Here is a 247,625-nt window from a genome sequence, read left to right on the forward strand (position 1 = left end):
CACTTGTTGCATTGGATTAGAGCACACAGATTTGTTTTAACTTAATCACCTCTGTAAAGGCCCTATCTCTAAACACAGTCACATTCCTAACTGGGGGGTTAGGGCATATGGATTAACATATAGATTTTCAACTTATGGATTTGGCGGGGGGGGGGGGGGGGGAGGACAATTCAGCCCATAACAGGCACCATGCCACTTCTGCTCATCATTGTGTCCCCATCACCCAGGACAGTCCTGGCATGTTGTAAGACTTGATACATGCCTGTTAAATGAATGATTGAATTTCAACCCCTATTTCCCCCTCCTCCCCAACCACATAGTGTGCTAGAGGCAAAGAAAAGAAGAGACACAGGTTGCTGCAGGAAATGTTTGCTGTCCTGATCCTAAAATTACAGACCTTTCAAGGAGGGTTGCTCCCACTCTTACCACCAGTGGGGCAAAAAGCCCCAGCAATCTGTTCCTGCCCTGGGTGTGTGTGCTACCCCCATGGGTTGCTGGGAAAGAAGTTTTGCTGACAGGTGCACACCCATCAGAGTGGCCCTCTTTAGAAGGTGAGTCACCCAACTGCTGGGAATGTGGATCTACACAGCTCCCAGAAAGCAGTTTAGCAATAGGTACTAGGACCTAAAAAAAAAAAAGTATGTCCTGCAACCTTATCATTCCAAAGCTGAAAATCCAATCTAAGGAACTAGCACAAGGGGCTCAAGATGGGGTTATATCCTAGTTTTTATACAAAAAAAAAAAAAAAGTATTTCTCACTGTTACGATAGTGATGCATAACAATGGGAAAGTTTTGTAAATCTAGTCCATTCATATGATACAAAAGTATGTAGCTATTGAAAAAATTGTCTATGAAAAATGAATAATGATGCAAGAAAATGTTACCTGAAAAAGCAGTGCACAGAACTGCATATACATTGACCTCAGAAATATAATAAATGCTCTAATTTACACACACACACACACACACACACACACACTCAAGAGGGAAAAGCCTGGATTGGTAAATCTCCAAATGTTAATACTTTTTTTTCAGACTCAGAGATTTCTTTCTTTTATGCTTTTGTGTTAAAGGTACCAGATGTTGCTTTATAGCCAGAAAGTGGGGGGCGGGGGGGGGGAGGGGGCGGTAAGCAAGAGCTTTTAAGGCAGCTAGACCAGGTCGGTCAATGAAATTCCTCAGCTCCTGGCTTCTCGGGAAAGCGCAGTCCCTGCGCCTGCTCCCCAACTGGTCCTCAGAGCGGCCCGCTGACTCCGACCGTCCGACCGGGAGTGCTCAAATCCCCGCGTCGGGAGGAGGCGACAGACTTGGCGAGGAGCGAGGCCGGGGGTGGAAGGTCGGGGGAGGGGCAGAGCCTTTCTCCCATTTGGAGCGAGATCTGGACTGCGCTGGGCGTCCTGAGCCCTGGGCCAGCCCTCCGCCATCGCGGCCGCCGCCCAGTCCGCTCTTCCCCAGCCAGGTGCAAAATGCCTTGTCATTGGGAGAGTCTGCGGCCGGAGCATTGAATTACAGCTCGGCCGAGCCGGGTAGGGCGGCGGGGGTGGAAGATGAGCAGCAGCCCCAGTTCTCAGAGCGCCTGCTGACAAGCTGGTAAGCGCAGAGGGTGCGAGGACCGCGTGTAGCCCACTGGAGCAGCCCGGGGCTGGCCTGTTCCTCTTTAAGAGCAGAAGATCTGAGCCGGCAGCCAGCGATCCCAAACGGCCTCCCTCCTCCAGCCTTCTCCAGTGAGGAGACCCACGAGCTGCGCCTAGATCCTCCACGACCTTCTCCAGCCCTCTCCGCGCCCTGGGCGCACGGGGCCCTTTCTCGCGCCAGTCATGTTGAGAGTCTTCATCCTCTACGCCGAGAACGTCCACACCCCAGACACCGATATCAGCGATGCCTACTGCTCAGCGGTGTTTGCAGGTAGGAGGGGCCTGCATCCCCGCCGGGCGGAGGGATGGGGGGGGGGGTTGGTCAGAAAGGGGACACCTCAGACCTCCACCCAGAGGGCACGGGGATGGGAGAGAAGAGACTCCACGCCCCCGCCAGACTGACTTTGAGTGTTGGAAAGACACACATCCTCAGAAAGGGGCGACCCAGAGGGAAACTGAGGCAATGAATGAGGTGATTGAACAGCGCTTCTCTGGAACCTGGAAGCTGAACCCAGGTTGGGGCTAAAGTGGGCCTGGAAGTTGGGGCCAGCACCTCTCCTCTCACTCTTCTGGGTCTCTTAGCAGAGGTCTTCCCGCACTGTACTGCGGGGATCTCCTCCTCTCCACCGAAGGCTGGGTCCCAGGCCTATTTATAGCCCTGCTGTCTTCCCCAGGCCTGGGCCTGGCTGCTCTCCGAGGCCTCAGCTCTCTATCACAGGCTGGGCTGGCAGGCAGGCGGCCACTGGGGGCAGAGGCAGCGCTCTCCTGTCCAGGGATCCTACTCTGGCTTTCCGCACAGGATGGGAGAAATTTAGCAGCTGGCAGGGCTGACACCAGCACCAGCCTCTAGGAACTTTCTCCCTTCTCCCCTCCCTCCCACCAGACTGGAGCTTGTTGGGGAGTGGTATCTGGGGAGTGGTATCTTCATCATCCTTGAACAGAGGAGCCTACTCCCCTATCAGATTGGGACCTCCCACAGTAAAGTCTTCCCATGGTCATGACTGAACTTTTTCTCCAGGAAGTGAGGACCAGGCCCAATCTGCTTCCTGGGACTGCCCTCACAGTCAAGCCAGAGCTGTGGTCTACCCCGCTGGGTTTTTAGGTTTAGAGCCAATGGAGGGGGGGGGGGGGGGAGGACCGGAGCCAAGGGTATGAGAGTCCAGCCCCCAGCCCCAACCCAGTGGGTTTGTTCTCAGTCTCTATTACTTGTCACTTCCCTTCTCTCCAGAGACCTGGCTTCATCTCAGGCCCTCAAAAATCATAACATCCAACAGACCTCCCTTTTCAGTTTCGTGAGTTCCTGGATATACCTGTTTGTTCCCAGACGCCCGATGCCTATGTACATATGTGTTCCGAGACACATGTACACCCAGGACTGCATATGACATCTGTGATGTTCCAAGGGGTAGAGGTTCAGAGAAAGAAGGCATGTGTCCACCACAGCACACAAAGACATGTCAGAACAGGTGCATGTGCACACACACTCCTGGATGTGAAATTTGGGGCTTCTCAAGGAGGAGTCATTGAATGAGCCTGTGACCTGGGAAGCAGCCTGAGCCAAGAGGAGGGATAGAAGGGGAGTGGGAGATGACACTACAGCTGTTTTTTTTTGCTAACGTGTTGTTTTGACCTGTTCTCCACCAGTTTCCCACAGTTTTCTCCGGAAATGAAATTTATCCAGGTGTTTCCAGGGGAAAGACAAAGGCACAAATGGGGGGCCTCCACACTTCCTCTGCATCCTCAGCACTGGGCATGTCAGGCCAGGCCAGCAGCCTCACGAAGGGCCCAGGGCTCCTAGTTGCTCAGCTGCAGGGAGCATCATACCCACCGTGAATATCCCCCTAGCTGAGGGGAAGGAGGGTACTGTCATCTTGGAGGGAGGGGGAAACCCTGTGCTTGAATAGCTGCCTCTTGCTCCAGTGCCCTAGCCCCCATCACAGTGCCCTAGGCCAAGGGCTGAACAAGCTTTGCAAATGGCACCCTCTAGAGCTGTCCAATGCATAAAAGAACCTCAAGGGGGGCCACCATGGAGCTCTGCCTGTGTTCTCAGGGGTCTTGTCTCCTCTGGTGTCCATTCAGCCTGAACCAGATTTTTCTTCCCTGATCACAACCTCTCCCACCCTCCCCCACCCCTAATACACACACACACACACACACACACACACACACACACACACACACACAAACATACACACACACACACACACACACATACATACTTGTCTCATAATTCACGGTTCCCCTACCCATGCCAGGCCCTGAACCCTAGTAGGAGAAAGGAAAGAATGAATAATGTATGGGGAAGCACTTTCTAACCCCTGAAGTGCTTTACCCACAGGAGTACTGCTGGTGTGGCTCCTCTCCTGTCATTATTTCAACCCCAAGGGTTGTCTGTGGGGCCATCTTCCCCATCCCGCATCCGTCATCCTCCCTTGGTGTCCCTGACTCGCCCCTCCCCCCACCTGCGTGATGTCAGTCTGCAGCCTTGCCCTTTGCCTGCTGCCTGGCTCCCCTGGGTGGTCTCCCCTTCCCTGGGAGAAAGGAAGTAGGCTGTCTGCGCTGACAGTGAGTGCCCCCAGAGGGGGCTAGTGAGCCCACACTCCCAGTCACCAGGAATGCAGTCCCTCCCTCCCCCAGACCTGGACACATTCCACCTCCTGCACTGTCCCTGCTCTTAACCCACGTCCAAATTTGGCCTCCCTGCCGCATTCAGTCCTGTTCACCCTCCTTCTCCCAGCCAGAGCCAAGTTGGCGAATGATTACACAGAAGGCCCCAGTCTCAGGGACACACTATCACTACTCAGAGCCAAACACCCTTCTGGGGAGTAGTCCCTCACCAGTTAGCCAGACGCTTTAGGTGTTGGGCCCATAAAGCTCCTCCTTTGGCTACCTGATTATAATATCCCATAATGACACCTCCTCTGTGCACACATAAATTCATGTCATGCTCACAGCAGCTTTGTGAGGCCAAAAGGCAGGGGTATTTTTCCTCTTTAGAGATGAACAAATAGGCCCAGAGAAGTGCAAGGGCCTGGCCAAGGTCATACAGGGGCTAAAGCACCTCCCATCCTCACCCCCACCCCCCTCTTCACCGCCCTCTGTTGTTCTCAGCATCCATGGCTCATGAATAAGCATACCATGTGCTGCCCACACCCAGGCACCATGAGCCTGAGCCAGCACGGGTGGGGGGGGGCGGTGCTTGGGGTACCTGGCATGGGGCTGAGTCAAAGTAGGGGGCAGTGCAAGGCTGCAGGGCACACAATATAAGACAAATGACTAATAGATGGAGGATTCTGGTTTTGAAAATGTACATTCATCACAAGGAGAGAGAATGGGCATTCATTTAAGTACAAACAATGTACCATTTTCAGCTGCTGTTTCTTTAAAACCCCATAACAATCCTTTGAAAGAGACATATTTAGGGACGCCTGGGTGGCTCAGCTTTTGACTCAGTCAAAGCATTTGACTTTGGCTCAGATCATGATCTTGGTTCTTGAGTTCAGGCCCAGCATTGGGCTCTCTGCTGTTGGCACAGAGCCCACTTCAGATCCTTTGTCTCTCTCTTTCTCTCTCCCCTGCTTGCGCTCTGTCACTCTCAAAAAAATAATCTTTGAAAGAGACGTATTTAACTGATACCGAGCTTAGTAGGTGCTAGGCACTGTTCTAAATAAAACTCATTAACCGTGAGCTACATCATGTTCCAGCTATACTTTGTACCAGGCACTTGTATGTAAACACTTAACCCTCCTAGCAACCATATATAATAGCAACTATCACCCCCATTTTACAGATGAGAAAACTGGCACAAAGAGGTTATGTTATACACTGGTAAGTAGTGGAGTTGGGAACTGAGCTCATGCAATCTGGCTCCAGAGCTCCATCTTTCACCGCTTCACGATTTCCTTTGGGTCATAATTTACCTTTGATTTTCAAGAGACAAGCAGTAAAAGGTGGAGGGGCAGGATTTGAACCCAGGTCTGCTCACACCCTGGAGTCCAGTCTCTTTGACACAGTCTCTTGGCACTCAATGCATACTAGCTATTATTACTAATATTATATATGATTATATATATATTTATTATAATAATTATTATAGTTAACATGCATTGTACATATACAAGGAAATCACTTCACACATCCAAGAAGACTGTCACTATCTTTTTTGCCTGGTCATTCCTATCATCAGCTGCATCACACTGGGCACAAGGGGCTCAGTGGTGAGTGGCCATCCCCTCTGCCTCAAGGGACCCTGGTCCTATCTCCTCTGGCTGCCCACTCTGGAGCAGCCCCTTCTGAGTTGAAGGCATTTGTCCACCTGCCTGATGTCTGGCCATGGCCATCACCGTGGTGGCAGGTCTTTCTTGGGACAAATATTCCTCTGGTGACCCTTCAAGCCTACAAACCTTCTCGGTGCTTCTCCCCAGGTAAAAGTCATGCTCACTCTCAGCTATCTGTATGCTGATCTCTTTCCAAATTGCTTCATTAGAATGAAACGTTAGCCAGTAGAGTGCTAACATCTACTATAACCTACTGTGTGCCAGCCATTGTGCCGGAAGGGCTATCGTTCAGTTTGAATCCTCCCAACAGCTCTGTGAAGTATCATTCTCTCGATTTCACAGAAGTGGAAGTAGACTCTCAAAGATTAAGTCACATGCCTCGGGTCACACAGCTAGAAAAGGGTGGACTGGGATGGAGGCCCAGGATCATCTGATTGTTCCCACTACAAGATGGTTCTGCCCAGGAAGTCACATGATCATGGCCATGGCCAGAGTCACTGCTGCCTGTACATTCTACACCCTTGGTGGATACACAGGTGCCCTTTCAGTCCCAGCTTTGGATTGGGCTATCAATGGAGCACGTATCCTTCAGTGAATGTGAGGGGAGAGGGCAGAAGGATGCCTTGGACTGTCCATACTCTTGGAAGTTCTTGGACCTTGACACATGTGCCCTGAAGGAATCCTGTAAATTCATAGGCAGAGTCTTCATCTCAAGGTTGGTATCATTGAGCAGAGGGGCAAGGTGTGTTTGCTTCTTGGTCACCCCACGTCAGGCCTTGGTAAAAAGAGAGACCTGAGCCAGAAGATACCAGTCGGCCCAACTCCAGCAACAAGAAGAATCTCAGTTAGAAGTACCTCTTCGTCGACTGACAGGGAGGTAGGACCCCTAATAGGTGACAGAGAGGGCAGGGACCAAAAACTCACATGCCTAGGGGAGCCTGGGAGGTGGTGTAACTAAGATGAGGTCAGAAGGAAAAGCACATGCGCGTTGGGTAAGTGGTGGCAAGTGGCGTGAGCTGAGAGTGCACGGCTCACTGCACAGGTGCCAGATAGGCACTGTCAGGCAGAGAATTTGGGCCCGTGTGCCAGCTTCTCTGGTTTTTCAAGAGAAGCTATAAACTCGGATTCGTAGGAGAAACCTCCTGATGTTTAATTAAGGTATTATTTTGTTATAAAACATTGTGTTGCTCAAAGACAATAGGTCTGTAGGCCGAATGCACCCCCAGGGGACACCAATCACAGTGTGTGAAGCACGGTGTTTCATTCAATCTTGGAGACCTTAGTCCTGGGCTCTTGGGATAACAGACAGCCAGTCTCCTCTCTCTTGGGATGATCAGTCAGCACCTATCTGTGAATACACCGATAGGGCAACGGGGCAAATTGAGGAGAACTCTAGTCCCTTCCTCCTCATCTCTATCAGCCCTGAAATGTTGTTGCACTTAACGTGACATCTTAAGTAAAGTCCGGGCTTGCTATGCAGACTCAGCTTCAAAACAGGTCCCCTCACCGCCTTCCTACCTCTCAGTGGCTCCTAAGCTGGCCCTACCACCTTCACAGAGGTACTGGGGTAGTCTGGGGTGCTGAGGAGCTGTCCCATACCTGAGCTTCAGGTGGGGTGCAAACCTGGCTATTAGTGAGCCCTAACTAATGGTGGTGTGAACACGGTAGTCTCTCTCACTTACCTCCTAGTTGATGTTTAGGCAGTTCTGGCCAGTAAGGTTCTGACCCACAGGGCTGTCTAGCACCAGATCCTCCTGTCTTATTGCTCTGCTATTCCCGGGGGTCCCCTTGACAACATGGTTGGTGACTTCACCATCACAACCTGTATCACAGCACAGGCAGGCGTGCCTCTTCCCTATAAGGATACAATCAGACAGTTTTGTACATTCTGCTCATACCCTGCTGGCCATCACTTGGTTTCATGGCCATATCTAGTTGTGAGGCCATATCTAGTTTCTATTTGGGTGGCCATGTGTCCAGGTAAAACTGTGCAACATTTCTGTAGAAGAAGGGGAGAACATATAGAAAGGCGACAAGTTGAGGGCCCAGCTGGCTGTCCATGAGAACTGCATTCCTGATACAAGTCCCTTTGGGAGGAAGCCCCCTTTAGGACGAGGCTGCACTATGATGTCTCCAAAGGAACAGTCAGTTATCTCATCAGGAAGCAGTGAACAGCAGCCAGGCTGGGAAGCTGGAGGTTGGAATGGGAAAGGGGCCTCAGGAAGTGTCCGGGGCTCAGGCCACCAGCTGCTGCTTTTCTGGTTTACAGAACAGACGTGTGGAGCCCCTGCTGCTGGGACACAAGCCAAATGTTTGTATGTATGAGTCCTTTGGAATATTCCTCTGGAAATATCAGATATGCCCCCTACAGATTTCCTGTGCTACCTCTGATGGATTCAAGCAGGAGGAGGTGGCGGGGTGTGGAGAGCTGGGGGAAAGGAACACAGCCTGGAATCACTGGGACAGTAAAAAATATCCCAAATCATCATATCCAAAACTCCCCCAGGGGGCAGTACTGCCCTCTTTGAGAACCACTGGCTTAATCTCATCATGGGGCGGAAAGGACACTGGGGAACCGAGTCCACTGGCCACTACGCCAACCGCAGGCCGGCCCTTACTGTGCACTGGGAATACCTGGCCGATTGAGATGTCCTTGGTCTTTCCCCTCCTTGACCCCACCATCCAGCTAGACCTCGAGCAGGTAATTACACAGTTATTCCTTATAATTGCAATGAATGCCAAGAAGAAAAGTGCGGCTGTCCAGTTGTTTGCCAGAGGAACCCATCCTAGGCCAGGATGTCAGAGACGGCTTCCCCAGGGGCGCAATATGTAAGCTGAGGCCTGAGGATGCATGGGGTTTGCCCTGTGAAGAGAGAGGGGAAGGCGTTCACAAGCAGAGGAGACGGCAGGGCTCCAAGTTGGAAGAGAGCTCAGCACGTTCCCAAACCTGAGAAGCCATAGGAGCTGGGACTCAGAGAGTGAGGGGTGGAGTGGCCTTTCTCAGTGGGTGGAGGTGAGGGATCTGGGCTTCATCCCAAGAGCAAGGGAGGCCTTTGAGGCCTGATCATATCTGTTGTAAGATCACCTGGCCCCAGTGTAGATAATGGACTAGAGGTGACCAGCTGGGAGGCCCCTGCAGTGGCCCAGGCAGGAGAGGGTAGTAGAGAAAATGCCTCAGTGGAGGCATTTGGATACTGTGGGCACATAGATGCTACCAAAGTCATGGGTGTCAGCAAGGAAGATTTAAGCTTCAAGTAAGTGAGATCTTGCCTCAAATAGGCTTTAATAATTAACAGTCTTAGGGTGACCTTCCCTCGCAATACATGCCCCCTTGGAGGGAACTCCCATCGAGTACTAGGCCCCAGTAGGATCCAGAGACATGGTGGGTTCTGTGCATATACAGCATACAGCTCCAGAGTCATCTCAGACCCAGGCAGACCATTTTTCTCTCCGGTCTGCTGCCACAGGTGTCTGCTGCATCCTAGAGATGGTAGGCCAATGGGATCCTCAGGCTTCCTTATTCTTAAGAATCAGGGGAGGGAGTTGGGCTTGTCCGTTTCCGGAGTAAAAGCCCATCCCTTCTGGAGAACAACTCAGGATGTATGTCTGGTGCTAAAGCAAGAGCCGTTGCCAGGAGATGGGCTCAGGTAGATCAGGATCTACCTGGAGCTGGGCCTGGGGGGTCATACCTGAACAGCTGCGTTCTGCTAAGAGGGATGAAGGAGGTCTGAATGTTGGAGAGGAAGCAAGTGTCCACCTCATTATGAAGGTAGTGGGGTCACCCAGGGAGAGTGGGAGAGTCCGGAGGAAGTCCCCAGCCAGCTAGAAAAGGTGCAACCTTTAAGGCTGGGGAGAAGACAGCCTCAGACTTGTCACTGAAGGGGTGGGATCCAGTGCCCAAGTGTCCAGCCGGTCTTAGGAGTATAGATGTTTCATTCATAAAAAATGGGAGAGAAGGTTGGCGCACCTGGGTGGCTCAGTCACTGAGCTTCCGACTCTTGGTTTGGGCTCAGGTCATGATCTCACGGTTGGTGAGTTTGAGCTCCACATCAGGCTCTGCGCTGAGCATGGAGCATGCTTGGGATTCTCTTTCTGTCTCCTTCTGTGCTTCTCCCCCAAGCACGTGCGCGCGCGCTCTCTCTCTCTGTAAAAATAAATAAAATGGAAAACAATTAAAAATGGGACAGAAGGCAAAGGATTTGGGCACAGATGCTGATGGGGGTTAGGAGCCTGGGAGCCTGGGGGAAGTTCTGTACTCAGTAAATAGGAAGCAAACAGAGTGAGGGTGGCTTGGGGTGTTGTAGGTTTGGGGAGAGAAGTATGACAGTCCTCTCTGAAGAGACTGTGGAAAGATTGCTTGCTGGGTAGCAGTCAGGGTGCACCTGAGTCAGGAGTCACGGTTATCAAGTGGTGGGGGCAGGTTAGATCTGCGATTCTCCCACATCTTCGGTGCAGGGTGGAGTAAGCAGAGTTGGATTTCACCAGGTTATGGTTTACCCACATGAAAAATGCTGGAGCCTCTAAATAAGAGAGGGGAAAGCGAGTTGAGAGGTTTTGCAGGAGAATGAGGACTAGTCACTGAATTTAGGCTAAGGACCAGTGAGGAGGTGGAGGAGGGGCAGTGTCCTGCCCGGTGCTAGGTGCTGCGGTGTAGGGGTGTAGAGATGAGAAGCCGGGGCTCCCGTGGTCGAGAAGTCCGCCAGCTGCAAAGGACCTGACAAGCACTCAAGGCTCGCGCTAAACTCAATTCCTCCCCCCTGTAGGGGGCGAGGGGGCCTGGAGGTTGCTGTCGAGGCGGTGGCAGGGGGACCGAGTGGGCAGCGTGTGGATCGGTGTGCTTCAGGGAACGCAATATAATTTAAACACCTCAGCGCACGGAGACGAGCGACCCCAGACTGCTTGGAGAAGCTGAGGGGCGGGTTCGCGAGGGCTCGGGCCGGTCCGGGAGTGTTTCCAGAACGGCCGCCTGGGCACCGCGGGCGGGTAATTGGTCGGGCGGCGCGAAGCCGGGGGCTCGGGTTGGAGCGTGTCGCCCCGCCGCTCCGCACACTCGCTGCAACTGGTAGTTTTCCGCAGACTCTCGCGTTCTTGCGGCCGGATGTCCCCTCCTCCCGCCTTCGCTCGTTCCCCAGTCTCCCGGCGTCCTAGGCGTGCGGAGCCTGGCTGGGCGCAGCGGGGTGCAGAGCCGCGGCCTCCCGCGAGGTCGGCACTGGTGCGCTCCGGCCCCGGCGGGCAGAGCGCCGGGCTCCAGTCGCCGGCGCCTGGCTCAGCTGTGCGCTCCGCGTCAGCGCCGCTTCCGTTCCCGGCCCGGGGCGGGTATCCGCCGAGGGGGACCAGCGCAGCCACCGGCGCCCATCTGACCCCAGGGCGGGCCTGGGCGGGGGCTAGGGCCGGGCGGGGGTGGGACGGTCCGCCCAGCGGGTGTCCTGTGTCCTCCCCCCGGCCTCGGCCGGGCGCGCGGACTTCTTCGCGGAAGCGCAGCGAAGGCGACTGCTCCCCTCTGGCGCGGGCGCCGCGGTGCCGGGCTCTCGCTCGCTGGTGCCCGGGCCCCCTGCTCCCGCTCCCGTCCTGCCCGCGTGCCTCTGCGCGCCCGGGGCGGCCCAACCATGCTGTGCTGCCTGCTGGTGAGGGCCAGCAACCTCCCCAGTGTGAAGAAGGACCGGCGCAGCGACCCGGTCGCCAGCCTGACTTTCCGAGGTGAGAGCCCCTTGGCCGCGGCACCCGCGCGCCCGCGCCGCCCGACTCTCCGCGCGCGGCCGCATTTGCGGCCACGGCTCCGGCACTAACCCTAGCCCAGGGCACGGGGACAGAAATCTCAGCTCTGCAGGGAGGGCGAGGAGGATGAACCAGAGCATAATAAATACCATAGTGCTCTGCAGTTTTGGAAAACGGAAAGTGCTATAGTATGTAATAGTTGCCACTTTTCTAAGACCCGTTCCCGGAGGTATGATGCGAGAACCCTTTACCGGGCAGAGAGGCTAAGGGTGAGAAAAGAAAGATGGGTGCAGAACAGAGAGAGGAATCAGGATCGCTTACAAACTGGGCGCGTAGATGGTGTGCTTTTGAAGTTGTGTCTTTATTTCATTCATTCATTCATTCGCCCGTCTTTATTGAACACTGGCCATATTGAATCCGCCATGCCTCAATTGGGAAGAAAAGGAACAAAATAGGAGCGATATGGCCTTGACGCCAGAATTTTGAGCGGTGTCAAGGATGTTTTTCAGAATTCAAAGAGCCTAAGCATCTACATGAGGTGCTTAGACAAGAGAGGGTCTCTCTCTCTCTCTCTGGAGCAACAAAGGACTCCTAACCCCCCTTCTCACCATGTACCCTTAACCCATCCCCTTTAAGGTAGACATTCTCATGGGAGGAGGTGTCTCAAGAGGGGGAAGGAGAAAAGGAAGGATATGTTAAAATGAAGAGAAGGAACAATGGCTGTGAGTCAGGACCCCAGTTCTGCAAAGAAAGATAAATAAGGAGAGGAGAGAGGGTTTCTCTCTTACCAAAAGTAGAGGGAAAAGTGGCCGGTGTTTTCCTGAGATTTGAAAACAGTGAGGGCACCAGCGGGCTCTTTAGCTCTGACCCAGGATCTCCATCCAGACTCCAAGCTCCTCAAACTAATAATGACCATAGATGGCAGACACAATTTGGCAAAGTGAGAAATACTCACATTTATTCTTTGTTATGGGACAGTTTACATTTTATCCCTCTTTTGAAAAATGTAAGTAAACACATTTTGGAAAGCTTTGCTCTTTTCATGAGCTGGTGACGTTACTGGATGCCTACTATGAAATGCAACTTCACGACAAGGTCGCTAGCTCATCTGCCTAAGCCATTCCCTTATAGAAATTGTGGGTCCACCTCTGGCTGGAAAAGAAGTTCTGTAGGGGTCTTGAGACCAGGGGCCTAAAGAAGCCTAGGTCTCCTGGATGCTTTGGGATCTGTTCACAGCTCTTTCCCCCTGGTTCTGGAACAGTCTTGTGGTAACTCCCAATCTCTCCATTCTGCAGATAAGGAAATGGAAACCTGGGGAAGCCATGTGTCCAGGTCAGTGGTCATGGCAGGGAGTGCTGGGAGTGGGCAGTGCCCTTGGGTCAGGAAGGTGACCACATCTGTGGAGGCCCCTGTTGGCTGTTGCCCTGGCCCAGGTACCCCATTCAGCGGCTGTCCTCTCAGTATTCACACCCCCCACCCCGACCCCTTGTGATGCTTTACTATTTATTTGCATTGATAAACTCCTAGCAAAATGGAAATATAATAGAATGTAACATCTCCAACTGTTCAAAGCCTATTGTTTTTCAAAGCTCTGCTGCAATGCCACCTTCTCCAAGAAGGCACCCAGGCTTCCGCTGGCATTCACGAGTCTCTTCTCTCTGTGCGTACAGCACCTTACTAGGTCTGCTAGAGTGCTCACCCCAGCCAGCCTGTGCCCAGCACTCAGATCCACGCTTAGAATGCTGTGACTGCTTGAGAGCAGCAGCCTGTCCTATTTATCAGGATGCCCAGTGCTGAGCACAAAGCAGTTCTCTGTAGTGTTCGTGTGCTTTCTGGCCCAGGCTCTGACCATCCTTCAGTTGTGCCTGAAGCCTCATGCAGTCTGGGCCAGTGGTCCTCATACTTGCTGTGCCTGAGAATCCTCTGGATTCTGATCCAGCAAGGTCCAAGAGGTCTGAGACTCAGCGCTTAACATCTACTTGATGCAGAACATTTTGGAACCACACTTTAAGAGAAATTGATGTGAGACGTGGTGAAATCTGAAATTAATGTCATTCCCTCCCCCACTCCCACCCCAGAGGCTATTCATACTGCAGTCCATGGCTGAGTTGACACTTAGGGGGAGAGGCCATTAGAATCAGACCCAGAATTTACAGATCATTTAGGCTGGGGTGCTCTACCCTGGCTGCACAACAGAACACGTGGAGAGCTTTAAAAAAGACCGCTACCAACCTCCTTATCCCCTCTTCGCTTGAATCTCTGGAGGAGGGGCCCAGATATAGGTGTTTCTAAAAATTCTCCAACGTTTCAGATGTGCAGTTAGTGGGGTGAGAAGCCTAGAGCCTGATCCCCTCATGGCACAGAGGGCACTGTGGCCTGCTTGCAGAGAAACCAGCCTGCACTGGTTGCTTGGCTCCCACTTGCAGCCCCAAATGCATGGGCCTGGCCGGCCCCACTTTCCCCGCAGTTGTTCCCAGGGCATTCCAGGCTCGGATGTAATTTCAGGACCTACCTCCCGAAATAGACCATGAGCTCTGGGAGGCTGGACTCTGAGGCCACTTTCTGGGTCCTCTCTCATGGGTTCTCCCTCTCTCATGGGTTGAGGGTGGAGGTTATTAACGAATACTTATCATTCCTTTGTTCTGTACTAATTAACTAATTAGTTAACTAAAACTACCATGGGTCCCTGGGCTGTGGCAGATAGGTTTGACAGATTATCTGCATGAATGAACGGCTTCATTTCCTATAGCATTTGATGATCTGTGCCTCTCTTCTGTTCTGCCCATTTTCCACTGGCTAATGTGATTATTTATGCCTCTTCATTCATGCACTTAGTTCACCGAACAAATATTTATTGAGCACCTAGTATGTGCTGGTGCTAATCAAGGTGCTGGGGACACGGCCAAAAGCAAAACCAGATCCCTCTTCCCTTGGAGCTCAGACATGTTATTTCCTTGAGGGTGTGCTCTCCTGCGACCTGGCTTGGTGAATTTCTACCCTGCTTCACCCAGGCATTACTGTTTCTTCCCTTTCTTTCATCCTGTCAGGGCTTCTCTTCCTTCCTATGTCTCTCTAGTGGGCCCCTCTCCCTTTCTCCTCCTTCCCACCCTTCTGTCTCCTGTGGGGGTGGGGGAGCACAGAGGTGGGGGCTGGTCTCTAGGCTCTGGGCAGGAGGCTGGGGGATCTTATAGAAACTTCTGAAGGTGGAAAGACTTCTTAGGGGCTGGTGTGCCTCAGCTGTATAGGGAATGTGGGCTGCAGGGCTGTCTGAATCTGGCTTTTTAAACATTATAAAGTGGCTTGAAAGCGTTGAAATAACCTTCTATTTTCTTTTTGTGAACATAATGCATACTCAGTGTAAAAAAAAGGATTTATTATAGGAGTGCCTGGGTGGGTCAGTCGGCTAAGTGTCTGACTCTTGATTTTGGCTCAGGTCGTGATCTCCAGGTTGGTGCAGAGCCTGCTTGGGATTCTCTCTGTCTCTGTCTCTCTCTGTCTCTCTCTCTCTCCGCCCCTCCCCAATTTGAGCGCGTGTGCACTGTCTCTCAAAATAAAATAAATAAATAAAAATCTTAAAAAGGATATATTGCAGGAATATATGAGGCAAAAGTAATGAATGGCCCCAAATCCAGGTACTTTGAGTTAACTTGTTATCAGTTATCCAAGATTCTTTTTTCCTCTTTTTCAAAAAAGCAATTTTTAGGTGTGAAATTTAACACCCATGTAACGTACATACAATGTAAACGTATGCTTTAATGTACTGGTTCTCAGCTGGGGGTGATTTTGTTCCTCAGGACACATTTGGCAATGTCTGGAGACATTTTGGGTTGTTACCACCGAGTTGGGGAGGGGGGTTGGAGTGCTACTAGCATCTAGTGGGAAAGGGCCAGAGATGCTATTAAATATCCTACAGTGTATAGGACTGGCCCACAATACCCATAAGAAAGAGTTATCCAGCCTCAAATGTTAATAGTGACAAGGTTGAGACACCCAGCTTTAATGAATAAATGGGGAAGGGACTATCCATGTGTATCAGCAGGACAAGGAACAGAACCTTGCCAGTCTCACCCCTCCATCACAATTCCCAGATCCCTTGCCTTCCTCTCTAGAGATAGTCCCATCCCAGATATCTTTTTTCAGATGTTTGAATGTTTACATTTTCACTTGACAATGAACCAGGGGCATCTTTCTGTCAGTAGATAATCCTTTACACGTCTTTTAAAAATGTCTGCGTAGTATTTTATTACATGGATGCACGCTAATTCAGTTCATCAACCCCCTATTGATGTATATTTCGGTTATATCAACTTTTTTATATTTATATCCATTGCTTAAGTTATACTGTCACTGTGGGAAATATCCTAGTGATTAAATCTTTTTTTAAATGGCTGTGCTAATGCTTCAGTGAAGCTTGATTTTATTTTATTTTGTTTCATTAAAATTTTTTTTTAATGTTTATTGTTGAGAGAGAGAGCACAGGGAGGGGCAGAGAGAGAGAGAGAGAGAGAGAGAGAGAGAGAAAGAGAGAGAGAGAGAGAGAGAGAGAGAGAGAGAATCCGAAGCAGGCTCTGCACTGACAGCAGAGAGCCCGATGTGGGGCTTGAACCCACGAACCATGAGATCATGACCTGAGCCAAAGTCAGTCGCTTAACCAACTGAGCCACCCAGGTACCCCAATTGATTAAATCTTTATTAACATATTTAATTATTCCCTTTGGGTAAACACTGGAAGTGGCATTGCTGTTGTCTGTGTCAGAGGTTAGAGAGATGCGTGTAAGGCTTTGCTGCATTTCCCAAATTGCTTTCCTGAACATCTATACCAGTTTTACACTCTCATTAGCTGAGTATGAAACTTTTTTCCCTATAATCCTGCTAACACAAAACATTATCATGCTTTAACAATCATCGTTAACCATTTCTTAGGTTCAAATATTTGTGATATTTCAATGTTTGTGATATTTCAGTGTTATTACCTATTACTTACTTGCATTTATGTCTCACTGAATTGCTTTTTTAAGAAGTTTAAGTTTATTTTTGAGCGACAGAGAGAGAGAGAGAGAGGGAGAGAGAGGGAGGGATGGTGGGAGGGACAGAGAGAGAGGGAGAGAGAGAGAGAGTCTCACAGGCTCTGCGATGTCAGCACAGAGCCAGATTCAGGGCTCAATCCCACGAACTTATGAGATCATGACCTGAGCTGAAATCAAGAGTCAGACACTTAACTGACTGAGCCACCCAGGTGCCCCTCTTACTGAATTGCTTTTTAATTTGCCCAGTTTTTTGTGGGGGTTGTCTTTTTCTTAATTAGTTGCAAGTGCTCTTCATATATTAAGGATGTTAACATTTTGTCATAGATATTTCAGGTATAGTCCCCAGTTCTAATTGGCCTGTTGGGTTTAAAGAGTACCCCTCTCGGAGTACATTCTATCACAGCCGGTATATCTACCTACCGTCCCCCCTTCCTGGCTGTTTCCTGGAAAGGGTGGTTTCAGTGAGGATTTAGGAAGATGGATATTAGGGTGGGTTCTTGAGGGTGAGAAGAGTAGGACTTTTCTGGAAATGGGGGGCAATGACAGCTGCCCAGTTCCTGAGGTGTATAGGTTTAGGTTGGGGCACAGATGGTGGGCAAGTATCAAAGTTATCAGAGTCTACCCCTCCTTTTTGTAAGAGGGTATCTGTGCTGACAAGTAAAGCAGGTCTTCCTTCAGCGGAAGCCAGGGCTATCTTTTCTCCTTTCGGTTGCCATTGCCTTCTGGTTTTGTCCTGATACTTTGAATCTTTATCCTGCTCTTTGTACGATGGATAGTCTAATGAAGTGGCAACCGAGTACCCAAAACAGAACAAGTTCTCGATACATACTTGTTGAATAATCAAGGCCGCTTGCACAATCTTAAGCTGCCAGGAAGCTTCTTACAGTAAGTCTTGTCACCTGACTCATGGGCAGAGACAGCCTGTCTCTCTCTCTCTGGGAGTCCAGAACACCCCATTTCCTCTCTTCTCTCCTCTCTTTCTTTTTTTAAAATTTTTAAAGTTTATTTTTTTCTTCTCAAGTTAGTTAACATACAGTGTAGTCTTGGTTTCAGGAGTAGAACCCAGTGGTTCATGTCTTACATATGACACCCAGCGCTCATCCCGAAAAATGCCCTCCTTAACGTCCATCACCTATTTAATCCCTTCCTCCACTCCTATCAAACCTCAGTTCTCTGTATTTAAGAGTCTCTTATGGCTTACCTCCCTCTCCGTTTTTATATTATTTTTCCTTCCCTTCCCCTATGTTCATCTGTTAAGTTTCTCAAATTTCACATATGATATGTATCTTTCTCTGACTGACTTATTTTGCTTAGCATAATACCCTCCAGTCCTATCCATGTTGTTGTAAATGGCAAGATTTCATTCTTTTTGATCACCAAGTAATATTCCATTGTATATTTATATAACACATCTTTTTTTTCCTTTTTTTAATGTTTATTTATTTTTGAGAGAGAGAGAGACAGAGCATGAACAGGGGATCGAACCCATGAACTGCGAGATCATGACCTGAGCTGAAGTCAGATGCTTAACCAACTGAGCCGCCCAGGTGCCCCTATACCACATCTTCTTATCCATTCATCAGTTGATGGACATTTGGGCTGTTTCCATGATTTGGCTATTGTTGTGATAGCACTACTATAAACATTGGGGTGTATTTGCTCCAATCAAATCAGCATTTTTGTATCCTTTGGGTAAATTCCTGGTAGTGAAATTACTGGGCCATAGGGTAGTTCTAGTTTTAACTTTTTGAGGAATCTCCACACTGTTCTCCAGAGTGGCTGCACCAGTGTGCATTCCCACCAACAATGCAAAAGAGATCCCCTTTCTCCACATCCTCACCAGCATCTGTTATTTCCTGAGTTGTTAATTTTAGCCATTCTGCCCAGTGTGAGGTGGTATCTCATTGTGGTTTTGATTTGTATTTCCCTGATGTTGAGCAATGTTGAGCATTTTTTTATGTGTCTGTTTGTCATCTGGATGTCTTCTTTGAAGAAGTGTCTATTCATGTCTTCTGCCCATTTCTTCACTGGATTATTTGTTTTTCAGATGTTGAGTTTGGTAAATTCTTTATAGATTTTGGATACTGACTCTTTATCAGATATGTCATTTGCAAATATCTTCTCCTATTCCATCAGTTGCCTTTTATTTATTTATTTGTTTATTAAATTTTTTTTAATGTTTATTTATTTTTGAGAGAGAAAGAGAGCACGAGTGGGGAAGGGGCAGAAAGAGGGAGACACAGAATCTGAACCAGGCTCCAGGCTCTGAGCTGTCAGCACAGAGCCCAACGTGGGGCTCAAACCCACAAACTGCTAGATCATAACCTGAGCCAAATTGGCCGCCCAACTGACTGAGCCACCTAGGTGTCCCCCTGTCAGTTGCCTTTTAGTTTTGTTGATTGTTTTCTTTGCTGTGCAGAAGTTTTTATCTTGATGAGGTCCCAATAGTTCATTTTTGGTTTTATTTCCCTTGCCTCTGGAGTCATGTCAAGTAAGAAGTTGCTGCAGCTGAGGTCACAGAGGTTGCTGCCTGTTTTCTCCTCTAGGGTTTTGATGGTTTCCTGCCTCACACTTAGGTCTTTCATCCATTTTGAATTTATTTTTGTGTGTGGTGTAAGAAAGTGGTCCATGTTCATTCTTCTGCATGTCGCTGTCCAGTTCTCCCAGCATCATTTGCTAAAGAGACTTTTTTCCATTGGATACTCTTTCCTGCTTTGTTGAAGATTAGTTGGCCATACATCTGTGGGTCCATTTCTGGGTTTTTGATTCTATTCCATTGATATATGTGTCTGTTTTTGTTTTCGTTTTTTTAATTTTAAGCTTTATTTATTTTTGAGAGACAGAGCATGAGTGGGGGAGGGGCAGAGAGAGAGGGAGACACAGAATCCTAAGCCCGCCCCAAGCTCCGAGCTGTCAGCACAGAGCCCAATGCAGAGCTTGAACTCATGGACCACGAGATCATGACCTGAGCCGAAGTCAGATGCTTAACTGACTGAGCCATTCGGGTACCCCTATATGTGTCTGTTTTTGTGCCAATACCAGACTGTCTTGATGATTACAGCTTTGTAATATAGGTTAAAGTCTGGGGTTGTGATGCCTCCAGCTTTGGTTTTCTTTTTCAACATTACTTTGGCTACTTTGGGTCTTTTGTGGTTCCATACAAAATTCAGGATTGTTAGTTCTAGCTCCGTGAAGAATGATGGTGCTATTTTGATAGGGATTGCACTGAATGTGTAGATTGCTTTGGGTGGTATTGACATTTTAACAAATGTGTTCTTACAATCCATGAGCATGGAATGTTTTTCCATTTTTTTGTGTCTTCTTCAATTTCATTCTTAAGCTTTCTATAGTTTTCAGCGTACACATCTTTTACTTCTTTGGTTAGGTTTATTCCTAGGTATTTGATGGGTTTTGGTGCAATTGTAAATGGGATTAATTCCTTGATATCTCTTTCTGTTGCTTCATTATTGGTGTATAGGAGTGCAACCAATTTCTCTATGTTGATTTCATATCCCGCGGCTTTGCTGAATTCATGCGTCAGCTCTAGCAGGTTTTTGGTGGAGTCTTTTGGGTTTTCCAACGGAGTATCGTGTCATCTGTGAAGAGTGAAAGTTTGACTTCTTCCTTGCCAATTTGGATGCCTTTTATTTTGTTTTGTTGTCTGATTGCTGAGGCTAGGACTTCCAACACTATGTTAAACAACAGTGGTGACAGTGGACATCCCTGTTGTGTTCCTGATCTCAGGGGGGAAAGCTCTCATTTTTTTCTCATTGAAGATGCTATTAGCTGTGAGCTTTTCATAGATGGCTTTTATGATGTTAAAGTATGTTCCTTCCATCTCGATTTTCTTGAGGGTTTTTATTAACAAAGGATGCTGCATTTTGTCAAATACTTTTTCTGCACCTATTGACAGGATCATGAGGTTTTTATCCTTTGTTCTATTAATGTGATGTATCACATTGATTGATTTGCAAATATTGAATGAGTCCTGCAGCCCAGGAATGAATTCCACTTGGCCATCGTGAATGATTCTTTAAATGTACCGTTGAATTTGATTTGCTAGTATCTTGTTGAGAATGTTTGCATCCAGGTTCATCAGGGATATTGGCTTGTAATTCTCCTTTTTTAGTGGGGTCTTTGTCTGATTTTGGAATCAAGGTAATGCTGGCTTCATAGAATGAATCTGGAAGCTTTCCTTCTTTTTCTATTTTTTGGAACAGTTTGAGAAGAATAGGTATTAACTCTGCTTTATTTTATTTATTTTTTGAGAGAGAGGGTGCAAGTGAGCAAGGGGCAGAGAGAGAGAGAGAGAGACAGAGAGAGAGAGACAGAGAGAGACAGAGAGAATCCCAATCCCAGGCGGGGCAGAGAGAGAGAAAGAGAGAAAGAGGGAGAAACGTGGGGCTCCAGCTCACCTGATGCGGGACTCAAACTCAAAAACTGTGAACTCATGACGTGAGCTGAAGTCAGATGCTTAACTGACTGAGCCACCCAGGTGCAAAGTATTAACTTTGCTTTAAATGTCTGGTAGAATTCCCCTGGGAAGCCATCTGGCCCAGGACTCTTATTTGTTGGGAGATTTTAAAAAAAAATTTTTTTTTTTCAACGTTTATTTATTTTTGGGACAGAGAGAGACAGAGCATGAACGGGGGAGGGGCAGAGAGAGAGGGAGACACAGAATCGGAAACAGGCTCCAGGCTCTGAGCCATCAGCCCAGAGCCCGACGCGGGGCTCGAACTCACGGACCGCGAGATCGTGACCTGGCTGAAGTCGGACGCTTAACCGACTGCGCCACCCAGGCGCCCCTGTTGGGAGATTTTTGATAACCGATTCAATTTCATCGCTCGTTATGGGTCTGTTCAAATTTTCTATTTCTTCTCATTTGAGTTTTGGTAGTGTGTGGGTGTCTAGGAATTTGTCCATTTCTTCCAGGTTGTCCAGTTTGTTGGCATATCATTTTTCATAGTATCTCTAATAATTGTTTGTATTTCTTTTTTTTCTTTTTTCTTTTTTTTTCTTTTTTTTTCCAACGTGTATTTATTTTTGGGACAGAGAGAGACAGAGCATGAACAGGGGAGGGGCAGAGAGAGAGGGAGACACAGAATCGGAAACAGGCTCCAGGCTCTGAGCCATCAGCCCAGAGCCCGACGCGGGGCTCGAACTCACGGACCGCGAGATCGTGACCTGGCTGAAGTCGGATGCTTAACCGACTGAGCCACCCAGGCGCCCCTAATTGTATTTCTGTGGTGTTGGTTGTGATCTCTCCTCTTTCATTCGTTATTTTATCTATTCGGGTCTTTTCTCTTTTTGAGAAGTTTGGTTAGGGGTTTATCAATTTTTTTTTTATTCTTTCAAAAGACCAGCTCTTAGATTCATTGAACTGTTTCACTGTTTTTTGGATTCTGTATCATTTATTTCTGCTCTAATCTTTGTTATTTCCCTTCTTCTGCTGGCTTTGGGCTTTCTTTGCTGCTGTTTTCCTAGTCTTTTAGGTGTAAAGTTAGGTTGTGTATTTGGGGCTTTTTTGCTTCTTGAGATGGGCCTGAATTGCGGTATATTTTCCTGTTAGGACTGCCTTTGCTACATCCCAAAGGGTTTGGACTTGTGTTTTCATTTTCATTTGCTTCCATGTATTTTTAAATTTCTTCTTTAAGTTTCTGGTTGACCCATTCATTCTTTAATAGGATGTTCTTTAACCTCCATGTATTTGGGGGCTTTCCAATTTTTTTCTTGTGGTTGATTTCCAGCTTCATAGCATTGTGATCTGAAAATATGAATGGTAAGATCTCAATCCTTTTGTACTTGTTGAGGGCTGTTTTGTGACCTAGTATGTGATCTCTTTTGAAGAATGTTCCATGTGCACTTGAGAAGAATGTGTATTCTGCTGCTTTTGGATGAAAAGTTCTGAATATATCTGTTAAGTCCATCTGGCCCAATGTGTCAGTCAGAGTCATTGTTTCCTTATTTTTTTAAGTTTATTTATTTATTTTGAGAGAGAGAGGGTGTGTGTGTGTGTGTGTGTGTGTGTGTGAGAGAGAGAGAGAGAGAGAGAGAGAGAGAGAGAGAGAGAGAACACAATTGGGGGAGGAACCGAGAGAGAGAGAGAGGGAGAGAGAGAGAATTCCAAGCAGGCTCTGCACTGTCAGTGGCAGAACCTGATATGGGGCTTGAACCCATGAACCGGGAGATCGTGACCTGAGCTGACATTAAGAGCCAGATGCTTAACTGACTGAGCCACCCAGGCACCCCCATTGTTTCCTTATTGGTTTTCTGCCTAGATGATCTGTCCTTTGCTGAAAGTGGAATATTAAAGTCACCTACAATTATGGTATTATTATCAATAAGTTTGTTTATGTTTGTGATTAATTGATTTATATATTTGGGTTCCTCCATGTTGGGGCATAAATATTTACAATTGTTAGCTCTTCTTGGTGGATAGACCCCTTAATTATGATATAATGCCCTTCTTCACTTTTTGTTACAGTCTTTGTTTTAAATTAGTTTGTCTGATATAAGTATGGCTACTCTGGCTTTCTTTTGATGTCCAGTATCATGATAGGTGGTTTTCCATCCCCTCACTTTTATTTATTTATTTTTTAAAAGGTTTTATTTTTTATTTATTTTGAGAAAGAGAGATGTGGGAGGGGCAGGGGGAGAGAGAGAGAGAGAGAGAGAGAGAGAGAGAGAGAGAGAGAGAGAGAATGAGAATCCCAAGCAGCCTCTGCACCATCAGCATAGAGCCCAATGTGGGGCTCAAACCCACAAACCGTGAGATCATGACCTGAGCTGAAACCAAGAGTTGGATGCCTAACCAACTGACCATCCAGAAACCCCTCCATCCACTCACTTTTAATCTGCAGGTGTCCTCAGGTCTAAAATGAGTGTCTTGTAGGCAGCATATAGATGGATCTTGTTTTTGTTTTTGTTTTTTTTTTAATCCATTCTGATACCCTATGTCTTTTGATTGGGACATTTAGTCCATTTACATTCAGAGTGATTATTGAAAGATACAGATTTAGTGCCATTGTGTTATCTGTAGGTTTCATGCTTGTGGTGATGTCTCTGGTCCTTTGTTGTCTTTGCTACTTTGTACTCACAGAGTCCCCCTTCAGATCTCTTGCAGGGTTGGTTTAGTGGTCATGAACTTCTTTAGTTTTTGTTTGGGAAAGCCTTTATCTCTCCTATTCTGAATGACAGCCTTGCTGGATAAAGGATTCTTGGCTGCATGTTTTTCCTATTCAGCACATGGAATATTTCCTGCCACTCCTTTCTGGCCTGCCCAGTTTCAGTGGACAGGTCTGCTACTACCCTTTTATGCCTCCCTTTTAGGTTAAGGCCCATTTGTCCCTAGCTGCTTTCAGAATTCTCCATCTTTGTATTTTGCCAGTTTCACTGTGATATGTCATGGTGTTGACCTGTTTTTGTTGATTTTGAAGGGAGTTCTCTGTGCCTCTAGGACTTGGATGTCTGTTTCCTTCTCCAGATTAAGGAAGTTCTCAGCTATAATTTGTTCAAATAAACCTGCCCTTTTTCTCCCTCTTCTTCTGGAACTACTATGATATGGGTATGGTTTCATTTCATGGAATCACTTAGCTCTCTAATTGTCCCCTCATGATCTAGTAATTTCCTTTCCCTCTTTTCTTCAGCTTCATCATCTTCCATAATTTTATCTTCTATTTCACCTATTCTCTCCTCTGCTTCTTCCATCCTAGCTGTCACCGTATCTAGCTTATTTTGCAACTCATTTTAGAATTTCTTAATTCATCATGACTAGTTCTTAGGTCTTTGATTCCTGTAGCAATAGATTCTCTGTTGTCTTTTATGCTTTTTTCAAGCCCCACTGTTAGTTTTATGATTGTTATTCTAGGTTCTTGTTTAGATATATTGTTTAAAACTGTTTTGAGCAATTCTCTGGCTGTGATTTCTTCCTAAATTTTCTTTTGGGGAGAATTCTTCTGTTTTGTCATTTTGGCTAATTTCTGTCCTTTGCATATTTTAATAGCTTGCTATGTGTCCTGTACCTGTGAGTACTATTATATTAAAAAGGGGTCATACACTGTCCAGGGCTGCGACTTCAGGAAGTGTTTTTGGTGTATGTTGCATGCACTCTGCTGTTGCATTTTGGCTGCTCTATTCCACTGGTCTGTCCTCTGCAAAGCTCTTCCTTGCTTGTAGTGGTGGATTGTTTGGACCTTCCACCAGGTGTGCTGTGATTTGTTTGTTGAACTAACCCTGGAAAAAAAGGAAAAAGCAAGGCGGGACCCTGATCCCATAAAGAGAGAAAAATGAAAGGGGAGAAAAGAAGACCAAACAGAGAATCAAAAAACTATAAGGCCATGGGGCACCTGGGTGGCTCAGTTCGTTGAGTGCCCAACTTTGGCTCAGGTCATGATCTTGTGGTTTGTGAGTCTGAGCCCCACGTTGGGCTCACTGCTGTCAGTGCAGAGCCTGCTTCAGATCCTCTGTCCCCCTCTCTTCCCCTCCCCTGCTTGTGCTCTCTCTCAAAAAATAAACATTAAAAAAAACCTATAAGGTTAAATCCAGAGAAAGAGAAAGGAAAATAAAGAAGAGAAAGAAAATGTGTAAAAAGAATAGAGTAAAAATGCCCGATCAAACAACACACACACACACACACACACACACACACACACACACACACACACAGTAAGAATTGACCAAAAACAAATCAGAAACTATGAATCCGATTCCAAAAGAAAAAGAGGATAGAGAGAAAAAGAAAAGAGAAGAAAAGAAAAACAGACAAACAAAAACAACAACAACAAACAAACAAGAACCAATTGTCTGTTGGTCCCTGGGACGAGTGGCTCTTCTGGTCTGGAGGGGAGGCTGGCTGGGTGGGTCAGTGTCAGTCCCGCCCTGGTAGAGAAGCAATTAGCAGGCATGGAGGGGCGGGGATTGGTGTAAGCAGATCCTGCTTCCACTGGGGGCTGCTGTGCTGCTCCCTGAAGCCCCACCGTGTTGGTGTTGGGGAGAAAAATGGTGACACCCCAGTCTCTCTACCCCGGACCGGGTGTCTCAAATCACGCTGCTCAGGGGCAGTAGGCTTGCCCTGCTCCACAGTCTCCTGTGACTCCTAGGGGCTCAGCTGGGATTCAAAACCTGATGTGTTAAAGGATCCCCCCTGCCCCGACCCTGTTCTGGTGTAGGCCACTCAGCCCTGCTGATAAAAGGCCTTTGGCTGGCACCTGCAGAGCCTTTCGTCCTTGAGGAGGCAATAAACCCTCTTCCCAAAGTACTCGAGGAAGGGGACTGTTCCCTCCCAGCGTACCCCTGAGATGGCTACAGCGCCCCCGGGGTGGGCTCCTTCTGCCCCAGGAGTGCGCACACACGGCTCCTGGCTCCGCTCCGGAGAAAGTCGCTCACTTTAGGAACCTCTGAGTTTCAGCTCCTAAGGCTGTTTGCAAAACAGAAACTGGCGCTCTCTGGAATTCTCTTTCCCCAGTGCAGGGTCTGGAGAGGTTTTCCTCTTGGGCAAACTCGATAGGGAAGCCCTCTCTCTTTCTCTCTCTTTTGTCTCCGCACAGAAGGTCCCCTCCGGGCCTATGCTGTTTTCTCTCCCTCAATTCACATACATGCACCCCTGTCAAGCTGTCTCCCTCCAACTGTGGAGATCCTTCTGCCACTCCACAGATTGATTTTCTGCGTGTTCCCAGTGACCTGATGTCAACCCAGCTGTGTTTGAGGGACGAGGAAAATCCTGGTCCCCCTACTTCTCCGCTGTCTTAACTCCACCCCTCTCTCTGCTCCCTCTCTAAGTGAATGGCACCACCAGCCACCCATGCATCCTTGTCGGAACCTGAGACATGTTCTGCTCTCCCTGCTTCTCTCTTCCCCACCTAGTCGCTGGTCAGTGTGCCCGAGACCCATAGCCTTTGTGTCCTCACTGTCTCACACCTGGGCTTTTTGAAAAGATATGGCAAAATACACATAGCATAAAAGTTATCATCTTAATTATCTTTCAGTGTGCACTTCAGTGCACTTCAGTGGTATTAAGTACTTTTATATTGTTGTGCAACCATCTCCACCGTCCATCCCCAGAACTCTTTAATGGTCCTCAACCCATTAAATAAGAACTCCTCACGTCCCTGGTAACTGGCTGTTTTCACTTGGTATAATGCCCTTGTGGTTCATCCAAGTGGTAGTGTTGTCAGAATTTCCTTCCTTTTTTTAAAAATTTAAATCTAAGTTAGTTAACATATAGTGTAATAATGATTTCAGGAATAGAATTTAGTGATTCATCACTTACATATAACACCCAGTGCTCATCCCAACAAGTGTCCTCCTTAATGCCCCTTGCCCATTTAGCCCATCACCCCATCCAACACCCCACCAGCAACCCTCAGTTTGTTCTATTTAAGAGTCTCTTATGGTTTGCCTCCCTCTCTGTTTTTATATTATTTTTGCTTCCCTTCCCTACGTTCATCTGTTTTGTATCTTAAATTCCACATATGAGTGAAATCATATATTTGTGTTTCCCTGACTGACTTGTTTTGCTTAGCATAATACACTCTAGTTTCATCTACAGTGTTGCAAATGGCAAGATTTCATTCTTTTTTATTGCTGGGTAATAGTCCATTGTATTTCTTAATTTTTTAAAAAAGTTTATTTATTTTGAGAGACAGAGGGAGCAGAGGAGGGGCAGAGAGAGAGGGAGAGAGAGAAACCCAGGAAGGCTCTGTGCTGTGAGTGCAGAGCCTGATGCGGGCCTCGAACTCATGAACCTGAGCCGAAACCAAGAGTCAGACGCTTAACCGGCTGAGCCCTCCAGGTGCCCCCCGTTGTATTCTTTATCCATTCATCAATTGATGGACATTTGGGCTCTTTCCATACTTTGGCTCTTGTCGATAGCGCTGCTATAAACATTGGGGTGCATGTGCCCCTTCAAATCAGGACTCCTATATCCTTTGGATAAATACCTAGTAGTGCAATTTCTGGGTTGTAGGGTAGTTCTATTTTTTAATTTTTTGAGGAACCTCCATACTGTTTTCCAGAGTGGCTGCACCAATTTGTATTCCCACCAGCAGTGCAAAAGGGTTCCTCAGAATTTCCTTCCTTTTTAAATAAATTTTTAAAAAATGTTTATTTATTTTTGAAGGAGAGAGAGACAGAGTGTGAGGGGGGGAGGAGGAGAGAGAGAAGGAGGCACAAAATCCTAAGTAGACTCCAGGCTCCAAGCTGCCAGCACAGAGCCCGATGCGGGGCTCTAACTCATGAACCATGAGATCATGACCTGAGCCGAAGTCGGATGCTCAACTGACTGAGCCACCTAGACGTTCCAGAATTTCCTTACTTTTTAAGGCTGAATCATATTCCATTGTTTGTATATCCCACATTTTGTTAATCCATTCATCTGTCAATGGACATGTGGGCCTTGATGTCTTTGAGGTGCTTTGGGAAATGGATCAGTATCTCTCAGCTTTTCTTTAAACCCTCCTTCAACAGTCATAAAAACCTCCCAAATTACAGACTGAGTGTACCCTCAGTGAAAACCCCTGCTTTAGAGTTTGTCTTCTGTATGATCCCAATAGCCCTAAAGATTCCATTGTCATCAGTGTCACGAAAACAAGCATTCTGTCTGCTTCCCAAATGTGCCATGACCTTACAGTCGTGTTGTGGGGACTACTGGGAGATTGCCACCTGATTCCGCCAGATGTCAGGGAGCTCCCTTCCACCCCATAACCCCTGTGGGTGTCCAAGTCCCTGGGGCTAACAAGCATCCTGATCACTGAAAGGAGCCTGTCCCCACAAGATGGGCCTACAGATAGGAGTGAGACCTGGAGCCCAGACTGCTGGAGAGACGGCTCCCTGGCCACTGACAGGTAGACCTCACCAGGTGGTGAGCAGAAGGGTAGTGATGTGGCTTCTCATGTGAGGCCATGGATATGCCTGATGCTTGGCTGTCAGCAGATGTTGGAGGCTCCCACCAAGGGAGATTGCTTAGCCAGGTGGCCCCAGGTACTGGATGGGGCAAGATAGGCGGTCTTCTTACCTCTGCTCTGCTTCTGTCTCTGAGGCCCCTTAGCTTCCCTCCCATAGCCATGGTCTTTACCAGAGTTAACCCCAGGACCAGGATGGTGTCCTACCTCATTCCTGTCACACACCTTGGCTCTCGGCACTCAAGACCCAAGATGGTGATTTCTTTGTTCTTCAGTTCTCCTCTGACGACCTTCATTTAAGGCATTATTTTCAAAATTTTTGGATTGTTATCCACAACAAGAAATATATTTTATATCAAGACAGGGGTGTGTACGTGGCTCAGTTGGTTAAGCGTCCAACTTCAGCTCAGGTCATGATCTCATAGCTTGCAGGTTTGAGCCCCTTGTCAGGCTCTGTGCTGACAACTCAGAGCCTGGAGCCTGCTTTGGATTCTGTGTCTTCCTCTCTCTCTACCACCTCCCCCCCGTCCCTCTGTCTCAAAAATAAATAAACATTTTAAAAAGGCATAATACACACATATAAATATGTATGTGAATACATAACCCAGTAAAAGATGTACTCTGATATTTTCTTTTCTAGTCTATTCTGTCATTAAAAAGACATACTGGCCAACTCACTCAGTTGATCTCATGGCCTACTAATGGGTCCCAATGAGCAGTTTGAAAACTCCATCCTATGGCAATGGGAGGCTCTGGTTTGGGTAAAAGTTGGGGTAGGTAGGCCTGGGGAAACAAGTGAAGATTTTTCATGGGGAACAGAAGAGTCCTCCCGTTGTACATTTATTCCTTCTCGCTGAGTCATTCGGTCTGGAGGAACACCCTGGAGCTACAACATGATTCTTATGGAGGCCTGCTGGCCTCCAATTCTGCAGAGCAATCCAGGGAGAGGACGTGGTCCCCTGTCCCCAACCTCAGCGTGACCTGTGGGCTCTCCTGTATCTTTAACTATTGAATCTGTTACATTACGCATGTAGAGCCACATCTCTCAAGGCCAAAATTAATTATCAAGGACAGGACAGGTCTAAATCTATGATAAGGAAGGAACTGTTTTCTTAACTGTTTCCTAATTAGCAGCATGCCTTCCCTTTCCTTGCCATCTATAAGTCATGTGATTGTACTGGCTTAAGGTTTCTTCTTTCCTGTACCTCTTAGGGGCTGTAGTGCCCTTCCGTGACCCTCCCTTAATGTCACTCAGAGAGTCTTAGCGTTGGTCCTTCTAACCATACTTAGTGAAATTTCACTGAGAGCCTTTGTTCGCCTCATCTTTAGGGAAGGCAGGAAGTGGGAAATGCTTGAAAGACACTTTGCACAGGGCTTGGCACATGGACACTGTTCAATTAATACCAGGAGCACCAGGAGCACCAGGAAATGTTTCCAAGTGGATGACTCAAGAGTGGCTGCAGATGGGATTTTTCCATGTTACTCTTGCAGGTCATGGGGAGTTGATAGGGGAAGGGAAATAGACACTTAGATAGAATCTCTTATCTCCTCAAAACTCTATGAAGTGAGCATTCTTCTTCTTCTTCTTTTTTTAAAAAAATTTATTTATTTAAAAAAAATTTTTTTTTTTTCAAAAATTTTTTTCAACGTTTTTTTTTTTATTTATTTTTGGGACAGAGAGAGACAGAGCATGAACAGGGGAGGGGCAGAGAGAGAGGGAGACACAGAATCGGAAACAGGCTCTAGGCTCCGAGCCATCAGCCCAGAGCCTGACGCGGGGCTCGAACTCACGGACCGCGAGATCATGACCTGGCTGAAGTCGGACGCTTAACCGACTGCGCCACCCAGGCGCCCCCCAAAAAATTTTTTTTAATGTTTATTTATTTTTGAGACAGGGAGAGACAGCATGAATGGGGGAGAGTCAGAGAGAGAGGGAGACACAGAATCCGAAACAGGCTCCAGGCTCCGAGCTGTCAGCACAGAGCCCGACGCGGGGCTCGAACTCACGGACCGCGAGATCATGACCTGAGCCGAAGTCGGATGCCCAACCGACTGAGCCACCCAGGCGCCCCCCAAAAAATTTTATTTTGAGAGACAGAGAGAAAGCACAAGCAAGTGAGGGGCAGAGAGAAGGAGAGACAGAATCACAACAGGCTCTGATGATGGGACTCAAACCCACAAACTGTGAGATCATGACCTGAGTCTAGATCAAGAGTCAGATGCTTAATCCCCTGAGCCACCCAGGTACCCCTGAAGTGAACATTCTTCTTATTATCAGTTTACCACCAAGGGAGCTAAGGCCTAGAGAGGTAAGGTCACGCAGCAGTAGCTATTATTTGAATGACTCCAAAGCTGTGTCTCACTGATGGAGACATACCAACATGGCCTTCAAGAATGGTTCAGCCAGGGCAGGTTTGAGAAGATAACTCTTGCCCCTCCCAGATCTCCTCCTTCTCATTGTAACTCCTCTCATCCCCTTTGTCCACTGACATACTCTCCTACTCTTAATGCAGTCTTATGGCATTCCTTGAGAACAGTAGTTCTATCCCCTGGTGATGAAGTGAACTTGGAGCCAACTTGGGAAAGAAAAGACCCATTTATTCAGCACTTCATTACTCCATTGCCTTGCTATACACTAGGGTTACTACATGAGTAAGGCATGGTGTCCCCTCTGAAGCTCACAGTCCAGTTGGGGAGAGACATAGAAACACATATATGTGTTCTGATATGTGATCACAGCTTGCAACCATCTCTGTCTGGGAGAGACAAGGGAGATTGACAACTGAGCTGGGTATTGAAGAATCAGTAGGAGTCCACTCGATGAATCTGAGTGGGGCATGGGGGAAGAGGAAGTGAAATGAACTTCGTATGTAATGAGTATGCTGTGTGCCAGGAACCTCACTCATACTATCTTGTTTAGTTTTCACAAAACCCCATGAAGAGATATTATGACCTTATAGATGAGGAAACAGAGGCTGAAATGTTCAATGAATTTCCTAAGAGTTTCTTCAGGTGTGTTACAGGGACTCCTGGAGGAATACCCACGATTCTTTGAGCAGGTCAGCAAGGTTAAAACTATTTTCAGAATAACCCAAAGATGATATGTGCCTTTTCAACTGTGTTGATATTTGCACTAATGGTACAACGGAAGGTAGAACTGCTGGTGCCTTAATACTAGTGAAGGCCTTGGTGCCACATTGTACTTGGCATTGTATTCCTCACCCTTATGTATTTGCAGTTAAAAATAAAGCCAGTTTTGTTGAAGAATGTCCTTGATAAAGCAGTACAATTATTAATTTTATTAAACTAGATCCCTAAGTACATGTGTTTGTAATATTTTGGGTGTTGAAACAGAAGTATGCATAGAACACATCTGCTACATGCTGAAAAATAGTTGTTACAAGAAAAAGCACATGTATGGCTGCTTAAGTTGTAAGCTGAATTAGCCAGTTTCTTTTTCTTACGTGATACTGTTTTTTACTTGAAAGAATGACTGGCAAACTGATTTTTCAGACTTGGGCATTTGACAGACATTTTCTTTCTTCTTTTTTTTTTAATTTTTAAACGTTTATTTATTATTGAGAGACAGAGAGAGACAGAGCATGAGCATGGGAGGGGCAGAGAGAGCTGTTAGCACAGAGCCCGATGTGGAGCTTGAACTCACAAACCCAGCGAGATCATGACCTGAGCTGAAGTCAGATGCTTAACTGACTGAACCACCCAGGCGCCCCGACAGACATTTTCTTAAAAATGAGTGAGTGAGGGGCTCCTGGGTGGCTCAGTCGGTTAAGTGTCCAACTTCGGCTTAGGTCATGATCTCACGGCTCTTGAGTTTGAGCCCCGTGTTGGGCTCTGTGCTGACAGCTCAGAGCCTAGAGCCTGCTTCCAATTCTGTATCTCCCTCTCTCTCTCACCCTCCCCCGCTCATGCTCGGTCTCTCAAAAATAAATAAACGTTTAAAAAATAAAAAAAAAAAAAGAAAATGAATGAGCGAACTTTCCACCTCAAGCAGACATTTATTATTTGTTGCCAATCATAAAATTTGAGCTTTCAAACCAGAATTGGAATCTTAGAAAACCTGTATCTTTCAGCTTCTTGATGAGATGGATGGTAATATTAATGAATGTGATTTTTCTGGTATTATATACTAAAATGTGTCAATATTTGGAAGGTCTACATAACTCAGTGAGCAGAAACCTTCCAAATAACCAAGGCAAGATATTACAGAATCACGCATGGGTAAGATATTCATTCAAAGTACAAGACAGACCAATGGATTTCAATGTAATAGACTACAAAATGTTCATCTACCTTGTTTCAAGAAATACTACTTGTTGAATTTTTGGTGTAGTGTCAAAGAAGGATATCCACAATGATCTGAAAATTTATTAAAATACACTTTCTTTTACAACTATATATCTGGTTGGGTTTTCTTCCTAGATGTCAACCAAAACAAGACATCTCAACAGAGTCAATGTAGAAGGAGACATGATATCCAGCCAGGCATTAAAAAGATTTGTCTCTCCACTGTCCCTTTGTGTCTCTCATAGGGGTGAAGAAGAGAACCAAAGTCATCAAGAACAGTGTGAACCCCGTATGGAATGAGGTATATAAGGTTTCCATTCTCCCTCTTTTTGCTCCACTGCCACCATCTCTGCAGTGACAATCCAGGGACTTGTGCAGGAGGTGACTTTCTCAGTGGTATTGTCAAGGAGGGGAGGGGCTGCTGGTCCAGTGTGTCAACTAAATCTGCTTGCCTCCTGGGAGGAGGGTTGGTGGCATGGCCCGCCAGGGAGATAGAACCATCTCCTCTGATGTGGGTGTGGCATGGGGAGGAGTGCGATGTCTTTTGTTTCTATTCCTCCCAGCTCTAGCCATCCACACAGAACTACCAGCCACATAGTTTAGGGGCTCTCTGGCCTGCCTCGTCTCCCTAACGCTAGCTGTTCTTCCTTCCCAAAGCCTACCTCCTCCCCACAGTCCTCCCTGATAAACCAGGACCTCTACCATCTCCCTGCACATGGCCCCCTGGTGGTCCTTTGGAAGCTCTGGATGCCTTCTGTGGATGGGGTTGGGATGCACAGGGGTACCTTTGCTCTGAAGAGAGTCCCAGGTCCTCTGGATGGGCGTTCTCCATGTGGTACTAATTCATGCTGCCCATGAGGGGCCCGGTTTCCACATGAGCACCTTGATCTTGGTCTCTGAGGACCCTGTAGGATCACTTGATTTTCCCCAGCTGTGCTCCTGGCTTGACTTCCTGGTGATTGGTGGAATTGAGTTGGGGGAAAGGGGCCATGGGAGCCTGACCTCCTTCTCTCTTCTGCTGCCTGTGGCTTTCACTGCCTCTTCTGAAGCTCTGGAACCCTGCTGTTCGTGTATTCATTCATTTACTAATTCATCTACCCACCCACCAGCATTTTTCATGGATGGCTGCTCAATGTCGTTGGGGGGGGGGGGGCACCAGGGTGAACCAGACACAGTCTTTTCTCCTAGGGGCTGCCAGTTAAGATGTTTTTGTCCTCTTTTTCTTCCAGGGCTTTGAGTGGGACCTCAAGGGCATCCCTTTGGACCAGAGCTCTGAACTTCATGTGGTGGTCAAAGACCATGAGACAATGGGAAGGAACAGGTGAGGTGGGCAAGGGTGACTCTGTGCCCTGAAGGCATAGGTAGGTTTGTTGTGGACATAGACTCCAGAATCTGCAGCTAGTGTTTCAATTTAGCATTTATTGAAGACCTGCCTTTTGTGGGCTTGGGCCAGTGGTAGCTGTTGGGAGGGGCCTGCTTGTAGTCTCAAGAACTCAGCCAGGGGTAAATCTGAGAGCTGTGCAGGCTCTAGGGAAGGGAGATGGGCTCGAATCAGATGTGTACATGTTTGTGCAGACAGCCTGTGCCCCAGGGAGCAGAGAGGAAAAGGCTCCCAGTGTCCTGCTCTAGCCCAGGGGTGCCTGGGTGCGGCCACCTCTCCCCGCCCAGTCCAGGCTGGTGAGGGCACTGGCACACACCCCAGCAGACGGACTGGCAAAGTGAAGCTGCAGCTAGCAGGGAGTTCTCAAGGAAGGCTTCACGGAAGAGGAGGGACGTGAGGTGAGCTTTGTGGTTTAGACGCCAAAAGATAGTAAAGGTTTGTAGTGACTGCATACCTCCCTTTGGCAGGCTTTTCTCTTGTTTCATGTATGTGGTGTGGAGGGTTTCCAGGCAAGGGCAGCAGAGGAGCAAAGTTGTGGAGGCAAAAGCAGGCTCTTTACAGGCGGGCAGTGGGTCCTTTCTCCTGTTGTTGAGCTCCAGGCCTTATATATGCTGATGGTAGTGTAGGGGGGCGGGCAAGACCAACTGAGCATGCAGACTGATGGCTCTGCTCACTGCGGGGTCAGGTGGTCTGAGAGATGCAGCCTGTGAGGCCCCTTAGCCTTGACTGTGAAGGTAGGGTTCAGCATCCCTGCCGGGCATGGCAGGGTACAGCTGTGTTAGGTGCTGACAGCAGTGGGTTCCTGCTCTTGGTGCCATTTACTGAAGCATCGGCTTGCTGTTTTGTGATCTGCTCACAGGGGTGCCTTTGTCTGGGAACTGGGTCAGCGAGTGTCTAAGGCCTGGGAGGCCTGGTTGTGTTACCCTGGGGTGGGAGAGGAGAGAGAGGGAAGGAGGGAGGATTGAGAGGCCTAGGGAAGGCCAACGAGGGTCTCAGGCTGCAAAACACCTGGAACCTTTGAAATCTTAAGAAGCTTGGAAGAAAACCCAACTGCCACAGTCTCTCTGTGGCTCTGCTGGTCATGGGTGAGGGCATGGTATGTGCGGGGAGGGTGGGTGCACTTTCATTGGGACCTCTACCCCATCTGCATGGGGGGCAGGGGCTGGAATCAGTTCATGCTAATGTACCCCAACACAGACATTCTGTGGAGAAAATGCAGCCTCTAATAAGTGTGAATGGTGGATCTGCAGGTGCGGGAGGGAGTAACACTGAGCACAGGACAGTCCTGGAAGGCTTTCCGGAAGAGGGCCTCACAGACTGACTCTAAGGCTTTGGGGGGTGAAGAAGGGAGGGCATTCCAGCATTTGGGTATGGCAGACAGTCAGGCTAAATCCTCACAGGTGGGACTCAGTCACATGGTCCAGTGAGGAGGGAGCCGCGGGACCCGATTGGGAGGAATTCTCAGATACTAGGCTGAGGATAATAATAGCAAAAGCACAACAGCTGATGTTTACCAAGGGCTGAGCTGAGTGTCTGGCCCTGTGCTGAGTCTTTATAATACAAGATCTTTTTTTAATCAGTTGGTTACTACTGTTACAATGATAGTCATTACAGGGGGAGACTGTGGCTTTGAGAGATGGGGTGCTTTTCTTAGAGGCTGGTAATGGCAGAACTATTCTTTTTTTAAATTAAAAAAAAATGTTTATTTTTGAGAGAGAGAGCACACACAATCGCGGGAGAGAAAGGGGGACAGAGGATCTGAAGTGGGCTCCATGTTGACAGCATGAGCCTGATGTGGGCTCAAACTCCCAAACTGTGAGATTACAGTCTGATGATCACAGTCTGAAGTTGGACACCCAACTGACTGAGCCACCCAGGCGCCCCTGGCAGAGCTATTCTTGAAAGCAGGTCTGCAGCATGCTCGTAGTCACTGAGTCAGAGGCTCCTAGAAGGCCCTGGCCAGTGCTGGACCCTTCTGGAGAGTTCCATTCCCTCATGATGCTGGAGTTGAGAGAGCTTAGTGAGGCAAAGGTGGGACGGTCTGGTTACTGCAAGACACGTGGGAGGAAATGCATGTTTCATTTTTGTGATCATATTCAGCATTTTACAGGCCCTGTAGGGAGATTTCTGAGATCATGAAGGAGACCTGAGAGCAGCAGATGTGAAGATATTTTTTATCAATTCAAGGGCCAGGTTGGGTGGCACAAGGCCAGTGCCCCACATGGCGGCCCGGCTCTACAGCACCCTGGGGCCTTCTCGTTGGCCCCTCTGTGTGTCCTCTAGCTCTTAGGGGGAAGCCGGCTCCCTGAACCAGTTTACTGCAGGGCCAGGGCTAGAAATCAGTTCCTCAAATATCAATTTGCAGAATTGCTAATTCTCAAAACTTCCCAATTTGCTAGAAACTTCTTATACTTGCATGTAGGTTTTGAGTTTTCCAAACGTGTCTTAATTTTGTAGTTGTAGCAATTAAAAATTAAATTTGAATTAAACTAAATTTAAACTTATATTCGTACACATCTGAAGAATTTCAGAGATTGCCCAAACCACATGGTCATGTGTGGAAATAGTGGAATTCTGGCTTCCTTACAACAGCCAGTGGGGTATGTAGCCTCCATAGCAGTTTGCCAGACCATGAGGTGCCTAAGGGTGAAGCTGTTGGAGGGGCATTTGGTACTGCTGTGTTTCCCCTCATGACTGTTGGCAGTTTGGGGTGGCCTTGACTGGTCTGCTGGCCTGGAGTGGGAGCTCAGGGAGCCTCCATGCCTCAGGACAGGAATGGAGGCTGGGAGCCTCTTGGCTACTCAACACCCACCCACCCTGAGCCCGAGGGACCCCAGAGCCAACTATGGGGCCGGGCCAACTTTGTGTTGATAAAACCAGGTTTGAAATGCAGAGAAAGGCAAACTCCACTCCTATGGATAGGAGACTCCTATCCACTCCTATCCACTCCTATCCACTCCTATGGATAGGGCTCTTGAAAACCCAGCTGGAGGTCCTGGACTCCTGTCTCAGGCTGCACTGAACAACTTCTTGTTTGCTCTGGGCTTCTCAGAGGGACGCTGCAGAGGTGTTGACCCTGATCCCTGACTGGCTGCTCTGACCACTGGAATGTTCGGCCTAGAGGTTCCTAATCCGGGCAACACAATAGCATCACCTACAGCTTTTATCTATATCCGTACCTTGTGGGTGTCGTTACAAAGTCCCAGGTATTAGGTATTTCTACTGTGCAGCCCAGGGTGAGAGCCATTCATCTCAGTCCAGACCAGTGCCGCCTGACAGAACTTTCTGGGATGATGGAAATGTTCTGTGTTGGCTGGTATAACTGAGGAACTGAACCTTAAATTTTATTTACTTTTAATCAATTTAAATTTAATGTTTATTTATTTTAAAAAGTTTTTTTTTAACATTTATTCATTTTTGAGAGGCAGAGACACAGAGCACAAATGGGGGACGGGCAGAGAGAGAGGGAGACACAAATTCCAAAGCAGGCTCCAGGCTCTGAGCTATCAGCACAGAGCCTGACGCGAGGCTTGGACCCACAAACTGTGAGATCATGACCTGAGCCAAAGTCGGACGCTCAACTGACTGAGCCACCCAGGTGCCTCTATTTATTTATTTCTTAGAGAGAGAGAGAGAGAGAGAGAGAGAGAGAGAGAGAGAGAGTGTGTGTGTGTGTGTGTGTGTGTGTGCGTGTGTGAGTGGGGGAGGGGCAGAGAGAGAGGGAGACAGGATCCAAAACCCATTCTGTGCTGCAGCAGAGAGGCCTCACCCCCCCACCATTGGTGTGGGGCTCATAGTGGCTACAGTGTTGGGCAGTGTAGCTCTAGAGTTTTACAAAAGTGTTCCTGTCCTGGTTGCATATTAGCATGATGTGGGAGCTGTAAAAGAGATCAGTGTCTGGGCTCCACAGCAAATTCTGGAGTGGGGTGCAGGCCTCAGCGTTTCTTGTAACTGCTCAGGGGAGGCCAGTGTGCACTCAAGGTTGAACTGGCACTTCTGTAAGGAAGTACTCTGAATTAAAATTTTTTTTAATGTTTATTTTTGAGAGAGAGAGAGAGACAGAAAGAGAGAGAGAGAGTGTGAGCAGGGAGGGGCAGAGAGAGAGGGAGACACAGAATCCAAAGTAGGTTCCAAGGCTCTGAGCTGTCAGCACAGAGCCCGACGTGGGGCTCGGACCCATGAGCCGTGAGACCATGACCTGAGCCAAAGTCGGATGCCTAACTGACTGAGCTACCCAGGCGCCCCTAAAGTACTCTCAATTTTTTCATGGATTAGCTAGGAAAGAAATATAAACTGTCACTCTTGTAATAGTGTATGTGTGTAATTATTGGTGGAAATAGTCACCACAAAATACTTATGGCTAAAACCACACACGGGTAGAATCGTGAAGGGAATGTAAAAGGGCATGAAGAATCCTGTTGGTAACTGTAAGCACTGACCTGGGAAAATGGGCCATAATAGAAGTAATTCTGTAAGAGAAAACTCAAAATAGGAAGGAGCTATATTCGATAGAGCTTGATGTGAACCAAAGAATTGAAAAAAAAAAAGTCTTTGAGCCAAATCTGAGTTTGGGAAATTTAAACAGAAAATAGTTGTTACCATTGACACTAATTTCAGTCAAATAGAAATAAAGATTGAAGGAAAAGGAAATAGTTAATTGCACTGTATAGAAAGTACATCAACAAATTCAATGGACTTAATTTAATTTGTTCCAGAGAATGTCTTTTCAGTGGAAATGAATTAATGTAGGTGTATCTTTGATTTAAATATTTGGTAAACATGCACATGGAAGCAAAAGTCTCCATGGGGTCAGAACACCTGCCTGTCAAAAAAAATACCAGGGTCAAAACGTTCTCCACTTTGACCACAGTAGCTCATTGGCTTTAGGCCTAGCCAGCCCTGGGGTAGGGTGGCCGGATTCAACAAAGAAACATTCGGGACACCCAGTTAAGTTTGTCCCAAATATCGCGTGGGATTTATTTATTTATTTATTTATTTATTTATTTATTTATTTGAGAGAGAGACAGAGAGAAGGAGCATGTGAGTGGGGGAGGGGGAGAGGGAGGGAGAGAGAACATCCTAAGCTGGCTCCATGCTCAGCACCAAGCCCGATGTGGGACTCGATCCCACAACCGTGAGATCATGACCTGAGCTGAAATCAAGAGTCAGACGCTTAACTGGCTGAGCCACCTAGGCGCCCTGCATGGGATCTACTTATAATAAAAAATTGTTCACTGTTTATCTGAAATGTCAGCTTAACAGGGAATCCTGTATTTGGTCTGGCAACTCTTTCTCAGGGTGACTATGCCCCCTGCCTCCCTTTCATCAAGCAGCATAGAAGGACTCCTAACTCTACACCAAGGACTAGTTCAGAGGCACTTAACTGCGTATGAAAAAGCCTTCGTTTAGTGTTTAGGATAGCATTTTCTATGCAATAGTGTGGTCTACTTGGTACCTCTTAGGGACCCGGTGACTCCGTAAAGTGGGGCATTGAGCCCCACTCAGCCCCACGCAGAGCCTTGCCTGCCCTCCCCTGCCCGTGATCTGGGTCATCAGTCATGGTGTCCATATCTGGCTGGGGGCCCACGAGGCAATTTGGGAACCTTCTTGAATGCCTGCTCCTTCTCTTCCTTCCTCTTTTGGTTGCTCCTCTTCCCACCCTTACACAGGGTTTGACATTGTGGTCCAGCAGAAGAACAGGGGTCCAGTCTCAGCGAAGCTCCCTGAGCCTCTCTGTTTCTTCCTCTTCGAGGGGTGTCAAATCAAACGCACAAGCTCATCTGAGGGAAGTGCTATGAAGAGGCTGCTCCATACATGGCAGTTCCTTTTGGCACATCCTCTTTTCCGTGTCTTTCTTGTGCTGCTCTCCTGCTGCCCCAGTTCCTTCCGTTCTCACTGGCTCAACCCTTTCCCATCAAAGCCTGCTCTCAGCCAGTGATGATTTGAAAAAAGACTAATTCATACTGAAGTGTTGGTGGCAGCCCATGGCTTAATGTTTTGCTCCTCTTAGAAGCCTGGGGAATGGTGCTGTCTATGCCAGACTCTGTTTAAAAAAAATTTTTTTTTGGGGGGCGCCTGGGTGGCGCAGTCGGTTAAGCGTCCGACTTCAGCCAGGTCATGATCTCGCCGTCCGTGAGTTCGAGCCCCGCGTCGGGCTCTGGGCTGATGGCTCAGAGCCTGGAGCCTGTTTCCGATTCTGTGTCTCCCTCTCTCTCTGCCCCTCCCCCGTTCATGCTCTGTCTCTCTCTGTCCCAAAAATAAATAAAAGTTGAAAAAAAATTTTTTTTAAAATACAAAATAAAAAAAAATAAAATTTTTTTTTTAATGTTTATTTATTTTTGAGAGAGAAAGAGAGACCGAGCCCAAGCAGGAGAGGGGCAGAGAGAGAGGGCGACACAGAATCTGAAGCAGGCTCCAGGCTCTGAGCTCTCAGCACAGAGCCCGACGTGGGCTTGAACTCGTGAACTGAGAGATCACACCCTGAGCTGAAGTCGCAGGCTTAACTGCCTGAGCCACCCAGGCACCCCTGCCGGACTCTGTGTAGACCAGCAAAAGAATGTTAATGGTGAGCAGCAGGCGCCACTATAGGCTTTGAGGCGATATTTTGGGAATAGTGGTCTACCTGACCTCTGTGACTATCGCTTTCAGGGCAGCCTCTGAGCCCAGAGTAGGCCTTGGTGCCCTCAGGGTTTGTGTGTGTGTGGGGGGGTGTCCTGGGCCTCCTGGGACAATGGGCTAAGTATTGGGGAATGTGGGCATTTCCGGGAAGGAGCTGAACAGAAGTCTCAGTCCTTAACAAGAGGAGCTCAGCACAAGAATGCACAGGGGACGGCCGTGGCTGCTGGGGGAGGGGGTCTGGCCGGATGGTGCCTGTGGCCCCTACAGGGAGTGCGTTGATGCGGTGGAGGGATTTCTTCCCTGAGGGAGCAGGGGGTCTCGGGTCCCCAGCTGTGTCCACAGAGCCGAGCAGGGGAGGGGTGGTGGCATGACAATGAGGCTCAAAGCCTTCTCTCAGGGACCCCCTGTCAGTAGTGAGCCTCATCCTGACACTGTCTGCGACCTGGATTTCTCTGAACCTGCTTCCTCATCAGGATAATGGCCACAACAGTACCTACACTGCGTGGTTGTCGCGAAGCTTGAATGAGATAGTGTGTGGGTGTCAGATGCCCTACTGCGTGCTTGGCACATTGGAAGGTGTGTAGCGTGAGGGGACTGTTGGGTCCGTACAAACACACGTACACAGACCACACCGACTGAACGTACCACCCACACGCTCCTCGTGGACACAGAGTGTGCACCAACATGCCTCACACATATGTGCACACACATTCCTTGATTTATGAAAACTCACAAGAATATAAAAATTTCAAGTGTTTTTTTTATAAGCAAAAGTAACCTCCATTCTTAAAAAGCTATAAAGGAAGGGTTGCAAGTTTTCCCAGCCTTCCCCCCATCTGCTGCTTCCCTTCCCTCCAGTGTGTCTGTTGTTGACAATTTGGCGCATGTCTTCCTCCGCTTTTCCTAAGCCTGTGCAAACATCAGTTTACATACATGTGTATGCATGTTCTTAAACAAAAATGAAATCATGCCATACATACTGGTCTACACCCTGCTTTTTGTCAATTCATCATGGACCCTTTCCCAGGTCAGTATGTATTGACCAGCCCCACTTAAAAATTTTTTTTTTCAACGTTTATTTATTTTTGGGACAGAGAGAGACAGAGCATGAATGGGGGAAGGTCAGAGAGAGAGGGAGACACAGAATCGGAAACAGGCTCCAGGCTCTGAGCCATCAGCCCAGAGCCTGACGCGGGGCTCGAACTCACGGACCGCGAGATCATGACCTGGCTGAAGTCGGACACTTAACCGACTGCGCCACCCAGGCGCCCCGACCAGCCCCATTTTAAATGGTTGTGTGGTATTTCACAGGGTGGGCACCCCATAATTTATCCCACCGTATCCTTACTGGCTGGGATTCGGTTTCTTTCTCATTTCTTTCCTGCCCCTTCAGTGGATATCTTTATCCAAATTGCTTTATGTCCTTAGATTATTTTTTTCTGTAAAATAGATCCTTAAAAGTGGGATTACTGGATCAAAGGATATGAACATATAACATTTTCATAAATTCTGCCAAATTACTTTTCAAAAAAGTGTTCTAATTATGTCTACCAACAGTGTAAAAAAAGGTGCCTGTCAATTTTTATTTTTGCTTAGTGCCATGGTAGGGGGAGAAAAGTATCTTATAAACTGTGTGTGTGTGTGTGTGTGTGTGTGTGTGTGTGTGTGTGTGTTTAAGATTTTATTTTAAAATAATCTCTATACCCATTGGGGGAGTCGAACTCACAAGCCCTGTATCAAGATCAAGAGTCACATGCTTTCTATTGACTGAACCAGCCAGGTGCCCCTAAACTATTTTCTTGACTACTTGTGAAGTTGGGCATCTTTTCATGTATTTTATTGTCCATTTGTACTTCTTCTTCTGTCAATTTCCTATCGTTATATTTTGAATTGCTTGCTTTTTTCTTACTAATTCATAGCAGTTTGTGTGTTTGGGGTCCTATCGGGAATATTAACTCTCCATCTGTGTTATGTGTGGAGGGTATTTTCTCCCTACTGACAAATGTCATTCCCACCTAGGGATAGACACTCACCCAGATGTGTGCGTGTGCACTAAGACATTTAAAGAGGCAGAGTGGCGGTTTGCTGTTGCTAGAAGTTGGGGAAAGTAAGCCTCTGGGTTTCAGCAGGCTGGTTTGCAGGCCTCCCCCTTTCTGGAATATTTATTTGGGAGGCAGGAATATTTACAGTTCACCACCTCATTGTTTTCAGCATACTCGGAAGTGTTGACCGTTCCCTTATATTCCAAGGATTTTTATAACTATAGACTCCAGGACATCCCTGAGTTTCAGAATAGTTTTTTTTTTTTTTTTTTTTTTTTTTTTTCTGGATTGAAGTGGAAAACTATTTAGTCACCTTTGGGCAGTCCCTGGGGAATCAGATACCGGTGGGAAGGCTGCCAGAGGCCAGGGGTGGGAATGTCCGGCTGTCCCTCATTTCCTGCTCCTCACTGCCAGGCACGAATGGCTGAGGGCTGGAGGGGGCACAGATCACAGCTGTCTCCTCACAGGGATCTTAAATCTCCCTGGAGTGTGTTCGTGTGTGCGTGTTTGTGTGCATCCTGCCAGAACAGGGAGTCTGACTTTCCTGTCACGCCTGATTCATTGAATCTGGTGAGAGGAAGGTGCAGCTGAGTCAGTGATGAGCGGATTTGAGTTGTCATGTATGTATTTTTAGTTGACATGTCCTTTTCTTAGTTTAAAAGATAAAAAACGAGAAACTGACACATGGAAGCACTTCTGGAGTTTTTTTTAAGAAACAGTTTTGAACTTACAAAAAAGTTGCAAAAATAGAACAAAGAAGGGGGCCTGGGTGGCTCAGTTAAATGTCCCACTCTTAATTTCGGTTTAGGTCATGATCTCACCATTCATGGGATTGAACCCCGTATCAAGCTCTGGGCTGACATCGAGGAGCCTGCTTTGGATTCTCTCTCTCCCTCTCTCTCTCTGCCCCTCCCCTGCTTGTGCACACACACTCTCTCTCAAAATAAATAAACTTAAAAAAATATCAATATCACTGATTAACATTCTACTCCATTTGCTTTATAATATTCTCTCTCCTCTCCCTCCTCCTCGTTTTCTTCCTTCCTTTTTCTCTGTCTCTCATTTGAGGGTAAGTTACATTCATCATGGTTCTCTATCCCTAAATACTTCAGGGTATATTTTCTAAGAAATGTGTAAAATATATTTTTAAGAATTTAAAAATAGGGATTAAGAATAGGGATATTCTTTTACATAATCACACTGTAGTTACCAACTTTAGTAAACTTAACACGGCTGCCATACTTCATCTAATTCACCGTTCATCTTCTGTCCTATCAATTGACCGAATAATGCCTTTTATAGCAAGTCCCCCTCCCCCTCTTTCTCAGTATGGGATCCAGTCTAGACTCTCATATTGAATTTAGTTGTTGTATTTCACCAGCTTCTTTTTTTTAAAAATGTATTTTATTTATTTTATTTATTTATTTTTATTTATTTTTTTTAAAGATTTTATTTTATTATATTATATTTATTTTATTTTACTTATTTATTTTTCAATATATGAAGTTTATTGTCAAATTGGTTTCCATACAACACCCAGTGCTCATCCCAAAAGGTGCCCTCCTCAATACCCATCACCCACCCTCGCCTCCCTCCCACCCCCCATCAACCCTCAGTTTGTTCTCAGTTTTTAAGAGTCTCTTATGCTTTGGCTCTCTCCCACTCTAACCTCTTTTTTTTTTTTCTTCCCCTCCCCCATGGGTTTCTGTTAAGTTTCTCAGGATCCACATAAGAGTGAAACCATATGGTATCTGTCTTTCTCTGTATGGCTTATTTCACTTAGCATCACACTCTCCAGTTCCATCCATGTTGCTACAAAGGGCCATATTTCATTCTTTCTCATTGCCACGTAGTACTCCATTGTGTATATAAAAGACAATTTCTTTATCCATTCATCAGTTGATGGACATTTAGGTTCTTTCCATAATTTGGCTATTGTTGAGAGTGCTGCTATAAACATTGGGGTACAAGTGCCCCTATGCATCGGTACTCCTGTATCCCTTGGGTAAATTCCTAGCAGTGCTATTGCTGGGTCATAGGGTAGGTCTATTTTTAATTTTTTGAGGAACCTCCACACTGTTTTCCAGAATGGCTGCACCAGTTTGCATTCCCACCAACAGTGCAAGAGGGTTCCTGTTTCTCCACATCCTCTCCAGCATCTATAGTCTCCTGATTTGTTCATTTTGGCCACTCTGACTGGCGTGAGGTGATATCTGAGTGTGGTTTTGATTTGTATTTCCCTGATGAGGGGCGACGTTGAGCATCTTTTCATGTGCCTGTTGGCCATCCGGATGTCTTCTTTAGAGAAGTGTCTATTCATGTTTTCTGCCCATTTCTTCACTGGATTATTTGTTTTTTGTGTGTGGAGTTTGGTGAGCTCTTTATAGATTTTGGATACTAGCCCTTTGTCCGATATGTCATTTGCAAATATCTTTTCCCATTCCGTCAGTTGCCTTTTAGTTTTGTTGATTGTTTCCTTTGTAGTGCAGAAGCTTTTTAGCTTCATGAGGTCCCAATAGTTCATTTTTGCTTTTAATTCCCTTGCCTTTGGGGATGTGTCAAGTAAGAAATTACTATGGCTGAGGTCAGAGAGGTCTTTTCCTGCTTTCTCCTCTAGGGTCACCAGCCTTCTTTAATCTGGAACATTTCCCACAGCCTTCGTCTTTTACAACAACTTACATTTTTGAATAATATAATACACCAGTTTTTTGTTAATTGAATGTTCTTCATTTGAAGTTTGTCTCATGTTTTTCTCATGATTAGATTTGTTACTAATTTCTGGCCAGAGTACTTTGCGGGTGTGTTGATCTGTCTCAGGTTCTGGAAGCACAAAATGTCCCTCATTGGAGATGTTCATTTTGATCACTTGTCAAGGTGGTGTCTGATTTTTCCGTTGCATATTTACTGCTCTTTTCCCCCCTTTGAAGTCTCATTTTTTAAAAATATATTTTCTTCTTTATTTTATTTTAATTTTTTTTAACGTTTATTTATTTTTGAGACAGAGAGAGACAGAGCATGAACAGGGGAGGGTCAGAGAGAGGGAGACACAGAATCCGAAACAGGCTCTAGGCTCCGAGCTGTCAGCACAGAGCCCGATACAGGGCTCGAACCCACAGACCGCGAAATCATGACCCCAGCCGAAGTCGGCCACCCAACCAACTGAGCCACCCAGGCACCCCTCTTTATTTTATTTTAGAGAGAGTGAGCAAGTGAGCAGGGGAGAGGGGCAGAAGGAGAGAGAGAGAATCTCAAGCAGGTCCACGCTTAGCATGGAGCCCAATGTGGATCTTGATCCCACAACCCTGTCTCAAAGAGTCAGATATTCAACTGACTAATCCACCCAGGTGCCACCCTCCTCCTGAAGTCTTCTAAGAGACACGTTAAGACCCTGCAAATATCCTGTGCCTCATCAAAATGTGCCCCTAAATTTAGCATCCACAGAAAAAGGCCTGAGGTTTTTAAATGAAATTATTTAGATGTCTCTGTGTTTCATTAAAATAAACTCACTTGGCCACTTTAATTTATAGCCTCCCACTTAGGGCTCAGATTTGGAGGCCATTACCCTGTAGTTCTTCTCCCATCTCTGATAGGATAGTAGCCTCACTGGGTGATGAGTCTGGGAACTATTTCCTTTTCCTTGGAGGAAAAATGTGTGCCCTGTCAATGTGTAAACTGCCTGGACCTCTCCCTCCTCCCCCGTGCCAATTCCTGACTTCTTTTTCAGTCTGTGGGATGGCAGCAGTGATTTCAGCCCTCGCATTTCTCCTGCCCCTACATTCCAATGGCTCCAGAACATAGCACTGCCAAGAGGGATGGCCAGGTCTGGGGAGGAAAACAGAGGCCTGTTTCTATTAGTAGGCTGCAGGGGGCGGGGGGCGGGGGGAGATGGGGACGTGGGGGGGGGTATTCCTTCCCATCTGCCAGTTTCTGCACACACTCAGAGCTGGCTCTCAGGCCGCTGGTGCAGGACCCCCAGACCCCTCCTTGCCTCATATGACCCTTCCTGAATCCTGTCTGCCACAAGTGGCCACTGGTTGGTATCAGTGCCAGTGCTCCTGAGCACCTGGCATCGCTGGTTTCGTGTAGGCCTCTGGGCCCTAGAGTCTGTGCCTCAGTCTTGACCTCTGGATGTGGTGGGTCTCCCTGAGGGTCTGGGCCCTCTTCCCCTAGGCCTCCTGAATAAAGCCACCTCTCCTCCAACTCTATGGAAGAATGAATGAAGAGTGGCCATAAGGGTTTCCTATGATCAAGCCTGAGACCCAGCCTACCTCCCCAGGAAGTCCGACCTCCCCAGGCTGGCCTCCCAGAGCAGTTCTGTGCTGCCCACTCTGGGGCAGCCTGCTCCTTAGGGGTGGGGACAGGCAGCAGGCTGTGCTGCCTCCAGCCTCTCCTCCTAGAGGAGTGGGGGCTTGTGAAGCCACCCAGCTCCTCCAAAGGACTGGTTCCAAGGCCTAGACAGGGGTTCCAAGACGGGGGTGGGAGGTGGGGGCATTTCAAGGTCCAGAAAGATATTAAGGGAGGAAATAACAAGCAGTCCCTCCTGGCCCAGGTCTCCCTGCCTCCGGAGGTGCCTGGGCTGGCAGGGGTGGGGCCGGCACTTCCCTCTGCATTTCCTCCCATTGTTCCTGCCCCACTTCCGGGAATTCTCCGTGGGGCGGAGGGTTGGCTGGCCTGGTGCCAGAAAGGGAGGCCTTGGAGGCCAGGCCTTGCCCTTGCAGCAGGCTCCAAGGCTCCCTTCCAGCAGCATGTCTGCACCACCAAGCCTGCCATCCCCTCCGCTCCCACTGTCCGCTCTGCCTTTCCCTTCCCCAGGTGACCCCTCAGGCATGTGGGGACCTGAGTTCTAGGGCAGGCTCTGCCATCCACCTGCTGAAGCCAGTCTGTCTGCTCTGCTGCCTGGAGGGAAGTGTGACTCTGATGCCATGGATTCACAGGTCTTTTACACCGACTGTCTTGTCTTTTTTGACATTGCCTGGGTCCAGATGTAACCCGACTAACTAACATGGGTTTGCTCCTCAGTGAGTCACATATAGAAATTGCAGCTGGTAGAGTTGTTGCACAAAGGAAACTTTCTTTGCAGCAAATAAAGATCACGGGGAGTAACTTCCAAAGCCACGACTTCCCTAGCAAGGGGTGAATGGGTTCCTTCTATTTAAAATCTTTAGACAGGGCATGAGGACAGTCATGCACCTTAAGGAAATATGCCTGTACTTACATTGTATGTTATGTAAATGAGGTTTGTGCTCCTCCTCAGGCAGAGATTTTAGTATAATAATGAGGTAAAGGTAACTGTTAGTCACTCCATGGCTCACTCCATGGTTCATCCGCGCAGTGTAAGTGGAGAGTTAAACTCGACCTGGTCTGGGTAGTCTGGGCTACTGGAACTCTTCATCAGGGCGGTCATTATTGTTTGAGGGGTAGTTTTGGTTTCCATCATGGGATGCTATGCCAGTGGGGTCTTTTTCCTGAGTTAAGAGACAAGCTGGAAAGAAGAGCTTATAGAAAAATGTGGGACAAAGGTCATAGGGTACAAGCAGGCGAGCAGTAAAGAGCAGGTCTTGGGTTCTACCTGGTGACACTGAGGACACTTCAGTCAACACACTGGTGACAAGTGCCTTCCCCATGCTGGCCCTATAGGATGGAGACACTCCTGGAGCCCCTACTTACGCTGTGGTACAAGCCTGCTCCATGCTGCAAAAGAATATAACACACACCAGTCCAAATTCTAGAAAATGTGACTCCTGGCATCACGAGGAATGAATAGTAGTGAACGTCTCTCTCTTTAGCCCTTTCTTTAAAGAAATGTCAGAAAAATATTACAAAATTCCGCACAAATCAGGCTGTTGCCTTGCTGGCGAAGGAACCTGTAAGGTGACCGACAGTCCACTGGTCCCAAGAATAATGGAGCTCAAGTGATTTTATTGTCTAGTCACTTATGTAAGTGGCAGTTAATTAATTAGTAATTAATTACTTTTATCGTGGTAAAATATACATAACAAAACTTACCATTTTAACTATTTTAAGTGCACAGCTCAGTGGCATTAAGCACATTCACACTGTTGTGCGACCATCACCACCATCTGTGTCCAGAACTTTTTCATCACCCCAAACTGAAGCTGTACCCACTAAATAATAACTCCCCATTCCCTCTACCCTCCTGGTAACCTCTATTTTATTTTCTTTCTTCAAAAACTTGCTTATTCTAGGAACTGCATGTAAATGGAATCATACCGTATATATCTTTTTGTATCTGGCTTATTTCACTTAGTATAATGTCTCCAAGGTTCATCCATGTTGTCGCAGGTGCCAGAATTTCTTTCCTTTTTTGTTTGTAATTTTTTTAATGTTTATGTATTTTTGAGAGAGACAGACACAGAGTGGGAGTGGGGGAGGGTCAGAGAGAGAGGAAGACACAGAATCCGAAGCAGGCTCCAGGCTCTGAGCTGAGAGCCCGATGTGGGGCTCGAATTCACGAATGGTGAGATCAGACCTGAGCCGAAGTTGGACACTTAACCGACTGAGCCACCCAGGCGCCCCCAGAATTCCTTTCCTTTTTTAAGGCTTAATAATATTTAATTGTATGCATGCTTTTAATTAATTAATTTTATTTTAATTTTTATTGCATTTTATTTATTCATTCATCTGTTTATTCATCTGTTGATAGATACTTGGGTTGCTTTCATTTTTTGGCAATTGTGAATAATGCTGTTATGAACATGGGTATACAAATATCTCTTTGACTTCCTGATTTCAATTCTTTGAATAGATAACCCAGAAATGGACTTGCTGGATTCTGTGGTTTGATCCATTTTTCCTTTCCCTTTTTTTCATTCCCACCAACAAGACACAAGGATTCCAGTTTCCCCGCATCCTCACCTACCTTTGTTGTTTGCTTCTTTTTTTTCGACAGTGGCCATCCTAATGAATGTGAGGTAGTATCTCATTGTGAGCAGTTTTTTGTCTTTTTATGAATATTTTATTTTATTTTGTAAATTTAAATTTTAATTAATATACAGTGGAATATTGGTTTCAGCAGTAGAATTCAGCGATTCGTCACTTACATACAACACCCAGTGCTCATCACAAGTGCCCTTCTTAGTACCCATCACCCATCTAGCCCATCTCTCACCCACGTCCCTCCATCACCCGTCAATTTGTTCTCTATCGTTAAGAGTCTCTAGTGGTTTGTTTCCCTCTCTTTTCTTTCCCATAGCCCCCTTTCCCATATGTGCATCTGCTTTGTTTCTTAAATTCCACATATGAGTGAAATCATATGGTATTTGTTTTCTCTGATGGACTTTATTTTGCTTAGCATAACACATTCTAGCTCCTTTTGTCATTGCAAATGGCAAAATTTCATGATTTTTGATGGCTGAGTAATATTCCATTATATATATGTATATATATATATGTGTGTGTATATATATAATGTATTATATATAGTATATGTATGTGATGTATATAATATATATTATGTAATATATATATCACATCTTCTTTATCCATTCAACAGTGGATGGACATTTGGGCTCTCTCCATAGTTTGGCTATTGTTGATAATGCTGCTATAAATGTTGGGGTGTAGGTACCTCTTTGAATCTGTATTTTTGGGTAAATCTGTATTATGGGTAGATACCTAATAGTGCAATTACTGGATCATAGGGTAGTTCTACTGGATCATAGGAGCCTCCATACTGTTCTCTAGAGTGGCTGCACCGCTTTGCATTCCCACCAGCAGTGCAAGAGGGTTCCCCTTTCTCTGCGTCTTTGCCAACATTTGATGTTTCTTGTGTTGTTAATTTTAGCCATTCTGACAGGTGTGAGGTGGCATCTCATCGTGGTTTTGATTTGTGTTTCCCTGATGCTGAGTGATGCTGAGCATCTTTTCATGTGTCTGTTAGCCATCTGGATGTCTTCTTTGGGAAAATGTTTATTCATATCTTCTGCCCATTTCCTAACTGGGTTATTTGTATTTTGGGTGTTGAGTTTGGTAAGTTCTTTATAGATTTTGGATACTAACCCTTTATCAGATATGTTGTTTGCAAATATCTTCTCTCATTCCATAGGCTGCCTTTTAGTTTTGTTGATTATTTCCCTTGCTGTGCAGAAGCATTTTATCTTGAGGTCCCAATAGTTCATTTTTGCTCGTTTCCCTTGCCTTTGGAGACGTGTCTAGTAAGAACTTGCTGTGGCCAAAGTCAAAGAGGTTGCTGCCTGTGTTCTCCTTTAGGATTTTGATGGCTTCTTGTGTGAGCAACCAGTTTTAAAAATCAGCTATTTAGGTCAAGATAGAAATTTTATCTCAATAAACCTTCATAAAACCTGTATTCATAAAAACCTATATTCTAATCAGTTGTTACAGACACTAGAAAAGAAGGAAGGCCCCAAATAATAGGTGTGCTGTTTATTCACCAGGGAAAAAAAAATTAAGAAGCAAATGATGAGAGCACTCCTGTGGCTTTTCGTTGTTCACACCCTGACAGCAATATGCAGGAAGCACACAGAAGTCTGATGCGACATCAGGCGACAGTTCTGATAGACACGGGCCACTTGCTGTTCCTGATTTCCGGCCACCGCTACAGAGATGCAGAATGCAGTTTGCCCATTTCTTAGCTTAGGGAACACACACATTTTCCTTGGCACTCTTTGAAGGATCCCTTAACTGATTGTCACTCAATCATCTACTCTTTCCAAGAGCCCATACATTTATGGGACTCCCACCCCTCAGTCAGAGGTGCTGCCTTAGGTGTATGTGGTGTGACAGTCCTGGGCCTCTCTTGGGAGTGGGACATGTCCACCCTGGCACAATTTGCTTTTCTCCCTGTCTCTGAAGACAGGAAAGACTGTTTTTCATTTATGATCATTGCTGGCTGAGGCCTGGGAAAGTGATATAGATGGCCAGTGTAGATGGAGGTTAGAGGGGCTACTGCACCTTCAGAGCAACGCAGGTGTGATGGCTTTCAGGAGACACGGGTCTGGTGGATTGTTGAGGTGTGATGGGCAAGACAGCCCTTATATGGGAGTGTCCAGGCAGACAGGGGTGATGGGGCGAGGCCTCTGGGGAGAGGCAGAAAGGGGTCAAAGTTGACCTTGGGGGAAGGTGTCTCTCATCTGTGTGCAGGGAGAGGGGCCTGGCCCTCCTCGGATGGTACATGGGGTGGCTGGGGGCAGGGTGCTAGGGAGCATTAAGGGGTCCTAAGGGACTGTGGTGTTCTAGGCAGATCAGCTTTGCCTGCAGGGTGTTTGTTTGTGGGGTAAGGTGGTAGGGTCAGGGGTGGGGGTGGGGGTGGGGGTGGTCTGTTGGGAGAAGAGTCAGGCACATTAGGCTAATTCTTTACATTCTACTTTTCTCTCCATTTAGGTTCTTGGGGGAAGCCAACATCCCACTCCGGGAGGTCCTTGCCACCCCCAGTCTGTCTGCGAGCTTCAATGCTCCCCTGCTGGACACCAAGAAGCAGCCCACAGGGGTAAGTGCGCACTGGGTCTTTGCATCAGGCTAGTGTCTGGTCTGAGGACTTGCCTTTCTGACCCAAGTGGTGTTTCATAGTCCAGCTACCAGCAACCAGGCCAGGCCCTCCCTGGCTAGAGCTTAGGGTGCTGGGGAAAGGAACTGGCATGGAAGAGGTGGGAAGGGGACGGGAGGGAATCCTGGCCCCACCTGCTGGGCTCAAGTCAGCCTTGTTTCACACCAGCTTTGCCTGTCCCCTGGGTCCCCTCCTGCTCTGGAGGGAGGCACAGTCACCTCCTGGGACTGGTTTTCCACTAGAAACCTGATGTCTCCCCAAGCTTCCTGGGCAGCCTTGGTTATGGCTCCCCCAATCTCCTTGGCAGCCCTCCCTCACCACCCAGCCCCCATCTCTGGATCTGGAATATCTGAGTCATCTGGGTCACAGATCACAAGGGAAGGGGGACAGACATTTCCCTCCCCTGCCCACCGGGACCTGTCAGACCCTCTTCCTTTCCTCCATTGTCCTTCCTGCCCCTCCCCCAGCCTTTCCAGTGCTTTCCCAGTCCTAGCAGACAATTTCCAGCTCTCATCTCTGGCTTCCCGTTATTTTTAGGGAGCTAAATATATGCTGCAGGGTTCTTTCTTCCTGGTCAGTAGAATTCCTGACCTTCCCTCTGGGTCAGCTCCACCTCCCAGGATGCACTGGGGGACTATCCGTTTGGAAATACTTCCTCCCAGTGAGGCCCTGGGGATTCTGGGCTGAGTTCTCTTAGACACAGTGGGGCTACCTTGTGTGTGTGTGTGAAGGGGGGAGGCTCTTGGCTGGCTTGGTGAGTCAGGAAGTGGCCAATCTGGGCAGAACTCTGATTGGAACTACTACTGGGTACTGAGAGCTGGGGAAAGGGAGTGACTGACTGAAGTCACATAGTGAATCCATGTCCAAATAGGGACAAATTACAGGGTGGCACATATTTTAAACTCTCAGGAGTAGAAGAGACTTGAATGGATTCCTGGTCCACTGTGCTTCTGATGCTGGAATTTCTTCCCAAGGCATCTTACTTAGGCCAATGTTGGCTGGATGCTTCCCTGATGAGAGATGTTACTTCCCAGGAGAATCCATCCCTTTCTCAGATAGTGCTTATGGGCAGAACGTTTGGGTTTAGTGCAGTGATCACTCGTAGGTTTGTAACCTCTTTAAGAGCTTTCCAGGTGAAATCTGAAACCAGCTCCCTTTCAAGGAAGGCAGGGAGAGAGCAAAGAAAGAGGCAGGGCACTCCAGACTGGTAGGCAGCCGGTTTAGTAAGCAGGGAACTTACCTATGAGGCTTGTCTGGGGCAACAGCAAGATAAGTAGATATCTGCACCCATCCACCAAATCTCAAAAGTTTGTATAGAGATCTTAACTGGGTTCAGATGGATACCATCCAGATAGTCTCAATGCCATGTCACTAGCTCAAGACGATGCCCGGAGCAGTCTTTGGGAGCAAGGACGGCAAGTAGAACTTACATTCCAAGGATGGTAGAGGGGGTGAGGAGCCTCTAATTGTCTAGGTTTAGCTCATGGGTCAACTGGTGGGCGTGTCCTCTGGTAATCTCCTTCAGTATCACTGAGCCTGTCTCCATCACCTCTTGATCCCCCCTTGTCATCCATCTGAATTCTCCAGTCTAGTCGTGCAATCTAAGGGTTCTAGCACCAATTTCCAATGTGTGTATGTGGGTTTTCCCCCCACACCACCAAGCAATTCTCTGACACCAGCTGGGTGTCCTACAATTCAACTCAGTTCTGACACTGTCTATCCAGAGACAGCACTGGGTTAAGGGCTTAGTCCTGCAAGACCTTCCCTTCCCCTTCCGATGCCAATCTCAAGTCCAGTCTCTAGGCGGAATGTTCTTATGACCCCCTCCTTGGGTTTGATTAATTTGGTAGAGTGGCTTACAGAACTCAGAGAAATATTTTATTTACTAGATTACTGGTTATTATCCAACCTGGAAGCTCTCCAATCCCTGTCCTTTGGGTTTTTATGGAGACTTCATTGGCAACTGAACTCATTCACCAGCCGTGGAGGTGGTGGGGCTGAAAGTTCTACAACCTTCTAATTGCAAGGTTGGCTCCAATAGCGACCAGATCCAATCCTTAGGTGATTTCCATTAGCACAACAAAAGACACATTTATGGTTCTTATCACTTAGGAAATGCCCAGGAGTTCCCCAAAGGACCTCTGTGCCAGAATCAGGGACAATGACCAAATCTACATATATACACACATATATTTGTAATTAGAAATCACAGTATCACATCCACATAGACAAGAAGGACTCCAAGCACTTCTGGATTCTGAAGAGGATCACGGCTTTCTCTACAGGTGTAGAGCACTAATGGATGAACTGTACATAGCTGGTGAAGGAGATACTTTGAGTCAAGGATCTGCTTGGAGCTTCTCCAACAAACCTCAGCTGGGCTGCACTTTGTTGTGTATTGAGCCCCTTTTTTAGAGTTCCTCTAAAAGTTCTTTTAGACCCAATATCAACAGGGGTTGCCCCCCCCAACATCAACTCAATTCTGATACTATCTACCCAGAGACAGTATCAGATTCCACAAATTAAGGATTCAGTCCTACAAGTGTGCCTCCACCTTCTACTTTAGATGCCAGTCACAAGCCCCAGGCTGTCTCCTGTGCTTCTGACCAACAAGCTACAGATTGGAAGTTCCAGTGACCTTCTCCTTAGGTTTGATTAATTTGCTAGAGCAGCTTACAGAACTCAGAAAAACACTTACTAACATTTACGAGTTTATTAAAAGATTTGATAAAGGATATGAATCAATAGCTGGATAAAGAGATACATAGGGCGAGGTCCTGAACAAAGGAACTTTCTGTCCTTGTGGAGCATGGGGCCCTGTTCAGTGGCATATGGAAGCATTCTGGTTCCCTAAACATAGGATCTCTCTGAAAAAAGAGACCAAAAAACTTGAGTCTTTAATGGAGGCTTCATTGTTATCATGATTGACTAAGTCATTGGCCATTGACTGAGTCAACTGCCAACTCCTCTTCCCTTCCCAGAGGTTGGGAGGGATGGGACTGAAAGTTCCAACTCTCTAATCACATGGTTGGTCCTCCTGGCAACCAGCTCCCACCCATGAGTGGGGTCCAAAAGTCACCTTCATTAATAATAAGACACCCATTTTATCTTTATGGCTCTGAAGTGTTTTCAGGAACTGTGGATGAAGACCAAATATATCTGAGAAGTATATTTTGGTCACCTGAATGACCAAATATGTATTTCTTTTAAATCATTAAATCACAGCCCCTGGTACGTCCAACCAGGGTTTTTAGCTTCCTGGATGTGCTGCTAAAACACCTCTCCACTCTTGCTCTCTGTGCATCCATGACTGGTGTTTCCTGAAAGTTCTCCTGCACTTGTGCCTCTCCAGGCTCAGAGGCCCATCCAGCCGCTGAGACACAGCTTTTCATGCCTGGACCCTGTCCATGGGGCTGAGCCAGGTTGGTGACCATCCCTGGATGTCTCACCTCTTCTCCTCTGGTTCTTGGTTTCTGCATTCTATTTGTGCTTCATGCTCACCAGCTGGGAACCTGCTGCCTTCTCCTTTCTGGGTTGGGACTCCTGTCTGACTGCAGAGATTGCCAATTCTTCATAGATCATGTCTTCAAAAGCGGGGTGTGAAAGCCAGAAGGTGATGGATGGGAGAGGAGGTCTAAGCCCTGCATGGTTTAGCCCCCACTTGAGCACAGGCTAGGGGAGGTGGGGCCAGGAGGCAGCTCTGGCCAGTGGAGACTATCCTAGTCCATTTTCTAGTGCCTGTGATAGTGCTAAGTCACAGAGCAGCCCAGGCAGGGGCCCCAGGCCCCAAGACCATCTGAGCTGGGGCTTCCCACTTTGGGACCTGGGGATGGTTGCAAATGGAGCGGGAGGCACAGAGAACTGAGGTTGTACTCAGAAGGGACAGGGAGCCCTGTCAGAAGCTCAGGATTCTACTAGCTATTTACTGAGGCAGATTTCTGGGCTGGGCCTAGTGGGCAGAGCATGTCAGGCATACCCAATTGAGTTTAGCTCAGGTTGTCAAAGCAACCTGCTGAGCGAGTGATAGGAGTGAAGACAGGGTGCAGGATCCTTGGAAAACCTTGGAAAGACTGAGAGGAGGAGGAAGGCTGGGACAGGTTGTGAAATCCTGCTGCAGGCTGGCCTATAGACTACATTTACCCAAATCCCTTCAGATGTGGCACACTGCACTGTGTGCCATGAGAAGATACCACATCTGTCCTCAGACAGGTTCTAGACTGAAGGGGAAAACACTATCCCTGTCCTGGGGGAGCCTCCAGGCCTATGGTGGTTCTGGACACACATGGAGGAAAGAAGCAACATACTCACAAATTTCCTTTGAGAGCAGCTTGCTAATGAGCGTGTGGACACAGCATGGAAACTGTTGGTATTACCTCAGTCTTTTTTTTTTTTTTTAAGTTTATGTATTTATTTTGAGAGAGAGAGAGAACGAGGGGCAGAGAGAGGGAGAGAGACGGAATCCCAAGCAGGCTCCACACCATCAGCACAGAGCCTGATGTGGGGCTTGAACTCACGAACCACGAGATCATGACCTGAGCGAAACCAAGAGTCTGATGCTTAACCGACTGAACCTTCCAGGCTTCAGTCTTCACAACCAGAGGCAGATCCGAAAATGAAACCTGCTGGGTGACAAGGAAACATGAACCTCAGTGGTGTGGTGGGTTGGGAGCCAGGAGGGCACTGTGTGTGTTGGGAGCAGGAACTGGTGGCGAGTGGATGCACAGCTCTGGTGGGTCCCTGAGTTTCTTTTAAGCAGTTTGAAGATGCTGCCAACCATTCCTGCCTCAGTCACGGCCACATCTTACCCACCACCCCCCCCCCCCCCCCCCCCCCAGCTTCTTAGGTGTTTTCTCAGGGAAAGGTAATAAATAAGACCGTGACACATATGGGGATTTCCTATCCACTCATGCAGTGTGTGTCGGGGCAGGTGGGAGTGGGCTGGTCTAGGGTTTGGTCGCGCTAATCAGTGTGAAGAGAGCCGGGGCTTAGGAAGCAGGCAGTAAGCAATGGACTGAGCTTGGTGGGGTGGGCGAAGGACCCCAGAGCTGGGCCGCATAACCTGGAGGAGGATCCGATGAGGTTGTCCTCTGCCTTTGTCTTTGGTTTCCTAGGCCCTCCTAGCCTGGTGACCAGACAGGACCCTCTAGAGTTCTGCGATATTATTGACCGTGGACCCCAAGATGGCAGACATGGGTGACTGAGGTTACCTGCTCCTCCAGGGCAGCGTGTTCTGGTGGACACATGACTGGCTGATAATGGTCTTGTGACGGGATGACGGTCTTGTGACGGTCCAGGGCCGGAGACTTGAACAGGGCTATCAGGTGGGGTACCTTGATGTGGACAGCCCCGGAAGGACTCTAGGCCAAGGTCATTTGGTTTGTGAGAGTGCAGAGCTCACATACATCCTACAGGAGGAAAATCTCAGCTCTGGTTACGTCTGCAGAAGGGGACAGGCAGTGAGGTATGACATCATGGTGAAGGTGGGAGGTCCTGACCATGGGTGGAATCCATAGACATGCCCCTGTGGATCCCCAGTAGAGCTAAAGGCCTCCAGTATTAATCACCTGCAGCTGTGGTTCCCCAGAGTCTGTTCTAGGTCCTGGGCTCCAGGTCATCTGAAGCTGCCAGGGATGCCCCTGTAGTTCCTTGATGGGTAAATAAAAGATGGAGCTGGTTCTGTGCTGGAAGTCTCATTCAAGTGCCTGAATGAGTGACTGGAGTCTCATTCATCCACCAGGATGTTGCCACTTCTTCCGGAGGTTGGTGTGGGGCTCTCAGTGTGGAGGTGCCTGATGCTGCCTGGATGGTCTTCAAATTTCGGGGCTGCTGCTCCTTCCTGCTTCTCCTGCAGGGCTGCCCCCTTGCTAAGGTGTTGGCACCCAGGTCATGGAGAGCAGCAGCTATGCTCCTGCGGGTCCACCTCCTCTCTGACCCAGAGATGGTGTGCAAAGTCTCCAAGGGTGCAGGGAGGGCCTGGTAAGGGGGGCAGAGTTTGAGACGTAAGAAGGGGTATTCTCCAAGGGGGGCAGGGTCTGAGACGTAAGAAGGGGTGTTCTCCAAGGGGGGCAGGGTCTGAGACGTAAGAAGGGGTGTTCTCCAAGGGGATCTGCTCCTAGGGCCGGGGGACCCGAGTCACCAAGTATTAGTAGAGCTGGGGCTGAAAGGCAGCCAAGCTGTGCCCCTTCCAAGGTTTTGCTCCTCTCTCTTCACCACAGCGGGGTAGATTTAATACTGCGACCTGCAGCTCCTCCTGCTCCCCCGATCCTGCTCGCTTTGGTTTCCTTTTCTTTCCAACATACTTTATAATTTACTCATCTATTTCACTGACTGTGTAATGTCTGTCTCCTCTGCCAAGATGTCAGCTCCATCCATGGAGGCAAGAGCCTTTGCTTTGTTCGTGGAAGTAGTCTAGTATCTTGACGTGTTTGGCCCTTAGCGGGTGCTCCCTATATATTTATGCAGGGGATGATTAAGCAGAGTAATGAATGAATGGGTCAGGCCAGATACGTCAGGTAGGGCGCCCTCCACCTTTCAGAAAAGTGCCCAACACAGGCTGAGCCAAGCCATTACCCCACACCGGGCCAGCCTCATGAGCAGTTAGGCCCTGCACTTGCTTTAATTCTCTGCTGTTGCCATCTTGAAATTCCTAATAAATTTTTAACAAGGGACCATACTTGGGGTGCCTGGGTGGCTCAATCGGTTAAGCATCCGACTCTTGATTTCGACTTGGGTCATGATCTTACGGTCTGTAAGTTTGAGCCCTGTGTCGGGCTCTATGCTGATGGTGTTGAGCCTGCTTGAGATGCTCTCCCTTTCTCTCTGCCCCTCCCCTGCTCTCTCTCTCTCTCTCTCAAAAAATAAATAAATACAATAAAAAACAAAAAACAAGGGACCATATTTTCATTTTGCACTTGGCCTGTGGCTGGTCCTAAAGTGGGATTCAGCATGAATGGGTAGGGGGCTTATTTGTCTCTCTGAATGAGATTCCTATGGTTATAGCAGAAGCACATTTCTCAGGTTTTTAACCTTTTGTTTTAGTTTACTATTTTTTAAAAAAGTTCTTATTTTTTATTTTGAGAGACAGAGAGAGCGCACGAGGGGCCAGGCACCCCTAACCTTTTATTTTAAAATAATTTAAGTTTTAGAGAAAGGTTGCAAGAATAATACAGAGTATATTATTCTAAACCTTTGAGACTAAGTCTCCAACCTCCTGGCCTGTCACCCTGAATTTAGTGTGTATTTTCTCTGATTAAGGACTTTTCCTACAGAACCCACAGCCTGAAGAAACTGAAGAAATTAATGTTGATAACAGCACTGCCACAGACCCCCATTCGAGTTCATGTGTTTTCAACAGTGCTTTGTAACGAAGAGATCCACTTAAGGATTGTATGTTGTGTTAGTTGTTTTGTCTTTATTCTTCTTCCATTTGGGAGAATTCTTCAGTCTTTCTTCGACCTCTGCAACCTGTGACCTTGATGCTTTTAGGAATACAGGTCGGTTATCCTGTACGTCTCCCAGTGTGGGTCTGTCTGATGTTTTCTCGTGATTAGATTTAGGTTGAGCATCTTTGGCAGGAAGAGAATATTATGATGCTCTGCTGCCCTCGTTGTATCCCCATTACTGAGCTTTTAACTTTGATCATTTGATTAACATCACATTTACTGGCTTTCTCCATTAATCACCAATCCATTTCCTTTTCTCATAGGTAGGAATTGTGGGGGGCGGGGGGGGGGAATGGGTACCTTGTGACTCTAAATACTCTGATCCTTATCCGATTTTTACCCGGCAGTTTTCACATCCATTGTTATTTCCTTGGTTGGATTAATTATTGCTTGGATGGTTGCCAAATGGTGATATTCTAAATCAATTATTTTTGTCTGCATACATCAGTTTGTATTTCGCTGTAAGGAAAAGCTTTCTTCTATTTCTGTGTAGATTAACCTATTCCTATTTTATTCAATGGTTTCATCTGCTACTATATTTATTTTCATATTTAAATTGTCCCAGATTTGGCCAGTGGGAGTCCATGAAACTAGAGTTCTGTGTCCTTTTGACATGTTTCTATCATTCTTTGAGTATTTCCTTGTTTTCTGGCACAAAAAGTTTCCAGGGTCATCTACTTTCCCTGGCCTACTACTGGAATTACTTTTCCAAAAAGCCCAACTTGCCTTTTGATGAAGTGGGGGAAAGCCCCAGGTTGTTAAAAATACAGATGCCCAGGTCCACCCCTGAGATGCTGACTGAAATCTCCAAGAGTTCTGGGGTGACTGTGAGCGGGTCTGGGCACCGAGGTGGGGCTCCAGAAGCTCTTCTTTCCTCTGGGTTGCCGGAGCTTAGGGCACACGGCTCGCTGCCTGCTCAAGTGGCGACACCTGGTGGTGTTTCACAAGCTTGGACCGCCGTGAGGGCAGTCCCTTGGTTTCAGCACATGAAGGGTCTCATTGCCTTCCCTGGCCTTGCCCTGGGTCTCTGGGGATGCTGGGCTACACTGGCTTCCTTCCTTGATGTTCAGAGCCCCACCCTTCCACTGGGCCTGCCCTCCCTCAGCCTGGCTGCCCCTGCCAAGGCCCCAGTCTGGGAGATTCAAGCCCCAGACCTAGAGAAATGAAGGACCTTCAGCCCTTTCTGTCTCAGGACCAGGATTCTCTCGCCAGGAGTTTCTGGAATCAGTAAAGATGTCTAGTGAATTATGCTGAGCTGTTCAGAGGATATGATGCATTATTAACAATTATGTTTATAACGGATTTGTCAAGGGGCGCCTGGGTGGCTCAGTTGGTTAAGCGTCTGACTTCGGCTCAGGTCACGATCTCACGGTTTATGAGTTCAAGCCCCACATCAGGCTCTGTGCTGACATCTCAGAGCCTGGAGCCTGCTTTGAATTCTATGTCTCCCTCTCTCTCTGTCCCTTTCCTGCTCACGCTTTGTCTCTCCCTCTCTCTCAAAAATAAACATTAAAAAAAAAAGGGTTTGGGGCGCCTGGGTGGCTCAGTCGGTTAAGCGGCCGACTTCGGCTCAGGTCATGATATCACGGTCCGTGAGTTCGAGCCCCGCGTCGGGCTCTGTGCTGACAGCTCAGAGCCTGGAGCCTGTTTCAGATTCTGTGTCTCCCTCTCTCTGACCCTCCCCCGTTCATGCTCTGTCTCTCTCTGTCTCAAAAATAAATAAACGTTAAAAAAAAAAAAAGGGTTTGTCAAAACCTGGGAAATGCTTACTGTCTAGCATAATAAAAGAAAAGCGTTTAAATTTTTTTATTAAATTTTTTTAATGTTTATTTATTTTTGAGAGACACAGACACAGACAGAATACGAGTGGGGAGGGCAGAGAGAAAAGGAGACACAGAATCTGAAGTAGGCTCCAGGCTCTGAGCTGTCAGCACAGAGCCTAACATGGGGCCCGAACCCACAAACCTCGGGATCATGACCTGAACTGAAGTCGGACGCTCAACCGACTGAGCCACCCAGGATCCCCTAATTTTTTTTTTTATCTTAGAGACAGAGAGAGAGAGCAAACAGGGGAGAGGGGCAGAGGCAGAGAGAGAGAGAGAGAGAGAGAGAGAAAGAGAGAGAGAGAGAGAGAGAGAGAGAAAGAATCTTAAGCAGGCTCCACGTTCAGCATCCCGACTCAGGGCTCGATCCCATGACGCTGGGATCATAGCCTGAGCTGAAATCAAAAGCTGAAAAAAAGAGTTGGACACTTAACCAACTGATCCACCCAGGCATCCCCAAAGCATTTTTTTTCCCAAAGCATTTTTATATACAGCAGGGCTATACACTATTTGTTTAAAAAGATGGAAGAGAATTGTATCAAAATGTGAATAAAGGTGGACTTAACGGCAATTTGTTTTCCCTTGCATTATTTTTTTTTTCTTTAAGGCTTTTGTATTCCCTAAACTTTCTTAAATAGAGCATTTATTATTTTGATCAATAAAAAGACTGCCCCAGGAGGCTTGCTGAACCTATGGTACCAGGGAAGGCTGGGCCAGGCCCCCACTGGTCTAGGAGCTGTAAGGCTGGAGAGTCTATTGAGGCTGTACCTTTTTTCAGGTTCTGGGGCTGTTTGAATAGTGTGAGGTCTTGGGGAGTTGTTCCATGGGGTGAAAAACAGGGCAGGCTTTCCTGGTCCATGAGAGTATGGTGAGTAGTCCCTCTCCTCTTGGCTGGTCAGAGCTGGAATAGCTGGGGTTGAGGTGGGGGACAGGGGTGCACCTGGGAGGAAAGAGGGCTCAGAAAGGTGAGCAGCACCCCAAGACCCTCTAGAGTTAGCTGCTGCCTGAGCTGCCTGTGGAGAAACAGTGGGGGCGGGGGAGGCTCAGCTAAGCAGAGTGGCCAAGGAGGCTTTTTCCTGAAGATAGCCCTAGGCTGAGAGATGAAAAATCCTGCAGGAGGGGCGCCTGGGTGGCTCAGTGCATTAAGCGTCTGACTTTTGATTTCAGCTCAGGTCATGATTTCACAGTTCATGGGATTGAGCCCTGCTTCGGGCTCTGTGCTGACAACCCATAGCCTGCTTGGGATTCTCTCTCTCCCTCTCTCTCGGCCCCTCCCTGCTTGCGTGCACACGGCCTCTCTTTCTCTCTCAAAATAAAAACATAAACATTAAAAGAAAAAAGAAAGAAAAATTCTGCAGGAGAGGTTGAATTGTGGATTCGTTTATAGAAGCTTATGATGTGCTTTATCGGCTAACTTAATCCCCACGTGACCCTACGAGGAAGGTACTATTGCTGTTAGTACTATCATTTTACAGATGAGGAAGGTGAGGCATGGTGAGGTTACAGATCTTGACCAAGTCCGCACAGCTTCTGAGTGGTAGGACCTGATTCCAGATTCTGTGCTTTTGACCACTTGACCATGCTGATGGGCCCCTGGGGGAGGCTTTGCCACAGCCTCCTGCAAACCTGACCCCTGTTAGAGCCTTTTTCCTAGGTGGAGGGGTAAAAGGAATAGGAAGGATGCTGGAGGTGGTGGTCGAAGGCCAATGTACTGACCTGCTGCCCTTCCACTCCCGTCTCTTCCAGGCCTCGCTGGTCTTGCAGGTGTCCTACACGCCACTCCCTGGAGCTGTGCCCCTGTTCCCACCGTCTGCGTCTCTGGAACCCTCCCCAACTCTGCCGGACCTGGATATGCTGGCTGGTGAGGAGCCCACCCTGGCAGGGCCCCTGGGAAGAAGCCCAGTAGCAGTGCTTAAGCCTGGGGGTGGGGGGCATAGTGAGGCTTCAGGCAGCCTCTGCCGCCTTCCCCAGGTTGGAGGCTGCCCAGTCCAGAGGCGAGAAGACACCAGTGGGTGGGGAGTCCTGAGAGCTGCCTTCCGCCGTGCAGAAAAAGTGCCACTAGGATTAGCGTGAGGGAGCCCTCTTGGGGAGGGGCCATGTCTGGGCTGGTGCTCTGTACTGTTCAGCTCTCGGATGGGTGGGGGCTTCAGAAGGCATGCCTGTGCTAGAATGGGGTCAGTCCCAGATGATACCAGAGGCCCCGCCCGCTCCCCAGCAGTGAATGCTGCCTGGGTCTGGCACTTAATAGGCCTTTGGTGATGGCATGTGACAAAAGAGCTGGGTTTTCCTTGAAAGAGCCCTGGGCCAAATTCAGGGTACATGAGTTCCTTTCTTGCCTTTGGCACCAAGTAGCTGTGTGACGTTGGGCTGGCCAGTCTCCCTCTCTGGGCCTACAGTTTATCACTTGCGAAATGAGCAGATTGAGTTAACAAGTTGCAGGGTTGCCTCAGTTCTCTTCACCTGCTTCTGCTGGCTCAGTCAAGGGAGGATTCAGCCCAGGGTGGTTGGCTTGCCGGTGTGGGGCTGGTAAGGCCTCCATGTGGCCCAGCCTGCTTGAATGTGCAGGAAGCTCCACAGAAGTTCCAGGTGGGGACATGGTCATGGGAAAGAGCCTACAATTTCTCTCATGGTGCAGGGAGCTAGAGAGAGGCACCACATTAAAACCTGAGCGGCGCCTGGTGGGGGTGTGCCCTAGCCTGTCCTGCCCAGCCACAGTGTTGGAGCTTGGGGATAGGGAGGTCAATCTGGATTGGGGCATAGGCTGCCACGGAGGGGAGGCGGTGGGCAGAAAGAAGGGGTGCTCTGGGGCACAGAGAGTAGGGAGAGTGAAGGGCCCCGAGTGTTCTGGGACCGCCTTGGAGATGGATCTGACAGAGTTAGGTTCGGGCCACTCAGGGAAAACTCCCAAAGGTGACATATTCCTAGTCCTGCCTGGAAGGTAGTGAGAAGGGACAGTCCCCAACAGGCATGGGAACTGTTTCTGAGCTATTGTGCCAGGCTCAGGCAGGCAGGGAGAACAGGTTTGGATGGGGGTGCCCTAGGTTGGCTGCCCTCACCCAGCTCCCTCCTCCCCTCCTGGGGCTGTGCCCTGCCCGCGTGCCAGGTGGGGGACAGAGCCGGGCTGAGACTTGGTCCCTGCTCAGTGACAGCACCGTGGACACAAGATACTCTGGAAAGAAGTGGCTGGCCCCCACGGGTGAGACACGGGCCAGGCTATCCTGATCCTGATCCTACCACCCATAACTGTCTCATTGCCGCCATCTGTCAGCTCTGGAGAGTGGGACGAGCTGGCCAGAGGGGCTGATCCTGCAGGACATGGCGGGGAGGGCTAGGGCCATTCTGTTTCCTCCCTGTTGACTAACTGGACTGACTGCCCTCAAGTTTCAGCTATTGGAAGCTCCTCTTCTTTCTCCCTCATCCATCCTGGCTCACTGATGGGGAGGGGAGGTGGGTGGTGGGTCTCAGCGCCCATGCCCTTTGGCTCCTCCATTGGCCAGGGGGCGTCCCAAGCCCAGGGCCAGAGGGACCAGCCCTTATTATCACCCTCTCCTCCCAGACACAGGAGGAGAGGAGGACACTGAAGACCAGGGGCTCACAGGAGATGAGGCAGAGCCATTAGTGGATCAGAGTGGGGCCCCAGGCCCTGGGGCTCCCGCCACCCCGAGGAAGCCACCTTCCCATCCACCCCCCTACCACCCCGGGATCAAAAGGAAGAGAAGTGCTCCCACATCCAGAAAGCTGCTGTCAGACAAACCACAGGACTTCCAGGTAATGGGCTGACTGTCCAACCACAGCCTCCTCTGTCCAGGCTGGGCAGGGTCCTAAGGGCTCTCCTAGGCGGGAGTCTGTGGTTCCCCGGGCCCCTGAGAGACACTGAATGAGCAGTTCATGTGCTGGAGCTTCAGAACACAGCCCTGGTTTTGCTCTTTAAAAAAATGAGGCAGGAGTGTCACTGCAGAGATGTAGCGCATCTTTACATTTGTTCTGTGATTTCCAACTAGCTAGCTTTTGCTACTCAGGGTATGGTCCTTGGACCAGCAGCACGAGCAACACCTGGGAGCTGGTTAGAAATGCAGACCCCCCCCCCCCCCCAGCCCTGCTGAATCAGAATCTGCATTTTAACAAGATCCCCAAACCTAGGAAGCTCTGTCTAGCTCTCTTCTTTTCTCTCTCGATCCATTCCCTTCCTTAGAGCCATGGATTCTTCAGAAAAGTCATGTGGAATCTGAATTTGTTCAAGCTCTTCACACAGTAAAACTGTTAATATTTTAATCCTTTGACATATTTTAATCCCCAAGTTCATCCCATTTTATTTGCATTTTAATTTTGGTCCTTTGCTTATGCTTTTTCTTTTCTACAAATGTTTCCATTTTGATATAGTGACATTTAGTGACATTGAACTAAGTCTTAGAATTACTTTTCAAATTAAAAACAGGAAACTTAGCTGTTTACTAAGTGCAACAAATTCTAATAATATAGTAGTTCTAAATCGTGGTAATTTAGGTGAAAGTCCTGGCTGTAACCACTATCTATGCCTGAGAGACAAAATTCTAACATTATTATTATTCCCAAGACATGTACCTACTGCTTTTTTTTTCTTTTTAGAAAATTGATGTATGGTTTTTTTTTTTGTAGAAAATTTAGAAAATACAGGAAAATGAAGAGAAAAAAAATAACGTTCCCACTGTTATTAATAATATATTCTTCTATAGTATGGCTTTTTAACTTTTTTTAAATGTTTATTTATTTTTGAGAGAGAGAGAGAGAGAGAGAGAGAGAGTGAGCAGGGGAGGGGCAGAGAGAGAGAGGAAGACACAGAATCTGAAGTAGGCTCCAGGCTCCAAGCTGTCAACACAGAGCCCAATGTGGGGCTCGAACGCACCAACTTGAGATCGTGATCTGAGCGGAAGTCAGACGCTTAATGGACTAACCCACCCAGGCACCCCTATAGTATGGCTTTTAAAAAGAAAGTATTGATTGATCTGTCAATAAGTAACTGCTGCCTAAAACTTAAAACCAGTAAACATCTTATTTTTCCTTGAAAATTGTTCTAATATTTTAAAAGTTCATGTTTTAAAATATCTTGCCTAAATGTGGAAGTGCAGATATTCCTGAAACCTTATATTACTCAAAGTTCAGTGGAGAAAACTCTTAATTTATTTCTCAGAACGTGAGAAAGCATTGCATCCTATAAAGGATACAGTGGGGTTACTCCACTATGTAAGCTCGGCCTCTGAGGGAATTGTCAGTGAAGAATGTTCAAACCACTCGGATGTGCTGGTGTCGAGGTGTCTGCGGGAGGGCTTGTGCCAATGGCGGCATGAAATGATCTGGGGTCTGGGTCCTTGGCCCAGCCCTGGAATTTAATCCTGGGAGGTTCCCTGGGGCATCCTGGCAGCTCGTGTGTGGAACTATAGGATTTGATAGATACAAGGGACCTTGGTAGGAAAATATGATTGTTCTTATAATGCTCTTCCTAATTCTTATTTATTTATTTATTTATTTATTTATTTATTTATTTATTTAAGTTTATTTCTTTATTTTGAGTGAGAGAGGAGACAGAGGGGGAGAGAGAGAGAGGGAGAGAGAGAGAGAGAGAGAGAGAGAGAGAGAGAGAGAGATTGTGAGGGGGGGAGGGGCAGAAAGAGAGGGAGAGAGAATATTCCAAGCAGGCTTTGCACTGGCTAATCCCACCAGCCACAAGACCATGACCTGAGCTAAAAGCAAGAGCCAGACACTGAACCAACCGAGTCACCCAGGTTCCCCCTAATTCCTTCTTCACACCCCTCTGAGAAGCCAGCAGTGATTTCTGACTCCCTTGGGGCCTGACTGCTTTCCCCCTTCCTGCTGCCCATACTTTCTCCTGGCTTTCAGATCAGGGTGCAAGTGATCGAGGGGCGCCAGCTGCCAGGGGTGAACATCAAGCCTGTGGTCAAGGTCACTGCTGCCGGGCAGACCAAGAGGACACGGATCCAAAAGGGAAACAGCCCACTCTTCAATGAGGTGGGAGGCACTGGTTAGCAGGGCTAGGACCTTGGTGGCCCTTCTGAACTGGGAGCGCACAGCAGATACCTGGCAACCACTTGTTTTTGTATATGGTGCTAACTTTGTGTGGAGAGATGTGCTGGGTTCTGAGTAGGTTATCTGTGGACCTGGAGGGAGGGTTGTAGCTCTTATTCCTGCACTGGGCTCTCGATGCTCCACATCTCTGTCATGCTGTAGGGCTAGCCACCCACCCTGTCCCTGAGATGACAGCCTCCATGAGGTCAGGGGTGGAATACCCCAGAACTTGTCAATCCCCAGAGCTCGCTGCTGGGCTGAGCTCAGTCCACACTTCTGTATGGACCAGACGTCAAGGCTGTGGGCGGTGGTCCAAGGGGTGGTGGAGAACCCCTCGCTGTCTAGCCCTGTGGTCAGCAGCTACTCATTTGTTTCCCTTTCGCCCTGGACCACAGACTCTTTTCTTCAATGTGTTTGACTCTCCCTCGGAGCTGTTTGATGAGCCCATCTTCATCACGGTATGTCTCAGGCAACAGTGTTCTCTGTTACATGTACACTCACATGCATGTCCCTGTGCATGTGTGCACATGTGCGTTTCAGCGTGCATGGGCGTGTATGCCTGTCGGCATGAGTGTCAGCATTTGCGAGAAAGAAGCCGTGAAGCCCAGGGGATGGGTGATGTTCAAGACCATCAAGTTCTGCCGGTCACAGAAATGCGTTCGGTAGCTCAGATGGAGGCAGCAGTGGGGTGGGGAACCCCCAGTGTTCAGGAACCCCCCAGATGCTGTAGGTCAGGGCCCTGAAATCATTCCTGCAGTGGACACTTATTTTCATTTTATTTTGTTTGTCCATGTGCCTGCTTCTGGCCAGGATTTTCTTTTTTGGGCCTTAGCTTTTTTTTTTTTTTTTTTTTTTTTTTGATCTTTCTTCTGGAAGGCAGTGTAGTTTAGTTGCTGAACGTGTGGGCTCGGGAGCCAAACTGTCTGTATTCTGGTTCTGCCTGTGTGTTTCGGGGTTCTGTGCTTCTGTACAAGTCCTATAATGTCTCTGTGCCTCTGTTTTTTCATTTGTCAAAAGGGGGCAATAATACTCCCTACTCATGGGGTTCATGTGAGTGTTAAACATCTCTCAGAACAATCTCTGGAACAGAGCAAGTGCTACCTAAGTGTTGGCTGTTAACTGCTTGGGAGGGAAGAGATGTTGTGTTGGTCCTTCCTGGGCCAACATTTACTTGTAAATGAGAGTTTTAATTTATCTTTCCCCCCAGGTGGTAGACTCCCGTTCTCTCAGGACAGATGCTCTCATTGGGGAATTCCGGGTAATTATTTATTTTCCTTGAAATTGGTTACTTCTTGCTAATTCATGTTAGTAGAAACTCTGTACATAATGTGCAGAGGCTTGTGCTTTAGGGGTCCTGTTCCTATTGGTCTGTGTTGGAGAAATATAGTTAACATTTTTTAAAAACTATTTATTTATTTTTGAAGAAGAGAGAGACAGAGCATGAGCCGGGGAGAGCAGAGAGAGAGGGAGACACAGAATCCGAAGCAGGCTCTAGGCTCCGAGCCGTCAGCACAGAGCCCGATGCGGGGCTCGAACTCATGAGCTGCGAGATCATGACCTGAGCCGAAGTCGGGTACTTTACTGACTGAGCCGCCCAGGTTGCCCCAACACAGTTAAAAAAACGAAACAAGATGGTGTTCTAATGTCCTGACAAAAAGGGAAGAGAGGGAAATCTCTCCCCTTACGTCCAACAGGGGGAATTCAGCTTCTTCTGATTCGTGTTGGTCCTTACATCTGGGAAGACAGCATGGAATTGGCTGTTAGGTGGCCCTCCTAATTCTGACCAGGCCCTCGCTCTGGGTTTGGAGTTGGGTCCAGATGTGGAGTCCAGGGGATCAGGGTGCGACACGGGAGAGGGGGGAGCCTGCGCCTCCGTTTGCTCCAGATCACGCAGAAGCCAAGGGTGCACGGCAGAGAACCAAGAACTGACAGTATGATTCAGCTCGCAGGAAGGCATCAGCAGGTCTCATAAAGCAAAAGCAACTAGCAATGGAGACCTTCGCGAATGGCGTTTTGATGGGTCCTTACTGATTTTCGCAGTTTTGAATCTTCAGGCATTTATCAAATGGAAGGAAGGGGTACAGGCTTATTTTAACCTCTCCATGCTATCCAAGTAAAATATGGCTCCTTCTCTGGGAAGTAATCACAAGATAGAAAACTAAGTCAGTTTTCCTGGAGAGGCAGTTTTAAAAGACTGGGATCTATCCTGAGTCCTTCTGTAATAAATGGGGTTTTATGTATTGAGTCTCTAATCTTTGAAGTCTATTCTTGTTCTGAGAACCCAGAGGTTAAAGTAAAAAAATTATTTTCTTTTTTCTAATTATAAAAGTAATCCATGATAAAAAAAAGTTTTTTTTTAGGGCAGTTTTAGGTTCATAGCAAAATTGAGTGGAAAGGACAGAGTTCTCATACCTCTGGCTGCCCCCAGGCATAGCCTCCCCAGCCATCAGTGTCCTGCTGATCTATGAACTTTTATAAAAAATTATAAAATATAAGAAAGACAAAATAAAAAGGTAAAATCAATCTGCCACCTGAAGCTACCACTCAGAGAGCACAGTTACCATTTTGCTGTGTTTCTTTTGCTCTTTCTTCCTACGCTTTACCAAGCTTTGATCAAAATGTATTCGGCTTTTTTCCCCCATGTAATGTCAGCTTATGAACATTTCCCCATGTCGCCGATTTTCAAAGCATGATTTTTAATGTGACGGCGTAATGCACCACACTTCATTTAACACTCCAGAGGCAAGAGTTTGATTTGTGTTTCTTGGTTTGATTTCAGATGGATGTGGGTACCATCTACAGAGAGCCCCGTGAGTCATATCCTCATCACCTTGGCCATATCCTTGCATTTTGGTTTTGGAGGCTGTTGGGGACAGCCAGTTGGGACAATCACTTTTCTTCCTTCGGGGTTTTAGAATCTAGATGTAGACTCTGATCCTGGAGATGACAGCTGCAGGAATGGAGAGAAGTCAGGCTTCCATCATCCAAGTAAAACAGGCCGTCAGGGAGATACAAGCCCCCATGTGGGTCTCGGTTGGCCCAGTCAGGGATGCTAAATCTGGAAGCCCCCAAGCAAGGGTTGCTGGTGTCACCTTCCACAGGGGTGGGCCATTTTGATAACAAGTCTAGTATTTCTCCACACCTGGTTTCTGTTCTGGTCTGGTCACTTCCTGAGAGGGAGGTAAAATGGCCGGGGGTCTGGCTTTGGTAGCCTCTTATAGTTGTTCCTGTTGACATTTCTGACTTGGACCCACATGAACGTTCGACGTGTGGCCCCTAGGTCTGCGTGAATAAATCCCTCCTCTCCCCCAAATGTAGTTGGCCCCGGGCTCCCAGATGTGGTTGCAGACTTGGACCCTTCTAATTCTGCCATCACCAACAGACGTCATCTCTCTTAGGACACGCCTATCTCAGGAAGTGGCTGCTACTCTCAGACCCTGATGATTTCTCTGCTGGGGCCAGAGGTTACCTGAAAGCCAGCCTTTGTGTACTGGGCCCCGGAGACGAAGCGCCGGTGAGTACGTTGCCTGGGTTGTCCTCACAGCCCCTCATCTGGCAGGAGAGGCACCAAACAAACAAACAGAAACACAACTTGATGTTTCTGATTTATTTATTTACTTTATTGAAGTTTATTTCTTTTGAGAGAGAAAGAGAGTGTGTGTGTGCAGCTAGAGAAGGGATGAGAGAGAGAGAGAGAAAGAGAGCACAAGTGGGGAAGGGGCGGAGAGAGAGGGGGAGTGGGAGAGAATCCCAGTGCAGAGCCCGATGCAAGACTCAAACTCGTGAACCTCAAGATCATGACCTAAGTGGAGGTCGGACGCTTCACCGACTGAGCCACCCAGGTGCCCGGTTTTTCTGATTTAAAAGAATGCATGGTAATTATGAGAACTGTAGAACATGTGGAGAAGTATAAATAAAAATGAATCACTCATAATTCTACCCCTCAGAGACAGCTGTGATTCACATCTTGTTGCATATCCTTCCAGAAGGATCTACATGTATATTTTTCTATTTGTTTATTACTTTAAAAAATTGAGGTATTGACATAACGTTGTATTTGTTTCAGGCATGTGACATAACAATTTATTATTTGTATACATTGTGAACTGATTATCATGATAAGTAAGTTAACACCCATCACCTTACATAGTTACAAAAATATTTTTTCTTATGATGAGAAATTTTAAGATCTATTCTCTCAGTAACTTTCAAATATACAATAGAGTATTATTAACTAGAGTCTCCATGCTGTGCATTACATCCTCGTGACTTACTTATCTGATAACTGCAAGGTTGTACCATTTGACATGCTTCGTCCAGTTCCCCGCCTCCCCGCCCCCCTGGCAACCACCCATCTATTGCATATTTTTCTTTTTTTGCAAAAGTGAGATCATTCTATCTACTCCACCTTGAATTTTATCGGCTGAGCATATACCATTATCCTCTTTACACGCCAGTAAGTCAAGTTACAGATTGAGAGTGGGAAGAACAAGAGAGGCATGCGGAATTGGGGAGGTAACAGCATCTTTGCATGTTTGGCCAGAAGAGAGAAAGTTTGCAGTAGTTGTGGGAGAGGAATGAGGGGTTAATTCCAGGTAAACAGAAGGGTTTCTGAGCAGACACAAGAGCGCCCACTCCGGGTTGGCAGCTTTGTAGTGGGGCCCCATAATAGTCAGTGGCCTGGAAGCAGGAGGGAGGAAGGTAGATGGCGTGGGCAAGGCAGGAGCAGTGGAAGCACTGGGCCGAGGGAGCCAGGGCATCGGGACATGGCTGGTGGTGCCGGGCAGGGAGGATGCAGGGGTGCAAGGCTTAGAGCTGATGAGGGGGGCGGGCAGAGAGAAGGGAACGCACAATTTTTGAGCACCTGCAGTGTGCCAGGCTGCGTTGGTTGCCTCACACTGTGACTGAGAGTTTGGAGGAGGCAGACGGGTTGAAAGCTGTCTTCAGAGAAAGGTTTCAGTGGCCGCAGTTTTGCTAGAAGAAGGGCCCTGAGTGGCTGGAAGTTGAGATATGGCCATGCCTCCAGGAGCTGAAGGGGAGGGGAGATTAAGGTGCTGCTGGTGGAGGAAGGGAGCTGTGCTGGTGACTGACTTGTCCACATGGATGTGGGTTATCTGCTGGGAGAATTGGAAGGCATATAGGCAAGCGATGAGGCAGGGACTAGGGTCATCAAGGAAAGGTGACCACGCGTCCTCAGCTTGGTGGCCGGTATCCGTGGGAACCAGGGGAGAGAGGGGCACATGCGGTGGTGTGGACTTGCAGATAAAAGAGATGGTGGAGTGGTGGTGGGTGCACGTGCAAGGTGTGGACTTCTCTTCCCAGCCTGTGACAGCCAGGAGAGGGAGAGGCGAGAGTGGGGAAAGCCGATCTCTAGGGACGAGAGCGGTGGGAGGTGGAGTCGCCCAGGGAAAGCCACTAATCATGGAGGCGGAGGGCAGGTTCCACGAGGACGTCAGGAATAGGGGTTGGCTGATGACAAAGGCTCAGGAAACCACAGTGGGGAGGGTTAGGAGATGGAGAACCCAGGGTTCTGTGCCGTGCAGGGGGCTGATGGAGCTCAGGTGGACAAGCTCCGCCCTCCCAAAGGCACCTGTCCCTGCCTCTCACCCCACAGTCCAGCCCTGTCCTTCTGTAGCACCTCTCTCCAGACATCGTACAGTCTTGCTCTTCTTGTGGCATCTCTGAGCCTGTTACCCTTTCCTAAAACATTTCTTCCTCCTCTTCCTATTAATTGTAACCTTGCTTTTCCCTGATGAAGCCACTTCTTTTGAAACTCAGACAGAAGCCCCCACTTTCTGCTCCGACTCTCCTTGGGTTCTGCAATGTCAGGAACAGCCACCTTTCACTTCCCACTGCGGCCTCCCGGCCAGCAGCTTTCCCAACTTCGGTGCTGCCTCCTCCTTCAAACGCTGCCTCGCTGATTGAGTCCCCCTCTTCTGGGCTGTTACTCACCCCTGGCACAGACAGAGCTGGTCCAGGGACATCTCTGCTTGCGGATTCTCATCTTTGCCGTTGTCCCGAGGTGTGACGTGTCCTCGCTGATGAGCCACCGATATCTGATTTTATTTCCTTTAAGACCCTGAGCTCCGAAATCCCTCTCTCCGCTGCTCTCTTTCTGCCTTTTTCCTCCCTCACCCCTGCTGAATGACAGTCCTTCCTCCCCGGCATTACAGCCCCCCCGACTCCTCTCGGATTTCCCAGTCCATCAGTGTCCTCCTGCCATGCTTTCCCCTCCTCCAGGCTGGACGGACCCCACCACCTCCATCACAGTTCTCACCATGTGCTTACTGGCCCCACAATAGGGGGTTCTGCCGCACCTCATGACTCCACCATCCCCTATTGTCTGTACCACTTCTTGGTCAGTTTGGGTGACAGAGGTCACCTGGAGGTGCTGGCTAGATGAACCTGGGGGCTACCAGCCTCTTCTTTTACTTGGGTGTGGTTTACTCATTCCATTCTCCACAGTGGCTGTTTCCAAACTTTGCTGTCTTTCCTAAGCCCCAACCTCCGCCTCCTTGGAGAGGCAGGGTTGCACAGCGGTGAAGGATGTGAGCTCCTGGAAGCTCCCTGGTTCCTCATTCCTGACTTCATTTGTCTTCCCTCCCTTCCCCATCTTCCCGCCTCCTTTGCCATGTTCTCGAGTCCTCCGCCATCTTGTTCTACGTGCTCCTCCTGGTGTCTCCTCTTCTGCCCTTTGGTCTGTACCAGGCCCAAGATGTCCCTACCTTCGAACACCCTCACTTTCACTCATTGCTCCCCATCCCTCTTCTCCAAAGTGCTTGCAGCTCGCTTCCAGGAATCGCCAACTTCTTCAGGGAGTACTCTGTGTTGTTCTCTACTCCTCTCCCAACTGCTCATTCCTCCTCCTCATCACTAGGATTCCCGCCACCTTCTTTCCCTGAAACCACGTGCTGGAGGGTCACTGTTGCCAACCTCCAGGGGCTCTTCTCTGCTATTAATCCTCTCTGTTCCTCCACAGAGTTTGATTCTAGAGCCCATGGCTTATTTCAAACTCTCTTCTCCTTTAGCATTGGTGATTCTCCTGATGCTTTCGCCCCCCTTTAAAAATATGGATCTTTGAGGGGCGCCTGGGTGGCGCAGTCGGTTGAGCGTCCGACTTCAGCCAGGTCACGATCTCGTGGTCCGTGAGTTCGAGCCCCGCGTCGGGCTCTGGGCTGATGGCTCGGAGCCTGGAGCCTGTTTCCGATTCTGTGTCTCCCTCTCTCTCTGCCTCTCCCCCGTTCATGCTCTGTCTCTCTCTGTCCCAAAAATAAATAAACATTGAAAAAAAAATTAAAAAAAAAATATGGATCTTTGAGGTGCCTGAGTAGCTCAGTCAGTTAAATGTCTGGCTTCGGCTCAGGTCATGATTCCATGGTTCCTGGATTTGAGCCCTATGTGGGGCTCTGTGCTGACATTTCAGAACCCAGAGCCTGCTTCCGATTCTGTGTCTCCCTCTCTTTCTGCCCCTCCCCTGCTTGTGCTCTCTCTCTCGAAAATAAACATTAAAAAAGTTTATAAAAATATGGATCCTTCAAATTCAGTGGCTCAGTAAAATTCCTTTGCCTGCCTCTTTGCTGTCTCTTTGACTCTCACCTTCCAGGAGCCCATCTCTTTCCACCTGAGACTCCTAAGTTGCTCATCTCCAGCTTGGATCTTCCGAACTTCAGACACTCGGTTTCAGTTGCTTTTATTTATTTATTTTTTAAGTTTATTTGTTTATTTTGAGAGAGGGCGAGAGTGAGCACGAGCAGGGGAGGAGCAGAGAGAGGGAGAGAGAGAATCCCAAGCACTGACAGTGCAGAGCCCAACGCAGGGCTCTTTCTCATGAACCGTGAGATCATGACCTGAGCCAAAATCAAGAGTCAGATGCTTAACCGACTGAGCCACCCAGGCGCCCCAGTTTCAGTTGCTTTGTAAGAAAGCCACATTAACATGTCCCTGAGGCCCCTCTAACTTAACATATAAAAACCCAGGATTATCTGCCGCACGCTCCTCACAACTGCTCCCATCCTGTGTGAGGTGACATCTTAGGAAACGGCTGTCATCCACTCAGTTCCACCAAAAGCCAGAGGCCTGATTTCATTTCTCATCCCTCAGTCAATCCACATGCAAGGGGTTGGTCAGTTTTGTTGGCGTGACAACCTCAGTGCATGCTTCTCTTTCCCATCCCAAGACCAGAATGACCAAGGTCACACTCCCCTCACGTCTCCCCTGGGCCCCTGTGTGAGTTAAGATATAGGTTCAGCTGCTGTAACAAAGACACCCTAAATAATAGGTGTTAAGGAGGATAGAAGTGAATTTCTTTCTGTCATAAATGCCTGGGTAGGCGGTCCAGAATTGGCTTGGTGCTTCCACAGTGACCAGAGACCCAGGCTCCTGGCCTTTGCCCCGCTGTCTTCATCATGAAGCTTCCATCTCATGGTTCAAGAGGGTTGCTTCAGTTCCCATCATCATGTCTGTATTCCAGTCAGTGGAATGGAAGAGCAGGATCTTGCTTAAAGGTGCTCTTTCCCTGTGAGATGGTGAGCTCCATGGAGGCGGGACCTCTGACTACCTTGTTCACTGCTGCATCCCTCCCCCTTCAGCGCAACCTAGTAGCCACTCACTGAATACTTGTTGACTGAACGAACGAAGCTTAGACCTGTCACGTCTGCACTCTTGTTAATGGGTGGAGTGAGAAGGAGACTGAGGTTCTTGAATACCTGCCGTGTGCCGCATGCATTTACACGTTACTGAAGTTGATTTTCCTAGCAGTCTGCAAGGTCGGTGTTACTGTTTCCACGGTACAGGTGAGGAAGCAGAGTCTCAAGGGAGGAACCTGCCTGAGATCACATGTTAGTAAGCAGCAGGGCGAGATCTACCTTTGTTCAAATCGCACCATTTAAGGGGTGTTGGTTGAAGGAGAGAAAATACTGTGCTGAAGTGCGTATTTGGTTGCATTGTAGCTGGAGAGAAAGGACCCCTCTGAAGATAAGGAGGACATCGAAAACAATCTGCTCAGGCCAACTGGCGTGGCCCTTCGAGGAGCCCACTTCTGCCTGAAGGTCTTCAGAGCTGAGGACTTACCACAGAGTGAGTCTGGTGTCCTCCCTGGGTTGGGAGATTGTAAGTGGGGGACCCTGGGCTGGGGAAGCAGTCTCTGAGATGTTGGAAGGGCTCAGTGTCTCCACAGATGAAAAGCGTCCATCCACTTGGTGACCCATCATGCCGTTTGCGTGGGACTGGTTTCAGCACGGAGAGTCCCACAACCTGGAGAACCCCTCAGTCCCTGGCCAACTGGGGAAGTGTCCTCATCTTTCCAAGAAAGAGTGACAGGGTGGCCACTGCCTGGTTGCTCACGGTGCCTGGCCCTGCACTGGGCCCACCCTGTGTGCTCAGGAACTGCTGGAGGAATTATGCTGAATATTTCAGAGCCATAGGTTTCAATCTGGGCCGCACGTTAGAGTCTCCTGGGACCTTTAAAGGTGTACAGACACCCGGGCCCCACCTCCAGTGTTTTGTATTGATTAGGTTTGGAGTAGGGCTCACACACGGGTCGTTTTCAAAGCGGCTCACTGTTTTGAAGCATGTGTTAGCATAATCAAGCCAATTCCTGTCCATAGAAGAGTCACTGAGAGCGTTTGCAATTGAGATCCCTGTTTATAAGTTTTGCATAAAGCTAATTATTTGAAGTTTTGCTTAAACTTTGACTAATGACTTAAAAAGAGAAATGCATTCTTTCTGTACAAACTGAATTGTACCAAAATCAAAGAGAAAGCCTTTGAGCAAGTAATGGGTTTTAAATGGGCATTAAAATGCATGCTTCAGAACATTCCGCATTGATTGGTTGAAACTAGGCAGAAGTGAGATTGGTGAGCTCCCGCAGGGGGCTGGGGAAATAGAAATGTTGGCTTTGTTCAAGGTGAATGTGCTTTATATTTAATTCTCTGCAGTCTTGTTTAAATATAAATAAAACAAAGTAAGTGGGTACATAGGACATGAGTACTTGCTAATTGTTATCTGTTGTGTTCATGTAGACAGCAGCTGGTATGTAATCTGTACCTGCCTTTCCCCTCATTCATATACACACTAACATCTATATACATGCCATAAGTATACATGTGCACGTACCTATTTATCTGCGTATACACTTGAAAATAATATAACTAACTCAGTAAACTGTTGATTTGGAGTAGCATAGACTAAAAATTGTTTTTTTAAAAAAGCAGAAGTGACTTATTGGTTAAGGGCAGGTAAATCACTGTGCTAAGAGACATAAAAGAAAATGTGAAACAGGCCACCAGTTATGGGATATTATTATAACAACTTCCAGTCTTTTTCTGGATTGTTAACTGCCCTTAGTGAGGTGGGTTGCTAATCAGTCAATCAATCAGTCAGTCCTCACTCCGTTATCTTTTGGGTCTATACAGAAAGCCCTTGAGAGCAGGGGCCAGTGAACAAGCTGTTTGGGCAGGATGAAGAAGCAGTGTGTGCCCTCAGGAGCTGCTGCTCCGGGAGTCCCCGGGCTGAGGGGGTGCCACTCCCTCAGGGAGTCCCAAGACTGTCTGGAGACAGTAAGGTGGAATGCTGGGGTTTTGGTGGTCGGACAGCAGGCGGGCAGTGACCAGAGTGTTCTCCCCAGTGGATGATGCCGTGATGGACAATGTGAAGCAGATCTTTGGCTTTGACAGTAACAAGAAGAACTTGGTGGATCCCTTCATGGAAGTCAGCTTTGCAGGGAAAATGGTAAGAAGCAAGGAAGCAGGAGGAGTCTCTCCGGAGGGTGACGGCTGGGTGTGTCTGCGGATGGGTGCTGAGCAGAGTAAAGGACAAGGTGAGGGGGCACACTGCCCTTGGTGCTGCCCATAGAAGGTGTGCACGGGGCGACTGATTGGAGGATGCACGGTGAGGCACTCATCACGGCCTGGCTCTCTGGGGCTGCCCGGCACACACACGTGGGCGGGTCTGCTTGGGGTATCCGAGTTGGAGACATAGGTGATAGACACGGCGAGGACAGACAGGCAGTGGGTAGATAGAGGAGTATTTGGGAGAAAATGAAGCAATAGAATGGAAACCAGATGTGAAGTCATAAAGGTAAGGAAACTTAAAAACAATAAAAACTTAGTGATTATTTTTAAAAAGTCATGGCAGGAGTTGAGTGGAGAAAGTCCACTTTGGTAGGGGCCCTAGGGATGACTGGCACCTTTCTTCCTCGCAGCCCACCTTCCTGCCCAGCCGCAGGGCTGTTGCTGCGGGCTCCCTCCCTCCAGCCCACCCCAGGCAGGCGGGCACTCTTGCGGCCTCCTCTGCCCATCCTGCGGGCTCTCCCTGGCAGCTGGGCCACTCCCAGGCTTCAGCCTCACCCCTCCACAGAAGACTCCCACAGCTCTGTTTAACTCTGACCCCCACTTCAGCCCCAGACCTCCACAGGCCTCTGCACAGCTCTATCTGCTGCCCCTTGGGCCCTGGAGAAGAGTCCTCTTCTGCCCAATATGCCCTCTATCAGGAGCCTCCATCATAAGCAGGTACCGACGTCAAAGGGAGAAGACGTGGGCCTTGATTCTTCCTTCGTTTTAAACCTCCTTATGCCAAACATGCCACCCTAGCTTTTGATTTCAAACGTGTCCCAAGGCCCTTCCTTCCCCTGTGCCCACTGTCGTCTCTTCCCAGGACCACACAACAGCTTTGGGTTTCATTCTCTTCTCTGGGTTCTCCCCATAGAAAGCCGCCAGAATAGTCTAAAACAGCCCTGTTTGTGCAGTGAAGTTCAAACGTATAATCCGGCTGATCAGGTGCTGTGCATCTGAACTTTCTCACCTGGTCTCCATGGCTTAAGTCAGCTGCTGTGGTATCTGTGCAAGTGGGAGAATGGCGCCCCCTGCCGGGAACATGCAGCTCTGCAGCCCCTGCTGGAGCGTGGCCTCGCGCAGGGTTTCAGCCCCAGGGGCTCCCTTCCCGCATCCTCCTGTGCATACAAACTACATTGCTCACACAGCGGCCTTGTGTCCTCTCATCTGTCCTGCCTCTTCCTTCCCTTCAGGGTCACACTTCTAGGCTTTGCCCATGCCTGTGCCCTTCCTTCACTCCCCACCCCAAGTCCAGCATCTTTTAATGTTCAGCTTCCCTAAGGCCCCAGGCCTGATGCGCTAAGTCATCGGGGCTCTAGGGTGCCCTGGGCCCTCTTTTAGCAGGTTTTCCATTTCATTACAGTAGTTGTTAGCATCTGTTTCTCCCACTTGTGGGTAAGAGCCTGATCCCAATCGTATTTAGTCCATAACCTCAAAGCAGAGACTGTGGTGGAAATGGTGGGAAAATGACATATCAGGTGGGTGCAGTCTGCCCCCGTTCTCAGAAGCCCTGGCAGGGAGCCTCTGTGTCCCAACCACAGGGGTTTGGCAAGGGTGGGGTCATGGCCCTCTGAGGTCGTGCCAACCTTGTGGATAGTGCCACCTGCCGTAGAACCAGGGTTGGGAGAGTTGAGTCACATCGCTTGGATGTTAGCGGGAAAATTGGAATAAGGCAGAGAAGAAGGGCTGAGAGTCTGAGCTGGGTGGCAGGAGGGTGGGTGCGAGGCAGTGGGCTTACCCTTCCCTCCCTAGGCAGAGGTGGGGAGTGGGGGAGACAACCCACGGGTGTCACAGGACAATTGCAGAGAAGTTTTAAAAAATAATACACACCAAAAGGTGAGGGTGGTGTGGGTTCCCATTCACACAGCACTTTGCCATTTTCCTTCCTCGTAATCTCTTCTTAGATTCATTTTGAAAAGGAGCAGGGTCTGCCAGCCCATCCCACGGACAAGAGGAGGCCCTGGGATGGGGGTGGGGTGGAGGGAGAGGGAGGTGTCTTATCATCTGATGCCCAGATCCACTCCCCACCTTTTGTTTCTTTTCTCTTTTTATTACTGACATACGTGTTTACTAATGCATTTTGAAAATTACAGAAAAAAGTAAATAAAATGGCCCATAATGCACCACACAAAGTTCATTATTGGTGCCCATCTTTCCAGTGATTTTCCTGTGTGTAGATGATAGACATTTTTCTGATTCTTTACTTTGAATATTTTAAAACATCAAGTTAGAAGAGTTATTCAGTGAACACCCATGCACTGGTATGACTTCCACTTAGATGAAGCACTTTCTAACATTTTGTCACATTTACTTTCTGTATATAGATACTTTTTTTCCCCCTGGGCAATCATTTGAAACCTAGTTGCAGGCTGTACTCCTAAAGGCTTCAGCATGCATCTCCTGAGAAAAAGAAAATTCTTTGTAACAAAATTCTTTGTAGCTACAGTAATATTATCAGACCTATGAAATCAACAATCATTCCCTAATATTATCCCATACTGGCTCATATAAATTTACTCTGATCATCCCCCCAAATTTCCTTTAGAGCTGGCTTAGTGTGCTGATTGAAGACCTAACTGTAATTCACGCTCTGCATTTGGTCCTCGGGCCTCTTTATTTTAGTCTCTTCTGTAACAGCCCCTCCTGCCTCCCTTCCCCTAACCATCCCCCCGCCCCACCCTGACAAACATAGTTTTTCTTACCCCATGATATTGACTTTTTTTGAAGAGTCCAGGCCGTTTGTCCATGTTCTGGATCTGTCTGATTGTTTCCTTCTGGTGTTGTTTAACTTGTTCCTCTGGCCCTGTATTTCCTACAGACTGGAAATGAGGTGTTGAGGCCAGACTAGATTCAGATTCAGATTCAGTATTTCGGCAAGAATGTGTCACACGTGATGTTGTGTACATCGTACTGCATCATAACAGGAAGAGAGGTGAGGTTGTCCCACCACTGGTGATGATTGTGTGATCATTCGCTTGAGACAGTGTCTCCAGAAGACCCTCTTGTCAAACGACATGCTCCCTTTTGTACTTTGCAAGTAACTGTGGGCGATGTCTTGGCACTGTGTATCTTGTTTCCCAGCAGCTTCTTACCTAATGGTCCATGCAGCCATTGACCTCCTTGCCGGAATAAGTCATTTCCTTGGGGTTGCAAAGTGGTGATTTTCTCATTATCATTCCTTCTCTCTTTACAAGCTAGTGTTTTTCTGGAAAGAAGAGCTTTCCTCCTCCTTGGCCCTTTTGAGCATTACTTATAGACCTCAATACTTTTTATTAATTCAGTGTGTTAAAATCCGTCATGACTGTGTTGGATGTATGAACTGTCCTCAAGTTGGCCATTGGGGGCCCCTTCAAGCTGGCTCCTCCATCCTGAGCCTAACTCAGGGTCTCAGTGAAAATGTGTATGTGGGAGAGGTAACTCCGATTTTAAACTCTTTCACGCAGAGGTGTAAATGCTCGCTGTGGGTCTTCACCCAAGTGCTGTGTTAGTGTGGGTTTGGGATCGGGGTCTGATGCCCTGTACCTGGCCACAGGAAGGACTGTGACAGAATAAATGAAGGCAAGAAGGAAGGGGAAAGGTGTGGCTGGATAGGCCTGTGGGACACTTCTTCCAAAGACTGGGATTAATTTCTGAATTTGACAGATAAGGAAGGTCACATCTCAAGATTGTTTTTATTTCACTTTCCTCCAAATGGTAGGGTGCTTTGATGGTGGTGAGAACCGAGACTGACCTGCCTTCAAATTTAATGGCTTTTTTTGGAGCTGAGTTTCAGAGTTCTGGGGCTCCTGGCTGCTCCTGGGTCCACACAGGCACCTTGACCTCCCAAGGTCTTCTGTTCTGAGATGCTCTTGGCTGGCCCTGGGGGTTTTTCTAGGTAGGTGCACATGTTCGTGGGATGTGATGGAGGTAGGGGACCTGGCCAAAGCAAGGGGCTATATATAAAGCTGATTGGTGACTGGGCTTCTGCAAGAAGCCCCCAGAAGGAAGAGGCTTATTGTGGCGGAGGCAGTTGAGACCCTCCCTTTTGAAAGCTTCAGCCTGTTGGACACTCCTGGCAGTCCCCAGGCCTCTATCTCACCCTCTCTCTCCTCCAGCTATCTGAACTGCCTGTCTCGTTCTTTCTGTCCCTCTCTCTTAGCCTGCCAGTATGTCACTTTTTCTCACTACACATCCTAATCTGGAGTCCTGGAGTTTTGCCCTCTGTGTGCCCACTCACCCCAGTCTGGGTCTCATTGCACTTCCACTTATGGACACTTGGCGGCACTATTATTCAAGATGTGAACCATACCTGATTTTACACACACACACACACACACACACACACACACACACACACACACACATTCTTGGTAGTATGTGAGAAGGAAAGGAAAGGTACTTGGGGGGCAGGGTGGGAGATTTTCAAGGAATTTTTTTTCTGAACTTAAGAAAAAAACCTACCAATTATAAAAAAATTGAAAAAAAATCAGAGAAAATAAAAGAAAATGAAAAGAATTAACCGTACTTCTGTACCCCACATCACTCTGGAGATAACCACTGTTAACATTGGTGGGTATTTCCTTGTAGTGTGTTTTTCTCTCTAGTGCTTTCACTCCCAAACCTCCACTCCCCCACTGGAAAAAAATTGGATTCAGAGTTGATTTTCATTATTTGGGGATATTTGCAAATTCACCTACTCGCTAAAAAAATTTTTTTAAATTTATTTATTTTGAGAGAGAGCAGAGGAGGGGCAGAGAGAGAGGGAGAGAGAGAATCCCAGGCAGGCTCCGACCTGTCAGCATGGAGCCCGACGTGGGGCTCGAACTCACAAACCGTGAGATCGTGACCTGAGCTGAAACCAAGAGTTGGATGTTTAACCGACTGAGCTACCCAGGTACCCCTGTTTGTAATCCTAAAATTTATAGTCATGCTGCTTCATGATCATTTGTGGTCTGTGCAGTATGACTGAGGCCCACGTTGCCAGCTGATTTGGAACAATGTGACCCTGCCTTTTTGTCTCAGTTCTCATCCTGTAATTAAGTGTCCTTTTCTTGGTCTGCCTGGTGTTGTGTTTTTCACATTTTTGTGCGCTTTATTGGTGAGTCGACTGTTTAAAATGCTCCCCTAGTGTAGTGCTGTAGTGTAGTGCTCAAGTGTTCCTCTGTGTAAAAAGGCTGGGTGTACCTTACAGAGTAAAGATATGTTAGATAAGCTGCATTCAGGCATGAGTTACAGTGACGCTGACTGCGAGTTCAATTTTTTTTGTGTGTGAGTTCCGTGTTAATGAATCAACAGTATATATGAATTTTTTTTTAAATGACCATTCATGCTTTTTATTGACAAATGTCAGGATGGCTTTCTGATTAAATCAAGAAACAACAACACATCTGACTGTGTAATTTTGGTGTCAGATAGCTCACTATTTTGTAAAATTCTTTTTTTTTTTAAAATGTTGATTATGGAGAGACAGAGAGAGACAGAGCATGAGCATGGGAGGGGCAGAGAGACGGGGAGACACAGGATCCGAAGCAGGCTCCAGGCTCTGTGCACAGAGCCTGATGCGGGGCTCGAACTCACCAACTACGAGATCGTGACCTGAGCTGAAGTCGGATGCCCAACCGACTGAGCCACCCAGGTGCCCCTATTTTGTAAAATTCTTTGGTAGACCACCCATGAATTATTAGGTGATATTTTTCTTTTTTTAGTGCTTATTAGATATTTGCTTCATATTATATATTACCAGCAATTTTATTGCTATGTTCTTATCTAATTCTTATATAAAAGCTGTATAATATCAGAGAAACTATTAAACAATTTTAGGTTATAGTAAGTTACAAATGTTCTTTTCAACTTCTCTTTTTAAACAAATTTTTTTTAAATTTACATCCAAATTAGTTAGCATATAGTGAAACAGTGATTTCAGGAGTAGATTCCTTAATGTCCCTTACCCATTTAGCCCATTCCCCCCTCCCACAACCCCTCCAGTAACCCTCAGTTTGTTCTCCATATTTATGAGTCTCTTCTGTTTTGTCCCCCTCCCTGTTTTTATATTATTTTTGTTTCCCTTTCCTTATGTTCATCTGTTTTGTCTCTTAAAGTCCTCATATGAGTGAAGTCATATGACATGTCTTTCTCTGACTAATTTCACTTAGCATGATACCCTCCAGTTTCATCCACGTAGTTGCAAATGGCAAGATTTCATTCTTTTTGATTGCTGAGTAATACTCCATTGTGTGTGTGTGTGTATATATATATATATATATGCATATCTATATCTATCTATATATATTTATATGTATATATAGATATATCACATCTTCTTTATCCATTCATCCATTGATGGACATTTCCATACTTTGGCTATTGTTTCCATACTTTGGCCATTGCATATATATATATATATATATATATATATATATATACACACACACACACCACATCTTCTTTATCCATTCATCCATTGATGGACATTTCCATACTTTGGCTATTGTTGATAGTGCTGCTATAAACATGGGGGTGCATGTGTCCCTTCAAAACAATGCACCTGTATCCCGTGGATGAATACCTAGTAGTGCAATTACTGGGTCGTAGGGTAGTTCTATTTTTAGTTTTTTGAGGAACCTCTATACTGTTTTCCAGAGTGGCTGCACCAGCTTGCATTCCCATATATGAATTTTTTTTAACTTTTATTTACTTTTGAGAGAGAGAGACAGAGCGTGAGCAGGGGAGAGGCAGAGAGAGTGGGAGACACAGAGTCTGAAGCAGGCTCTAGGCTCTGAGCTGTCAGCATAGAGCCTGACTAAGCGCACGAACCCATGGACTGCGAGATCATGACCTGAGCCAAGGTTCGACACTTAACCAATTGGGCCACCCAGGTGCCCCACAACAGTATATATTAAATAAGAATCCTTAAACAGAAACACACATAACACAAGGTTATGTATTGATTAGTTGAGAAAACTGTTGTGACAGAGGCTGATAGGAGCCTAACCCTGTGTTTCCCCCAGAACAATGGTTTAATATTCACAAATTCAATGTTCTCGGTGATTTATAGAATATGTAACTACCATCAACAACAAGAATCAATTCTATCTACTCAGCTTGGTAAACTATTTTTATAGTCTAGTATTTTCTTAGGCTATTAAACAGCCTTGGAAATAAATTTTTGAAGACTGTATAATATTCCATTATGATTGTGACATAACATTTGGGATAACTTTTTTGACATATGACATTTGACATAACCTATTTTGGGATAACTTTTTTGTTGTAGTTGCTAGTTTCATCTTTTATGAACATCTCTGTGACAAATCAGTGTGCAGGAATCTTTCTTCATACTCAGATTGTTTTTTCTATAGAGAAGTTTCTAGAACTGGGCAGAGGGCATGCTTATTTTTCACTATTTGATACAGATGGCCAAATAGCCCTCCAGAACTGTCATATGGATTACACTCTATCAGGAAGTGAAGGAGGGTAAAACAGAAAAAAGGCTTAGAGACAAAGGAGGAGGAAGAGGAAGAGGGGAAGAAAGAGGGGGAGGAAGCTCGGTGCTGGCTCGGCTGAGTGTGTGGGGAGTGGAGCAGAGTGTGGGAAGGCTGTTGGGGTCTTCCAGGGCCAGAGGCAGTGCCGGTCTGGGTGTGGCAGGGAGACCTGCTATGTTCAGGCTCCCAGACCCACAGCCCAGGGTGGCCAGGTGGAAACACCTGCTGTGGAGGGTGTCTTCAGCAACTTGGGGCCAAAGCTGAAGCAGGCCCTGGGGGCATTGCTCCTGGGAGTGTGGGGAGCACACACATCGCTCCTGTGCCTTCTTGTACCAGGGAGCTGAGGCACGGTATCGACAGGATCTCTCAGCTGTGTCCGGTTAGAGTCCTTTCTTTTCCTTTTATTTAAAAATTTTGGTCACCAAATATTTGGGTTAGGTAATATATTTATTGTGGAGACCCTATCTATCTATCTATTTATCTATCTATCATCTATCTATCATCCTCTACGTAGCAGCCATCATGAAATCTCTTCCTCTTGCCCCACACCCATCCACCCATCACTCTCTCCCTGGCAGAGGGAAGCATTGCAGTTAGATGCTTTTGCATCATTCTGGTTTCGTTATGCGTGTGCAAACAAATCAGACTACAAATCCTTACGTGCTATTCTCTTAACACAGATGGTTGTATGTTATACTCACTGCTCTGCACTTTGCTTTTTAATTTTTCTCCCCCTCCAACTTTTAGTAAGATATTGACATACAGCACTGTATAAATTTAAAATGTACAGCATGATGACTTGAGTTACAAACTGCAAAGTGATTGTCCTAAGTTTAGTTAACATCCATCTCTCATATAGATACAAAATACAAAAAAAAAAAAAAAGACAGAAAAAGTGTTTTTTCCTTGTGATGAGAACTCTTAGGAGCTACTGTCATAACAACTTCCAAACATACCATACGGCCATGTTTTCTATAGTCATCATGTAGTGCATTACATCCTCAGCACTTACCTTTTCTCAGTTAATAATATAACTTGGAAATTGTTTCGTATCACAGAGCAGTCCTCATTCTTCAGAGCTGCACAGCAGCCCGTTGTGCGGACGGACTGCTGTTTAGGTAACCCGCCCTCTGTTGGTGGACACGTGGGTTGTTCCGTACCCTTGCTACTTCAAGCTGTGTGCAGTGAATCACTTCATTACATATGTCATTCTGCACGTATGCAAGTATTTCTGTACGATGAGTGTCTAGAGGTAGAACTGGTAGGTTAAAGGGTTTTTACACTTGCAATTTGGATGGATAGTGGCCAGTTGCCCTCTAGAGGGTTGAGGTATTTTTTTCTTCCGCCAGCACAATATGAGAAAGGAGTCTCCCCATAGCCTTGCCACCAGAGGGCTGTCGGATTTTAGAGTTTTATGAATCTGGTGGGTGACAAATGGTGTCTTGGTTTTATTTGTGTTTCTTTTCTTATGAGGGAGGTTGAGTATCTTTCCATGTGTTCAACCCTTTGAACTTTCATTCACCCTCTGCCCGTGAAATTGTCGGTCTCTTTTCTTTCCTTACTCCTTTCTTTGCTGACACAAGGAGCAAATCCTGGCACCCATCCTTGCCTCCAAGCTTTGCCTGGGCTATTCTCACAGGGAGGCGGGGAGGGTGGGGACAGGGGCTGACTTTGGGTGGATCAGGTGTGGAGACAAAGTCCTGACCTTCATGGAAGCTGTACCCTCATTTAATGGAAGAATGGAAGCCCCTGATCAGATGTTCATTAAATGAAATAATGCACATAAATGCTTAGCACAGTGCAGGGCCCACAGTAAACGCTCTGAGAAAGGCTGTAGGACATGTAAACCTACCAGGATCTATGTATCTGAAATAGATTACCTGCTGTCCCTGTGCAGGGACTTGATTCTCCGGAGCTGGCTATAGGGTGTGGCACCTCCCAGGGCATTCTTAGCACATGTAGAACACACAAGTCACTGGTTTGGATCTGGATTCCACCTCTGCCAGTTTTCTTGATTGTGGAAAGCCCAGTCTTAAGAGCAGGGCTGATCTGAGGCAGACTGTGGCTTATGGGGTTTTTGTGTTTGCTGCATTCTTCTCTCATTCTCAGATGCTGGTGCCTGGCCCTCAAGCCCTGGCCCTCTAGCTCCCCTTTCCCCTTCGCCTCCACTTCCTTCCCCCATCTTCAATCTCTTAGGGCTCATGGTGTTCCAAAGGGGCAGGTGGTCTGGGCTGACTGGTAGAGGTTAGTGTGTTTAGCTGTAGGACCCCTGGGAAAGCCAGTCTAGACTCAGGGCCCCCACACTAAGGTCATGGACATATGGGAGTTGGGGCAGGAGGATTTCCAGTCAAAGGTAGGAGATAAGGGTAGAAGGGCCGTGGAATTCAGGCAATCTGTCGCCCCACCCCCACCCCATCCACGCACTCTCTTGCTACCCCACCCCATACTCTCCAGCTCTGGATCTGATTTACCATTGAGCTTTGTCTCTGCAAATTCCTTGTGTCTGAGCCTTTAAGGTCCCTAGGATCTTCTGCCCAGCCTGAAGGGTGGCCAACATGGTAGAGAGCAGCCCTGGCTGGTGAGGTGGTCTCCCAAGGAGGTCATAGTTCCCTTGGAGCTCCATCCACCTGTCCTCTTTGTCTTCTAGCTCTGCAGCAAGATCCTGGAGAAGACAGCCAACCCTCAGTGGAACCAGAGCATCACCCTGCCTGCCATGGTAAGCCTTGCCTCCTCGGGCCCATCCCAGCAGACCCTGGGCTCCTGGCCTCCCCAGCATCCTGCTTATATCCTGGACTTCTCCTTCTCCTCCTCTTCCTGCTTCTGCTTCTGCTTCTTCTATTTCTTCTTCTTCTGCTTCTCCTCCTCCTCCTCCTTCTTCTTATATGTTTATTTATTTATTTTTGAGAGACAGAGAGAGAGTGAAAGCAGGGGAGGGGCAGAAGGAGAGGGAGAGTGAGAATCCCAAGCAGGTTCCATGCCCAGCGCAGAACCCTACACGGGGCTTGATCTCACAACTGTGAGATCATGACCTGAGTGGAAATCAAGAGTCAGATGCTTAACTGACTGAGCCACCCAGATGCCCACCCCCTTTTATAAAAAATATTTTATTTTTAAGTAATCTCTATTCCCAACATGGGGCTTGAACTCACAACCCCGAGATCAAGAGTTGCATGCTCTACTGACTGAACTAGCCAGGCTCCCCTGGACTTCCCCTTCTTTAAAAGGATCCCACTCCACCATGTCTCTCTTCCCTCCTCAGTTTCCCTCTATGTGTGAAAAAATGAGGATTCGCGTCATAGACTGGTGAGTGCTGAGTCTTGGAGTCTTTGGGGTGACTGTTGTCAGGGTTCACTGGGTCCTTCAGTTTTCCTCAGTTGAGAACACATAGTGGGAGAGTCTTTTTCAGGTAAGGGAGTTTCCTCTGCTGGGAGGCCAGAGAAGGAGAGGTTGTGGGCTGTTCTTGGGAAGCTTACTCACAGCCCTACTCCAAGGTACAGAGGGCAGCCAGGTAGAGCAGAGAGATCTCCAGAAGCCTGAGATCCCCTAGGGCAGGGGGTTGTCAGGAAGACTTCCTGGAGGAGGTAGGATTTTGATAAGTCCAGGGTGAAGGCATTCCAGTGCAAAGAGGATCATAAGCAAAGGCAAGGGAGCTGGAAAGAGTAGGGCTTCTGGGAGGATGGGCTGTGACCCGCCTCCCCCCCACCCCCGCCCGCTGTGGGCTGTTAATGTGGAATGAACACTTACTGTGTGCCAGGTCCTGTGCCCAGCAAGTATTTTACATGCGTGACATCATGTGATCCTCAGCTCGATTCCTGGTTACTTTATAGATGAGGGGGTGATCTATCTAAAGTGACAGCTGGGAAGCAGCTGAGGCTGGGATCGAACCCAAGCCTGCTGCTCCCAAAGCCTGTGTTCTTAACCACTGGGCTCTCTGCTTCCCACTGTGTTAAGGTGATCTCTGTCACACCTGGAGGGCTATTAGGGGTCCACATGCATGAGCTCCGGGACCTTCCAGACATGAGGCTTTCCAAAAAGAGAGTTGTCCTCTTTCTGCCCCCAAAAAGTCTTGGCCGTGCGGTTCCCAGCGTGTTCTCCTTTGGTCTCAGGCCATGGTACCCCCAGCCAGGAGGGTAATGAGAGACCAGGGAAAACCCCCAGGCCACAGAACCATTAAAGTGTGCGCCAGTTCCCTAGGCCTAGAGAAAACAGCTTGTGGGAATTAGAGAGGAAAGCAGCAGCCAGGAGGGCCAGGAGGGAGAGGCCTCTAGGGCCCTGACCGCAGGTATGTTCCGTGGGCAAGCGGTCTTGGGGAGAGATGTGCTCCATGTCCCCAGAACCACCTCTGTATCTCCGCTCACGATGTGTGTGCGCACCTGAGTGTGTTGTGGTGATGGGGGCTGATTGGCTGTACGTGTCTGTGTGTGTCTGTGCCTGTGGACTCTTGTGTGCATGTGCGCATGGGTGTGGTTGTGTTGTGTGTGGTGGGTGGGCCTTGCCGGGGTCCGTGTGAGCTGTGTCGAAGGCATCAGCATACTGTACAATCCAAACACATTACGGAATCCGGTGGTTGCATCTCTGGTTTGGGTTGAAGCGGCATTTTTATTGTGAGTCTATTTTCAGACTTGCTGTATTTTCCAAAAGCAACCCCAAGCCCCAAAACCCAACTCTTGGCCAGAAAGTGTTCTGCTGCTGCAAGTTCCTGTCCAGAAAAGTGCTTTCTTCCCAGAAAACTCAGATAAACTTTTGTTATCACCTGAGCCCTGGAAATATGATATGGTCCACATGGCCTTTTCCTTGTAACTTAATCTTCTGTTCAACCCTTTCATGTTTTCTTTTTTGTTAAAGAACAAAAATTCAAGAAGTTCCTTCTACCCCATAAAAACGGAATCTGTCTCCATTCTCACACAGTTCAGATAAGACCAGAGGTCAGAAATTTCATTCTCCTCTCTAAGTGCTGGTCTTTTCCAGGGGCCGGTCATGAAGGCAGTTACCAGTTATCTGCTGTTGATGATCTCGCTGTAAGATGTGTCAGGAAGTTCTTACTTCCCAGGGCTTATCACCATCCTTCATCAGGAAAAATGATGAAGATCTCTGCTGACAATCCATTCTTGTTGGTTAGTCCCCACCCGGGTGGAAAACTTTAAAACCAAAGCTTAATCACCAATCTGGGAAGTGCAAAGAGGAAGGAAAGGAGCAGTAGAGATCAGGTATCTGATGGGTATAGCACTGAAAAGAGACATAGAATAATAGCCTTGCCCAAGCGTGTCTTTCACTATGGGGCTTGGGTGTGTCATTTTCTGAAGCTGTCTATGGCCTAGGTACCCATAGGAGGGAGAGAGAGCCTACAGGGCTCCAAGGAACATGGATCCCGGGAAATTTCAGGAAGGAGATAGGTCTTGCCCAGTCCAGCATTTCTCAACTTAGCACTATGGCGTTTTGGGCCAAAAAATTCCTTACTGGACAAGACTGTCCTATGCATTGTAAGGTGTTTGGTGGCAACCATGGCATCTCACTCTTGCTCCCTGTCCCCATTCAAAACTATCTCCAGACCTTGCTAAATGTCCCTGAGGGCCAAAATCACTGGATTGAGGACTCTTGGTCTAGCCTGACAAGGAAGCAGTGGGTGACTGCAATCAAAGCTCTGCTTCCCATGTCAGGTGTATCTGGCTCAAATCCTAGTTTTGCCATGTTGGCAACCTCAGTTTCCTCATTGAGATCCTCATGAGTACTTGCTTCATGGGGCTGAGTGAGGGTTCGAGCTACTGAGTGAGGGTTCGAGCTAATTCATATGACGATGTTAGCACAATGCTTGACTTTCAGTAGGTGCTTGATAAATGCCGGCTATTCTCTATGTTATTGTCAAGGGGGCAGGGGTGGGACCCAGAGGGAGGGTCTGCATGGGACGTTGTTGGCTAATGGACTCGTTATAGTCAGTCTGCTCAAACTCCTACCTATAGTCCCCCATGCTGGTTAGGGAAGGGAGAAGCCTTCCTCCGAGGAAGCAGGACAGGGACAGGCCCCTGTGCATGTACCATGGCAGGAGCACTGGCTCAGGAGTCAGGACACCAGGGTTTCAGTTCTGGCTCTGCCCCTCCCTCCAGGTTGACCTTGGGCAAGGACCTTCCACCTCTGAGCCTCAATTTTCTCATCTGTGCAATGGAGAGGATAATAAAAGTACTAGTTCTTCAAGGCTGTTGAGAGGATCCTTTGAGAAAAAGGAGGCTGTTGAAAGTGCCTCGTCACATATAAAGTCAGATACAAAAAGTAATCCTGCATTAGCTAATATAAGCTAATTTAATATAAGCTAATATAAACTAATTTAAGACTGTGGCCTTGGAGATAGCTTCTTCTTGGGATGCCCCATTTTCTCCTGGCCTGGATATTTCCTGAGCTTCTAGAACCTTGCTCAACCTGGGTCTGGGGGTCTGGTTCCCAGAGCAGCCTCCTGCTCTCCTGCCCTCCCTCCTGCCTCTGGCCTCTTTCCTTTCAACCTGCAGATGTCTCCCCAGACATCCAGGCTGGCAGCCCAGTGTTGGTTGGCTGATGGGATGCTGGTGGTTGGCCAGATGGACTAGTTCCCTCAGAGGAGTCTTGAGCAACACTTCCTTTCCAGTCTCTTCTTCCCTAGGATTACCAGGCCTCAGTAACATACCCAGTATGAAGACTGAGACCCATAAAGATGTATAACCTTCTCCTTCCTGGGTGGGCTGTGGCGTGCAGTCCCCCTCCTGTGTTCAGGCCCTCTCTGCCCTCTTATTCTAGGGACCGCCTCACCCACAATGACATCGTGGCCACCACCTACCTGAGTATGTCGAAAATCTCTGCCCCTGGAGGAGAAATAGAAGGTAAGTTTCCCTCCCTTGTTCTGTCCTCTGGTCCTCCACACTCTCCCCTGATCTACCCCTACCTGTCTTATACCTGTAGTTTTGAGAGTGCAGAAAAGGGAATATTAATTATGAGGCCTTTGCAGCCCATTTGTCATGAAGAAGGGCTGTGGCCGATGAGAAAGATGGCCTTACAGACACTTAGGATTCTCTACACCTCGGCGGGTGGGATACATCACTGAATGGTATAGAGAGAATAATTCCTTCCTGCCGATAACATGGGTGGCTGCGGCCATTCTGTGCATCAGGTTCTGTGTTGGCCAACTGTGTTCTAGGAGTTTCTATTTCGAAATAGCTTTCATTGGTCAGTGAAAAAGTAGGCCCTGATCATTTTGTAAAATTTAAAAAATAATTAATGAAGAAGAATATAAAATTTGCCCATAAAATTACCCATATGCTTACCCCCCAGATAAGAGCTAATTATTAATATTTTGGGAGTTTTTTGTGTGTATGTATGCATATGTACATGAATGTGTCTGTATGTATACCCAGGTGTGTGTGCATTAAAAACTGTTTTGAAACAACTATTTTGAAAACTGCTTTTTGTCACTTGGCAATATAACATACATGTTTATTCATGTTATTAAATATTGTACAATAGCATTTTAAATGAATACCCATTTTCCACTGTGTGAATGTATCTTAATTCACATTAACTAGTTAATGATGAATATTCAGGTTTTCTAATTTTTCTACATTATAGAAAACTAATTTTATATTGAATATTTTTGTAGATGAATCTTTTATACAATTCACGATTTTTTTTTGGATGAATACCTAGAAGTGGAATTGCTGTATCAAAGGATTTGTAAATTTTTTGAAAAGCTTATTTATTTATTATTTGAGAGAGAGAGAGTGTGTGTGTGTGTGTGTGTGTGTGAGCAGGGGAGGGATGGAGAGAGAGGGAGGGAGAGAGAGAGAGAAAGAGAGAGAGAGAGAGAGAGAGAGAGAGAGAGAGAGAGAGAGAGAGAATCCCAAGCAGGCTCCATGCTGTCAGCACAGAGCCCAACACGGGGCTCAATCACACGAACTGTGAGATCATGACCTGAGCCAAAATCAAGAGTTGGACCCTTAACCAGCTGAGCCACCCAGGTGTCCCAGGATTTGTACATTTTAAAGCTATTTGTATACATCAAAATTGCCCTTCAAAAGACTGAACTAATGTACCCTCTAATCACTCACATAGGCTTATTTTGCTCTACTTTCGCCAACACAGGATAAAATAATGTTAAAAAAGAATTTTGTTAATTTGATGGTTGAATTTCATCCATCCATTCCATGGTTGTCTTAATCTTCATTTCATCAATAGATGGTTAAGTTGATGAATGCAACTTTAAAAATATTTTAATAGTTGTTTTATATTTACATATTACTTATGTATTTATTATGTATTTTATTCTATTATAAATTGCCTATTCATTGTCTTGGTTCATATTTCTGATAGTATGTTTGTTTTTTTCTCACTGTTTCGTAAGAGTTCTGTATATATATGGATGTTAACTTTTCCCCTGTTGTATATGGGGTAAATAATTCTTGTCTGTTTTATTTTACCATGTAATAGAATTTGATGTGTAGATATTTAAAATTCTCATGTAGCTAAATCTGTTAACCTTTTCCTTAGCAAATAAGGCAAGGATCTAACATTACTTATTTCACAGTTGTTCTTTGGTAATACCAACACTGTATATTAAATAATCTTTTCCCTATATTTTGGAATGCCACCTTTATCCACTACCAAATTCTTAAATGTGTTCTTGGGCCTGTTTCTTGATTTTCTATTATCTTTAATTGGTATGTCTGCTTGTTATTTCTTAGGTTTTGGTATCTGGGTTATGCTGGCTCTATAAAATTAATTGGAAAGATTTAAAGTCTTTTCTAACATCTGGAGAAGTTTATATAACATAAGAATATAGTCTTTTGAGGGTTTGAAAGAATTCACCCATAAAACCAGATGGGCTAGGTGCCCTTTTTGAGTGGGTATAGTACTAGCTCTTTAAAAACTTTTCAGTTTCTCCTGTGACCATTGTTATTTTTAGCTTCTTACTTTTACTATAGTCAATTTTGATAATTTTTTTCCATAGAAAAGTGTTCACTATGTCGAACTCTTCTAATTTATTTACATAGTGTTGTATAGAGCAATCTTTTATAATTTAAACAATTCTCTCTACCTTTGGTGTTTTCCCTTTTCTTATTTCTAATGTTAGGTGTTTGCGTTTTCTTTCTTTTTTTCTTGCTTAGCTTTGTTACAAGTCCCCTACCCCCGAACTTTGTTTCAAAGAATCAACTTTTGGATTTATTTATCAATTCTAATATTTTTTCTTAATTTTCTAATTTTTTTCTTTTTAAATTTTCTCTTCTCTCATCTTTTTACTCTTTAACTCTCTTCAGCTTATTTTGTTGTTTCCTTTTAAAGCTTTCTAATTAACTTCTTGTGCTTATTTTCAAAATCTCTTATCTACATAATGATACGGTTTTTGTCCCATATGTCATGCTTAGGAAGGCCTTCAGCAAACCCCAAGGTTATATTTAACTCTGTTTAAAATTTTTTTTTACATTTAAATATTTAGTCTATTTTGCATTTATTCAGGTGCACTTTCTGAGAGCAGCCTGATTTGATTTTTCTAACTAGATGCTGCTTGTAGGAACGCATCTTTTTTTCTTACAGTTAAGTTACTTTGATCTAGCCAAGTGGGGGACTCTTTTCAGTGAATTTTATCTGAGTCGTGGTGAATTCTTAAATCTGAGTTGAAGAGGAATTTATTCTAACATTGGAACAGGAGCAGCTGAAAGCAGGGTGGGGTAGGGGATAAGAGCAGGAACTCTGGAACCAGGCAGCTTGGGTCCCAATTCTGCTTCTTTGTAGCTGAGTGAGTCACTCCTCCCCTCTCGCCAGGCCGGGCCTCATAAGGCTGTTGTAAAGATCCAGTGAGATTATAAATGTAGCATTCTTAGAGTGTCTGGTATGCATGAAAACCTAAAGTAAAGTAACTTTGCTGTGTAGTATCATTATTATTGGCTTTCTGCATCACTAATCTGATCTTTCTCCCCTGTACCAGTTCTCCTTACTGCTTTCCATGTAGTTTAAAATTGGCCATCGCATTTTGAGTTTCTTGTCCCGCCTCCGTTCCCCTCTGTCATTCCTTTTATATTTTTCATATTCTTTCATATTCTTTCATATTTTTCATTTTCTTTTTTCGGTTCTCTCCCCAAAGTTTTGTTTTGCTTCACAACACCTATGTCTTCTTGCACTCTGTTGAGAATTCCAAATCATTTCTGGAGACCTTCAGGTGAATGCTGTCTGGAATCTTACAGATGCTGCTTCTCTACCTTGGTCAGCACTCTGTGATTCTTCCTTTCTCCTTTATTCACTCTCTGGCAAGACCTGGTCAGTGCTGGTGCCTTTCTACAGACAGGGTGCATTGTTCTCTGTCCATTCACCTTGACAAATCTTTACCTGGAGCACAGGTGAATGTGTCCAGTTTCTGGAAGATTCCATCTGGTACTCTTAAAGTTGAGCAATCCCCTTCTTCTACATTCTCTGAAACATTAAAAAAAACCCCACCTTTTAATTATAGAAAATTCAAACACACATGAAACTAAAGAATTGTGCAGTGAAATTCCAGGTGTCCTCAGGTAGCTTTAATATCCAATTGCTCTCTGGCATTCTGATTTCATCATTGGTACTTTTAATCGGTGGAACACATAAAAACTGCCATCCATAAGACACTGCTGTGAGGGCCCTTCCTGCTCCAGCCTCCTACCCCCACTGACTGTGGAAACAATCATCCCACTTCTCTGATGCTGTTCAGATAATTTTTGAGAATGGCTATTTTGGATGTGCAGGTAGAAAGACTTGAGGGTCAGTGCATCATGAGGGTGGGGTGGAAGGGAGGCCATTCTGGACCCCTTGCAGATCGAAACTCCTGGTATGGAAGGAATCTTCTCCAGTTTTCTGATTGGTGCTGTCTCTGGCTTTAGAATCCAGGGGCAGACCCTCGTAGAAGCACAAAATGACCTTCTGACTGTTTCCTGATGGCTACTATTTCATGAGGCTACACCTGTGCCTGCTATTAGCTGCCCGAGGGAGAGTTTAGATCCCTCTCCCCCCAGTCAGTCTTCATTTCTGTTGGTGATGTTGGCCTTGATCTTTTTCAGGGTCACTATGAAGGTTTTAAAGGGAATGTGAGAAAGAGGTTTGCTTGGCCACTAGATGGCGCTCAGGTCATGGGCAACCCTGCGTGGGTCAGGGAGGCATTCCAAGGGGGGTTCAATCCTCTCCTGCAGATTGTTTTGGGAGTAAATGAGACTCTTCTTGCAACTAGCTAACCAGTTTTAAATGCGTTATTAAACAGCTTGATCTCTGAAACAATACAAGAGTTTAACTGACTGCTCAGAATAGAGCTGTTCTTCACAACTGCTCCAATGTCCCTTCTGGCAGAGGTGCGTCTCTGAGACCCTGAAAGTTCGTATTTGCCTTGCTCCCCGCCCAGCTTCTCCCATTTGTCCTGAGGCCATCTCAGAACGCGTCACTCCAGTTTTCCTTTCAGCTGCTTGTGTTCTTTCTTCCCTTTAGGGGTTCTATCACATCTGGGCGGTGCTCCACGCGGTTTTCTCACTGCTCTCAATACCCCAACTAAACCAAACTGTAAAAACGCGTTGTTTCTCCATATTCCTCTGCCCTCGTGGTTCACCAGATTATCTGGCACAACCAGGAGTTTTTGTTTTCATGTTTTTGTTTTTATTTCCAGTGAGGACAGGACCTAACACTAGCCTCTTAAGCACTGCTGCCCACAAGTTTGCCTGGGCACACTTAAGTATTCCTTGGACCCTGTGCTCCAAAGCATTTAGTAAAAATTTTGTTTTCTAAAAAGGAGTGATTTCCTTAGAAGCTGCAGTTCTTCTTCTTCTTCTTTTTTTTTAAGAAGCTGCAGCTCTTTCGAAAGGTAACGGGCACATGAGGCCCGTGAAACCGACACAGACTCTTATATAATTTTATACGTACGAAAATCATCCTACATCGATGGCACTTGGGTCCTACAGTTTTTTCCACAGCTAAGAAATCCATAGAGTTTTTTGTTTTTGTTTTTGTTTTTTTCCTTTGGTCTCTGGAGCACAGATGATGATTTCCCAGCAGTTCTCGGCTTCTCCTCCTGTCTGGCACGGGCTGGTGTCAGGCAGCCAAACCGTGGGCGTGGGAGATTGCTGAGAGAAGGAGCTGGCGGGGCTGGTGGCAGGTAATGGCCTCGCCTTCTCTAGAAGAAGACGTGGGTGTCCCAGGGCACAGCTGTGCTGTGTGGCTCACCAGGCCGGGAGGGCCTGTCCTTGGTCTTCCCCCAGGTGAGGGAGTTGGGCTGCGTGGCTCAGGCCGCCAAACTGGGAGTATTCATCTGTGTTTGGGGCTTCTACAGCCACGGTTCCCTGGGCTTAGGGAAAACACGGCAAAACCCTTGGATTTTGGCAGAAGGGTGATGAGGACTAAATAGAAGCCTTGTCTAGGTAGCTTCGCTGGTCACTCTGCCCTTGACTTTATGAGTTGCTTGCAGACACAGAGGAGAGAACCTGGGATAGGTCTCCTTGGCACCTGGAGACCTAGGATTCTGCCCCCAAATTAAGAATCGTTGGTCTAAATTGTCAGCAGGGCCATGTCTTACTAGGTGCCCAGCACTGTGCCTGATTAGGTTTGTTGAATGAACGAACGAACGAACGAAGAGATGAAGGAATTAATGAAAGGTGCCATTGGGAAATAGGCTTCTCGGCAGCCACCGCTTGGTCCTCCTGGACACCAGAGGCATGTGTTGGTCAGATGGCTGGTGGGGATAGGGGGACCTCGGTGTCTAGGTGGGGCACTGGTTTACAGCCAGGATTCAGAGTCAGTCTGTGGATGTGAAGTGGAGTTTGCCCTTGCAAGAAGCACATGGCAGTCAGAACCATGACCTCGGCCTCATTAGCCTGAGATAACTGGCCAGGTCTGTTTGTAATCATTTGAAAAGAGCTTAAAATGGAATCTGTTTCCTTCCGGTGGGTCCTGGCCGCGGCTCTCCTCGGGGCTGCAGCTGTACCCATGTGGGTCCTCTCCCTGTCGCTAAAAGCTCCCCTAAGACCAGAGGCCTGGCTCCTCCATGGAGGAAGACCTATTCCTGTGGATATGGAAATGACCGTGAATTATGGTTTCTGCAGCCCTCACTTCTGCCAGCCAGCATTCCTAGCTGAGGCCCGGCTGTAGAGAGCTGCGGGGCTGGGTCCCAGGGGCTCACCCTCCTGCTGCCTTCTGCACCAGTGGGTCAGCCTTGTCCTCGTATCTGGACTTCCATGCTCCCCTTCTCTCTTGTCTTCGCTGTTTCTCTCTCTGCTTCTATTCAGTCTTGCTTCATGATATTTTGCTCAACTCTTGGCTCTTAACTATAGCCATGAAGCTGTGGGAAAATAGGCATAGATATATATTTTAGGAGGAGACAAGTAGGCAAAGATGACCAACAAATGAAAATAATCAAAGATTTTACCACCATATCACAGGCTTGGTCATGCCCCCAGACCTGGTTATGCTTAGCTAGTTGGAGGAGGAAACAGGGAGGGTCAGAGGGCAGGAAGAGGCTAAAATCAGAGAGGACCATGGAAGGAGACTGAAGGGTGCCCACTCCCTTGGGGGTGTCTTATATCTACCTCAGAAGTGAGGGACAGATTCTAAGAGCCCAGAAGGGTGCTAGAACATCTCCTTCCTTGCTTCTCTCATTTATGGAGACCCCTTACCAGAATGTAGGGGCATGTCCCAGGGTGTAGAACCTTCAGCTGATGGGCAGGGTCTGGCACTATGCTTCACTTGGAACAGTGGGTGCCGGAAGCAAGACGCCAGTGCCTGCAGTTGTGAAAATGCAACATGGTGCTCTTGCTGGCAATACTGAAAATGGCCACTAGATGGAGATGTCGTACCTTGAAATGCCATTGCTCAGGGACCTTGGTCCCAATTGTTAACCTGCCTGTTAGGTGGAGTGCTGGGTATGCCTCACTGCCTTTCATGTTCCCCCCACCTTTCTTTGTGCCTGTGCTTTGTTTCTCTCACTTATTTGGCTATAATACAGGGGAAAAAAAAGCACAATTTCTTTTCTGTGTTGTTACTTGAATGTATTGAGTCAAGTTTCGGGTCCCATTTTCAACTGGCAAACAGAACACTCAGACATAGGTAGGCAGACACCGGTGGGGAGGGACCTGGAGGCTCATCTTGCTGCTGGGGGCTGTGTCTGGCCGGGGGTGGTGGTGCAGTAATGACTTAATTTGTGATAAATTCACAGGTGGGAGGGGGTTGGGGCCTTGGGCCACATCTATTTCCCACACAGGAGCCGTCTTTCCATCTGTCTGTCTGCCAACTCTCCATCCACATGCCTGTTCATGTAACCAATCCTCCCAGTCATGTCCATCTTAACCCCTTTTCCATTTCTTTATGCTTCAGAGGAGCCTGCAGGTGTGGTCAAGCCTTCTCCAGCCATGGACCGTATGTGCTTTCCTGGGGATGGCAAGGGGGTGGGCTGCGGGTTTTTAGCTGGAGGCCAGAGGGTGCTGGTTGCTGGGGATTATTTGATTTGCTTGAGATGGGACTGAGGTACACCACCACGGTCCCTGAGCTTACCTTTGGCTGTTACTTCTGTACCGCGGTTGAATATGAAAATCGCTTGGAATGCTTTAAAGACAATTCCCCATGCAACCCCTTCCTGAATCTGCTAGGCTCCAGCTCAGGCTCAAATGAGTCCACTCTTGCAGGCAGGGAGGGGGTGGGGCAGGGCCCTGGGCAAGGCATCTTGGGGACCAGGAGGAGGCCAGGGTAAGTGGAAAACTCTTGAAGTTGGAGTATACAGGGTAAATCATAATAGAGATGATTAGTACAAATAATTAGTAAAGCTCATGTTAGTTTCCTTAGCCTGGGCCTCCACCTCTGTCCCAAATGCCAGAGCCCTGTCTGTGCTGGGGACTGGAGGGAGAATGGTGACAGGCACACGGCAGCTGGCTCTGTGGGGAGGCATGCTCCTGCGCTCAAGCTCTGTCCCTGCCCACCCCACTTTACCCCAGGGTCTTGGCACTCAGTGGGACTTGGGCTTCACAGCTCCTGTCCTTAGGTCTGGCTCAAGCATTTTCTTGCTGAGGCCATTTATTTTGTACCTTCCTTGCCCCATCCTTGCTCATAAGGAGTGGATCATCCCAGATGGCTCCTGCTCGCAGGCCCACTTCCCATTGTTGGCATTCTGGAAACAGCCCCTCCCCCCTTCTTCTGGAAGAGACACCTTGGCTTTTCCGGGTTCTCAGAATATTGTCCAGTGACGTCCTGTCCTGGGAAACTTGACCGTTGACTGGAAAATCATGCCATAACAACAGAGAGCCTCTGAGGAGACAGTGATGTAGAGAAAAGATTTCCCTCATCACTGGTGGGATTCTCCTTTGCACTGTCCTCCAACCTGTTCCACTGAAAGGTGGTTCTTTGTACAATGTGGGGAGGGAGACAGAATGCTGGAGTGAGTCAGAGCTGTTGGGTGATCTGTCTCGACTTCATAATGATGTGGTGGGTATGGGGGACACGTGCCGGAGGAGTGCCCTGTGGATTGGGACATCTAGCCAGGTTCCCCCCCACCCCCGGCTTCCTGGGTGATGGCTTCTCTGGTCACCAGACTCTTGGGCCTCCTTTGTGTGTCCCCACGCTCCTGTGAAAGAGGGAGTGGGGATGCAGGCTGGGGTGTGGCCTGAGAGGGGCAGGGCAGCGGAGGGCCCTGGGCCCCAGCTTTGCGTGCTGGCTTTGGGGTTAGACCAAAGTGCATGGGATTTGAGGTTAGACCATTTTGGGCCGTGCCACTTTGTAGTGATGTGTTCCTTTGCATCTCTGAGCCTCAGTTTCCTCATCTGTAAAATGAGATAATAAAAGTAATAACCATCTCCACATCTCAGCATAGTGGTGAGAATTAAAGGGCCTATGGGAGACAATGGTCAGTGTCATGATTCTTTATACACTTATGGGGGTTGCATCCTCTGCATGTTCAGGGAACTCAGGGCCAGGGATGGGCTCAGGCCTGAGGTTGGCTGAGCTGAGCACTAGAAAGCCACACCGGGCTGGCTTTTCTGATCCTCACCTATGTCTCCCAGTGGATGACCATCTGGGCTTCCTCCCCACCTTTGGGCCCTGCTATGTCAACCTCTATGGCAGCCCCAGGGAGTTCACTGGCTTCCCGGACCCCTACGCAGAACTGAACATGGGCAAGGTGAGCCAGCACCCCCACAAACCCACATCCCCAGGCCTGCATGCGGGGCTCTCCCAGCCTGGGCAGCGTCTGCTCCAGTCTGGACTCCAAGAGCCCGATGGGAGCCCAGGGCCAGACAGCGTCCCCTCAGAGAACCCTCTTTCCACCTGGCCCCCTCCTGGCTTCTACTTCCTTCTTACTCCCCTGCCTTTTGCTTTCCCTTCAGCGCCAGCCTAACAGCCATCCCCCTGCCCCCCGCCGCCGCCTTTTTCCTGGTCCCCCTGAGGGACCCAGGCCTTATCTGTCTCAGGTTTCATCCTTCCCTGGCTGGGTTGGAGTCTGGTACTGACCATCTGGGCGGCTTGTCATGTCCCCTGAACTCTCTGGGCCACCGTTTCCTTATCTGCAGAGTGATGGGGGTAGCCCAGGGCCTTCTTGGTTGTCTGGGAGATGAGCCCGGGCCAGATCAGGCCCCTTTCCTTCCTCTCCTCCCCTCCACCGCCCCCTTCTCTGCTTCTGGTGACCCAACCTCCCCTCTTAGGGGGAAGGTGTGGCCTACCGAGGTCGGGTTCTGCTCTCCCTGGAGACCAAGCTGGTGGAGCACAGCGAGCAGAAGGTGGAGGACCTCCCTGCGGATGACATCCTTCGGGTGGAGGTGAGGGGTGTGGCTCTGGAAGAAGCGAAGGAGGTGGCGACCAAATGGGGCTGGCTTCTATTGTCATGGTGGAGGAGGGCTCAGTTGTACCCACAGTCTGTTCCTTCACCCCTCTGGGCCTCAGTACCTAAGCAGTGAAATGGGAGTAACCCCACAGCTATCCTACCTTCCTGAGGGATGTTCAGAGGCTCAAAGAAAATAAATGAAAATATTTTAAAAGTCTAGAGCTCGATGCAAAATGAGAAGTGTGTTTTATAACAATAATGTAAAGATAGCTAACGCTTATTAATCACTCACCGTATGTCAAACGCTACGCTAGTGACATTTGATGGCACTGAGTCCTCCCAGCACCTGTGAAGTGGCTGCTGTTAGTATCTCCATTTTACACATGAGGAAACTGAGGCTTAAATGTACCAGAGCAGCAAGCGGTATAGCTGAGCCTTGTGTCCAGGAGGCAGCTGTATGGGGTCTGTGTGGTGTTTTAAGCTTCCAGACTCTGTAGTCAGAAAGCGCTGGTTTGAATCCTTCTGTATCAGTTTCCATATCAGTGAAGTTGGGGTAGTGATTATACTTAACCTCATAAGATTGTTGGGAGAATTAAATTAATTCAAACCTGCATGCAGTGAGCAGTCAATAAGCGTTAGCTATTATTACCATGTACTTAGTTTTTAAATTTTTAAATTCATTTTGAAGGGGGGAGAGAGAGAGAGAGAGAGAGAGAGAGTGCAAACAGGGGAGGGCAGAGAGAGAGGGAGAAAGAGAATCCCAAGCTCTGTCAGTGTGGAGCCTGACGCGGGGCGCAGTCTCATGAACCCTGAGATCATGACCTGAGCCAAAATCAAGAGTCAGATGCTCAATTGACTGAGCCACCCAGGCGCCCCTCTATTTACACGATTCAAAAACCCAGTTGTGTAACCATCTTCTCTCTGCCTTCCGTGAAGGGGATTGCAAAGTCATCTTGGGATGTGTGATTGAGTGCCTGCCATGTCCTCAGTCCTGTGCCTGATGCCCAGAGGGGACATTCGTCCCAAACACATGGCAGCTTGTATATAATGCAGGGCTGGATGGTGTGGTGGAGACTCTGAGTGGCATGGGCTGGGAGCTCTGGGCAGAGGCATGGTGGTTTAGACCCTTTGGCCCCTTTCGAGTGGCAGATGCAGGCAACCAGGCATCCCCGTGGTGGCGAGGCCACTGCTGCCGGTTTGGATTGAGGAGCAGCATGACCTTGGAGGATCAGACCTTATTAGAGGAACGGGGCCAAATACACAGGCCTGGAATGAGTTTGCTCAGTTAGTAACCAAATCTGGGCACTGTTGCTTAGCTGGACCATTCACCGCCCATCTGTCCAGCCAGGATTTATTGGGCGCCAGTCACGGCCAGGGCCTGCCAGACACGTGATCCCTCCCCACCCCAGTGTCTTCCTTCCTGCTCCTCATGACCCTTCGGCTGCCCTTTCTGTTCCCAGAAGTACCTCCGGAGGCGCAAGTATTCCCTGTTTGCTGCCTTTTACTCGGCCTCCATGCTCCAGGATGTTGATGATGCCATCCAGTTTGAGGTCAGCATCGGGAACTACGGTAACAAGTTCGACACGACCTGCCTGCCGCTGGCCTCCACCACCCAGTACAGCCGGGCGGTCTTTGACGGTGAGGCCAGAGGCTGTGAGCCCGGCTGGGACCCAGACCACAGAGCAGGGGCTGAACCCTCAATACTGTTTCTCACGGAAAGCTGCCGGAGGCCCACGCAAAGGCCCTGGCCCATGCAAACCTATTTGGGGTGACTCCCAGCTCTGTCCCCCTGTGCTACCCCCCACTCCCCGCTCACCTCCAGGTGGGTCCCTGTTGCCAGGGCCACAGATGGGGCTCCTAAAACTGGCTGTGGTCGGCGTTGATGCTGACCTATGGCAGTAGTCAATTTCATGCTGGCTTGGTGTTGAGATTTTGGAGAGCGTGGGTTTCCCAGGGTCCTTCTAACAACCCCTTTGTTTGGATGAGCTAAAGAGCCCTAATGAGAGCAGCTGCTGTTTGTTCCGCACACGAAGGGAGCTCAGACCCCTTGTCTGAACCTTGGGGGATATGAACCACATGTGTATGTCCAAGGGAGTTCTCAGGGGGAAGGAGCAGGTGCCTGAATGTGTCCCACCCTGGGTCCATTTCCTACCCACCCCTGTGCTCCTGGCTCAGTACCAGGCCCTTTGCATCCTTCCAGGGTGCCACTACTACTACTTGCCCTGGGGCAACGTGAAGCCCGTGGTGGTGCTGTCATCTTACTGGGAGGACATCAGCCACCGGGTCGAGGCTCAGAACCAGCTGCTCAGGATCGCTGACCGGCTGGTGAGTAGAAACTGCCTCACACCTGCACACACCCTTGTGCACGCCCCCTGTCCCCGTGGGGGCCTGTGGATCAGGGAGAGGGAGTGAGAATGATCTGAGGATCCCAGACTGAGGTAGGAGACGATGCAGAGAAGGAGCTGAGTGGAGCCACGCTGAAGCAACAGGATGGAGCCTTGCACCCATTCATTCATTCATTCATTCATTCACCAACTGCCTTTGACTCTGACCACATGCAGGGGTTTGTGCTGGAGGCTTGCAGCCACAAGGTAGACTTGAACAGGAATGCCTTCGGGAGTCAGTTGAGTGAAGGCAAGCGCAGGTTCGCCCCACACCTCTCATACAGAGGTTCCAAACTGAAGTGCAGGTGACACTCTAGGAGAACCACGGGAATGGATGGGGGCTCAGAGGAGGGAAAGGACCAAGGAGCATTGGGGGGTCATTGCAGAGGCTGCGAGGAGATGGGAGGCAGGAGCCCTGTTAGGATGCCATTGAGGTAGTCCGGGAACAATGACGAGGCGCCAGGCAGGAGGGACCTCAGGAGCAAAGCTGCAGGACTTGGGCTAGAAGGACTTGGTGGCTGGGGACTTGGAAAGGCAGGGAGAAGCAGTGTGTATGAGGTCAGGCAGTGAGTCCTGCTTTGGATGTGACCAGGGGGCTCTCTGGGGGTTTCCCTGTGGATGCTGAGAGCTGAGGGCCTGGCATTTGGCCAGAGAGTGGAGGACATCAAAGTGGACACAGGTGTAGAGGTCAAGGGCGTGCAGCTGGTGATCCTGGTGGTGGCCCCAGGCTGTTCCTGTGCGTGCATGGAGGCTCATCCACAAGGAGGGTGGCCCATGGGAACCTCGGGAAAGCAGGTGCGGCCACGCTGCTGGAGCAAGCCGGGGGCAGCGGGGTGGAGGGAGGGGGTTGCAGAGGCTTGGGCATGTCTGTGGGTGTGGAGGTGAGCACAGTGAGGAGGATGGAGGAGCGGTGTGGGGGACAATTGGGGTCTTGAAGGGGCAGGGAGGGGATACAGGCCTATGTGAAGGCATGGTGGCCAGTCTTCCTGAGACTGGCAGCTCTTGGGGAAGGAGGAGACCAGCCAGCACCCAAGTTCTTCAGGGCTTGGGGTCCATGTTCTACAGGTCCAGACTCCTTGGGGGTCAGCTGTTCTCTCGCAAGACGCTCCCTGAGGGCCTGGACTGGGTGTCCTTCCCAAGGCCTGTCCTCAGAATGGCATGTGCTCAGGGAGGCTGACAGGTGGGGAGGGGACCTGAGAGGACTCAGGGGTGAGCCCTTGATCTGACAGGTATTCTGTGAGAGGTCTCTGTCTCACAACTCAGGGCTGAGGCCCGTGGAGATGGCTGCAGAGGAACCCCAGGAGGAGACGAATGTGACCTGGGAGGGACTGGGCCGTGAGTTTGGAGAGGGAACTCCCTGCTATTGGAGGTTGTCTGAGTGTTCCTGAAGAAAGGGCGGGCAGATTGGGAAGGGATGGGCCCTTCCAGATGGGGACTGGTGTGGACTCAGCAGGTCCCTCGGCTGTGAGTTATCAGACCAGCTTGAGGGGGCCCGGTGAGGAGCCAAATGCAGCGGAGTTCTGTGGGAGCCTGTGCACGGCCTTAAGTCCCGTGACCAGGCCGGCGGCTGGGGTCCCAGGCTTGGGAATTTGGATCTGTTTGGTGTGGGGAGCCCCGGAAGGTTCTCGAGGCGAGACAGACTCTGGTTTGTTGGGTCTGGGCTCCGCCTTCTCTGCTCTACCTGTTCTCTCCTTTGGTTCAGGGTGACGGACTCAGATTTCGGTGACGGGGCCTGGGGGTTGGGGGTCTGGTGTGTACCTGCCGCCCTGCAGTGCCGCTCCCAACCCTCGCCTGCCTGTTCCGCAGGAAGCTGGCCTGGAGCAAGTCCACTTGGCCCTGAAGGCTCAGTGCAGCCCCGAGGACGTGGACTCCCTGTTGGCTCAGCTGATGGATGAGCTCATCTCCGACTGCAGGTAGGGGGTGCCTGGCACCCACGCGCCCCCCCGCCCCTCCTGGCTCAGCCAGGCCCTTTCCCTAGGAGTGTTCGTGTGTGGCAGTGAGTGGCGGCACGTCTCCCCAGCCACGCTTGGCCAGCAGTCCAGCCCGTGCTGAGTCCAAAGGTGGTGGAGCCAGCGCGGGGAGTTGAAAAGGTGACATTTAGAGCAGGTCATAAATCTCCCTGCAGCAGCGGCAGCTGCGGGCCTGGGGCGGCCCGGCTCACCTGAATGGGGAGCATTGTGTCTCTGATCCCCGACCTCCTATTTCCCTGATGGAATCTCCAGGAGGAGCTGGCTGGTGGGGGTGACAGTGCCCCTCCTCCCCAAGGCCATGTCGGGGACCCCGGTTTCTATTTAACCTTCTATTGACACGGCTGATCGTCAGCTTCAGGAAAAGAGGGCTCTGGGGGTGATGGAAAGTGCGGGTGCTTAGAGGCCCAGCAGAAGGGGAAGCATCTCGGCCTCCCCTCCACTGCTGGGTGATTTGGGGCTCACCACCCACCTGCTCTGAGCCTCCCTTTCCTCATCTTCAACCACATATTAAGAATAACTGCTTATGATAGCATGTAAGCAAAAGGCTTGGTCTTTTAGGAAGTATTTGATAAATGGTAGCTATAATTACTATTAAGAAAAAATGTCAGAAGACCTAGCTTCTTGTCCCTTTAACCGGCATTGTGGCTTTGGGCAGCTTCATTTCTCTGGACCTCCATTTCCTCAGCTGTTAAATGGACTTAATGATAAACAGTTGTTTTTCTACTGTCTGCGGGGTTAAGCGTAAATGTATGAAACCGTATCCTGTGCCCCTCTCAATCTTACCATTCCCCTTCTGCTGAATGTCCGAGAAGTGCCTTTACACTCAGAGATGGGTAACCGTGGCCGCCTGACACAGGGCCTTCTCGTCCTTTGTGCCCCAGTTGGGAAGCGCATCTTTATCAAACAAAACATTACCCCAGAGAAACTCCCCTGCCCTGCAGTGGTGGAATTTCAGGCAGATCATTCACCCATTCCCTGAATCTTTCTGAAGCCTACAGCTTCAGCCCTCCTGAGGTGACAGATGCAAAAGTGAGCAAAAGACGTACGTTGGGGAGTTAGAGGCGTGTGCCGTAGGAGCTCAGAGCAGGTACATCAAGCTCAAGTTGAATTCAGGGAAGCTTCCTGGAGTAGGGGATGCCCCCAATGTGAGTTCTGAAGGAGGAGTGGGAGCCAGCCTTTGGAGAGGGGACTGTCCAGGTAAGGGTGCAGAAGCCTGAAATGCCTGCTTCCTCCCTGGATTGGCAGGGGAAGCTGAAACCCAAATGGGACAGACCCAGGGGTCCACCAAAGTGAGCTCGGCTCTGAGAGGCTTTGGGTGGGGCCACGGGGGTCCTCGGGGTTCAGATGCTCGCCCTGGCTATAGTGTGAGCCAGGGGGTTGGTGGGGTGGCGAGCGGACATTGGACGAAGATGTTACCCAAGCCAGGGACATGGGGAGGGATGGGGACAGAGAGAGACACAGGGCAGTGTGGACTCCTGAGGAGGCATCATAATGACAACAGCCTCGTCATGAACGCTTTCTGTGCTAGGATTCATACCTCTAGTAAGTGGCTGGGCCTGATTAGATATGGGGGCTCAAGGAAGGTCTAGAATGATTCCCCAGCTCTGGCCAGAGCAGCTGGGTAGACATAGGGCTATTCTCAGAGGGGATCAGTGGGAGAAGAGCAGCTTTAGGGGAAGACGAGGAGCTTAGGACTGGCTGTGTTGGGTACCTGATGACAGCTGTGGTCTGGAGTTTGGAGGACAGAGTGAGGCTGGAGGGGCACATGGGGCGCAGTCAGCACAGGGAGGGGCTCGGAGCCTGAGAGCCCGGGTGTGGAGGGTGGGCCAGGGCTCTGGGCTCTACCCGCAGCACTGCTCCTGAATCATGGGTCGTGTGGACCTTGGCGGGTCTCAGGTGCCTGAAACATCGGAGACAGGTGGGACCCAAGTCCTGGGCTGCCCTCACTGGCCCTCTCAGGACTCTATTCTCATACTTCTGCCTAAGCCTGGTCCCCTTTGAGTCCCTCTCCTGGGGATAGAAGGTGCCTGGGGGCCCCCTAGGGACACTGATCCCAGGTCAGGAGTTGGGGGGAAGGTTCCCATCTTCTTGGAATGCACAAATGGCTCTCCAGGGAGGAATACTAAGCATCAGGACCAATTCCTTCAGGCACCGCTCGAGGCCACCGATAGCCCTGGGACAGCAGCAAGAGGCCTGCCTTCACCTCTGACTCCATGCTGACAAGCGTTGGGGCCCCAAGCCAGTGCACCAGAGCCGACCCCTGGCTGCTCACCGTTCCTTCAGCCAGCCCCATCCTGCCTCCGAAATCAATGTCCTTCGTTTCCCATCCGCCCTTTTCCCTGGTAGCCGGTCTGCCCCTGCCAGTGGTGCCCCCTCTGTTCTTCCAGCCCAGCCTTCTCCTCTCGTCCTCAGACCTACGGACCCATCTGCTTGCTACACATCTCTACCTGGATGTTCTGTCGGCACATCCAGTTCACTCTCGGGAGTCTTCCTAAAACTGTCATGCCACCTTGGCTTCAGCCCTCAGTGGCTCCCAACTGCCTTCAGGAAAAGTCCCAGCTCTCATCCTGGTGAAGGGTCCTCTCTGTCCCCACTCCCTCTCTGCCTCATGGACCTCAGAAGTCCTACCTTCCGGCCCTTTGGAGCCTCTCACCACCCCACATGTGCTCCCTCCTGCCCCTGAGCTTTCGACTTATGCACATGCTGTTCCTCCGGCCAGAAAGCCATCTGGCTCTTCTTGGCCTGATTAGTTTCCTCCAGGAAGTACTTCTGCCTCTGAGGCTGCTCAGTGGACCTAGCCTGTTAGCCTCTCTGTTCTGGGTGTTCCCTGTGGGCAAGCCGGGATCTCCAAACCCAGCCCCCCCCCCCCACCCCCCCCGTCAGGACCAGCTCATGAGGAATGAAGTGAATGACCCCTGGACCAGCTCATCTTTCAGGCTGGATACTGTCCCTTCCAGATGCTATTCTTGACAAAGACACCCATCCACTGCAGGGGACGGCAGCGACTTTGAGCGGTCCAGCTCTGTTCTCAGCCTGCACTGAGCCCTGCCCCGGGCCTGCCCACCATTTCCGAGTCAGCCAGGTTTGGCAGGGCAACAGCCCCTGTTTGAGGTTGGGGGCACAATATCATCTGACCTTCATTTTCCAGTCTCCCTGTCCTTTGGTACCTCTTGCCTTGGGCTTTCCTGGGGTGGGAAAGGTCCAGGATATCTTGCTGGTGGCAGTCACGGGTCCTGGCTGTTTCTGAGGGAGTCTTGGCTGGACTGGTGGCCTCCATGAAAACCTCCCTCTGGTGGTCTGTATGGCAGTCCCTCCCAGCTCCCGACCTAGGCTGGGAGCGTAAATCAGCCTCGTTGGCTCAGCTCTTCATATCCAACTCCAGATCTGCCTGCCCCCACCCTCAGGCCCACTCAGGCCTCCTTCCCAGGCAGGCCCCAGCCAGGACTCTGGCCCAGGCCCCCCTTTACCCACCCGGCATGCCCCTCCACCCCAATCGAGTGGGCTGGGGATGGAGGCCGCCCCTCTCCTGGCCTGGGGCAGCCCCATCCGCGGCACCCTCGGGGCAGTAAATATTATATTACTACAGGGTGTGCAGTACGTGACCTGAGACAGGCCCCGGGGCTTAAGTTTCCCCGAGATGGAGTTTGCGTACCGCTCCCCCCACCCTAAAAATTCAATTAAAAAAAATAACAGGAAAAATGTAGTGCGCCGAGGGCCTGCCAGAGTGGTGTATCTGGCGGCCGCAGTGCCGCTGCGCTCCGGCGGTAATTGGTTCTGCATAGCTCGGGGAAATTGGCAGAAAAATAAATCAGCCGGGAGCCGGAGTCGAGACGCTGCGGGGAGGGGAGTGTGAGGTGGGGGGGGGGGGCTGCAAGTGCTGGGGGCAGGACTGGTGGAGCGGGTTTGACTGATGTCCTGCTTGGGAGTCAAGGGCTCAGTGGGGGTGGGGCAGGGGTGGAGCAGCCCCCAGACCCCCAAGCAGGGGTAATCCAGAGGGCTCCTGCCTGCTGAGGGAGAGCACAGAGGCCCCCACCCCACGCTCCCTGCATGACCCTTGTGTGTGTATGGACTGACCCTAGAGGCTTAGTATGGTTGGGAAGGGCCACGTGAAGAAAGACTTCCAGGGAGCCCAGAGGGATGGGGAGGGTCAGAGTTCTTTGCCTCCAAATAGGATTGAGTTTAAACCCAACCCCCACTTGGGGCCTAGGGTTGTATTTCTGGGGCTGTATGTACCCCGCACCTCCTCTCCAAAGGCTTCTGGGAGGGGTGTCATGGGGCTGCCCCAGGTCGACACATCTGTATTGCTGGCTGCCGGCCTCCCCACAGTGTCTGCAGTGGCTTGTCAGGGGTCCATAAATTTCCTTCCTGAAGAAAGTGTGCATACAACAGAACGGATTCATTTCAGCCAAGGGCAACTTAGCACTCCGGCCTCTGCTCTAGAAAGGTGCAGGGCACCGAGGGACCTGCTGGGCCCTCTGAGGGCTTGCAGTCAGTTGGGCAGAGGAGACACACATGCAACAGAACTCACATACATACAAAAGAACTCCTAAATTCCAAACAGGCAGCTCTGGAATAACGGGCGGAGGGACTTCAGAACAGGAGGCACACAGACCAGTGTAGTTAGGGAAGGCTTCCTGGAGGAGGTGACGATGGAGCCGGTCACATGGAGATGACTGTGCATGTGGGTCAGGCTGGAGAAGGCACTTGGGGCACACGGAGTACCCAACAGGCAGGCGGAGGGTGTGGGGCCTATTTTGGCGGGGGGGGGGGTGTCCATGTGCATGTGTGTGTACAGCATGTGTACCTGGGCCTGGACGACTGCCGGGTTCATCTCATCTGTCTCTCCCTCACAGCCAGCCCCTAGGTGACGTCCAAGAGATACCCTCTGCCACCCACCTGGACCAGTACCTGTACAAGCTGCGTACCCGTCACCTAGGCCAGATCACTGAGGCGGCCCTGGCACTGAAACTTGGCCGCAGCGAGCTCGCTGCTGCCCTGGAGCAGGCGGAAGACTGGCTGCTGCGTGTCCGGGCCCTGGCAGATGAGGTAGTCAATCCCTGGAAGGCGTCTTTCTTCCTCCCTGAGAGCATCAGAACCGGGAGGGATGTGGGCACTTGTCTGGACTGTGATCCAGCTCTGGCTCCATTTCTGGGTGGGCTTGGTTCGGTGACTCAATTTTTCTGATCCTCAATGTCCCCAGCAGGAGGAGAGAGGTTGCAATTGGATCCTGGGTGTTACGGGGCCTAGCTCAGAGCCTGTTGTGCGGTAGTGTTCGCACGGTGCCCCCAATGTGCTCAATAAATGTCACCAAAGTGTGCCAGAGACAGAGCTGGGACTGGAACCCAGGACGCCTGGCTCCAGGTTCAGTGCTGGGGCCTGCTGCCCCGGGGACCTGACTCCTTCCTGCCAACTAGTACCTTTCTGCACCTGGCCTTGAACCTGCCTCTCTGGTGGCCCTGCATTTCCTGCTCTCCCAAATGCCTCCGAGCCCCAGGCCTGAGGAGGCTGCATTTATAGTAACTCTGAACTTTGTTATATTGAATCAGAGAGTGGTGGCTGCAGTTTGTCCCCACCTGCATAGCACCCCCTTCCCCGCCCCAGGTCAGATGTACCCACCCAGTTCCTAGGGCAAGCAAGCATTCTACAGATTTGTCCAGAATGAGGACAAAGTTCTGCTCAGATGTTATGGGTAGACTAGCTGTTGCCCATTCCGACCAGAGGTGTGTGGTCCCCCTATGGAGGGGGTGGGGGTGATGAGGAGGGACCTCCCCAGAAGGAATGTAAGAAAGGGCGGGGCCTGAGAGGGGCTTCTGGAGAGGCGAGTTGTGGAAGGGGAGAGGGGGTCCAGGAGGTAGGAGGCTGTGCAGAAGGCAGCCCAAAGAGTTGGTCCCTGAGAGTGAGCCTTGGACTCGTCCCTGAGCAAGGCCTTGGGCATGTGGCCAGCTACCTGGGCAAACACTGTATTGCCCAGCCACAGGCTGTCCCCATGCAGTGGCCACAGACCAATCTCTTGGGCTGGACAAAGGCTGCCTTCCATAATCTTGGCCCAGATTGACCCTGGAACTCTCAGCACAGATTGTGATATGGCTGGGAGGGGTTAAGGTCAAGTGTGTACTATTGACTGCAAGGGAACCCAGAGAGAGTCTTTCTCAGGTTTGAGTGTGCATCAGAATCCTCTGAAGGGCTTGTTAAAACAGGTTGTAGACCCTGTCTGATCCTGCATGTCTGGGGTGGAGCCTGAGAATTTGCATTTCTAGCAAGTTCCCAGGAGCACTGCAGCTGCCGCTCTGTTGGCACCACGCTGGGAGAGTGGTTAGGAACCATTATTTGGAGTCAGAGGAACCTGGTTGGCTCCTACCCTCTTTGAGCTTGAATTTCCTCATGTGGCCAGTGGGGCTGCCTATCTCTGCTGCAGGGAGGGAGTGCAGCTGGGAAATGCCCAGCGAGGCTCTAGGAGCATCACCTATCAGCCGTGGCCCTGGTTAGAGGCCCAGCGCCACCTCACTGAGCACACTTTGCTCACCAACCTTGGAAGCAGATGGGCTGTGCCCAGTGGTTCTCACTCATAGTTAGTGGCTCCGAGGGGCTCAGGGCCTTGCAGTTTTGTTCCGGGCTAGTCACCATTTTCAGAGCCCAATGTCACTAAGCCCAGAAAAGGACCAGACCCCACAAGTCCCTGCTATTAGAGAGAGGAGGGTGGGAGTGTCCTCGGGGAAGGGGCACATCTATGGATTTGCTGCTATTCTCGGGGGTGAGGAAGAAGGGTAGCATCTTAAGTATGATGTCATTTCTCGAGTCAAATCAAATCCTCCAATCTCTGCCCCCGCCAAGAAGCATCTATCTACCCAGGGGAGGGAGATCTAAGAACATAAGCTCTCGGCTCCAGGCAGGAGTGTCTCTTCCCGGAAAATGTGGACTCAGCTCAGTGAATTTTTGGCAGGCTTCTGATGTGAGCGGACGCAGCCTCATGCCCTGTCCCTGGGGGCTCATAGCTGCTGAAGACAGAGGTGCCCAGCTGGCCCTGGGAGGTCAAGGGATGGGCCACTCTTGAGGGTGGGTGGTGGGAGAGCTGGAAGCTGGGAGGAGAGGCTTGGGTGTCTCAGGGTGGACTGTGGGGCGTGGGTCTTCCCTACCCTGACTGCCGTCCTCTCTCCAGCCCCAGAACAGCCTGCCCGACATCATCATCTGGATGCTGCAGGGAGACAAGCGAGTGGCGTACCAGCGGGTGCCCGCCCACGAGATCCTCTTCTCCCGGCGGGGTCCCAACTACTGTGGCAAGAATTGTGGGAAGCTGCAGACGATATTTCTGAAAGTGGGTTCTTTTTTCTCAAGTCGTGACCGTATTTTCTCCCAGGTTGTCCCCTTCCTGTTCCATGTCGCCTCCTGTTCTCCATCTAACTGAGTCTTTAGGCTTGAGTCTCAGAAGGGGCCGAGGGCTTTGTGTAAAACCGTTTTCTGTTGTCTCTCCCCTACCAAGTCCCTAGACCCCACACACCTGGTCTAGAAAGTTGGCAGGTGGGAGCTGGAATCGGAGGTGCTAGGAATGAGTGAGACAGGGTCTGTGACCCTCCGCCCCCTGGCTGTCTGGGAGGGGCTAACTCCCAAGGCTGTTCTCGATCTCCCCAGATCTGGCTGGGTTCAGCTCTCAGCCCCCACCCCAACCTGTAAGAGCCTTGGTAGAGACCTCAATGCTCTGCCCGAGTGCTTTGACTCCAGCTGGGATCATGCTCAGATTCAAGTTCTTCCCTGCGGGAAGGCTGGTGTTTGGGCATCGAGTGTGCCTAAGGCTCTGGCCCCTCAGGGAGCTGGGGCCGAGTAATCCAGTACCCTTCATGTTGTCCTGCCTGCACCTCTCCTCCCCTTCCTCCTCCTCCAACCCCCATCCTTGCACCCTGTCCGTCTTCTTAACTGGCCAGCCTTGGGCTGAGTGACAGGGATGTGAGCAGGTGCCTGAGGACCCCCATCCTCCTCTCTAGGTTAATGTGGGAACAGAGAGCCGAGGCTGCTTTGGTTGGGATATACTGTGGCCTGGTGGCCAGGACACAATTCAGGGAAATCCCTTCCTGTGCCGTGACTGCCCGGGTCTGAGGGGAGAGTCCCTGTTAGAAGGGCTGTCACTGAGGCTGTCCTGCCGGAGGAAGAGTAGCCCTGGACGGCAGGCCTGCCCCTTGCCACTCACTGCTCACTCCAGATGGTTCTGTTGGAATTATCAGCCATCTGGCCTTCTTCCCAGCCTGGCCCATCTGCCCCAGCCCCTTGCTCTCAGCCTTCTTTCCCCCACCCCTCCTTCTATCCACACTAAGACCGGCACCTGCCTCGCCTCTTCCAGCCACTCAGTGTTGGTTAGCCTTAGCCTCAAACCTCTCAGTGGCTGTTGGTCAACCCATTCACGTATTGGCCAGTCATTCCTGTCACCCCCTGGAGTCGGTAGAGAGGACAGGCTTCAACGGCACAGTGTGTGTGGACAGGTTACAGGGTTGGCTGGAATCCTGTGTTGCCTAACCTCCCTGAACTGCTGGCGGTCTTCTGACCTGAAAAATGAGCAGGAGGCTGCCCACTTCACAGGTTTTCAGGGTTCAGGTAGGTGACGCAGGCCGTGGGTCTTGCTGGAACGAGGTGATCCATGAATGTCCGTTTCTCTCCGCTCTTCTCCCCTTTCTCCCCCGTGGCGCTCCCTTGCTCCCTGGGGAGAGGAGGCTCCACCAGCACGACTGGAGGCCGACATAAAGGCAGAGATGAGCAGATACCTGGACTTGGGGTCACTGGGGAGGCCAGCTTTGCCTAGAGAGAGAGTGGGCAGGTGTCAGGCGGTGGGCTGCCCCCTCTCACCTGCATACGTGCCACCTGGGGCATGTTCCCTGTGCTGTCCTAACCTCCTAGCATCCTGCTTTACATCCCTCCTAAGCCAGCTTCTCGCCTAGCAGGGCAGAAGGGAAAGGAAGTGAAGGAGCTGCCGCATCGGAGCGGGGCTAACCAGGAAAGGTTGTCTGGCTAGAGTGCAGGTGGGGATGTACTTGAACAGGATGAGCTTCAGGCTCTGACCTCTCGGCCCTGCGTCTTTGGGGAAACACAAACTGAAAATTTTTCCCTGATTCCAAGCAAAAAAAAAAAAAAAAAAAAAAAAAGAAAGGAAGGAAAAAAAAAAAAGATATAGAATTGTTTCTCGAAGTCTTCCCCACTGAGTTTATGAGCCCCGCCAGTAGCTCCTGAGCAAGCTCTACAAAAATGTTGGCAGCAAGCAGAGACCAAGAAAACATTGGTGTTTCTTAACTTAAACCAAAGTTGGAAAAAATGAGCACCAGTAGAGAGGGAGAGGAGCCCCAAACTAGACATTTCTTTATTTGCTGTTGCTATTTTGGGTCCGGCAGGCTGGCCCCGTCTAGGGGAGGGCAGGGGAGAGACTGGGGTTGGAAGGGGGAAGGGAGGGTCAGGCATTCCTGCCATCTCCCTGGGGCTCGTGGTTTGGAGGGAAAAAGGCCACTAACCACCCCAGGGAGGGGACAGCTGAAGCCAACAGTCATGGGAGGTTTCCAGCGGGTGACATGTGGGGTCAGGCCCTCCTCCAGGCTTTACCACGGATGAACCAAAAGCAGAGAGACCGGGTGACGGGTGAGCCCATCATTGTCGTGGCATGCCCTGCACCCCTTTCTGATCCCTTTCCCTGGCCTGGGCTCTCCTTCCTGGGGTGTAGGCCTCCTCTACCTGTTGCGGACCTCTTACCTCGGCCCCCCCTTTCCTCTTCTGAACCCATCAAAACTCCCTTCTCCTCTCATTCAGCCCCCACCCCATTGCAGAGGAGGAGATACCCCTCCAGGCTCATGCTCACGAAACCTAGGTACTTAATGTGCTACTTCCTGTAAGAGACAGGGTGTTGTTCTAAGAGTGAGAACTTCTGTTCCTCAGGCCGTATCTGACCGTTGATTTCAATCAAACAGGGAAGTAGTTGTGGAGAATAAATGTTTTATGCTGGGTTGTTGTGGTTATTCCATTTTGGCAGAGCTTCTGAAAGTTTCAGGATAATAAGCAATTGAGGACCAGTGCCTAGTGGTTAACATGCTGATAAGCGCTTGAAAGGATAGGGCTATCAGATGATACACTGACATCGAGCCAAGACAAAAATAACAAAAACACAGCCCCCCATCCCAAACAAACTGAAAATTAAGGAGGAAGCTTTAACCTCTTCCCCTTCCAGACCTGGATCGTTGTTATCTCCTTTAGAGATACGTAGTAGAACTGCACTCTCCAATATGGTGGCCATAAGGTGCTATTTACATTTAAGTTAATTGAAATAAAACTAAAAATTTGGTTCCTCGGTCACAGCAGCTACGTTTCAAGTGTTCAGTCACCAGCCACAAGGGGCTAGTGCTACCAGACTAGACCATGTGGGTACAAACCATTTTCATTGCGACGGAAATGTTATATGTTCCATTGGGCAGTGTTACTCTAGAAGAAACAGGAATGGGATGTGGTGGGAGAGGGGAGAATGGGGGACCCTGGTCTATCTCGGCATGGCTAATTTTAGCAGAGATCGCCTAGGTGTGGATGATACAGTCTTCTTTGGCAGGGAGGAATCTTGGCAGGTGGGGAGAAGCCTTAATTATACATTCCTGGGGCACCTGGTGGCTCAGGTCATGATTTTGCGGTCTGTGGGTTTGAGCCCCGCGTCGGGCTGTGTGCTGACAGCTCAGAGCCTGGAGCCTGCTTCGGGGTCTGTGTCTCCCTCTCTCTCTGCCCCTCCCCTGACTCGTGCTTTGTCTGTCTCTCTCAAAAATAAACATTAAGAATTTTTTTAAAAAAATTATATCTTCTCTTTCTGTGAAATTCTGGTAATTCCTCCAACAGGACATATGTCTAGTGGGTGTCAGGCCAATATGTCCAGTCCTGGAGGACCCCCCCCCCCTTACCCCCAATCCCTGTCTCAGTTGGGACATCCTGATCCTAAAGGGAATCATGGGTTTCTGTCCTTCTCTGGTACCTAGTATCCAATGGAGGGCGTTCCTGGAGCCCGGATGCCAGTGCAGATACGGGTGAAGCTCTGGTTTGGGCTTTCTGTGGATGAGAAGGAGTTCAACCAGTTTGCTGAGGGAAAGCTGTCCGTCTTTGCTGAAACGGTGAGTGCTGCTGGCCTGCCCTGCCTGCCCTCTGTGCCCCAAGCTGTGCTGGACCCCCTCACTTCTCTTTATTGCTTGCTCTCCAGTATGAGAACCAGACCAAACTGGCCCTGGTTGGGAACTGGGGCACAACAGGCCTCACCTACCCCAAGTTTTCTGATGTCACGGGAAAGATTAAGCTACCCAAAGATAGCTTCCGCCCCTCGGCCGGCTGGACCTGGGCTGGAGACTGGTTCGTGTGTCCAGAGAAGACGTGAGTCACGGGCAGGGAGGCTGGGGGACCCCTCTGCTCTGGTCCTTCCTCTGAAAGGCTACAGTGCTATTAATTGCTCTACCACCCCTATGCTGGCAATGGGGACTTCCACTTGAACTCTTCCAGGGCCAGGGGCTGGCGAGGCACTGTTCTTTTCTGGAAGGGCTCTAACAATTGGAAAGTCCTTTATTGTTTATTATTATTATTATTTTTTAATGTGTATCTGCTTTTGAGAGAGAGAGAGAGAGAGAGTGAGAGAGAAAGAGAGAGCGAGAGAGAAAGAGAGAGCTGGGGGGAGGGCAGAGAAAAAGGGAGACACAGAATATGAAGCAGGCTCCAGGCTCTGAGCTGTCAGCATGGAACCCGATGTGGGGCTCAAACCTACGGACCGCAAAATCATGACCAGAGCCAAAGTTGGACGCTTACCCGACTGAGCCACCCAGGCGACCCAAGAAAGTCCTTTATTATTAAACTAAAGTTGGCCTCCATTTGAATTTGCATCCATTGGTTGCAACCTTCTTCTCCAAGAGGTCACAGCCTGTTTCTTCCTCTCTGTGTTAACCCTTCCCATGCCTGAGGCCCCTCCTCTCTCTCTTAAGTGCCTCTCAGAACAAGGCGGTCTATCTGTATCACTGTCCTTTGTCTCTTTCTCCTTTCTCTTTTCCTGTTTGACGTTCAACAACTGGATTTCTTTCTTTCTTTCTTTTTGTTTTTTTTTTTTTACTTTTTTTAAAAAAAATTGAAGTATAATATATCTTATCTCAAGCATGCAATTCTTAAGCATACAGCTTGATGACATTTTCCATTTCAACAACCATCTATCTATCTATTGAGCTTCAACACCCACCAGGCTTTTGGTGTCTTCAGCCCTCTCTCTCTTTTTGATGTCTTTTTCTTTATCTTGGGTGGTGGTATATTCTTTTGTCTATGAGTGTCTCTAGGTATCCCTGCATCCCCTTTTGCTCTCTGCCCTTGACCCTCTGCCCCTCCTTTCCCTCTTCTCTTTACCCTGTTGTTGGTGGGGTGAGGCTGATGCGGGAAGCTTGGCCAAGGCCTTGGGGTACTCTGCTGGAGGTGGGGATAGGTGGGGAGGTTCTGACCCTTCCCCCCCTCCAGCCTGCTCCATGACATTGACGCGGGACACCTGAGTTTTGTGGAGGAGGTGTTTGAGAACCAGACCCGGCTCCCTGGAGGCCAGTGGATCTACATGAGTGACAACTACACGGATGTGGTAAGCGGGTGCTCCAGGGGCAGGTGGCATTTGCTTTCCTGGGGTCCTGGATATTTGGGCTCAGGAGGGTCCTGTGGCTCAGAGGAGATGGGACATTTTCCCTCCTGTTCCCAAGTCCCCAGCTTCATGCTCTGGTTTCCAGAGAAACAGTGTGAGAACCAGTGTGGGTAGGATGCTGATCTGGAGTGGCACCTGGGGCTTCAGGGATGTATGTTGTCAAGTTGCATCTTTTCTGCTCCCCTGCTGATACCTGTCTCTTCTCACACTTGCCTGTCCTAGAATGGGGAGAAGGTGCTTCCCAAGGATGACATTGAGTGCCCCCTGGGCTGGAAGTGGGAAGATGAAGAGTGGTCCACGGACCTCAATCGGGCCGTTGATGAGCAAGGTGGGCAGCACATGGGGCCCAATGGGACCCACCCCAGCAAGATCAAGAGGTGTGCTGGTGGGACAGCTGAGTGCAGGGCCTTTTGCCCCGGGGCACCGGCCTTCAATGGGCTGCTTCATCCAGGGGACTTCTTAGATCAGCCCATGCTTGTAGCTATAAATTAAGAGTCGGTGGTCAGTCATGAGCCTGTGAGTGTGCTCCAGAGGGAGAGAGAACCTCTGGAAAGATGGGGAATGGCCGGGCAATGACTGACAGGTGCCCTTCCCCCAGGCTGGGAGTACAGTATCCCCATCCCCCCGGATCGGAAGCCAAAGCACTGGGTTCCTGCTGAGAAGATGTACTACACGCACCGTCGACGGCGCTGGGTCCGCCTGCGCAGGAGGGACCTCAGCCAGATGGAGGCACTGAAGAGGGTGAGCCCACTAGGTGGTGGGTGGGATGAAGCCCTGGCTGGGGGAGGCCAGCTGGGCACATGTGTGCACAGACACACGCGTGTGTGCTCAGGACACGTATAAGGCACATGAGCTCCCTCGAGATGCTCACAGATCACACCCAGCACGTGCACAGTGCACACGCAGATCTTCCCATGCTTGTCCAGATGCTCACAGCCAGATGCCCATGACTACGCAAGGAGATGCACTTGGAACTGCACAAGACCTGGAGGTACAAAGACATAGCCAGACTCTGGCTGTGGCTGCGTGTCCTAGAGGCAGGGTCTGAGCACGGGTTTGGCTGCAGGTAGTTTACGGAAGCAGTGCTCTCAGGAGTGCTGGGAGCAAAGATGTGGTCTTAGGCCAAATCAGTTTTGGTCTGAGCTGTGGCTTGGGGAGGGGTGCCCCTTGGAGCAGCAGAAAATCATTCTCACCTGGAGGCAAGGGGGCTGGGGTTTGTACCCTCTTAGCTGTGTCATCAGCTGGGGCTGCTGGGGCTGGGCTGAGGGACGCACCCTCCCCATGGGGCTTGCTTCCTTCAGCATGGGCAGTTCCCTGGAGAAGGGGGCCGCTGGATCTGGCAGGTGAGGATGTATGTATCGTGTGAGTGTGCCAGCTGGGAGAGTGGCCTCGGTGGGCTCCCTCAGCATTTACCAGGGGATGTGTACACAGTGCAAGTACACATGCCCACAGGCATGCCCGTACACCCACAGCACAGAGGCGTAGAGTGGACACATGAGTGCACACAGCACATGCACCTGCTCCTAGAGTCCTGCAGATGCCCAGGTGCTGCACAGCCTCAGTGCCTGCCTTCCCTGGGGCCTCTTGCTCTGTGTTCTTCCTTCCCAAGCACGCAGTTGAATTTTGGTCCAAGAACCAGGCCTCCCCCAGTCCAAAAGTAGCCTTTGGCATCACCCAAATTTCTTCCTTTCTCTTTGGGCACAGAGAATCTGGACAAGTATGTCACTGGGTCCAGGGAGAAGCAAGGTTTTGAGGCAACAAACCATTTTTGGTGCCATGAACCAGACAGACTCAGCTCTCCCTGCAGGAGCACCCAGGGGACAGAGGTGAACCGTGTCAGGCAGCGTGGCTTGCCCAGTCCAGCTTCCCTCTAGGACAGGCACTTACTGCTTAGTTCATAGCCTGAGACTGAGGCGTACCCGAGGACAGTCTCTCAGGTCACCAGCTGAATAGGAAGGGACTTCCAGGTCTCTCTCCAGGTCTGGGAAAGGGTCCCCTCAAGGAAATGTGGGGGCGGGGTACCTCCACAGCTGACCTAGGTCTAGCCTAAGGAAAAAGAGCCTGGAGTCGGGAAACAGAATCTTCATTTACCCGCTTCTATTTTTATAAGCTGGGAGGTGAAGAAGAAAAAGGAAATGACAAGAAAACCTTGGGTCCATGAAATCCATTCTTAATCTGAGTAAACAAACAAACCCAAAGCCGAGTGTTTTCAGCCCTGCTTTAGTCGACCTTCCCTTTCTGGCTCCTTGGGTCCCCACAACCCGGGGAGCCTCTTCCCCTCCTGATTTTCCGACTCGGGCTCTTGTCCTTGCAGAAGCTGCTCAGAGCCCCCCTCCTCCAGGTAGCCCTCCCAGGTTTTCCCACCTGGGGGGTGCTGGTGTGGAGCGGGTGGGGACTCCTGGAGGGCAAGCCAGAGAGGCACAGCAGGAGTCCAGCCCAAGGACTCCTTGCAAGCCTCCAAGCAGTGCCTGAGCCTGCCCTGTTCTCTCCCATGCAGCACAGGCAGGCAGAGGCGGAGGGCGAGGGCTGGGAGTACGCCTCGCTCTTTGGCTGGAAGTTCCACCTGGAGTACCGCAAGACGGATGCCTTCCGCCGTCGCCGCTGGCGTCGCCGCATGGAGCCCCTGGAGAAGACAGGGCCTGCGGCCGTGTTTGCCCTCGAGGGGGCTCTGGTACGTTGTCCCTGGGCCTGTGGTGGGTCAGCGGGGTGCAACTTGCTTTCCAGGGCTGTTCAGGGCTGAAGTAGGAGCCCCCGGGATAGCACTTCAGATGGAACAGTGGCTGGTCACCTTGGCTACACAGCTCCTTTAGGGTTGCCTGTGGGGAAAGTAGATGGCAGTCTGGGTGTGCTCCTAAAGTAAAATGGCTCCCTTCTTGGCACTGGGAGATCCACTGCTGCTTTGTGTAGTCAAGTTGGGAGCAGGCAGAGAGGGTCTCGGTCTGACCTATGGCTAGAGCCGAGGGACCTGGCTCTTCTTGAAGATGCTGGCTGCTGCAGGGTGGGTCTCGGAGGCTTTGGCCTCACCCCAGGGAATAGCCAGAGAGGTCTAATAACCCCTGAATGTCCTTGGTTGGACACGAGTGCTCCTTGGCTGGACAGAAGCCGTGTCACGGCATCCCTGGGAATTCTGGGGGAGAGATGTACCTCAGAAACTGAGTCCTCAGGCTGGCTTTCTGCCTTAGAGCACACTTTCTGGAGCAGGTCACATTGGGGCAGCTCAAGGTTACCTGGGGTCTGGCTGATGTGTTCCCCCAAAAGATGAGCAGACCCTTCCTGGCTAGTCTGAGTAGGGCCATTCTCCGCTCTGTTTTGGCCTGGGGATTTCTGGAGGTGGGAGGAGATACAGAGTCAGAGACCCTTCTTCTGAAATCTGGCCAGGACTGCCCACCCCCTGGGGCTTTGGGCTGTGACTCAGGGAGCAGGTCCCACCAGCTTCTATAGCTGACATGTGCACCAGTTGTGTGTGTGTGCATGTGTGTGTGTGTGTGTGTGTGTGTGTGTGTGCATGTGCACATGTACATGAGGATTTGGTCTGAGCGAGGAGCAGTGGGTCTTTGCCTTGAACCAGGGAGTACCGAGGACAGGCCCAGGATCTGATGGGATGGAATCAGGGAGAGGAGGTGAAGTTGGCAGTGTCCCGAGAGGGATTACAGCCCTCTCAGGCCTTGATGGTGGGCCAGGTGGCAGTATGGGAGAGGACACCCTCTGGGGGCCGGATAATGCTGGATGTCTGATGATGTCTTGGGGCCAAGTTGTGGGGAGGCTGAAAGGAGATGGCAGAGCTCTGGGCTGCTGGGCTCGTGCTCAGCCTGGGTGGGAGGAAAATGCTGCCCCAGCTGGAGCAGCCACAGCTGGAGGGCTTGTAGGGCAGGGCTGGTGTCCATTGACTCTCTTTGTCCTGTCAGAAAGGGCCTGGCTTGGGCGCAAGGCAGGGCCTGGGGGTGGTCTTGTGGCTCCAGCCGAGGGGTGGGAGGATAAAGGCCTCTGCGGCAGAACTGAGTCAGGGCCATGTCTGAGAAGGCTGGGCGGGCACCCTAAGGTGAACAGAAACTCAATGAAATGGGTTAAAGAGAGAAAAGGAGTTTAAGGGCTCAGATTGATGGGAGAGCCCAAGAGGCCAAACAGGCATTAAGCCTGGCAGGACTCTGTTTCTGACATCTGCCTCTGTCTTGGCCTCATTCTCACACTGCCTCACTCTGTGTGGTAACAAAAATGGTGCCCACAAAGAAGACTGACACCAACTTCATAGCCGGCAAAGTCCTGGTAGGTAAAATAGCACAGCCCACCTGGCATCCTCTGTTTTCCTCACAGTTGGAGGCCCCAGAGAGGAGAGTGCTATTTTCACCATAATGCTGTGACAGTCTCGTGGGTGACTAACTAGCTGTCTTGGTCATGTGCCCATGCCAGCCTGAAGGTGAAGAATGGAATGTTCTGATTGGCCACTTCGGTCATGCCCCACCAGGATGGGGAGAAGAGCACCTGGAAAGGAAAAAAAAAACCCAAATGGTGCTGGGCAAAGAGCTTTTGATGATGGCCACAGGACTCTGTTCAATGAGCAGTAGGGAACCAGTGTGGATTGTTGAGCAGAGGAGTGCTCTGGTCAGAGCTGGGCTTCAGGGCCATTGATCAAGTAGTCACGGAGGATGATTGGGGGTGGAAGAGTAGAGACCATCAGGAACCTTGATTAGTGATCTGGGATGAGGCGACCATCTGGGGTGGGAGCTAGGGGAGGCAGTAGAGGGCAGTATAGTGGCAGAGTTCGGAGAGGGTCAGATGGGCCCAGAGTCTCTGCTGGGTGCGTGGTAGGGCCTCTCCCATTGCTGGGCCATGGGGCGGGCGTGGTGGGCCTGGGGCTGCGATGAGTTCATGGCTGGCCCTGGCAAGTCTGACACACACGGTTAAGTGCTGTGTGAAGAAGGCGGACCTGGCAGCCGCTTGCCGGGCCGCTTAGGGCAGGGAGGCCAGGGCCGTGGGAGAGAGAACGCAAGGCCAGAGGTAGCCGGAGACACATGGACGGAAGTGTGGATGGGTTCCGGGGCTGGCCAGGATCTGGGGGAAGAAGAGGAACAAGGCTGGGGACCCACTGCCAAGCTTTCATGGCTCGGTGACTGGGAGAATGAAGGGGGGTACTTCCCAGACATGGAGAAACCAATCCGTTTATTCTTTATGTGGGAGAAAATGTCGTGAGGGAGCATTGAAATCAAATGTCAAGGCAACAGACATGGGGAGGTGGTTGATTGTGAAGCAGATGTGACTTGCCTGTGATATGCAGAAGAAACCAACATAGTGAAGCCCTCTGAGTCCTGGGGGAACTTGGCTGACATAGAGAACCAGAGGCAGACAGTGGTTGGAGAGGCTGGATCCCACAGACCTGGAGTTGGAGGACACAGTTTTGGAAAGTCTTTAGGTGTGGCCAGCATTTGGACAGGGCCACAGGCCCATTTGATGGTAACTATCTAGACTACTCTACTTTAGTGAATCGAACCTCCATCAGCACACAACACACACTCACACATGCACACACACACATGCGCACACATACTCATACATGCACACAAACACTCTCTCTCTCTCTCTCACATACACACACACACACACACACACACACACTCCTCCATCGCCACTTTTATGTGCTCCTGCCCTGAACCTGCTGTCTTTTGTCCTGGGACATACTGATGCTCCAGCAAGGCATGGGGGCTAAAGTCCACCCTGCATCATGGGAGCAGATGGTAGGGATCTCTGGGTGCCAGGACCCAGCTACTGTCCTGGGTGCTGCCCTTACCCGCTGGTTACTTTTGTCTGCTGATTCGCCTGGTGAGAGCATGGTGGGATAGGTGAGGCTTCTCAGGGGAGCAGGTTTGGTTTGGATTCTGCCTTCTCTGCTTCCTAGCTGTGGACAGGTTACTTATCCCCTTAGCGACTCTGTTACCTCACCTGTGAAAGTCACTGCATTCTAGAGTCGTTGTGAGGAAAAACCACATGGCACGTCCTTAGTGCTTCTCAGCCTTAGTCAACGTAGGAGCAATATGGCGGCTTTGTTGCACACTCTTGATTACATGTCTGGGTGAACCTAGAGTCTACATTTCTAAGAGGACTCTGGGTGATGCCAGTGCTGCTGGTCCAAGGACCATCTCTGAGTAGTGAAGATGTGAAGTACATCGTGCCTGAGGAAGATGAGGGGGGTGGTCACATCACCCTCCTTCCCTACTTGGATGCCTTTTTTTTCCTTCATGTTTTTTAAACATTTATTTATTTTGAGAGAGCAGGGGAGGGGCAGAGAAAGAGAGGGAGAGAGAGACTCTCAGGCAGGCTCTGCACTGGTAGTGGGGTGGACACAGGACTCCACGTGGGGCTCCAATTCACGAATAGTGAGATCATGACCTGAGCCAAAATCAAGAGTCAGATGCTTAGCCGACTGAGCCACCCAGGCGCCCCTTTAGATGCCTTTCAGAGAAAGGCGGAGTGTATCCATTATTTGGGGAAGGTGTGTGGCCAGGGTCCTAGAGAGGGAGACAGGGTATGATGACATGTTCTCCTTGCTCCTTGGTGGGAGAAAAATGATTTTTACTTCTAATGATCCCCTGATCTGATGGTGGAGACCTGGCCTACGGGGCACTCTTGTCTGATTAGGAAGAGAGGCATTCACATGTGAGTACAAATAAACCCCATAGGATCTGCATCTTTGAAGTGCTGGAGGGCAGAATGAGAGTCATTCCAGAATGATGGTGTCTAGTGAGGGAGGCTTCTTAGGGAAGGACACTGGGAGGCAGACCCTGAAGGAGTCCAGGGAAGAGCCGTGGGTGGTGGCCAGGTGGACTCCCTGGTAATCTGACATTTCTGGCTGTCTGGGCCCGAGCACCAGGCCTGTGGCGCCCCCTTGCCTCCTACCATCCTTCTCCTGGCCCACAGGTCCACCAGAAGGCCGAGCCTTGCCTGCCAGTTTCCCTCCTGAAGACATCTTGCTGGAAGGCAGGCCCTGTCTGCTCATTAGCACGGGCAGCCTTTCCCTGAAACCTTCTGCTGGGGCCAAGCCTGGCTCCCTCCATGGAGCGGGAGGCCCTGGCTCCGTCTGCTAATCGTCTGCTGTCTCCATCCCGAGCATTATTTTATTTTCGTATTATTCTTTTTCCAGCTAATATCCTGGCATTCCCAAAGACACCGGTTTCATAATCTTCCTGGCGTTCCCAGGGAGCTGGGAAGCAGAGCACAAAGCTGCTATTATAACGCGTTCCATCCAGCCTCCCTCTCCTCGCCCCACACCCCTTGCTGCCGCCACCGCCGGCTCCCACCCAGGCACCCCTTCCCGACGCCACCAGCCTCTCTGGGAACTCTGGTGACGGCTGCTGGGATGAGCTCACGGAATCCATCCTGTCGCCCTTGCCCTGGGCCTGCCCTCCATGTGCAAGGATTTTTCCAGAGCCCTGCCTCTGTGCTTGGCCCCGAGGGTTAGGAAGGGTTTTCTGAAATGCCTGAGCCTGGGCAGGAGGGAAGGAGATGGGGACTCGGCAACATGTGCTCACGGCCTTGGAGATTTTTAGAGCTGGAAGGAGCTTTCATGTTCGAAAGGCACTCTCCACCTGGCTTTGGGTCCCTTTGAAATTGGATGCATGGTTGTGGGTGTGCGGATGTGACGTGTAAGCACATGGATGATGTGTGTGCACATAACAATATGTGCGCAATGTGCTTGTGTGTGATATGTATGTGCACGTATGTGTGTACACGTGTGTGATGTGCATGTATGTGCACATGTGTGTCTGTGGTGTGTAAATTCTGACATAAGGTTCACGGGTTCCTCCAATTCTCAAGGGAATTTAGGACCCCAAAGAGGATAAGAATTGCTAAAACCCATTTTGCCGTGTGCTAAAGATCAGGCTGAAAGCTTTATATACATTGTCTCATTTTATCCTCACAGTGACCCCAGAAGACTGGATTCTATTATTATACCCATTTTCCAGTTGGGGAGACTGAGGTTCCAGAACTGCACTGTCTAATACAGTAGCCACTAGCCACATGTGAGTATTTAAATTTACATTTAAAGTAATTAAAATAAGACAATTTAGTTCCCCAGTCACACCAACCACATGTCAAGTGCTCAATAGCCCCACCTGGCTCGTGGCTACCATTTTGGACAGTGTAGCTCTAGAACAGTTTCATCGTCGCAGAAAGTTCTGTTGGACAGCAGTGCTGTTCTAGAACAACTCTGAGCCCCTCATATTACTCCAGAAGAAACAGACCCGAGAAGGGGTTTGCCTAGTGGCCCAGCGTGAGTCAGTTCTAGAACCAAGGCCAGACAATGGGCTCTTCTGTCCTCTCTCCCCAAGTGGGTATCTCCATTCCTATTAAGGCGTAATGTCCTCCCCCTAGAGAGGGCCCTTGAGTGGGGTCCTAGGGAGGGTCCTGGGCTGCTGGCTAGAGCTCTTGGCTGTTGTGTAGCCATGTGGCTTGGCTTCCCTGGGGCAGTTAGAGGGGAGTTGGCAAAACTGCCGTCAGCCCTGGAAGCCTCCAGTTGGTTGTCAGAAGCCTGAGTCTTGACCTGAAGTGGAGAGGAGACAGGCACTCCCAGACCAAGCCTAGGGGCAGAGAAGAGCAGCTGGGACTTGGAAGTGCTGGGGGTGGGGGTGGGGGAGCTTGGGGAAAGGCTGGTGCCAGAGAGGAGCAATGTGGGTTTTGAGCTGGCTGAGAAGGAGGTCAGATGTGAGTGGGGAGGGGAGGGGCCGTCTCTGCACCTGGATGAAGCCCATGCCGTATGCAGAGCATGCAGGCCCGGTTCCCAGAGCGGGCGCTTTGACCAGGGGCAGCGTCTGGGAGGTGAGAGGGGTTTGCCTCATTAAGTAATCAAAATTCCCACTGGTCTACACAGGCGGGGGAGGTGGCTGCAGGTTTCCCTGGATTCTATGTTTTGAGTATGGTAGCTGAGCACCTGTTCTCTACCTGGCTTTGTGCTAGCGGGAGCTAACGGAAGGCTGGCCGGCCGCTCAAGAGCCTTCTGCTGCCCCACACAGAAGGACCATTTGGGTAATTCCTTTAAATGGGTCGACCCTTGGATCAGTCTCACTCCAGATGTGGATGCTGAAGTCTTGAGGGTCCAATTGTATGTTTGGGTACCTGAGACAAAATGCCAGCACACAGGCATGCATGGGTGCTGAGGGGTGTGTGTGTCACAGCTGGGCAGATGTGTCTGGTGCCCCATGCATGTCACGGTCCATGCGCTGGGGTCTGCATCCACAATTGCTAGGGTGACCTTATAATTTATTGCCTATACTATGTGTAATCATGCTGGGAAAGAGGCATAAGGGAAGGCCATCCCAGACAGACTGGAACCTGATTATGGCCCTGATTAAGGAGGCACCCTGGCATTGGGTAAAACCCACTTGAGCGTTCTCTACAGCCTCCACGTTGGGAGACACGGAAAGCCTAGAGGGACGCATACGCGCACACACACACATACACTCAGACACTCGCGCCAGCCCACACGTGGCATCGTGGATTCTCCAGGTTTCCTGATTCCATTCCCAAACTCCCCAGGGGCCGGCCAGTAGTTTTGCAAGGATTTTTGCAGCTGCTTCCAAGCCTCGGCTCCAGCTGTAAATTAAACGGGGGTGCACCCTTGCCTGCTATTCTACTTAAGGTTGCAATCAGCCCTGATTAGGAAGGGAGGTCTGTGTTCCCGAGTTCCCTCTTTTAAAGTGTTCCCCTCCTTTGGCCTGGCCTGCTAGCCTGTGTGGGGTTTCCCTGGAAGCTGAGGCTGGGCAGCCAGGGCAGTGACGTGGGCCCTGGGCTCCCCAAGGCCCTGACTTGGCGCTCAGCCCTGTCCTGTCCCTGAGCCCTGCTCTGGTGCCGAGTTCTGATGGGGAAGCAGAAACTGGGAAGAGCCCCGAGAGGCTGCCGGGAGATGCCCTGGCTCTGCCAGTTAATTTGCTGTACAATCCTAGGGAAGACCTTACCCTCTCTGGGCCCCAGCCTTTTCACTTTCTAGATGGGGGTAAGAACAACACAGCAAAAATAAGAATCTCTCCTTACAGAACAGGCGTTGGCAAACGATAGCCTACGAGCCAAGTGTGGCCTCTGCCGGCTTGTATAGATGGGGTTTACTGGCACATGGCCGTGCTCATTTGTGTATGCATGGCGTGTGGCTGCTGAGACCATATGTCCTGCAGAGGTGTATTTACTCTCTGGCCCTTTCCGAACAACGTTTGCCAGCTGTTCTAGAGCAGGCATTGCCTCCCCGCTCTGTTGGTGCATCATCTCCTTTAACCCTCCCAGCAGTCCTAAGAGATAGGTTTTATCATCACTCCCATTTTACGGATAGGCAAGTTGAGGTACAGCGAGGGCAAGTCATAATTGTCCTAGCGGCGTTTCCTCACATGAGTGTTACAAAAAATTTTGTGGATAATGGTGGGGTCGTGCAGCGTTTATAGCATACTGCTCCTATGCTGCTGTTTGTTATTTGGATGTCCTAGCAAAGCCAGTAGTGGAGAAGAGATCCTGGCACTTCACCGTAGCACGTGCTGGTCAGTGTTAAACAGCTGGCTCTCCAGAAAAAACATCCAAAAAACAAACTCAGCCTGGTTTGTAGTACTTGCTGGTTTCCGTGGTGTACATACCCCCGCTGTGGCCGATTTCAAGCTAGCAATGTGGCATCACTGAGAGTGGAGACGGGAAGAGATGAGCAGTAGCAGATGGTTAGATAGTATTTCCAGCCCACAGATACACTAGGCGCAACTAACCTCAGGAGCAGGACAGTAGTCAAAGGTCATAAAATCATTAGGAAGTGATGAGTTTGAGTATCATCTTTGTTTCTAAAAAAATGTCTGTAGTTATAAATGCATGTGGTATAATGGTTACAAATGGCTGTGTTTAACGGCTGGCTTGCAATACACCTGAAGATTTAAGAATCTGCTCTTATGATCTATGCAGGCCATCTCCAGCACTTGCTGCTCTGGGGGGGGGGGTCCCTTGATCCTGTTTACATAAGAGATAAGGGCCCCGATCGTAGCAGCCTTCCCGACAGCTCTGTCCCTGTGCTCTTTGGGTCCATCAGGCATTGGGATTGGGTCCTCCTCATGAAGCCAGGAGAGCAGCTGGTCCCCAAAACCCACCTGCTTGACTCTGATGGGGTAGAGGGTACCCTTGTAGCCCCCTTGAGGTACCACCGAGGCTCTGTTGTTTGCTTCCTGACTGCCATGGTGTGGCTGCGGTGGCTCCGCCCTCTGCCTGCTCAGCCCCAGAGGCCCTCTGCTCAGCCTTTCCGCTGCATCCACCGCCGCTCTTGCCCCTCCGTCCTGCCCCCGTGTTACAGCTCCTGAGCTGGATGTCTAGGCCCTGTATGGATGAGGCATCGAACCACTGGCAAAGGGAGGAGGTGTGTGTGTGACAGACAAGCAGCAGCGCAGGAGGAATTCCAGACACACTAGCGGTCTGGCGCTTGGTCTCGTATCCAATTTAGGTGGGCTGAGGGGTCCCCTTCATAGGCTGCTTATTTTCCCAGAACCCGTCCGCCTCCTCCCGGTGTGGTGGCCGCACTAGGGTCCTAGGGCAGGAGTCCTCAGCAGGTAAAGTGGGTTTAGCCACTGCCTCTGGCGACCCCCGGGGGCAGCCCCGCACCATCTGAGGAGAGAGCTCCTCACGGTCCTAAGCTCGGGCTCCTCCAGAGATCCGTGGCCGCCAGCCGGGCAGCAGCGGGTTGGATGCTACCCAGTCCCCTGGGCGAGCAGTAGGATCCCTTACACAGCTAGCCCCAAGATGGAGTGCGTGGCCACAGACCACAGTCTGGGAGTCGCATCGGCATGAGCTATGGAGGCAGGAATGTGGCTGTGGGAAACCCAATGCCCAGGGCCCGGCCCTGGAGGCTGGGGAAGAGCGAGTGCATGGAGTGGGGGTGAAGGGTGGGTGGACAGAAAGCCGAGTGTCAGCCGCCACTGCAGCCTGGCTCTCTCCACCCAGGGCTCTGAGCAGGAGCAGGAGTCAGCCAGCCTTTCTCTCCTTCCTTGCCCGGCCCCAGCTTCGCCCTGTAGCTGAGGCTTCCTCTAAGCTCTGGGGTGGGGGTGGCGGGGGGCACACATCCAGCATACTGCTGCTCCCCTTGAGTCAGCACCTCTTCTCTTTCCCCTCCTCTAGGAAGCTTTCCTGAATGGGGCCTTCCAAGGGTTCACTCCATTCTGTTCCACCCCAGAGATGGCTCCGTCCTTGGGGGGCTGAGACCCTATCGTTTGCTCTTTCTGTGGTGGCATCTTACTCTGAGCCTTCCGAGGGAAGCAGGGTGCTAGCTGATGTACGCTTTCCAGACCCTTCCCCTGGAACCTAGGGCCTAAATGCTGCCCGCGTGGCTTAGGACAGGGAATGCCGGTGATTCATTTTATGTGACAAATCTTCACTGGGTGACTACTAAGTGCCTGATGCCAGGCTGGGTGCTGGGGATAAAGGAGCGTGTGTGCCTTGCCTGGACACACGGAGAGACGGATACAGGAGAGAAGTGAGGAGAGGCTGAAGACATGTCCACCACAGCAGTATCCAGGCCTCAGTGATGACTGAGCTGAGGGAAGAGCTCAAGTTAGCTCACGTGGGAGGACATTCAAGGTCGAGAGAACAGCCCGTGCAAAGGTCCTATGGCAGAGAGAAGATGATGGATTCCAAATTGAAAGAAAACAGATTGAAGCAGGAAGGTATTGTTTAGCACGAGACTGGAGAGTTGAAAGATTTAAACTGACCTCACTCGCACCATTTGCTGAGTGCTGCTTGTGTGCTAGGAACCTGCCACGGGCTGTGGATGTTCCACTGCATTCCCTTTCCACCAGTGGTTCCCAGCTGGGGGCGATTTCTACCCCCACCCCATCCCTCAGGGGACATTCGACAATGTCTGAAGATATTTTTGGTCGTCACAACTGAGGGGTCAGGAAGCTGTGTTGGTCTCATGGGTACAGGCGAGGGATGCTGCTGAACATCCAGCAATGCACAAGACAGGCAGAGGGAAGGACTGACGGGAAGGTGGTGCTTCCCAGAAGCTCCCACATCGGGTTTTCTTGAGGCTTCATTGTTTGCTTTGAGAGAAATTCCTGGAGCGTGAGCCCTGTATGCCCACGCGTGAAAACCAAAAAATACTTCGGAGTGAAGGAAGTGTGACATTGGATTATCTGTTAATGTACATGAGCCCGGGTGACAGGCTGGCCTTCTTCATAAGCTCTCTCCAGAGCTCACGCTGTTGCTGTCTCCTGAGGTGTCCGCATTCATGTGTTGACTTACTCACTCGCTCTCCAGGTCTGTCTTGAGCACCTGCTGTGTGTGAAGTGTGCCGGGCGTATGACAGAATCCTCACAGAGGTCTCAGTGGGAGGAGATGGGTAGATGGGGGGTGCTAGATCAAGGGTGCCATGGAAGCACATGGGAGGGGTGCTTGACTCATCCTGGCAGGGTGACCTTGAGGATGAGGCTGGCCACCCAAGGAAAAAGAAGGAAAAGAAAGGGGCAGAAAGACTTATGTGCAAGAGGCCTGGGGACAAGGAAGGGGCCCCCAGAGGGTCTCAGCTGGTTTGAGCGTGGAAATCATCAGGGATGGGGGTGTCTGGGAGCGTCCAGACTGCTGGAGACTCAATTCAGAGGCCACGTCTGGGCTGGCTGGGGGAAAGTTGGCCTCTCTCTGCTCTCAGGGCCTGAAGAGGACCTTCCACTGGGAAGGTCAGTGGGCTAGAGGATGTAAAGACATTGGCCAGTGGGATGGGTAGAATTCTGCCCAGGCTGGGAACCAGAGTGGCCGCAGGGCCAGGGCTCTGCTGGGAGGGACCGAACTTACTGGGTGTCCCTCAGCCTGGCTCCTCGTTCTCCCAGCTTCTTCTCAGCAATCCCTATCTGTCATTTTGAGCTGGGGAAGGGAAGGAAGAGGCAGGTCTGCACTTGGGAGGTAGGCTAAAGGGTTGGGGGGTGGCCGAGGACCCTGTGGATCCCCACTCTGCAGGCAGGACAGGTGGAGAAGCCCAGGCAGTGTGAGGGGTATGCCCCAAGGGGACACTGGTTCCTCCCTCTGAAGGACATTATTTCTCAGGGCCAGGGCCTGCTGTGGGCCAAACACTGAGCTAGGCCTGAGCTACCTGGCGCCCGCCCACGTGGAAATCCCAGGGAGGGGGACACCTTTTCTGATCACAGGAGGGCAGACTGCCCTTGGACAGAGACCCAGAAATTGCTGCCAAAGCCCCAGACAGAGGCCTCTTGGTGGGAGTGATGCTGAGGGGAGGCTAGGGGAGCCATCTGGAGGAGGCGTGAGGTGAGTGGGGATGTGCACTGGCAGCGATCCGCGAGCACGGAGGTCCCTGTAGGTACTGAGAGGGAGTGAAGAAATTATAGGGCTGGGGGGGGGGCGGGGTCAGAGCCAGCCTCCCTCCCTTCACTCACCTTAGCATCCTACCCGTGGGGGGCACAGTGCATTGCAGGCTGAGGTGGAGGGGCTACAGGGGTCTGGGCCTTCCACCCTGCCTCCAGCTGAACCCCCTCTCGCCCCACCAAGGTGCCCTGGGTGGCACGGACTATGGCTGTTACACGGGGGGCTGGCCAAGCCCTGTTCTGAACTGCTTTCCTTGGCATCCCGCACCTCACGCCCGGGGTGGCCTGCCGGCCCCCCCCCCAGGTCCAGCCCTGTGTGCGGCCTTGCAGATCCTGAAACTGGGAGCCACTAGTTGCTGGACTTGGTACATGCCCTGGCGGGAGGCCAGTGTAACGTGGCCGGGCCAAATGCCTTTTCTGTTGGGAGCCCAGGATGCCTGGGGTCCACACCTGCCCAGGAGGGAAGGATTCAGGCATGGTGGCCTTTGGGTCTTTCCCTGTCTGTAGTGTGACACCCCTCCCTGTTATCCTGCTCTCCTGTGTGTGTGTGTGTGTGTGAGTGTGTGTGTGTGTCTGTGTGTGTGTCTGTGTGTGTGTGTGTCTGTGTGTGTGTGTGTGTGTGTGAGTGTGTGTGTGTGTGTGTGTGTGTGTGTGTGTGTGTGTGTGTGTGTTGAGAGATTGATTGCTTGATTGATTGCTTTTGATTTCTACCCAGGGCTGTGGCTCCTGAAATGTCCACTTTTCCAGCTCCTGGAATAATTTTGAACAAATATGAGGTATATGAACCACCCCCGAGTATAATTGCAAACTTTATAGTTTATGACCTACCCTGCCTTTGTCCCACCTGTGCCTCATTTCTCTCATAAGATCATTAATGGCAAACATCGGTTGAGCATTTATTATGTGCCAGGAGCTGTGCTAAGAACGATATGTAATGTATTTCCTTAACGATGACAGCAGCTCTCTGAGCTAGATATTGTAGAATTATTCCAAATTTACAGAGACTGGTTCAGAGAGATTAAGCAAGCTGCCCAAAGTCAAACAGCCGATAAGTGACAGGACCAGAATTGGAGCTCCAGCAGTCTGGTTCTAGAGCTTGTGTTGAAGTTGTGATCACAGGAAGCAGGCCATTGTATCTCTCTGTCACTGAGGGGGAGGTCCTGCTTGGTCTCCGAGTTCCCCAAACCATTCAGGACCCCAGTGAGAGGCTGCAGGGTGGCAGAGGTGGCCCTGGATGCATCAGGGAGGTGGGCATCTGGTCCAAGGAAGCTGGTGCGTGGCCCAGTGGTTAGAGCCCAGTGCTAACAAGGACAAAGTGAGGGGCTGACTGACTAACTTTATGTACAGTAAACTGCAGACTGGCTTCTGAGTCAACCTCCTGCTCCTGTGCCTGTCCTGGCCTCAACTTGCACTCTCTTTCACCCTCGGCTCAGGGGGAGCTGGTTGAGAGGTGGCGATGATGCGGTATAGCCTCTCCCAGAGCTAGGACCCGGTGTCCAAATATGTAGGGGGTGGACAGAGATGGTGGACAGGGCCCTCCAGACTTTGGCTTCTCTTAACTCATCCCACTGGGGAAATCCCCACTGGATTCTCTCCCTTGGAGTCCTTCCTTCTATCAGACTCTAACCTTTTGGGTTGGAATAACTCAAAATTACATTCTGAGTCTAGTCTCCATTGAAGAGAGAGAGAGAGAGAGAGAGAGAGAACAATTTCCCTGTGGACTTGACATTGGAGTCTGGGGATGCTGTAGGAGGATGTGCTACCCTAGAGTAAAATTAGAGGCTGATGGCCCAGCTCTCAGCATCCGAAGAGTGGCTAGAGGTCCCCTGACCTGGGCCAGTCTCCCTGCCACTCCCAGGCTCTGGGGTCAGAATCAGCCATGACCAGCTCTGTGTCTCCAGGGCGGCGTGGTGGACGACAAGAGTGAAGATTCCATGTCCGTGTCCACCTTGAGCTTTGGTGTGAACAGACCCACGATTTCCTGCATCTTTGATTGTAAGTGATGCTTGGGGGTGTCTACAGGGGTGATATGGATGGATGTGTAACCTTGTGCTTGTTTGTATGGGGTTATATGGTCCAGTGTATATGGGGGGCTAGGGAGAATCGAGTCTATGTGCTCTGTGGTGGGTCAGTATCTTTTGGGGGGGTGTGTGTGTGCAGGCATCTGTGAGCACATGCACACATCTATCTACGTGTGGCGTGTGCATCAACTCAAAGCTTGGAATCAGGCATTCAAGGCCCTGTGCATTCTGGCTGCCCCCATCATTTATTTGGCCTTTCCTCCTCCTTCTCCTCCATCCCCCCTCACCACTTCTCGCTAGGCCCAAGAACATGGCACTTAGGTGTCTACCTTTGAGCTGTAGTCTGTTCTGATCCTGTGGGGGGCTCACTCCCGCATAGCGTGACGTGTGTCATTTCTATTGCTCAGACCCTTCATCTGTGACCCCTCCTAGGGGTAGACTCTACCCTCGCCCCAGCTCCCCCTCTTAGCCACTCCTAGCCCCTCACTTGGCATCTCTGGTTTTTCCTTGGTGCAGATGGGAACCGCTACCACCTACGCTGCTACATGTACCAGGCCCGGGACCTGCCCTCGATGGACAAGGACTCTTTTTCTGGTAGGTGGGAGGGGAGCCAGGGACCAGGGATTGAGGGTTAGGAGCTGAGCCATCAGACCTTTGGACCATAGGAAACATGGCCCCGGGGCTTCGTCTATGGGTGGGGGCTTTAGCTGTGTTTGTTGGATTCGTGGAGGTGGCTGCCAGGGTCACTATGGCTTTCTGGTTGTCAGGTGGCCTGCTTGAACCTTCTGCAGGGTTTGGCTTTATTGACCATCGTTTCCTTCTGGAAGTTCCTCTGGCCTTGACCCCCAGGGATACTTCTTTCTCCTAGGTCTTCTGCAGCCTCTTACTACTCTACCTGCTCCTCCTCAGCTTCATGGCCCTCTCAGTCTGATGGTCCTGATGGTCTGTGTCCTCTTCTCTGGGTACTGGGGTCCCCTCACCTTCCCTGGCTTCATGGGCCACTCATGTCAGGGAAGCTTCTAGGCTTTTAGTTGATAGGCTGAAGTCCAGTCACATCTTAAGTATCTCGCCCTGGATGCCTCAGCGGCTCCTCAGTTCATCCTGTCCAAACTGAACTCCGTGTGCCCTCCTCCCCTGATCCAGGGGTCCCTTTGTTGCCTATCTTGGTCCTGGCATCACATCAGCATGTGTCTATTATCCATCAGTTTGGAAACCATCAGTCATCCGGTCCTGTTGATTCTGGCTTCTGAATTTCTCTTGGAGATGTTCCTGAGGACTGGCCCCGCCCCTTCTTCTCTGGACACGCTGGTCAACTCATGGTCTCCCTGCCACTTTCCACACTGCCTCAGACAGATCTGGTCATGTCACTGCTCTGATTTCAACTCTAGACACTGAGAGAGAAATCCCCAGCTCTTAGCCTGGCAGACAGCTCCTTTGTTGACCTGACCCCTGTGGACCTTGCCTTTAACCTTTCCCTATTTTACCTTTAACCACTAGTTCTGGCCTCGCCAGCTTTTGTCAACATTTGTTGAGCTTTTCCTCGTTCCTGACCTTTGTACTCAGTGTTCTCTCTGCCTAGATGTATTCCCTCTATCTTGAACCCTGCAAACACCTACTCATTCTTTAAGACGCAGCCCAGATGCTCTGACTTTTCCCTGAGCTGAGCTGGTTGTTCCTTCCTCAACACTTGGCCAGCTCCCCACCAACACATCTCTCAGAGCCCTGACCATTGCATAGATCAGCTGACATCTGTCTTTGTCACTATGATTGTGAACACCTCTAGGAAGGAGCTTTATCTTTGCCTTTGAACCTGCAGCATTGGTAGCTAAAGAGTGAATACTTACTGAGTGCTCACGACAAGCCTAGGCATTTTACTGGCATTATTTCATGTAACCCTTACAACTCTCCTCTGAAGTGGGTATTTCATATCTCCATTTTATAGATGAGGAAAACTGAGACTCAGATGCTTAACTAAATTGCTTGAGTGAAAATAGTTGACAAGTGACTTACCACCCTCCAAAAGCTTACTGCTTAATTGAGTAGAACTGAGTTCTTCTATGAGAGTGACTCTCTGTTCCTAGAAAGGCACTGCAGCCTATAGCCACCTGCCTGTCCTCCTCCTGGCCCTGCTCCTCCCCCCATGGGGGCCCACTCTCATCCCTCACCCCTAGCAGCTGTGTTTCCTCGCATTTTGTCCTCTCGGTGACCTGTTTTCCAGCCCTGTGCAGCCAGGCACACGGTGGATGGGGCAATTTCTCTTCTGTGCTTTGGGCCCGGGGTCCTGAGGGTGCCCTCTGAAAAGCACATGCAAAACTAACACGCAGGGACTGGCGGGCTAGGGGCAGATACGCGATTGCCCCTTGTTGGGAACCTGCCAGGATGCTTGCTGACAATTGGAATGTAGCCCAGAGAAAAGAGGTGGACTAATCTACAGTCTTGCTTCTTCCTCCTTGAGGGGGGCGTGAGAGATGGGGGTGCAGGCGGCAGGCTTGTGTGGGCATGTGGCAAGGAGGGGGAGCCCTCGTCCTCTGTGGGTTAGGCTGGCCGAGGCCCCTGCAGGGAGGGAGCCCCTCCTAAGGAACCCACTAGGAGGCAGCATGCACCCTGGGGACCACAGGCAGGTCAGCCTGGTGCTGGTCTGTGGGAGATGTCACACTTTCCATCCCAGTCCCACCCCCTCCCCCAAATAAACATCCCTTGAGCTTTGAGGGCACTGCCCAGGGCTTCCTCAGAGGCCGCTGGCTTCTGAATGAAAGGCCTGATTGACCAGCTGCTGGAAAGGAAAACAGCAGCCAACATGGGTGAACCTATAAAACCCAGAGTGTTTATTTTCACTCCCAAACCCTAAACCAAAGCAATTTCTCCTCTGGCACTGACCCTGGGGCGGCTGGCGGCCGGAGGCTGTGCGTGGCCACCGGCTGGCATTTCGTGGAGGAAACTCATGTGTGAATCCAGAATGTCTGGGGCCAGGGGAGGGTCTAGCGCGGTGTCTGTCACCGGTATCACCCTCAGCCTGCCTGCCATGTGTCTGGGGCAGAGAGGGCTCTCCTCCAGAAGTACTCCATCGACTGTGACCTGTGGTGCTCTAGGCCTTTCCTGCACTGCCGGGCTCCCATGGCCCTGAGCTGTACTCTCTGCTTGTGCCCTGAGGGGTGGGCCTTGGGGCTGCCCAAAGCGGGGCGGGGGGGGGGGGCGCTGTGTCTGCTTCCTTCTCTCTCTGGCCGAGGGGTTTGGGGGGACACACAGGAACTGCCCAGGAAATACTTGTTGAATAATATTAAACCCAGGCAGGAAAGGGAGGCTTGTGATGTTCTGCCCAGGCTGCATGAGGATTCCACCTCCGGTGGGGTTTGAATATATAGCCAGCATTGATTCTCCAGGCACTAGAAGGACGTGTGTGGCTTGTGGTTGTGAGTGTGTGTGACCTGTGTAGCAATTAGGCATTAAAAAATGTAAAATGATGCTTAACTCAAGTGACTTCGCTTTGATATTGGGTTGGGATCGCCCCTGCTTGGTGAGCATCTATACTGTGCACTGAATTCAGTTTGACTGGGAAAGATATGACTCTGGAGGACTTAGAAATCACATGTCCTCAACGCTGTATCTAGCGGGCAGCATCGCTTCCTTACGCTGCAGCCTGAGCGTAACTGCTCTTCAGTGTAGAATGGTGTTTCTCAAAAGGAATCAGGACAGAAGCTGTCTCATTTGCCAAACTGTTCCCCAGGGAATTCTGATTTGCTCTCTCCTCCAGCTGGGCACCTTGGCTGGGGTTTGAGCGAGCCATAAGCTCTGCTTACAGATCTCCCGCCAAGACAGACACCCCGTGGGCAGCTCTGTTGTGAGGTCACCACGTATCAGAAGATGGTCCTTAGCATGGGGGAATCAGACACTCCTCTTTGAGGATCTCGCTGGTCACTGGGCTGAGGTGGCCTGACTTGGTTTTAACCAAGCAAATCAGGGAGGGTAGGTAGACCAGATGCCAAGTTATTAATTTACCAGAGTGGGGTTTCTTAAGAAAGCAGAAGGTCCTGTGCCCTCTTTGTTGGCCTCATGGCTCCTGGTAGATCAAAGATGTGTGGCAGGCAGGTGGTCCTGAGAGGTGCTGCTCCAGGGCAGGCCACAATGAGGTCTGATGATCCATGGCTGCCCTACAGCTGAGTTCACCTCCGTGCGGACCGGTGCTTAGTTTTCACCCAGATCCAGACTCTGTCTTGGGTGGGGCTGGAGAGCTCTTGCTTTGGGGCTTACTGTGTCTGGACCCCAGTCACGGCCCACCTCCTCCTGAAGCACAGCTTTCTGTCAGGTTGGCTCCGGCTAGGGGAATTCTCCCGTTGAGCTTACGGAGCTGTTTTCCAAAGTGCATTGGAGGCTTGTGAAATGCTCCACTTAAAAAGGGTCCCTGAGCAAGGGAGACTGGGAAACACTACACACTTGAAGATTTACGATGCACAGTGGCATTGAGAGGCTCTGAAATGGCTGCAGGAAAGGAGCCTGTTTGACTTGTTTAAGCACTCATTAGCTCCCCAGGGAACTCGCATTTACGAAGAACACATTTTGGGAAACCCTGATCTACAGGATTCAGTCCAAATTGCTCAGCTTGGATCTGGGACCTTTGTGAGCTGCCTCGCTTCCTCCTCCCTCTTTTATCCCCACTGCCCTGGGCTTCCCCTCCTCAGCCAGACCAGCTCCTGCTGTTTCCCAAATGCCCATGCTCTTTGGTGTCTTTGCGTATGCCACGCTGGATGTCTAGAATGCCCCCTCTTCCTTGGTCTTCCTTATTCTTCCTTCTTGAGACTCGTGGTGGGAGACCTCCTTTGAGAAGACTGACCTGATGCCACCAGGCTACGTGGGCTGTCCCCCACCAGCAGCACCTTATACATTCCCCTATTAAGTTGCACATCACCTTGGATTCTGTTGTGTGGTCACCATTTCCAACCATAGTCATGATCCTAAGAGCCTAGATTGCATCTCATTTATGTTCGTTTTCCTAGTGCTGCGCTTACCTACCACGTGCTGGGCAGTCAGAAATTGTATATTGTATGAATGATGGATTACAAATAATGCTGGAATGAACATCTCTCTACATATAGCTTTTTGGTTAATTTGGATGATTCCCAGGAATATAGGAAACAAAATATAAACAGTTTTATGTGTTTTAGGGCATAATGCCCAGTTGCTTTCCTGAATTGCTTCCAGCAGTAAAGGAGAGTACCTATTTCATCAAATATTTGCCAGCACTGGGTTTTATAATTCTGAACAATTTTTCTTAACTTAATAGGGAAAATATTGCTATACTATAGTTTTCATTTGCACTGCCTTATTTGTGATCTACTCCCCTCTCTCTTAAGGGTTCTTTTCCTGGAAGCATGGCATGGTGGAAGGAGCACTAGACTAGGAGTCAGGGGGTCTAGCCCTCGTCACATTTGAGCATGGGCTAGTAACCTAGTCTTCATGGGGACAAGTAGGATGATGCCACCTGCCCTGTCCCCCATTCTGGTGATCTGAGCTGGGAAGGTGGCAGGGCCTATGAGGAAAGCTTAGTGTACTGTAAAGGTTTGGGAAGGCTCTAGGAAGGTCTGAGCAGCAGAGCTCAGGTGCAGGGCTCTAGGTCCAGCAAAAGAACCACCTGCCTGGGGCCTCTCTAGGTGATGGTGCCCAGTAGAACCATGTGTGCTCATGGCTGGAGCTTCCTGGGACAGTTAATGGTGCTTAGAGAGCTCGGATCCAGCCACTTTCCATTTCAGCTCCGTGTGGGTTGGGGGGTGAGGCCTGGGGGCCAATGCCGCCCCTCTTTTATGGGAGTGGCCCTGGGGAGAGGGCTAGGCTGGGGCCGACAGAGAAGAACCAGCCCCTTATCTTCCCTTCCACCTCCCCTTGGGGATCTGCTTCTCCTTCCTCTTGGCTTTCCTGGAAGAGGGATGTGTCTGTGCGGTTGTCTGGCCTTCCCTCATCTGACCACCTTGCTTCAGCAACACCCCCGCCTGCCTTGTTTCTTTTTTTTGGAGGGGCTGGGCCCTGTGGGGGGAGAAGCCAGGCCCCAGCACACAGTAGCCCAGTGTCTGAGGCCCCAGGCCTCCAGGCCTGCTCTTTACAATGCCTTTGTTGTGTGTTTTTTCCTCCCATGGGCGGGTGGGGCGCGTGTGTGGGTCTGGGTGATTTTTGTTTGAAAGCCACCCCCTCCCTGTTCCCCCAGAGCTGAGCTCATTGCTTGCGCTGCTGGGGCTGCTGGAAGGAGTCGGCCTGCTGGGGGGGGGGGCAGCGTGGGGGGTGCTGGCAACACCAACACAGCGTGCACAGCCGCTACAATGTGCAATTGTGATCTTTGTGTAAACGCGGTCGGTCTGGGGCCCTCGCGCTTATAAAAATAAAGCGTTGGGAAGCACGGGGGGTGGGAACAAAAGGGGCTTTTTCGCCGGCTCTCTAATATGGTTTTATTTATCAGAACGCGCCCTCTTTCCCTTACTGGAACCAGGGAGAGGTTCTCTGCCGAGCTTGGAACTGATGGTATCACAGCCAGACGGTTTCATTAAATGCACAGACGCCGCTGGGCCCTGCCAGGGGCAGGAGGGGAAGTGCTTGGGGCCCACCCTGCCAGGGCCGGTGCACGGAAGGGGGAGCCCCATGCCAGGGAGGCTTCCACCAGGTAGCGGTGGCAGGATGGGTGGGCATGTCTCCTCTGTCCCTTCCCCTGTCAAGGGCCTTGCATTGCCCTCTTCTACCCACAGGATCAAGTTCAAAACCAGTTTCCTTCGGGAAGCCCTCCAGGCTTGACTGCACTGTGATTTTGTGCTTAAAGTCTGGTTCCATGTGGGTGGCTCCCTCCTGTTAGCCCAACCCAGCATTATTCAGCCAATGAGTGCCCATGGCTTCTGCCTCCTAAGTTGGATCTCCCCCCCCCCCCCCTTAAAACTAGCCCATCGGTCAACAACCAGAATCTTGGATCCTACTCTCCTCATCTCTTGATGGGAGCCCTCCCACTCTCCATCCCAGTCTTTCACCTCTTCTACGGTCACTCTCTGTCACCTCCTGCACAATGGCCATAGTGTGCCACTTGGACTCCTTATGGCCAAGGAACCTATCCTGCTCCCCTTCCCTTTGTGAGGAAGTGCTGTCTCCCCATCTCAGCCCCAGCATTGTAGCTGGACCTCCCAGCACCGGACCTCTAGTGCTGAGGGTCTCTTGAGGTCACATGGGGGTTAGAGCACCGCTGGGGCTAAACTGTGAGGCTCAGAGGATGCAGGATGCTGCAGGCTGGAGCAGGTGCCAAGGGTATAAGGCATGTGTGAGAGCGTTTGGGCTCAGCCCTCCCAGACATCTAGCATCCAACTGCCAGCTTCCTGCATCTCCAGGCTTTCCTGTGCAAATGCCTGGTACTCTGGGTCTTACAAAATGGCAGCAAACTGGACCCTGCACCAAGTCTGACATCCTAATTGGAGAAGTTGGAGGAGCCCCACCTCTGGGCCCTCTGCCCCTGTCCCAAGTTACACGCATTCAGTTCCGTAGGACTTTCTCTTTCACTGGTTTCCAAAGTGTGGCCCTGGAAGACCACATCAGTACTCCTGGGAACTTGTTAGAAATGCAAATTCTCAGGCCCCACCCCAGACCTGAGGAATACGTCTCTGGGGGTGGGGCCCAGCAGTCTGGGGAAGCCTTCTGGGTAATTCTGCTGTATGCTCACATTTTAGAGCTACTGCCGTAGGATCTTCTCTAGTAACACCAACTTCCCTTTGGAAGCAGGCAGGGGGAATTGCCAGCACACGGGCCCCCAGCCAGCATGCCTGGGGCTGGAAGACTGCAAAATAGTCTGGGGCAGCAGGTAGCTGCAGGGATCTCAGGGCTCCTCTGAACCCCACCTACTGCTAAACAGCTTATGAGCCCATGTGCTTCCCTCTGGTGTCCTTGCCCATCTAAGCATCACTATCACCCATGCTCACAGAGACCTCATAACTGATGTCCCTGCTCCCTCCAGGCTGTGTGGCCGCCAGAGGGGGCTTGCTGAAATGCAGGCCTAGGCACCCCGGTCTGATGGCACCGACATCTCTGGTCTGCTCTCCCTTTCTTGAGGAAGATAGGCCCTTCTCTCACACTGTCTCACACATGCCCCCGCACCTTATATGCACTCTTCAAAGTGCTGACCAGGATTGTGGTTTTATGGTTGCTTGCATGGATTATGTTTTTGCTTCAATTGTATGTATTCTCAGCCCCTAGCACCTAGTTCCTGGCCTGGCATGTAGAAGCCATTCAATAAATGCTTGCTGGATGAAGGAATGAATGCATCATCTGGGCACTTGCTTCCTCTAGCTGGGCCTGGCCTCCGGCAGCCAGCCCAGGGAGGAGTCCAGTAGGGGAGTTCTTTGGATCTCTGGCCTGCTCTCCTGGACCTTGTCTCTATTTCCCCATTGTGGCCCACCAGCTGGCCTTACAGAGACCTAGGTGAGGGGCCCTGGGGAAGTGGGCTCCCACCTGTAGGTTTTTGCTGCAGCACGGCGGCCATGACTCTGCTCCAGCTTTGTGGTCCGCGTGACTCCTGAGCGGGCGACTCTCACAGTCTCTGCTGTGTCCTGCCTCCCTTCCCTGTGCCCGGCCCACACAGATCCCTACGCCATCGTCTCCTTCCTGCACCAGAGCCAGAAGACCGTGGTGGCGAAGAACACTCTGAACCCCACCTGGGACCAGACACTCATCTTCTATGAGATTGAGATCTTTGGTGAGCCAGCCAGCATCGCCGAGCAACCGCCCAGCATTGTGGTGGAGCTGTATGACCATGACACCTACGTGAGTCTGCTTGCCTTCCTCCCTCGTCCCCTCACTGCCCACGCCCTGCAGGAGTCAGGGGGAGACGCCACTGTGAGGGCTACCCAGCCAGGTGGCCTCTTCCCTGACCCCACAGCCTACAGGGCAGTTAAAACTATTCTAGAGTAATTAAAATTGGATTGCTCACACATGTGCTGTGCCGGTGGCAGACACAGGGGATGGAACTGGAAAGGGTGTTTGGCTGGGGGTCAGGCTTTCTCTGCCTCTAACCTGCTTGTAAGATCCCAGGCCAGTTCCTTGTCCCCATCTGAGAGCTGCATTGACTCCACAAACGTTTATCAGGCATTTGTGTGCTAGGCTGAGTGGCTCTGCACTTGGGGTTCCCAGTCTAGGTGGGAGCCGAGAATCACCCACAGAGCAGGGAATCCTCCAGTAGCACAGGCAGGGCCCTCCAGAGCTGTCCAATAGAACCTCCTGCGATGCTGGGAATGCTCTACGGCTGTCCGTTCAGAATGCGAGCCCCTCGACGCCCATGGTGATCGAGCAGTGAAAGTGACTAGTGCAACTGAGAAACTGAATTTTAACTTTCAGTTTTAATTAATTAAGCTTCAAATTTAAATAGCCACAGGTACTGGGCAGTGCAGCTCTAGAAGGTTCCCGGGAGGGAGAGGCAGCCCTGGGCTGGAATGTGAGGGAAGGCCGTGGGGCAGACCTAGGCCCTGAAGGAAATGTGATTGGGGTGTTGGGGCAAGGCACAGGGGCATTGCAGCACGGTGTGGGGCAGGGGGAGACTGAGGAGAGCAGAGGGCAGGCTGGGAGGAAGGAGAAAAGAGTATGAGGCCAGGGTAGGCAGGGAGTGACGGGGCCGAGCAACATTTTAAAAAAAAGAGAAAAGGGAGAGACTGGGCTGGCTGACAGCGTGCGTAGCAGAGAGGTCCGGCCTGGGTTGGTGGGGTGGCCGCGGATAAAAGGGGAGGGGAAGGGTTCGGAAGATGTTTCCAGAAAGAGTTGCCATGGCTGGATGTCAGATGCTCTGGGAGGGTGTGGTCAGCAGGGGTTGGGGCAAGGTGATGCTGTTTAAGGTGTCCCACCAAGTGGAGGGGGCCCACTCGCAGTGGGCAACTCGGGCCTGGGCTGGGGAAGCCCACCTGCGAGCACTTCCCTTGGCTCAGCGAGGGGAATGAGCAACTGGAGGAAGAGTCTGTTTGGGACTGTTTGGGAAAGAGCACAGGGCCTGGCACCTTTGGGGCAGGGAGAGGAGGGAGGGAGGAGGACCGGGATGTGCTGGGCGGGGGGGACTAGGCAGAGGAGCAGGTGCAAGTGCTAGAGCAGGGCTGGCCAGGAGGCCGGCAGCACACAGACACTTTCTTCCAATAGCATCCCACCTCCTCTTTTACAATGTTACTCTGACCCTGCCTCTCCCCTGCAGGCCAGTGCCTGGGAGGGATCTCACCGGGGGAGAAGAGCCATGGCTTCTGGGTGTGGGGCTCCAGGGTCCTGGGGGAGAGCAGAGGCTGTGTGCATTGTTAACATAGTCAAATAACTCCGTACCTGTTGGTGAATACCCATTGCGTCGAGCTCCTGCTGGTCTGGCTGCCCTGGATCCCCTCCCCACAACCTCTCCATGACCCAGCAACTAACGGGGCAACACCAGGGCCAGAGGGGCCTCCAGGACCACTCCCAGCATTTGGCTGCTGTTCATGCTGAGAGGTTGGTGCTGGGCTATCACCTGCTGTGTGGGCGTCCATGCAGGAGCTGGTGGCCACTCTGGTATGGCTCTTTGGGATGTCCCCAGCAGTGGTGTGACTGCAGGCAGTGGCTTCCAATTCCACTCTGGGTCTTTCCAGATGAGGGCCTTGGGCAAGGCACTAGGGCTTGTGAGAGCTGCCACACCATCTGGCCAAGACCCAGGTCCTGCCACTGTCCCCTTGGGGAAGCTGATCACAAGGCCAGAATCACAGGCCAGTGAGGTCACAGAGGACCATGCCAGAGGGCCAAGCTTGGGCAGGGCTGTGGGTGACGGCTTAGAAGGGCAGAGGGCAGTACGGCCAGGGGAGATGGCCCATGTGAAGGCCAGTGGCTGAGAGGGCAGCAGAGGCCAGCAGACTGGAGTGGGGGATGTGCAGAGAGAACGAGGCAGGGCAGCAGAGGCAAGCAGGCTCCATGAGGAGCCTTCCATGCCAGGAGGAGATGTGGGCTCTATTCTCTAGGGAGTGGGAGCCATGGAAGGTGCCTGAGCAGAGGGATGATAAGATGAAAACATCATTTTAATAAGACTCATTTAACTTGATGAGTGATCACAGTTTCCCCAGCTGGAAATGGGGAATTTAAAGGAGAGGCAAAAGCCCTTGGAAATGTCGAATCCCTACTCTGCTGAGGGCATTGGAGAAATGCTAGTGCCACCCTGGTCTCTAATGGGCTCAGAGCTTGATTAAATGAAATCAAGGTGAAGGCTAGTTAGACAGAGGGATATTCGACCGTGATGGGAATTCAAATCTAGCAACAGTGGCAGGAGGCCACTTGCATACTGTTCCCACATTCTTTTAAGGGGGCAGAGCTCACCATTCTGCACCAGGGGGCTGCCCTGACTCCTGAGTCCCTTTCTAGTTCAGGAGGCCAGATGTAGGTCTGGTGATTGCTCTGAGGCCACCCAGAGCCCCGGACTGGGAGATGCTGACTCTTCTTTCTCCATGCCGGGTCTAGGGTGCCGACGAGTTCATGGGACGCTGCATCTGTCAGCCAAGTCTGGAACGGATGCCCCGGCTGGCCTGGTTCCCGTTGATTAGGGGCAGCCAGCCAGCGGGTGAGCTGCTGGCCTCTTTTGAGCTCATCCAGAGAGAGAAGGTGAGGCTGGTTCATGCCTGGATCCAGGAGGCCCAGGCAGGGAGTACCTAGTGGGGGAATGTTGGGGGGCACAGGGAGAGGATGCCCCAGTGGAGGAGAGGGGGCTGCAATACATCCTTCTTCCCCGACCAGGGGCCTGAACTCAGTGGGGAACACCCAACAGCCACCTGCTGTCAGGCCACCTGCTGAGGATGGGTTTTGCCCATCTTTCCTAAACCCCAAAGCATGACATGATCTAACTATTGGGGAGAATGTTGGAACCTGGACTGTGTTCGAATGTTTGAATCTTCTGGCCATTGGATATATTTTTCCCTGGGTCATAAGTCGATGTGGTTTCTGGGAGTAGGACCTCTGTGATCTGGTTTGGGGAAGCTTAATTGTGATGGGGGCATCTCCATGGAAGGGTCCGGGCAGGACTTCTGTTCTAGTGCTGCCTCGTCCAGGGCCTCGCTGTGTGACCCAGGGCCGGCCACTTCCCTGCTGTGAAATAAGGCATTTGGTTTAGAGCCATATCTCTAAACTTGCTCTGACTGCAATGTGAACCTCCCTGTGTCAGCCAGAGAGAAATCGGGCTACTCTGGGTGAGGCGTCTGGCTTCCCCGTGCAGTCGCCCATCACTTCCAGCTTCCTCTGAGGAGTCCCTAGTTCTCCAAATAAGCCTGCAAACCCCTGCGCTGCCTTATCACTGACCTATTCCACGAGTCTGCAGTTGGAAATGTGTCTGCCTGGCCAGGGCAGAAAGGAGGGGGTGATGGGGCCTTGGGTGAAAGGCACCTGACTAAAAGCTCTCTTTTTTCTGCACCCTAGCCGGCCATCCACCATATTCCTGGTTTTGAGGTAAGTCTTGCTTTTACCCTTTCTTCTTCTTCTTCTTTTTTATTTTAATTTTCAATTTTTTTTGAATGTTTATTTTTGAGAGAGAGAGAGTGAGCATGAGCAGGAGAGGGGCAGAGAGAGAGGGAGACAGAATCCAGAGCAGGCTCCAGGCTCCAACTGTTAGCACAGAGCCCAACGCAGGGCTTGAACCCACAGAACGCGAGATCATGACCTGAGCGGAAATCGGATGCTTAACCGACTGAGCCACCCAGATGCCCCTTACCTTTTCTTCTTTAACTGACTGCCAGCCTCCTGGTTTGCAGTCCCTGCTGGGTCAGGAAGTGCTATCAGGCAGACACGATTACGGTCCTGCCTTCAAGCAGGGGAAGGCCCTGGTGGGACCACAGGGGCAAGGTGGGCAGGGGGTGGGGTCCCTGCCCAGCTCTGGCCTTTCTTGCCCTTCTTCCCTGAGAAGTCCAAGAATCACAGACTCTCTGAATGAAATGACCTCACGGTCACCCAGCCCAGTGGCTCTCAGCAGTAGGCATATTAGGATCCCTTGGGCAGCTTTAGATACGGTGCCTGGGTGGCCCAGCCAGTTAAGCATCCGACTTTGGCTCAGGTCATGATCTCACGGTTTGTGAGTTTGAGCCCTGCATCGAGCCCTGCATCAGGCGGTGCACTGACATTGGCATACAACCTGCTTCAGATCCTTTGTCTCCCTCCCTCTCTGCCCGCCACCACTTGAGCACGTGCTCTCTCTCTCTCAAAAATAAACATCTTCATTAGTAGAGTGTTGAGTATCCCTGTCTATCACGTGGGAGACCAGGGTTCGATTTCCTGATGGGGAAGCAAAACCCCCTTCTGGGGGGTGTGGGTGGCTCAGTTGGTTGAGCATCTGACTCCTGATTTCAGCTTGTGTCATGATCTAGCAGTTCCTGGGTTTAAATCCTGCGTCAGGCTCTGTGCTGACAGCACGGAGCCTGCTTGGGATTCTCTCTCCCTCTCTCCCTCTGCCCCTCCCCCACCCGTGCTCATTCTGTCTCTCAAAATAAATAAACATTAAACAAACAAACAAAAAAAGAATCCCTTGGGCAGCTTTAGAAATCAGCAATGCTCAGGCTGCACCCCAGACCAAACAGAATACAATCTCTTGGGGGAGTGGCCCAGGCACCGGTATCCTTCCATGCTGTCCAGGGGATTTTAATGTGCAGCCAGGGCTGAAAACTGTCGGCTCAGCCCAGTGGTGTTCACCGCAGTCTCACCTGGGATAATGTAAGAAATGCCGATTCTTGGGTCCCACTTCAAACCTACTAAAGGGAACCCTGAGGGTGCAGCGCAGGAACCTGTGTGTGAATAAGCCCCCAAGGGATTCCGACGCACGCTTGAGTTCCTGAAGCTGTGATTTAGACTCTTCCCCAACTCCTCATATCCACCATGATGCAGTTTTCCTCCCTCTGCTAGTGGTGGCGAGTTCATTCCTGCTTCCCCTTCTTCTTCTGGGGGTCGTGGTAGAAAATGCAGACCCTTTACTGGTACCCCTGCTTATGCGATTCAGGAAGTACTATTCTCCGCCAGGCTCCGCTGTGGCTTTGAGAAGCAGGCTCCGTTTGGATGCCTCTCTGCTTATGAGGTAGCCTGTGCGATTTGCAGACAGTTCTTACCCTGCAGGCTGTCCTTTGCCCCCTGCCCCCAGCTCTACCCTCTGCTTCTGCCCCCCACCCCTCTAGTCTTTTTCCTTCTCCCTCTCCTGTCCAGCCCAAGCTCCCGCCCTCAGGCCTGCCAGTCCCTGGGGATCTGGGCTGTTTCTTCTTGCCTCTCCAAGTCCACATGCTCCAGTAGAAACAGCAGCTCCAGGGTGTCCAGCCTGTCTGCTTCCTGGGGCTGCTGCACAGGGTCTGGGACCCTTCCCACCATCTGTTATTTTCCTTTCTCCCGTCCCTTCTAGAGATGCCTGAGCTGGAGGTTTATGCTTTGGCCTCTCGCACCAGTCTCTGCATCGACACCCATCACCCCTTCTTTCTCAGGGACCATGTGGAGGGCATGGCTGGAAGCATATCACCCTTACCCTTGATGGGAAGTGGGTTCTGTTGGCTTCTCTTAGGATGACATCTGGTTTGTGGATCTCTGCCCCAGGCTAGTGCTCCTCATCACTAATGGTAAACTTTTACCCTCCCTTCTCTCCCCGCCCCCCCCCCCCACCAATGTTCTGGATGCGGACTATCCCATGGTGTGGCCCAGGTGCAGGATACATCAGGAATCCTGGAAGAGGTGAGCTGAACCCTCACAGCTGTGGCCTGTAGCTGGGAGTAGGTGGGCAGGGACAGAGGGAAGGAGAAGGACTGCCCCTGGACAAGTACCCTAGAGCCTTCTGGGTTCCTGGTGACCCAGTGAGCGTCTGCCATTCAGAGATCTGACTGGGTTTTCTTCCCCACACTGTGGATCCACAGCTGCGTGGGTTGTGTCCTGGTATGATTTTGGCCCCAGGAGGCTTGCTGCCCTGTTGGAGGCTGGATTCACCCAGACCTCCTGGCAGAAATACAGAGTCTCATCTGGCTGAGTACCAGATGGCGTGTTTTCAAGAATAAAATGTTCATAAGGGGCCAGAGTCGTCAAGGAAGCCTTTCTGGTGAAGGTAGCATTAGCCAGACATTGTTGCAGGAAGACAGGAAACGTGCCTTTGGCCCAAGGGGCCAAGCACCAGTTTAGGACCTGGCTGCTTTAGGGGCTGGTGGGGTTGGGGATTCCTAGGTTCTGGAAGAAGGTGGAGGTTTGCCTCCAGAGGAAGCAAGGCTCTATCCTTTGCCATGAGGGATGAGGAGCACGTTCCCTTACAGCCTCCTACACATCTGTGAGCGGGTCCTAGGGGTGAGTAGGGGCAGAGGCCTGGGCAGAAAGACAGGAAGGAGAGCCCTGGTCAGACGGACTGGGTAAAGGGCAGCCACTTCCTGCCATCAGGGAATCCCCAGGCTGGGAGCGGACACCATTTGACATTTTCAGTGCAATTTGGACTTGAAGTGCAGGGTCAGGATGTGGGATCCGCAGGCCCCGCGCCCCTTACCTCACTTCCTTTTGCTCCCAGACCGAGGTGGGGTCCGCCAAGTGAGCTGGCCGTAATTAGGCCTGACAGGCAGCCTCCTGCTTCTGGCTGCAGTTGCGAAAGACTGCCGATTTGGAAAGGGGAGCAGAGTCCTGTCCAGGGAAGCAGCACGGAGCCCTTTCTCTTGATTGAGAGCGCTTTGTGGCCAAAACCCACAGCCTGCTCTGAAGAAGACCCAGCCCAGGGATGAGTTATTAAAAAAAAGTTAAAGTCCTTAATAACTGGATTTGTAATATGTAACAGTGAAGGCTCAGATTCCGAGAGCAGGGATCTGGCTGTGGTCTCACTGTCAGGAAGCAAATCAAAATTTGCCGCTTTTGGGCCAGACCCCGAAGAGAGCCAAGTGTCCTGCTGCAGAGCCAGCCAGGCCACAGACTGAGGCGGGGTGTGGGTCAGCAGGGCCAGAGGAGAGCAAATCTTGGGGGTCTGCTCGGCACAGGACTGGGCTGAGTCGGCAGGTTCAAAGGGTCTGAGGCCCAGTAGGATGCCTGGAGTATCAGCTGGTCCAGGGAACAATTCCCGAAGATGATCTCGTGGACCCCCTCATTCTCAGGGGCCCCTACCCCAACCTGGGGGCTCCATAGCTCAGCCACTTTGCCTGCACTTATAGGCTAAGCCTCATGCCAAGGTCTTGGGTCCTATTTAGTTTTAAGGGTCCCCAGGGATGGGGTAGCCAGGTGAGTTCGGCTGCTGCTGCTGTCCCACAGGAAGCCTGACGCTTTAGCAGGCTTTTCGTCTTTGCTGTGGCCGAGCTTCTGCCTGTATCCCCCTATTCAGCACCCTCCAGGCTCCCGGCCTGATCCCTGTGAAGAGTGTTCCTGCTTTCCCTGAGGGTTGTGAAAAGGCCCGCTGGCAGCTTAGGTTCTGGGCCAGTGGCCACGGGAGCCCTCGAAAGCTTTTGTGACTCTGAAGGATGGTTTAAGGATGGCCTTTCTGGTGGGGAGTGCCTCTGGCCAGTGCATCCCATGCCTGTGTGGGAGTGTCCGGGAACGACACGTGTCCGTGCTATGCCGATGGCTCCCAGAGCAGATGGAGGACAGTGGGGATGGCTTCCTGGAGGAGGTGATGCTGAGCTAGCATCAGAAGCAAGGATTGGCAGAAGGGGTTGGGGAAGGGGGCTAGGTGGCGGTGTCTTGGACTGGGGGCCTGGCCCTGCCTGGGGCTGGTTTGTTGGCTGACATGATTTCCCCTCCCCCAGGCTTTATGCCCATCTGGAGCAGCCCTCTCTGGGGGGCTCTGGTGGGGAAGTGGGTCTCTTGTCTTGTGTCTTTGAGGCTGTGGTGACGTCTGGGAGACCTGGGTCCTTGCAGAGAGCTTGGGTGAGGGGAGGACTTCCTTCCCCAGCTCCCCTGTCTCTCTGCCAGAGTAGAGTAAGAATCCTCCCTCTTCCTGAGCCTTGCCCGCTTTCCCCTCTTCCTGCTCTCCCTTCCTGTTTCCCTCTTCCTCTGTTTGCTCCTTGGCCTCTGGCTCCCTGTCTCCCTCCTTCTCCCCGCCTCTTCTGAGCCCTCTGTCTCGTTTCTTTTCCTTTTCGTCTGGAGAACAAAGGCGGTCCGTGCTGCCAAGGGGAATGAGTTCAAAGAAACTGCAATTTTAGATTTCCTGAGAACTGGAGAGCATGCACATGCACGTGTGAGTGTGTACGAGTGTGTACACGCGCAAGAATACACACGTGCACGCACGGGCAGCAGAAGAGGTGGCGGTTTCCTTAGCAACCAGGGGCCCCAAGGATGTGTAGCATGTGCAGAGAGAAATCCCACCTGGGGTGAGCTGGGGCTTGCAGACTTGACCATTGAAGGGGGCGTGGTTCAGAATGCTTGGTTCTGCTTCTTCTGTCCTGCTCTGTGGCAGGGGATGCCCTGGGAGAAGGGACTGCATGCTCCGTGGATGTTTTCACTGAAGGCTCAGGGGGCCAACCAGATGTCACTGTATCCCCTTCCAAATCCCGGGTATGGCTTTTAATCTGAGATGTATATGAGGTACTCTCCCGCACCCCCAAATCCACTAGAAGGAAAATTTTGGTGTTTTGCAATCAGGAAAATAAACCCAGTGGTCCCCATCCCCCTTTCCCTCCCCCAAGGCCTTAATTTAAAACACTGTTTTTCCTGGGAAGTGTAATTAGAGCAACATGTTGTTCCTAACGAGCTGGGTGGGGCAGGCAGACAATGGAGCCCTCCCAGCATGCCTGACTGCCCCCGCCTGGGGCTCCCCTCCCTGAGGAACTGGGATCTGAATGTCCAGAGGGTCCTGACTGTACCCTGCTGGGTCAGGTAGGGGGGGCGGTCTATGGGCTACTGGTAACAGGATAACCTAGGTGGCTGGGGGAGCTCAACTCCTCCCTCAACCCCGCCCTGGAAATGAATGTCTGTCTAGTGTGGTGGCCCTAGGACCTGGGAGAGGAAGTCCCCCTCATGGCTTGTCCTCAGCTCTCTGTCCTGAGCTGGCCTGCTGGACAGATAGACTGAAGGGGGCTTAAGGGTAGATTTTGCTCTGATGGGGGAGTGAGCCTCACCTATCCTTGGGTCCTTGTCCTCTTGATCTGAGGCAGCTCGGTAAACACCCTCCCCGCACACCCATCCGTGGGGCAGTCCTGGGGCTGCCCTGCATTCAGGGTGGGTGGGGAGGGTAAGCAAGGAAGGGATTGGTCAGATGTGGCTTCGTCTAATTAGGCTTTGAATGCCTGCCCTTGAGGTCTGTGGTCCTCAGAGTCCCTGTCTCACCTAGGACAGTGAATTAGGATGTCCTGGTAACACTTTAAGTCTACATCTATCCCTGCCTGGCAGTGCTGATATGCTTCCCCAGATGTGGTAAGGATCACTGAAGCCCAGCCACATTGAGAATCACTTTCCTGGAAGGAGGTGTCGAACCCCTCAAGTCAGCCGGACCAGGAGAAGGTTGGGAAACGTAGGCTCAGGAGTTGACCGTCTGGCCAGGACTCTCTCACAGTGAGGTGTCAGAGACCAGCCAGGGCCTTGGGAAACCAGGCCACACTGTCACTTAGAGGTAAAAGAAGTCAGAGAGTAGGGTGGTAAGAAGTTTCCGGAGTGGTTGGGAGATTTTCTGGAGGACGGAGAACTTGAACGAGGCCCTGAAAGATGTGTTAGATTCAGGAAGGTGGGTGGTATGGGAAGCCGTTCAGAGGGAGCCACACGCAGGCACTGGGGAGGGGGTTGGAGAGGACCCATGAAGCAGGCTGGTGCAGATAGGAGTGCTGGGAAGGAGGGGAGAGTGTGCCAGAGTCCTTTCTTTATCCAACCACCCACCCACCCATTCGCCCCTCTGCCCGCCCTCCCTCCTCTCAATTACCCATTCATAGTCCTGCAGTTATGGGATGGAGATTTCAGCTGTGGTCCCTGTGTGTAGAATTGCTGGTTTAACACAGAGATGGCACAGGGTGGTGGTCTTTCAATGGGAGTGAGTCACGTTGCTGTGGAAGCTTACCTTGAGCTCAAGACACCAGGGAAGATTTAAATGGAGATCTGAAGTCTGAGTAGGATGTAGCCACATGAAGTGGGCAGAAGAGCATTTCAGACAGAGGGACCAGCAACTCCAAGCCTCAAAGGTAAAGAGAGCGTGCTGCCTCCTGCAACCTGCTAGTGTTCAGAAGGGCCGGGTTGAGCATGTACGGGGAAGTGGCTCATCACTGTCCGGGACCCCGGAAGGGAAGGTTATCTAGTGGGAGGCAAGACCAAGGAAGTCAGAAGGAACTAGAAGATGAGGGTCTTGGAGGCCATGCCGAGGAGTATGGGCTTCATCCTGAGTGGCTGGGGAATGTTGGACGTGTTTTAAACAGAATGACGTTCTTAGAAAGTTCCCGCTGGCTGCAGAGTACAGCATGCATTGGCTCTTGGGAAGGGATTTGCAAAACCAGACGCAAGGAGACCACTTAGGGGGATGCTAGTGAATCCAGGCAAGAGAGGGTGAGGGTGCAAACCAAGGGAAGGAGACGGGTGGATGAGTATGTGAGAAGTTTGGGAGACAGAATCCCCAAGGCCCCAGGCGGTCAAGTGGGCACCGTGATGTGGGGGAAGACAGCCAAGGTGGCATGGGGCTTTTTGGTTGGTTGTCAAAGTGGATGGTGGGACTGGTTTCTGAGAGAGCAGGTTTTGAGGGGAAAGTTAGAGAATCCAGTTTGGGACCAGTTCAGCGTTAGGGGCCAGTAGGGTGCACAGGTGAACTGAGCTCTAAGAGGTTGGGGATATGGGTCCTGGGCTTAGGGGAGATGCCCGGGGGCAGAAAGCCCAGGAGAGGGCTGGGCACAGGAGGAGACTCAGCTAGCAGAGGGTGAGGGTGGAGAAGGTGAAGGGGCAGTGTAAAGGCACCAGAGGGGTGGCTTCAGGAAGAAGGCTGAGGTCAGCTGGCAGGATGCTGCTGAGGGAGTGGGAAGGACAGGAGCCTGCCAGTGGCCTTTTGGGCTGAGCTACAAGCAGGTTGTTGTTGACTTTGGACAGAGAAGTTTCCAAGGCAGGGGTGCAGGGGGCAGAGCTGAGTGCACTGGGCAGAGGGCCTCGTGGAATCGAACTTGAGAGGGAGTGGATGGAGGCAGAACTTTCCAGAGAGAGAGAGAGGAGAGGGAGGGAGGCTGCCTGAAGATGCAGAGAGCTGCTGGGGCTGGATCTGGGAGACCATCTTTAAATGGGGAAGGGGGGGCACCTGGGTGGCGCAGTCGGTTAAGCGTCCGACTTCAGCCAGGTCACGATCTCGCGGTCCGGGAGTTCGAGCCCCGCGTCGGGCTCTGGGCTGATGGCTCAGAGCCTGGAGCCTGTTTCCGATTCTGTGTCTCCCTCTCTCTCTGCCCCTCGCCCATTCATGCTCTGTCTCTCTCTGTCCCAAAAATAAATAAACGTTGAAAAAAAAATTTAAATGGGGAAGGGAAGGATCCAGCAGATAGTGTGAAGAATTGGGGGGGACAGGATGGGACAGGGTCGGGGAACAAGAGAGCCTTTAGGTGTAGATGTACAGGGATAACTCCACAGGGCGGGGATGGGCAGTGAAATGTGCACAGTGCGGAGGGGGCAGAAGACCGTGGTGGCGGCATGCAGGCCGGGCGGGGGGTGGAGGATGGGCTGCAGAGGCAGGGAGCAAAGATGTCCCTGGAGCCCCGGGGACAGTGAGGTGGACGGGGATAGCATTGGGATGAGAACGGTGGCCTCACGCCATGCCGAAGGAGCTGCCCGCGGACACACCTCTAACCACTGTCTCTGCTTGTTTCTCCCTCCTGCTTCCGCCGGGCCTGGCGCTCCACAGCTGTGTGCACCTGCCTTCTTCCTCCAGGGCCTCCTCCAAACGGTACTGGAGCCTAGCCTCCTGGAGGTTCTTGTGTCCTGTCCTCCTCGTAAACAGGTTCCTGAAAATGGGGATCCTGGTCTCAGCCTGTAGAGAGGAGCATCACCACAGAGCTCATCAGAGCCGGGAGGAAAGAGGGCATATGGAAATGAAGGATAAACAGGAATCGGAGGGACGCTGCCCAGAGTTTGGGGGCCTGGAGAGGAATGCTCTGGGCAGGGAAATATATTAATGAGTTTTCCTGGTGATTCAGGAGAATGTTACAAGCACGTGAGAAAGGTTTGATCTTTCTGCCTCCCTGATCCCTTCTTTTTGCTCCTTTTGTCCTTGGGTTTTTACCCCTGGGCACCCCCCTCCCACACTGGAGTGGGCATCAGCCTTCAGCAGGCCATGAACAGACCATGAGCAGGCCTTCAGGAAAAACCCTTCTTTTAAAGGGCCCTGCCTCCAGGGTGAAGCACACATCACCCCTCCTCCCGACAGCATTCGTCTCTCAGCCCGTCTACAAATGTAGGTGCTTTCCTACGTCACGCCACCTGCACTGAAGGTTTGGAGCAAGACTGTGAATTCCTTCACTTTATGCCCCATGACATAGGGATACATAGGAAGCCAGTGTCGTTCTGAGAGATGCTTCTGGTGGCTTGGTTCTCCTCGAGTCACCCTGGGAGATCGAGAACACTAATGGTAAACACAATGGTACCGACAACAATAATGTAATCCTTACAGGCACTGCAGTTTACTAAGCAGCTCCTGGGTGCCAGACACTTTATGTTTGTTCTCTTATTGAATTGTTGGAGCAAGCTCGTAAGGGTATTGTTATCCCAGATCTTCATATGAGAGTAATGAGTCACAGACGTTGAGTAATTTGCCCAAGGTCAAACAGCTAGAAAGCAGCAGGGCTGGAACCAGAACTGAGGTCTGTCTGATTCTAGAAATGAACTTCTTACTGCTGCAGGTCAGGGAAGTGTAGTGTCATCAGTGTGTCACCAGGCAAGAGTGACAGCTGGGGTTGGTTGTGGCAGGAGGAAGCCAATGTGTTTCAGTGCTCCAGCTGCTCCCACCATCTACGTTAGGGCATTTGTACGTGGATGCACCATCCTTTGAGAAGGAGCCCAAAGCAAGAGTCTTAGAGGATTAATCTAGTGATTCTATTGTTTGTTAAATGAGAATACACAAGGCAAGCTCTAAAGTATCCGGCATAGTCCTTTTATTTATGGTTAACATCTCCTGAGTGTCAAGGCCTTCTTGTATGGACGTGTAGGTTGTGCACTGCACAAGGGCACTGTGTCTAAAGAGAGACAGTTTCCAGGGCAGATATCATGTCTTTGTATTTATTATAACAATTTTCCAGTAGGTGGCAGTAAAGTGTCTCGTTCTAATAAACCAGTAAAATATGACGATTTTCTGACATGGAAGTAAAGAGTCTTAAGAAAGGGACATCTTTCTTTAATTGTCACAAAGGTGCCACGTGGGCTAGTAGACCTGTTGAGGGTTCGCCTGAACCCATTCTTCTAAGGGTTGTGTTAACTTCTTCAGGCCTCACACTAATCTTTAGAGGTTGGCAACTTTAATAGCCATTTTATAGATGAAAAAATTGAGCCACAGAGAGAGATGAAATAACTTAGCTAGCTCGGTAGTTGGTGGAGTAGAACCTGTGTTCCTAACCATTGTGAGACTTGGTAGTTGTTTAATCCACAGCGGTATATGCGTGCCTGCCTGGCCCCAGCTGCTTCCTCGCGTATTTCTTCGTGATCACTGAGGATTCTTGCCCAAGTCTCTCTGGCAAACCCTTAATAGGCAGAGTTGACACATGCTGTTTTCATCTCTGGTCTATAGTGGTGAAGGAGCCTCCCCAGCAGCTCCCTTCAGTGCCTGTGGATGATGGCCACTTCTGTCCCCTTCTCCTGTTTGTGAATTGTCTTTCTGGCTCACAGAGCAAGTGTTCTGTCCTGATGGTGGCTGGAGGCGAGAGGTGGGGGTGTGGAGCTGGCAGGTGTCTGGAGGGTGTGGTGTGGGGGATGGAGACAGAGATGGGACACCAGGGTGGATGGTATGTCGGGAGGGTCTGAGCCTGGAGGCAAGACAACCAGGCTAGCAGGAGGATACGTGGTCCTCTCTGGGATTAAGAGGGGCTGGCGTGGACGTGCCAGGATGAAACTGGGCAGTGTGTGTGTGTGTGTGTGTGTGTGTGTGTGTGCATGCATGGTCGTGTGTGTCAGGGATGGGGAGACCCTGAGCAGCTCACTGATGCATCAGAGCCTGCGTTATGGAGGAGGGGTGGCCTGGGGTTCATTTGAAACAAGGTCACCTGAATCCTGGGCCAGGCTGCTCAAATTGTGATCCTGGAGAATATGGTGTTTGGCAAAAGCTGACTCAGTGTTCTCATTTTTGCCTGCCCGTTTGCCTACTTGTGTGCCTTTGCCTCTCTGTTTCTGTCTGTCCGTGCATGTCCTTCTTTCGGCCCCGACTCTCCTTCCCTTTTTTTTATCTCTCTGCCCTGGCCTTCCTCCCACTGTTGTCTCTGTTCTACCTGCCGTCCCCTGCAGTCGGAGGACACGGACCTGCCGTACCCACCGCCTCAGAGGGAGGCCAACATCTACATGGTTCCCCAGAACATCAAGCCAGTGCTCCAGCGTACCGCCATAGAGGTGAGCCTGGCTCTGGGGCGGGGGGTGGGGAGGCAGCCTGGCCCTTTCCCTTCCTGCCCCCAGCCTCTCCTGGGCCTTTTCCAGCCGCTCTCCTCACTCTGTGTCCCCAGATCCTGGCATGGGGCCTGCGGAACATGAAGAGTTACCAGCTGGCCAGTATCTCCTCTCCCAGCCTTGTGGTGGAGTGTGGAGGCCAGACTGTGCAGTCCTGTGTCATCAAGAACCTCCGGAAGAACCCCAACTTTGACATCTGTACCCTCTTCATGGAAGTGGTAAGCGTGGCCTCCCTATTATCTCCTTCCTGAGTCCCGATGCCTAGACTTTTCCTCAGGGCCCTGGGCAGCTCGGGTGTCTGCTCTGACTCCCTGTGGGATCCTGGGTAGGTCACGGCATCTTTCCCACCTCATTCGTCTGTGAAAATGGGGAAGCAGAGCTCACACTCTCCTCACTGGAAGAGTGGAAGCCTCTGAGCAGCACAGATGGGGTCAGCTCGCTCCTTCCTGCCCAGATCCCGAGTGCACAGAAGGGACCCACTGTTCCCTTTCAGGGCAGGTCTCAGCCCGCTGGAGCTCCCCCCAGGGGCCTGCCAGGACTGACCTTCCATGGTTCCTCCAAACCCTCCCTGACTGGGTCCTCCCCCAGCCGTGCTGTGGGCTCACCCCCATGGCCCTCAGGCCCCCAGTCCTCTGCAGCTCCCCGGGCTGCCTGGGCCTAGTGGCCGGAGTAAGGCAAGCCTGAGGAAAGGAAAATGGTTTGCAAGATGAAAGCACTGTAGAAATTCCAGGCCCAGTGGCTGTCAACAGGAGCCTCCTCTTGGCTGAGCCAAAGCCGCCACCGAAGGAGAGCATATAAATTATTTCAAGTTGTGTTCAAAGTGCTTTTGGGGCTGGGGTTGGGAGGGGGAAGAATCTGGGTCTGTAAGCCAACTCTTGAGTATCCACTTGGGGGGGACTGTCTGCAAGAAATGTTGAGTCCTGGGCCAACTTCTCCCCTCTTCCCCTCCCCAGCCAGTGAAGGTTCAGGGAAAGTAGACTTGTTGTAACTTTGGGCTGAGCTAGATGTGTTTGGAAGGTAAGGCTGTGGGGGAAAGTCAGCCTCTGCATACAGCATTCAGGAGGCAGACAGAAAAGGTGTGTGGCTTCTGGTCCCCTGGCTAGCTCCTGGGCTTGGCCAACCACCACTTTGGATTTATGGCTGTTGGGGGTTATGAGTGGGTTTATGGTCATTCTCCGCTCTTTGAGCTTGTCCTGTGAAGGAGAGCCCCCCTCCTCCGAAACCTCCCAGAGGTGGGTTCAGGCCATTGTCCAGCGCTTCCCTCCTGCTCTGCCCAGATGCTGCCCAGGGAGGAGCTCTACTGTCCCCCCATCGTGATCAAGGTCATTGATAACCGCCAGTTTGGCCGCCGGCCTGTGGTGGGCCAGTGTACCGTCCGCTCCCTGGAGAGCTTCATGTGTGACCAGTACTCTGAAGAGAGTCCGTCCCCGCAGGGCGGCCCAGGTAGGGGTGAGGCTGTTGATGGAGAGGGCAGGGCAGAGGGGCTGGGGCAGGGCAGAGGGGCTTCCCAGGTGAGATGTGTCCCGAGGCCCTCCTCTTAGCAGGATGTGAGTGAGAAGTCATTTCTGCTCAGCTGACCAGAAGGGTGGACATCTTGCTTTCCTTGGGGCATCTCCTAGGTCTGGGCTACTGAGAGGCCAGGGCTGCAAAGGGAGGAGGTAGGGGAAGAGTTGAGGGAGAGAGAAAGGCATGGATTCCATGGCATGATGAGGGAGAGAGAGAACTGGGAAGACAGAGAATGTGAGGGAAGGTGGGAGAGACAGAGACAGGAGAGGGAAGAATTGGGTGGGAGGAGGAGAAAGACACAGATTGAGAAGTGTGGAAGACTGAGGGCCTTTTGGCTCAGTATCCTGGCTGAGTCTTGTGGCTGGAGAGGGGCGAGCCCCCTGAGAGAGCCAGCCCCTTCCAGGCCTGGACACTGATCTTCCCTGCAGATGACGTGAGTTTACTCAGTCCTGGGGAAGACGTGCTCATTGACATTGATGATAAGGAGCCCCTCATCCCCATCCAGGTAAGATGAGAACTGGGCCCCCTGGGAGAGATGCTAGCTCCATTGGCCTTGGCTGCCCTTCCCCCTCCCTTCCTTATCACATAGCCTCTATCGGACATCTCTCTCCCTGGTGGCTAGACACTGTATAGGTGGAGGAACCCAGATGCGAACTTTTCATTCTGGTCAGGAGTGGGGTAGAGGGGTTGGGGAAGTCTGTGTGTGTGATCTCCTAGGTAAGACCCAATCATTTTCCTCAAAGCATGAAAAAAAAAAATGGTCCCTCTACCTAGAGGGCTGTGTTGAGGGCTCTCCCTGCAGATTACTCAGGAAATCATGGTGGGGCAGCAAATAAGAGAGAAGGAAGATAGGGGAGGGAATGACCAGGCAGTTTTAGGGGTGCTCCAGCCCCATTGTCTTACCCCAGCCACAACCCTCCTTATGGGTAGATTCATCTATGGGCTCATGCTTGGTGGCACCTTGGAGGCAGCTGAAGAAGAGGGGTCTGTGTTCAAGCCAATAGTCCCTCTTGCCCCATCCCCCTCCTCCCAACTCTAGGAAGAGAGAGAAGGGGAATCTTATTCCAAGGGAATCCAACCCTGTGGGCAGGTAAGAGGCATCCTTTTGCCAGGTACTCAGCAACTTAGGGGCCAGCTGGTGACCCAGACTCCAGTGCCAAACAGAATGGCAGGAGGTCTGTGGCATCTCTTACGGAGCAAGAGGCCTTCTCCCCACCTTGGGCCCTGGGCTGCTCTAGTTCCTGTAGGGCCAAGGTCACCCAGTCCTTCCCGCAGTGGAGATGAAGAAAGGCCTCACCGTGAGCACCAGCCTTGACCTGCATCTGTTCCAGGTTGTCACCCCTCTCCCGGCTTTGCATGATGCTGGTCACTCCCCTGGCATCTGGGGCTGGCTTCCCAGAGCTTCCCAGCTGCCCAGAGGCAGAGCCTCCAGCCTGCGTAGACAGTACTTGTGTCCTCAGGCTCTTGGCCTGTTTATTCACCCAGAGATGGCATCCCTTTTTGGGAGGGTCTCATTTCCTTAAACCACCAAACAAATGGTGGGAGCAAGAGAACACACTGGGTGGGGGCCTTGGGAGCAAGAGAACACACTGGGTGGGGTGCTAAGGTGGGCTCAGGATCCTCCAAGCTGCCCTGTCACGGGTCTTCCCTCTGACACGCGGGGCTGATTTCTGCTTCTTTTTCGCTCGCGCACCTTTTACCTTTGCCACTTCCACGGGAACATCTCTGCTGTGAGCCTGGGCCTAGCTGCTGCTGAGCTGAGACGAGGTCTTGCTCTATGGTTTCTCTGATGCTAAGAATCCTCACCGGTACCGTGATCTCTGTTTCTCCCACCTCTGTGACTCTCTAGGGTTCTTCCTACCATCCTCTCCACCGGGGACACCTTCTGTTCTTCTCCTGGTCATCCTTTAAGACTCAGCTTAGGTGCGGTCACTTCCTTCCAGGATTCATCCCTGGCTCCCTCCCCACCGCCTCTTCCTGCAAGTCTTGTCTGCATCTTGGTCCCTGCCTTTTCTTTAGGTCCTGATTGTCTCTGCAAGTGTCAGCACCTTCCCCAGACCAGGTTCAGGGCAGTCACTGGGGCGCATTTCTTGTGTGACATCAATGCCAGCACAGGACTGGCTTAAAGGAGATGTTCCGTGAAGGCTACCTGGATGGGTGGATGTGTGGGTGGATGTGTGGGTGGATGGATGGATGGATGGCCTGCCTACTCTCTGAATGGGTCTAAGAAGGAGCTTCTCTAGACTGGGAAAACCCAAGTGGAAATTTTGGATGGCCCTACCCAAGATTCAACTACGTTTAATACTAGTGCCTTCTGGCCTGGGTGGGTGTTTGTAGCTGAATTAGGCAGATAATTAGCCCCAAACTCCAGGCTACCCAATCCTGGCTCCTGTTTTCCGCCCCCTCAGTGGGCTGTCTGAGTCTGTGCAGGGAAGTGCAGGGCTTGCCCAGCAGGATTTCCGTTCTGTGTGTGCTGCCCTCAAAATGTCTACAGACTCAGATGGGGAGGGACTATTTTGAGTCCCGCTGGCTACAAGCACAGCCAGAGGCAGACGGTGAGGAGGCCCAGTCTGGACGTCCTCCCGGCGTTGACACGAGTGAACCGGGGCTGGGGTCTGAGCCAGTGCAGGGTCTGCGCTCTTTGTGGGAGCACGTGGCCACTCTGGCTAGAGCTGCTGGCCAGGCAAAGGGTAGGAAGCTGGAATCTGGGCTCCTGGAGGCGTGTCCGCACGAGGAGGGCCTGGGCTGTCAGGGCCTCAGAGGTGGGCCGGGAGAAGGAAGAAGTGAGACCTGCTTGCTCTGATGGAGGAGGCATGGACCTTGCCCTCACTGAGCTCCCTGTCTGATTGAGAAGACATTGTCCTACTCTCAAGGAACCTTGAGGCCAGCAGGGAGACCAGTCCTGGTCTCCAGGAAGCCCGGGTCTGATGGTGTCTGATGGGGGACTTGGGGAAAACCAGTTTTGTATTGTGTTTTTCTCTGAGATCCATTGATCATATTTGGTTGATCAGGAAATCTTTTGCTCCCTCCGTCCTTCCTGCATACCCCTTGGCCCTTGAGAGGACAAGGCATGCTGAGGCATATCCAGGAGGCAATGGATACGAGTTCCAAATGGTGTGCCAGATAATTCTGGCTGGGCTCACATCCCTTCTCCCCTTCCCCAGATGACTAGAAGTCTCTGCCCTCTGGGGGCTGGAGGGACAAGAAGTCTGGCAGAATTTGGATTTTTCCTGGCTCCTCTTTGTCCAACCCGTGTTTCTCAGCAGACTGTTTCGTGCTCATGGTGACATGGTCCCCACTGCGGAGCTCACTAGGTCCTGACTTTGGACCCAGCTGAGGCCTCCTCCCCAGTTTCAACTCCGCTCTTGAGAGATCCGGCTTCTGTCTTGGTCCCTTCCATCCCCTTCCTTAGTTGTACATGATGAACCTGCTTACCATCATCGGCTCATTTCCTGGTATGAGTCTGCCACACGTTAGAATGGCAGAACCACTCGTTCTGATGTTGTCATTGGGCTGAAACTCACGGCGGAGAGTTTTTCAGGGTTCTAGAAATGTTTGGTTTCTGTCGGGAGTGGCCAATTCTAGAGATGGTCCAAAATGTATACATAAGCAGGTCTGTCCACTCGGCCTCGTAGGGCTCCTAGGTCAGCACCCATCTCGGGGTGAGGAGGGTCCCATGTGAGCAGGTGCCTGGCCTCTTGAACTCCTCTCTGGTGATCCAGGCGAGGAGGAGATTGGCTCCTGTGAATTAGTTCCACGGTTTATTCTTGGTTTGTGTGCCTATCCTTTGTGTAGGTTTTAGATCCATAGCCTGGGAATGGGGTAGTGCGTGTGCACGTGTGTGTGGTGTGTACACATGAGTGTGTGTGAGAGGTGGGGAAGGCTGGGAGCAGCTGTGTGTGCAAGCTCCTGAGAGTGTGTCTAGACTCAGGAGTGGTTTTGCAGGAATCATGGCCCTGACTTTTAACATTCTGAGGGCAGGGCTGGGTATATCCTCAAAGAGGGGGCACAGAGGTTATTTCATTCCATTTAGTGCTCTGCTTTTATATATTGGGGCAGTTGGGTGGCTCAGTCGGTTAAGCCTCCGACTTTGGCTCAGGTCGTGATCTCACAGTTTGTGAGTTCGAGCCCCATGTCGGGCTCTGTGCTGACAGCTCAGAGCCTGGAGCCTGCTTCCGATTCTGTCTCCGGCACTCTCTGCCCCTCCCCCACTCGCACTCTGTCTCTCAAAAATAAAATGTTAAAAAAAAAAATTAAAAAGGATCTCTTAATTTTCTCTGGTTACAAATACATGTTAATTACATAAAATTTGGAAAATATAGGATAATTATGAGCAAACAGGCATCATCTCCAACCAAGGCACAGTCTGAGTGAATGGCTACCAACATATCCTTCCCATCCTTTCCTTTCCCCCTGGGCTTCTCTTTTTGTCTCTGATTCTGAATCAGATCCCATTTGTCTCCTGAAAACAAAATTGGGGTCTCTGTTTGCTAACCCGCTTTTTCATGAAGCTGGTTCTTGGGGTTCTAATTAAGAAGAGGGGGTGAGTGGGGCACCTGGGTGGCGCAGTCGGTTAAGCGTCCGACTTCAGCCAGGTCACGATCTCGTGGTCCGTGAGTTTGAGCCCCGCGTCGGGCTCTGGGCTGATGGCTCGGAGCCTGGAGCCTGTTTCCAATTCTGTGTCTCCCTCTCTCTCTGCCCCTCCCCCGTTCATGCTCTGTCTCTCTCTGTCCCAAAAATAAATAAACGTTGAAAAAAAAAATTAAAAAAAAAAAAAAGAAGAGGGGGTGAGAAAGACTGTGTGGGACATACCCAGAGCCCCTCCCCCCCCATCACCTACAGAGGGTCTTGAAGCTCAGAGTAGAGGTGGTGTCCCTGCCTACCCCACACATCACCCATCTTGCAGGCACTGAGATGCCCCTGGAGTCGCCCGGTCAGGGGTGACTCTTGCCCATCATTCTGAGAGCCCACCCTGGGTAAGGGGGCTCCTCTGTGTCTTCAGAGAAGGAGAATTTCCGGGCGTGGGTGTGGGGACTACGTGCAGGTTGAAGAGGCATAAAGAAAGAACACCTTGAAATTTTCACGCTAGTTGGGAGAGATGAGACGTATGTAGCTGGTCTCCAGTGAGATGCTTTATCAGCAAGGGACGAAGATTGTGGACTCTCTTGGCCCTGTGGGTCGGCATGGGCTAAGTGATCAGGAAAGCTTCTGGGGAGGGGGTGACCAGATGAGAGAAAGGCTGTGAAGGCTGGTGGAGTTAGAACAGCAGAGGGGAGAGGAGGACTTTCCTGGTGGGCAGAGGAGTGGGAGCAGAGGCTTGGCAGTGGGACTGCATGTGTGTGAGTGTGTGTGTGTGTGTGTGTGTGTGTGTGTGTGTGTGTGTGTGTGAGGTGGGCAGGTATTGGAGGCTGGTGTGGAGAAGGCATCAGAAGGTTTGAAGACCTGCTCCCCATGCTGTGGGGTGGGGTGCTGAGGCTGGCTGCTCCCTGGCTTCCTAGCTTGGGCTCATTTTGAGCCTGCCGCTCCAGTTATAGTCTCTGGGATGCTGTGAAGGTGGCAACGTGCTCCCAGAACTGGAGCGGCAAATTATGCCCACGTCCCAAAGGAGAACGTGTAATTTCGGAAGCTGGACCAGATCTTTGGAGCACTATGTTTAGCTTTATTTTTTCTCCCTCTTGCTCTGGTGAACTGCCGGTTTCCCTCTCACCTTTCTAAAAACAAACTGTATTAAAAATAACAATAAGGCTTCTGTGAGGCTCAGGATGAGAGCAGGAGGGGCAGAGGCGGCCGGGGGGGGGGGCGGGTTGTGTGGAGTTCATCCAGTCTATGCCAGGGGTCACACCGCATCCACCAACATGTGGCCAGCACCCCAGCACCATCCAGCGGCCTGGCCTGGTGCCCACCGGCCATTCTGCCCTCCTGCCTGTGCTTCTAGCTCTGAACAGCCATGAGACTAGTTTAGGGGAGGCTAGGGTCCCCCTCGGTGATGCCTTCTTCACAAAGCAGGGACGGGTCTGTGGTTCCAAGACTCCCCTCCAGGTCTCAGCCATCTTCATCCTGTCCTTCCTGAGCCCTTTCTGACCCCCAGGTGAATGTGTCTCCCAGGCTTTTTCTGCCAAGGAGGGGAGGGCTGCCTGGGGCTCAGCCTCCTGTGGCGTCTCTCAGAGCCCCCTATTCAGGGCTCAAAGTCAGAGAGGGCTTAACCGTGGGTGTCTGCATCCCTGCTGGTCTCCTGAGCCCCTCAGCCTTATTTGCCCACTGCCCAGTGCCTGCCTTCCAAAGCTGAGCCATTTGCTTTCTTGAATGTGCTGTATTTTATTCATTTATCCCTTTGCACTTAAAAAAAAAGTTTATTTATTTATTTTGAGATAGATAGATAGAGAGAGCTAGTGCAAGTGGGGATAGGGCAGAGAGAGAGGTAAAGAGAGAATCCCAAGCAGGCTCTGCGTTGTCAGTGCAGAGTCCAATGCAGGGCTTGAACTCATGAACTGAGAGATCATGACCTAAGCCGGAATCAAGAGTCAGATGCTTAACCAACTGAGCCACCCAGGCGCCCTTGCTTCTTTGCACTTGTTATCCTCTCTGCCTGAAATGCATCTCCTGTCTTTGTCTACCTAGACTAATACTCATCCACCCAGAGCCCCATCACCTTCTCTGGGACCATTGTAGTGGTCACTTGTCTCCAGTCCTGACCCCTGAGGCCCTCTGGGCCCTGTAACGCACGGATTCACACAATAAAGTATTGAGTCACAGTACCAGAAGATTCCAGACAAGGATCCAAAGCCAGAAGAGGATGCAGAAAGTTCTCTTTAATATAGCAATGGCATGTTGGACTATAAGACTCATAAAGCCCCCCCTTATATAGGCTTCGGGGAAGCCATATGATGCCCTGGTTCTTGTCCGTGAATAGAAAAGACTCAGAAACAGGTACTAGCTTAGGAACCATGCCCAAGCAGGGATTGGTGTAGTTCAGCTGTTAGAAGAAACCACCAGGGATGATGGGGAACTTGGAGTATGTATGAGATGGGGAAGTTTGAAAGGCAGGGAAGGCATTGAGTCAGTGGTGCCAAGGGTAGTGAGAATGTGGGCAAGAGACAGGCATTGGCTGAGCTCCTTCTGCGTGCCTCACCTGTGCTGGGTGTGTGCGGCCTGCATCTCCTCCATACTCGTTGCTGCCCTATGAGCTGGGCTTTGTGCCCATTCTCTGGATGGGGATGCCGACTCAGAGAGGTCAGGAGGCTTGACCAGGGTCATGCAGCTGATAAAGCAATGGGGCCAGGATTTGGACCCAGTCTTATCCAACTCCAAAACACATGTTCCTTCCACAACTTTTGCAGCCTCCCTGGTTGGAGAGCTCTATGTCCTTGGGGGCTGTCCAGTTTTCCCTGAAGTGGTTTCTCTAACCCTGTTGCTAACCAGAGTGTTTAATTTGTAGCTTGCAGATGGTCTGTCGGGCTCTGCCCCCACTAACATGGCATCCTCTCCATCCAGTCCTCATGTATGTATTGTTTACCTATTTGTGGGCTCTTTGATTTCCCTGGGGGGCTGGGGGAGGGGGTAGGGAGTTAAGGAAAGGAACAGAGGAAGGAGAGTGGGAAGGAAAGAAAGGAAGTACATTTGACCCTTGCACAATGTGGGGGTTAGGGACACCAGCCCCCACACAGTAGAAAATTCGGTAACTTTTAACCCCTCAAAAGCCTGAACTAATAGCCTACTGTTGACCAGAAGCCTTACTGATAACATAAATAGTCATAACATAACATATTTTGTATGTGAAATGTATTATGTACTGTATATTATTGTACATATATCTTACAATAAACTAAGCTAGAGAAAAGAAAATGATGTTAGAAAAATCGTAAGGGAGAGAAAATACATTCACAGTACTGTATGTACTGTATTCATTGAAAAAATCTGTGTGTTGGTGGACCCATATAGTTCAAGCCCATGTTGGTCAAGTGTCGACTGTATTTCCTGAGACCCAGCAGAAAACAGTTACCTGCCCTGTGTAGTGGTGGAAGGTGGGGGCCAAGCTCAGGGAAGGTTCTCAGAAACAGACATCCCTGAGTTATCTCTTAGTGCATCTTGGGATTTACCTTAATCCTGTTTACCTGCTTGAGGGCTAGAGGGTTGGTTGGGATCACATGGGCCAGTGGAAACAGGGAAGTCTCTAAATTAGATCCTGACCGCCAGAAAACAGGACACGAGAAGCTTCTGTGGGCAATGGCAGGTTGATTTTCTCTGCCCCTCCCAGAGGCATGAAAGTGTGACTGAGGAACCCTGGTTGTCTTGAGCAGATTCTAAGAAGTTTGCTGGGGCCCACAGTCTACAGCTGGGCTGATTTCCTTGGTGTCATCTTGGGGGGTCATGGGTCCCTCCAGGAAGATGACTTGGGCATTTAGCCTTCACCCTGTACTCATGAAGTCCCATGCTGAGGGCCAGAGCAGCTCCTGAGCTGCTGGGGGAGTCCTAAGAGATGGAACCCGCCCGTCGTTAAATTCTGTTCATGCTGTCAGGGGGAAGGATTCCTGTAGTAGACATCTTATGGATTTCTAGGAAGAGGCAATATATTTTTTAAAGTTTTTCTGATGTACCCATTGTAGAAAATGTAGAAAACAAAAGAGTGCAAAGCAGAAAGTGAAAACCACCTGTATTCCTACCAGTTGGAGATAATCACAGTTAAGATTTTGATGTGCTCATGGGGCACCTGGGTAGCTCAGTTGGTTAAGCGTCCAACTCTTGGTTTTGGCTCAGGTCATAATCTCACGGTTCAGGAGTTCGAGCCCCTCACGGGCCTTCACACTGACGGTGCGGAACCTGCTGGAATTCTCTCTCTCTCTGCCCCCCCACTCTCTTTCTCTGTCTCTCAAAATAAATAAATAAACTTCAAAAAAATTACAAAAAAAGATTTTGACGTGCTCACGTTTTTAGATATCTTTTATGCATGTGTGCATACTTTTGTCTAAAAACAAATGTGGAATCATATTGTAATCTGCACTTTCTTTTACTTAAAAGTATATCATGAATGTTTTTCCATATCTTTATATTCTTTAAAAACATGGCTACATGTAATCCCATTATATAGCCATCCATAAAGTTTTACCACTCCCGTATCATTGGACATTTAATTTTTTTTAATTAAAAATTTTTTTAACATTTATTTATTTTTAAGAGAGAGAGAGCAAGAGAGAGCGAGCAGGGAAGGGGCAGAGGGAGAGGGAGACACAGAATCCAAAGCAGGCTCCAGACTCTGAGCTGTCAGCACAGAGCCCCACGAGGGGCTTGAACCCACGAAGTGAGAGATCATGACGAACCAAAGTTGGATGCTCAACCGACTGAGCCACCCAGTCACCCCATTTAATTTTAGTTTTAATTTCCACTTGTGCATTATATTTTGTTTCTTAGAGGAGTTATTTTTGTTTACTTTAGATAGTTTTAGCCCATTTTGTGTTACATTTAATCCTTGGCATTTTATAGCCTTTGTTTATTCTCTACAGGGAATATCTTTTTAAAAAAATGATTGGGTCTAGCTATTTAGTATTAGAATATAGGGAAACAATATTTTGTATGTATACTTTGAAACATGCTCTTTAGTGAGCTCCTTTATCAATCCTGAGAGTTGTTCATTGATTCTGTTGGATTTTCCAGGCAGGTAAGATTGTTTTCTTCAAACAGCAATAAATATGTCACTATCTCTCTAATAAGTATACCTTCTTCCTGTTTCCAGAATAACATTTGATAATTGCGATGCTAGTGAGCAAACATATGTAGTTACTGATTCCAATGAAAAGCTTCTACCATTTTTCCATTAGTTATGATAATGATTGGTAATTTAAGATAGATATTCTTGATTTTGCCAAGGTTGTGCCCTTTACTATTAGTTTGTTAATAGTTTAAAAATTAGGTGTAGGAGTTTAACTTTATCCACTGCTGTTTGGCATTTATCAAGATGATTATTTTGTTTGATATTGTTCCATTAATATGATGTATAATTTTCGTGCATTCCTGGGATAAATCTGAATCGGTCAGTTGGTCATGGTATTATAATTTCCTATAATTGAAGTTCTCTGATCCGATGCAATCACGACAGGTAGTTGGTTGGCTAATTGAAAAAGGTGATTGAGTGGGACTGATTAAAATTCATGCGTACACACCATAAACATTTTATTTCTGACCCTATCTGTGTATCTTCCCATGCTAATCATTTGACATGTGCCAAGGCCTCCTTCCATCTGGATCTGCTATTAGAGTGTCGTCCTGTCATCCTCCTGGTATAAGCCACATCCAAAATGCATTATCTATGATTTTTCCTGTAGGTTTATTAAAGTTCGGTGAGATTTTAATGATACCTGCAGAAAAACCAGACTGTGGAGTCCTTCTAAAAATTTAGGATTCCTCCTTCCCATACCTTCCCTTAAAAAAATCCCACTAATGATTCAACACTTTCATACAACGTTGAGTGCTCATCACAACAGGTGCACTCCTTACCCCCCACCACCTATTTAATTAAATTCACTGATTGAATCACTGTATTGTGCACCTGAAACTAATATTTTACTGTATATTTACTAACTGGAATTTGAATAAAAACTTCAAAAAAAATCTCACTCATACTTAATTTTCATGAGTTAAAAAAATCATTAAATTCATATTCTAGAATAGATGGTTTTTCTTAAAAAGGATTTTTTTTTAAATATTTGTTTTTGAGAGAGAGAGAGAAAGAGAGAGACAGAGCGTGAGCAGGGAGGGGCAGAGAGAGAGGGAGACACAGAATCTGAAGCAGGCTCCAGGCTCTGAGCTGTCGGCACAGAGCCCAATGTGGGGTTTGAATCCACAAACCTTGAGATCATGACCTGAGCTGAAGTTGGAGACTTAACTGACTGAACCACTGCGTGCCCCTTAAATTCAATTTTATATGTTTTTGTAATATTGACTTACTGATCTAATTACCCTGTTAGTACAACGGCATAAACAGGTTTGAGAACCAGCACAGTGACTCTTAAGCACGCAGTGCCCCGGTGGGTGCCGTAGTGGGCATACTAGGTTAGCTGCAGGCTCTCAGCTGGCTTTGCACCTTACACTGTTAGCAGGGGGAAAGCATAGTGTTTGTTGATCCTCGGTAAGGGCAAGTTTGAAAGAACTTCTAGTCTATATTATGAGTTAGATTTGCTCTTACTTATTTAGTATTTTTGTATGTCTATTAATAAGTGTTACTTTTAATTTTTTTTTAACGTTTATTTATTCTTGAGACAGAGAGAGACAGAGCATGAACGGGGGAGGGTCAGAGAGAAAGGGAGACACAGAATCTGAAACAGGCTCCAGGCTCTGAGCTGTCAGCACAGAGCCCGATGCGGGGCTTGAACTCACGGACGGTGAGATCATGACCTGAGCCGAAATCAGACGCTTAACCGACTGAGCCACCCAGGCGCCCCAATAAGTGTTACTTTTAAGTGGTCTTTGTTAGGTTTTGACATCAGAATTATAAGTTTCATAAATACTTTTTTGAGGTGTTCTCATTTTCTGTGCTCTTGAACAGTTTCTATGGCATGGGAATTACTGTTTCTTAAAGGTTTGAAAATACACTAAAGCCACTCTATGAATCTGAATTATGCATGTTGGCAATTTCATGATGTAAACATTTAATAGTCTTGTTTTATGTACAAGATGTCTAGTAATATGAATCAACCTAAATGTGAAAAATGATTAACAGTCATGCAATTTAAAAGGTGGCAGCCAAGCAAATTGTATTTATGGTGTAGCTGATAGGTAGGATACTTATTTTTTCTTGAAAATGGTGCTGTTACCTGAATTTTGCATTCTAGATTTTCAGGAATGCATACCTTATATAATTGTAAGATGCATCTACTACCCTGCACTTCTTTATAAAACTGGGCCCAGGACCTTTTTGGGAAGGGGAGTTTTTGATCACTCTCTACTTCTGTCAGTTTGGTAGCTTGATGTCCCCAGATATTGCTTATTACATTACCGTGGCTTTGTATTTATTACTACAATAAAAGAAAAACATTTCTATATCTGTCCCATTTTCATCTTCATTCCTAATTTTGTGATTTATGTTACTTATCTTTTTTACTTTTATGGTTGTTTTTCATCCAAAGAATCAGCTCTTCAAAAATTCTGCTATTCGGTTAGTTTCCTTAATTTCTAGTCATTTTTAAGCCCTCTTCCTCTGAAATTCCTGTCATTTATATTTTGGATCTCTTGGGCTATTACTTCATCTTTCCCTTGCTCCCTCCTTCCTTCCCTCTCTGCCTTGTTTAAACTTTCTTTTCAAAAGGGGATATTAGTCTGCATTTTGTCCTCACAATTCTAAAATTCTGAAATCTTGCTTATTTCATACTTAAGTCCTTATTCCATCTGGCATTGATTTGTGTTATGTGCTAAGTGTGAAGTAGAGATTGGATTTCTTTTTATTTTTTCCCATGTAGATAACTGGTGAATTCATGTCATCACAGAATGACCTATCCTTTCTTGATCTGTAATGACAATTGTGTCATATATCAGGTTTCCATAAAAGTGTGGGTTGGTTTGTGGCTATCTATTCTGTTCCATTGGTCTTTCCCTGCACTAATACTCCACTGTCTTATACCTGGTAAAGGAAATATTCTACCTCATTCATTTTTAAGCGTGTCGTTGCTATTCTTGTCCTTTGCTTTTCCATCTCAATTTTCTTTATTTTATTTTATTATTATTTTTTTCCGTGTCAATTTTACAATCAGCTTGTCGGCTTCTGTTGTGATTTGTGATTGAGTGAATTTTTGGATCAATTTGGGGAAAGCATTTTTATAATATTGTCTTTTAAACATGGATATGATCTCTCTCCATTTATTTAGGTATTCTTTAATGTTTTTCTATAAATTTTATTTTTTTTCCCAAAAAAGTGTGGTACAACTTTTATTAGATTTTAGTTCTAGTAATTGTATGCTTTATTGTATTTTTACTTGGATTTTAAAGGTACATTATCTAATAATTTTTTGCTTGTATATAAATGAAATTTATTCTCATATGCTGACATTATATTCAGAAACTTTGCTGAATTCTCTTATTAATCCCACTGATTGGATAATTTTTCTGGGTTTTCTGTGTAGTTGGTCATATAATGTGTGATTAATCACAGTTTTTATTCTTCTGTGTACTTTCAGTTTCTTTTTCTCTTTATTATTTGCTTATTGCACTGGCGAGGACATTCAATTCAATATTCTATGTAACTGATAATAGAGAGTATTCTTATCTGCTCTAATTTAAAAGTGAGTATTTTTATGTTGCACCACTGGTGTTTCAGGTGAATGATTACCAGTTAGCTAAGAGTTTTTATCATGAATGATGTGAAACATTATTGCATGTTCTTTATGTATCTGTTGAGGTGTTTATATAATTTGTTTGATCTGTAAATGTGATGTTCCTTTAATCTGTTAATGTGGTGAATTACATTAATAGGATTTTTTTTTTAATTGCTGAAACAACTTTGCATTTCTGAAACAATCTATCCTGGTCACAATACATTATTATCATTATCATTATCATTAGCGTTATTATTTTGTTTGTTCATTGCTGGTTCAGTTTGCAAATATTTAGTTTAGGAAATTTTCTTGCATCAATTATTGTGAGTGATAATGGCTTGAAGTTTCTTTTTCTGATACTGTTTTTTTCGGGTTTTGGTAGCTACATAATACTAATCTTAAAAAATGACTTGGGGGCATACATGCTCTTTTTCTAATCTCTGACAAAGACTGACATTATCTGTTGCCTAAATGTTTGGTAGATGCATTTCTAAAGCTGTCTAGACTAAGTATTTTTCCTGGGGATATTTTAAATTGCTGATAGAATGTGAAGAAATGTTTATAGGACCTTTGAGGTTTTCTTTTTCTATGTGAGTCACTTTTGGTGATTTATATTTTATAGGAATTTATCCATTTCCTCCTAAAAATTATCGACATACCATTTCTCACAATAACCTTTTACTTTTTGAATTTTTTCCTTCTTTTATTTATGTTCCTTTTAATTCCTAAGGTTTTATTTTATTATTCTTGCCAGAATTTGTCAGATTTTTAAAAAATCTTTTCAAAGAACCAATTTTTAGCTCTGTTGATATTCTATTGTTTCCTTGTTTTCTAGTTTATTAATTTCTTTATCATTTCCTTCCTTTTATTTTTGGGAGAGGGTTATTTTATTCTTAACCTCTTAAGTGCTATGTCTAGTTCATCGATTTTTAAACTTTCTTCTTTTCTAATATAAACATTTGAGACTATAAAATTCCCTCTAAGTACTGTTTTATGCATCCCACAGGTTTTGATGACTGTTTTTTGTTGTTATTGTTGTTATTTTCTAGTTTTCCAGTTCAGTGTTTACTGATTTTCGCTATATTTATTTTTGACACCTGCATTGCTTAAAAGTAGAAGTTCCTAGCTTATGTTTTAAGTTATCTCTTTGTTGCTGGTTTCAGTTTACCTGTGCTATGGTTCAGAGAATGGGGTCTGTATGTTATGTTTCTTGATACTTACTTTGTGGTCTATTACAAGATCATTTTTTGGTAATTGTCCTGTGTGTGTGTGGAAAGAATGTCTATTCTATAAATGTGTTTTACATATAACATGTCCATTTGGATCAGACTTGTTAATTGTGTTTTTTTTTTTTAAGTTTATTTATTTATTTGAGGGAGGCAGAGACAGTGTGAGTTGGGGAGGGACAGAGAGAGAGGGAGAGAGAGAGAATCACAAGCAAGCTCCGTGTTGCCAGTGCAGAGCCCGACGTGGGGCCCAAACTCATGAAACCATGAGATCATTACCAGAGCTGAAACCGAGTCAGACGCTTAACCGACTGAGTCACCCAGGCACCATTGTTAATTGTGTTATTTAAATCTATTTTTATTCTGAGTTTTATATGTGTCATTCATTAATTTCTGAGAGAGGTATAATTGAACATCCTGCTTTGATTTGATATTTCTCATTTTCTCCTTATGATCCTGCCTACTTTTCCTTTATATATTTGATGCTGTGTTATTAGCCACAAACAGGTAGAATTCTTATATCTTACTAGAAAATTGAATCTTAAAACAATTTTTTTTTTTACATTTATTTATTTTTGAGAGACAGAGAAACAGAGCACATGTGGGGAGGGGCAGAGAGAGAAGGAGACAGAATCCAAAGCAGGCTCCCCGCTCTAAGCTGTCAGCACAGAGCCCGATGCAGGGCTCAAACTCACAAACAACGAGATCATGACCTGAGCCGAAGTCGGACACTTAACCAACTGAGCCACCCAGGCACCCCAAATTGAATCTTTTAATAATACCTAGTGAACCTCTGGCCCTTTGCCTTTTAAAATATCTCCTAAAGAGAGTGTTTTTTTTCATGTTAATATAGGCCACACCAGCTTCCTTTTGGCCAGTATTTTCCTAGTATACCTTTTTCTATTGTTTTACTTTCAACTCTTCTGTGACGTTATGTTTTAGCTGCCTCTTTGGTAAACAGGAAATAGATGGATTCTGTTTTTTCTTTCGTGTGTTCTGGCAATATGTTTTCTTAACTGGTGAGTTGAGTCCAATTATTAATTGTGTTTATTGATATATTTGGATTTATTTCTGCCATCTTATTTTTTGTCTTTATTCATCCTGCCCGTTTTCCCCCTCATTTTTTTTTTCTTTTTTGGATTGAAAGATTACTTCCCCACCCCACATTCTTTCTTCCCTTTTCAGTTTCAAAACTATACACTGTTTCTATTCCTTTCGTGATTAGTATAGAAACTTTATCATGCATAGTCAACGTAGCAAATTCTAAGTCTAATTAATATTTATAGCTTCCGTCAGAATATTACAAGGAACTTAGAATGCTTTAATTCCAGTCACACACAAATTTACAAACTTCTGTTCAATATTTTAGTTCTAACTGTAAATGACATTTTAAAAATAATACCATTTTTATTTTTATTTATTTTATTATTTTTAAAAATATTTATTTTTGAGAGAGAGAGTGCGTGAGCAGGGGAGGGGCAGAGAGAGATTGGGAGACACAGACTTCGAAGCAGGTTCCAGGCTCTTAGCTGTCAGCATAGACGGGGCTTGAACTCACAAACCACGAGATCATGACCTGAGCTGATGTCGGATGCTTAACTGACTGAGCCACCCAGGTGCCCCAAAACAATATCAGTTTTAAAAGTAACCTATTTCATTTTAATTATACCCATATTTACTACTTTGTTTTGTAGGTCAGTCTTCTTCCTTCTGGGGTCATCTTTCTACCTAAAGTAGAGCTTATAGAAATTCTTATAATTAGGATTAGTTCATTGTAAATGTTCTCACTTTTAAATTATTGCTTGAAAATATTTTTATTTCATCCTTATTTTGGAAATACTGGTTTTACTGACACTTATTTTCTGTCAGCACTTTGAAGATACTATTATCTTTTTGCTTCCATTTTTCTGTTTTCTTCCTAAATCTAAATCTGAGAAATGTTTTTTGTTTTGTTTTGTTTTAATTCGTTCTATATAGTTTTCAATCACTATCTCTTTAAATGTTACGTATTTCCCATTTTCTCTATCATTTCCTTCTGGAACTCTGATTAGATCTACAATGGACCTTCTCTGTTCCCCATGTTAGTTCAACTTTCTTTCATATCACTTTTTTCTTGTGTTGCCCTCTGGCTAATTTCTGAAGCTAGATCTTCAAGTTCACTAAGTCTTTAGCTGCTTTTAAAGGCTCATGTTTAGGGGGCACCTGGGTGGCTCAGTTGGTTAAGTGTCTTGACTTCAGCTCAGGTCATGATCTTATCATTCCTGAGTTCGAGCCCAGCATCAGGCTCTGTGCTGACAGCTCAGAGCCTGGAGCCTATTTCGGATTCTGTGTCTCCCTCTCTGTCTCTGCCCCTCCCCCGCTCATGCTCTGTCTCTCTCTCAAGAATACATAACATTAAAAAAATTTTTTAAAGGCTTATTTTAACCGTATCTATTGAGTTTCTAATTTTAAGTATTATATTTTTATCTCAAGAAGTTCTTCCCCCTGCCACCCCCTGCAACTGGCTTGTTTATTTTTGAGTGACTTATTCTTTTGCCACAATTTTTAATGTCTTTTGTTTTTGTAAACAGTGTTTTTTTTTTTTAAAGTCCTATTTCTGACAATTCTGTTTTCTGTATCTGTAACATTAGGTCTGATATGCAGTTGGTGTTTCTAGCTGACTCTTGCTCATGGTGCCTTATTCCTGACATGTTGCACTATTTTTGATTGTGAACTCATGTTCCTTGGAACTTTATCTGAGAGTTCTTTGAGGCCTGGATGAAAGTTAACATTCTTTTGCAGAGGGTATGCATTTACTTTACCAGATGCCTGAAAATGTGACAAACCCAGAGTCACTAAAACTAAATGTTCAGCTTGGGCTTTTTGAGCCCCACAGTTAGTTTGCATTTTGGCTCCTTATTTCTCTGCGGTTTTGCTTCCTCATTTGCCCCCATGGATTTTCTTTACATTCCCATCAGCTCTAGCATGCATTTAAAAAGGATTTTAAAGATTTCTTATCTGTTAATTTAGGTGTTTTTACTTAGTGAGTTTCTCTGGCCTTCTTGTTTGTCATTTTGCTAGAAATCAATGTCTTTATGATAGTTTTATTTTTGACAGTCCTATTTGTCTCCATGCAGGTTATATTTCCTTCAGGACTGCATGCTCTAACTTCTTGTATCCTCTTGAGACTTTCTACGAACATAAGGTAGTCTTTGGTTTCCTTCTGTCTTTTTACTCAATTCATTAAGATAACCCTTGCCTTAGTCCTCATGTTGTTCCCCTTCCTTTGAACCTTATCCTCTTCTTTCTATCTGTCCTTACAGAGAGAAGTCCTTGCTTCACGTACTGGGAGCCCAGATGGTTCTGTCCATTAGTGCATGGGCCCCTTTTCTAATTTCAAACTTTTATAAAAGGGAGAAGAGAACAATCTAAGGTTGCTGTATCTTTACCTTGCCAGTTAGGAATCCAGCAGGATAGGAGAAGCAAGAAGGAAAGCAGGATCAGAGGCTTTTCCATGGGACTGAAGGGCTTGTTTTCTATGTTTGTTGTGGCAGCGAGGTGTTAACTAGCTAGGTCAGGGCCAAGGTCCTTGCCTGTCGGCTCCTACCTCCTACCGTAAGGAGTTTCTGAAGTAAAGGAGAGCCGACCCTCTCCCGCCAGGCCCACAAGACAGGGGTGTTCTTTAGGGAGGTGTCAACAGTCTTGTGAGTGGATCCTCAACCTTGTGGTTCAGACACCTGATGAGCCCATTTTCTTTGGGCTGGATACTTATTATTCAAGCCTCAAACTGAGGTTGCCAGTTTATGAGTTTATAGTGAGAAATACTTCTGCCCATGGGACATGACCTTGGATTGTGGTCCAGCCTGTGGTATCTTATAGGTTCAGCAGTTGGGAAGCCAAATTGTGATTGGAGATGAGTAAAGAATTAGAATGAGGAGAGATGGGTTCTGTGACTTGCAATTTAGCAGCAGCTGACCAAGATGGACAGATCCATCTATCTCCAAAGGTCGGGACCATCCCCTGAGGGTGCTGATGTGAACAACTGTCAACAGCCGACCCTTCGTTCTCTTGTACTTCCAGGCCTGGCCAATTCCTTGTTTTCACTTTCTTTCTCGGGTTGTATTAATACAGCCTACCCATTTAGGGTTAAGGCTTAGTGTAAGAGCCACTCTTCTGCTTTGAGGTGATTTTGCCTGTCCTTGCTCTGAACCACTATGCATTGATTTCACGGTCTAATTCTCCGAGGGCAGCCCCATTTCCCTTAATTCCAAGTTTTGGGGGAATGCCTCATTGCAGCTCATGAATACTGACAACAATTTATCCAAAGACTTTGAAGCAAAGGTTTTCTGAGCAAAGGAATCAATTACAGGGTGTGGCTCCCAAGTGAGGAAGCATTTCCAGAAGGCATCCGAGGCAGTTTGTCTCAGAACCTCACGGTTGCACCTTTGAACTTGAGAGTTCGAGGGGGAGTATTTTAACTTTAATAACACAAATGGTTTTACCTATACTTTGGTATCTAGCAGATGTGCTAATTAGGAAGATACTTCTCCTCTCTTTAAAGTAGGTTTCCTGAGGACATGTATTTGGCAATATTGGTTTAGCAAGAATTACTGTATGTGCTCGAAAGTACAAAACTGTACTTCTTTAAAAATATCTCCGGTTCAGATGTGTTGCCAGTGCAGCCTGGCCTCCCCCCACTCCCATTAGTTCTGATGAGGGAGGTTTGATGCCTGTCACTGCGTGTAATCTGGACCTTCCTTTGTGAGTCATTCCTTCTCTCATTTTCTCAGAGCAAATACAAATCGCCCATCAAATGACAAGTGAAGGCACAGGGGAGGCAAGGGGAGGGAAATCAGAGCCGAAATCTGTTAGCTATTTGGAGTAATTGGTTATTTGCTGTGTTTGCTGGTTGGGAAGCAGAGCACATACTTTACGGTCTCTCCTGTTACGGGGGCTGGAGTCACCCGCCGATATTGGATCCTCGTTGCCGGAGCCCTTGGCTCCGGGCGCCTTTCCCCTGCTTGGCATTCCTGTGGTCTCCTCGGGGGTGCGCCCCTCCTCCCTCGATGCACACTGCAGGGGGGACAGCCCGGGGTGAAACTTGTCTGGCAAACTCCAGGGCCTCATCAGGCAGGAGGAGGCCCCAGCCCCTTCAACCAGCCCTCCTTGTCTCTGCCTCCACCCCACCATACTCCTCTTTTCCCAAAAGGTCTTTCCCCTGGTCCATGGGGGACCTGTTTTCCCGTCCAGAGAAAAGGGGTTCATCGCTTCTCAGAGAAAAAATGCTCAGCTTTCTGTGGAAATCTGCAGGACAAAAGTTCTCTCTGACGTCTAATTATATGCTTTCCTACCCCTGACTGTCCTGTCCCTGTCCCCTCCCGCCCCCTAGTCTGGGTCAGGACAGTGCTTAGAACTTGGTACAGTGCTCATGGCTGAGTAAAAATCCCCCACGTATACTCACTGAAGCTTATTAACCAACCCAGGGTCTTTAACACCTCTCTTACATTGACCGAGGGCTGGGGAAACCAGACTGAAGTAGCAGCAAGTTCAAAATAGGAAATATTTGAAAAGTAATGTGATTTTGTGTATGAAAATGCACACAGTAACTAGAAAGTAGGTTGACTTTGGCACATAGTAGGCTCCCCCAAAATACTTTTAAAATTGAATTTAAGATAGCTAAGATTAGTGTCTGTAGTTTGATGAATGCTTCAGCAGTCCTGGGAAAGCCTTCAAAAATAGTTTTTCTCTTAAGTAGATTGTTGGAACTCTTGCTAAGCAAAACCATCTACATAAGCAGAATGAAGAAGATAGGGAAAGCTTTTGCCCAGGCCCTATTGGAATCATCACAAATCCTGAATCAGTGATGTCTCGTTGCTTTCTTCAGAGGTTAGAGGACTCTGATGGGACCTTCTTTTATTCACCCTGCTGGATAGATCCCCATTCCTCTAGGCTTCCTGCATGGGTATATGTGGTCATACTGTCCCTGGAGGACCAAGTCATGAGCTCATGTATCTTATCTACCGTAGACTCCAGGGTCAGGAGAGGGCTAGTAAGCTAGAATTCCCCAGAGGTTTTCCATTCCACTTGTGCCTCCCATCTGGAACAGGCCAATAGTCAAATTGTCAGGCCCTGACCCTTCTCTGCTCACCATCTGCTTGACTTTGCTAGATTTCGGGCACACTTACTCACTGGGCCTTTTGGAAACAATTCAGCATTTTGGTTAAAGGTCTTCCCTTCCCTCCCACCTCTGCTGGTCCAGCTTGAAGTGAGAATAAGTGGAATAATGATCTCTACGACAGACACAGAGGCAGGACTACAGGGAGTGTGAACAAGAGGTTGAAAGCCTAGTGTTCCACTTGTGGAAATAATTAAGTGATTTTGTGATGAGTATGTAGAGTTCTGCTGAATCAACATGGTAGCTGGCTGTGGGCATATGTTTGTGTGGTTTGGGGGGGCATGAGAGGTTTAGTATGTATGGGGGTGTGGCAGGTTTGAAATCAGGGTGCTTGCATGTCTGGGGGTTTGTCTGTCTATATGTACATAAGTGGTTGTGTGTTACGTCTGTGTTTGTATTTCTGTGTGCATGAGAAAATAGTCTCAGTTGCTCAAAACTTAGGACATTAATTAAAGAATTAGAGGCATCATATCATTATTCTAGTGATGCAGATGTTGAGTTTTGGGGCAGTGGTATTGGGGATGTTGGCCGTATCAACAAGGATATTTTTCATGGTAAACTTTATAGGTCATAAAGTCTCTTTGCAGACTTTGACCCAGTGTTGGGTTCCATTATTACCATCTTGATGATAATGATTTATGCTAAGAGAGAAATCACTTTCAACCCAGTCTAGGGGTCAACCATAGGCAATGAAGGCCTGCTTAAAACTACTAAAAAAAATAGACTTCTGTTTTAGAGGTGGGTATGGGTAGTTCCATATAGTGACCCAAGCAAAGTTTAACATTACAACTTTGGTGATGAATGGATTTGACCAGGAATTTTTCTGTTTGACTCAACTGGTCATCCTGGGAGAGAACACCAGTGAGACCTCCCATCCCCCTTTCAGTTTTCCTCACTTCACAGAAAGGCAGGCTTAGAATTATTGTTGTCAATTTTGCTGTCTATATTCATGAAATGTGTTCGGCCCACTGAATGAAAATGGGAGGTTAAATGTTCAGAATGTGCTGTGCTGATTTGGGTCTTCAGAGGGATTAGGGTACCCATTACACTGGATCAAGCCCAGAGAAGCATGTCTTTGTTACAAAGCTCTGGTTGCTCAGGAACTGAATGCTGGCTATTAGATGAAATTGGAGAGACTGCCAGTCCGTGCCTTGATCAGACTTACTTGCTTGGCTGGCTGAATGATGAGGGGCCTTGAACCTTGGGCATGGGGATATAAAGTTTTAACGGCCAGACTGCTTGCAAAAGCCTGAGATGACACTTAGCAATCAAGCCTTTTGCATTTGTTTCTCCTGTTTGCCATGTTCCAAGACGGGATGCTTAGCTGTTGCAAAATGAGGTCAAGAGCACACTTGGAATCTGAAAACATATGGCGGTTACTCTTTTGGAGTTTTGGATTATGGGATTCCACTGACATCAGAGGGTTGGTTGGCTTTGACACATCAGGGTAAAGACTGGAAGAGAAGGAAGAAGTGGACTTGAAATAACTCTATCAGAAGACAAATTAGTGAAATAGCAGGAATGGTATTTTCAAGTCACGTCTGTGAGTGTGTTTAAAAACATAACTTTGTTTTTCTGTAATTCAACGTAATCTCCTTTTTAAGCCCATATTTTTCCTAATGGCAGAAAAGCCCTGGTGTCCTTCAATAGTTCAGGTTTAAGCTGAGTCAGTTTTGGGTTTTTCCTCCTTGTCCTTACCCTTGGGAGGCAGCTACATTCTGGATTGAGCTTCCATAATGTCATGGCCTCCATAGACAGGGTCCCCTGGTCACCAGTATGTGTCTGCCCTGTATCTATTTTTTTTTTTTCAACGTTTATTTATTTTTGGGACAGAGAGAGACAGAGCATGAACGGGGGAGGGGCAGAGAGAGAGAGGGAGGCACAGAATCGGAAACAGGCTTCAGGCTCTGAGCCATCAGCCCAGAGCCCGACGCGGGGCTCGAACTCCCGGACCGCGAGATCGTGACCTGGCTGAAGTCGGACGCTTAACCGACTGCGCCACCCAGGCGCCCCAATGTCTGCCCTGTATCTATAGGCCCACTGATTTCTGGGTGCATGGACCACACAGACAATAGCTTATTATCTTGGGCACAAGATCCTTTCAGATCCCCTGGCTCTCTCTCTCGACCAATTTTCAAGCCCTTCTGGGGGACACGTTACTGTTTCGTGTCCTGTTTCGTGACACTCTGGGGTCTACAGGAAATGCTGAGGGCTCCGTGCCTCTCTCTCCCATGACGCCCATGCAGCCATCTCCGCCACGTGCCTCATGTCCCAATGCTTCTGGAAACTTCTGGGCCTCCCTTTACCAGATCCCTGAAGTTAAGGAGGGGTCTCTTCCATATAAACTTCAGAGCTAACCTGGGGTCCAGGTGTGGGGATGCCTTATCGAAACTATCACAAATCTCTAGTTCTTTCTTCCACTCCTCCTCTACACTTTCATCTCCTCTGCAGAGTATGGGAAAACTGGCTGGACAAAACATCCTCTTAAACCTATTTTTTTTTTAATAACAATGTTATCTTCCTTTGGAAATTTAAAAGCCAAAGATCCTCCTTCATTCCTGCTATTCAGGCATTCACATATTCGTCAAATATTTACTGAACTCAAAATACGTGCCAGGCAGTGTTCTAAGTACTGGGGATATAGTGTTAAAAAAGCTAAAGATCTCTGCCCTCATGGGGAAGGAGACACAACAAACTAATACCTAAGTAAAATATATGTAATGTCAGATGGTGATGGTTGCTGGGGAGAAAAAGCAAGGAAGAGGGGATAAGATTTGCTGGGGGAAGAGGTGGTCATTTAAAATATGGTGGTGGTGGATAAAGCAGATTGCATTTGAGTCAAGACTTGAAGGAGGTGAAGAAGTGACCCATGGATCTACAGGAGGAATAGAGCTCCTGGCAAGAGCATGAAGGTGTTGGAAGTGCTCAAGGGCCAAGCAGGCCACTGTGGCTGGACGAGCATGAATGAGGAGGAAAGACAAAGGGCATGAGGTCAGGGAGGTGAGGGGACTGCATCACAGGAGGCTTAGCTTTGTCCTGAGTTGAGTTGGTGAATCACTGAAGGGATTGCACTGAGGGCTGATGCGTTCCGGCATGGGGCGGGGGGGGGGGGTGGTGGTGGTGCGCTATTGTGTTGAGGATAGATTTGAGGGCAAGGGTGAAAGCAGGGAGGCCAGTTGGGAGACTGGTGTAATATTTCAGATAACAGAGAACAGGGTGGTAGTTATTTGGGAGAAGCGTCTGATTCTGAATATGTACTGAAGGAGGCACCAACGGGTTTGCTGTTAGACTGAACATGCGACATGAGGAAAGGACTCAAAAGGTGATTGCAGGGATTTTGGCTTGAGCATCTGGAAGGAAGGTGTGTCATTGACTTATCCGAGGAAGACTAGAAGGAGCAGGTGGGTGGAGGATGGTCAGGAATTGGCTTCTGGGTGTGGTGCATTTGAGACACTTATTAGATGTCAGTGGGACAGGTGAAACGGGGGGCTGGAGTTCAGAGAAGTCATCCAGGCTGCAGAGAGCTCCGTGTGGGATTCATTAACATCTTTGCCATTTAAAGATGTAAGTCTCAAGGGGAACCCCGGGGAGTGAGAGTGGATGGAGAGGAGAAGAGTTCTGAGCACAGAGCCCCAGGGCACTCAGATGACCAAAGGGTGAGTGACCAGGAAGAATCAGCAGAGATTGAGAAGGCTTGGCCGGTGACAGGGGAGGACACCACCCTGGTCCTCTGCCAGGCAAGGGGGATGTTTCAAGGGCAGAGGAGTGGCTGCCTGTATCAAATACTGCTGCTGGATCGATCACTGAAGTCACTGGTGACCTTGACAAGTTTTGGTTGAGCAGAGACAATGGAGAAGCAGGAACCAGACACAAGTGTAGATTACTCTTTCTGTAAGTTTTTCTGTAAAAGGGAGAAAGAAATGAGCTGGGAGCCAAAGGAGAAAGTCAGAGAGTTTTCTTTGAATGACAGGGAACTAGTGTCACATGTTTGAATGCTGATGGAACGGCCCAGTAGAGATGCGAGTGGGATGGCCTGGGCGAGGGTGAGGAGGATCGTGGAGTGGTGTCCTTGAGCAGGCAGAGGGCACAGGACCCAGGGCATGAGTGCAGGAGTTGGCCTTGTGTTGGGGTGCAAACAGAGCATGTGTGGTGACAGGATGGAAGGCAGAATATGGTACAGATGCTGGTGAGGGCTCGTGGCAGTTCTTTTCCGACTGCTTCTGCTTTCCAAGGGAAGGAGGGTCACTGGCCAAGAGTGAGCAGAGGGAGGAGGTGCCCGGGGTCTGAGGACAAAGCAGAAAGTACCGGATGGTGGTGTTAGGGGACAGGAGAGTTCCAGGAGTGGGAAACTGAGGTGGGCGGATGGACAGCCCTGAGACCCACTTGAAGCAGTGACATGAACTCGGAGCCCCTGGTTTGCTCTTTCCCTCAGCCACATTGGGGCAGATGCGCAGTAGGGTTAACGGCAGGTTGGGCTGGCTGGAAGTATGATAGTGCCCCAGAGAGGGGCAAGGGAGTAGACACAGGGAAGATCAAAGGGGCAAACAGAGGATTGTAGAGGCAAAAAATAAACAAGTTAATGCACAAATTGTGATTCTGCTGCACATACAATTTCTGCCAAGGGGGTAGAGTTAGAAGAGGTTAGCCTGTGGGATGGAGACAAGAGCCACTGAGCGGCAGGAGAGCTGGTGCAACCGGGAGTTAGGAAGGCGCCCTGGGCTGTGCTCCTCACCAGCCATGGGTCTGCTGGGGAAACCCAGCCACTGGACACTGCCTGGAACTTTGAGGGATGACGGAATTGCAGCTGAGAGAGCTTCTCGAGGAAAAGTGGGTGTGCGAAGATTTAGGTCTTTTTTTTTGGTGATCGTTTGATTGTTCTTCTGAAAAAAAAAATTTAACTCTTATCTCCTTAGAGTACATGCTTGAGATTGCCGCTTTTGCTGTCATTTTAAAGGTTATAAGCTCGTATTTGGTCATTTGTTCTTTTTTATTTGAATGGTTTTATTGAGAGAATCCACGTAATAAAAGTTCCTATTTAGTGTCCAATTCAATGTTTTTTAGTATAGTCGCGGAGTTGTGCAGCCATCACCATAATCAATTTTAGAACTTTTTTTTATCTCTCCAAAGAGACCCTGTACCCAAGAGCAGTCATCTGCCATTTCCTCCCAACCACTCGCAGCCCCAGGCAACAACTCATTTACTTTTTGCCTCAGATTTGCCTATTCTGGACGTTTCATGTAAATAGAATCATACAATGTATGGTCTTTTTGTTTAACTTCTTTCACTCAGCATCACGTTTTCGAGGTTCATCCATGCTGTGCATCAATTCGTCACTGCTTTTTATTGTCAAATAATATGCCGTTGTATGGATATATCTCATTTTCTTTATCCGTTCATCAATTGATAGGCATCTGGATTCTGCTGTTTGGCTGCTACGAATAACACTGCCACAGACATTCCTGTACAAGTTTTGGTGGGGATGTAAGTTTTCCTTTCTGTTAGATATATAACTAGAAGTCCAACTGCTGGGTCGTAGGATAGCTCTCTGTTTAACCTTTTGAAGAACTGCCGGATTGTTTTCCAAAGTGACTGTACCATTTTATGTTCTCGTCAGCAGTGTTCCAATTTATCCACATCTTCACCAACACTTGTTCTGACTCTTTTATGATTGCCATCCAAGTGGGTGTGAAGTGTTTTCTCATGGGGGTTTTGATTTGCATTTCCCTTTTGGCTGATGATGAACACCTTTTCCCGTGCTTATTATGTGCTTATCAACTTTGGAGGAATGTCTGTTTAAATGCACGGCTCCTTTTTTATTGGGTTATTTGTCTTTTTATTATTGAATTGTGCGAGTTCTCTATGTATTTTGGTGACACATCTCTTATCAGATAGATAATTGGTAAATATTGCCCCCTGTTCTGTGAATTATATTTTCATTTTCTTGGTGATGTTTTTTAAAGCATCCTGCTATTGCTCTTTACTTTAAAAATATTTAATTTTTAAAGTTGTGTAAGGAATACATGCACACAGTGAAGAATTAGAAAATTCTGAGTGATGCACAAAAATAAAAGGAATAAACAAAATATCCATAATGTTCTCATTCAGAGGTAACTGCTATGAACATTTAGGCTCTGGTCCTTTTATTAAAATGAAATCATGTTATTCATTTTTTAACCTTGTATCAATCTCATCAGTTGTGAATAGCTTTCCATATCAATAAAGCTATTTCAACAGCATAATTTTTTATGTCGCATAACATCTAATCATGTGGATGTTCAGTTTACCCAAACAGTTCCTTATTGATGGATGCTTAAGTTGTTTTCAATTTTTCACTATTATAAATGAAGTTAAATCTTTATGCCTATGATTACTTTCTTTGTTCTTTTTTTAAAGTTTATTATTTATTTATTTATTTATTTATTTATTTATTTATTTATTTATTTTAATATGAAATTTATTGTCAAATTGGTTTCCATACAACACCCAGTGCTCATTCCAACAGGTGCCCTCCTCAATACCCATCACCCATCCTCCCCTCCCTCCCACCCCCCATCAACCCTCAGATTGTTCTCAGTTTTTAGGAGTCTCTTATGGTTTGGCTCCCTCCCTAACTTTTTTTTTCCCTTCCCCTCCCCCATGGTCTTCTGTTAAGTTTCTCAGGATCCACATAAGAATGAAAACATATCGATATCTGTCTTCCTCTGTATGACTTATTTGACTTAGCATAACACTCTCCAGTTCCATCCATGTTGCCACAAAAGGCCATATTTCATTCTTTCTCATTGCCACATAGTGTTCCATTGTGTATATAGGTTTCTAGAACAGCTTGTTGGGTCAAAGCGTATGCACACTTTTAAGGCTGTAGAGACCTGCAGCCAAATTGCCTTCTGGAAAGACTGTGCTTAGCTATGTGCCTGCTGGCAGTTTGTGAGATAGCCAGTCCTTGGCCAAGAAGCTAACCCGGTCTGCACCAAAGAAACAACAATACCATGATCAGCGATAGCAATAAACACAGACATTGCACTTACGTGCTGGGCACTGTTCTAAGGTCCTTATACCAATTGACTCATTTATTCCTTGCCATAACTCTACCAAATTGGTACTATTATTTGTTCATTTTATAGATTATTAAGGCACAAAGAGGTTAAGTAGTTATCCAAGGTCACACAGGTAGGGGTGGCAGGATTTGAACTCTGCTAGTCTGGCTCCCAAGTTCCTGGTTCCCAAACCACCCTGATTTTCAACTTTTTAAAAAAATTTTTAAATGTTTTATTTATCTTTGAGAGAGAGAGAGACAGAGACAGAGACAGAGACAGAGACAGAGAGAAGGAGGGAGGGAGAGAAGCACAAGCAGGGGAAGGAGAGAGAGAGGGGGGAGACACAGAATCTGAAGCAGGCTCTAAGCTCCAAGCTGTCAGTGCAGAGCCCAACGTGGGGCTTGAACTCATGAATCGCAAGATCACGACCTGAGCTGAAGTTGGACACTTAACTGACTGAGCTGCCCAGGTGCCCCTCAAGTGATTTTTTATACCCACATCAATGAGAATTATCGGCAGAGGCAGCCCTATTTACAGAAGCCCAGAAGGGAGAATTTCTGGCACTATTTTTGGCCATTGCTTTAAGATAGAAAGCTTCCTTTTCTTCTTAATTGAATGAAAATGAGTGAATGAGGGCGAATGAACTGAGAGTTTCCTTTAGGAAAACTGAAAAGTTTTCTCATTCCTTTCTCCCCATTTCATCCCATTTCATATTTGCACGTTATAGATCAGGGATTGGCAAACTTTTTCCTAAAGACCCATTGAGTAAATATTTTAGGTTTAGGGGACTTAAGGTGTCTGTCTCAACTACTCAACTCAGCTGTTGTAACTAAAAAGCGACCACAGACAGTATTTAAATTACAAAAGCAGGTGGCTGGTGAGTGGGCAATAGTTTGCGAATTTCTGTTATAGATGATCCTGTGGGTTTTCTCTCCTTGTTATTCAGTGACATTGAACCACTCCTGCATCCTGGAATAATCCAGCTTGACCATGGCAGATCTACTGCTGTGATCTATTATTATCTTGAGAGCTTGTTTGGAGGTTCTAGCAGGGGAGCACAGCAACTCGTATACCCTTGATCGAAGAACGGTCCTCCTCTATCAGGGAAGGTTGTCATCTTCGACCAAGCGGAGCGCACAGCTTCAGGAGGGACACACATAGAGCAGTGAGGGAGGAAGGGGACACCCGCCTAGCCAGTCAGATCAGCCGAATCAACCCTGGTGATCAGTGGGGTGACAGATGTTGCAGCTAGATCGCCCTCACATCCTGTAATCTATTAATATCTTAATGACTGTTCAGGAATGGGATTAATGTGTGTGTGTGTGTGTGTGTGTGTGTGTGTAAACCATGATTTATTCTTTGTTTAAAAAAACATTTTTTTTAATGTTTATTTATTTTTGAGAGAGAGAGATAGAGAGACAGATAGAGTGCGGGGCGGGGGGAGGGGCAGAGAAAGAGGGAGACACAGAATCCGAAGCAGGCTCCAGGCTCTGAGCTGTCAGCACAGAGCCTCACGTGGGGCTCAGACTTATGAACCTTGAGATCATGACCTGAGCCGAAGTCTGACACTTAACTGACTTGAGCCACCCAGGTGTCCCTGATTTATTCTTTGGAAGACTGATAGAACTTTATCCCAAAGGAACCAACTTGACCTGATATCTCTTTTAGGGTAGTTCTTTGAGAGCTTTTAGAGTTACTGATCTCTTCATGTATTCTATTACTTTTGAATCAATTTCAGGAATTTATATTCTTCTAGAAGATTTTCTGCTTCATCTGCATTTTTCATTTTGTCACTGGTTATGGTAAATCTTTTAATATTTTCATTCTCCCCATAATATCGTTTTATTTGATCTTTCTCATTCCTAATGGTGTACCTACTTCTAAACATTAGATTTGATAAATGTTTATTTTATTGGCCTTTTGAAAGTTTGCTCTGAGATTTAATTATAAATTATAATATTGCCCTTTTTTAATATATTAATTTCTACCTATCATTTTCAAATTTTGGTCTTCCTATTTTTCATTTTCTAATTTCTTGAGCTATCAGATGAGTTATTTTCATTCTCTTTCTATAAATGCAAGAGCATTTGAGACTGAATTTGAGACAGACTTAGCTATAATCCACAAATTTGGGGGCATAACCCTCTCACTATTGGTATTTTCTAAGTACCTATGATTTTAGGTTTGGTTTTCTCTTTGACCCAGGAAGGTTGTAAGTGTGTGGCTCTAAATTTTTAAAAGGTTCAGATTTTTAATTCTTAAATTTCTCATTAGTTTTCAGTTTTATGCATTATGGTCAAAGAGACTTTATTGAGCTTTGCTTGTGGCTTTTAATTTTTTCTAAGTGCTCCAGTGGTGCCGGAAAAGAAGGTATATTTTCTATTTTTAGATATCATAATGTTGTCTTCTTAATTGACATTGTTAATGGTATTGTTCAGATTCTCTGTCTCCATACTATTTTTTTTTTTAATTTACTTGGTTTTTCAAGACCGCGGGAAGTGTAACAACTTTCCCACAACTACTGTCCTTCTGTTAGTGCTTCTGTTATTTCATTGTACAGAACACACTGGTTGGTTGCCTATTTGTGCCTGACTCTGACCCTGAATCACACACTCAAATCTTTAAGTATCCGTGTTGGGGAAGAAAATAAAGACTTAGGAGGAATCAGACAGCTAAACTGACTTCCAGTCTAACTCTTTCTACCTGTATGCACATATATATGCCTGTGTGTTAGTGTGTGTATTTTTGTGGGGGTGTATGTTCATTGCAGTATATACATGTCTCTTGGGCATGTCTGTATAAATATATTTTTCTGTGTTATGAGCTTGATATATATGTCTGCATATGTTTATTCATCCATGGCATATTTTTCTTTAAATTGAACTTAAAATATCAGGGCTAGGGTTGGCCTTGTTCTATGCTGGCTTTTTCTAGAGTGGTTACAAGCCAGAAAGCTCTGCTACACTGTACCTTAACTCATCTGAATGGCTTTTCCTCTCTCCTGGCTGCAGAAGCCCCTCCTGGTAAGTGGGTCTAACAGTGACTCTGTAGACTCAGCCTTGCTCTGATACCTACTCTCTGTGCTGTGTGTCTGGGGATCACATTTTGGCCACTCAGTGGTATTAGGGCCACACTGTCAGGATGGGTGGAGACTTTGAGAACTTTATCCTATCCTCTCCCCATGGTGCCTGTTCAGGTACCCTTGGCCTGGTTCCAGCCTGTTCTCACCCTTAATAAGCCAGAACTCAAAGGACTGAGCATTAAGGGGAGCCACGGCCATTTCCAGAAACTCAGTGATAGACATTCAGTTGACTTTATAGAATCAGAGCAGACTTTTGGGAGATTTAGCATATTCCCTCATACAGAGGAGGAAAAGCAAGCTCCAGATGCGCTCTCCTAACACCTCATCCTTGGCTCTGCCCACTGAACTGGGTGAGTTTTAATGGTATTGACGGGCACAGACTGAGCGCCCAGCTCCAGGCAGGGTTTGGAGACAGACCTGAGGAAGAGTGACCATCCCAGCTTCAGGAGCCTTGCTGACTCCCTGGGTGATAGGACACACAGATAGGACATGGCTGGAGGAGCATTCTAGACACAGAGCTAAGAAGACCTGTAGACCCACCATGTGCAGGAGGCGTGGAGGTGAGGCGACCAGTGTGTGCCACAACAGACCTATCCATCTTTTCCTACAAATATGAGTAAGCAGAGAAGGACAGGGCAGAGAGTGGGTTGTCACAAACTTCTTTTCTTTTAGATAGTGTTCCATTTGAATAATGGGTGCTTAGTAAGCATTTGTTGGCTTTTAGGGACTCTGTCTTGATTTGACCTTGGGAGGGCTAAGTTCTGATTTCCGATGCTTTTTCTTTTTCTGGGGTTGGGGAGGCAGGACGACTCTTTGAGGTCTGAGTTTTCCCTGGGTCTACCGCATTTTATTCATAAATGACACATTGTTGACATTTTCCTCCAAAGGGTTACTGTATGTACCTTCTGATTTCAGCCTCGGTCTGTCCCTGGAATGGAGGGGGCACCGTGATGATAACGTCCACATCACAGAGAGGAGAAGGGAGGCCAGGGAGCTTAACAGAATTACACAATGATGGGGGGCAGAGCAGGGCTGGAGCCTCTGCCTCTCAATGCCACGCAGGTGCTGTGGTCTGATCTGTGCAGTCTGTCCCCGGAGAGGTGGGGAGTTGCGGCTCTCTGCTCCCCTGAACTCAACCCCTCAGGAGAGCTTGAAAGTGCACACCAGCCCATCAGCCTTGCTAGGTGTCTGGCCCAGAAGGACCTTGCTTGGCAAGTTCTGTGTCTGAAGTGATCTCTTTCTTTCTCCCCACTCAGGAGGAGGAGTTCATCGACTGGTGGAGCAAATTCTTTGCCTCCACAGGGGAGAGGGAAAAGTGTGGCCAGTACTTGGAGAAGGGCTTTGACACTCTAAAGGTGAGGCCTTTCCACAGTGTGCTCTTCAGTGTAACAGCCCCTGGGCATACGCAGTGGAGGGGGGGAAGGGCACAGGAAGACAATAAGTATGCATGTGTGTCACCTCCTTTGAACACATGTATCCAAAGGATCTCCTCATTTGGTGCATGAGGGCTAATGAATCCTGATGAGCTAATTGAGGTGAGAGAGGTCACCCCCTGATTTAGAGCAAGAAGTCAGTGTGGGCTGGAACAATGAAGAAAGTACTTTTGGAAGAATGTTGAAAAATACTGAAGTATTTATGGATGAAATCATGCCTGGCCTGGGATTTGTTTTACAATGCTAAAGAAAAAAAAAAAGAAAAGAAAAGAAAGAGAGGAAGGAAGGAAAGGAAAGGAAAGGAAAAGAAAGGGGAAGATAGATAGATGATGTGAGTGGCCCTCTGGTAGATTTTCAAAATATTAAAAATTGTTGAAATTGCAAAATATTTAAAATTGTTAAAACTTGAGGATGGATACTTAGGGATTTGTTATACTATTCTGTTTTTTAAAGTTATTTGAACATTTCTATAATAAAAAAATTGTATTAAAATAAGAGGAAAGTCAGCTTGAGAATGGAGCTCTGATTCCTTCACCCCTACAATTGGAACAGAAATTGCTTAGCAAATATAAAAATATGGTAAACTTCATTTCTGTGAAAAAAAAAAAAAGGAAAGAAAAGCCCCCAAAACAATCCAACCAAACAAAAACAGCCAGGGATGAGTCAGCCAAATTCTGGTATTTTGAGGAAATTCCACAAATACAATTATGCTTTTTAAAAGTAGACTGCTTTAAAAAAAGATAACCAGAGGTGACTCAAAGTTACACCCCAAAGGAATCGTAGAGGGTCCTGGAGAGGGTTGCCAAATAAACTCAGGATGCTCAGTTACACTTGAATTGCAGAAAAATAATGAATAATAATTTATTGTAAGTATCTTGTATAATGGTTAGATAAATATGTCTTATGCCTCAAATATTACATGAGACATACTTATCTAACAAAATTATTTGTTATTTATTTGAAATTCAAATTTGAGTGGGTGTTCTGTATTTTGCTATGCTCGTCTGGCAAGCCTCCTTAGAGAAGGTATGCAAGGACTGTTAGATGCAGGGAGGTGCCCTGAGGAGCACCCGGAAGGGGACCAGATGAACAGGATTTGAGGCCAGTTCGAGTGGTGGGTGGTCTGGGCTTCCAGGTAGTTCTGCTGGCTAAAACCCTTTGGTGGCCACTCTGGAGGATGATTCCACAAGGTGGCAAGAATTGTCTCTGATAGATTGGGAGTCTCTGAGTGAATGGTGCCGGGAAGCCTGGATGTGCAGAGATGAAGCCTCAGGCAGTGGCAGTGGCTCTGAAGACATAGTCTTCCTGAGGCAGCAAATTCTTCGTTGACTTGCAGTTGGGTGTGTGAGGTTGGGCAAAGAGACTGAACTATTTGTGTACCAGGAAGAAGGTCTGACACATTGGGTCTGGCATGTGGTACTGTGGACTTGCCAGAAAATGAGAGAAACCAAGAATGAGGACTCCTGCCAGTGTGGCCCATGGCCCTGGCCCCTTTGCTGCTCCCTCAGATGCTGGACATAGAATTGGCACCCAGCCCTCCAGCCTGACCTCTCCGAGGAGATCTCTGACAGTGTCCAAGTGAACATGGACCGTCCAAAACAATAGGCATTCAACCTGTTTCGGGTGGGGTGGGGGGGATGGTTGGAACCAGACCTGGAAGGAAAACTTGTCCTTTAAGGATAAGTAAATAGAAAAAACCACCACCACCACCACCACCACCACCACCATGAGTTTTTGAAAAATAGCCTGTAGCATTCTGGAGAGAATGGAGAACACAATGAGTAGAGAAAAAAAAAAAACCCATATTTTAGAAATTACTAACATGGGGGAAAATGCAACCCATAATCTCAGTAGCAAAAGATAGAAAACAAAAGATACAAACAAGAAAGCACAAAAACCAGAAATCGTAGAAAAACACAACAGAAAAAGAATAAAACATATTTCTTTTCCTAATAAATGAAAATGGATTAAACTCCTCTATTAAGCGATAAGGACTTTCAGACTATATCAAATTCAAAACTCATTAGACTGTCCCTAGGAGGTATGTCTAAAACAGTACAACTTAGATTGGCTAAAAAATAAATGTTATGGCAAACAAAATAAGGTAAGTGCAGATAAAAGAGAAACAGAATTTAAAGTAAAAAGCAAAGGAAACAAAATGGGTGTTTTATATAAATAAAAAATACACATCTTAGTGAGAAAACACCCAAACATTTATGTACAGGACAGTAGAGCTTAGACATATTTAAAGCAAAAATGGTAGGAATATATATATGAAATGAGAGAAATTAAAGTTGCAGTGGGAATTTTAATGCATCTCTCTCCCAGGCAGATGAAGCAGCAAGTAAATAAATAAGTAAATAAGAGGTCTGAATAACAAGGTAAAATATTTTTTAAGCTACATAAAAACTAGCTTTAAAATAGGGAATGAAAAATAATAAAAAAAATAGAGAATACATTTTTTCCTAATGCTCAGAGAATATTTACAAAACCTGATCACATATTAGTTTAGCAATAAATTACCAAAAGCAGAAATCATACAAGACAGATTAAAATGCAATAAAATGAGAAGTTAATAACAAAAGTTTAAGCAAAAAGACCAACCACTTGGAAATTTAAAAAGTATTTTATTGAGACTTCCAGTATGAACATGGCTGCATAAGTCAGCATTTTCCCCCTTTTCTTCTGGAAATCATTCAAACCCACAAACTCCATTTTCAGTAAAAGTTGGAAACAAATAAAACCCGCAGACTCCAAAATACATGTAAGGGCTGTCCAAAGGCAACCAAGATTGGGTAGAAGCCAGTAGGCAGTAGATGAAGAGAAAACGATGAAAGGTCATAGTGGTAGCAGGTCTCAGAAAGCCCCATCCTTCCCAATAAAAGAATGTTGAGAATTAATTAAGACAGGTTATAGGCACATGGGTGCTTATTATCTGTTATCTTTACTTTCGTGTGTCCTTAAAAACTTTCATAATAAGTAGTTAAAAAATATAGTTCCTGAAGCAGAGATTTCACTATGGAATATAAAAGTTATCCCCCTTTGTTCGCAGTAATGGATATGGGAACTTTGGAGTAAGGTTCAGGCTGAAGATAAATGCTCCTTCGACCTGGTCTGGTTCAGAGAAGCAGAGAAGGTGGAGCAATCCGAGAATCACACAGATGAGCCATATTTGCGGGAAGCAGTCTGCCTCTTTGAGAGGAGCAAAAGAAATAATCAGGCTAGAAAAATCCAACACCTTTCATGATGAGTAATAATAAAAGACCTCTCAGGGCATTAATTAAAAAATACTATGAAAAAGAGAAAATACAAATCAAAACTTAGAGAAGAGGATATATACCCACCAGGCAAATTTTTCCAGGGAGCAGATGAAATGAAATATTTTGCTGTGAACTTTTCAGAAGTAGGACAGTCAGAATCCAAAGCAGAGATGAAAGAACTCAAGGGATGGTGCGAGGAGGAGACCTGATATGTGAACTGGTATGATTCAGGAAAGGAGAACACAGCAGTTTGGAAGGGGCATAGGCACACAGGAAGGGGCAGAGGACAGAAATGATGGAAGTCAGCAAAAGGATATGGAAATAAAAAACAGAAGTATAAAACAATAAAGAGAAAATAACAGATATAGAAGTCAGGGAAAAGAGATCCAACACTTGCATAATTGGAGTCTCGTAGAAAGACAACCAAAACAGTGAACTAAAACAAAAGACACTTAAGAGTGTATAGAATGTCACTGGAGTGAAGGAATACCTGAATATACATACTCTTAAGGTCCACTGTGTGTCAGGAAAAATCAACCCAGATCGGTCAACCCTGAGATGTATCCTGGTATATGTTATTGGACTTTGGAGATAAAGAATTTTTGTGGTAGTCATACCTTTTTTTCTTCTTTTCTCTCTTTAAATGACTGTAAATTAAGTCATTTTAAAGTAGGAAATAAATCAAGGTGGCTTCAGTTTCTCCACAACAACATTTAATACTCAATGACAGTAAAACACCATGTGTAAAATCATCAAGGAAAGAAAAGGTGGCCCAGGATTTACATTCAGCCAAGCTGCACTTCAGGCACAATGGCTACAGACACCCAAGTGGCATATTCAGAAACTGGGGATATGGGTCTCATGCCCCCATCTTGAGGAAGTTCTAGGGAATGAACTCTGTTGGGAGATAATGGAGAAAGCCAGAACGAAGGGACAGGTTGTGATCATATTTTACCTTTGACCTATATAAATATGTATGGTGAAGTTATGGAAGTGACAAAACTGACAAAACTTAGGCACAGAAGGAGGAGAGATGATGGCATACAGAGTAAGGACATGGATTGTCATGTTGTAGAATAAATAGAGTTGACAGATTGTATTTAAAACTGGCAAATAAAATAACAGGAGCATAAGCAAATTATAAGCAAATAGTACAGAGTAAATACTAAGGAAGACAATACTGCCTGAATCTGAGTGAGGGAGAGGGAGGGGGAGGGAGATAAAATTCCATTATTTTACTATTGTTATAGTAGGGAACTCATAAATACTGCCCCTAAAGACATAAATACTTAGAGAATTACTAGTATATGTAAATCTATAATAATATTAGAATATAAACGCAGCCCATCCTAGATGTCAGAAACACACACACACACACACACACACACACACACACACACACTAGACCATGCAGGCAAAGATTTTTAAAAAATTGATGAAATTGGGAAATGTAACATAAACATAGTATATGACTACATAAATATAAATATAAACCTAGATCAAACATATCTATCATATCAGTGCATATCATATCAATCATTCATTAATTACAAAATTTAAATCCGATCTCAAGAGATTCATGAAGGTTGAAAATAAAAGATTGTGAAAATGTGTGCCTGGCAAATGCAAATGAAAAAAAAGCAGAAGTCACAGTTTTACTATTAGATGAGAGCAGATTCAGGTCCCCCAAATGAACGAGACAAAGAATGACATTAAATGGTGCCATTTCAAGAGGTGACAGCTATGAAAATACGTATGTGCTAAATAACACAATATCAATATTTACAAAACAGAAGTTACAGGAGACAAAGGAAGAAATAGTAGGTAGGGAGAGATTTATTTTTCTCTCCTCTTGGTTCATGTCAGGTCAAGGGGGCACAAACGTAAGAGGATATAGAGAACTGGCCTAGTCGTTCACCTGATTGAACCCTGTAGCCTGAAAATAGAGACTATGCCTTTGGCACAGTTACAAAGATTGACCACGTAACAGGCCATGAAGAAAACTTTAATAAAGTTCAAAAAGTGGCATACCACTGACAATGTTTTTGATTATAATGCCACAAAATGAGAACTTATTTTTTTTAAGTTTATGTATTTATTTTGAGGGAGAGACAGAACAAGTGGGGGAGGGGCAGAGAAAGAGAAAGAGAGAGAGAGAGAGAAAGAGAGAGAGACAGAGAGAATCCCAAGCAGGCTCTGTGCTGTCAGTGCAGAGCCCAATGTGGGGTTCAAACTCATGAGCCATGAGATCATGACCTGAGCCAAAACCAAGAGTTGGACACCTCATGAGCCACCAAGGTGCCCCAAATGAGAATTTATAATAACAAAATCAAAAGCCCAAAAGTTCTCTTCTATCTAGACAATTAAAACACACACACACACACACACACACACACACACACACACACACCTCTGTTTTAACAGTTCTTGGTAGAAGAGAAAATATAAACCCTGGCAGATTATCTAGGAAATGATGATAAAATGCTACCTATTAGAACTTGCTGGTTATAGCTAAAGCAGCATTCAGAGGAAATTTATAGCCTTAAAAGCTTAATTAAAACAAAAGAATGAAAAAAAAACCATCTAGCTCTTGGATCAAATAATAAAAAGAAAACTAATTATGGCATGCCAAGAAAATGAATATGGTAATGTTCAAATAATCAAAACAAATGGATAAATGCCAAGGCAGTAGTGAGCAGAGGCAATTTCATAGCATTAAGCATTTTCCTTATCAGGACAGAGGGAGCCAAGTAAAGAAAGCTTCAACTGATCAAGTTACAAAGAACAGAAAGAAAAAAAAAAAACACCCTGAGAATAGTAGGAAGAACAAAATAATAAAAATAAAAGCAGAAATAAGGAACTGGAACAGAGGATATGGTAGAATTGACAAATTAAAGAACTGTCCTTTGAAAGAAATAAACTATGTAAATGGGTCAAGAGCACACTCAAAATGACACATGTCAAATATTAACCAAATAACTGGTTGTTATTTTTGAGAATCAAAATGTAAGGGAATAATAATATTTATTTTATATTTACTCATATGGCTAATTTTTAACAATGAATCCGCCTCCACTTGCATCATTAAAGATTTCTTGGAAGGAACAGAACTCGGTCCAGGCCTAAATGAGAAATAATACTCAGCAATATGAAAAAGGAATTTACCTGAAGTGTCTTGTCTATCAGTTTCAGGTATAACCAACTTAGCATGTATGTTAAGGTCTTCTGTTTTGAATATTTGTGTATTTATTTTGAGAGCGAGCAGGGGAGGGGCAGAGAGAGAGAAAGGGAGAGCGAGAATCCCAAGCAGGCTCTGCATTCAGCATGGAGTCCTGCACGGGGCTTGATCTCAATGACTGCAAGATCACGACCTGAGCTGAAATCAAGAGTCCGATGCTTAATCGCTTAAGCCAACCAGGCACCCCTGTATATTAAGTTTTTAATAGCATTAACTGTTAGGTACATTTAATCATCTATAATAGGAAACTCTTGCTTCATTTAAACCTAAGCAATTCCAAAACACTAGCATGTAAAAGTGAGTGGGAATTCAAGGGGAATGAAATCGATAAATCAGGTTCACAAATTTAAAGTCGTGTTCAAAAGTCATTGTTGGCCAGGTCTGGTACCACTGCCATCCGGGCATCCTGGACAGTGAGCATTTGTGGCTTGAAATGCAGACCTGTAAACTTTCTAGAGTTCTGTTGCGATCTTCAGATAACATTCAAGTTAGCTTTTCATTTATTTGTTTGATTTTATTCTCTTAAAAAAATACACCACCCTATGTACATGATGACTCCTAGATACCTAGAACATTGGATTAAACAGAAAACTGTTCCCTAGTGGTGCTGAACAGAGCCTTCCCCTCTTCCTCCCTTCTCCTGTCACTTCTGTCCCTCACCTTTCTCTCTCTTGACTCTCCACTATTTGCATTCTTTAACCTCTGTGTTTGTGCTTTCCTTCTCTGCCCTCTTTGTTCTTGGCCTCTGACCTTCACCTCTCCTGCCTGCCTTTGCTTCTTGAATTTGCAAATGGCCTTTTTCCTTCATTTTCTTCTCCATGCCTTCTTATTCTTCTTCACTTGAATACTGTCATGTTTCCTCTTTCTTTGCTGACCCTTTTTTTTTCTCTTTCCTTTGTCTCCTCCTCTTGTCCCCACATGTGGCAGGTCTATGACACACAACTGGAGAATGTGGAAGCCTTCGAGGGCCTGTCTGACTTTTGTAACACCTTCAAGCTCTACCGGGGCAAGACTCAGGAGGAGACCGAAGACCCATCTGTTATTGGGGAGTTCAAGGTAAGTCTTTGAGGACTTGTCTCAAACTGGGAGGCCTAAGACTGTGAAGTAAGTGAAGGGGGCAGGAGCAGCAATACCGTAGTAACTACAGTAATGACCGTGGTGTTGATGTTGGTGACCGTGTGGGTGACACAGGTGGTCACAGTGAGGGTGATGCTGTTGATGCTGTTGACACTGTTGATGCATCCCTTTAGGGATGGCGGTGGGCTTGGTGGTCCCTGGTGAGACGACTGACAGAGATGAGGGTAATTAATGGTCATGATGGTGTTTATGTTGGTGACAGTGATGATGAATGAGTTGGCCCCTCATTCTTTTCAGGGCCTCTTCAAAATCTATCCCCTCCCAGAGGACCCTGCCATTCCCATGCCCCCAAGACAGTTCCACCAACTGGCTGCCCAGGGGCCTCAGGAGTGCCTGGTCCGCATCTACATCATCCGAGCATTCGGCCTGCAGCCCAAGGACCCCAATGGGAAGGTAACATTCCTGGGACTCTCACCTCTTCCCGAACGGCAGGCAGGGATACAAATGGACTGCGGAATCTTGAAACAACTCTGTCCTGGGGAGTTCACAGTAAGCTGTGGAAACCAGCCGAGCACACACAGCGCTGAGAGGTGACGGGATGCAGTTCTGTCGAGGGCCAAGTGCTCCAGGAGGTCCGAAAAGGCCAGGCAGCATAAGACTTGGGAATAACGAGGAAGGCTTCATGGAAGGAATAGGATTCTTAAGGATCAATGGGGTTTTGATAGGCTGGGAGGAAGAAGAAAGTAGTATTTTAGCACGGGCCAAAAAACTTGGCAAGAGTTTGTTAGAAGAATGCTTAGTGTCTGTTCAGCACGAGGCTGAGGCACAGGAGGAGGCCACGTGGAAGGTGTGGCTGGGATTGGAGTCTGTGGGGCTTCAGGTGGTGGGGGTATGGGGAGGAGAGAAAGGGCTCAGTAACTGTGCAGGGCCTAGCCAGGGTGGAGCCTGAGGCAAAAGGAAAAATCAGTAATACCGATCCTGTCTTTATTTAAAATTTAGTATTTTGTTCATCATGGCCTGTTGGCATTGATTTTAGCTTTTTGAATATTGCATCAAAATGTGTTTATCTTGATTACTGAGTGTTTTTGGCACTCACTCAAATGTTGTGTCTGAGGCAAGTATCTCATCCCCTCGCTCTGCTCCTGGGCCTGAGGGCGGTCAGGAAGGAGTCTGGAGCTCTGGGGAGGTGGTGGGGGAGGGGTAGAGAAAACTTGGGAAGAGAGAAAGAGGAAAGAAGTGGAGCAGGCAGGGATGATTGGAGTTCAGAGGTGCTCTCTCATCCCCTTAGATGGGTGCAGGCCTAGCGTATGTCCTTGAGGCTGTGGGTGGAGGTCTGGTGTCCTATCCCTGGAGCCCTGCCTTTCAAGGTGAGAAGTCACAGCTGCCCTTGCCCTGCTGGGAAGTCAAAGCGCAGACGGAATAGAGCCATCTCCAGCCCAGGCACCACCAGCGGCCTCCAAGATGTGACTGTGGCCAGTGTTCAGTTCATACACTTCAAGCTTTCTTTATGCCACCTCTGACCCTGGGCAATCTGTGGCCGCAGCTGCTCCCGGGAGCTAGTGCTTGCAGGAGGCATGGGGAAGGCCAGGCTGGCTGGGCTGGGCTGATAAAGTCTGGCCATCTCATTCCCTTCGATCTGTTGAAGCAGAGGTCACAGAGAGGACCCCAGCTAGCTCAGTCACATGTGTAATACCAGCCGTTGTGTTTCTGAGGATATGAGCCTTGCCCTCACCCACCGTCTCCCAATGGGGCAGTGGTTTGGGAGTGTGGAGGACTCAGGTACCCCATTGCCACTGCCGGTCCGTGACTAGAAGTCCATGTCAGGGCCAACCGGTGTGGCGGTGCGCAGGACGGGGCCCTTGGCCTGGCATGATGGCAGGATGGCAGCTTCTTGATGGCTGGCCTCCTAACCCCATCGGGAGGCAGAGGACTGAAGAAGCCTTAGAGATGTGCTGGGAAAGTGAATTCACTGAAGTCTTTCTGTCTCTTCCTTCAGTGTGATCCTTACATCAAGATCTCCATAGGGAAGAAATCAGTGAGTGACCAGGATAACTACATTCCTTGTACTCTGGAGCCTGTGTTTGGAAAGTAAGTTGGGGGCAGCTTGGGTGCTGGGGTGGAGGTCCCAATTTGGATAACGCCACCCCCCCTGCCCCGCCACCCCTTCTCCCTGCCCCCCTTCCCGCCTCCCCCCTCCCCACCTCCCCCCTCCACTTCAGCGTGGAGATGTGGCCGCCTCTGGGAAGTCCCCAGGTCCCGCAGCAAAGCTGTGCTCTGATGATCTTGCGTGTCTACAGGGATGTAACCTCAGCTAGCTTTTCACTATGTGCTGAAGACACGAGTCCTGGCAGAAGCTCCTAGTTGACCACATAAACAGTTACCTCAAAGATCAGAAATCTGGAAACTCAGAGCGCACTGGCTAATTATTCTTTTTCTTAGATTAGTTTTTACTTTCGAGTAAGTTTAGATTTACAGAAAAGTTGCAAAGATAGTACAATTTTTGCATACCCTTTATACTCAATTTCCCTCACCATTAACATCTTAACCTAACCCTGCCTTATTTGTCAAAACTTTAAAATAAATCGATAGTGGTGCATTCCTGTTTACTAAACTCTAGACTTTATTAAGATTTGGCCAGTTTTCCCATAATGTCTTTTTATTGTTCTAGGATCTAATCCAGGATCCCATGTTGCATTTACTAATTGTTCTCTTCTTTGTTGCATGTTCGTCTCTAGCGGATAGATAGAGCAAGGTAGTAAAATGCTTCTTGAAATCTAAGAACAAGGAAAGGAAGGATGCGCGCCCACTGCATGGGAGTAGCTCCCAGGCATCCTGAATTTCTTGCTGTTTGGATGTGAGCTTGTTTAGGCTGGAGAAAGTTACAGAGGGAAGTTGGTGGCTAGTTCTCTGGCATCGGTAGGAGAAGATGTATTGTTTTGATGTTGTCAAATGACACATTGAATTCATAAACCCGTATCTATAGATTTAGCTATGGTCACTGAGCTCTGCAGCGAGGGCCTAGTCAGCTTGGAGAATTGCTGGTTTTGAAGGTGAATCGGTCCTGCCAGTCATGAGCCAGCAACAAGCTGGACTGGGAGGGAGGGGCTACAGGGAAGGAGGTGGGAGGAGCTCTATTTGGTGACGTCCAGTGGCCTGCGTGAACCACAGGCTAATGGTGACCAGGCAGAAGATCTGTCCGGTTCCACAAGTGGGGCGGGGGTGAGTGTCAGGGCCCAGGGCGAGGTGGGAGAGTGAGCGCAGAAACTCTTTGTATAACTCACGTGCTGAACAAGCACAACTCACGGAATTGAATGAAAACACAACTTTGTTTTTGTCTGCCAATATCCTGTAAACATTTATTCATGGCGGTTACCTTCCTCATTTCCTGAGCGGAAACGGGGCAGGCAGGTGACTCTTCTGCTTACTTGTACACAGTCGCTTTGCTCTAAACCCACAGTGTCAAGGTGGTAACCAGAATGCCCCTCCGTGTGCCATCAGGAACCTGACTGGCTCTAGGGTAGTTGTCCCCTCTCCCAGCTGGGTATAGCTGTACTACTTTGGGTACAGATGCATGCAGCGTGTAGGTGTGTGTGTGAAGGGAAGGAGGGGGCTTTGCCTCTCGCCCTGTCCTGTCTAACGTCTCCTGCCAATCCCAGACTAGCTGCCGAGGTTCTGGTTCGTCCAGGGCCAGGACTAGGGGAGCCTCTGCGAGAGGAGAGCCCCGTGTGCTCACTGCCCCTGTTTTCTGGGCACTTTCTGGGTGGCAGATGTTAAAGCTGATTTATTTTCTTGTGAGTGCTTTCCAGAAGTCTCCTCTGAGCCCACCCACTGAAGCTCCCACGATGTGGCAGATGCTATGTCCTTTTACTGGTGGCCCTTTTCAGATGGGCCTGGAGTCTCACTGCTGGAGCTCCAGGTCCCGTGGGCTAGGATTCAGGGTGGCTCCGTTTGGGCATCATGGTGGCCCAGCCAGGATGGGAGCAGTGTATAGCCTCTCTCTCCTCCTCCTCTCAGCTGCCAGCTGCTTTTCTTCCTTGAGTAGGAGTCGGGTGCCAGGCTTCTGCCTCCCGCCTGCAGGGAACTATTTCAGGGGGAAAGGGGCTTTACACCTACATTTGACCAGGGTGGGGGATGGGGATCTCAGAGCACAGCAGGAACTCTCTCCCAAGAAGTCTCTTCACAGATCCTCCTTCTTCCCACCCTGCAAGCAGGTGTGAAGCCCTAAGTGTCCCCAAAGTGGATTCTGGGCCATCCTTTTGGTAAATTCCAGAGCACTGGCACTTTTACATCTCTTGCTTCCGGTTGTCCTGGTAGAAGCTTCAGTTTTAACTTTCTGTTCCAATTCATTGGCTCATTTTGTGGTTTATCAGGCAGGTACATACCATATGCTCAGCCCAGATGATTTGGGAGCATCTGATACACGTGTGCATGTGCATACACTCTCTCTCTCTCTCTCTCTCTCTCTCTCCCTGAAAAACCCAGCATCAGTAGAGCATTGGGGGTAATAATTTAAGATATATAGGAGACCCAGGAGGGTAGACCCCAGGACCACTCTTGGGAGGGGAGGAAGGGGCCAAGGAAGGCTTTCAAGCCCCTGCTTTTGTCCTGCTCTCCCTCCCTTGAGTACCTGCTGTGTCCAACAATATCAGGGAGCCTACAGCATTCTGACATCTGTCCTGGGCTCCCTGCAGGATGTTCGAGCTGACCTGCACTCTGCCTCTGGAGAAGGACCTGAAGATCACTCTCTATGACTATGACCTCCTCTCCAAAGATGAAAAGATTGGGGAGACAGTCATCGACCTGGAGAATAGGCTGCTGTCCAAGTTTGGAGCTCGCTGTGGACTCCCACAGACCTACTGTGTGTAGGTGTATGGGGGCTGGTTGCTTCTCTGCCAACAGTCCTGCCCCCCAAATGTGGAGCACTTACTGTGTGCCAGCCCTGTGCTTAGCACTTTATAGGCGTTCTCTTGCTCAATCCAATTAGGGTCTTATCTCTATTGTACAGATAAGGAAACTGAGGCCCAGAAATATTATGGCTTGCAAATGGTGGGGTTAGGATTTGAACCTGTTTGTCTGACTCTAAGAACTTGGCTCTTCATCATATTGTTGTAATCCACTTCTCCTTAAGACACTACCGAGCCTTGTAGAGGGAAGAATCAAGAAGGGAAAGGCAAGGGGCACATGGGTGGCTTAGCCGGTTAAACGTCTGGTTTTGGCTCAGGTTGTGATCTCACAGTTCATGGGTTCAAGCCCTGCATCAGGCTGTGTGCTGAAAGCTCAGAGCCTGGAGCCTGCTTTGAATTCTGTTTCTCCCTCTCTCTCTCTGCCCCTTCTCTTCCCCACTCATGTTGTGTCTCTCTCAAAAATAAATAAACATGAAAAAAAACAAAAAAAAAAAAAGAAGAAGAAGAGAAAGGTGAAGGGAGACAGACAGTGGGACACATGGGCGCCAGTTGAGCCTGAGGGGGTTAATGTCAGGTGAACTCATGTATGGACAGCCCCTGTCCACTTCTTGCCAATTTGGGTCTCGTTGGGGTCTGATTCTCTAAATCTGGAAATGAGAAACATTTAGATTCCAACTCAGTATTTATTTTTTAAAGTTTATTTAATTATTTTGAGAGAGAGAGAGAAGGGGAAGGGCAAGAGAGAGAGAGAGAGAGAGAGAGAGAGAGAGAGAGAGAGAATCCCAAGCAGGCTCTGTGCTGTCAGTGTGGAGCCTGACATGGGGCTCAAACCCCAAAACCGTGAAATCATGCCTTGAGCTGAAACCAAGAGTTGGATGCTTACCCGACTGAGCCACCCACGCGCCGCCCCCCGCCCCCAACTCAGTAAGTATTTAAGCAAGTCCCGTCGTCTCTGGACCTCGGTTTCTCTGTGTGTAAAGTGGGCGCCCCAGACACAGCGAGTGAGGGCGCCCATGTCAAAGTGAAGGGTGGGTGATGCTGTGCATGTGGTACGCAGGGCAGTGCACATCACTCTGCCCTCGGCGGTGCCCTGGAGTGTCTCTTCTTTGCCTTGTGTTTGGGCCTCAGCTCTGGACCCAACCAGTGGAGGGACCAGCTCCGCCCCTCCCAGCTCCTCCACCTCTTCTGCCAGCAGCGCAGAGTCAAAGCTCCTGTGTACCACACAGACCGAGTGGTGTTTGAGGATAAAGAATACACCATTGAGGAAATAGGTGAGCTGCCACGTGACCCCAGAACCACGGTGGGCTCTTCCTCTACGTCAGGGATCAGGGCGGGGCCAGGGGCCAGGTCGTGGTTAGGATTCGTTTGCTTCTGGCTTTGGCTGCTCAGACTGTAATTGGAGTTTGGGGTGCAGACTACTTCTGCGAAACGGTTTTCTACGTGAATTGCACTAGGTTGCCAGGTTGGCCTTCGTGGTATCTTCCGAGCCCCGCCCTACCCATCCCTCCTTCCATCCCCAACACTCATAGCAGGCAAAGGGCGGCCAGAGAGCCTGAAGCTTCCACCCTCGCCCCTGGATCTGCCTGGTGCTCACACCTGAGAACTCCACCACATGCTCCCTGTGTGTCTGGGATGTCCACAGGCCTACGCTGCCCACCAGGAGCAGCTCAGACTCCCCGGAGGTGTTTATAGGCCCAGGGGGCCCCTCACTTCCTGCTGGTTTCAGGGACATTTGATGTCAGAGCTGGTGCTGAGGTTATAAAAGGGGAAAGGCGGCTTTGATTCCTTCATCCCCAACCCCCTCCTCCTCCTCGTTCTGTTTTTCTGACTCTTTTAGGTCGTGGCTGAGCCAGCTCCTCTCCATTAGCCCTTAACCCAACCCCCATTCTCCTTTCCCATAGAATGTGCATCTGTTTTCGGGGTGGTCTCATTTCCTTCTGCTAGTCTGTGAGCAGCTTTAGCACAGGGACCAGGGCTCATGGTCATAAATTCATAAGAAAGGAAAGCCAGAAAGCTCTTGATGGTGTGGTCGGACATCTGCCTATTTTTGCAGATGAGGCCAGTGAGCCCAAGAATGGCTAACGACCTGCCCAAAGTCACCCAGACGGTTGGGGGCAGAACCGGATTCCTGGCCCAGTGTTCCTTCTGCAGTGCTGTGCTGCTTCCTTTGTGGCATCTATTGAAGTGGGCAGAGTAGGCTTGATAGGTGTGTGTGTGTGTGTGTGTGTGTGTGTGTGTGTGTGGTGTGTGCATGAGAATCTGTGCTGGTGAACATGGGCACACCATGGTGCACACACCTGTGTGTGTACATGTGTGTTTGGACAAATGTGGATCCACCTACCTCCAGTCAAAACTTCTGTCGTGGGGGCTCCAAGTTCATGTTGCTGGCTGATTGGCCAGGCTTGTTTGGGTCAGAACCACCCCTGTGTCCTCATTTCATCCACAGCACCAGCGCTCAACCCACTGCCTGGCAGGGAGGAGCTGTACCTGGGAAGCATGAGGGGATAGGGAAGGGTGTTCACATCCAGTCATGCACCTTCCTAAATGAGGGTGTCATCTCAGCTGTCCTGCTGACCAGCTGTTTAACTGCTCTGTGTTTCATTTCTGTCATCTGTAAAATGGGCCTAATAGCATTTACCTTATAGGGTTATCGTAAGGATAGAACTTAATAACTTAATATCTATGAAGAACAGTGCCTGATTCCTGTTCCAGTTCACTATTACTGCAATTATTTTAGCTACTGCTGGTAATAGAACAGATTGTGTGAACTAGAGAATGGTAGTACTAAAAGCACTTAGATGCCCAATCTGGGAGTATAGGTTGCTGAGGCTCAGAATTTGGAGCAGTCGGGGACGGCTTCCTGAAAGGGGTGAGCTTTGGTGGGCAGGGAGGGTTTGTACTGGTGGAAAAGAGGAAGAGTTTTACAAAAGAAGCTTGGTAGAAATGATGGCAATGAGGAATCTGGATTTTAAGCCTGGAGCCAGTGGACAGCAAGGCTTCCCTTACAGAGAGTGAGACCTGTGGATCAGAAATATGTCTTGGCTGGAGGTGAGGGGGAAGGGGATGGTCAGGGGCTTCCTGAGGCCTCCAGGCAGCCCCACCATCCCTTGCTCGCTCAGCTCCAGCAACTTTTTTGTCTTCTCTCTGGAGCAGAGGCTGGCAAGGTCCTGAACCCACACCTGGGCCCAGTGGAAGAGCGTCTGGCCTTGTATGTCCTCCAGCAGCAGGGCCTGGTCCCTGAGCATGTGGAGTCCCGGCCCCTCTACAGCCCCCTGCAGCCAGACATTGAACAGGTAGGACAGTGAACCTTGGGCCCCTGAGCCTTGCCCTCCAGCCAGCCCTGCCCCAAGGACAGCATGGATATGCCAGAGGCACCAGCGGGGAGCTCAAGATTTGGCCAGTTCCTCCTTGACATGTTTTTCCACAGTCTGGGTGGTGACCGCTGTTAGCCCATAAGGGGAGCTCTTAGACCTGCCCCCCCGCCTGTGTCCAGATATTTACAGCCCTCAGGACCTGGGGAAGAACCCGAGTCACCTCCTCTATCCCCATGGATAGACCTCTGACTTCCCATGAGGCATTCAAAAGCCTCGCTGTTTCAGCCTGGCCCCAGGATGCGCTCCCCTACCATTGGTCAGTGACATCCAGGTGGCTGGTCTTGGGTTGGGCTGCAGTGGGGAATTCAGACAGGGATACTGGCACCCTATGACAGAATGGCAGAGCTGTCACTGAGAGCAGTCACCAGGAGGGCCAAGGGCATCTTCCGTGCAGAGGGAGGGTGAGCAGAGGGGCAGCAGGCCCAGGGCTGAGACTGGGAGGCTTCCTGGAGGAAGTGAAGTCGGGGCTAGGTTTTGGAGGAGGAGGAGGAGAGAAAAGATTACGGGCAGAGACAAGCCAAGGTAGCAATGAAAGTGCCTTCGTAGACATGCAGGGAACATCATCTCTGCTGTTTGGAACTGAGCTCTCTTCCTTGGTATGGGGCTGCCGACACCCCAGAATGGCACAGCAGGTGTTGAAATGTGAGCTTTCATTCTCTAGCTATGTACCCTGGAGAAGTTACTTCAATCCTTCTCTTTCTCTATGAGATGGGGACAGAAGTAATACCCAGCTTGCAGAGAGGAAAGGAGCCGAGGGGTGGCAGGTAGTGTGGTTTCCTGTAGCGGAAATCCTCTGGACCCCCTCTGACTAAACTGTGATCTCTGACCCTCCATGACTTTGTGTGTGTCATTCTCTCAGCTGGAAATGCCCCTCACCCCTTTTCCACCTGGCATGCTGAGACTCAACTCAAACATCATCGTCTCTGAGAAGCCTGCCCTGACCCCCGATCCCCAAGGCACAGGTCCACGTCATCAGCCTGTGCGGCAGGGGGCTCACTGCTGCAGTCGGCCTTGTAGTCCCATGTAGGGCACCTCCTCTTCGGGGTGCTGGTGAGCCTCTCCGTGGCAGGGCCTGGATGTTCTCTGTTCTGTGCCCCGCCTATCTGGCACAGAGCAGGTGGTTGGTAGGTTTGGTGGAGTGAAAAAGGTGGGGAGAGAACAGAGTTATGTCTCCGTAGGGGAAGCTGCAGATGTGGATCGACCTATTTCCAAAGGCCCTGGGGAGGCCTGGACCTCCCTTCAACATCACCCCACGGAGAGCCAGAAGGTGACTTACCCCAGCCATCGGCTTGGAGCTGAGCAGAGTGGCAGAATGGTTGCAGCCAGCTGTGGGTGGGACCTGGAGGTCACTCTTAGGCCGGGTGGGGGGCCATTTGGGCCACGGGGTACCGCTCTTGTGTGTGTTTGGCCAAGTGCCCAGGTGGAGGCAAGCATCGGGGTCTTGTTGGGTGAGCTGGCTTCTTGGCTTCTCAGTCAAGGACTGCACACCCTTTGGTGGGAACCCCGTGTGGACTTGAGCCATTCTTCTCCACAGGTTTTTCCTGCGCTGTATTATCTGGAACACAAAGGACGTGATCCTGGACGACCTCAGCATCACGGGGGAGAAGATGAGCGATATTTACGTGAAAGGGTGGGGAGTCATGCCCCTTCCTGCCTGTCCCTGGCCCCATGGTGCTGCCCTGCTCCCTCTGGGGTGGTGGAAAGAGGGTGGTCTCTGCCCTTGCAGAGTTGTTTTCCTACCATATTTCTTCTTTTGCAAAAATCTCTGTGTTGAACGTATAAAGTTTGAGGATGTCCCTCAAGAGAGAAGTTGGAAGGCTTTAAAATTTATGGCACATTTGGTACTTCATGGAGATTTCTTGGGAATTATTTTTGCTTTATCCTTTACCAAGTTCATTTACTTTCTTAACTGCCTAAGTTGAGGATGCAGAGTGTGGTGGAAGCCTTAATTAGAAATGTTCTCTAAAACATTGTCTAGTTGGATGGTTGGCTTTGAAGAACACAAGCAAAAGACAGATGTGCATTATCGCTCCCTGGGAGGTGAAGGCAACTTTAACTGGAGGTTCATTTTCCCCTTTGACTACCTGCCAGCTGAGCAAGTCTGCACTGTCTCTAAGAAGGTGAGCATCGTTCCCATCCGCCGTGGTGCTGGTCCAGGGCTTTGCCTATGGATTGGGTTCTCCATAGGACTGGGGATTGCTTACATAAGTCCCTCCTGCTGCCTTGTCCCCCACCTTTCTGTGTCTGGTGCTTGTGATCACTGTCCAAGCTGGAAAGTTACTGGGAGCAGCTGTGGTCTTCTAGGCCGGAAGCCGTTGCCCTCCTCCCTGACCTCACTGCAGGCTGAAGGCACCTGGCGGACCTGGTGCATCAGCCAGAGGGCAGAGGTGGGTTCTGGGACCTCAAGTTCTGTGTCTCAGCACCTCTCCATTTAGGTCTTATCTGGGCAACAAATTCATTTTTCCTAAAGTAGGCAGATCCCGAGGCACACAGCCTCTTTTCTGGTGGCACTGCACTTGCCCTTGGGGAGCGTCCACAGAGCACGGGCTGAGTGGAGGCAGGGGGCACCCCTGTTGGGGCTTCTGATCACCTGCATCCCACCTAGAACCAATCCATCTTGAGGTGTTCTCTATTCAACTAAATGAATGCCGCTCTGGTGTTGAGGTTCCACTGGTCCGATTTCCTTCCTGAGGTGGCTTAAGGCTTCAAGCCACAAAGCTTCTGTGATGCCAATTTCTTTCCTGAATGCTTGAGTGACTTAAAGGAGGGAAATACAGAATGTACTTCTTACGTGCTGCTTAGGTCTTTTTAGCTCTGTTCACTTCATCCTTTCCGCATGACCCCTTCCCAGCCTGACACACGGGATCATCTGCATTTTAGAGAAACCAAAATGGTCCACGGAACATTCTGAAACCATCGCAGAAAAGCAAAGGGGGTTAAACAAGGTTAAATGAATGCTTTCACCCAGGGATTGCTGCATAGTGCCTGCCAGCAGGCAGAATTTAGCAACAGCCTTGGGTTCTGTGCCGTCAAGGAAAGCCTAGCCTGTTTGTAGGTTTAATCTCGTTTGCCTTTGCTCAGTGTGTTTGTCTAGCACAAGTTGTTTCCATAACAAAGCAAATGCTGCATTTGTTGGGGAAGAGCTCCAAATCAAACACACGCTGCCTCTCTTTGCTGTGGGCAGAGGGAGAGTGGGGGCCAGGAAAGGGGAAGGGAGGGCTCAGGCATCCTGCATGCCATCTCCAGTGCTCAGCATGGCATACAAGGGGCCAGGTGTGGATGGGAAACTGAGGCTGAGAGATGCAGAGTGGCCTGTTTAAATGGGAGGTGGGACCACCCCCTTCATTGTGACAGGTGGAGATATGGGCAAGGAGTCACAGGAAGCAGAGGTTCTATTTTTGCTACAAAGTAAGAGGAGAGATCATCTCCTGGCACTGAGGCAGGTGACTTGAGACAGGTGAAAAAGGCTTGAAGTAGCCATTGTGCTGAGAGAGGGAGGGAGCAGAGAGAGAGAGAGGGAGAGAGGGAGAGGGAGCTCATTGTGATGCTGAGATAGTTACCTGGAAGTTCTGAGGGCCCAGCTGGAGTTGCTGGTTACGAACCTGAGGTGGCTCCATTCTGGCAATGATGGAGTTTCATCTCGGTATTACAGGCACTGGCGAGGAAGAAGGAGAGAATTGGGCTGACCCACCATGGCACAACCCATAGGCTTGGGCTAGTCCTGGAAGAACGAGAAGGCTACCAGGGCTGCTGGGGTAGAGAGAAGGAAGAGGGGTCAGGGAGTCCAGGAGAGGCCCCCAGGGTAGCAAGAGGAATGGAACTCTGGGGGGTACCATACTCCAAGAGAGGGTAGCTGGAGGTAGGGGTGGAGGAGGTCAGAAGAGGAGGTTGAGAAACAGACTCCAGGGGGCTCTGAAGTCAACCAGGAGAGTGAGGGAGGAACTGGCTTGACCCAGGAAGAGCTAGCTGGTCCCTTTGTGGGGGAAGGGGCCCAGGAGGCAGGTGGAGCTGTGCCCATATCAAGGCACCAATGAGCTGGCCTGGGCCGAAGGACTGAGTCTGGGGTTGGGACGATGTGGAGGTACCGCACAGCCTCTGGGCTCCCCAGTTCTGCTGCAGAGCCAGCCCTCTGCCGAGGGGTTCGGGGCCTCTGGCAGGCAGGCCCTCCGGGGACCCCATTAACCAGACGAGACTGTCGTAAAGCACAAGGTCTCCTTTCATCCGGCTGCTTTGAACCACCGCTGGTTGCCCCGGCCTGGCTCCCCACCTGGAGCCCAGCACACCCACTGGGGCCTGCCTGCGCGTCAGGCACCCACCCTGCAAATAAACAGCTAGTAAAAGGGCCCAGACCGGGAGCGTAATGAGCGCCTGGGACCTGGGGGGCCATTCCCCAGGCTGGAGCCCCAGCCCAGCTGCTCCCACCAGGGGCCGTTTGAACCTCTGGCTCATTACTGAGCCCATAAACCAGGCCGGCCGGAGGAATGGAGGATGCTGGCGGCCTGTGCAGGCGGGCCTGCGGAGCTGGCCATAAAAGCCCCGCCAGAGAAGGGAGGCACCTGCAGGAGGGCTGGGGCCCGGAAGAGGGGAGGCACCAGACAGGGGCCAGCTGGGGGCCTGAGCCCCTTACCAAATCAGGCAGCAGTCCAAGCTGCAGTCGTGTGCTTTGCAAGGTGACCATTCCTCACAGGGCATGGATTTTGGTTCAGGAGCCCCATGGGTCTACGTGACCTGGGGTGGCCACACAGCAGGCAGAGCCCTGGCTGGTGCAACCCTGTGTGTACAGGGCGCCCGGGGGCAGGCAAAGCCTCTGTATCAGCAAGTGCTCCCCGACTCCCCATAGTCTGTCCCCCGGGACTCTGTCCAGGCCCCTACTGTGACCCGGCACTCAGGATGTCTGAAGATCCTATGTCCATTGCCTGTAGGATCGTCACAATGTTTCCTGTCCTTGCCACTCACTCAGCAGAAGCTCCAGCAAGAGGACAGAGGACAAGCGGGAGCAGGAAAGCCCCAGTGACAGTCCTTTGGGTTAAGCATGGCTGGATTCAGGGGTGAACTCAGGCCTCAGCATGCCCGTCTTTACCCCTCAGCTGCTCTGCAAGGCCTCTGTGGGACGAAACCCAGGATAACACTGGTCCAGGCTGAGTGGTCTGAGGGAGGTGGAGTGGGAAGAGCAGGAAGGTGGTGAACTTGCCAGCACCTGGGGCTTTTGATTTGCTCCAGGGCAAGCTCTTGGAGGTAAAGATGGGGTGGGTGGCCATGCTGAGGGAGGAGCTGGGGTTACCGTCCCCTGGTGTCAGCTCCTTCCACCAGTGTGTCAGGGGGATCCTTCTGGTGACAGCAAGGGTTGGGTGGGGGGCCCCAGGTTCCCAGCCAGCCAACCCTGTCCCTAAGAGCACATGGGCAAAGCAGGATTTAGAGGCGAGAGCAGGACTGGAACCTGACTGCCTGGGTTTGAATCCCGTCTCAATGCTTAGCAGTGTGACTCAGGCAAGCTACTTGCTCTGGTTTTGACAGCTGTAAGGCCAGCAGCATGTCCCATATAGCTTGTTGGAAGGATAAATGAGCTCATAGTGGTAAAAGGCTGGCACATAGGAAGTGCAGATTAATATTATTATTATTAGCTGTCAGACCTTGGGCAAATTCTTAACTTCTCCAAGTCTGCACTTCATCATCTGTAAAATGGGAGCAAAGCCTCTGCCCGTGGACTCGGGAGACTTAAAGGAGCCGCCTCGTGTGAAGTCAGCCTGCATGGGTCCTTCCTGGGTCCTTGAATACTGTCGGCTGGGATCTTAGCAATCTTCCCACCAAGATCTGGTTCTGGCAAATCCCTAAGAGATGTCCCATTCACTGCCTCCTCTAGGAAGCCTTCCAGGCTGGAAGGGACCACTGTTTCTCTCTAATCTTGCTTCCCTGCTTCCTCCTCGGGGCCAGGATGCTTTCTGGAGGCTGGACAAGACTGAGAGCAAAATCCCAGCACAAGTCATATTTCAGATCTGGGACAATGACAAGTTCTCCTTTGACGACTTTCTAGGTGAGCACCGTCTCTGGTCAGCACCATCCTGCACATTGGGAGTTGACCCAGAACCCCCGTTGTGTGTGTGTGTGTGTGTGTGTGTGTGTGTGTGTGTGTGTGTGTGCTTGCCACTCTTGGGAGGCTGGCAGGAGGAGTGGTCCTACTTTCTGTCCTCAGGTTGCTCAGGGTCACTGCTCCCTGGTGCTGAGTAAAGTCTGTGACACAGAGCAGTGCCTGAGTGGTCAGAGCTGCCTGTCCGCAGAGGTGGCCTTGAACGCTGGGCTACGTTGGATGGTATGAGTCAGGTAGGTAAGGAAGAGAGGAAAAGCACAGGTTTGAAGGCGGCGCAAGCATGAGCTGGCTGTCGCCGGCTGTCTGGCCTCACACTTGACAGGATGCCCCCACCTCAACCCCTGTCTAGACTGGGCAGACTGGGCCCAAGTAGTGGGGGGCTCAAGTCAGTCTTCACCCTTGTGCCTGAGTGATGAGTGAATGAGCCACCGCGGCTCCATCCTCCAAGCCCCCAGGCAGGATTCCGGTGGGGGAGAAGAGTGCAGAAACCTGAGCTGGGCTGAAGGATGTGGTAAAGACAGGGTGAGATGTGGGGCGAGGAGGATGGCTGTACCGGGCCAGCAGGTGGGACTGTGAGTAACAGCCCTGTCACAACCGTAAGAGTTACCCGGAAAGTGTGGTCTGGCCATACAATTGGATATTATTCAGCCATAGAAAGAAATGAAATACGGATCTATGCTATAACACGGATGAACCCTGAAAACATGCTAAGCAAAGGAAGCCAGTCACAAAAGGACTAATATTGTATGATTGCATTTATATGAATCGTCTGCAGTAGGCGAATCCAGAGACAGCAAGTAGCCTCGTGCTTGCCAGGGATTGGGAGGAGGGGATTGAGGGTGACTGCCGATGGGGATGGGGTTTCTTTTGGGAGTGATGACAATGTTCTGGACTTAGTGCTGGTGGCAGTACAACTCTGAATATCCTAAAGCCACCGAGTTTTACACATAAAAATGGTTAAAATGGTACATTTGATGTTATGTGAGTTTTAACTCAATTAAAAAAAAGAAGTGAGGGGCGCCAGGGTGGCTCAGTCGGTTAAGCGGCTGACTTCGGCTCAGGTCATGATCTCACGGTCCGTCAGTTCAAGCCCCGCGTCGGGCTCTGTGCTGACAGCTCAGAGCCTGGAGCCTGTTTCGGATTCTGTGTCTCCCCCTCTCTCTGACCCTCCCCCGTTCATGCTCTGTCTCTGTCTCAAAAATAAATAAATGTTAAAAAAAAAAAAAAAAGAAGTGAGCCTTGCGAGAAAGGCAGTCCTGGGTTCCTGTTCCACTCTGCCACTTGGGAACAGGGCAGCTTTGGATGGATCACCGGAGCCCTTCTTGGGTGGCCCTTGATTGCAGGAAGGTGAGTTGGTCTTTGCTGAACCCTTGGGCCCCCGCAGGGACGTTCTGAGGAGCAGCCCCAGCAGGGGTGAAGAGGAGGGCTGCTTTCACCACTCCCCACCCCACCCCTGTCACTCCCGGCCTGGTCACCTGCCCTCAGAGGATGGGGGGACTTTTGCAAAACTTCACTGTAAAAGAGTCAGCCTGTCAAAATCAGGGCATCGATGGGACTTCCATTATTTTATTGATTCTCCTGCCATACATAATTCCTGTAGAAAAAAACAGAAAATGTAGATCAACAATGTCTCCCTTTACTTATGTATTAAAATTTCTCTACCCAGAGATAACCTCCACTAATATTTTGGCATATATTATTTCATATATAAGCAAACACATATGTTATATGTGTATTTATACATACATATGTGTAATCATACATGGCATATAGAGAGAGCAAAATGAGTTTTTATCACACATATGCTTTATATCCTGGTTTTTTGGGGAAAACTTAATATTTCAAGAACATCCTTTGTGTTGGCAGTTTTCTGCCTACATTTATATCTGCATCATCGTGCTTAATTCCTGCCTGTTGGTGGACCCTCTTCTGCCTATTTTTTCTTGGTGGGTACTCAGCTCATCTTTAGATCTAACAGTGTGAGTGACACCCTCCAGCACACATCTCTGAAGGCTTTGTACATATTTTTCCCGAACTGTAAGAAGTAGATTGTTAGGGTCTTTATACATTTTGTGATTTTGGAAATACTTTGTTCAAATGCTCTCCAGAATATTTTTACATTTTTATGTTTACATTTTACTCCCACCTGTGCCCTTTTTGGATAAGGTTGCCATTTTCTCCAAATTTTTTTTAATTGCCAATCTAACACCTTGTTTTAATTTTTTACTTGCATTTCTTCATTACTTGTAAGGTAGAACTTTAAAATGTATTTATTATCCATATTGCTGGTGGGATTTTATTTTTCATGGTATTGCTCAACTTGTTAATCTTTCATTTTTGATTTTCAGAGCTTTTTATATAGTAAGGACACATTCCAAATAATTTCTCCTAGTTTTTCAGCTGCTTTTTAATTTTTTTATGGAGTCTTTTTTGCTTACAGACTTAAAAATTCTTTTGGCATCATTCTATCAATATTTCCTTTATGAGATGAGGCTTTAGAGAATTAATTTTAAAAAGAAAAACAAAGAAAGCTGCATTTTTACTGAATGAGAAAATGGTGTTCAAATAAAACTAAATGGGCTCATCTTTTGTTTTTAAAAATAAAAATAAAACTATTAAAACTAGCACTTTTTTTCTCCTTCATAATGTGTTTCTAGTTACATATTTTGCTTTTTAAAAATGCTACTTTGAAAAAAAAGTAATAGCTAAGATCTATAATCTAACCATCCAGAGATAATACTGTGATTCCTTAGAGTCTCATATGTGGATCATGCTGGGATAATTTCGTGTATGCATACACACACACACACACGTATGGTTTAATATCCTGATTTTTCTTAATATTATATTAGGACAATATTTAAAATGGGAAACATTCATCTACGCTTGAAAGATGGAGAGACATGTGGGTGGGTTGATAGATATATGAACGCTGATACAGAATTGAACAAATGAATGGATAGAATAATAGCCTGATTAATGGGTAGATGTAATGCTCAACAAATGGTAACTATAGAGGGATGGAGATAGATCAAAGCAGATGGGTGGGTGGAGGGATAAGTGGATGAGTGGAAAGAAAGAAAACTAGAACAATAGATCCAATCAGTGGATACTTACAATAACTGAACATTCCACACTGAAAAGTCCTAATCTGTTTTGCATGGTATTCAAGAATTTCTTTAATTTGGCCTCAGAAAACATTTTTTAGATTTGCCTCTCACTTAATCCCTTCAGCAATTTATGCTCCAATCCCATTGACTTCATCTGTGTTGTTGTGATTGGATTAGGTGAAACCACATGAAATTGCTGCTTTTATAGGTCAAAGATGGTTGAATACCATTTTCATATGGTGTAACCAAACAGATGGAGCTATACGGGGAGCTGATGGATTAAAATAATAGATAAACAGTATAGGAAGATGAGTAAAGAAGCTTGGATAAGTCAGTTGGCAGGTGAAAAAACTGATGGATGAACCGCAGTGAGATACCACTTCACATCTACCAGGACGGCTATAAAAAAACACAAACGAAAAGTGGAAAACAACAAGTGTTGGAGAGGATGTGGAGAAATTGGAAAGGCTCAGACATGCTGGTGTGAATGTACAATGGTGCAGCTGCTGTGGAAAACAGTTTGACAGGTCCTCAAAAAACCAAACACAGAGATTACCGTATGACCTAGCAATTCTATTCCTAGTTATATACCCCCCCAAAATTGAAAACCCAGACTGAGGCACTTGAATGCCAAAGTTCAGAGCAGCTCTATTCACAACAGCCAAAGGTGGAAACAACCCAAGGGTCCCACTGACAGACGAATGGATAAACTGAGTGTGGTCCATCCACGCCATGGAACACTGTTCAGCTATAAAAAGGAATGAAGTACTAGAACATACTTCGACATGGATGAACCTGGAAAGCCTGCTACGTGAAATAGGCCAGACACAAAAGGACCAATATTTTATGATCCGACTTACATGAAGTATCTAGAATAGGCAAATTCATAGAGACAAAAAGGAGATTAGAGAATATCAGGGGCCGAGAGGAGGGGAGTATGGGGAGATATTGCTTAATGGGTACGAAGTTTCTGTTTGGGAGAACGAAAAAGTTTTAGAAATAAGTAGTGATTGGTTGCACGATGTTGTGAATGTGATTAACACCATTCCGTCATACATTGAAAAATGGCTAAAGTGACAAACTTTATATATATTTTACCACAATAAAAGCAATTTAAAAGATCGATGGATGGATGGATGGATGGATGGATAGAGACAATGGGTGAATGAATGGATCTGTGCAATGTAAGCTGAAATGGAGCATGTGGGAAGCCCCGTAAAGGGTGAACCAGTAAGGGTGGATTAATGAGCATATGGATATGTGAGTAGTTGAATGGGAAGCTGTGTATGTGGAATGAGAGGCAATGGGTGGGGAAATGGAGAGTTTGTGGGATGCGACCCGTGGCTAAGCCCATGGATCAAAATGAAGGAGGTGGCAGTTTTTCTTGAAACTGCCCAGCCCCAGGGGAGCCCTAGGCTGGCAGTGATTGAGAAACCGTTGGCCAAAGAACCTCTCTCTGCTTCAGGCTCCTTGCAGCTGGACCTCAACCACATGCCCAAACCTGCCAAGACAGCTGAGAAATGCTCCTTGGACCAGCTGGATGGCACCTTCCACCCAGAGTGGTTTGTGTCCCTTTTTGAACAGAAAACTGTGAAGGGCTGGTGGCCCTGTGTGGCAGAAGAGGGCGAGAAGAAGATCCTGGCGGTAAGTCGGCTCCCTCCGGCTTAGGGCAGGTGCCCAAGTAGCTTCCTCTGTAGATATCACTGGGCACATACGTGTTGCTCTGCCTCTCTCCGTCTTTCGAGGCACTGTCCCTCTTCTCTTCCAGTTCCCAGCCTTCCTCTCCTTGAGGCTTGCATCCCAGGAAGCCTATTTAAATGGAAAGATACCCTTACCTCCTGCAGATCCTGTCTAATTTATACTCTGCTCTTTGGTGTCTGGGGATCTGTGTCCTGGGTTCCCCTGTGGCCTGGGCATCCTGTGGAGAACCAAGGGAGTGCCTCTCCCATTTGAGCAGGATTCTACCAGGGACCATCCTTGTACTACTCTCCTGGCCCAGAGGTCTGCTCAGGGATGCTGTGACACCCTGGAGAACAGTCCTTCCTCTGGAGAGGAAGTGAATCCCTGACAGCTTACCGAGAAACCACAGGCAGCCAGCCAACCTCTAAAGTGGACCTTGAAATAAAATACTCTTGTTGAAGAAGGAATTGGAACACTTATTAAGAAATATTAGCACCTCAAAAGAAAAATGAGCAAAGGGCATGCATACGTAGATAGTACACAAAAGAAGTATAAATGGCCATTAAACATTTAAAAAAAAAGGGTTCATTTCCCCCTAGTAGTTAAAGGAATAATTTTAAATGTGAAAACATTTTTTTGCCTATTAAATTAGACATTTAAAAAATCTAAATGCTCATTGCTAGTGAAGACGCAGAGACAGACCCCTCATTTACTTCTGCTGGGAGGGCTAATGGTTTTACCATTTAGGGAAGCAATTTGGTAATATATAGCCAGGGATTTAACAATATTTATGCCCTTGGACTCTGTCATCCCACTTTTAAAAATCTCTCCTAAAGAAATAAACAGACACAATTAAAAATGTAGGCTCTGGGGTGTTTTCTTGCAGCATTATTTATAACATCAAAGAGTTGGAAACAACCTAAATGAACCAAAATAAGTGGTTTACTAAATAAATTGTGGTCAACCATCCCATAGAATGTTTTTATAGCCATTAAAAAGCAAACTTTAAAGAATATATAATTATATAGTGAAACATAATATATTTCTAAGTGAAAGAAGCAAGCTCTAGAACTCTATATACACAGTGAGGTATTTCATATACTTGCAGAGGAAAATAGTTGTGATGCATAAAAATACGAACGGTGCTTATCTCCACATAGTGGAAGTATGGGTGATGTTCTCCTTTATACATTTCTGTAGTTTCTAAATGTTCTGCAAGGAGCAGTAGCGCTTTTGTGATCAGATCAACCCTATATCATTTTCCTTCCTTCCTTCCTTCCTTCCTTCCTTCCTTCCTTCCTTCCTTCCTTCCTTCCTTCCTTCCTTCCTTTCTCTTTCTTTCTTTCTTTCTTTCTTTCTTTCTTTCTTTCTTTCTTTCTTTCTTTCTTTCTTTCTTTCTTTCTTTCTTTCTTTCTTTCTTTCTTTCTTTCTTTCTTTCTTCTCTCTTTTTTAAAATAATACAGTGGCTCTTATGTCTGTTCTGGCCAGGTTCCTCTCCAAGCCATGGGGCAGAGCCTTTGTGCCCCTGACCAGGTCCCTTCTGTCTCCTCAGGGCAAACTGGAAATGACCTTGGAGATCGTAGCAGAGAATGAGCATGAGGAGCGGCCTGCTGGCCAGGGCCGGGATGAACCCAACATGAACCCTAAGCTTGAGGACCCAAGGTTAGTGCCCACTCCTTACCCCTGATGGCCACGGGGCTGGGAGGTGTGGTCCAGGAGACAACCACTGCATAGCCATGCAGAGGTCACAAGGCCCACATGGCTCAGAGCGGGGCGTGACTTGTCTCAAGCCACACGGTAAGTTAGGGGCAGATGACAGGCATTATTCAAGGGCACACCAGGCTCCTCAGCTCTTTCAGGAAGCAGAGACTGTTGGGTAGCTGTTGGTTGTGTGCCGAGCATGCGGTCACATGGTATGTATATGGCGTAGAATGGAACCTTCCCTGCTGGGTTGTTACTATTCCCATCTTATAGATGAGGAAATCATGTTGACAAAGTTAAATAGCGGTCATTACACTAGGAAAGTGGTGAAGCTAAAATTCTCACACCTGTTCTGATTGGCTCTGGAGCCCAATCAAGGTTTTTACCTTGACCAAGCTGCCTTCTGTGGCTCACCTGTGATGTCAATGTGGCTTTCAAATGGCCTTTCAGTCTTAATTTTCTCATCTGTGAGTCCCTGCCTTCCCTACTTCATAGGCCCCTAAGGATGTAGACCAACCCAGTGGATGTGGAAGGCTCGAAAGCGGTTATTAGGGGCAGGAGGACGGCTGTGGGGGCAGTGGAGACAGCTGCATTTGCTGGGTCCCTCCCCACAGCCCAGCTCAGGTCAGACTAGGCACAGATGGACCACTTGATTTCGGTGCTATCCCTAGTCCATGGGGCCGGCAGAGCTGTGGGAGGTGTCCCTGCCCTAGGATGTTGGGATCTGGGTGGAAAGCGAGAGAGACCTGGTACACCCTGTGGTATGCACTGTGATGTTAAAACAGCCAGTATTGAGACACAGCATCTTGCATGCTCTTTAAGTTGGACAATGACCTAGGGGAAGGTGTTGAGGCTCTTGGCTGTGAGTGAGAGAAAATCAGCTTTCTGGGTTCATGTCCCACCATCCTTCCCTGACCATGGACCAGCCATGTGCATCTAGGCAGGTAGTTTGGCTTAGCTGGGGCTCACTGGGCTATAGCTCACCTAATGCGGCAGCCCTTTGAGGCTCTGCCCGGCTCCCAAATCTCTAGTCTGTGATTAAGTTCCGGGTCAGGAAGGGGAGCTGGTGGCTGAGAACTGGGTCTCTGAGGGTGCATAGGGCTTGGCGGCACCAAGAAGAGGAGGGGAGCATGGGGAGGCTCATGCTGTGACAAAGGCTCAGAGGGCTAGGGGCCCTGAGGCTGGGTGGGTTCTGGGGACCAATGGTGGAGGGCCAGGGTGATCTGGGAGCAGGGTTTGGAGAAGGCAGCCTTGGTAGGGGGGTGCCCTGCTGACCTCTTGGGTCTTCCTTCCAGGCGCCCTGATACCTCCTTCCTCTGGTTCACCTCTCCGTACAAGACTATGAAGTTCATCCTATGGCGGCGCTTCCGGTGTGCCATTATTCTCTTCATCATTCTCTTCATCCTACTGCTGTTCCTGGGCATCTTCGTCTATGCCTTCCCGGTGAGTGGGCCTCAGGGGAGGGCCAGACACTGCCTTGGAGGAGCCCCTGGCCTGATAAGGGACACATAGCCCCTATTCTGGGGAGTCCTCAATCTGGTAGAGACAAAGTCCTACCCTTGGGACAAAGTCCTTCTCTTAGTCCAGTGAGAGAAACTGAGTTTTTGCCCTCAATGGGGAGATACAGCTGTCCTAAGCAAGCCCGTAGAATCTGTAGTCAATGTTGGCAGAAGGTGAGGCACCTTGGGCAGGGGTGGGCAGGGGAACCTTGTTGAAGGAGTGTGTGTAAGTGGGTATGTGGATGGCAGGGCAAAGGTGAAGGCCACTCTGTTTGTAAGAATGGCACCTGCTGAGGTCCAGAGGAAGGGAGGCCCTAGGGCTGGGAGAGGCTCTTAGTGTCCACCTGAGGACCTTGATAGAGTGTGTCCTGCCTCCTGCCGGGAGCTGGGTTTGGGAGAAGGTGTGGGCTGGCAGGAGGCTGGCCCAGGAGCTTCTCACCAGGGAAACGTTGGTGGCACTGGTAAGAAGCCAGCTGATGCTTGGCAAAGAGCTGCAGGGGCCACTCTTGTGAGGCTGATGTGCCCCCAGCTTCACTGGGCCCCTTCCAGAGAGGAGTATCAGGGGCTGTGTTCCCTGTCTGTACTCCCCAACCTCACAGCTCATCAGGGGAGCCCCAAAGATGCTCCAGCCCCCCCATCCCACTGTGTCTCTGGAACGTCAGACCTTGAAGTGTTCTCAGGCTAATTCCTGATTTTTTTTAATGTTTTTATTTATTTTTGAGAGAGAAAGAGACAGTACTAGTGAGGGATGGGCAGAGAGAGAGAGGGAGACACGGAACCCAAAGTAGGCTCCAGGCGCTGAGCTGCCAGCACAGAGCCCGAAGTGGGGCTCGAACTCACAAACTGCAAGATCATGACCCGAGCCGAAGTAGGACACTAAACCGACTGAGCCAGCCAGGTGCCCCTAGCTAATTCCTGATTTTTAATGTTCTTTAAATTAAAAAAAAATTCTCATATGAAAATTTCAAACTGATATAAAAGTAGAGAGAATGGCATAATCAACCCCATGTCACCCTGATTCTAATGCAAAGAAACAGACAGCCAGTGAAGGGAAGGGACTGGCTCAGGTCTGCACAGCAATCTGTAGACAGCTCCGAGTCCACAGTGCCAGCCACCATGCACCTCAGTCCTGGTCAGCACCAAGCTGCCAGCCAAGGGCACTGTCCCCACAGTGGGCAGTCTGCTCTGGGAATTACTTGTCTATGTGCTCTTTGCTTTGTGAATCCTCTAGGAGGAGAAGGAGAATGGAGAGCTCTCTCCCTCTGTGGTTGGCGAGGCCTTACATGAGCAGCACACACCTCCTCCAAGAAGACAGTTAAAACCACAAAGCCATCTGCTTCAGTTCCTAATATCATGGACTGTGAGGAATAGCAGGGGTTTTGTCTAGTCTGGACGTCCAGGCTTCCTCTACTCTCTGGGCCATAAGTGACAAAGAAGGGTCTAGAGCCAGAATGGCTGATGTGTCGGGCTGCAGGCCAGGCCCTCTAAGCTGGCTGTGCTCACCTGGAGCACCAGGCTGAAACGTGTTCCAGGAAGAGTCATGGCCAATTGGCTAAATATGGCCGTGGTCTAGGGGAGGGTCCAGGCTGTAGGGCCCTGAAACATGTGCAGTTTTGGGGGCCCTTTTGAAGCAAAGGAAGACAAAATCACAAAATCACAGACCATGGAAGGGCACATGCGAATGTGGTGGCCTGGCATCAGGAGTCAGGCCCAGGACTCTGCCTCAGTGTTTTCCCCCTATTTGGGCAGGCCCAGGTTGCCAAGTCAGGGAGGCATGGTTCCTCTTGCCCACCTGTCCTCAGGCTCACTTCCTTTCGTTTTGGGTATATCCGGATGCCACCCAGTTCAGGTGAAGACCTCACTAAGCACAGGGTGTGTGTCCAGGAGGTGAGGGAGTGTTGTGGGGATGAAGGAGAAGGCGATGAGCTCTGTGCTGCTGGGGAGCTCTGTGGCTCTCCGGGAGACACAATGAAGCCCGTGAACGAGGGACAGGGTACTGTTCAGGTACCTCTATCCTGAGGCTCAGGCCAGGGGAGTTCAGGCAAAGGAGAGCTGGTGCAGACCCCTGCTCCTCAAGGAGGTGGTCTGAGGAGGAGCAACAGCTCCAGGGAGCTGGTTAGAAATGCAGAGGCCTGGACTGGCCCTGGGTCTGCGGAGGGGAATCTGCCCTGGACATACTGAGGTTTGTGACTCACTGCTGTGCAGGACAGAGCTCTGTGCCTAGAGTCAGATGTTGGCTAGATTTTGGCTCTGCCAGTGACTTCCTGTGTGACTTTGGCTTTGGCAAGTCTCTCTTCATGAGGAGGAGGCTGGGCTAGGACTGCTCTGTCCTGCTGTGACAGCACTGTGCTTAGGGGAGCTCTTTTGCCTTCTCTGAGGGTGCTGCACGTCAATCCAGCAGGGGCGAGTCCAAAGTGTCACCGCTGCCCATTGTGTGAATAGCTCCAGCCCCTGGCCAGCTGGGCCCTGTCCTGCCAGGCACTTGGGTGGCACTTCAGGGGCCTGGGGAAAGAAGGCCTACTACCTGGCCAGGAGAGGGAGAGTGTCAGTGTCAGCCTGTGGTCCTTCCTCATCTCTGGGGCAGCCTTAGCCCCAGGCCCTGTGGGCAGGAGCAGAGGAGCACTTTGGCCAGTAGCCCTGGTCAGAGCCCCTCCCCGGTCTCGTCCCCCAGCTATGGCCTCACTCTCCTTGAGCCCTGCTGGAAATTGCCCTCTTTAAAATACCAACTCTGACCCTCTGTGAGGGTCAGATCCTAGGTGAGGGGTCTGGGCAGCCTAGGCCTGAGGCTGCACACTGTTTTTGTCTGTAGGTCTACCACCTGGGTAAATCCTGCTTTCCTCCAGCCAAGTCGCTCAATCAGCTGGTGGGTCCCAGACCCTCACCTGGCCTTTAGGCCTTGGGGGCAGAGGGCCTGGTAGAGAGGGGCCCAAAGCCACCGCTGCTCTCCTCCAATTGGCCTAACTTCCCACGCTCTTGGAAATTGCCCTGGGAGGGGGACACGGAGGGCAGCCTTTCTGATTCCTACCAGCTCCACCTCCCTCACCCCCCCCCCCCCCCCCGAGCCAGCCGGGAGCAGGGCCAGCGTAGGGAGGCAGGAGGCGATCTGGCGGGGAAGGAGCGGCGGCTTTGTTTCCAGAGTTGGCTTTCCCGGGCCGGCGCTGGGGAACATACTGTCCCAATTAGGAGTCTTGTGTTGTGTTGTATGTGTTTTCATGGTTTTTTGGGGGGAGGAGTGGGGAGGGGAGATTCCTGTCAGTCCTACATCAGGCAGGGCTTAATCAGGGGTGACCCATCTCTGGTGCTGACCTGCATGGTAGATTGTCCCCATACACCCCACCCCCAACCCTCTTTCTCTGTTTTCTGGACAGAAGTGTGGTGGCCAATGAGCCCGTGTGGGTTCCCGTGTCGGGGGTGTATGGGAGGGGGATGGGGAGAATTATGGCCATGCCTTCAGGCCACCTGTCTGATGGAAGAGGCCAGGGCAGGCCTGCCCTGACCAGGCCCTGGATGATCAGAATCTTTTTGACAGGTGGTTAGAACGTGGGAGTGGGCCTGGGGTTGGTGGGGGAGAAGACAGCAATTTGGGGAGCTGCGGCCGCAGGTTGGAGGGTGCAAGCAGAATTTTGGAGGGGGATGGGCTTGTGTGATTGGCCAGAGGGCCAGGAGGTGGGGTGTTGAGCTGAGTGTGGCATGGGGGGTGGTGAGGGTAAGGCATAGGCAGGTGGTTGAGTCGGTGAGCCTCCTTTCCCAGCTCTGGCCCCTCTGGCAGCTGTTGTCACATGTCCCTGCTTCTTCCCTCCCTCCAGAACTATGCTGCCATGAAGCTGGTGAAGCCCTTCAGCTGAGGACTCTGGCCCAGGACTGGCTGCCTTATCCACCCAGCTTAGCTGAGCTCCTCCAGAACTCTAGGCCTGGCCGGCCTGCCAGCGGAGACAGACAGACAGACTGGCACGTGCTGCAAGCATTGGTGACATCGAGCCCTGGGATCACCACCCCCCACCCCACCTTCATCATTTCTTTTTTCCCCTCAACCCAGCCCTTTTGGGATCAGCCCATATGTATTTCAGTATAAAACAGTTTGAACCACAGGGCCATGTTGGCATGTGTGTCCCTGTAGTCGCTGAATGAGGTGTGACCATGTAGAGGATGTGTCTGGGTGGGCGGGGTGTGAGTGGGGTGTGGGCCATCTCTGGCTCTGCATTCTGAGTGGAGCTTTATCCTTTGACAAGACTGGTCGGAGGCGGGTGAGTTTTGAGGCTTGCTGTTCTGGTTCTCCAGGACTTTCCCCTTGCCCCCTGCCCGTCCTCACTGAGGCTTCTCCTCCTCCTTTCCCAGGTTGTGCTCTGCTTAGGTGGGCCGTTACCTGTACCTTCTAGTTTCTTTGACCACGCCCTGGAAGAGGATGCACTTTATACAAGTGGGTCACCGTGGAAAGGGTTGGGTCAGAAACTCTCCAGGTAGGGAGGGCTCCTGGACCTTTAGCTGTGACCTTATCTTTTACACATTTGGGATTTCTTGGGACTCCGTCCCTCTGCTTCCGTACTCTGCTTAAGAGATCGGGTCTGCACAAACACACCTTTTTCTTGTGGTCCGAAGCTGCGTGTCTGTCGTCTCCTGCAGGAATCAGGCTTCATCTATGGGGGCAGCAGAAACACACTTAGAGAAAAAGCAAAGCGCTTGAAAACATTGTGTTTCCAAAGTAGAGGCCTCTGCCTCTCTCGCCTGAGGGGCTGGAACTCTGGAGCACAGCGGCTGGCCTGGCTGCCTCCCTTTCTGTTACCGAGGAGGGCTTCTCCTGTTTCCTGCTGTGAGCCTGCTCCCCTGGCCCGGGCGCTGAGGCCCCACAGTGATCCTTCCAGGGCACTTGGCTCTTCATTGCTCTTCACTCTGGGACCCAGACTGAGGCTCTGCCTTGTCCCACCTGATTGGCACAGGGCTGATGTCCTGGACCCTTCTGGGTGAACTATATGTCAAACACTGAGTGATTCTCTCTTCAGGAGAGGTTCAGGCTGGAAGTAGTCTTCAACATCCAGCTAGGGAGGCTCTGAAAGTTCAGGCAGGAGTCAATCACTCATTAATTCATTCATGCCTTTCATTCATTCATTAAAGAAATATGTGTGTGTGTGTGTGTGTGTGTGTGTGTGTGTGTGTATCTATGTGTGGCCATCTGTGCACCAGGCAAAGGGCTAGGCTCTAGAAATGCAACATTGATCAAGATAAACATTGGTTTATAAAGGTGGTTCTTGTCCTCCCACATCTCACCATTGAGTAGGAGAAGATAAATAGATCGGCAATTATAGTGCACTGATGGATGAGCAGGGGTTACAGGGTCAAGGGCAGAAAGTAGAAAAGACAATAGAGGGAACAGAGTGTGTGAAGACTAGCCATAGCCAGAAACTAGCTCAAAGATCTATACGAATTTCCATGTGGGCACAGAGCAGTGGTTCTCAGCTAGGGGCAGTCTTACCCCTCCAGGCATATTTGGCAGTGCCTGGAGATGTCTTTGATTGTCACGACTGGAGAGTGGGGTGGGGTGAGGGTGCTGCCGGCATCCAGTAGCTGCTAAACATCCTTCAACATATAGAACAGCCCCCACCCCCTACCCCAAATCATTATCCAGTCCAAATCGGCCGTTTCTTTTGCTGTTGAGAAACTTTGGTGTAGAGATAGCGGATTCCAGAAATAACTGAAAATTAGACTTGATAGGCCCAGAGGATTGACTGGTTAGGACGGGGAGTGGGGTGAGGTATGATAGGAGATAAATTCCAAATGGGATAAATCTCAATTTTCTGGCTTTATGAGGGTTGGTACCATTCATGAAGTCAATTTTGGACAAGAAAGTTCAGACGTGTTTAGGACAGAGTCCCGTGTCCCTGTAGTTATGGTATCTCCTCTCCCTTCACAAAGTTCTAGAAAGCATCCTCTGCATTTGTGTCTCCCTGTCCACACCTTGCACTCCACCCGCTGTGGCCTGACTTTATGCCTGTGGCACACTCCTGTCTTTTCCTCCTTGTTGAAAGAATCCTCATACTGTTCAGCTTTCTCCACGGCCAAGTGCTGAGAAAGGAGCCTCGCCCTAGCCCTAGCCGGAAGGGTCTTATTAGCTCAAACCATCACACTGATGCTATTCCCCTAGCTGGCGATTGGCTTCGGAGGAGGCATGTGACTCATTTATGACCAGTGAGACTTGAAGGGAAGTGGTGGTGGTGGTTATGGGGGATGGGAAGCAGCTGGGAAAGTTTCTAGGAAAGTTTTATCCCCAATAACGAAGGACACACAAGGAGATACATCTTCATCTTCTGCCTTCTCATCTTGTCATGACCGGAGCTCTGGCAGGCACCTCGTGATCATGAAGAGACCAGCCTGAGGAAGAAAGCCAGCACACACAGGATGGCAAGGACCTGGTTCTCCATGAAGCCGTTGAGAAAGAACCGATTCTGAAACTGCCCTAACTTCTAGTCGTCTTGCTACATGGGGTCATAAATTCCTTATTGTTTAAGCCATCTTTGACGATGTAGCGTGCTACCCACAGCTCACAGCAATCTCCCTGGCAAATATTGTGCTTTCCTGAACATCGTTTTTACTGCATCGCCAATAACTAGGGCTACCCTGCACAGGCACCACATCTGAGACATCACACATTTATTATTTATTATAACAATTTTCCTACAGATGGCAGTAAAGTGTTTTGTTCTAATAAAATCAGTGTGTTACAGTAGTTTGCCGATAGAAGTAAAGTACCTTGAGGAAGGGGCACCTTTTTCTAATTCACACTGGGGCCCCATCTAGCCCTGGCTGTTCAGTCTGTGGCCACTTACCCTTCCCGTGTCTGGGCAGCAGCCGGCAGCACCGAATATTGCTCTGCTTCGTGATACACTCTCAGTCTTTGGCTTCTGTGACATCACAGTTGTCCGATTTTTCTCCTCTCTTTCTAGGCATCCTTCTCTGTTGGTCTACAGTGTTCCCCAAGCTCTTGCCCTGGCCCCCTGTTCTTTTTACACTGTACGTCTCCTCTGCAGCCTCATATGTTCCTATGGCTTCCACTGTGCTCCAGAGGCTACTGACCCTGGAATCCCTACTTCTACCTCCGCCCCCCCCCCCTTCTGCTCTGTGCTGGAGCCATGTTATCCAGCGTCTTACCCAAGGGGCATCTCCCCAAGGGTCATTCACAGGCTCCACAAACTCAAGACCTCCCACCCAGCACTGCATTCTGGACCCCATGAGAACCATTGCTGCCCTGTTGTTCTCTCCAGATGCTTGGTCACTGGAGCTGGACGTGTGGGAGGCACCCTTGAGTCTTACTTCCTCCTAACCCCTTATCCAAGACATCACTGAATCCCAGATTCTGACTCAAGTCTCTCTGAATCAAGCTATTTCTCTTCCCATTGGCACCACCTCCACTTGCAATGAGGTCGCCACTGGGCCCACATCATGGGAGTCCGAGGATCATTTCTTCAGCCCACCTCCTCTCCACTGACCCACTGTCCACAAGCAGTGAAACTGAACCTGGCCTGGTTCTCTACCGTCCTCAGGAGGGAGGTCAATCACAATGGCGCAGGGCTCCTCCAGAGGCGACTCCTCACTTGCCTCTCTCGTGTCATCTGTTGTTGCCTTTCCCTCTGCTCTGCTGAGCTGAGCCATTTTCAGACCTGGCCTTTGCCCATCCCTCAGGTCTCTGCTTGGCCCTTCCTCCAGGGTGTTTCCTCTGACCTGCAGCCACCGCTGCAAACATGATTCTCTCTGCCTCCTCCCACCCTCAGTCTGTGCCTCCAGGGCTGAAATCGCATCACAGACCTTAATGAGATGTCTGCTTCCTTCACTAAAGGGACTTGACTGTTTCACTGAAAGTTCTCTTTAAATAGCCAGGCTCTCAGAGCCATTTCAAAAGGGATCTTTATGTTCTAAATGAAATTCAGTTAGTTCTCAACATTTGAGACCCACTCTTGCTGCAAGGTGGAGAATAACTCTCATCTGTTAAAAAATGGTTCAGTAAAGGGGCATCTGGGTGGCTCAGTCAGTTAAGCTTCCAACTTCGGCTCAGGTCATGATCTCACGGTCTGTGAGTTCGAGCCCCACGTGGGGCTCTGTGTTGACAGCTCAGAGCCTGGAGCCTGCTTCCGATTCTATGCCTCCGTCTCTCTGTGCTCCTCCCCCGGTCTCTTTCTCTCTGTCTCTCTCTCAAAAATAAACATTACAAAAAATGGTTCAGTAGAACTTGATAAGCCCTTTGTATCCAGGATACTCGGTTCCCTGCCTTTACTTTCTCTGTCAGTGTTTTAGAGAGAGATGTTCTGTGTGCACACATGCACACATATGTGTGTGTGCTCACACACACCATTTTCTGTTCCCTTTCTAGGGCTATGTGGACAGCCCAGGAAGGGTGACAGGGAGGTTGGACAGACAGAAAGAGCTATAAGCACAGCCCTGGCCTGCCCCTGGGCCCACACACCCCTCCCCATTTTGCCTCCACCTCCAGGGAACTCAAACTTGTCTCAATCCTCTCTCCACGTGTTTCATAAATGTAGGATTATGGGATTTCCAGAGGAGCCAGGTGGGCATCCCCTGACAGGGACACGGGGACAGCCCAGGAAATGTTTCCTGCTTGCTGAAGAGAACAGGGTAAGGGCCAGGGTTCAGCCTGATGTGCTTGTCCTTAAATGGCGGCTGAGATACTGACATGACAGGTGGGAACTTCCTCTCCCTTCTTTCCCCATTTGCTGTTGTTCCTTCCTCCAGGACAACCAGCTGCAGCTCCTATTCCCTGTGGCTTGGCCCAATGTGGGTTTCATACCATTTCTCTGCCTTTGTTTTGGTCTCAGTTTTTCATGGTGTGTGTGTGTGTGTGTGTGTGTGTGTGTGTAAAAGAGAGACAACAGATGAGACAGATGTAGAGACACAGATTCATGGTGAGGGACAGAGACAGAGACAGACGACTGTGGCAGGCAACGGGGACAGGAAAGAGACCAGAACCTCACGCAACTGCTGGAGCATTTCCTCAGCTGGCTTGTCATTCCACCAGGGGCCAGAGCTGGCTCCCTTCTAACCACCCCTACCCCCCCACCGGCACTGGCTCCCAGACTTATTCGATTAGAAACAGAATATGGGAGGAAGAGAGAGACAAGCCCCCTGAGCTGGTCCCCCCAAATCCAGTTGGGGAAGCCTCATGTCACATTTCCCTCATAACACAGTAGTTCATGGTAGGCTCCATCGATCACCCGGTTCCATGTTTTCCCTTGGCTCTGCAGGGCTAGCTTGAGTGTGTTTGGGGGTGGGGTGGAGTTGGGGGCCATGGCTGGTTCAGCTGCTGTGCAGAGGGCTGGATGCTGCCCCAGCTTGGCCGGTTCTCCATGTTTCCACCATCAGCCTGGGGCCAGAGCCTGGCTGCCCCATCCTCCTGCAGACACAGGGGATCTCTGTGGGGCCCTCCCGAAGCTTACCTATGACCCTATCCCCAGTCTCCTGGGCCCACTCCATCCCTCTGCCAGCTGAGGCCTATGTAGGAAACTCTTCCCTTTACTGCTGGCTTTGGCAGAGATGTTCTGGAATCTTTTCAAAAGGAACTTGACCAAGAACAGACAAAAGACCAAAATCCACAAAGAAATCATCGTACCCACACTTATGATGGGCAATGCTGGTAGATTTTACCTCTTTGTAACCTACATTTTCCTCTCCTTTTCCTGGAGCACTTTTACCATCCAGGCTCACTACCCAGAGAACAGGAAGAAGGTGTCAAGAGACCCTTCAAGACAGGGAAGGCAGAAGGATAATACTGTCTGAAACCCCAGGAGGGCACCCCTCTTGGGTCTCCCTGGATGTGGGAATGCAGAGAGGCCTGCCCTCTGAGCACTCCCACTGCGGACCACCAAACTCACCTGGAAGACACCGTCTGGGAACAGAGCTTCAAGGACCAAAAGGCTTCTTCATTCTTAGAAGGATTCCCAGCCTTTTGAAGGAATGTTAAAAGAGATGTTGCTAGAATGTGGCTTTTACTGTTATTATTTTTTTTATTTTTTAGGTTTTTACTGAAATGCCAGTTAGTTAACGTACAGTGTAATGTTAGCTTCGGGTATACGGTGTAGTGATTCCACACCTCCGTACATCACCTGGTGCTCATCACCACAAGTGCCCTCCTTAATCCCCATCACCAGAGGGTGGCTTTTAGCAGCAGGCACACAGCACTTCAAGCCCTGCCTCTGCCACTTAGCTGTGTGATCACGAGTCACTTTATCCCTAGGCCTCTATTTTCTCATCTGCAACATGGAATGATGGTGGTCTTTCCCTAGCAAGGTGTTGTGGGGACTACCCAAGATGATGCAAATTGTCCGACACATAGTGAGCACTCAATTTATTTTGAAAAGGACCTCCGTGCTGACTTGGGTCTCAGGGAGGAGGGAGAGCACTAAAGAAGAAGACAGGGCAGGTGGGAGATGGCTCCTGTCTCTCGGCGGGGGGGGCCTCCAGTGTGGGGGTGATGGTGACCCCATTTCTCTGTCCGGGAGGACTGGGCTTGCTGCTCTCTGCATGAGGACAGGGGGTGGTAAAGCCATGCGGCTCCCCTGACCCCCTGGCGGCGCCCATTGTGCGTCCTGTCTCGGCCACCACGCCTGGGTTTTCCTTTCATAGCAAAACAGCACGGCCTTGGTTATTCCACTCTGGCTTCTGGTGAGCTGTGGGAGAGTTGCCCACAAATGACCAGAGTGGGCATCCCTACGGATGTGCACACTAGAGGACTCCCTCTGCCCCATACAGACCCCCTCATGCAGACGGCTACATCTGTCATGGTCAGACCCACCCAGGAAGCCCCATGCTTCCAGACACAGTCACGAATGCAGGCGCATGCACGCTCCCAGCGTGCACTCAGGGCACACATGCTTTCTCTCTGTGTGTATGTGTGTGTGTGTTTCACATTGTCAGCCAGAATGCTCTGGAAACCTAAGCAGAAAGGAGCGTGTGAATGTGGCCATCATCAGGGATAAATTAATCCCAGACATGTAAAGGGTTTTCTTTTTTCATTCTCAGCCCTACTGCAAATTCAATTATGACTCTCTGCCAGCTACTGAAATGAGGGGACAAGTAAGTACGTGGCTGAGCCTGGAAAATGGGGCAGGGCAGGGGACCCTTCTTGATCCACACCCTCGTTTCCCTTCCCTGCTGTCCAGGATCCAGGAAAGAGTTGCAGTCATTCCTGGATCCCCCACACGAATTGAACCTTGGGGCAGCAGCAAGGTGCCATCCAAGAACGTAGAACTGACGGAAATAGAGCTGCCCTCAGAGCTGAACTAGGAAGTGACTGCATGCAGGACCCGAGCACAGGCTGGCAAAGGCTCCCCGATGAGATGACTGGTCCCAGGGCCTGGCACGCCTTAACGGAGCACGTGTTCACCCATCTAGGGAGAACCGTGTGAGTCTCGGACGCCCATCTTGACTGTGTCCAGGGAAGAGAGACTTGGCCGGCTAGGCGACCCCTGGCAAGGAGTTCCATCCCCCAAGGCTATATGAAGCATTGAATTGACCCTCTGCCTCACTAGTGGGCAAACCTCTGATGCCGTTTTGGCTTCCAGCAGGCCTGTTCACGGGGAGGGGGCGCGTGGAGCCGTGCTGATCCAGCTGTGCCACCCACGGGACAGACACTTCCACACTGGTGTTTTGGTTTATATACCCTTTTCTGAGCTCCATTGGCGAGGGTCTGCTCCTTAAAGCTGGACTCACCTCCCTCAGACCCGTACGATCAGGGGGCTTAGCTGGCATGGATGCCTGGGGGTGAGTGTCCCTCGAGAAGCCTGCTGGGGGGAGATGTGACCAGCCTCTCCTTGGTAATACCCTTCCTTCTGGTTGTGGGAGATTTGGGACTTCCTGTCTGCCCCACACCAGGAATGAAGTGCATCCCCTCTCAGACCTAGGGGTGGTTGTCTGGCAAGCAGCAGGTAGGGGAATTGAGTTACTCTCAGGGGATGGCAGGGGTGGGGGGTTGGGTGTGTTTGATTCCCTGGCCTTCCCGAATGCTGGTTTTGAAAAAGGATGGGTGAATTGGCAGAGATTGGATTTTGCGTGGGGGCATTGTGAGTAGGCAGTGAGGGAGTCTGAGGCTGGGAGGGATGGCCCTGGTGACCCTGAACAGAGAGGCTGGAAGTGGGAGCTGAGAGTTGTCCCTGCTCACGCTGGAGGTGGGGGCTCTATCTGCCCCTCCCCCGGGCTTCTGGGGCCTCTTACATAACCCGGGCCTGGCCCGGGAGAGCTGGGTTTTCACAGTTCGGCTCAGGCTGCCAGAAGAATGAGAAAAATGGGCCTGAGGGAACACCTCCACCATGGAGAATAGGAGAGAGGAGGGGAGGGAGGGGGGCCAGGCCGGCGGGGATGTGTGTATGTGTGTATGTTTTTTGTGTGTGCGGTGTGTGGTGTGTGTGTGTGAGATGTGTGTATGGTTTGTGTGGAATGTGTGTGTGGTGGGTGTCTGTGTATGGTGTGTGTTGTGTAGTGTGTGTGTGTGTGTGTGTGTGTGTGTGTGTGAGAGAGAGAGACAGGGATGAGACAGAGAGACACGGAGAGAGAGAGAGGAAGGGAGACAGAGAGAGGGAAGGCTGGCTCTGTCAGCCCCCCGTCAGCCAGTGCCAGCCTTAGGAGCTGGGGCGGGGTGGGGGGTCCCTGCCTTCCCCAAGGGCCGCTGGGTGGGGGAGGCTGCGTCCCTATTCAGTCAGGCTGTCTCAGATGCCTGGGACTCCCCTCCTACCAGGCCAGGCTCTCGGGCCTGCTGCACCCAGGATGAGTCCCATCCCCACCAGGCAGCTCTGCTCTCCTGTTCCCAGTGGGGGTGGGGAAGCTTGGGGCAGGGGGCAGGGGGAGCCTCAGCTCTTCCCTGGCCTCCGGAGTTGGCTCAGTTCAGGGGTGAGGGTGAAGTCGGAGGCCGGTCAGAGGGGGAGCCCTTGGCTACTGAGTGCCAACTGTAAGTCAGGTGCTGTACGAAGCACGTTGTCACCTTTAATCCTCACCTGTGACAAGGAGCTATTTTGAACCCCATTTTAGAGACCGGAAAACTGAGACTCAGAGAGGCCACACAGCTGCTGATTCAAGGCAAACCCAGCCATGTCGACTCAGAGTGCTCACTCTTTGCACACCGCCTCCTGCCCCACCACAGGCCTAGGCACTCCGCTGCCAACAGCCAATCTCACAGCTCGTGACTTTCAGCGGGACCCAGAGCCCCTTCCGTGTGGAGCAGGCATGGGAATCAAGAAGGGGCAGTTGTGTGCGGAGGTAGTGTGGGCGCTGTGAGGTGTGCCCAGGCTCTGCTCTAAGCACAGGATTCTTGCCCTTGTAAAAGCTCCCGGTCAGGGAGCCAGACAATAAACAATTTCAGGTAGCAAGAAGTGAGCATGAGGAGGAAAAATGAACTGGGGGAGGAGATAAAAATGATGATGGATGGAGAGTGGCCTTTTTCCATAGGGTCTGGGGAGAAGCCCTCTGAAAATGTGACATCGGAGTAAAACCTGGCTGAAGTGAGAGAGTGAGCCACGCAGAACATGGGTGAGAGCATTCCAGGCAGAAGGTACAGCAAGTGCAAAGGCCCTGAGGCAGGAAGAAGTTGGCTTGCTGGTCTGGTCATACTGTTCACTGCCTGGGAGTTGGCTGTCATCTGTCACACAGCTCATCTTCAACTCTTCCAGACCAGGGAAGGCAGCATCTCGGCAAGTGTCATCCAGTTCATTCCTATCCCTCCCTGTGTCGCCCTTGCCAGGAATGAAGTAGGTGCCTTCACCCACTTTAGGCTAGGCTAAGTGTGGCACAGAGCCTCCTTGGCTGTCTTCTTTCCCATGGTTGGCCACTTGGGGAAATGCTTCCAGTGTTCACACTCCTCACTACCCACTCTAGCCCCTGCTGGGGATTCGGGTAACACACTATTTCCAGATGGGCAAGGGTGACTATTTATTTTATTTTTAAAAATAGCTTTTATTGGTTTTTGTCTTATTACAAAAGTATTATGTGTTCATTATAGAAATTTGAGAAAACAGCTAGCAACAGGAAGAGTATAAAAGAGCCACTAATCCCATTACCCAGAAAGAACCACTGTTGGCACGTAGGTATCTCTAGAATTTTCCATGTGAGTATGAAATATATGTTAGTATTTTTAAAGAATATGATCTCATTGTACACAGTGGCTTGCAACCACTATACTGACTGTCTATCCACATCACTGAGCGTGCTGCGGCAACACGGTTTTATGGCTCCGTAACAGTCTACCATTTGGATAAGCCGTAGTTTATTTAGCCAGTCCCCTACTGGTGGACTTTTAGGCAGTTTCCTTTTCTTTTGGAAAATCTTGTCCAGCGAAAATAGGTTTTTTTCCCACTGGCCATTCTGGGAGGCGATTTCAAAGTGTTAAGCAGTCCTTCGGATACGAAGTGGGGAAAGGGGCCTCAGGATGCCAGAGGGTCGGGGCCGAGCGAGTGGGTCCCTGCTTCCTTGCTTAGGGCAGGAGCCCTTTAGGTCTCTTGGCCAACCCTGGCAAAGGGTGAATCACTGGCATGACTGAGGAGAGAGGATTTACTAAGAAAACTGTGTTTCCCCTAGAGCTGTCCACAAACAGTGCTGCTTATGGAAGAAGGAAATTCTGGACTTCCAGCCTGCCCACAAAGGCTTGGGGTAGGGTTGGAGGGGAGGGCGCAGTAGGGAAATGAATACACGGGGTGGGGGGTGGGGAGAGCTCAGGATCACCTGCCCTGATGGCAAAGTCCTGAGAGTCTGCAGGCTGCTGATTCTTCAGAAAGCGCTGCAGAAAAGCTGTGAGGTGCTGAGGTAGTGGGGTGTCAGGTGAGGACCCCCAGGGGGGTGGGAGTGTAGGTACTGTATGGATGAGGGAGCCTGTCTGAACATCACCAGCTGTGAAAAACCTCCTTTCTCTCCTTCGTGAGGCTGCCTCTGAGTTCTCACCAGGGCAGGCTCAGAGACCTTGCTTTCCTGCCTTGTGTCTCCTTCAGGGCCCTTGCCACCCCCTGCCTACTATCGTAGTAGTTACTTGGGTCAGCCTGAACTTGACTCCCACCTCTCTGGCCTCTCTCCCCACCATCTGTGAGGCCTGGGGAAGTTCTGTTCCCCCTTTAAATGTGGACTCATCATAGCTCCTTTTGGAGGGTTACTGTGAGGTCCAGAGGACAGGAACGGAGGATGTGGCACATGGTAGATGTTCATTGTTTAGATATTTCTTTCACATTTTCTTCTCCTACCTTAAGCTCAGTCTTTAAGGGCATATAAAATGTTTTCTTGGGGCACCTGGGTGGCTCAGTTGGTTAAGTGCCCGACTCTTGATTTTGGCTCAGGTCGTGATCTCACAGTTCATGAGTTTGAGCCCTACATCGGGCTCTGTGCTGAGAGTGTGGAGCCTGCTTGGGATTCTCCCTCTCTCTCTCTCTCTCTCTCTCTCTCTCTGCCCCTCCCCCATGTGCTCTCTCTCTCTCAAAATAAATAAACATTAAAAAAATAATAAAAATATTTAAATGTCTTCTCCACCTCTGTGTTTTGCCCCCTCCCCCCGGGGTGGTCTCCATGGACCTCAGGAGGTTCACAATACTTCACTGGGGTATGAGAAAAAAAATATTTACAAAATCAAAGCCACTACTCTTTCCTAGTATGTACTGTTCAGATTGATCCTGGACTCCTCTTATGGCATGAGACAGATGGGTACAGGTTTTATGCCAAGTAAATAGGTATCCTGAGGGATGGGGTCTTGGTAGCACCACTCTTACTTACCAGTGTTTGGTGTCTTAGCTATTGATGTGAGTCTGGTTAAGAGGATTTATAGGTTACCTGATCTGGATTTCACTAAAAGAGCCCTCACAAAATTGGACACATGGCTTAGAAAGATTCCTGCCATGAAACACTCCGACGGAAGATAAACTAACAACGCAAACAGAAGAGAATAGCGGGGTGAAGGTAAGCTAACAAGGCAAAGCAGAAATGCCTGGCAGGGCTGACGCGCCCGTCTCTCACCCCAGCAAGGGCTCATCTGACAAGCTGCACTAGGAAGTGAAAAAACAAGCACCTAATCAGATCTGACAAGAGGTCAGTGACACAAACTGAGATATCACAAGGACTAGTTGAAATTAGGATTTACATCCATCACCTGTACCCAACTTTGTTCTAAGCACAGAGTGTGCCCTAAGAAACGAATCCGTGGCAGTCAGACGAGAGGTAATTTATGGAGAGAGAAATATGTTGGGAGTGCAGACTTTTCACTGATAGGGGTTTGCTACTAAAGGGCCTGGAGACAGCTGCCTCACAGCCTCCAGCACCGGGCCTGGCACACAGCGGGGCTCTGGAAGCTCGCGTGGGGCTGACCTGTTCTGTGTACGTGTGTGTTTCTATGAGGTTTTTATGACTGTGTAAGTGTTCCGCTCACCTCCCTTATTTGGAGTACTCTCCCCCCTCCTCCTGCCCCCTCCCCCAACTTTTCCTCTCATTTATCCTCTCCTGCCAGTGGGTGCCCCTGCCTGACCCTCATTAACTCAAAGTGTAAAAACCATTTGTCTACAGGCCCCTTTCCCCCTCCTGCCCCAGCTGGTGGCTGGGGCCAGCGCCTTCTTTCCTCCCATCGGCTGTCTGCACTCAGACCTCTGTGGTTTATGAGCTAGATCCGAATCTGCTGGGCCCCATGGAACAGGCAGGACTTGTTAGGGTACAGCCTCAGGTCTGCTCAGAAGACCTATAAAGAGTGAGCAATGCCCCCTGGGGGAGCCCAGATCTGCCCCTTATTCCTTAGAAGCTGACAGGGCTGTCTGAGAAGGCTGTACAGGTTGTATACTGCACACCTCCAAGGACCCCATCCTTAAGGACAATGATATAGATGGCACTCCCTCTCCGGGACTGTGTGGGACACAAGCAGTGCAGCTTTGCGTGGACATTCTTTTCAGTTCTCTCCTCTCCACCCCTGCCCTAGCCTCCAGAGTAGCTCCTGCCCCAGGACTTCTGGCCCCACCCTTCTCACCTGGAAGGGGTGACAGGGAGGAAGGAACACTAAGTGTTTGCTATGATGTCTAAGAGGTGATGGATCAGGAAGAGTGGCTGAGGAGCGAGGCCAGTGGCCTTTGGATAGCAGACTGTCCTTAAATGAAGAGGGAGCCTGCCAAGAGTGGGAGTGCATGGCTCCTGAGGGCTGTGCAAGCCATCCCCAAATCCTGTGGGGTCTCCCGCAGGGAGGGGACCTGTGCCCTCCTCTGGCACAGTCTCAGCAGGCTGCCCAAGGGGTTGGTTGCTTGCCTTCCTTGAGGTAGCCCAGCAGTGTAGGCAGTGGTGAGCAGAGTGGGGCTGGGTGGGGGGGGGGGGGGTCCCTCCTCCTCTCTCATGCTGGCAGGGGCCCAGAGGAATCCAGGAGTTAGAAGTGGATCCAGGGTTTGTGGCTGGGAGCCCAGCCTGGCCCTGCACAAGAAGGCGTTTGAGTTTTCATTACTCAGGGGGAGCCACAAATTGTCTTGACGAGCGTGGTTAGGTTTATGTAACGTAAACACCTCAGCACACAGTATCTCTCTTGCGGGGAGGACAGGTGGGGGCCTCATATGCTGGCTGCCGGAGGCAGGGGGTGGGGACTGGCTGGTCTCACCTACAGGCTGGGTAGGGGCCACCCAAGCAGGGTGCCAGGCTGGTGCAGAGTCTGAAATTCCCCCATCAACGCTTTACCCACTGGCTTCAGCAACCACATCTCCTGGCTCCTTATTTAAAGGCTAGCCCACACTCCACTTCCAATGGAGGGTAACTGAGCAGGTGTCCCCATCAGGGTAAGTTAGCCAAGACTCTGTCTTTCTTCCTGAACCCTTACCAACTTTGATGGGCCAGAGCATCCTCAGGGACCTAAAGCGAAACAGGTGATGGTCCTTATTTAGGGGTTGGTGTGGGGATTGTGGGTTAGGCTCCACGAGTCTCCGGCTCTGTTCTAGGTCAGTTGTGTCAGAGCCAAGGGCCTGGAGTGAGTGTTGGGGGAGCAGAACTGGGGATAGATGCAGTGCCCTCCTCAGCTTCTTTTAGGGAGGCTATCTTGCTCCTAGGCGCAACACAGGCCTGACCTGGTGCTCCTCGGGTGGGCTGCCTGGGTGGCCGTCAGCTGCCATGGGCTGCCTGCCCCCCTTCCTTCACGACTGTCCCAGCCCAGGCCCTCACTGGCCCCTGTGGTGGCTGCTCTGGGACTCACTCAAAGCCACCGTTGACCTGCCTCCCCACCCACATGGGTAAAAATAGATGTTTCTACCACGGCCACCTCCGCAGCCTCAACTTTCTCCTACTTGAGCCCCTGCCAGTGCTCACTCAGTGAGTGGAGCCTGAATCGCAGGGCTGAGCCTGGCGTCAGGGCCCTGCTGAGAAGACCGGCTGTTCCTGAATGCCCCATTGTTCCTGGAGGTGACCCTGTGTGTCCCTCCTCCAGGCCTGGGCCCCGCACTGTTCACCTCCAGGTCTCTTCCCATTCCCTTTGGCTTTGTGCCAGTCCAGCCCCTCAGCTCTTTGCCCTCCACCTCGATGAGGAGGCATGGGCCCCTCCTCACAGGGCCAGCTTTATGGATGTGTGACCTGTGCACAGGGCCTTGTGCCGAGAAGGGCCCTGCCTTTGCCTTAATGCTCTCCTGTCGCTGCCTGAAATTCTTAATACTTTTTGAATAAGGGGCCCTGCATTTTTATTTTGAGGGCCAAGGAATGACCATAGAACACAAGGAGCTCCCTATGAGGGGAGGCTTCCTGGAGGAGGTGGCCCAGGGAGTTGGACTTTCAGAGCTCTGAGAAGGCCTCCGCCTGCCCACCAGAGCTCTACTTCCTTAGGGGTGGGTGCATATTGCCCTCTCAAGGCTCCTAGTTTACAATGACACCTGTGGGGAGCCAGGAGGAGAGCATATGAGGAGCATATGAGCATATGAGGAGAGGTCTTTCCAGTTCCCTTCAAATCCTGAGTTGCTAGAGTGCTCATGGGCAGAGACAAATGGCAGAGAAGGTGAGCCCTGGGACCTGTGTGAGGTCAGCGCTCTGGTTTGGAAACCACCCCTCCTCATTGAAAGCGTGGCTGTAGGATGCTGGCTTGTCTCTTGCATCTTCCTTTGGCCTGGCAAGGGCAGCCAGATATTGGGGGAGCCTCTCATGGTACTCCTGCCATGCAGAATCCTGGGAAACCCCTGCATGGCCTCTGAGGAGCAAATTAAACCCTGGCCTGTCAGGGGCTGTGTCCATAGCGCTGCTCTGCCCCTGGACAGCCCACCATCCCTCTCCCCAGTGAAGTCTGTGAGGGGCATTCCCAGGGAAGGGTTGGACCCCACACTTGGGGGAGGTCATTGGGGTTGCAAAGTAGTTCCTGTGTGCCCTTTTCAGCCACAGCCTATTGGATCATACTGTGCTGGGGAGACAGCAGCACCCCTACTCCCCGTGCATCTAGTCCAACCCCCTGAGGTCAGAGGCAGCAAGGAAGTTGCCTAAACCTGCACAACCAAGCAGGGGGAGAGAGAAAACAGGGCTCCACACTCTGTCTCCCAGGTTGCCAGTTTGTGTGAGTGCCACCACTGCATTTATATAGTCACTCAGTCAATCAGCATTTATGGGCTGGGTGCTGAGCACAGAAGCTTGTGTAAGGAGGACAGATAAATGAGGCAGATGCTACCTTCGGGGTAGCAGATGGATAGACCTGTGCAAACAAGTGTCCTTGTGCCCTGCGAGGCTGTTTTGGGCAAGTGGGGGCAGGGGTGTTGTGGTCAGTCCTACTGGAGTGTGGGCGCTCCCTGGGAAGGCTTTAGGGGGAAAGACTTCTCCCCAGGGCTTGTGGAATGGGGAGGATGGGGAAGGGAGGAGGTGACACTGAGGGCTGAGGAGGCTTGGGTTGGTAGGGGGACCTCAGCATCCAGCCCTCCATTGAGAGTGCCCCCAAGGACTGGGCCGGACCTCTGCTTGACTTCCCCTCTCACCTCTGGACTGCCGCTTCCCCAGGTACTTCCAGACGATGTACCCCCTTGCTTCCCCAGATACCCACCTTCTTCTCCCCTCCCTGTCACCTCCACTCCAGAAAGAAGCCTTCACTTTCCCCACCTGCCTCTCTCCTCTCAACATCCAGCATCTGTTGGGGAAATTGGGCCATTTGAAGAATAAAGGAGAAGGCAGGAGGGAGTAAACTCCCGTCTGAGAGCCCAGCCCACAGCTGGGGTGAAAACCTGTTCCTTGTTAACACCATGAGTTGGGACCAGAATGGGGGGGGGGGGGGTGTTGTGCCTCCTCAGTCCTCCCGCAGGGACTAAGAGGTGAAAAGCATGCTGGGAGATGTTAGCTGGAGTTATTGGGAGCAGATGGGAAGGGATGGTGGGAGGGGCAGGGACGTGAAGGAGGAAGAGGTCAGCCTAGGCGTGGGGGTTGGTGGGATTATTCGTGGGAAAAGACTGGGCAGACCCTCACCCAGACCACTGGGGTCCTGAGCCAGTTCTTTAGAAATATCTCCTTCATGGGAAGTTCTTTGGTCTGGACTGAAGGGAATTTCAGATTTAGGGTACACAGAAGCAAGAGCCATGTCTATCTAGGGAGTGCCCCAGCAGAAGCCCCAGCATGTGGACACTGGGGACACTGCCCACACTACCATACCCCTCTCTTGAGCTCCTCAGGGCACCAGCGGGGGTGGCGTAAATGGTGGGGGCAAGCGTTAAGGTCCGGACAGTGTACAAGGAAGCTGGGATCTGCTCCACCTGAAATGGGAGGACCTGGGGGGAGCAATGAGGTAGGTGTTCAACATGGGGTGGGGAGGCTGTCAAGGGCATTGCGGGTCGATGAGCAGCGTGCGGAGGGTTGATAGAGATAGTGACAGTGATGGTGGTGAGGAGGTAATAATGGCAGAGACTGATATCTTCAGCTCAGCTCCACTTGGATGCCCGCATTTTTGGGGTGGGGTGGGGTATCAGGCTGGTGAATCTTCCCTGGCTTTCCCTTCACCTGGGTCCTACTCCCTCATCTCCAGTCCTCGGGAAAACTTCGGACTTAGCTGGGAAGAGTCTTGGTCTTCACCCTTAACCCCTGCAGGCCTCAGCCCTCAGCCCAGGGTTGATTGATCGTCTCTGCAGAGTGCAGTGGTGTGGTGTCAAAGTGCCCCGCCACTTCAGAATCCAAGCAACTTGGGTTGTGGAGGAAGGGGTGGGGCCAGGAAGGGTGGGGTCAGGGCTACAGTTGAGTTCCCCCCTTGGCCTCTGCTCTTCAGCCAGGCACTCGTCCCGCTTAACCCAGGCCCAGGCAGGCCCCCGGCCTGCACTTCCTGTGCCACATGGCTTGGGCCCAGATTCCTCCTCCAGTGTTTTAATTAGATCCTGAGCTCATTAGCTGCCCAAATGCCTTCCAGACACCCCACAGCTGCTCGGGCCCTCCCCACACCTGCCCATCCAGCTGGGCCTCCCCCACACCTGGAAGACATTGAGGCCTGTAGCCAGGGCCCCAATTCCAGCCCCTCCCTGTGGCCTTGAACAGCGAGGACCAGGAGAGGACCAGCCGAGGGACGATTGGGGCCACAGGAGGGGCCCCTGCAGGGGAGCCTGGGAAGTGAGTTGTGGCCACAGCACAGGAGACAGAGTGGTAGAGGGGAAAGAAGAGGACAATGCCCCCTGCCTGTCATGGCCAGGGGAGTGGGTCTCTAGTCCTCTTCTGCCTTACCATGCTGAGGCCCTACCCTGAGAGCCCCCCTTGAGAGAATTGTTTGGGCCCAGAGAGTTCGCCTTCTGCATGTGTGTTGTGGCCCAGAAGGGTGCATGAGGAGCAGATAGCTCAGAGAGGGGGCTGTGGGGAACTGGGCTTTGATCTCAGCCAGTTTTCCTGCAAGATTTGCCAGCCCAAATCATCACTCAATGAGTGGCAGAAAGAGGGTCACATCCAAGTCATGGAAAATGACCCAGGCTTGAACTCAGATTGGCCCTGGTAGCAATTCCCCCACCCGGCCTGCTGATTTGCACTAACTGTGGGCACCAACCACACAGAATCAAACGAGTGAATTCATTTAATATTTACTTACACAGCACTTAAAGTCAGGCCCCGTTGTAAGAGCTTTGCAAATATGTATGTACTTCATCTCACATTTACCTTGTGAACTAGGTACTATTTATCTCCATTTAACAGATGAGAACCAGAGCAGTTGAACAGCTTGCTCAAGTTTGCACAGCTTATAAGACACTGTGGCCGCAGGATTCTAATACCTACTTCTCTTGTTCTCAGTCTTCATGTCCTGCTGCCTCTCTAGAATGTTCCATGAGTGGAGCAGTGGTGGTTCTATTTAAGACTCCCTTCGGTAACCAGTTGCTGCTGGAATTGCTGCCGCCCCAGGGAAGACGGGAGACTCTGGCTGTGTGGTCAGGGGCAGAAGACCTAATTCATGTCTTCCAGCCTCGGTTTCCATAGTGTAAAATTGGAGAACCATCTTTAGCTCTTAGAACTGGCTTGAGCATTAAGTAGAGTTGTAGAGCTTCCCCATGTTTCCTCTGTCACCATTGTGATCCCTGCCTGGCATCAGCCACAGCTCAGCACCTTGTTCTTTTAAGATGTAGATCCCTTCCACTGAATGAATGTATGAGGGCCCCTGGTTGTTTGTTTGTTTTAATGTTATTTATTTGAGAGAGAGAGAGAGATAGAGGGAGAGAGAGAGATCGCATGCAGCAGGCGAGGGGCAGAAAGAGAGAGAGAATCTGAAGCAGGTTCCACACTGTCAATGCAGAGCCTGATGCAGGGCTCAAACTCATGAACCATGAGATCATGACCTGAGCTGAGGTCAGATGCTCAACCTACTGAGCCACTCAGGTGCCCTAAGGGCCCCAATTTATTAAAGCAGGTAAAAGTGGAGCTGAGCCGGTTCAGGTCCAGTTTCGATGGGAATGATGGTGAGGGACTAATGTGGGATGTCTGGCCCCCAGCACTCCTCTGTCCTCTGAGGCAACCGAAGAGTCCTACAACCCCCTAGACCTCAGAGTCATTGTCCTGAAGGGTCAATTGACCATATTTTGGGCAGCCAGCTTGTACCCTGGTTGGTGCGCCAGCTAGGTGCCCTCCCTCATGTGGTGACAATTCTGGGCTGAACCAGTTAGTCTGGGAGGAAACACGGAAATGAAAGCAGTGAGCTAGGGTTCCCTTACATGTGGGGAACAAAGAAGGGGAGCAGAAAGAGAGCCTCCCTGCCCAACAGCCATCCATGGTGTGTGTGTGTGTGTGTGTGCATGTGTGTGTGTGCACACGTGCATGTGTGGTTAGTACCTTAAATAGTTTTTCCATCCACCCTCCACCTCTCATTGTCAGTTTCCCCTGCAGGAGGCTGGGAAGAGCTGGCTTCCAGAACCAGCTCTACATGGCAAACCCTGGAAAATCCATCCAGCCCCCAGGACCCTGTATCCCCACGCTAGGCAAGACATTCAGCAGGGAGAATGTTGAAGTTAACTCCCTACTCCTTCTATCTTCCACCTCTGCAGCGTCACTCTACTGCTGGTCTGGCCCCTGGGCCTCCCACATCCAGGTTCCTTCCCAGCCATCCCACACACCTAGACTGACTCAGACGATGTCATGCCCTGCTGCTCAAGAACCTACATTGGCTCTCTATTGCCAGCCAGGATCATATTTGGTCCTCAGCCTAGTACTTAACTTCATGCCATGAACTGGTCTTGCTAGTTTTGATTTTGGCTATTTCCAATGTGACTGCTGTGTGACCCCTTATAAAATCATCTTTTCCAGGAAACCTTTGATCAACATCAATTTTTCTTACTACCTTGTCTGTGTTTAGGGAGACAGCCCACGATCTATTGTGAGTGGGAATATCATATCATGCTCAGTAGACTACAGCTGCTGGACAGTGGGGGACTTATTTTCTGAGTCAGTCACAGTGAGTTTGAATTCCACGTACCCAGTTCTGCCCAGCTATGTGACTTTGGGCCACTCACTTTATGCTTGTGGACTTTCATTTCCTAACTTCAAAATGGTGATCACAGTCCCTCTCTTGTCTACATGAACTTATAAGTCTCCTAGAAGATCAACAGCATGAAAAGTACAAATCTAATCCTGATTTCCTGAAGCAAATTCCATGGCATGCTTATAGATATATTAGTCTGTTTGGACTGCCATACAGAGTACTAACAACAACACAAAATGTTCTCACAGTTCTGGAGGCTAGAAGTCCAAGATCAAGGTGATGTCAGGGTTGGTTTTTGGTGAGACCTCTCTTCCTGGCTTGCAGATGGCTGCCTTCTCACTGTGTCCTCACGTGGCCTTTCCTCTGGGAAAGCACATGGAGAGAAAGAGAGAGCTCTGGTGTCTCTTCCTCTGCTTATAAAAACATCCATCCTATCGGATCAGGGCCCTACTCTCATGACCTCACTTAGC

The 247,625-nt window shown here is 49.3% G+C and overlaps 1 protein-coding gene across 24 annotated transcripts; it reads left to right on the top strand.

Annotated features, from left to right (window-relative positions):
* Positions 1 to 1,366: 1,366 nt before the first annotated feature.
* DYSF (dysferlin) lies at positions 1,367 to 227,380 on the top strand. 24 transcript variants are annotated; one of them, XM_045054361.1, is made up of 58 exons: positions 1,367 to 1,906; positions 33,102 to 33,157; positions 34,086 to 34,177; positions 52,258 to 52,363; positions 63,432 to 63,546; positions 64,789 to 64,881; positions 65,242 to 65,453; positions 67,560 to 67,688; positions 68,141 to 68,203; positions 68,953 to 69,003; positions 70,525 to 70,555; positions 71,144 to 71,259; positions 76,694 to 76,820; positions 78,370 to 78,473; positions 88,682 to 88,750; positions 89,294 to 89,337; positions 92,797 to 92,879; positions 100,363 to 100,404; positions 102,039 to 102,154; positions 102,675 to 102,788; positions 104,254 to 104,431; positions 104,994 to 105,118; positions 106,984 to 107,090; positions 112,001 to 112,193; positions 114,304 to 114,459; positions 118,127 to 118,258; positions 118,345 to 118,511; positions 119,628 to 119,742; positions 120,022 to 120,127; positions 120,398 to 120,540; positions 122,297 to 122,470; positions 136,010 to 136,103; positions 136,646 to 136,723; positions 144,723 to 144,904; positions 147,587 to 147,727; positions 148,535 to 148,564; positions 150,785 to 150,814; positions 156,888 to 156,929; positions 159,473 to 159,574; positions 159,685 to 159,846; positions 160,906 to 161,071; positions 161,563 to 161,639; positions 168,570 to 168,632; positions 193,188 to 193,286; positions 200,790 to 200,918; positions 201,237 to 201,392; positions 202,936 to 203,027; positions 205,631 to 205,801; positions 206,972 to 207,114; positions 208,997 to 209,136; positions 210,396 to 210,484; positions 210,752 to 210,847; positions 211,196 to 211,337; positions 215,149 to 215,248; positions 219,878 to 220,056; positions 221,645 to 221,754; positions 223,089 to 223,236; positions 227,099 to 227,380. In XM_045054361.1, the coding sequence occupies exons 1-58, from the start codon at positions 1,819 to 1,821 to the stop codon at positions 227,135 to 227,137; spliced, it is 6,447 nt and encodes a 2,148-aa protein (XP_044910296.1). In that variant the 5' UTR covers positions 1,367 to 1,818; the 3' UTR covers positions 227,138 to 227,380. The 24 variants fall into 24 exon arrangements, 23 of the variants coding, with proteins under 23 accessions (XP_044910296.1, XP_044910304.1, XP_003984159.3 ...); XM_045054360.1 differs by lacking the exon at positions 1,367 to 1,906 and adding an exon at positions 11,338 to 11,609; XM_045054369.1 differs by lacking the exon at positions 64,789 to 64,881.
* The last annotated feature ends 20,245 nt before the right edge of the window (positions 227,381 to 247,625 follow it).

Source organism: Felis catus, chromosome A3 (genome assembly GCF_018350175.1).
Source record: "Felis catus isolate Fca126 chromosome A3, F.catus_Fca126_mat1.0, whole genome shotgun sequence".
Classification (NCBI taxonomy): domain Eukaryota; kingdom Metazoa; phylum Chordata; class Mammalia; order Carnivora; family Felidae; genus Felis; species Felis catus.

Excerpts from the sequence above, each read along its gene's own strand:
- DYSF (XM_045054360.1), top strand. The coding sequence starts at position 11,519 with ATGCTGTGCTGCCTGCTGGTGAGGGCCAGCAACCTCCCCAGTGTGAAG. Across the intron at positions 68,204-68,952 it reads ATGAGCCCATCTTCATCACG|GTGGTAGACTCCCGTTCTCT; the intron begins GTATGTCTCAGG and ends CTTTCCCCCCAG. Across the intron at positions 210,848-211,195 it reads AGCGATATTTACGTGAAAGG|TTGGATGGTTGGCTTTGAAG; the intron begins GTGGGGAGTCAT and ends AACATTGTCTAG.